At 38.9% G+C, this 288,358-nt stretch overlaps 9 protein-coding genes and 1 long non-coding RNA gene across 24 annotated transcripts in view; 4 read left to right on the top strand and 6 right to left on the bottom strand.

The window, feature by feature from the left end:
* usp7 (ubiquitin specific peptidase 7 (herpes virus-associated)) overlaps nucleotides 1–26,017 on the bottom strand; it is a 27,494-nt gene extending 1,477 nt beyond the window's left edge. The window contains exons 1-32 of one of the 7 annotated variants that reach the window (XM_028041548.1): nucleotides 25,873–26,017; nucleotides 25,053–25,325; nucleotides 20,724–20,828; nucleotides 19,445–19,643; nucleotides 18,926–19,064; nucleotides 18,579–18,667; nucleotides 18,372–18,480; nucleotides 18,040–18,170; nucleotides 17,825–17,879; nucleotides 17,661–17,741; nucleotides 17,342–17,432; nucleotides 17,093–17,175; nucleotides 15,715–15,824; nucleotides 15,038–15,215; nucleotides 13,269–13,413; nucleotides 13,057–13,187; nucleotides 11,452–11,586; nucleotides 10,407–10,508; nucleotides 9,563–9,668; nucleotides 8,538–8,630; nucleotides 8,396–8,463; nucleotides 8,203–8,303; nucleotides 7,053–7,206; nucleotides 6,635–6,702; nucleotides 4,271–4,379; nucleotides 3,525–3,602; nucleotides 3,313–3,413; nucleotides 2,131–2,230; nucleotides 1,788–1,907; nucleotides 1,633–1,704; nucleotides 1,426–1,516; nucleotides 131–296 (exon numbers count right to left, since the gene is read on the bottom strand). In XM_028041548.1, coding sequence (XP_027897349.1) covers nucleotides 190–296; nucleotides 1,426–1,516; nucleotides 1,633–1,704; nucleotides 1,788–1,907; nucleotides 2,131–2,230; nucleotides 3,313–3,413; nucleotides 3,525–3,602; nucleotides 4,271–4,379; nucleotides 6,635–6,702; nucleotides 7,053–7,206; nucleotides 8,203–8,303; nucleotides 8,396–8,463; nucleotides 8,538–8,630; nucleotides 9,563–9,668; nucleotides 10,407–10,508; nucleotides 11,452–11,586; nucleotides 13,057–13,187; nucleotides 13,269–13,413; nucleotides 15,038–15,215; nucleotides 15,715–15,824; nucleotides 17,093–17,175; nucleotides 17,342–17,432; nucleotides 17,661–17,741; nucleotides 17,825–17,879; nucleotides 18,040–18,170; nucleotides 18,372–18,480; nucleotides 18,579–18,667; nucleotides 18,926–19,064; nucleotides 19,445–19,643; nucleotides 20,724–20,828; nucleotides 25,053–25,325; nucleotides 25,873–25,906 — 3,558 coding nt within the window. In that variant the 5' untranslated portion in view covers nucleotides 25,907–26,017 and the 3' untranslated portion in view covers nucleotides 131–189. Of the gene's footprint in view, nucleotides 297–1,425; nucleotides 1,517–1,632; nucleotides 1,705–1,787; nucleotides 1,908–2,130; nucleotides 2,231–3,312; nucleotides 3,414–3,524; nucleotides 3,603–4,270; nucleotides 4,380–6,634; nucleotides 6,703–7,052; nucleotides 7,207–8,202; nucleotides 8,304–8,395; nucleotides 8,464–8,537; nucleotides 8,631–9,562; nucleotides 9,669–10,406; nucleotides 10,509–11,451; nucleotides 11,587–13,056; nucleotides 13,188–13,268; nucleotides 13,414–15,037; nucleotides 15,216–15,714; nucleotides 15,825–17,092; nucleotides 17,176–17,341; nucleotides 17,433–17,660; nucleotides 17,742–17,824; nucleotides 17,880–18,039; nucleotides 18,171–18,371; nucleotides 18,481–18,578; nucleotides 18,668–18,925; nucleotides 19,065–19,444; nucleotides 19,644–20,723; nucleotides 20,829–23,533; nucleotides 23,655–24,039; nucleotides 24,103–25,052; nucleotides 25,326–25,872 lie in introns of those variants that run through there. The other 6 variants (XM_028041550.1, XM_028041551.1, XM_028041549.1 and 3 more) reach the window with 6 other exon arrangements.
* A 3,437-nt stretch (nucleotides 26,018–29,454) lies between these two features.
* Nucleotides 29,455–35,642, top strand: hapstr1a (HUWE1 associated protein modifying stress responses a). Its single transcript, XM_028042276.1, has 5 exons — nucleotides 29,455–29,873; nucleotides 30,857–30,937; nucleotides 31,860–31,927; nucleotides 32,151–32,361; nucleotides 34,801–35,642. Exons 1-5 carry the CDS (start codon nucleotides 29,678–29,680, stop codon nucleotides 35,118–35,120), a joined length of 876 nt encoding a protein of 291 aa, XP_027898077.1. The 5' UTR covers nucleotides 29,455–29,677; the 3' UTR covers nucleotides 35,121–35,642.
* A 2,825-nt stretch (nucleotides 35,643–38,467) lies between these two features.
* Nucleotides 38,468–40,566, bottom strand: dctn5 (dynactin 5). The gene is made up of 6 exons (XM_028042277.1): nucleotides 40,387–40,566; nucleotides 40,193–40,261; nucleotides 39,981–40,099; nucleotides 39,611–39,722; nucleotides 39,159–39,261; nucleotides 38,468–39,061 (listed from the first exon to the last, which is right to left on the bottom strand). The coding sequence occupies exons 1-6, from the start codon at nucleotides 40,432–40,434 to the stop codon at nucleotides 38,964–38,966; spliced, it is 549 nt and encodes a 182-aa protein (XP_027898078.1). The 5' UTR covers nucleotides 40,435–40,566; the 3' UTR covers nucleotides 38,468–38,963.
* Nucleotides 40,567–40,749: 183 nt separating this feature from the next.
* ndufab1b (NADH:ubiquinone oxidoreductase subunit AB1b) lies at nucleotides 40,750–43,131 on the top strand. 2 transcript variants are annotated; one of them, XM_028042279.1, is made up of 5 exons: nucleotides 40,751–40,962; nucleotides 42,097–42,216; nucleotides 42,371–42,458; nucleotides 42,646–42,747; nucleotides 42,825–43,131. In XM_028042279.1, exons 1-4 carry the CDS (start codon nucleotides 40,792–40,794, stop codon nucleotides 42,735–42,737), a joined length of 471 nt encoding a protein of 156 aa, XP_027898080.1. In that variant the 5' UTR covers nucleotides 40,751–40,791; the 3' UTR covers nucleotides 42,738–42,747; nucleotides 42,825–43,131. The 2 variants fall into 2 exon arrangements, with proteins under 2 accessions (XP_027898079.1, XP_027898080.1); XM_028042278.1 differs by lacking the exon at nucleotides 42,825–43,131 and having other exon boundaries at nucleotides 40,750–40,962.
* A 1,101-nt stretch (nucleotides 43,132–44,232) lies between these two features.
* On the bottom strand, nucleotides 44,233–80,832 carry LOC114159970 (trinucleotide repeat-containing gene 6A protein). Of its 3 annotated transcripts, XM_028042272.1 has the most exons (27): nucleotides 80,649–80,832; nucleotides 79,257–79,308; nucleotides 74,545–74,643; nucleotides 66,989–67,294; nucleotides 65,996–66,043; nucleotides 61,643–63,631; nucleotides 61,373–61,544; nucleotides 60,365–60,819; nucleotides 60,117–60,248; nucleotides 59,644–59,799; nucleotides 57,079–57,267; nucleotides 56,829–56,989; nucleotides 56,637–56,711; nucleotides 55,720–55,884; nucleotides 55,069–55,212; nucleotides 54,705–54,824; nucleotides 53,448–53,582; nucleotides 53,266–53,337; nucleotides 53,028–53,169; nucleotides 52,258–52,407; nucleotides 51,987–52,157; nucleotides 51,762–51,902; nucleotides 51,175–51,282; nucleotides 50,820–51,050; nucleotides 50,632–50,702; nucleotides 50,382–50,521; nucleotides 44,244–49,306 (listed from the first exon to the last, which is right to left on the bottom strand). In XM_028042272.1, the coding sequence occupies exons 5-27, from the start codon at nucleotides 66,039–66,041 to the stop codon at nucleotides 48,958–48,960; spliced, it is 5,514 nt and encodes a 1,837-aa protein (XP_027898073.1). In that variant the 5' UTR covers nucleotides 66,042–66,043; nucleotides 66,989–67,294; nucleotides 74,545–74,643; nucleotides 79,257–79,308; nucleotides 80,649–80,832; the 3' UTR covers nucleotides 44,244–48,957. The 3 variants fall into 3 exon arrangements, with proteins under 3 accessions (XP_027898074.1, XP_027898076.1, XP_027898073.1); XM_028042273.1 differs by lacking the exon at nucleotides 55,069–55,212 and having other exon boundaries at nucleotides 44,233–49,306; XM_028042275.1 differs by lacking the exon at nucleotides 65,996–66,043 and having other exon boundaries at nucleotides 44,233–49,306.
* On the top strand, nucleotides 77,812–93,042 carry LOC114159974 (uncharacterized). The gene is made up of 3 exons (XR_003598691.1): nucleotides 77,812–77,826; nucleotides 86,876–86,883; nucleotides 92,966–93,042. It is a non-coding gene; the product is annotated as an uncharacterized LOC114159974 (long non-coding RNA).
* A 5,646-nt stretch (nucleotides 93,043–98,688) lies between these two features.
* rbbp6 (retinoblastoma binding protein 6) lies at nucleotides 98,689–116,980 on the bottom strand. 4 transcript variants are annotated; one of them, XM_028043014.1, is made up of 20 exons: nucleotides 116,378–116,980; nucleotides 114,401–114,506; nucleotides 113,266–113,314; nucleotides 111,097–111,141; nucleotides 110,900–110,988; nucleotides 110,672–110,768; nucleotides 108,795–108,934; nucleotides 108,480–108,652; nucleotides 107,992–108,095; nucleotides 107,700–107,858; nucleotides 107,402–107,556; nucleotides 106,738–106,840; nucleotides 106,591–106,657; nucleotides 106,429–106,471; nucleotides 106,038–106,355; nucleotides 104,464–104,574; nucleotides 102,131–104,143; nucleotides 101,419–101,557; nucleotides 100,930–101,024; nucleotides 99,931–100,121 (listed from the first exon to the last, which is right to left on the bottom strand). In XM_028043014.1, exons 1-20 carry the CDS (start codon nucleotides 116,541–116,543, stop codon nucleotides 100,082–100,084), a joined length of 4,212 nt encoding a protein of 1,403 aa, XP_027898815.1. In that variant the 5' UTR covers nucleotides 116,544–116,980; the 3' UTR covers nucleotides 99,931–100,081. The 4 variants fall into 4 exon arrangements, with proteins under 4 accessions (XP_027898811.1, XP_027898812.1, XP_027898813.1 ...); XM_028043010.1 differs by lacking the exon at nucleotides 100,930–101,024 and having other exon boundaries at nucleotides 98,689–100,121; nucleotides 116,378–116,975; XM_028043011.1 differs by lacking the exon at nucleotides 100,930–101,024 and having other exon boundaries at nucleotides 98,689–100,121; nucleotides 101,419–101,554; nucleotides 116,378–116,974.
* Nucleotides 116,981–133,442: 16,462 nt separating this feature from the next.
* cacng3b (calcium channel, voltage-dependent, gamma subunit 3b) lies at nucleotides 133,443–156,950 on the bottom strand. Its single transcript, XM_028042578.1, has 4 exons — nucleotides 155,960–156,950; nucleotides 140,054–140,137; nucleotides 137,383–137,523; nucleotides 133,443–136,459 (listed from the first exon to the last, which is right to left on the bottom strand). Exons 1-4 carry the CDS (start codon nucleotides 156,174–156,176, stop codon nucleotides 135,948–135,950), a joined length of 954 nt encoding a protein of 317 aa, XP_027898379.1. The 5' UTR covers nucleotides 156,177–156,950; the 3' UTR covers nucleotides 133,443–135,947.
* A 5,089-nt stretch (nucleotides 156,951–162,039) lies between these two features.
* Nucleotides 162,040–255,047, bottom strand: prkcbb (protein kinase C, beta b). Of its 3 annotated transcripts, XR_003598681.1 has the most exons (18): nucleotides 254,557–254,735; nucleotides 252,754–252,785; nucleotides 217,466–217,548; nucleotides 210,901–211,012; nucleotides 210,599–210,727; nucleotides 204,402–204,558; nucleotides 202,154–202,288; nucleotides 200,146–200,242; nucleotides 198,319–198,462; nucleotides 192,290–192,463; nucleotides 186,050–186,141; nucleotides 185,096–185,158; nucleotides 184,342–184,480; nucleotides 184,090–184,170; nucleotides 183,550–183,657; nucleotides 181,441–181,581; nucleotides 177,314–178,003; nucleotides 173,781–177,283 (listed from the first exon to the last, which is right to left on the bottom strand). XR_003598681.1 is itself a non-coding variant. In XM_028042145.1 (17 exons), the coding sequence occupies exons 1-17, from the start codon at nucleotides 254,733–254,735 to the stop codon at nucleotides 165,333–165,335; spliced, it is 2,019 nt and encodes a 672-aa protein (XP_027897946.1). In that variant the 3' UTR covers nucleotides 162,040–165,332. The 3 variants fall into 3 exon arrangements, 2 of the variants coding, with proteins under 2 accessions (XP_027897946.1, XP_027897945.1); XM_028042145.1 differs by lacking the exons at nucleotides 173,781–177,283; nucleotides 177,314–178,003 and adding an exon at nucleotides 162,040–165,485; XM_028042144.1 differs by having other exon boundaries at nucleotides 173,781–178,003; nucleotides 254,557–255,047.
* Nucleotides 255,048–283,949: 28,902 nt separating this feature from the next.
* socs1a (suppressor of cytokine signaling 1a) lies at nucleotides 283,950–286,087 on the top strand. The gene is made up of 2 exons (XM_028043056.1): nucleotides 283,950–284,209; nucleotides 285,185–286,087. Exon 2 carries the CDS (start codon nucleotides 285,242–285,244, stop codon nucleotides 285,908–285,910), a length of 669 nt encoding a protein of 222 aa, XP_027898857.1. The 5' UTR covers nucleotides 283,950–284,209; nucleotides 285,185–285,241; the 3' UTR covers nucleotides 285,911–286,087.
* The last annotated feature ends 2,271 nt before the right edge of the window (nucleotides 286,088–288,358 follow it).

Genomic DNA, 288,358 nt, shown 5'->3' with positions numbered 1-288,358 from the left:
CAAGCAAGCACGCACACCCACACAGCCTCGCACACAAACACGCACTCACACACACACGGTTGGTTACAGTCTGTGGTTATGGTTTGTTAAAGTGGGAAAGAGGGAGGGAGGAAGGATTTGAGGAAGATGAGGAGAACGAAGAAGAGGAGGAGGAGGAGCAGGAGGGCTCAGGAGGGGGGCTAGGCTGCTTTAGTTGTGGATCTTGATTGCTTTCTCCAGGTATGTGTAGCGACCTCTCTTTGGAGCTTTGTTGAAATGATCCAACCCTAGCCAGGGCCGCGGGTGGGACATGTTACCTGTGGAGGACAAGATGCCACAGAGGGTGTGAGGCAACTTGGCTGCTGCCCGATTAAAAAAAAAAAAAAAAAGATACGGAAACATCTCCCGGAAATACAAAATGAAGAAAATGTGTTTCAGACCAAAACAAGGCCCCGTCACCAGCATCTCTGCACCAACTCAAATTAAAGACCTTTTAAGACCACTATGAATTAAATTTAAGACCTGTATCACGACAGCAAATTATATTTTGCCAGGTCTTTTTTTCTAGAATGTATATCGCATCGCACGTGTTGGTGACAGAAGTGAGTCGGTGCCAAAGGCGAACGTCGCCCGGACAACTGGCAATAGTTTACACTTATCAATGATAGACGCAAACAAGACAACTAGCTAGCAAGGGTATATTAGCAGCTAGTTAGCGGTAGCATCAATCGCTTGAGTCACACATAGACCATTACGTGCGACTCAAAGTTCTGCCTCACAGAAAAGTCTGACAAGAAAAATAAACTAGATAAGAGTAAATAGTTCTGTCACAACAAAAAGACAAACATTTCTCTGCAGTACTTTCTTTTTTCCCGTACTTATCTACGGTTGGAAAATCATAAAAGCAAATTCAAGACTTTTCCAAAGAGTTAGTAGCAACCTTGGCCTCCCCTTTCCCCATTTTCCATCAGCCAGAGGCTTCTTCACAAGTTCTGTTAATGCTTAAAATAGGAAGTTTATTGGCAGAGCGTCACTGTAAATAATCTCCCAAGTTTAATAAATGACCAGACCAATAATTATTTACCACATGTAACTAACTGTTTGAAATCCCGAAATACCGCTTTAACGTTTGCTCTCCCTTTCATTATATTAGGCAAAAAAAAAAAGAAAAAAAAAAGCTTATTTAGAGGTCACCTAAGATCCTTTAAACCTATTTGTGACAGAACGTGGTTGAACTGATAACGCAGGGCAGCTTTCGGTTGCTCAAATGTTACTAAGAGTTCCTTGTGGAGAGGAAATCCCTTTTGAATGTTAGTGACCTCAAGCCTAAAACTGAAACTCATATACAGGGAGTCATATGTATATTATTGTGATGCTTAACATCCTGGACTGTGGATATTCCTGCACAGCTGCCGGCACTGGAATAATCTCAGCGACAGGAAATACCTGGCTGTGGCTCAAAGTCCTTCAGGTTGACCTCGTACTCGTCTTCGGTGAGGTACTGATGCCGGCCCATCATCACAATCGCAAACTTAAACTTGGAAAAAAAAGACAAAAAGAAAAAAAAAACACGCAAAAATAAATAACAAAAATGATGCACATTGTTTTTACTTCTCTTTTTTTTTTTTTTTTTAAAACAACATGACACCACACCTTCTCAAATTCTTTCTCCTGGATGTCCAGCATGGTCTGGATCCTCCTCATCACCTCCCTAAACGGCTCCCCCTGCAGGGAGGATGCAGGAAGTTAAGTCACTTGATGAAGGAAAACCATCTGACAAACATTCGACACGAAGCGGCGCCACATGCCTGTCTGATCTTGAGCAAGAAGGGAATCCCAAAGGTGCCAAAGACTTCCTTGTGGAAGTGAGCGACTGGGATCAACATCTCAGTGTCCTTGTCCAAGTCCACCTGGTCCAAAGGAATCTCCTGTAGAAAATTTAATTTTTTATTTTTTTTGTGTGTGTGTGTGTGAAAAAATTCTGGGTTGTATTTATTCTGCAGCTGGAATATTAGAAAAACCAAAGCAACACTAATCTGATTCTAAAGAAGCAAACTGAACCGGGCGCGTCAGGGCTGGCAGCTCTGCAGCGGAGATGCAGCTCAAGGAGGCGAAGCGGCTAAAAATACACACACCTCCAAACACACTTACCTCTATTCTAAAGGTGCGACTGGCAGCAGGAGATAAACATTCTAGCAGCTCGTCCTCCTGGTGAACCCCGATGATTTTATAGCTTACTATCTCTAACAGCCTGCAGGGAGGGGAGACAGAAGAGATATTGATGTGAAGCCGCAGATGTTCAAACGCTTTCAAACTGTGAAATACAAGAAATTATGAGGAATTAAAAATGACAGCATAGTCATTAAAAAGGTGAAAAATATTCTTGTGGTTCTTTTGTTTTTATTTCAAGGTTTTTCAGGAAAACGTTTCCATTTTCCAAGTAGATAAACTTGCATCAGCTGAACACATGAAATAATACATTTAACATAAATATTTATCCTTATGGTCACGGTTAGTGAAAGTATCAACATGTTGATTGGTGTTTAAATCAAACCAAGTCTAGAAGAATTTTTTTTAGAGATCTGTTTTTATGTTTTTTTTCCAATTAATACATATTTTGCAGTTAGTAACTCAAATCACAAAATGATCTAAGCGACTGACAGAAACCCAGGTTGTGATGTTAAGAATAAATGTCCTTACCCCAGCAAGAAACGGCTCAGTAACAGAAGACATAAAGACGTCAAGATAGCCAATTTACATTTTTCCATACTTATCCAGAAGTGGAAAATAAAAATCAAACATGTAAGGCATCTGTAGGAAATGTCTATTCTAGTAAATGTCAGAGGAGAGAAGATTTAATATTTGATGAGGCTGTAACAACCTCAAAAGTCACACCAAATTAGGACCAAATTCCACTTTGATTTTTGTTTTAGAAAATAAATTAAAAAATGAAGAGTTTTGAAAATATTTGGAAATAAAAGACTATAATAGCAGCTGCACCTCTGTGTGTGAGATATGAGCCACTCAGGTGAAGTTATGTTTCTTTCAGACCGCTGTGTGTGAGAGAGACCAGTCTTACTTCTTAAAAAAAGATCAATTTAACCCTCAATTGGCTGTAAACCTAAAAAAAATACAATGTGAGTGAAGTTGACAAAGAGCAAATCAGTGCACCTAACTGAATGTAGAATGTTTCTCAATTATTAATCCTGGCAAAATAAACAACACTACAGAAAAAATAATCCAGCAATTCTGCTGTTCACAATGAATCCTGATCAAGTTTGTATTTTTTCTAGTTTTAGAAAATCGGTGTCTCGCATATTCGGAGATAAATACCTGAGCTTCTCAGAGCCGTTTTCAGACAGCTCCACTGCCTTTTTACATTCTTCCAAAAGGTCCCGTACACAGCCATGTTTGTCAGGGTACAGGGTGATCTCCTGCAACAAACGTGTGTGAGAAAAAGACAAACAAACATTTGACCAGTTGTATAAGTAACACAGAAATATTACATTTTTAGTTGAACAAAACAATCAAAGCATGTGGCTTACCTCCTCTCTGAACTGGCTGTTGAGCCATATGCATTTAAAACTCCTCCTGTTCTCAAAGTCTGTTATCTTCATCTTCAACTGTGAGCACAGGAAGAGGAAAACGCGTTTTTATTCGATCGCACAGGCTGCCTGTGATTCACCTCATTCCATCACTAACGTTTGTACTCATCTAAAAAGGATTTGACCCAAATGTGATCATCAGAATAAAGATTTAAAAAACGCAGTAATGACTCATGGATAAACCTGGGAGCAAAAAAAAAAAAAAAAACTGGGGGTAATTCCCCAGAATGTTTTATTTTCTCTCTTTCCCAGCTGTTAGGCTACAGGTGGTTCACTTTGTACCAAACGAAAAGCTACAGACTTTAAAACAGGGCAATTGAATGTATAACTACAATAGGATTAAACTGATTATGTACTTAAAAACACACCGGGCTCTCGTATTTTCTAACTTTAGCTGGTTGGTGTAAGCCTTCTGAGGTAAGCCCGAAATCTCGTTAGCTCAGCCTGGACAATCTACCGACAACCCACTGAACTGCATCCGAGTGCGAAAGCAGAACAGCGGGTGACGACACCTTCACGATAAACGGGAAAACAGAGTTTTAACACGTCTTTCTAGCCGATGTAATTCAGAAAAACGTCTTTCAAAATCCAAATTCGATGGGGGGGAAATAAACTGATGGCACAAATGTGGCTAATCGGTATATAACAATTAAAAGGAAAGAAATCAAACATCCAAGCATTCCCACCTGCTGGTAGTAAAGCTTCTTGGGCTGCCGAGGTTTGAAGAATTGCAGCAGGTCTCGCAGTGTCCCATCATAGTTGTGTCTGAGAGGATTCCCTGGACCGTCCCTGTACCTGGCCACCACACCACCAGGCAGGGGGGGCAGGGCGGTGAAGGGAAGGAAGAACGGATGGAGAAAGATGGGAGAGGGCGCGGGGGAGTCATGGAGGAGAGAAGATGTGTAAGTTGGCATGGAGAGCAAGATGCACAGAAGAGTGAGAGGTGAGAGGGAGGAGTTACAGAGGAAAACAAAGAGAGAGGTGGAGGGGGGACAGGTTACACAACATTTCTCACAGCTGGAAATGACCAAACAGAAAGCAAGCAAGTCCAAGACGCAACTCAATTAAGACATTTGGAAAACGTTTAAAAGACTGGATATTGTAGATCATCTAAATCAAGCTTTTTGCGCCGGGGGACAAAAATTGGGAAATTTAACCTACTGTATTTTCCACACTATAAGGCGCACCACATTATAAGGCGCACCTTTAATGAATGGCCTATTTTAAAACTTTTTTCATATATAAGGCGCACCGCATTATAAGGCGCATAGAATAGATGCTACAGTAGAGGCTGGGGTTACGCTATGCATCCATTAGATGGAACTGCGCTAAAGGGAATGTCAACAAAATAGTCAGATAGGTCAGTCAAACTTTATTAATATATTACAAACCAGCGTTCTGAAAACTCCGTTCATTCCCAAAATGAACAAACATCTGTTTGATTATTTTCCCCGAGGTAAAGTAAGTGACGTGGTATTTTCGTGACACAGTTTATCTTTTAACAACAGCAAGGTGTAACATATAGTGGAGGGGAACTTTTCCTCGATTCAATAAACACGTAAAAAACGTTTGATGGGCGTGCCGTGGTGGCATAGTGGTTAGCGCGACCCATATTTGGAGGACTTGAGTCCTCGACGTGGCCGTCGCGGGTTCGACTCCCGGACCCGACGATATTTGCCGCATGTCTTCCCCCCTCTCCTTCCCCGTTTCCTGTCAGCCCACTGTCATATAAGGGACACTAGAGCCCACAAAAGACCCCCTGGAGGGGTAAAAAAAAAACCAACAAAAAAACAGTCTGATACTGTTACGGTAAATCAAACGTTTGTGCAATCACAATATATATCCACTTCCACACCATTGATTCGTTCATGTTAAATTCTCTGGCTGCTGCTCTGTTCCCGTGTTCTACTGCGTGACTGATCGCCTTGAGCTTAAACTCTGCGTCGTAAGCGTGTCTCTTAATAGGAGCCATTTTGGGGTCTTTACACAAAACCCAGCGTGCACCGCGCGCTTCTTCTTCTACGGGGGAAAATGAAGTCGGCGGCTGCTTACCGTAGTTGCGAGACCTGTTGTGGCTCAATATTGGTCCACATATAAGGAGCACCGGATTATAAGGCGCACTGTCGGCTTTTGAGAAAATTAAAGGTTTTTAGGTGCACCTTATAGTGCGGAAAATACGGTACTTGTAGGTGACAAAATTTGTTAAATTAAAAAGGGAAACATTTGTTTATTGTGGTTTTTTGGTGTTTTATTTTACTTGCTCTACAATAAAGCTTATTTGTTATTAAATCTGTACATCACAAAAGAGCCAGAACATAAAAAAGGGCGTTGGACTTTAAAAAGCATCTTAAAAATCGGCTCTTGGAAAGTCAAAATGTCAAAGCTGAGCATATGGAAAGATGTACAGCTTTTAGGTTTTTTCCTGTATTTCTTATTTTGCAGTGTTTGTGTTTTTAATCTCGGTATTTATTATTGTGCTCAACATCAACCTGCCAATGGGACTAGATATGGAGATCAGCCACCTGGCTAATATCTCATGTATTTACATGTGAATATTCATTAATAGGAATTGTCCCCTTTTTAAAAAATTTAACTTGAACTGTTGCCTGAACTGCTGAATAAAAAAGGATAATTTTCAAAAATTTGGGGTCTTAACTTTTTTTCCATTTTAGTATTTTTTTAATTTATTTTTTAACCATTGTTGACTTGTTGTTGGAGGCCGAATAAAATCACTTCAGGGGCAATAAATTGGCCCAACCTGATTTAAATATTTTTACTTTTACTGCAGCGAAAACTGCAACAGGTCAAACGACTGAATGAAATGCATATATATAAAAAAAAAAGCAATAAATGGACCAACAAACAAATTTAACCCCTACCTAAATATAATTGAAGACATTTTATGGCTTTAGATTTGGATGACTATTATGCCTGGTTTATGTTTTATTAATTCATTTACAGTATACACATATTCTATACTTTATTTTAAAATAAAAAACTATTATGACGAATTATTGTGTGTCAGTGTGTGGATGGGACAAGCCTCCTACCCCTGGGACTTGAAGAACTGCAGCAGCATCGGATCTGTGTTCAACCTCTGTGCGACTGTCTTGGCCACCTGACAAAAACACACACATTACAAGAAGGTTAGCACCTGTCAGGCAGCGTCTCTGTCAGGTGCCTCGAGCAAATAAGACGAATAAAGAAAGGAAATAAAGATCAGATTTATACGTCATGGAAGACCTTCATATATCCTTGCATCAATAAGAAGATTTTCAAAGTGCTAGCTGTACTTTAACACCCGAGAAGAGTTCAACTTCGATTAAATAAGTAAATTTAACTTTAATATTGTTAAACGTCCTTTCAGAATGAGAAAAAACAAGATTTTTGCTCAATTTAGCTGTATGAAGGGATGAAAAGAGGTCACCCCTCAATTCAGGCAGCATTAATCAAGCTGAGCAACCGCACCTGAAAATAGTTCATGCGGTTCGAGAGCGTGACTACGAAGCCAGGGTCGTTGTGGATGGTCTTGTCACAGAAAATGACATCAACTCGGTGGTACAGATCCCGGAAATAGTCCTTTGCTGTGGGCAGCTCACTGCTGTCGTTCTCTGGGTCGTCCCTGCGTGGGAGCGGCAAGAGAACGAGATTAAAGCGCCGCTCACAGAGCAACAAACCGTACGGATCGATTAGAGACACAACGATAAATCAGGAACAAAATTGTTTCTGTTTCATGTGGACAGAATCAGTCATAAAGCCAAAAAGGCACACACACACATCTAAAATCATAACAACTTCAGATTAAAAGATGAACAAAGTTACAGATGACCACAGTTTTTCAGCTTTAAAAAAACTGGAGTAAGGAGCAAGTATCCAAACACAGTTCCTAAACCTGCTTCATGTCAAAACTCCCCACTTTTCCAGGCTAAAATTTTCAGATTTTTTGTTCTGTTCCAGTCTCAACGTGCTGCAGTAAAAGTAAAAAGGTCTGAAATATCAAATTGAATTTACTGTGAATATTTCTACAGTTTAAAACATGAAATATGTAAAAACTATAACATGTAAAAAAGGAGGGAAGGACAGAAAGGAGGAATATAGGATGAAAAAAATGGAGGGAGAAAGGATAGGAAGGAAAAAGCACAAAAGAAATGATAAAAAATGAAAGTAAAATAGGATAGAAGGAAGAAGGGGAAGCAAAAGAAAGGAAGGACACAAAGGATGAAAGAAAAGGATGGAATAAAAAAAGCATTAATGAAGGAAAGATAAAAGAACGCAAGACAAAAAAGGATACAGGAAAACTAAAAGGACAAAAAGAAAAAGAAAACAGGAAGGAAGGCAAAATAGACAAATTATGACTTTGCAGATAAAAAGATGGACAGACAGATGGACCAGTGTAGGAAGGACAGATGGACGAACGGTTGGAGAGACCTTGTAGACAACTCCAGAATTTTCCTGTTAAATTCTGGGAATATTTTTCTCCTTTCCATTCCCACACACATCCAGATCTGACACGTCTAAAACCAAACCCCCCCTCTCTTCCAGGCTGCATAGAAACAACATTCTGACCCGAGTGTACAGCTGGAAAACGCCACTGATTGAAATAAACGGCAAAACTCACTTCTGGAAGACAATTATGTCCCCGTCCATGAGCTCGTCCAGGGCCTTGTCCAGAGAGACGTCGTAGTCCTGAATCCGCTCTGTTAGGTTGGGCTTTACTTCCTGCAGCAACGAAATCATCATCAAAGCAGGATGAAGTCAAACCGGTGGCAACCTGGTGAAAATCCAAACCGACCGCCACAAACAGAGCTCACCTCATAGAGGATAAGGCTAGTTTCCTGCTGAAACCCTGCTCTCTCACACATGACTGGCAGCAAGTCTCCTGGGCAGAGCAGAATAAATTGTTTTAGTACAAAATAAAAGATATTAGAGATAAACTTCCAGAGATATTCTTACTAATTTTGCAGGATATAGGTGTGTAGATATGTCCACAATAATTTAAGCTTCTGGTTTTGGGGTCGTACATCTTCAAGAACAACATGACATCATCTACAAAAAAAAAGAAAAAAAGTTTATTAATTTTTAAAAATACATATTAACCAACCAAGTTAATTAAGTTCAACTGCAGACCAATTTAATAAATTAGAATATTATTGAAAAGCCCCTTCATTTCAGAATCAGATATAGACTAATTACACAGAGATGGATGTTAGAAAGCCTTTATGTTTGTTAGTGATTTTCCATTTACAGATAGAAACATAATGTTTAAAATTAGAATATTACATCAGAACAATAAAATTAATGTTTTTAAAAACAAAAGTGCAACCTTCATGAAAATTATGTTTAATAAATGCTTAAAGTTTGTCATTTTCAAAAGATACTTTAAAGATGTAAAGATGTACAGTACAGACCAAAAGTTTGGACACACCTTTTCATTCAATGAGTTTCCTTTATTTTCATGGCTATTGACATTGTAGATTCACACTGAAGGCATCAAAACTATGAATAACACATGTGGAAATATGCACTAAACAAAAAAGTGTAAAACAACTGAAAATAGCCCTTATATTCTAGTTTCTTCAAAGTAGCAACCTTTTGCTGTGATTACACACTCTGCATTTTCTTGATGAGCTTCAAGAGGTCGTCACCTGAAATGGTTTTCACTTCATAGGTCAACCTGCCCTGTCAGGTTAATAAGTGGGATTTCTTGCCTTATAAATAGTCATGAAAATAAAGAAAACCCATTGAATTAGAAAGGTGTGTCCAAACTTTTGGTCTGTACTGTATATTCTAATATCCTGTCTTGATCATTCAAGTTTTAAAGCATAAAGACAGAATGGATTGATAAAGAAGGCAGGTTTACAAGAACATGTCGACCTTCTTTATTGAATCTGATCAAACATGCTTAGAGACCCTGAGATATTGATATTTAATGTTACAGAAGGATGCATGATTGGATGACAGACATGAGTAAAACTCACGGTCTTTGTCGAACTTGGGTAACGTGGCTCCGCTGGCTGCCAACTCTGGATCCACAGTCTCCAGAAATATTGTCCAGGGGTTTTCATTGTCACTCAAGTCGATCATCTAATAAACAAAACCAAACATCCAAAATGGTGACCTTTCGTCATAGTTTGAGGCATTTCCCAAAGAATAAATATATAAAGAAGCAGCAAATATTTATTTCTCAGGGTTCGTACGCCTTTCCCACAGAAAAATTCAAGCACTTTTCAAACTTTACCAGCACCACACTTCAGAGGTAAACATATCAAAAATTAGCTACCAAAAAGAAGTCTCTATTCCCTAAATTTTCTGGTACTTACAAATAATTTTGGTAATTCTAACCGAACCTAAAACCAGAAAGGTTTAGCCTGACTTGACTTCAAACAATGAGGGGGAAAAAATTTTGGTGTTTTAATTAATTGTATGAAATCATCTGGTTTCAACTGTAAAATAACATTTTCAAAATTTATACTTCTAATCAAACGTTAAATTGCACTTTATTACAAACCATGCAGTTTGAATATCAAGCACTTTCCAAACCACCCAATTAAATTTCAAACCCTGATTTGAAGAACTGCTACCTGGTTTGTCCTTTAAATAACGGATTACAATACAGGCGCATATTTCTGAAGATCAATGTTTGATCAGAGTGCTGACGCCGCAATATCAAGGATTTTTATTTGTGGTTTTTAGTTGCGTCTTTAAACACACTTCCTCCTAAATCAGGACGACTAGAGGCATGTGACTCAAACAAAACCTGATCAACTCAAGTAGCTCTGCTGAAAACACACCCAGAAAAACCTTTCCAAAACAAACACGTACCGATTTGTTACAATCGGCCTCGTAGTCAAGCATGGCGGGTCGCTTGGTTCCGTTACTGCGGGCCTGCATGGGCCAAAGCCTCATCTGGTCCTGTGGGAAACCCTGTAGCACAAAAATGCTCAACTTTAGAAGACTTTACAGAGACATGTTGTAGTTGTTAATAACAAAGACAGAAGGAATGAACGTTACAGTGAATGTTTGTGCACTTTTTTTTTCTTCTGACAGTTTAGATTCTACTTTGTAGGCAAACAGGAAAAACAACAAGCCTTCAAACAGTGGTTGTTTTTGGCAGAGCTTCGAGTAAAAACAGAACTACTTTAATCTGCAAGATAAATTACTGTATTTTCCAGACTATAGAGCGCACCACACTATAAGCCACACCTACAGATAAAAAAAAAACAAAAAACTGGAAACGTACATATATAAGCCACACTGGTCTATAAGCAGCTTTTTCTTTCTGCAGAAAAGCCGCTCTCTGCTTTTCTGCAACAGAGGGCAGCGTCCTAATAAATCTGCTGGATTTATTAAGGCACAGCCCTCTGCCTCCAAAGCCGAACCATGGTTTTGTTCACGCCGAGTTTACGTACAGCGGCTCTATTTCCCTCCTGTACTGCCAGATCGATAGCCTTCAACTTAAAAGCTGCATCATATGAGTTTGAAGAAATTTCTCCGTCGTGCCTGCTGTTAGCATGTGCTTGTTCTAAATGAAAATTAGCTCTTTCTTTGAGTTCCAATTTTGACTTCCAATGATTCACTTCCTGCTAAAGAGCCCCCTGGCGGTGGAAGAAAAATCCACAGAAAAGCTGCACCGGGCTATAAGCCCCATGGTTCAGAGTGGGGAAAAAGTAGCGGCTTATAGTCCGAAAAATACGGTAAGTTCCACCTTGACTTGAGGTTAAAAAGCAACAAATACCAGCATGATTTAGAGGTTCAGCTTTTTTGTGCAAAGTGAATTTTGTGGTTTTGATTTAGAGAATATATTACGGTAAAAGAAGCTTTTATGTTTTGTGCAAATCTGCGCCTCAGGCGAACATGAGCGACTCACCATGGTTTGGGAGAGGTTCTGGACAAACTCCTGCAGGGTGGAACTTTTCAGGATTTTGAAGACTGTGTACTTTACTTTCTCTTCATCGTACATATCATTGCCCTGATGTCCACAGAACTGGTCCTCTGTCACCATCTAGATGTAGAAGATAGATAAACATAGAATAAGAATGATGGAATGTTTAGTATTTTACACATAAATAAGCCCAGAAGAATAACCTCATCTGAGGACTGACTAGGCCTGCATGTGATCTAATATCGACATAAAACTGAGAAAGGGCTATTTTATTATATTTCCAAGAATGTTTTGATTTCTCCGTTTTATTTATTTACATTCTAGATCTGTCACAATAACAAATTTTGCTGGATGATAAATAGTCACAGTACTTAGTTTGATAAAGATAATGTTGCTGTTTTGTGGATACTTTCAAGTAATGTTGATAATGGCACAATAATGCAAGTTCAATCCTCTCAAAGACCAACACACTTTAATTTTGTAAAGAACACTTAACAGTGGAGCCAAGTGATATTTTAAATATCCAAAATAAAAACACAACAACCAAAAATAATAAACCAAATAAAATAAAAACCACACGCATCTGAAACCACAATTAAAATGGTTTGATGTCTAAACAAAGTTACCCTTCAAAGTAGAAATTATTGCACTGATTTTAATTTGTCATGCATTTGACTAATTGCAGCAAGCCTATTTGCAAGTAAATATTAAAAACAATGCTTTTTAACAATTATTTGCTTTTATTTGTTCCGCTTTTTATTCATTTGTACTTTCATTCAAAAACAAAAATCAGATTTTACATCCCGTGGCAGAAAAATAATAGCAGTAAAACAAATCAGCTTTAGCTCTTTTCCTAAGGAAGTAAAATATTTAAACCAAGTGGTCCATCAAAGTAGAAGTGGGTTAAAGAACCACACAAACTCATGCGAGGCAAAAAAGTCAACAAATGAACACAAACTATATTAGTTTGGGCTGGGAGAGGACCCCAAAGTATTAAACTAAAACCCTGCATGGACCTGAAGAACAAAACTTCACAAGTTCCAGCCTCAAGTCAGATTGAAAAGATCAAATTTGTCACCGAAACACTACAAAACCAACTAAAATAATCACTCAAATTGCTTCTATTAAATGAGTGGTAAACAAACATGAAAGCACTTTTAATTACAGCCACATTCATCTAAACACACATATATGCCGATGCCCAGGTCAAGTACCAAGCTGGAATCGAACCCACAACCTTCTGATTGTCCCAGAAAGACCAATGATTTCAAGCTACAGAGATATAAGTAAAACGCTGCTTTTATTTTTCCCTGAAACTTGTATTCCACACATCTTGTTCATGATGACATCCACTTTTTCTTCACTTCTAACCATTAAACCTCCTCAACTTTTGGCATCCAGCAGGCTGAGTGAATTACTGCCATGCACAGAGTGAACTAAGGACAATATTCCAAATGGTCGTTTGAAATATTAATACTGCAGAGGCTGCTAAGATTGAATTAGAAATAGTTGTTGTGATTGATCGCGCAGCCCCATCAAAGACGGGGGAGTTCCTACATATTGCATAAAACCGCCTCAGTGGTTTCCTACCTGAACCTGCATGTAGAGGTGCGCCTCTTGGCGTTCCTTCCTCTTCTGTGCTTCCACCCTCTTTTCCTCCTGCAGACGCTCCACCAGCTGCTGGGGGATGTCCCCATCAGTCATCGGCTGGAGAACCTCACCTGAGTTAAAAAGAAGAAGAAATTACATCCATCAGCCAAACTCACTTGAGGCTTTCGACTTGATTGAAGGGTTTCACTCACTGAGCTTGGATTCACGGATGTAGACCAGCATGTACGCGTTAGTGCAGTGACGGACCGACAGGTCGTCGTCGTGCCCACCATAGTTGTGTTCTATGGCCTCCTCCTTGGTGCACCGCGACACTACGTCGTCGTCGAACTTACACCACTGCAGCGGAAAATTAAGTGATAGGTGGAGAGGGGGGTCAGGTCAGGAAGTGACTTTTCACACCTCTGTGTGCAGGTTTTTGTATCCATACCCCTTCAACTGTTTCACATTTTGTCACTTTACAAATAAAATCTGTTTTACTGGGATTTTGTGTCACAGACCAACACAAGGGACTGCATTATAGAAGTGCACACTTTTCTGGCCAACCGCCGATCTTTAAAAAAAAAAAAGAAGAAAAGACTGACCTATTCCAATGTGCCTATCAGTTTATGGAACAGCTCTCACACTGAGAACAAACGATTTAAATTTCTTTCTGCATTTAAAAGAAATCCTTATAATGGAGCATTATCATGGCATTAAATAATCTGATGTTTTATGCATTTGAAATATGGCTGGGAGTGGTGTTTTGAGTTGAATAGCCAACAGCAGCGGTAGAAACACGTGGTACCTGCTGGCTTCAGCCAGCCAAATTGAAGACTTTGAGACTTATTTCAATTGAGTTTGGATCAAATTTATGGTTTTATATATATATATAAAAATATCGGAAGTGATTAAGGGGGTCTTGCTGACTCATAAGAGTTGGCAACAGAAGTGAGCCAGTGGCAAATATTGACATCATCCAGCCAACTAGTGATACATTTGCACTTATCCATGATAGACACAACAAAGCTATCCAGCAAGTGAAGGTATCTTAGCAGCTAGGGTTAGGGTTAGGCTTGAATCACAGGAAACAACGATGCCTGCGACTGAAACTTTTGACTGACGAAAAAAGTCACGCAAGAAAAAGAAAAAAGAAAACTACATACAAGCTTAAACAGCCCTGCCACGACAAAATTTAAGACATGTGATTTGTGTATTAAAAAAAAATTTTTTAGATGAATTTAAGACATTTTAAGTTTTAGGTGGATATATTTAAGACTTTTAAAGGATACGCGGACACCCCGAAGCAAATACCATGAGGGAAAGCTCCTAAAGCAGCGCGAACACTGATATTGAGTTAAGGAGTCAGTTTGACAAGTTGTCGTTAACCAACAAGGGTGCTCTTTTATCTTTCAAGTACAACATGTAAAGACTAACAACGTCTTTAAATGATTTAGGCTCATTTAATTTGCATCAAATGTTGGGACAATTTTGTTGGAAAAACAAAATCCAAAAACATCCCCATGTTGAGCATTTTCCTTCGGTTGCAGAATGATTTACATTAATAGATAATATTTGACCAACATTCTTATTTTATAGTCTATTGTTATTCTATTTTATATTGGCCACAGTAGAAAAGCTGGGATATAATGAAATGAAATGACTGATAAAAACTGTAAATGAGGAATAAACTGCACATCTTTAAACATAATGAAAACCGTAAATTGAGAGCCATGAGTCTCTGACTTGAATTTCTGTCGAAGCGGTGCAGGTGCAATCCCGTGTCTTGGTCTGTTTGTGCCACAACAAGGAGAATGAATATGTTTGCAATTTTTTGTCTCATAATGCTTCAATTTTAACATCACAAAATAGACATATGTGGAACAGATCTAAAGCTTTAAAGCCTTATTACATGTAGCATAAACAAAACCCCACACCCACAAAATTTTTGGTGCAAAAGTGCATAAAAAAAGTTTGTCCTCACAATTGGTTCCTTGACACTCACTTTGCCGTCTCCTTTGGGGTTAAGATAGACGACGTAGTGACCGCCGTGGTTGTCCCCGCTGTGCACCAACACGGCGTGTAGAATATAGTTTGCAGGGTCCTTGGAGTCTGGCTTCTGCAGGAATTCGTCCAGAGGTAACTGGTCGGGAAACTCGAATCTGCGACGATGGGAGGAATCACAGTAGGAAATGATCGACAGGTTAACATCAGTGCGCATGTCAAAGAAGAAACAAACACGTAGCGTTCAGGGAGGAAAGCAAGTGATAGTTCATGCAGGAATATGACGTGGGAAAACGTCACAACAACCTTCAGCATTCTCATTTGGTTATATTCCATTCGCTTTCTTCTTTCAACTAAAGAAATAATCTGAGCGGAGAAATAATCTGAGCGGAGTCCATTCCTGCCATCGCAGGGCGTAGGTGGGGTCAGGCTGTGCTTTTCTCTCTGTTCACACTTTTCTGGAAATGAGCGGCACCCTTTAACCTATGGTAATATGGAGCAGACGCTCTAAAATTATACCCTGGCATCAGCCACTGTGAGGCTGGAAATGATCCACTTTGAGGAGGGCTTTTTTTGTGAAGCGATGCACGAGTAAACCCAGCAGAAAAGACACGGGAGATGGAAAAAGAAACAACAAAAAAAGAAGTCATGCTTTACCTGTCATTAATCTTGATATTTTGGTCAGTCTGTGGGTCATACATGAACCTCATCAGCTGCAGGTGAAGAATTGGAGGGAAAGTAAGGAACTTCACACCCTTTTCTGCCTCCTGCAAAACAAAATTACATGTTAAGACATTTGCGGGGAAGATTTACTGATGCATTTTGTTGCGGTGTTGGTTTAAAAGTGATACAGGAGACAAACTAAAATACAGAAAAATCCAAAATTCACATTTTTCCATACCACACAGCCAAAAACTTCACTGGCCAACATGAAGTAGAAAACATTTATAAAGTGAGCGGAAAATGATAAATGGTGTTTGAAACTTAAACTTTCATTTTGTAAAGAGTGCTTCCTGGAAATAGAAGATATTTTAAGTATCAAAATTAAAATATGATAACCAGAAACAATTAAAAAACAAAACCAAAAAACATTAAAAACTACTTGCAACCAAGACCATAAATAAATCAATGACCATGTCTTTGTAAACAAAATTGACCTTCAAAAAAATAATCATCAGAATGGAAATTATCCAGCTCATTTTAATTTATCATGTGTTTAGTTGATTAATTGCTCATTGCAACAGGCTATGGTTCAGATCAAACCTATGATAGGAAGAGCTCTGGTCCAGATAATCCAAAAAAGTAAGTTTTTCAATCTAAACAACAACCTGAACATGTCATCCCCAACATGAAAACAGGTGGTGGTGGCAGCATTTTGCTATGATGATACATTTTTGCACTAGAGAATAAGAAACCTGGTCCGAGCTGATGGGAAAATGGACAGCAATAAATAGAACGTAACTATAGGGAGTGGGGGGGAAACTAATCAGAGTGGGTGTAAAACTCTGGTCCTTGAGGCCTGGTTTCCTGCAAACTTTTAGATGCATCTCTAGTCCAAAACATGCCAGCATGCAATAAAGTTCTTCAGAGCGCTGCTAATGAACTACTTATTTGATTCAGTGTGTTGAAGCAATGAAACGTCTAAAAGCTGGAATCTGATACCCGTGTTAAAGGCTGGAGCAGAGATTCACCGCCTTAAAGATACAACCAGGCCCGATGAAATGAAATTATTTAGATAAAAGCATATTCATGTGGTAGAATGGCTTAGTCAAAGCCCAGACCTAAAGCAACTGGAAGTCGGGCTAGATTTGAAATTAATGCTCATAATCTTACATAGACAAATAGCAATTGTTCTTTAAAATCCATTCCTAAATCATTTTACTTCTACTTTATAAGTGCATCCTTCAGGAAATCCCAGTGCAAGACATTAAAGTTTGTGGTTGTTCAGCTAAAATGTGTGGGGGAAAAATATGATTTTCTGCATATTGCAAAAAGATGTGAATAAGCAGCCATGAGCCAAAACTAGAAGACTTACTTGAAGACCGTGCTCTCCTGCGTCGTACTTGTTGTCTCCGTCTAGCTGTTCAGTCGCAACATAATCTTTAAATGACTCGAATACTAGGAACAAGATAAAATTAGGAGGAAAAAAAAAAATCAATTCATTTCTTTGGTTTCTTTTCACTTTACTATCAATTTTAGTGAAAAAAAAAATAAACAAAAAAAGATATTTATGTAAATCCTAACAAATAGAAATAATAAAAAAAGAATGGTCTTGCTACTCAACTGTTCTTCTTTCCTTTTATGCTAAGCTGGATGTCGTAGTAGTCCTCTATCCGCTCAGACCGGTAGTCCACATGCTTACACTGGATATACGACTGAGGAAAGAACACAAACGGGTCAGAACGCGTTCTGCAGGACGAGTAAAAATAATCGTTCTCACAGGATCATGTCGTGATTTAACGCGCTTCTATTTTTAAACCTATACTGTCCAAAGATCCATTTGAAACCACGTTAGTCTGCTTTGTGTCGGTTTGTTTACAAAATTATACATGTTTGGAGCAAAACCTGAAACAGACAACAAGAGAAACTTGGGACAAACTTACCACCATCTTTCCTCTGAACAGCTTGGGGATGGTTCCTTCAACACAAGTGCCTTTCATCTTGTTCTCCACGTTGTCCAGCAGCTGGAACACATACGGCATGATGCGTTTCAGGAAATATTCAGCAAACATCCAGGGATACTTTTAAGACTAACGAGAAAACTTACAACTCTGCACAGCTCCTGTACATCGTGCTGCATGAAGCTATCCAGTGTTTCCCATCTGCGCAATAAGAATACACAAAAAGAAGTTTAGTTAGACATAAAATCCAAATGGATGTTTTAGATTTCAGTCCAGAAAGAACAAATCTACAAACATGAAATGCTCGTCTTTAGTCAATATATGAAAAAAAACCCCAAAAAAACATTTTTTAAAAATCTACCCAAAAGACTTTGTGAGTTTCTTGGTGCCGACTGGTTTGTCGCTGTGTTGCAGTTCATAGAAAACCCTCTGCAGCGCCAGGGGAACGCTCTTGGATGAGTCGTCGCCTTCTGTGGGCATCATGTACACCGCCTACGAAATGAACAAGTTTTAGACAGCAATATTTTAAGACAGAGGTTGTTTCTTAATGAGATGAAACATTCAAATCACAAAAATTTCATGTGGTTAAAAGAACATGACTCGAATCTGAGAAATGCTTCAGGACTTTAATTCAGCGAATGTGGATTCTGGTTGACGTAAAAACAATGAAGAGATTCCAGGAAAAAGCCGTACCCGTCGTAACTGGTTAGTGAAGAACAGTGTCTGTAGCAGGCTATTCATGTAACAAGTTGCTCCCTGGTTCTTTAGTCCAACATAGCCTGTGTGTTTCTTGGAGTCCCAGCTGGTTTAATAAAAAAAAGGAAGAATAAAAGATTTATAATCAGAGTTTCAGTTCAAAAAGATGCAAGTAAAGCCCAGCAGAGGGATAAATCTACTTACGCGACTCCGTGTGGAGCGTCTGCCTGGACATAGACTTCAAACGTGACTTTGTCGTCATCAATAAAGCCTCGCTCCGGATCCGTTACATCCTGCAATATAAAAACAAGAGGACATAAATTCAAACAATGAACTAAATTAAAACTGAGCAAACATGCATCACCCGGCAGTTAACAGGGAAACCAGCAGCAGAAAATTTCATTTCCGCGTACTGTCTGTATAGACGCTGCGAGTCGTCTGTTACACTCCCGTTTTGTGTTGGAAAATGATAGGAAATGGTAAGAATTTTTTTTTTTATTGAAACGTCAACCTTTCCGAACTGTTAGTTCTTGTTGGGTTTGCGTACTTACACTCCAAGACATGAAGTTAGAGAAGCCCCAATCGTTTTCCTTGTGGAAGAATAGGTGACTGATCCTGCGGCTGAACGACTTCTCGTCGTCTTTGTAGTTAATGATTTTTAGCATGGCCTGAGCATGGCAAGACCACGACCTGGAACGGAAACAGCAGGATTACTTCCCAAACACTGAAACACAACCTTAAAAGAGAGAATCTATGTAGATGGGTTTTTTTTGTTTTATTGTAGTGCGATTATAAAGAGGAGACGAGAATGTTCCTGCACTTATAAGTGCTTAACGGATTTTGTGAAGAACAAAGAAAAATCTTGTTCAACAACAAAATTGGACCTTTGTGTTAATGTCTACTTTTAAAAAATTAAGGATCTACATGTAGATCATGTACACTAGTTATTGGATCAATTTAATCCTAAAGTAACAAAATTGACTAAAATCCGACAGCTCCCAATCACCACCAACCAAACATAATACAAAAACAAATCTAGAGAGAGAGAGGATGGAACCAAAGTCACATACGTGGAGTCTGACTCTGCGTTGCACTGCAGGAAGAAGCCGACGCTTTTCTGGTGAGGCCGGTCGGGGTAGAACCGCGGCATCACCATTATCTTCCAGGGCAGGTTCCGGACGAAGCAGGCCGGGCTGAGAACGGACTCACTAAGGCGACTGAAGCGCTCCACGACGAACCGGAAGGTCGCCTCCGATCTCCAACTGGTGTCTGCGAGGAGACGGCGAGCAAGAGAGGACAAAATATAAAAACTGCAGCGGCTCTAACTGACCCTAGACTTAAACAGTGAGGGAGGAGAAAGTTGAGTCTAAATGCATTTCATCACGTTCACTCTATAAACTAGCTGGTATTAACACCCGGCTCTGGTTCAGTCCAGTAAAAGTTCAAATATATTCAAACAGTCCTCAAAGCAGACCTAAGAAAAACAGAGGTGTTGCATTTAAAAAGCTGAAAGCACACTTTAAATTTAAATGACTAATGTTAAGTTAAAGTAATTCGTACAAACGTAAACAGACTGGTATTGTGATCTTGCACACTTCAAATATCAATTTGTTTGCACAATAAGGGTATTTATTACACTGTACTTCAAAACAGACTACGGTAGCTAAATCAAGGCAGATAACCAACATAATACCCCCTTTTGTTCAGTTTGCAGAGTTTCTGCAGATCTCACCAAGTCAAATTTAAGACTTTTTAATACCATTATGCCCTGTATCACAATAGAAATGTAGCATATTTAGCATATATTATATGGTAGTGGCAAGCTTTTTTACCCTGAAAACATGTAACATTGTACAGCTTAGCAACAGAAGTGAGCCAGTGTCAAAAACAAACGCTGTTCATCTAACTGCCGATAAATTTACACTTACTAATAATAGGCGGAAAAGAGCTAGGTAGCTAGCAAGGGTATATTAGCAGGTAGTTAGCGGTAGCCTCAACTGCCTTGAGTCACTTCTGCCTTCTGTGCGACTCAGACCTTTGCCTGACAGAAAAGTCTCACGAGAAATAGAAACTATATAGAATTTATGAGTAGATAGTCACAAAATGTAAGACGTGTCATTTTTAATGTACGTTTCTTTGTACGAATTTAAGACAGATGCTTGGATGCATAAGTAGAAACCAAAAAAAAAAAGAGCGAAAGTAGAGAAACAAAACCAGCGATAAAGAAAAACACTGATTGGCTCAACTTTAAAAAATTTGTTATAGTCAAAATAAAATATATAAAAATTATAAGATCTCAAAGTATTTCTCCAAGTATCATCTGTTAGCATGAGGATTCATCCTCCTCACCGTCCTCCATATCCTCCTCTGTGTTGTTATGCCCGTCTGCCATGGCCACGTTACCGTTGATCACCGGGTTGGCCGGGATTCTTGGAGGGTCATCTGTCTCCCCAGCTGTGAAGAGAAAAGGGGAAAAAAATGATGACAACACTGCATGGATAAAGAGAGAAATAGAAACCATCTGAAAAACATTTGTGCATCATAAACAATGTGCTAGATTGTTTTTTTTCTCCCACTCTTGAGTAATTTAACTAAAACCTCTGAATATAAACACATTAAATCGAGTTGTTTTTTTTCCTGTTTTAGTTGCAACTCCTGGTCAGAACAAAACAAATTATGTTCCACGGTGTTACACCCTGTTGGGGAAAAACCATGCCGAGGCAACACGACAAGTGTTTCCCAATGTGTGTGTGCGTGTGTGTAGACAGCTTGATCTCACCAGGAAGAATGTGTGTGTGAACGCAAAAACCCCACAGAAAAGACAGAAGGGAAGAATGGGGTGGATAATTATGGACAGGACGCAGGATTAAGAAGCAAGTCATTCTTTAAACAAAACACACGACGCGCTCGCAGACAACGTTACTTATTCCATCTGAACGAGGCGACTTGGCAGAGGCTGATTGAGAGGAACATGGATGGTAGCAGCGTCGCTTCAAGGTGGGAATACAAATCTGGAGAGGATGACAATGATGCTATGGTTTCTTAAATATGTCCCTGAGTGTGTGACATCTCTTCTCCTGCTGAGTTTTGTTTGTTTTTCTACAGACGCTGCTCTGAGCGTTGAGTGCCACCAGTCAATCTGGTAACATGACTGAACCGTGCCTTCAAGAGGCTGACCTGGTTTCCCCCAAGTGGATTACACCACATTAACGGAGCCTGTCAGTCAGGTGCATGACAAGTTTGTCCCGCTTATGGCAGGAGTTTCGCCTGGAACCCATAAAGGTTTCTGCTTAAGAATGCAACAATTATTTCAATTATAGCTTCCCATTATTTCACCGACTGCAGGAAAAAATATAAACTCATTACTACTACTTAGATATATATTCCCACATAGCGGAACAGTGAAATGTCTAAAGGGCAGCTTTGATTTAAAAACAAAACATTCTCAGGAAGCGTGTTCACAGGTTCAGGAAAACAAAAGCTTTCTGACCTTTCTAAATGTTTTAGGAAAAGCCACAGCATTAAAAGTAATGAGGGGAAAAACTGTTCTGACGAAGATGGCGAGCAACATTTAAGTGATTTCAAATATCAGCACTCGACTGCTCTTCGTAATCATGAATTATAAGCACATGCTTTTTACTGTGATCAAGGTGGTTCTACACATATTTAACCATATAACGCCCCCACTGAGATAGTGGTTTCCTAACAAGGGGATGCTCGAAACACCAGAAAAAAACAACTAAAAGGAAAAAATAAAAACAGGCAATAACAATGCTTCTATGATTTTTTTTTCACCATTTTGCCAATTTGAAAAATAAATATGGGCTCAATTTTGTTGTGACATGTAAAACCTGGTAAGTAAATTATGTCTTTTTAAAAAAAGCCCATCTAGGGACAAGGGCTGCGAATTAGCTGTTGCTATTGCACTATGACGTAAACATGGGACTGCTGTTTTGTTCAGTTTGTCTATGTCGCTGTATGTCTGTCCATTACAAATAAACTAATTAAAAATAATCTACAAATACAACTTTTCTTGAATAGTTATAGTGTTTCACTATTTTTCCCTCTTAAATTCAACTACCAGTACAAAGATTGATATACAGAGGTAGTGATCAATATAAACCCAAAGAGAAAAATATTTTTATACTCTCACAAGAAAACAAAAAACTTGTTTACAAAAAAAACAGGTCAGTCAAATTATTGTTAATTAGTGTTAAAACACTTTTTTTAAACTACAGTTGGCAGGCTAAGAGATGGCTAAGAAAACATTCAATTATTAAAATATATTTCACAATTTTCTTGCAAATATTGGTATTGAAACCATGAAACTATTATATTTTTTAATCAAGAGGTTATCTATTTATTTGGTGTTGGTTGCCTTAAACAGCCCGGTCAAAATAATCTGATATTTATTCTGGCCTTGACTGATGTCAGTACAAAACTATTCTGGTCATTAAGATAAAAGGCACTGGCACTTTGTAAACAACAATATGAAGATTTTTAAAATTATAATTGATAGGACAAGAAATCCTGGTTGTAAAGGTAGTTCATTTTTACACTTCCAGATTGATATGATTCAGGAATTAGGCAATGCTTTAAAAAAAATCTGGAAATAAAATAATTTTTTCTTATTCCATACATATTCAAAGCTGGGAAACAGTAAACACAAGCTCAATAAAAATTAAGCAGAAACCTTGATCACAACATAGTTCATCTGTGGTGATGTAGATAAATGACTGTGGGATAAAACTGCAATCAACTGTAACTAAGACATAGTACAGCAAATAATAGCAATGTGTTAGAATAAACTGTGAAAAAAAATGTTAGACAATTTGTTCTCACACTTGTAAGGGTATAATGCTAAAAAGGGGCTGACTAGTAAATGCACCTGCTACAAGTGAGACAACTATTTAAAAAAAACAATGATTAATACTGCAAATAATGAACAGACATGCTTAGTCACTGTAAAACAGAATAAAGTAACTGTTATTGCGTGTGTTACACGATTATCAATAATGTGTATCAGATTAGATAAGAATTAAATCACTGAGGCTAAATGACGCAGCGAGAGTCTGAACGGACCCTAAAGTTGACATCGATAAGAGAAAAACAAAAGTAGCAATTATGCTGTTGGTATGTGTAGGAAATAGACCACACACGTTTCAATAGCTCGTCCCGACTGCAAATCGATCTAACAAAAACACAGATCATTAAAAATGGCGAGAGCTCCCAGCCGTTTGGTCCTCCATACAATGAAGCAGCAAATCCCCGCGCTGCCTCCTGTGTGGGCCTGGCTTACCGCACCACTAACAGTCACTTTTCAGCTCTGGCAAACGGCTCTTCTGAAACACCGTTAAACGTATAAAACAACGGACTTATCCGGGAGGTTGAACTATTGTTGGGGTTCGAAACTGTTATGATTAAAACGTAAAACGACAAAAGTGCATGTATCGTGGTGAACACAAGCTGGTACTGACGCATCTGCGTTCGCGTTAGCCACCTAGCAACCAGTAGCAACAAAATGATCTGCGGGTCCTTATTAGGCAACATCAGCTGTACACACAAACACTAACTAGCATGCTAAATTCAATACAAGGTGAAACATGTAATAAAACGTCATCACTGTAGGATAGGAATTGAGGAAAACACATAAAGAAATCCCCACCGGGTTAGCAACCAAGGCCCAAACGTTCTATCAGAATCGAAAAGGCCACCATTTTGGAACGCCACACACCCCCCTCCGTTAGCCTAAGCTAACTAGCATGCTAACCAGCGATGACAAAACGAACTGGGCCTGGGAGCTAATTTACCCGTTTAGAATTGCTCGTCACTCAAACTGTGTTCATTGTGTTTGAGAGCCTTATAACTACAAAAAGAAATAGTTTACTTTCTCTGACTACGCATCTGATTTTAATAAAATGCTAATTTATTGAATTGCGGAGCGTTTCACTGTGCAATTAGCAGCCTTCAATTCCAACACGCTACTAGCATTCATCCTCTTCAGGCTAGCAATGCTACCTATCGAATAGTTACAAACGACAGAGTGGCAAACTACAGTTTAATCACAGAAACGTTGATGGACTATGCAGACAGGTATTTTTATCTGTCAAGTTCAACCCGGGGACTACACTGGAGAAAGATTAATCTACCGTGAAATGGATTCATGAGATTTGCAAAACTAAACAACGTTGTTTACAATTCTTTAGTTTATCAACGATCAACACGACCTGAAATCTAGAGATTGTGTTCCCATTCTACACGACGTTTAATTGATAAACCACATCAGATCGCTTGTCACAACAGCGTCGGCGGCGAAAACTGAACGGCAAGAGAAATGCGGTAGCCGAGCCGAATGAATGATTTATACGGCCAATCTGCAGGTTTAAAAGACACCCAAACCAATTGGGTTTTATTTTCAAGCAACTTCTAGTTAAAAACATGGGAAGATAACTTAAGCACAGTTTGCTTATAACGCAAAATGAGGTCAGCTCCGCTCGAGTCTGCTGCAACGGGCGCACAATCAGCAGAAATTCAACCGGCTATCCCAGCCAGCCTCGGGCCTTGTTGTTTACTGTAATGTTGCGCTCAGACTGCACCAACAAAACTTCACTTATTTGCCATGCAGCAGGAAAAAAATGTCAAGCATTTTGCAAAAAAAAGTCTGTTCACCCTTCTTACCTTCCATCTCCATGTCCTCTGGTTCGCTGAGCTGCTGCTCGCCGGCTTTCTGCTGCTGCTGCTGCTGCGTATGGTGGTGGTTCATGTTGGCAGCTGCTGTTGTGATGCGGTGCTCTCTGCTATCTCCGTCACCCTCGACCTTGTCCGGGGCAGGCTCGGCGGGGAACCGGGTTCTGGGCTGCTGGTGCGGTGTAGCCGCGGGATGTGGAGGTGGGGTGGACAGGTCGAGCCTCGGCGGCCGGGCCTGCTCTGTTGCGACCTCGGCCTTGTCCGCTGTCAGCGCCGGGGAGTGAGGAGGGGAGGTCAGCTGGGGAGCGGGTAGAGAAACGCGGACGTATTTGCTCGCTATTCGCCCAATCTCGGCGCTTTTGTTGGGTACAAGTCCCTGGCTGACGGCGGGGGATTTGGGACTCCGGGGACGGAGACCCGTTGAAACGAACTAAATCAATCCGGTTCAACCCCGGGAAACGAGAAGCAAATACCCCGTTTGCAGCTAGCGTTCAGCTACCTGACACTAGGCAGCCAAAAGGTAATACAGCTGCAACAATAAAAACAAAGGCTCATTTGCTAGGACACAATTAGCAGGTTTGCCAGCGGTATTCCCAGTCCGTCTGCTCCTCCGATTGCCCAACGACCGGGGGAGAAGGAAGGGAGAAGCTATCCATTCAAACCAGTTTCCACTAATGCTGATTTGGAAGTTCACGGAGACAAGAGTTACCAGGGCCTCGACATTAAACTATTCCCATCAACAACAAAAAAAAAAACGCCCCTAAAACGATCAACGACACGACGCGGCTCCTCGCTGCATTTTTAAACTAACCTCTCGACTGTTTCTGAGGAATGTGCCCGGTCATACGATGCTGTGCAGCGGCTCTCGACCCGCTCCTCCCGTGGTTTGTGATGTGTTGGGTCTGAGGGAAATCTCAAAATGGCGGCCGCGCTCTTCTCTGAAATGTCACATCCGCATGGTGATCCAAACACGAGCCCATCCCCGGCGAGGTTCTCATCTGTGTTAACTCATATGGGCCCGGTATGTTCCTGGCATATTGGACACATTACACAAAAGTGCGTTTATGACCTGAAAAAAACTAACACTAATAGTATAATGATAATAATAATAATATAAAAACGTTTATCCACATTTTTGAACGAGCGTGCTATGGGAAACAAAAACGATTAACGTCGAAGTAATGACACAAATCTTTTTTGAAACAAAACTTGATAATATTCGTAGCTCTTTCCCAAGGCATAAGCAAACTTAGCTGCTGCTGAGGCCAACAGAGGGAGCCAAAGAGCAGTCTATTTTCTCGTTCTCAATGTTCAGATATCATCAGTTTGATTTGTCTCAGAACTTGGACCTTTTTATTAGGAATGATGTCAAAACCAACTTAACTGAGTTGTTGCAAGTAGAAACAACAGTTGGATTCATTATGTATTGAAATGCTAACTGCTTTTAACAATACATCACCATAACAATTATTTTTGCTTCATGTTGTGCTGTAAAGATAAATATTCGCGAATCATTATACTGCAATGTGGGAACCCTTGGTGCATCCTTTTAGAAGTCCTAATAAACTTTGTGTTACATGGCAGCCATGTTAGATATTAAACTCGTCGATGCTGGGAGACCTGAGACTGTCTCATCTAGTCTATCATTTGTTAATCTTTTCTGCAGTTGTTACCTGTGCAGCAATGTCCATAAATTAATGTTTTCCTTGTGCTTTTAAACCTAGTCAATTACATTGACATATCCATTTGCTATTGGGAGTACATTTAAATACTTTAATTTTGAGAAATTACATTTCCTATGCTATTCATTTACCATTATTTTATAAATAATATAAAGTGATTCATTTGGGAATCAATGAAAAACTTTTAAATGTGCAAAGCAACAAGATTTACTAATTGAATAGTTTTACAATTTGCATGATATAACCACTCAAACCACATACATTTTATAATAACTAAAACACCCCAAATTTATTTCCACTTAAACTGGCCAAAATCACACGCAGGTGTACCAACATGGGTGCACAAGATTAGAAAATGTTTGCTCTGCAACAAGCTTCTAAAACCTTCAAAATTAAGGTTTTAGCAACTTGTGAATTTGACATGGGTTTAAAAAAAAAAAACTCTTGAACACTGTCTATGTCTGGGGCATAGTCTAAAAGTGAAGGATATTCAAAACAACTGCTGACATGCCCTGTTCTGGATGCCTAATGAACTCTAAAAGCAAACCATAAGGTGCTAAGAGAAGTTTCCAAAGTCCCATAATGGAACTACAACATTCTTTATCTTCTGTTGAGTCCAAACCTTCACAACTAGAATGAGCTAAAAAAGTATAAAATGAATTTTTCTTCTTCCTGTTTGAAAAGAAGAAATATTTCCAAAAATAGAGACAATCAAATATAACAATTATTTTCTTTTGTTCCTTGATATGAGGCACATTTAATTTTAGAATAATTCTTGATTGCACACTACTTATGAATTGAACAAAAAATAATAAAGGGTCAATGTGTGAAAAAGCTAAAACTGTTGATTTACTGACTTGGCATTTTGTGAAGTTCAAAAAGGTATTCAAAGAGGGTATACTTTCTTTTAGCTACAACTAGAGCTAGATAAGCTGCTGAAAAAAGTTAACTGGCAAGAGAAGAATTTGAGTAAAGTAAGAAATATTTTAACAATATTTAGATTGTTAATGAAGAAGTATCAAAACTTTACTTAGGACCAGTTTTTTTAATCTTAAGATCTGAGTTTTAAAAAAGAACCCACAAACATAATTTATGTATTAATTGTTTCAGAGTTTAACTTTTTTTATCATTGTCTCCCAGCTGAAAGGTGGAAATGTGTTGCTATATCTATAACTTGCCAATAAATGTACATTTAAATAAAAACAAGCTAATATGTTGTTATGAAATAATGGCTCAACAGAACCACTTGCACTGAGCTTTCCTTATGATTATAAAAATCATAATATTGGAAGTGGAAATGAACTGAAGTCTCTAAGTTTAATTACACAAGCTTCCATTGGTCATTGCTAGCTCATGAGGTGGGATAGCAATGTGCTCTCCCTAACTTGGGTCCTCCTGAGTTCCAACTACTGCAGCGGGCTGTTGCCTGTCTGGCATGTTGGGGTCTCAGGAGAGGTCTCTCCTGCTCGGCGCTGGGTGGTCTTTCTGGCAGAGCTGTGTGCATATGAGGGGCTGCCATGGAGACTTGGTTCTAGGTCTAGCCTGTGTGGTATATGTGGCAGCTTTAGCAGTGTAGGTAGCAGGTAACAGGGCCAGGGGGTTCTGCCAGTTTTGCAATGCTTTCTAAGTTTCTTACCCTTCTAACTACTTTGTACCTTCAGGTGACATTTTCATCTAGATACTGTACCACAAATAATGTGAATATTTGAACATATGTTACTATTACAACAATTTGGTCTGCCAATGTTGATGCTGGCTACAGTCTTGATTTAATAAAGTCAATCGAGCAATTAGTATTCCAACATGAAAGAACCTTTTTGTAGAGCAAATCTGCCCTAATGCATGTGGGCAACCAATTTCTCTATTCAGGAAATGCCAGGATAAGACAAGTGAAAAAAATATATATGTAAATGTTGCTGATTGAGTTGTATGTGTATTATATTATGTTCTCAATTTATCTACTGATGGGACCAGAGTAACAGATCTTACAAAGACATACATCATAGCGAATCATATGTCTGTTTGTTTCTTTTCTTAATTTTAGAGATGCAGTGAGAAGTTTGAATAAAATACAAGCAAAGAAATAGCTGAAAATGTCTAATTTATAGATGAATAAATTTTACTTTTGTAAAAATTTAATAACTTATTTAATTTGAGGTGAAGATAGCAGATAGTTTTTCATTCTTCTGGGTCACCATAATAAAATAATAAATCTGAATAATTTGGATAGTTATGTATATGTACATAATACTTTGGATCTATGACATACTTTCAGTATGTTATACTGAACTTTGCAAAAATCTAAATTTAAGCTATTTGATATCAAAATTATTAATGTATTTTATTGAATAATCTCTTTAATTTTCCAAAAGTAACTGACAGATTAGAACATTTATTGATAATAATATATTTAAGGTTTTTACATTCATTTTCAGCATACAAATATGACCTTTAAATTTTGATTTGTATAATATAATATAATATAATATAATATAATATAATATAATATAATATAATATAATATAATATAATATAATATAATCAAAGCTCCCAACAAAATTGCCTTTGAAACTCTATTTTGCCAGTTTCCGGACGGACATGTTGGACAGCCAATCATAAAGCGTAAAGCCCTAAAGCCCACCCACAATGCTGATGTGGCCAATTGTTGTTGACATATGTAGCAATGGGTGGAGTGAAGTACATAACACGATAGTGTGTCATGTATATATCCCGACGTCGGCAAGTAGAGAAAAATAGTTAGCTAGGCTTCTCTTCTGAGGTAGTCGGGAGAGGCTGCGGTGCTAAATTAGTGAACAAAAAGAAAGAATACATAACAGTATTTATGACTTTATTTATATAACTCTATATATGCTGTCCAAATATTATCATATTAAAACGTTAGAAACGAATTTCCTCCGAGCTCTCTTGCATTAAATGGAGGAGAAGAAGGAAGACGGGGACTCGGAGATACAGGAACACGGACCGGAGCACTGGTTCTCAAAATGGGAGCGGCAATGTTTAGCCGAAGCCGAGACGATGGACCCGGGCGAGGAAGAGGCCGACAATGACCAGGATAAACTCTGGCATCTCTTCCAGAACTCCGCCACTGCCGTAGCCCAATTATACAAAGGTAAAAAAAAAAAAAGGCAGCACTTTCTTATCAGCTTGTAATAACTTAGCGAGAGATATGTAGCTATTTAACCACTGCTAGTGGGTTAGCAACCCGGATCTGTATCTACAGTAACTGTGGGCTAAATGCTAGCTAGCTTATCCAGCTTGCTAGCCGGTACCAGGAGTAGCGTTCACAGGTGACTTTTTTAAAGCTAAAGTTAGCTGGCTTGTGGTTGCCAAGGATTAGCATTTTCTTGTTTATGTAAAAATATATATAGTGTTATACGTTGTTTTCTGGATAAACAGAGGATAGCAATAAATAAACGATAGTGGCTACTTTTTAAAAAAAATATTATACAGTTTGTTGACATTAACTAGATCGTAGCTAACTTCACATTAGCCAAGTAGTTACAAAATGGCGATGGTAACAACAGTCGTAGCTACGCGACATTCCCAGCTGACTGTCAGTGTTAACAAATGCTATGAAGTCAAAGTGGATATTTTTAAACGGTTCTTTACATATTTAACGAGAATACATCACTGTACGGTTGTTGATAAAACTCGCGTTTCCCTGCTAATTCGGAGGCTGCTTTTGGCGAGCGTTAAAATTACAAGATGGCGAGGAAAATATTGGTTCCCTGCTTTCACGGTCTAGTATTTTACATATATAGATACCCCAACAGCAACGAGTTTGACGTATTGTTTGTCTTGTATGTGTATTTCGCATCGCCTAGGAACTTTACTGCTGAGAGTGCAGTTAAGTTCGGTACTTTCTCTCCGCTGCCCTGTTGGCCGTCTCGCTGCCTGCTGACATCTATTTTTATGCCAAACCCCATCTCTGCAGTTGTAGAGGCCAGACAAAATGGCGTTTATAAGTGAACCTCGCTTCTTCAACCCCAACCCTCGATGTGCTTTAGTCACACATTTCTCACAGAGTCCATATGAAAAAAGCTCAGTGTTGTGAGATATATAGTAACTCTCCATTTCTCTTCTCTTCCACAGACAGGGTATGCCACCAACAGGGCCTGTCATTGTGGGTGCCATTTCAGAATGCTGCTACTGCAGTAACCAACCTTTACAAAGGTAACTGTCCATGTGATTGGCATGTGCTTTTTAAGCTGCTACCCTCTCCATTAGACTTGATGTCATCAGTTTAAACGCCGAATAGAAGTGTGCACCAATATTCACTCAGATGATGAGATGAACAGGTATCATTACTGTCCTTGTGTACTTCATGGTGAGAGGCTAGTCTGTCAAAAGTTGTATTGATCGCTGCATTAAATTAATATACTTCACAAAATGACGTCTTTACAGATGAAACTAAAATACTTTAACAGAAATAAGAGTGAAATTGGCCAGAGCTGCAATTTATTCTAAATTCAGGTCTGTGTAGTTTCTTCTACAGTAAGCATTTCAGTGCCTTTAAAAAGTATTCACACTTGTTCATGCTTTGTCACATTGCAACTACAGGCTTCTATTTACATTATTGTAATCCTGTCTAGACTTATAGAAAGTAGTAGGTCTCCAAGATATGAGAATCACAGTAGTAGTAAACATTTACGATATTAACAGCAATGTGTGCCTATTTTATTCTGTCTTGTTTGTGCTTCTGTCCCTCTGTGACCTTTAGCATTTTGGGCAATGCCATTCGTTTCCAGTGTTGGCATCTGTTACTGTGAGATGCTGTCCAACTGGTTGAATATTACATTAGCATGTCGTATGCAAGTTCATAACACTTAAAATATATTGGTCAACAATTATTGCACTGCAAACAGTCCCTTTTGATATAAATTTGATATTATGATGTTGATGGTATATTTGTGCAGTTTATGGACTTAACGTGTTGAGAGGTTCAACGTGTATTAATACTTCTGTAAGGCACAGCATGTATTATTGTTGGACGATGTTTTTTTTTAAGTATTACACTATTTAGATTGACTAAATTATTATTAGATCCATGATTGCAGAATTTTTGGAAAATGATCAGTGATGTCTTCCACCTCAGAAAGTGTTGAAGCCCATCAGAGAAGTTGTGACCGGGGCATTCAGATAGGTCACCAACGGCGTAACAAGGTGGGTCTACGTCTTTGTAGATGATTTATTTATTTATTTTTATCCTCTTTGTGAACTTGGTAACCTGTCTCCTCAACATTGCTCTTCACATATTCCTCTCATATTTGTTTGCAATGCAGAAAACGGTTGATTTCAGATTACAGTTAAATGTCCACAGCAGCAGAAAGAACCGAGAAACGTATCAAGCTTCAATCAGATGATACAACTGATTGGTTCCTTGCAGGATATGCTGGCCTGGGTGAAAAAGCGCCGAAGAACCATTCGCAGGGAGGATCTTATCAGCTTCCTGTGTGGCAAAGCCCCGCCACACAGGAGCAGCAGGACCAACTCTCGGCTGGCCATGGTGGCCCCCAGCAGGGCTAATTCCCCGGCTGAGACCGGCTCATCTGTGGAGACGGACCTGCAACCCTTCAGGGAGGCCATAGCTCTGCATGGTGAGGAAAGCTTAGTCTTGCTTTGACACGGCAGATATATTTGATATGTTTACTGGAACATCTGGGAGGTGTCAGGTAGAAGTTGGTTGGTGTTTTTTTTCTTTTTTTGGTAAATGTTTCATCCACTAACATAACAAATCCATTAGATCTGTGGTAAAATTATTTATTTATAAGCTGAATGCGTTTCCTCCTGGTCGGCGTTATTTCCTTCTACATAAGTAACATCTGAGTTGTGGTGTGTGAGTTTATATATAGTTGTTGGTCACGTGATTCTGTTTCTTGCTTCAGTCATGCTTCTCTGCCACATGTCACCATTAGATAAGTTTATTTTGCTGGGGTGTGTCGGGACTAGCCAATCCTAACTGCTGGTCCCGTTTTAACTCTCACCAAGGGAATGTCACAGAGCACAGCAGACTAAATCAAAAGTTTGTTTTTTTTCTTTTAAAATTTTTTTTTTAATTAACTTATCCCGTTCAGATGCATGCATACATGTTTGATTGCTCAGTAGCTTACTTTAAAGAGTTTGTATTCTAATGTAAACAAAATCAGGTGGATCTGATGTTGAGTTGAAATGTGTGTGAAGTATTTTAGTCTCTGTCAGGAGATATGGGAGTGTCCCTCCCATATTGGTACTTCTCTGCTTTAGTGATTATTGTGTATGGGGACAATAGAGACAATTTTATGTTACTGTTGTCTAAATATAAATGACCCAAATGTAATGACTTTATCTGTTTTAAGTTCCATACATTTTGTTTAATTTTTTAAGGGTGATCAACTTAAGATTTTTATCTTTTATTTTGATTTTCTCGCAAGCAGTTTTCTTTAATTAAAATGTATTTTTGATCACTTCTTTCTTGCTCTGCAGTCCACAGTTTAAGAAACTTTCTGTGTTCACATTAAGTCTTTGGACATTTTGCTGTGGATGCCAGTGTCTCAACAGTTTTCACCTTGGACCATCAAACTAAAAGCTTTAATATATTTAATTTATTTTTGAATTACTTGGACTACTTTGATAGCACCACTGATGCTGGTGTGTAGACAGCGCACACGCCGTCTTGAAACCAGGATATTGAGGAATGATTCATGGGACACAGATGATTTTGAATCCTTCCTACCAAGTCTTGATCAGACATTATCTCATCCAAGAGATGTTTGCTGAATGCTACACACAGTTCAGTGTCTGACAAAAGTAATTTTTTATTTATTTTTGTTCAGTAGGTTTCCATCAGTGTGTAATCTAACTTAAGTGACTAGAACTATTATGTGAAGGCTTTGACGTTTTAAGAGAGAGAAAAGTAGAAAATGTAGCAGATGAGCTATCAACTTTTGAAATGTTTTAAAGCTGTTGGGTAGAGCTGAACGCTACATTGCATTACAATATGTGCAATTAGCTGCTGAAAAGGACTGCTTGGGTGCATTGCAGTGGAGTTTCACTTTGTCATTTTCATAACTTCATTGTCCAGTGACCAAGATCAGAAAGCAAAAACTCAGGTGGCATCGTGGGAAAGTGTTACGTTAGAAAAAGTATACACTGATGCATTATAGTAAAATACTGCTAATACCATTGGATTGTCAAAGGATGCTCCAAGGTTTCAAGAGAGAGCTACTCAATCCAGCATCCTAGCATGGCAAACTGCAGATCTATGAAGACATTGCAGCACACATGAACTTGATTGGACACAGAGAGCATTAATCAAGAGACCCATTGTAGCCCTTTAAGAGCTGCAGCGCTTTGCAGCTTGGACTGGAGAATCTGCTGGCAGGAAATTAAATAGTTGGTCTTCACAAATCTCTCCTTTATAGAAGAAATGTTAGAAGGGGGAGAAATAAAAGATGCTGTCTGTGGTGGAAAACCAATCAGTGTGAAACAGGATACCACCTCATCTTGGTGAGGGGTTGCTTTTCTTCAGAGGAAGCTGGATGGAGCGGTGGAAAGATGGAGTGAGATGTAGCGCGAAAGATTTGAGATAAAAAGAGGGCTAACAGTAAAGGTTTAGATGAGAACATTAATCAATCAATCAATCAAATTTTATTTGTATAGCACATTTCAGCAGCAAGGCATTTCAAAGTGCTTTACATCATATCAAACACAGAAACACAATGCAACATAGAATCAACAATCAAAACACGACATTAAGTCAGGTTCCATCAATAAATTTGTAATTGATTACTTTTCAAATACAATCCTAAACAGGTGGGTTTTTAATTGAGATTTAAAGGAAGTCAGTGTTTCAGCTGTTTTACAATTTTCTGGAAGTTTGTTCCAAATTTGTGGTGCATAGATGCTGAAAGCTGCTTCTCCTCGTTTGGTTCTGGTTCAACATTAATGTGTTGGTAAAGTCCAGACTTAAAGCTAGATGTTTGCCATTTTTCGTTTTGTCGTCTTGCTTATTGCTGTCATACCAATTGAAGTTCGGTGGGCCATCTTTTCGTCCTCAGGTCTGAGCGGCGCCATGGCGAGCATCAGCGTGCGCTCTGGCGCTCCGGGTTCCCCGACGCACGTGAGCGGGAGCAGCAGCAACACGGGGAGCGTGGGCGGCGGCGGCGCGTCCTCCGGCTCCGGGCCTGTGTGCCGCAGCAGGCGCAACGGCCTCCAAGACGTCGACCTGAACACTTTCATTACAGAGGAGATGGCCCGACATCTGGACTCTACCGGCGCCGGTGCCGCCGGGGGAGGAGGAAACAGGAAGCGCAACTCCACCCAGTGCAGCGACGTCATCACGGACTCCCCCACGCACAAACGCAACAGGGTGATTTGAGGCGTCGCCTGCGTGATTAAGGTCGGATGAAGTCTTCAAAGCCAGAATGGACGGACGGATGGGTCTTTTTAGTACATATGTGCTGATGTACAGACTTCCAAACATCTGGACTGGAAATGAAAGTGAGGCCTGAAGGCTCTCGGTTGCATTTGTTCATGAATTGTGTTCCTTGTCTCCTTTTCCAACACTAAGTACAAATCCACAATGAGAGCAGTGTGTGTGTGTTTGTGTGAGAGAGAGTGTAACTAAGTGGGAAGTTTGGACGGCCTCACACATTCCTCAGACCAAGCTGCCCTGGAAAGGAGTCAAAGAAGGAGGTCACTTACTAATTCTGGGATGCCGACGGTTCTCAATGAGCGGAAAGTACGGCGTGCAGCTCGACGAGCAAAAAGCCACTTAATCTCTGACACGCGTGTGCGCTTCCCTCCCGCAGTCTGTCATCCCCCACTCATCACCTTAATAAGGAAGAGAGGGCCATGATCAAACGTCGGACTCACCAAAAAGAGAAAGAAAAAAAAAAACGGACAGAACTTGTCGAAGGCTCGACTTCAGACAGTGTGTTTTCTGTTACTTCCTGTTGCCTGACAGCGCTGCGGCTCGTTCACCCAGCATCACATCAGTGGCATTTGTAGCCAGTTGCCGGGCGGATGATGTCTAGCAGGTGGAGATTAATGCTTGGACACTTAGACCATGTTTTTTCATCTTTCTGCTGGTTCCGCTTTGGGTGTGACTCGATGTTCTGCGGTTGGTTTTCTTCTCTTCGCCCAGCAGTGTTAAAGTTACAGGCTCATCGCCTCCCTGCAGCTGGAACAGCCAAGTTGATTCTACACAAATCTTTTTTTTTTTTTTCTTCTTTTTTGTCATATTATTATGATAATGGAAATTGAGTCTTATGCCCTTCCTTCTCTTTCCCTGCGTGTTATCATGAGATCCGCTGCAGTTTTATGTGCTCGTGTGACAATTCTGATGAGTTGCAATAAGTATTTTAGGGGTTTTTTTGCACTTAGCCTTCACCTCTGACTCATGCAAACAAATCGGCACTTCCACTTTCCTCCCCCACTTGAAGTTGGTCTTTAACCCCCAGCAAGTGCTTAAAAAGTGAGTAAAACATTTGATTCCACCCAATGGAGCATTTATGCATACATCCCTGTGTGAGAAATTATTTAATTTATTATAAATATCGTATTGGAAACTTGGTGCACATGAATCGCTCTTAAGCTGGACTTGTGTGTCAAAGCACTTGATAGGAACGGGTTTTTTGTTTTGTTTGTTTTTGCCACTCGTATAAAACGATCATTTTTGTGTTCATTTCATTCATAAAGTAGTTGTTGCTTCTCCTCTACTAATATGGATTACATCAGACGCTGAGGTCACATAAATGAAGAAATTTGATTGTTTTTGGTTCAATGAATAGGAAATGGACATGGAAGGAGTTTATCGGATCGAGAGAAAAAAAGAGCAGTGCAGCCAAACCTGAACTTGTCTGTGGTTGCAATAATACCAATAATTAGATATGCACTTTTCCTGGTTGATTCAGTTTTTTTTTCTTTCTTTGTAAGGACTAAATAATTTTTTTTAAAAGTAAGAAATTAAAGCATTGGAATGCATTTATGCATCAAAGCACAGATCCTGAACCATTATCTGATTTTTGGTGAACTCGGAAATGAATCAGAATACGGGCTGGTGCATTTATGGACTCAAAAAGGTGGGAGTTCTTCATTTTATACACATTTAATAGGAAAAAAACAAACATGACTGATCAACGCCAGCTGAATGAAGCAAAGCAGATGTAACACCTCTTTATAAGTTAGAACTTTCTGAGACTGAAAGTTTTTAATTTTGCTGACTTGATGTCTCATGCTCTTCTTTGTGACTTAGTTCACTCCTTTTGGATTATTATTTTCTTTTAAGGATTAAAAATAATTAAGTTTTCTTTAAAGTGGCACGGCAGGGTATGCTGCTTTCGTCGCAGATTTCATTGTGTTGATTATTATGACATTTTATATTTAGCTGCTGCTGGCTGAAGGAAGAGCTGATTTGTCAATTCTGTCGAAGCAAAGTCCAGAACCTGGAGTTTTAAATTGATATTTGTTGAAACTTTAGGTGGAAATGGAAAGAAAGTCCTGATCAATAGGAAGTAGTTTTGTCAGGTTTTCCTGTTGCCATAATGTTCACATTTCAAGTTGGTTGTGGTTCAAGATACTGAGGAGGAATCTGAAGTGAATCCTGACCTGTCCACATCCTCTCTGGTGTAAATGTCCCACTGACACTCCATTTTGGTGTTGGTAGGGTATCTGACTGAACACTGAGAGCATTGACCACCTTCTGTTGTTATGGCAACGTGTTGGTAAAGGAGATGGCGTTTTCTTACCAGGAGATTTAAAAAAGATTTTTTTTTTTCATCTTCCTTAAAGTTGAACTACTTACCCACAATTCCGATTGTTATCCAAGCCCCTGTTCAAGTTGCCAGCCCGTTTCCTATCTTTTGGTTTGTTTAGAGTTGACATGTTTTTGTTCTTTTTCTCAGTCGGTCATGGCCTTCATCACCTTCATCAGACTGACTCATGCCACATGATGTCTTCAGAGCCAAAACTATGATCAGCTGTTTCTGGATACTTATTTGTCTAAAATAAGATAAATGGCTAATCTATATACTTAACAAATAATTGTTGGTATGATATATGTGGTTCACATTGTAAAATAAATAAAGCAGTTCAGTTGAAATGGTATGAGTTATGTGTTTTCATTTTTATTTTTTTTTAAAAGATATATACTGTGGCACGGAGGTCTTAATTTTCTATTTTTTTTTCTTTTAAGAAAATGGATATCTAAACTTAAAGTCCTATGATTTAAAATAAATTGGAGTTTGCATAACTAGATTTTTATGTGACGTAAAATTCTGCCCCTGCAACCCACGCTCCTAAACTGTACACCCCACATTGATTGGACAATGAGCAATGTAGCCAGCCAATCAGAAAAGGGATCTCGTTTCGGCCGTCTCAGTTAACTTTTAGCGAGGAAAAGTATAAACGGTTCTACTTGGGCATAGCCCTGTTTTGACATACCCAACAAAAGATCCAGGATAAATATTAAACTGTGAATATACTCCTAAAATATGCATATAATGGAAAGTTTCAACCAAAGCAACAGCATTTTCCATGTGTGAACGTCAGTTTATCTTAATTTCTCAAAACGTATTTTTCTAACAGACGGAAAAACTAATGGTCACCTGAAGTTCTTCTTTGAACCACCAGAGGGCTCCAAGATACCGTATTAAAAAGATGCGCCAGTTTCTCCCCCCCAATGTAGAACTCAACATTGACATTATTAAAGATCAATAGTTTAGACAATTTCACACATTTGCATTTATTTACAGGCTTAAATAATTGAGTGTTGCAACAACTGTAAACTTAAATGACAAATGCAAAGCAGGACCAACCTTCAACAACGAGATCAAATAAAAAAATTAAAATAAAAACGGGGTTCAACAAAGTCTGGGGTACAGTAGGGAAAAAAGCAAACTAATGCATACAGTTTCATTTTAAGGGCGAAGGTGTAGGGTTACATATACAGCCAACGCTGCTGAAGATCCACTGGCTGAATTTTATAAGGTCTTGACCTCTCCTTCACTTACGAGCAGCAGATGAAGAAAAACATTGGTGTATAAAATAAATCAGGAACCAGGTTGTTTCTGTATCTGACATGTTGGAGAGAATATAAGGATTTGGAAGAGGAGTTAAATAAAATCCTAGTGTGACGTTTTGATGAGAAAAGTCCAGAGCAGTTCTCCAGGAGCTCCCACCCGTCTGAACACAGGGCTGGCTTAAAGTGTAGCAGTGTGGTTCAGATCTGGCTGAGCGGCAGGAACTTCTGGTAGTAGCTCTTGGTTACATCAATCATGAGATCCTGTGTGCATTCTGGGAGCTCTCCTGAAAACAGACCTGGAGGAGCACCAGAGTGAGAGAGGGAGGGAAAAAAGACTTAAAAGCAGATTTGGTGGAAAAAAAGACAAATAAGTCTGCTGTGTGTCCTGCTGACCTGGACATCCGGAGAAGACGGTGAAAGGTGGCACCACTGTCTCAGGAGGAAGCACCGTGTTGTCTAGGATCTTGCAGCAGTCTTTCAGCACACATCGACGACCCTGCAAGACAGAACGAATAAAATTAGCAAACATCTCTGAGTTAAAACCTTTCACCGCCTCCGGAAGTCGTATAGATTCAGATTTGGGGGAAGCTGTGGGTCTTTTAATTTGTTATATGTAAGCTGTATTTCTTCATACTCTATTTCCATAAATATTCTCTGCATGTCCTCCATTTTTCCCCCCCAAATAGACACATATTAATCTGATGTTTCGGCGCTTCTTGCTATTTTCTTCTCTTCAAAGCATGACCACCATGTGACTGCAGAAGACTGTAGCTGGGAGACAGTTCCACTTTTTTTCTCCTTTTTTTTTTAAAGATAGGCTGTCTTTTAACCCCACCACCACTTACTATCACACAGTTCTTGCCGATGTGGACATAGGAACCGATCTGCGCTGCATTGACCACACAGTCCTCCTCGATGAAGACATGGTCTCCAATGTGGAGCGGGAAAAACGCCACACTGAAGCAAAACAGGGATAAGGATAAGATACGCTGAGTGAAAAAACATAAAAACAAACATAAATAAGACTCTAAAAGCCCGCAGAATGACTGACTGAAATACAGTTTGGTTAGTTTTTTTTTTCTGGATTACATACAGAGAGATGAAGACATCTGCAAAAACTCAAGCATCTGAATCCGTTTTAAGACAGAACTAAAACAAGATTAAATGTGACATGTTCAGCTTGAAGCCGTGGAACATGAGAAGAATGCCTCTTACCCTTTGCTGAACTTTTTAAAAGGTGGTCGAATAACACTCCGGCTTTTTACAACACAGTGTCTGCCCACTCTTACATTAGCCAGGTCCCCCCTGATGATGCAGTCATTCATCACGATAGTCTGCAGAAGAAAAAACAACAAGCAAAGCATTAAAGCCAGATTCCTCTCCTTGATAGCAGCGTTAGCTCGGTGCGTTCTTGTTGTTTTTCTCACTTTGCCGTTCAGTACGATGTTCTGACTCCCGCACAGCACGGACTGCCTGCTCACTTTGTTTCCAGAAGCCTGTAAAAACCACAACATATTAAACCCCTCTTCTTGCATCCGACGCCCTTCTCCACATTAGCAGACAGCCAGTTAGAAGAGCCGCTACTTTAGCTACTAAAGGATTCAAACGCCGCATCTATTACCGTTTCAATGTACTCCGCTTTGTTGTACAATATTTCAGACAGCTCCATGGTTAGTAATTAGTTATAATATCAACAACAGAAGTGGTTGTTATTTGATAAAAGCATGTAGTTATTATTTCCAGCTCTGAGTTCAGCCCTTTTCACTTCCTGTATTCTGCGCATGCTCCTTCAAGGATCGATTAGTCGGCCCTAGATGCTTCCATAATTTTCCTTTCTAATAAATTATTATTCGTATGAATATCACATTTAAAACGTGTCTATAGTACACTATAAAATATTAACCAAAAATAAACAGCAAATTATTTTTTAAGAAAAAGAGTCTCGTATTTAACGCGCATGCGCAGATTGGAGCCCTTGACCTGGAGTCTTCTAACTTGCCTCCGATTCAGCAGGTTCTCCTACAACATGGCGGCTCGTGTCCTGCAGCAGTGTGTCCGCTCGCTCGGCCGGCCCTCGTTGAGGCTTTGCCCGGTCAACCTCGCGCTCAGAGCGGCTGTGGCCCCGGCAGTCCCCGTCCACCGACCTTTCTCCTCCGCTGCAGACAGCCGGAGGACGCGGTGGCTGGGGCAGAGCAGGGTAAGTTGCTGCTAGCGCGGGGCAGAGCTGCGGCCTAGCTGTGTGTGACCTACCCGATGTCTTTCAAAGCTCACAGGCTAATGCGGTCTGCTGCGGGTTTACTGGGATGTGTGACCTTTGTTTTAGCTCGCGGACTAATTTTTCAACACGATTGTGTGGTCACCTTTATGACGGAGTGCTATTACGATACAACTGCTGAGTTTTGTGGCGTGTTAGCACTTAAAGCTAGCTGTTAGCAAGGTTTACTGGCATGTGTTGTTGTACTTGTGTTGGGTAAGTCTGCACCCCAGACATACATTAAATTAAATGCCTCTAACAGTGGATGAAAACCACTCTCTAAAGGCATGTTTTTATACACTCAGAAGATTGCGAAGGAATAGCAGAAAGCTTCAGTTTGCACAACAAAGACATCGTTATGGATTTGTTATTGAAAACTGGAGTCTTTAGGGTTCATTACTAAATATTCTGTGCAGTACACGTTTGCGTCACTGCTTTTTACAGGTGAAGACGAGTAAAAATGCAACTGGTTTAAATGAAAAGAGGTATCACTTTTCCTCTCAGATTTAGATAAGTCCAAAACCTCGTTCATCCTATCCTCTCTGCAATGTAATTAACCTTTATTCCTACTTTATAACAATTTCTGAAGGAATTAGATCATAAAGTGTAAGTACACCAAAGGCACACTTTTACGAGCCTTGTTTATTTTTTATTTTTTAAAAATCTTGTTTATATTATTTTTTTACTATGAACCTTCTTGTGTGTCTTTAATAAAGACATGATCATCTTCTCATAGTAGAAATTGGCATTACAAAACAATTCATTTGCCCAATAACTGCTGAAATACCTTTTCTAACAACTTGTACGAACCATGGAAATGCTTGAACACGCCACTTCATACATTCCTGTTCATTTCGCTGATTGTGGAAGTGGCCTAACTCAAGTCGTCTTCTGTCAGTAATGACTTCCCCACTGAAAAATGATTGTAAAAAGATTAGATTTTTGGGTTCCCAAGTGTCTGTTATTATCAGGATTTTGCTGAAAATCAGTGGATCTTTAGTTTCTTTAACAGTGTAGAGAAATATGTTGATCTGACGTCCTGAGCTCTCCTGTCTCTTTCTCCCGGGCCTTGCTTAGATCTCATCAGTGGGGTTGCTGTGCCGACAGTATGGCGACCTGCCCCCTCTCACCCTAGAAACCATCAAAGACCGTGTCTTGTATGTACTGAAACTCTACGACAAGATCAACCCAGAAAAGGTGAGTTGTTGCTAAGCAAGACAAAAAAAAAGTTTCTATTGGCTCTTTAAGAAGTCTAGAAAACTCTGGAAGGTAGTTTCTATATTTTCTGAAGTCAGGATAACTTATTAAAAAAAAGAATGAAGTCACTAAATAATTGTGTTTTATTCTCCAGCTTCAGGTAACCTCTCATTTCATGAAAGATTTGGGATTGGACAGCTTGGACCAGGTGGAGATCATAATGGCCATGGAAGACGAGTTTGGTGAGAGCTGGTTGGTTAGTAATCCAGGTTGAGAAGCAAAGAAGGAGAGATCGCCATGCAGAAATCAGTGGTTTATCTTATAGCATGAGATGCTCTTGAGCTAAAAAAAATAAATAAAAAAAGATTTGGATTTCAGTTTATTCCGGCTCATCGTTTGTTGGACCTCCCTATTCCGTTTCTGCTGCAGGCTTTGAGATCCCAGATGCAGAAGCGGAGAAGCTCATGACTCCTGAGGAGATTGTACAGTACATTGCAGACAAGAAGGATGTTTATGAATAATAGTTCAAAGGCAAGTACTTCCACTCTGCTCTCAGCCTCTCTTTAGTACACCTTCATTTGATTTTTCACATCACTTTCTACTTCCAGAAGGTGCCCACCCCATGGGAAGTACTTACGAAGCAGATCGGCGGCAGTTTTTTCCACTTCAACACCCCCTCATTCCCCTGTCAAGCTCTTCGCTCCATCGTAGCGACGTCTGCAATCGCCTGCCGTGTCTTGTGTTTCACTGTATTTAAAACGAACATGTGCTTGGGAGCTTGGATGTTAAGAAGCTGTATTAAACGAGGATCTATCACAGCCCTGAGTTTAATTTTACTTCAGGTTCAAATTGTCAAATTGATGTATAATTTTCTCATGAATAGATCAATAAAGGCAGGATGTTGGGTTCTGTAAACGCGGCTGTGGTCTCGTTTCATTCGAAGCATACGAATACAGATGCGATTTGTTCATCTGTTGTGTACAAGAATTAAGTTCTGTATTAAACACCCAGTACAGATTTCTCATCGTTTCCATTGATGAAAGGACAGAGAAGCAAAGCACGTTGGAGGCAAAAGGGAGCAATTTAGACAATGGGTTAGAATAGTCTGCTTATGCTTCTTACCTGGAAAACACTGAACATAAAATACCAAGGTTGTGGAGAAGCCGTGGAAATAAAGATGCGGTGAGCTTGAGCGTTTTGTCACTGTTAGTCTTTTATTGAGGGTTGTACCCAAGTTATACAGCTTTGTATGCTGGCTGCAGGAGCCAGAGGGTTACAAACAATAATCAGTATACAAGTACAGCCAACAGAAGACCTACTAACTACTACTCTACACCTTAATACAGATTCTCCTAAGAGTACTAAAATCCAGAAAATTAAAGAGGAAAAAAAAAAAAAAATACAGAACAAACCAAGCAACAAAAAAAAAAAGGATAAAAAGATTAAATGAACCCAAACATAGACAGCATCAGAGGAGACATTCATTATTAGAGCACACTGGAGTTGGTTTTCTATACCATGTAATATCAGGCGACTTGATTTTTTTTTAAAGTGTTTTTTTTTTTTGTCAATTTATACCCATACAAATAAAGATTGTCCTTCAAAAAGTGCAGATTCCACTGAAGTTAAGATAAAATCCTTTGATGATCCAAGGAAGACATTTGGAAAATGAAAGCAAAAGGTACTTCCTGTTCTGTTTGTTGGAAAGGACCGCGTCCTCTCGATGATTATAGACACTGTAAGCTTATATCTATATATATATGTATATATTATGTATAGTTTCAACAGTCTCCCCAAAGCAATGTGCATAATAGGTTTAAAGGTGATCCAACTACACACTGTGGATTGATAGAATCTCTATAAAAAACATTGTAGTTGTGTAAAATTTGCAGTTTCACCGGCCAAGCTGGGAAAATAAATGGACTTTGCAAATCTTAACCTGTCCTCTTCTGCTACAACTGGCCCTGCTAGGTAATAAAGGTTTATCAGGTTTTGTGTTTTTTTTTTTTTTTTTGATTTTTCTTTGCTTTATTTTTAAAGTTTATTAGAAGCAGTACAATTCAAAGATGGCACATGTTTGAGGAACGTTATTGGGAATCCCATCTCGAGCTGCGTTTCTAAAAAGGGATTTTTTTTTTTAAATTTCTTTTTAATATAATTTAGAGAACAGAAAACCCAAGGTGGACATGGAAGCCTGGGTTCAACACTCCACTGCATAGTCTCTCTGAGCAACACCCGACCCCGAGAAAGAGAAAGGGGAACAAAAATAAAAGGTAAAAATAAATCCCACCCGCCCCCGACCCACATCTTTGTGCTGGTTAGACTAAAGCTTTTCAGGGTTTGTACATGTGTGGTCATACTAAGTGTAAAACAAAAGACAGCAGATTCTCACAGTTTTTGTTTTTCTTAAAAAATAAAATAAAATAGCCTTAGCACTTTTGATCGACTGTAGGAGCCGTTGGGTGTGTGTTATGATATAATATAGCATTTTAGTCACAGGATAGTTAAGAGAAATAACACAAGTCACATTATTTGTACTTTAAATATATATAAAAAACAAAAAGTAGTAGAGTATCACCAGTGACCTTCCCTCCTCTCCTACCAATCTCTTTCCTTCTTTCCTCCCCTCTTCTGGCCCTGTCGTCAAGCTGCTTGGCAGCGTTTTGGGGATTGTACATTGCTCATGGTGGTTTTCCTCATGTCATCTTTTTGCAAATGTTTTTTTTTTTTTTCTTCAAGCATTTAACATTGTCCAGCTTTTTAAATACACATATGCACACATACCGCTTTAAAAAACACAACAACAAAAAAAAACAAATCCCTTTCCTTCCCTAACAACCCTCCCTCCTCGATTTGGCATAAGTTCACTCTCTCTCACACACACACACACACGTGCATCTTCACTCACTCACACACACACACACTAACAGTAGATTGAACAAGACAGAAAGATAGAACAATTCTGCTGGGAACAAAAAAAAAACAACAATATTATTACCGAGAGGCGTTTTACAGACGTTGCTTGTCCCTTCTCTAACAGCGCTAGCGATGCCACCTCTGGGGCTGCTCAGAGCTCAGTCATCGTCCCACTAACGTTTAAGGTAAGGGTACTAAAGTAGGACAAAACCGCTCTTAAATCAGCGCAGGAAAAATGTGCATTGCTAAAAAGAAAACAATACCATCCCACCCCCAAAATAAATCAGAATGAACAAAGTCCTTTTAAACGAGCGGAAAGGGAATATGGACAGATTGGGGTTGACTTGCCCCATATTTTTTTGTCAGTTTCTTTTTTTCTTTTGGATCGTCTCCCCTGTAATTGAGCTTAGGGTTTGGATGTGGGAGAGTTGATTCAAGATAAGCCAGCAAGGAAGCGAGCGGAACCCTGTGTGTCCCTGAAAACGAGCCTTATAAGTCACATCCTCTTGCCTGAGTCACAAAGGGGTTACGAAAAAAGGAGAAAGAAAAAAAAAATCCCCCAAAAAACCAACTATTTTCAGTCATAAGAATCTCCCGCCATGATCGCCCGGCATGGTCAGAACATCCCCCTGCTTCTTAACCCCCACCTCCTCAACAATAAACCACGTCCGTCCCATGCGGTGGCGACATGGCTGAAGATGCAGAATGGGTCAAATCGGAGCTCCGCTGAGCCTTTTTAACCGTTTCCACTACATTCCGAGGCGAGGAAAAAACAAAAACAACAAAAAAAAAACTAAGCACCGTCGTCTGTAGCTGCAGCTCACGCCACACAATAGTTACCCTGTCGCTAAGCTAAATCCTCGCCCGCTTGTATGACCCCGACCCGACTCCGGTGCTTCCTCCAATCCGCCCAAGTGCAAAATCCAAGGCTCCTCGGTTCATTCTGTCAATCTAACTTAAAAAAAAAAAAAAAAACCCTAAAAACACAGTTCAGATGTTCCACTTGATAACTTCAACAAGACAAAAGCACAAATAATATATTTATATATATATTTATAGTTTAAGCAAAGAGATGTGGAATTAAGTAAACTAATCCTTGTTTTTGTATGATTGAATTATTTGGTAGAGAGCATTCAATACTGGCACACACCACTGTCAAGTCTGGCTAATACTCGAGGTTTATTCACTACATACGCCTTAAAGTCGTTTATTGTATATATTCACGGTGAAACTTCAAAACAAAAAAAAAAACACAACAAAAGCCGAAAAGCTTGTAGTACTTCTGAAATAAAAACTCTATATTGGTGTTGGGGGGGAGGGATGTTAATGTGTGCACGCCAACACACACACACACGCATAGCAGGCTGAACACGGGAAGAGAAAAGTAAAAATAACACGAGAAAAAGAAAATTAAGGTCCATGGCTTCGCTAATGCTGATCTCTCGTCCAACGTGCTCTGAAGCTTTCGCTCTGTCGCGCTAAAAATTGTGCATCGTAGTAACTCAACAATCACTGGTATACAGGTAAATTTAATGTTCACGCAAGTATTTCTTTTGAAATCAACAGTTACATTCACACTGTTCTCTCGCTTTCTCACACACACACACAAACAAATTTATGACGTCAGAAACTTCAGATGAGTACCCCACCCTTCCCAGACGCAAAGGATGGGAAGAGAAAACCAACCAACCAAAAAAATATATATATAAAAGAAACAAAAAATAAAGAAAAACAAAAACAGTACAACAATACAATCATATTCTATTTGTAAACAGGTAGAAGCCACTTGACTTGTTGCATCTTCGGACACATTTAGGATCAAGGCAATGAAATGTGGACGACTTTTGCACTGTTAAAATATCTTCAACCAAATTTTGTTTTTTTTTGTTTTTGTTGTTGTATACCTTTTTTAAAACACATTTGTGGCAATGATTATAAGCAACAAAACTAAACAAAAAAAAAAAAGCGTGTAGTCGTACTTAATGAAACATTTCAAACATATATTTTTTTTGAGAGACAGGGAACAAAAATGAAAAGAAAAACCTCTCGGCAGGCCTTGTGAATACGAGAGGCTACAGTATGCATAGATACAGATTTTGCCATTTCTCTTGTTTTTGTTTTTTTATTATTATCATAAGTGACCAGACATTTTACACTCACATTAAAAACAGTCCCCAAAGTTTCTACAACAATGGAGTGGAGGAGGAGGAGGAGGAGAGAGGAATGGAGGGAGAGAGGGAGCGCTGGGATGATTTACAGTCCCTCCTCCGTCCTTCCCACCGTCTTTACCGGGAACGCTCCTCCTCCTTCAAAACAAGACAGCATATTGAAAGCAGTGTGTGAGCTTCTCCAGCTTTAAAGCAGTTATTTGGCAGAGGAAAAAAAATATATAAGAAAAAAAAAAAAGACCTTTACATAGTTTTCAGTGCTAGATGTTGGATTTTCCTTTCCTACAAGGAGTAGTAGTAAGTTTATTTTATTTTTTTGTTTGTTTTTGTTTTTAAATTCAACTACAAGGGGCGAGGGGGAAACTGGCTTGATTTCCTGAGAACCATTGCTGGTTATTTAGCAGACAAGAAGAGGAATAGTTTAAATAACCAATGCCATGGCCAAGAAAAAAAAAAAAAGAACCAAAAAAACACTGATCCGAATTCCCAGAGTTACAACGATCGTCTTCATCCTCAAGAGTTTTTTTTTTTGTTTGCTTTTTTCTATTTCTTTTTATAATTTTTATATACACCTTTTTTTTTTTTTAGCTTTTTAAATTTTTTTATTGTATTTTTATTTTAGTTTATCTTCTCTTTAAAATGAAGAATGGACACACGTTCTGCCTCCTAAGTCTTGTAAACAAGAGGTTGCAGTGTGGCACCTCCAAAAAACATTGAAAGCCTATTCTGAAAGTGCTGTTCCCTCCCCGCCCCGCTAGGGGGCGACCGGGAGGGCTTGCTAGATAGGCCCCGCCCACTTACTTAGAGCGGGAGAGGCTTGCTAGTCCCAGCTGCGGCTACAGTCCTTTGCACTGCAGAGCTCAACTTTCTTTAGTTTTAAAACAAAAATTGGTGCAATACTTTTAAATGTCACTTATTCTTTTCATTTTTTTCTCTTTCTTTCCATCACCAGATAATCATCCTAAGTCAGGCTTTTATTCTTGAACTTATCTGTTGATCTTGAACTCCACAACAACCAGTAAGGTAGGTGTGCCAAGGCAGAGAGGAGCGCACATATACTCATTCACAATGCAATCACAAACACACAAAGTACTCGCGCGCACACGTACGATAAGGACCTCAATGAGTAAACAGCTACACTGGAAAAAACTGGCTGCTCCCTCTATATTGCAGATTATATATACTGAGAAAAAAACCACATTCAGTGCAAAGTTAAAAAAGCTCATACTCCAACATTGTCAAACAAAACGCCAAAAAAAAAAAAGAAAATGTTGAAAATAAAAGAATTGGAATTCAAATAAACATGACGAATGAAACAAAATATATATAATAATAATAATGAACTTGACTGAAGCTTTTTTCGGTCTGAAAGAGCACTACCTGGAAGCAAATATCCATCCGTTCACATTATAGAATTGGCCTGCATGATTCAAGTATTCTGACTGATATGTTTTTGGGCTAAAACAAAGTGGACATATGTGCAGAAAGAGAAACGTAACTTGTATTCCACAGGGGGAGACACCACGGCCCCCCGTTTTGTTGAATATCTTCTAAGTGAGAAAGAGTCCCAACCAGAGCGGTTGCGTTTAGAACTACTCTTTTCTTTCCGTTTTCTTCAGCTGATTATTGACTATTCTCTACTGACCCGTCTGGCGCTTCACATGGAGTCCCCGCCCCCCGTCAGGTGGTCCACCGGGAGGAAGGAGCTGATTGGAGAGGGGCTGCTGATCCGCCCCGGCTCAGTGGCGCTGGGGTTCCCCCACAGGCTACTGGAGTAGTTGGACCCGCCCCACAGAGAGGATCTGTGCAGGTCGCCGCTGTTCCACTGGTTGGGCTCAGAGGCGCGGCTGGGGAAGGGGTGAGACTGATCCATTCGGCTTTGAGAGGAACCGATGGCCTGCCAGCCAGAGGAGGGCGTGGCCAGTGACTGCCCTTGTGCAAAGAAGCGGCTGATTTCCTCCTCGCTGGCGAACTCAGCCAGTATAGTAGTGTTCCCCAAAACACACCTGCAGGGAGACGAAGACGAGTTTATGTTTGCCCCGACACAAAACCCTGAGTAGAGCTGTTGAAAGCAAAAAGGAGGGTTCATGCATTTTTTTCTACAGTAGAATTTAAGCACTTTTCCAGGATTTTCAGTCGTTTTTCAGACTTTTCCAGCATCACATTTGAGACAAAAACAACACATAGAAACTAAAAAAAAAAAGATAAATTCAATTCATCATTGTATGATGTTTAGTACTGTTAATGATATTGTGTTTTACATTCTACATCTAGGACGAGATAAACTAAAATATAACAACATTTTATGTTTTGAAATGTTTCCTTCACACCGGACAGATCCAAGAACAAAACACCAATTTAACTAAAAACCTTCCCAATTTCAATAATGCTGTTTAATGTATAAAATACAAGCCAAGCTTTATTTCAACTACACAGATCAATAATTCAATGAGCCAATATTTATTATATTGGAACAATCCAAATGAAGCACATTAAGGTAAATTGCCTTCCTGCTCAAATTAATTGGTTAAAGCACAATACGCAAAAAAAGTTACAAAAGAAATCTATATATGGTATTAAGCGAATAGAAAGAATTTTGGTAATTATAGCTGACCTAAAACAATAAATGTTTGGTATAATTTAACTTAAGACAGTAAGAAAAAAAAAGTGTGTGTCTTTTTATTAGGCGTATGAAAACAACGATATCCAAATTTAGGCTTTTAATTTAACGTTGGATTGTAATTTATTATAAAACTTTGCAGTTTGAATATCAAGCACATTTAAGAACCTTTTTACTTCAGATAAAAAGGGGCTTAAATACAAAAGCTCACAAAAGAAAAACAAAAAAGTTTCTTTGTACTTTACTTTTAAGTTGTGTAGGTCTATCATTATATCTCAATGCAGTAAACTCAAGTTTGTGGTTGCAAAATGGCAAATTGTATAAAAGTTTAAGGAAATAAATATTTTGCGATGTCAAAGCTGATGGAAAGAAACGTGTTCGCGAATGATATGAAAAGTTGTATGATTGACATTCTATAAAAAGTCTGTTGGTGAAAATAAATGTTATTAGTTCATTCTTACATGTGCAGGCTCTTCTGGGCCTTGGCGGCTTCATCCTTTGAGCTGTAGCAAACCACAGCGTTACCATGTGGCAGGTTGAGGTGGAATGTGATCAGAGGGCCATGCTGCATGCACAGGGTCCTCAGAGTAGAGCCGTCAATCTGGGAACCCAAAATGAGCACGTAAGCTAAAACATCAAGCACTTGGATAGTAATAAACATTTAATTTGGGTTGGTTTTTTTTTCAGATTTATCTAAACTACTTTGAGTACCTGAGGTGTGAGATTTTTCAGAACAAGCCACTGGGTTCTCCCTGAGCTGCTGCTGTCACCCCAACTGGAGCCTGATTAATAAAAAGACAATACATCATTTAAAATATCAACAAAAAAATAGAGAGAGAGAGAAACATCTCACTCTGTCTCCCAATAGTAAAATTATAGAAACATCCATGCTGTCTCACCGGGTGTGTATCTGGACTCGGAGGAGCTCCAGCCTCCCAGCCTCAGAGCAGAGCCGTCCCAGCTGGAGGAGGCGGGGCTGGGCTTCTGGCTAGTGAGGCCGGGCGGTGGTCTGGAGGGGGCTGCTACTGGCAGCGGCTTAGGAGACAGGGGGACCTTCCAAAGCTCATGGGCTAAAGAGGAGTTGGACACAGAACCGCTGCCAGGAGACCACTTTGACTCACTGGGTCTAGCTGCAAGGGGAGGAAGAGGGAGAGACAGAGTTTGATTTTATTTAGGAAATGCAGAACTACGAACGTCTGATCCTTGGAAAGAGTATATTTACACTCAATTCCTGAGATTGAGTGTGAAACGTACCTGAAGTGCTTTGTGCTGTACTGGTGAGGGAACCGCTGTGGCTGGAGGCACGAATGGATGACCAGGCACTGTTAGAAGGCATCGTGGTGTTCAGTGATGAGGATGGCCCTGGGAAACCATAGCAACGGCGTTATTTCTATTCTGTAATCCTATTTAAAGGAGTGCAAAGTTTGGAGTTTCTGGTGAATCACCAATCTTTAATGAAAAACCTGATTTGCCAATTCCGATTTTGGTGGATACCATTTTTCTTGTCTACAAAGTCGCTAAATTGGCAACAGTGGGATGACTTTTGTTAACCGTGTAGGTGCAGATGTGACCTGGTGGGCGGGTCAGTCAGTCAGTCCTCTTTCACAGCAGAGAAAAAAGGGGATAGTGGCTCATTTTCAGACCTTTGCAGCGGTAGATAAGGTCAGTTTCTCAAGTATCGGTCGGTCTCCGATCTCTCAAGGTTAAGAAAATAGAGGCCAATTTATTGGTTGACTTGACTCCTCCGAGTACCCTTATTTACAAAACGTACAATCACATCTTCACATTTGAAGCATGGAAGTAAGATGGGCAACATTTTAAAGACGTTTGGTGTGGCCTACCGTTGTTCCTGTCCCTGAGGAGGTCTGTGTCGCGGACGGTGTTGATGGAAAAGTTGTTGATGACACTACCAGGGGTCACATAAGGGTCAGTCTCAGGGTCGATGTTGGGGTAACCTTTCCAAGGCTCCCCGGGCCGAAACTCTGCAGATAGTCGTCCACAATTATTAGCAGTCATTCAAAAGAAACTATTTAAAAAGAAGTTTCCTATGCTGACGGGGCCTCTACCTGGGGGCCAGGTGACAGTATTTCCATGGGGAGGAGGGGAGTTGGCACGGGGTGGCCAGCCATCCCCCACAGAGCCCATTGATTGACCAGGAGGACTCAGGGGAGACGGGCCGGGAGACAGGAAATCATAGAAAGGAGAGTCGTCCAGACGGAGTCCAGACGACATAGCACCTGTAGGATGAAATCTCAGGCTTAGAGACGCAAACAAGTCTACAAGCAGACAGCGGTTTTTCAATGTGCCGTTACTAAATGCACTTAAGGAGTCACGTACCAGGTTTGCTGTTCTGCTCCAAGGGGTCAGCAGCCCAAAGTTTCTTCAGTCTGGACTGGGGCAGCTCTTTGTAGTTCACAGCTCCTCCGCCACTGCTGCTTCCACCCCCAACACCCATGTCAAGGGTTACATTCTGGTTAGAGTTCAAGCCTGATGGCAAGAGACGGAGACAGAGGTCAGGAACAGCAAGAGTACCATCAACATAATGAAAAGTATTCACACCATTTTAACTTCTTCACATATTTCACGTCACAACCACAAACCTCACTGCTGAACTGAAATGTGGAATGAATTTGTTTCAGTCAATCTGAGTCGAATCTTTGCAGAACATTCAGTCTCTACAACTGAGTCTTTCGGAATATTTTTGCCCACTTCTCTTTGCTAAAACAAGGTTTCCCTCTGGAAACTTGCTCAGCACAGTGGTAAGTCCACCAGCGGCCCACCGTGCAGCAACTATAAACGTAGCTTAATCCATCTAAAACCCTATCTAAAATAAATGACGCTTCCCCTGGTGGGAGCCCCGCCAGGCTTATGATACACTAAGAGAACCCTGCTAATAAAGCTCAAGCTCAGTTAGATGAGATTAAGATTACTTAGCATCTGAACATCAGTTTTCATATCTTGTTACCAACAACAAGTAAGATTTCTTATGGCTTCCCTTCCTTCTTCACCCATACTTCAGTAAACCACAAATAAAAATATGGCAACCCCATTTGAAATCTGAGAAACTCTGTCTGGTGATTTAGATGATTGACTAGGAATCGACATACCAAAGGAGAAGTTGCCGAAGGACCCGATGGAGGAAGTGTCCTTCTGCAGGTCTGGGGTGTTTTGGGACAAGTAGTTGTCGGGGTACGGTTTGAGTTGCCGTGGAGGCTGCATCATTGATGGAGACGAACCAATGGGACGTGTCTGTGGAGAGAAGGAGGAAGGAAGCAACTTTAAGACATTTTACCTGCATCTGGTGGAAGTTGGCTTGAAATTAGAAAACATGTTGGACCAACTCACCTGTTCAGTCTGACGACCCATGGGCATGGCCCTCTGACTTTGAACCTTTTGCTGTTGCTGAAAGAGAAGACGCTGCAGACAGACGACAGAGTCAAAACCCAGAACAAGAATCACACCGACCCTTTAATGACAGTTTGTGCATTTTAACCAAGCGGGGTCTATGCAAGCCTCTGATTTCATACTTGTAACTGGCTGATCTGGTTGAGCTGTGTCAGCTGGTTGAGCTGGGAGAGTTGGTTGAGCACAGCCACCTGCTGACCAAAGAGAGGGTTCAAACCACCGTTAGCTCCTGGGTACTTCAGCAGAGAGGGAGGGACCTGGACCAACAGAGAAGGATGCAGGTTTAAGTTAATATCTGGCATCTTTGAAAGACGAAATGAGACAGAAAAACACCATGATGTTCTTCCTCAAAGTGAAGTGGCTTGTAAAGCGCCACCTAGCTTGTGACTCCATTTGCTGAATTAAGCTCTGACTGGATGCATTGTCTTTATTTGAGACGCAATTTAAGTAAACAAAGCCAGTAGTTCTTCTGGTTTTGCAATGTTATCTTGACCATATCAACGAATATATTTAGATGGAAATTAGCTACAATAAAACGGTATAATCTGGAGTGCATTTTGGAGACAGAAAAATAAACGTAAAATTAGGTGAATAAAGGTAATTTTTCATACTGCAATCAGCTAGCAGAACTTATAGACGTGTTATTTAACGTTACATTTGAAATGTACATACTGAGCAAAATGTTGTCACAAAACTCCAATAATAGTAAATAAACAAGTAAATAAATTATAATGAAAACTATCAATATCAATATATACAATAAAGATGAATGGGAGCTTATTAGTCGTATGCCAACAGACGGTCATAGTTGAAAATGAGAATTTGTTCTTCTGCCAAAAATAAAAGAAAAACTAAAAAAAAAATTATGACTAAAATTGATAATTTAAGGTTTTTATACTCGAGTCTGGACTGGATTTTACTCTTTTATACACTTTTTGATACTGCAATCAGAATGAGCCAAACACTAAAAGCTGCAATCTATGGTCTAGTCAAAGCTTGTTAAAATAAAAATTGTGATTGTTTTGGCTTCTCCCTCAAAACTGTAAAAATGTCAGGTTTTCCATCTTGAACCAAATCTTTTCTATCAAATGAATGGGGAATTCTGGCATCGCATTTTTCTAATTTCTTGCAGATATTTCAAGCATTAGCTAAAAGACACAAACAGGAGATTTACACAAGACCTTCATGTAATTAAAAAAATTCAACAAGTTTCTTCTGTTTCTTTTTTTTACTTGCTTTCCGAAAATAAAAGATAGAAAAGTACAAATTTCTGGCAGGTTTAAAGAGTCCAAGAGTTTCAAAAAACAAAAACAAATTGTTAACAGTTGCTGAATGCCGCATGATTATAATACAATTACTGCATTGTTAGTTTGTTCTACCTGAGAGGGAAGGATGGTTGGAGGCACTTGGTTGCGAAGATTGGGTTGAGGTGGGGGTTGGGACTGGGGGCCTCCTCGGCCCTGTGCTACGCTGCTGCCACCCAACATGGGGTTTACATTCTGAGGAGGAAAAAGAAACAAAAAAAAGGAAAAAATAAACCATTTTACATAAAGTTATTTAAACAACCAAAATGTAACAAGAAAAACAACCAGTTTAACAGTTTAAGGTCTAAGATTTAATAAATGTCAGGAATTTAGTGGAAAGTAAGCCACAACGCCAGCCATGTAATGTGAAGAACAAATCTGAAAGCTCAAAATAAAAAAACAAAAAACAAACAAGTACTCATCATCCTTCCACACTCACCTGCGGAGCAGCCCCAGAACTAGAGTGGGAAGGGGATGGCCCGGAGTTGAAACGGGGGATAGGCTGAGCAGAATTGCAAGGGGAAAGGCTCATGCTTTGATTGGAGGAGAGCTCATCAGAAGCAGGGCTATCATAAGCGGAAAGCTGCAGAAATAAAGGCCCAGCGCGCACGGCACATGGACAGCAAGCACAGAGGGACAGGAAGCATGTCAGCAGCCAAATAAGCACAGAGAGGGAAGGGAAGAAAAGAGACAGTAATTAATTTTGCATAACGAGGAGGGTGAAAGAGAAAATTCTGGACTCTAGGGTGCGAGAGAAAAGTGCAGCGAAGCAAAAACAGATTTAGGATCGAGTCGAAGCACAATAGAAAACAGACCTGAAAATTTAAACTAAAAAGAAAAGCATGAACCTCGCAGCAATCTTGTCAAACTCCTTATGAGAGGCCATTTATCAAGTCAAATTCGTGACAAAACTACAAGTAATGCTGCGCAGCAACTGAGAAGAGTTCAAACTGATAACATTAAAAAATAAAAAAACAGTGCAGACATGCAATGTGCCAGAACAACCACTTAGGGGCAGAAGAGTGCAAAAAAAGCAACAGCTAACCAGACATCCCCCCCCTCTAAAGGCTTCATAACTGAAGCTGCGTACCTTCTCAAAGTAAGGACGATCTACGACAGAGTCCTTGTGATACTGGTGTCGAGAAACTGTGTTCTTCCCCATGACGCCGTTGTAGTCCCCCATGCTGCTCATGTCCATACGTTTGTCCGTCCCCATGCCTGATCCTGGTTTCATGGACTCATCAGGAGAGTCCCTCTGCAAAGGCAAGAAGATTTAGATTTAACCCACATCGTTTGAGGAATATAATCAAGAATTTATACACAGAAAGCATTTGGCAGGCAGAAAAACTTAACATAAATAAACACCAAAAGCCAGTTTTGTTTGTACAAGTGCATCTCCTATTGAAAATATCACTGAAAATCTTTCAATTTCCTACATAAAAAAGTTGAGCCTCTCCACTCTGCTTCCAGACTCAGACCTTGATTTCCAAATGATGTGCAAAGTTTAAATTTAATCTAAAATGATGAAATTAAGAGTCCTTTATCTCTTTAGCGACAGGTAACTTCTGACATCGTCTCTGGTCCAGGAATGCAGCAGCTGCTGTATACGTGTGTCTGTGGCTCTTAAAGCAATGAAATCTACAAACTTCTAAATTGGCGTTTTCTTCACATTCCCATCAAGACAGAATAAGTTTGTAAAACTTATTCTACCAGTTTTTTCTTTCCACAAAACTTTCCATTTATATGCTGAAAATGCAACAATCTGAACAACTAGCTTCATTGTGTGCAGACCATGATATCTCTGGGCTGTATATTTGTGTATGTATATTTTTTGTATATATTGAATTACTGAAATCAATTTCATTTTTTAAAGTTCTTAAAAATATACCTATATTTTAAGCATGTTTTTCCACTCATCTCTTCAGTGTCCAAGTTGTACTAATGATGTGAGATTATTGAAACATTCAAACAGAAACTGAACTTTGAACAGAACAGGATGAAGCTTACAGAGAAAGACATGCTGTTGAACTGGGTGATAAAAGGTTTCCAAGGATCGTCCTGCTTGTTGACTGGTTTGTTCATCTGAAACACAGATTTAAAAAAAGCAATAGAGACTCTTAGTTTGTCAACAAAAAAGGGGGAAAAAAATGTAAGTATTTCTGCCTTTTTTAATATAATTGTGTGTGTAATTCGACAGACCTTGTTGGGGCCTTTTTGCTTGTAGTTCCACGTGTTCTGGTCATGAGACCGGTTGTCCTGTTGGTTGTTGGTCCACATCCCAATCTCTACCTCCTCTTCCTGGTCCCAGCTGTTGCTCATGGACACGTCCTCACTACCCCATGTCTCCATAGGCTTGGGACCTGCAAATATTAAGAAAAGATGTAACGACAAGAAAACAAAAATAGGCAGTACGGTACATATGTGAGGTGAAAATCTGCCGTCCACCTACCGGACTTGTGCTGATTGCCCCATCCTGACCCAGATTCTCTGACGTCCTTGTTGGGTTCATCCCAGCTAGCGCTGGTGTCCATGGGCTTCCCCCAGGCAGATGTCCCGTTGTCCACCGTCACAGGTGGACCAGCTGAAGGTTCCCCCCATGAGGAAGACTCCTTCTGCTGAGAGTAGGGTTCCCCCCAACCTGCAGAAGTGGAGAACACCATATGAGCCGCTGTGAAATTTCTAAAGTGTCCTCTTCAGTAGTTGAGACATAGTTGGCATTCGGAAGCATTTCTCTTTTCTTAAACACAGGGAGCTTCTGCAATCAGTCAAACCTCTGGTGTTTAGACAGCTTTTTTAGTCTGCTTTAACTAAGAAAGGGTTACGCCAATGCCAGTTTGATTAAGCAAGTGTTTATTTAGATGTTTAGCCTTTATATAGTGAGAAACGGGTTCAAAAGGCTCTTGTTACAGCTGACCCCACAGACCTGCAGCTTTCTCTTTCCACAGGAGGAGTTTGGGGGGAATGCCAGGGATAGCTTCTTATAAAAATAGGACTGACCACGGGGTACCCAGAGGTTTCAAAGGCCCTCCAGTAAATGTGCATAGAGTTGTAAACTTGCATAAGCCAACATTCATTAAGGGCAAATCTTGATATTGAAGGACACTAGAGGTGGGTATTATATTGCTTATCATTTATCGTGATACATTTTGTCACAACATACAATGTTTCGTGATACAAACATTCCAATTAATGTTTATAAAATCCAAAAAAATGTCCGGCTCATCGGCAATGTGACATGCATATTGTGTTGGGATAGTGCAATTTACGATTATGCAGACCCAATATGCACGCCTTGTAGCAGAACACCAAAATGTCCAAGTCAAAATCTGCTATTTAGATCGTTAACCTTTCAATTTATTACAAAATAACTCAATTTAACATCAGTCAGAATTAGAGGTGGTTGTTAGATTAGAGTCCATTTAAACCAGAGTTTCAGCAGCTGTCACCAACTCAAATGTAATACCTTTGACACCATTGTGAATGGAATTTAAAACCTATTGTCTCCAAAAACATGTACAAACTTTGTCCAGTCAACTGCTGATAAATGTGCACTTTCCAATGATGAACACAAAAAAAGCTAGCTAGCTAGAGTAGGTTAGCAGTGAGTCACAGGGTGTAATGAAGATGTCTGCATGTAACTAAAGCTTTTGCCTGACATAAAAGTCCCACAAGAAAAAAAAACAGACTATGCAACATTAAATAGTCCTACCAAGACAACACTTAAGATCTGTAATTAATATATATAAACCCAACTTATTTTTTAAAATTCATGTAGGACTTTTTAAGGCCTTCATTGTATGTACACTAACTTCAGACTTTTTAAGGATGTGCAGACATCCTGTAAACAGTCCTCCAAATGTATTTTGTAGCTTTTAGTAACTTTAAACATCTGGGTAAAAAAAAAAGAAGCATCCTCACATCATAAGGTTGTTAGCATCTACCATTTTATTTCTAAGAAGTAGAATTTTTTTCTCTTTGAAATTGTGCAAAACATTGTGAGGCTCTATTCCTATCATGCAAAAATATCTTAATGTTTATGAAAAACATGATAAATGAATATGTGCAAAACACTGAGGTTGTTGTAGTTGGTTCACTGCACAAGGACATCTGAACACCCTATTTGTGCATTTCTCTTTCTCAGGCCCTTTCTGCAGAATAGCTGCCTTACACTGAAAACGTTCCCATTACCAACGCAGAAGACCTCCTCCTTTGCCATTCATGTTCTCTCTTGCTCTTTTCTACTTCAACTTAACAAAAGTGTATGTGCAGAATTGCTGGGTGAACAAAAAACAAAAGAAAGAAAAAAGAAGAGGTGAATGAGAAAAAGAAAAAAAAGCGATGCTCTTGGCATTCCAGAGGGATGACTCAACTAGCTTTTGGAAAAAGCTCTCAGCGCAGGCAACACAGTAAGAGGACTGAGAAAGGGTTTTACTGGCTCAGTTTTTGCCCATGTAGCTCTGAAAAATATGCACGTGTTATTTGTGAGCATCCGCACAAATAACACATTTTAAGTCAGAATTTGATAAATAACTGCTCACTTAATGTGATATATTTACCTAAAAGTTGAAACTTGCATGCATGATCTGCTTTGAGATTACTTCATACAATTTAAGAATATATCCCAAGTTCCATAACTTACATATACTAGGTAAGGTAATTTTATTTATTTATTTTCAGTAACAAGGCAATTCAAAGTGCTTCACATGAATTATAATGAAATACAAACACGATACCAAAATAAATTGTTCTCCCAAAGTTATAGTTGTTTTCCTGTGGGTGCAATCAAACTGTAAATCTTAATATTTTCATTTCTTAAAAATGACAACTTTTATGCCGTTTTCTTATATATCATGTAAAAACAGAAATATCTGTCATGTTTTGGATTTATCCCTTCACTCTCTGTAATGAAATGTCAGCCTGTCAAGAGTTGTCCTCTTTATTGCATCAACAGAAATTTAAATACAATAGTGAAAAAGGCCATTCATATGTGCGTGTTAATATGTTTGCAACCTACTTGAAGTGGAGGTTTTGTCCTGGTTGACGTGCTGCACAGGCGGCGGCATTGAGCAGTGTGCTGGGTGGGGTTTATTCTGAGAGGGTGGGGCCATGGGCTCCGGATCTGACTGAGTGGTCCTGTTCCACATGTTGACAGCCCCTCCATTGTATTTACCTGTGAAAAGTTTCCAATATTTTTATAAATAGTATGTTTTTATTTTTCAGGCACAAATATGCAAGGACATTTTGGATATTTTTTTTTCAATGAGCCTACTCAGCTGAATAATTCTTTGAATACAAATATGCTACTAACATACAGCCTTAAACCTTGTGCAAATCTGAAAACTTCATTTGTCTGTCACTTTGCAATAAAAAAAGATTTTCATTCATACTTAAGTGCTCAGCTGTTAGTTGCCTTTAATGGTTTAATGTAAGGCCTATTTTTTTTAAATCAGTCTCTTTAAAGAGATTTGTATTTGAATTGGTTGTTACCAGGATCTCCCCAGGCTGCAGTTCCGTCATCGATCTCCATCCTCCGACGGATGGACTCCGGAGAAGGTTCCTCCCATCCAGTTGCAACGTTCTCCTTCTGGCCTACAGCAGGCATTGGGCCACCAAGCCAGCCTGGAATAACAAAACCCTGGCATTAGCTTGTTTATTCCTCTCAAAACATTTCACTATAAACGCATTCAGTTCAGCTATGATCAATTCTAGCAACGACAAACCCTCTTGATCCCCACCTGTGGGTTTGCTGGAACCCTGGTTGCCCCTGGACGTGCTGGATTCAGGACCTTTACTCCATTCGTTAGAAGGTTTAGTGTTGGCTTCCCCCCAGTTCTGAGCTCCATGGTTGTTCTTCCCTGGCTCACCCCAGCCTTGGTTGGGCTTGTGGACCGGGTCTCCCCAGTTGGAGCTGGGGTTTGGAGTGCTCTGGTCAGGAGTATTCAATCCTCCACTGCCTACCCAGGTACTGCTGCTGCTGGTGGTCCGGCTCGGCTCGCTCCAACATCCGGAGCCAGAGCGGTCGCTGTCGCTGTCCCACCCCACTGAGCCAGCGCCCTTCTGAGGTTCCCCCCAGTGGTTGCTGACTCCTGTTCTGGTGCCATCGACACCGCTACCCCATCCTTCACTACCGTTTCCACTGTTGGATCCCCATCCCTGCTGCGTTTTGGGTGTATTAGTCCATGTCATTGACCTAAAGGGGGAAAAAAAGGTTGGTAAATTATAAATACACACTGAAAAACAAAAAATATAATAAAATTGTTATTGATAAGTATGGTTGAGAGAACATTCGGAGGGAAAAAGTGATTACTAATATGAAGGAATACCAGGATCTAAAAGTTTTTAATTAAAAAAAGAAGCAACAATTGGCTCTACTTCTAAAATCACATAGATAAAGTACTGTTACAGATGCATTATAATACACGCTGAACAAATATTCTGGTATGAGACCCCAATTTAATTCTTGTAACAAGCTGATATCAGCTGGTTAATAAGTCTGGTTAACCGATATTCTAATCACACACCTATGAATGATGGTTGCCGTTCATTTTTTCTTTCAGCCAGCTGAGCAACAGCAAGAGGTATTCGAAAAGTGAGAGTTGCAAAGCAAAATTTTCAACTTTCCGGTTTACTATGACCTCGTTAAACCATTAAAAAGTAAAAAAAAGAAACTCTCAAAATAACTTCTTAAAATCATGATCAGCAACCCCTGCTTGTATACAGCTGGAAAGTTGGGCAATGCTTACCTGTCGTCTTTAACGTTGTTGTTCCAGGTGTTGCTGCTGTTACCACCCTTGTAACTGGATCCATCATCCCAGCCACCTCCTCCTTTACTGTCCCAACCTGATGTTTGTTTCTGCTCTCCCCAACCAGAGCCTCCACCATCAGGGCCTGAGCTGCTTGGCCCAACCCCCCAACCTGCAAGAACATCCAAGACACAATGATCAACTTTCCGTCTCAATGGTTTTATAGTAGGAGCAGTAGGTTTATGTTGAATATTAAGGACCAGCTCCTACCTCCAGAGGTCTGGGAGGGAGCTGCCGTTGTTGCTGTGCCCCAGCTGGAACCCCTGCTGCTCTGCTTTCTTTCATCCCCTTTAGGACCCTGATTGACCGTAGGAGAATTGACGTCCCAAGCGGTGTTCTGCCGTATGGGCGTTTGTCCCCATCCAGTGTTGGACAGAACCCTCGGGTCCACATCGGCCCGGGTTATGGCTGGCGTCATCGACGGGGTATGGTCGCCTTTCCTGCGGTTTCCTCCTTTAGACTGGTTGACGTCTCTGTCTGAGCTGGATTGACCTCCGGCGCTTTCACAACTTCCTTCGCTTCCTCCGGAGCGGCCCCAGCCTCCAGTGACACCTCCCAGGCCCTGACTACCACCGCCTGCTCCTGCTCCTCCCATACCCATAGCGTCATCCTCGAGGCTCTTCCACCCATTGTTGGTAGAACTTCCTTTCTGAATTCCTGCTTCTGAACTGTTACCAGTCGTCGCCGATCCCCATTCTCCGTTTGACATTTTGCTGTTAGAGGTGGAAGAAGACGATGACGACGACGAGGAAGAGGAGGATGCGCTGCTCCCCCATGGGCGAGGGATCCCTGCAGGAGGGCCCACAGTAGTTTGGTTTCCACTTCCAGGAGCTTGGCCTGTAGAGCCTGGGATTTGATTAGGGCCAATGCTCCAGGACAAGTTACTTTGAGGCTGGTTCGGGGTGTTGGTGGGCCCTTGGTCCAACCGTGGGGCCCCAGTGTTATTGTGGTTATTATTACTCTTAAAAGCAGCAATAGAGGAGTTCTGGGAGTTCACAGTGTCTAAATTAAGAGGGCTTTTGTCTACAGGGTAGGTAGCTGCGCCCCAAGGCGTACCAAAAGCCCCAGTACCCCCTGATTCTCCTTGAGGGTGCTGGGGAGCTAATGAAGGGCTCCCATTGGCCAGTGCCCCCCCATTTCCTCCTCCAATGGAGCCCCAGGAACGCTCCCCGCTGAGCAGGTGTGAGGCGGTAGAGTCTGGTGGACTAGAGGTCACTGTGGCGTTAGTAGTAGTAGTAGTATTCATCATGATAGTGTTATTTGGTCCATTGGGTTCAGTGTTAAGGTTGCTAGGCAGCAGACCACCATTGCCACTGTTGCTGCCTCCTAACACCTTGCTGCTCGATGTACCATTATTCACCTCAGTGTCTTCCATCATACTGCTGCTGTCTGGAGCTGCCATGCCCCCCCAGGCCATTATGGGCCCCTGGTGAGGAACTACACCCAGTTTGGAAGTCATCCCCTGAGCCGGTGGAGGCCTTTGGCCCTGGCACACCGGATTTGGGGTTGTATTCTGTGGCCAGGCACCGTGGTTGGCATTTGGGTTTAAAATGTTTGGGTTTGACCCTCCATTTATATAAGAGTTGCTTCCACCAATTGTGTTCATGTTGCTGCCTGACTGGGAGCCCCATACACCACTACCGCCAAATAGCTTGTTGTTGTGGTTACTCATATTATTGCTGCCAATACTGCTGGACCCAGCCATGGAGTAGTGTGAGGATCCGGTGATATTGTTTTCATTATTTGCGTTGCTTAAGGTTCCGATGCCTCCAACCTGACAAATGTTGCTGTCTCCGTTCACGCCGACACCAACCATCATGGTGGATGTCAGGGAGGAGGGGGAAGAAGCTGTTGAGGACACGGAGGAAGAAGTGTTGGCTGACATCATCATCACTGTAGTTGCAGCAAGGCCGAGGTTCTTCTCTGAACCGACTGAAGAGTTAGAATCTGCATCCATGCATTCTGATGCCAACTCCGGATCGGACCCTGAACCACAGCCAGAGGAGGATGAGGAGCAAGAAAATGAAGAGGAGGAGGGAGGCCAGACAGAGGAGTTGGGTGAACAAGTGTTATTGGATTTGTCGGAACTCCCGTCACCTAGGACTTTGCTCCAGTTGCTGTTACCATCACTGCTGCACGGGGAGCCAGAGGACCAGGAGGAAGGCTCATACTGGGAATCCAAGCCAGGATGCTCCAAACCTGCGGAGAACAGGATAGGACGCTGTTGAGATTTGAGCGTAGAAGCAGCTGCAAAAAATGCAAAACTATCCATCCTGAAGCTAGAACTGGTTCGTGAAAGACCTAAAATGAAGTCTAGTTAAACTTTTACTCCTCTATAGGAGGGCCATTCCAGGGTGGTTACAGATTCTCCAAAAAGCCTGAGGACTAATAGTTGATTTGAACCCCTTTCCACCTGGATACTTTCAGGAAGGGACTTTAATAATTCAATAAATTCCTAGTTAGATCTCCTAATGTCCCAAGCAGGGATCTTCAACCATTACAATCCAAAGAGTAATTTTTGCTCTCAGCCCAGTTAAATAAACTGGTTTAGGGGCTGTAAATGTCAAGTGATCTTTTTTTCAGGGGGGGGGGGGGGGGGGGCAACTTGTGATTTTTTTTTTATATAGAAAATTTGTTATTGAAAACTTAAAAATTTACTTCTATTTTCAGGTTTTAGAGGGAAAAAAAACTTTTGAATGAGTACATTTTAAAATGGTGCTTTAAAGAAAAAATTATCTAAAAATTAGTTACTGGTATTTTTAGTACCATAATGAAAATCTGCTAAAACCTGCAGATATTATAGTTATATTTAAAATGAGTTAGCAATTTAAAGACAAAGTCATCAAGAGCCTAAAGTCTCTGGTTGCAGACCCCTGGTTCAGTGTTTTAATTTAAAACAATATTAAAATAGTATTGTAATAGTAGCTCTGTAAAAGCTACAGTGCTACTATACATTACCAACATTTTGGTAATGTTGATTAACAAACATTGCTTCCCAGGCTTCAGTTATTACATTAATAAGAATTGTTTAATCATCTTACAAACTCTGCGACTGATCTCTCACTGACGCCACTTCATCCCAAAACAACTATAGACAACATCCAACTGTACGAGTAGTCCATTACGCCACGAAAGAAGAGAAACAGACCTCCATTAATACTACAAACAACGGTTTGGTGTATTAAGTCCGTTAGATGGTTTTCATTTAACTCCTCATTCACAATCTTATATTTTGCCATTTTGTCCAATCTTTAATTTGCCAACTGTTCTGAATGCCATTGCTGCCAAAAGTAAGCATGGACACAGCTGCCACCATTTTGTCTCCTCAGCAGGACACAAAAGCATGCCAAAGCTATTAAAGAAGATTCAGTGAGGCAGGCGACTGGCTGCTGACGAGCCGTTGGAGGGCATAGGAAGGATGCCAACTGCATGAGGAAAAAGAAGTTGGCAAGGGGGAGGAAATGAAGGCATCTAAGATGGAAGACCAACAGCATTCAGATCTGGCATGTTTCTAAAATTAGATTTCACAGACTGCATCCAGTTATCCCCCCCTTCACCATTAAACACCCATTCTGTCACTGTGGCGTCTGCCTAAATCTCCAGGAGGCATATTTACTGTAGTAATTCTGTCATATTGCATCAGTATGTGGTTCTCATAGCAGGAAACAAAAGTTTGACACTAAAACCAACGTTAGTAATGCCATTTCAAAATGAAAGCATCTAATGCAGCCTCCCATCTCCAGGTACAAACAGGAAGTGTTCAGAATGATGTGGTTCCTCTGGTTAACTAGTAATGAACTTGTCAGATTTCTTAACCTTCTCTTTTCCCTAAACCTGGCGGGACAGCCAAATAATAATAATGCAAGGCATGTTATCAATTAAACAAACAATTCTCTATGAAAATTGTCACCCGAGATGCAACTTTCTGCCAAGCTTTACAATAAAACCATGAATGAAAATATAGTGCACTTCAATATTTATGTAGTTTATTACGAAGGCATTTAAAATTTTGTCTCGTTCCATTTGTAAGAAAAAAATATATATTAGTGAAATATTTCTAATAATGTTAACATTTAGGCTGCAGGGTAATTCTACCAGCTTCCAATGATCTGTTTTACAAAAAATTGTGATTTCAACTGGTGATTGTGACATTTTGTTTGTTTTTGTTAGTGAAGAAAGTTCCTAAACCAGAAAGACAGTTTAATGAAGACAAGTTTTGTAGCTGGTGTAGCATGTCAACAGGACTGGCTGCAAGTCGGCTAAACACAACCAGACGTCTGAATGTTTTCCATTTTTTTTTCTTTAAACAATCTTCACTTCTAAAAAATAGTCCCTGTCCAGCGCATCTTACTATGTTTGCCAGATCTTTCCTTACGCCCTTCAACATTCCCTTCTGCTCCCATTTATCTCCATTCCACCGATAAGCAATGAACACAATGCACCGTCAATACAGGTCAAGACCCAGTCTCACAATTTCTTAAAGCAAACAATCATCATAGGGCATTACAGGAAAAAAGGGCATGCAGACAGAAGGTTCAGGAAGAAGCAATAATGTTGTGTCACCTGTTTGATTAGGGGAATGGCTGACGGAATCCCGAATGGGAGCCATGCCTGGAAACAGAAAGCAAAGGATCAGGCTTGAAAGGGGACAGAGACAGAAAAAGGTTTTAGAAATAGTTAAAGCTGAAATGCAATTCAATGAGAATCTAGTAATGCAGAGCGCTAATGTCAAGAACATTCAAGAGAATAAAAGCTTGCAGTATGTTAGTAGCCAGTGTATGCACAAACATTTAGGGCAGTAAGTAACTATTGCCTTACTAAATTCATTGTTCTGACGATTAATCAGATTTTTTAAAAACATGCATATTCTGCAGATTTTTCATTCACCCACTAAAGATTTTACACAACGTTAGAAAAACATAAAAAAAGACAAGAAAAATAAGTTTCTTTTTTGCATAAGACAGACATTATACTGCATTTTAATCATTTCAGCCCTACCTACATTTACAGTTATCTTTAGTCAGATTTTATGACTTATAATGTGTTTTCACTTTTGATGAATTAAGGATCTCTGCAAATCAAGTGTTTTTTTCTTCATAATCATCACAAAACGTATATTGGCGTCAACTAGAACACCTATCCATGTATTCCTAAATGCTCAAATCAATAAAAGCTAATTTATTGATTTTTATTGAGGGTGTAATAGAATATAAACATATTTATGTAATTGAATAGTTGTAAAAATGAGTCAGGTAGACATTATTGCACATACAATCAAAAGAACATATTCCTTTGATGCAACAGGATGCTCACTCAAATGGTTAATTATTTCCCTTACATTATGTTTCTCTTATACTAATTCTTCAAAATTGAATCATAATAAAAGTGTTTAGTGAGTTTAAGCAAAAGGACCCCTCCACCACATTCAGATCCATCTAAGTGAACATTTGTTTACAGGCCCTCCTCAGGACTGATATCCATGGCAAACAGTGCGTTTATAAAGCCTGGTGTCGCCATAGGAAAACGTAGAAGCTCCTTTTGCTTTTCACAGTTTACCTTTGAGTGCCACTGGTGGCTGCAGCTCCTGGCTGGACAGGAGGGCTTCCCCGACTTCGGTGGAGAACAGGCGACCTTTGGTTCCCAGGGTGACAACGGGGAGGTCAGCGGTCAAAGCTTGGTTTAGCGCAGCCTCAAGGGTGTGAGGTGAGGAGGCAGAGCTTGTCAGAGCAGGCAGCAGGCTGATCAGCCCCCCTTGGCATTGCTGGGGACTTTGTGTGTGTGGGTGGGTGTATGGATGGGGAAGGGGAGTAGGGGGCTGTGGTTTTGATTAAGGTCTTTGTCTTGACCAGGTATGCTCTGGCACTGCAAAAAAGAAGAGAGAAAAACGTCATTAGTGTTTTTTAAACAGCTATACTAAGCCTGGCGGGCCACCTGGCTTTACTTGTGCACCCACCAGGCTAACTACTGCTTATTTATTTAAGCCTTTTTAAAATGTTTGCATTTTTAAGACCTTATAGTTGGTGTTAATCTTCGAATCTTTCAGTAGCAGTAAAATGATTAAGTGATATTTTCAAATTTCCCATCAACTTTAAACATTTTCTTAACTTAAAAACACACGACAGGCTGCCGGATGAATGACTGCCCCAGCACCCAACCAGGCTTAGCAAGTTTTCTGGGGGAAACCTTGTGTCTTTAGAACCTTTTTAACAAGTGGAAAAAACTTAAAGCATTTTTAACATTTAACTTGAGATTTCACATTAAAATATATTTTCGTTTCCCCTTTTCAGAAAGAAAATTAATTAATGAAAACCTGAAAATAATCTAGCATTCAAGTATTGAAGTGTGAAAAAACAGTAGTCTGGCACCTTTCAGCCACGATCTGGGGCAAAAAATTAGTTAAAAAGAAAGTTAAATAACTGTCAGCTATGACACTAAAAATGCAATTAAAAAGCCTGGATGTATGATCAGCTTGAACAATCTACTGATTTGCATTTGGGTTGAAGATGAACATTTACTAGCATCTCAGTTTGAGGAGGCAAGGCAGCAGACAGTTACAAAACTGGCAAAGCTGGATGTCCAGAGCATGACTGTGCAGGCCCATAAGGAAGCAATCAAAGGTTTTCAGACTTCATAACTCTCACTGTGGAATGAATCAATTCCTGTTTGATCTTTCAGGTCAAAAAAAAAAAAAAAAACCAAACAAAGCAGCAACTAGCAGTAATTCATCATCTTTAATTCCCACAAGATAAATGATTGGTATCTCCGTTAACTGTATGGCTTTGCCAAGAGCTCATCTTTAACAAGTACAACTTTTTTCCCTACCCAATGTTGCAGTTTCTGCTGCATTTTAATACAAACATCTACATGTATACCATCACTGAGATGAAATGTAATGGCACATTAAATCATAACACAGGGCTTCCCCCATTGTATTATAAGCCTGGCTGGCCACCAGGCATTACTTGTGCCCCCACCAGGCTAAGTGTTGGTTACCTGAGCTTTTTCATGTTTGCATTTTTAAAAGACTTTTAAGGATTTTTATTGTCATACCATTTCACAGTTGCTTGCTAGTTGGTGTTCGGGTATTAGTCGTCCAATCTTCCAATAATGAATAAATGGTGAAACCATAGCAAAAACTGCAGATAGTTAACTATTTATTCATCAACAGAATATTTTTTATGCAATAATAAAAATAAGACTTGCATAGGATGAAAAAGACCTACAGTTGCTTTCTAACCTGCTACCTTTGATCAATTCTGGTTTGTTTTCACCCATTTGGACTTCAACATCTAAATAAATTTAGTCTTAGTGGATCTTCAAGAGGCTGTTTTTTTTTAATCAACATGCTCTAACTTACACAGTTCTACATTTATTTGACTCAGCTGAACAAAAACACAAAGGTGCATCTTGCATACATTTTTCAAACATGTATGCATGACGCTTCCGGGCAGGTTCAATCATGTTTACAACAAAGCAGCATGCTATAGGTGGGTTTCAGGGAAATACTTCAGGGGCAGCAATCTGATCAGTGAAATGGAAACAAGTTTTTGGCACAGAGCTTCAAGCTTCAGGCTACGGGAAAACGAAAATAGCCCTACCTCATACGAACCTCTAAGTAGAGGCGTTGTACAAATTGTTCTGTTGCTCAAAGCAGAGCATTGAACAAAACTGTCATATGGGAGACCCAATTTGTAAGACATGCCTTTAAAAGGCAGGTCTTACCATCTTTGCGGTTATTTCTACATGTTAAGTAAAAATTAATTGCATTTTGTTTGATTTTTAACTCATCCTTATTTGGATGAATATTTAAGTTGAGAGTATAGCATAAGAAAAAACAAAATGACCAAACGGACGATGAGATGATCACCAAAGATGATCTGAAACACATTGCAACATTAGTTTCCTATGTATGTTGAATTTTTTTTTTTAATGCAATTGCTACCCCAGCTAGCGCCAGCCTGTCTCATGTTTCTGTCTGCATGCTAACTGCGGCAGCCCCTGATGCAACGCCTAAAATTAGTTACTCATTGGGCAACTTTCAACTCAGATATCAAGAACAGCATCTGGGGGTCTTGTTCAACCAAAACTAGCCTGTGTTGCCATGTCATGTTTACTGAGGGAGTGAAGCAGAACGAGTTCAGCAAGGCAGGAATCTTAATGAGGGAACAGGACAACACAGAGACCGGCTGCAGGAACTGGTTGGTGGAGTCCGTCTGCAGGACTAGACGCTCGCTGAGGAACTGAGACCTTCTACTTGCACTTAAATTCCTTATGTATGTAATCTTAAACAAGTCTCAGCGAGAGATGCACTGTCAGATTATTCAAAAACATTCTCAAGTTGCATCTTTTGTCTTGAATTGGATTGTTGTAATTTGTTTCAAAAGGGACAATGTACATCGCATAATGTGCCACAGTGAGCCATAAAGGCTAGTTTTCATCTGTAGTCCTTCAGGGTAAAATCAATGTAAATACAATTAAGGCTGAATTGATTAATTGAATTAATTGTGATTAATCTATTACTGAAATAATCGTCGTCCAATTTAGTAACTGATTAATTGTTAATTGGAGTACAGAGACTCCTAAATGTGGCCATTTCCTGAAAGAGCATCACAAAAACATATAAACATTTTGCATTCAAGATGAAACAAAAAAAACTAAATATCTTTTATATCTTTTTAGTTTTAAGCTTCAAATCCTCAAAAAACATCTCCAAGGTTTAATTCCACATTTATTTCATTCATCTGAATAGCATCTTTTGATATCCAACTATTAATCCAAAAATAATCATCAGACTAGTAGACAGTATTTCTTTTCTACAAATGATCAAATGTACACAAAGGGAATACAATGTTATTGCATTCCAGGCAACTGAATTTTTATTAAAGTAATTGATTTGCTTATTTACATCTTTTAATTTATTTCTATTAATGTGTACCAAGGCTTAAGTTATTAAATGAAAAATCGTCAGAATGTGCCAATTTTTTTTATCTGCTTAATCTATTATTTGTCATTGGCTTACTAAAACAATTAGTTGCAGCCCTAAATACAACACATTACGGTGCAATAAAGATGTATTAACAAGCTTCTTCCATCAAAAAAAGAGAATGATAAAAATAAATTTTTATCTAAATTTTTTTTTAATAAATTTTAAAAGAATAAAAAGCAATATATCTCACCACAATACAAACAATAAGTGGAAAAAGCAGAATGGAAATAATCTTATGTTCAGTGCCTGTATATTTGAGAATCTAAGAGTCACTATTTTAAGTTTGTAGACGGTTGTTGGTAAAATGCTGGCACACAGTGTCTAACTAAATATTTCAGGGGAATCTTTATGGACATCGTTGACTGTAACTGTATCCTCCAGGCTTAAAAAGCTGTCAGCTTGAAAGGTTTCTGCTGCTTGGTCGAGCTTGTTGAGCGCTAACAATTTGTAATAGAACAAAAACCACAGAACACAGCGAGAAACAAAAAGGACATAGTGTTAAAGTCAGCTGTAGAAAGAAACATCGCTTCAGGATAAAAGGACCAGTGTTTGGAACGACACGTCTATATTTGCCTCTTCCTCTTATTTTTTTTTTAGACCCCAGGTTAGAAAATGGGTGTTCGCTCTTTCTGCCTGTTTAGAGCACACAGACCTATTTATAACATTTCCAGTTCAAATAGCAACCAGTCTGTCCTCCAGCCAACACGATAAGAGAACAAACAAACCCATGTGGACAACCACCGAGTGTGCAGATGCAACACAGCGCAACCTTGTTTGGGCAACAAAGATAAACTTATTTTTTGAAATCGCAGCATACAATAAGTGCTGTATAAATACAGTAAAATACAGTGTGGTGAACAATAACCAATGCCACCAAACCACACATAACCATGAGCCAAAATCTTTTCTTTGGTAACTCGCTAGTAATTTTGGGTGAGTCATCAGAACCAAGAGGCACTATGCAACTCACTGGAAATATTTAAAAAGGAAACAGGCATTTCTGTAACGTCTCCATTAGACACACAATAAAATAGAGCTATGAAATTAGTCTTAATGGTAATTTTAGATTCAAATAATGACTTCATTTTATCATTATTATTATTATTTTAGAATAGTCTGCTTTAAATTGCGCATTGCTGCCTTTTTTGAAGGCAGAACCTTGTTTTGAAAAGTCAGTGCAAGTAAAATGTGTCAAAAAGAGAGGAAGACTGGCGCTTATAAATGCACAGAATGTTGCAACAAAAGTAAGGCTCTGTGATAAACTGATTGTATCCATTCATCAAAGTAAAATTTTTGGAAAATCCGGATTTTTTTCCACCAATGCACTCCTTGGATTTCCATAGTTCTGAGTGATGGCAGCACACCTGGGGCAGCCATCTTGTTTGACAAGAGTGTTTTACACCTTCTTTTTATTTGGACTTTGAATTCAGGTCAACTGTACAACATAATATTAGGACCTCGCTACAGCTGTTTAATTACAAGAATAAAATTATAATATAATCAGATTAAAGTTGCAATACTAGGCAAATTAAGTAGTAATTTTATGAGAACCTAAACACACAAAAAATCTATGTTGAACCAGATTAAACTTAAACAGAGTGATATATTACCAACTATGAGAAAAAGGACAAGAAATTATACTCAAATAAATACTTCTGCAATGTGGCCAAATTTGTTTGGTTGAAATAACAATTAGTTGCTTATTATCCTTTAGAACTCATTCATTTTGTTATATAGCTATTGATATTTTAATATTGAAAATATTTAAGCATTTCCAGGGAATTTGATGCTACTAATGTATCCATTGTTTTTCTTCCCCCCCCCATCAAAACCATTTGAATTATTCAACTGTTACTATGCAACAGACCTATTTGAAGCATCATACTTTCTGGCCAAAAGAAATTTGCCAACATTGGCATCGAGGCAGAAACAAGCCAAGAAATAACTGGTTGAAGAAACTCTGAAACAAAAATACTTGCTCTGAAGCGTGTTGTTAAGAAATGTGGTACTAAATTAATTTTCCAGTTAGCTTAGCTTTCCTTAGATACATGAAAAGCAACTCATTAAAATATTGTTTGATGATAAAACTGTAAACTGTAACAGTAGGGGGTCATTTTTTAGACATTGATGGCAACTTTAAGGAGGTAGTGTGAATAAATGTGCATACTGTCACAATGAGAGGTACAAAATGGAGTATTTCCAGACACCTGAAAAAATTACATTATTCCAACAGCTTAAGTTTAATACACGCCGATTCAATTTTTGCTCAAAAAAAGCTAAATTCAATTGTGAATATTCAAAATATCTGTTATGTTTCATGAAATATTACTCATCACAGCAAGAAAGAAAGTTCTACATACCCAAAATAGCCCCCCATTATCTATAGTTCTAGAGTAATTTAACATTTTAAAATGTTATTCTTGAGAAAAATCAGCCTAAATGTGTTTCCCGACGCTTAAATCAGCCCCTGTTATGATGACGAAGCTTCAACACCACTCCTCATTCCTTTGGGCTTGTCCAAGCAAGATGACATCAGTGTCAAGAGCAGCATGCACGTCTCCCTCTACAAAGCGAATACCTTTCTGTATGAAATGATATGTCAAGATGAAAGAAACCCTGGGGAAGCGCAAGCAAATAATCGCCATTTTTCAGTAAATGTCAACTTTCTTCAATTCGCCAAAGATAAAAATGGGAGACTGAACAGAAGCGAACATGGGGCTCCCGTGGGTCTGCGACTCGTATCAAAACAACGTGACGTGCATGCACTTACATGTGTAGTTTTGCCGTGTGCAGGGGCAGATAAGACGACTTGTGGTAGTTCACTGATGTCACAGCGACTTTGGGATTGGGAGGAGGTAGTAGGGGCTTCAAGAGGCACCCACACAGGGCTGTGAAATGAGGGGAAATGTGCGCAGAAGCACAGGCTTCATGTCTTTGGGTATGAGTCATCATCCGCTGGTTTGTTCATTATTCAGTCATCCATTTGATTTAACAGTAACCTGCCCACCCACATTTCTGCTTCATCTGCTCGGCCAAAAGTTTAAAATTAGTCAATGTTTGTTTTTCGTTCTTGAGATATTTTAAACATGGGACTGAGTGGTTTTCTGCCCAACTTCTACAGGAATGCTTTAAATGAAATAAATAAACCTTTTTTTTTTTTCAAGTACTTAAATTCAGGATTCCTGTGTATTGTTAGTGTATTTCAACCTATAAATGCAAAGGTTCAATTTAAAATTTCACCAAATGTGTCTGCAGTGATCAAACTTCAAATATGCGAGCGGATGCACTGTCACGACCTGAGACTGTATGGAAATGATTGAAAATAGGAATGAAAAACATATCTGCCATTTTTCCCAAACTGGACAGTCTTGTTTTTATCTGCTCCATCACCCGAAAAACATCCGCCCATTAAACATCTACAGGGGCGCGCGTGTGCGAATATGGTTTCCAACAGCTTGTTCTGTAGTAGGATCAGACTAGTCTTCAGGCTTAGAAAAGGAAAACTGAAACTTTCAGCAGCACAACTCTGACTTTATCTGGAAAACAAGATTTACTATGTAAAACTGTTAAAACTCTGTGTTGTAATTATGGGGAATGTCACACATGGGCAAAGATAAATGTAAAAAAAAAAAAAAAAGAAGCATTATAGCAACATATATGTGCCAAAAATGGAAAAGAAAGCAGAATTAAAACGCTTCAAGGTCAGAGAAAGTTTTCTTGCTCGAAGTAGCAGTGACAGCTTGCCTTGTAACAGTAGACGGGTCAGTGGAAACTAAGAGCAATCTAAATGGAAAACACTACTGTGTGACATGGCAACGTACACCAGCACAGTCTGAGTAAACACACTCCGCTACTGGAGCAGAAATACTGCACCACCAATCACAACTTGCTGCAACTAAAAGGTGTAAAAAAAAAAAAAATAATAATAATAATTAAAAAAAAAGAGGGATCCATAGAGGTTAGTTTGATTGTGCAATGTGAACATGTTTCGACGTACTTTCTACATCTAATATTCCATGTGAAAAATCATAAATGTTTAACCTCCCAGTGATTGAAAAAAAAAAACCAAACAGTAAAACGGCTTTGACGTGGTGCACAAAACGCAACTTTATTTATTTCTTCTTACCTTCTGTCCAGTCCTTTATCTCACTGGATTCCTTCCTTTTCAAACTCTCCGTCTCTCTCGCTCTTCCATCCACCGTTCTTCCCTCTCTGGGTGCGTTCCCTGCAGACGACATTAACAAGCTTACTCTCCAGCACCTCGGGCCTTCTATCGAATGAGATTTGTTGTTTTTATTTTTGTCGTTTCATTTTTAATTATTTACTTAAGTGGTCGCTGCAAGTGGTCCGCACATGCTAAAAGGTGGGAAGTGAGAACCTGAGAGTAATAGGTGTGTTGGTGCACTTTGACCTCAAATGACATCTACCATTAAATGGCCTATGAGGTCCAGTTTCCCCTTCTTAGAGTGATGGAGTTGAGATGCTCTGGCTCGGGTGAGTGTGCCATTTAGCCGGCAGGAGAAGGCTGCAGGCTAATCTGATAATGAGATTACTGCTCAGCACTTATCTTCGCTTCACCCACACGCTGATAGTAAAACAACTCGGGCACCAAAACCACAACAGTGATTATTATTTGGGATTCATTTAAATTAGCAGAGCTGCACAGTGACTAATTGAAAATAAAAGCCACATGTTGTGTAAAACATCTCTCTATACATAAACGGATTATGAAATCATAAAGCATCTTTTTTTTTTTATAGTCCTGACCTGAAAACTGAACTGCATAATAAAAAAAATGGCCACCTTTAATGTAAACCAGCGCTGACCCAATATGCATGGCCTTCTGGTAGCCTGCCAGTTGATGCATTCTTCATTAGCTCTTTGCACTGCTCCACCGTAAACAAAGCGTACAATATGGATGCTATTTAGAGAGGGTTGCAGAAATATGTGGGCAGTGTTAAAAACGCCAAGTCGGTCCAAAGGCAAACTATTCGCATCGCTTTTAAAGTTGTAAAACCGGGAGTCTGTTTGTGTCTGTGGGAGGTTATCGCTACTCCTGCCAAGATCTCGACAGGGAATCTCTTTGGTGTGAAGCAACAATAATCCTTCACACCAAACTGAAGCTTTAATTCTGGTCAACACGTTCTCAATAATCAGTTGTTTTCCCTTAATCAGTTGGAATCCAACCAGATGTGGCTTTTTCCCCCCTCCCCGTTTTCAACCCCCACCTGAACAGTCACCAGCCATTTACTTCCAACTGTGAAGAGTTTCAGTAGGTGGTTTCACATAAGAACAAGAGGGCAACCCCCCTACAGTGCATCCATACACATTACAGACAGCATGTTTATGAATGGGTCATCATTCAGCCTTCCCCCGACAAGTACAGTCGAAAAAAGCAAGGCGGGGGAAGCATGATACTACTATACATGGAGAAAGTATGCATTTTATCCCATTACTTGGCCATATTAGGGCAACTCACGGTGCTTTAATTGATTTATGTTTAAAGAATGTTTGCTAAAAGACCCTAAAAAGAAAAATGTTTTTGATTTTAAATTAAAACCCGTGTTTTTTTAATGTTAGAATCTGTTTGAACGAGCAGAAAGAATAAATTTAATACGATTTATTTCCAAAAACCGCTGTAAACCTAACATTTTTCCTGTGGAACATTGCAGATTACGAGTAAACTTGTAACTTTTAAAGGCAAAATCTGTGTTTTTTTTTTTAGGGGAATATTCCTTTAAAATACATGTCTTCCACAGCTCTCCGAGGATACAACCCACCTTAAAGTAAAACACATTTATTCACAATAATGCAGTTTTCCCCAACTTGGAATAACTCAAGTTGAGTTTATATTAAATCACTTTTAGCTCTTTGGAGAGAAGAAAACAAGTCATTGATAAGTTTTAACTACAAATATTGAGCGAGCTTCTAATTCAACATTTCATTCATCGGGAAACATACCAAATCCCCTTTCAGATCTGAAAAACCCAAGATAAACATCTACAGTTTCATCTTGACTATAACACACGCATAACTTCTTTGCCGATCAGAAACTGGTATACTCTTACATCTGTTGCCGTAAAATTTCACATGGCTTCATCGCTCATTTATTTCACCAATCTAAATGAACTGGACCAGGAATCGCTTACAATCCCTCTGAGCTCTGGAGTGGCAGCGCCCTGAAACCTTTCGAAGCAAACGCAGGTAAAGGCGCGCCCATCCCTGATAAACAAACACCGCAGAGTGGCCGCGTGGCTAATTTGCACATCATTTTCATCGATTTGCATCATTTTTATTCTCGCGGAGCCTAAACAGCCGAGGTTTTCCACGCAGGGCAGACGTACTCCACTAATGGACGGTGCATACTTTTCCCCCTTATCACAAGAAGCAAAACACCGAAGGCTTTTATGGCAGAGCAACATGTGACATTTCTGGGCGAGCTGAACAGTATCTGCATGGTGGTGCCAAAACGAAAGCAGTTCATTTCAGGTCAAGATAACCCAAGGAAGGCTAAAAAAATAAATAAATAAATGAAAGAAAGGGGGGAAGGAAACCACTCTGTGTGGCTTTCAGGGGAGCAATGAGTAAATTTTTAGATTTAAAGGTTTGATTTCAAATTTACCATACAAAAAAGAAAATATGCAAATATACTTTTTTAGGACTTAATAAAGAATCCATATAAGAGCAGGAGTGCAAACATTGCAGGTTTTGACCTTTCATAAAAAAAAAAAAGTTAGATTTTCAAGAAACTTACAGTTTTTTGTACTAAAAAGAACACATCTTGTATAAAATCTAAAAGTTCAACAGAACAACAACAACAACAAAAAAAAGCCCTTCCAAAACATTGGTACCTCTCCCAAAAGGTGGTTAAAATAAAGACGCTGCAGAGCTAGACAGCTTGACAACTTGTTTATGCAAAACTGCATTTCTGTGGCTCACATCCTGTCTGAGCATGCATGGGTCAACTAACTGCATCAAACCCTCCGTCTCTGTGCCTGACTTGTTTCTACCTCACAGCCACCTGGGTGTGGTTTATTGCTCCGAGGGGCAACGATGAACTATCTGATCCTCGTAGCCACAAACGCAGTAAAGCGGCTTATCTTGGCAATTTATGACGCCGCGATATCAAAATATAAACATGGCAGCGTGAGCTCTGGGGTTCATTAAGGTTTTTTAAAAAATGGAAAATTTTAAGACCCAATCTAGAAAAAATGACAACGAAGCAAGAAAGCTCAAAATGAGCTTTTTAAAATTGTTCACATTTTTCAAAGATTGGAGTATTTTATTAATCCCAGTAGTCTAACTCTATGTGCAAACAGTTCATATAAAACCATAGAAATAGGGAGAAAAAAAATAGACAACCGGGAGAAACTAGTGTTAGAAAAATTAAACATCAAGTTTACATACAGTACCTAAAAGCAGCGCTCAAAACAATAAGATACATTGTACAAATGCAACAGGAATGAATTCTGGATGTATAAAATGCTTGATTGCTATGTTAGTCTTTATTGTTGATTGTATTTATACATTTACACATTTAAAAATGTACAAAGACAAAACCTTTTTTAAGCTGACCTTAGGGAACAATAATCCAAGCCTGAGAAAAGTAGTAAACCGTTTTAGTACCCTGGAATATTAATAGCACCGTCTCCCATTATTATGTCTTTATAACACTTTCAGCTGGAAAAAATGTTCCTGTGCTGGGAAACTATTAAACACAAAGTAGAATTGCAACCAACCAAACCTGCATGACAGGGTTTACTTAACAACCAAGACACTGACTCTAGTCTGTGTATTATTTCAATATACATAGACTAGAACGCAAATCTCCAAGAACTAAAAAAAAACACAAATATGCTAAAAACAAAAGTGAGAGCACAGAAGTTTCCTGAAGAAATTTAGTGACTTAAAAAGAAAAGACGGACTAAACTGTTCAGTTTTGAATGAGTTGATGATCCACAGCTTCATTGTGTGCCTGCGTGTGGAGCACAAAGAGCTGCACAAACACCCCTCCACACAAAACATCAGGATTCTGGCTTCTCATTTAGCGATTTTAAAACAGCAAAGCTTACTCAGCACAAGCAGCTTGGACCAACCCAGACCCACCAATTCAATTCAAACGGAACTGCATGTGCTAGCATAAGCAGGGGTTGCCCATCCCAGACAAACACACGCCGCTCTGCACGACAAAGACAAGTTCTTTATCACCTAGAGAGAGAAACAGCTAGTAAGTTGTTGGTTTTTTTTGCCAAATACTGAAGTGTACATGTGCTAATCTACCCTCCACCTGAGATAGAAAGTGAAACACATTTCAGATCTTTAAAAAAAAATAAGAAAAGAAATCAAGCTTTGAGTTTTTTTTCTTATTTTTGTTGCATTCCTGAAACAATTTACGACATCATTTTATAATTTTTATAGGTTTGGTCAACATTTTGCTGCTCTTATTTGACTCTAATGATCCCAAACTGCAGGAGGCGACTCATGCTACCCTGGTTTGATTACGTAATAAATGCACAATTTTAGTTATATGTGAGCTTTTAGCATTAAGAATTACCAATTTTCTCCAGATTTCATGAAAAACATTTACTTATAAAAATATGCATACATGTATAAATAATTATGCGAGTATATGTTAGCCATTTTAAGACTGCAAAATGGCTAACACAAGTGAGGTATTCATAACAGAGTGCAAGACAATCTCTAAAATTGTTAGTTTCTGAATATCTACCAAAAAATAATATTCTTCACCAGTACTACTGATTTAAAACCAACTGTGGTCTTTACTGGCAGAACTTAACACACTGATGTGGACGTGTGTGTTTATGATGGTCCACCGACCTGTTAAGATGCTTCAGTTTCTTTGGTGGCAACAGCTTTCGATTCCAAATCTCTGAAATAAATAGAAATGATAAAACATTACTCGCTTAAAGATTCAAAACAATGCTACCACAAGCTAAAACTTTGTCATCTATGGTGATTGTGTTAATATACTGTTATTGTCTTAAACTAATGTAATCAAAGCACATGCCAATTTGTTTGGCTAGATCATGACAAGGTATGAAGACAATATCTCAGTGTCTATAAACGTGTACAATTAATTCAGCATTAAAAAAAATGTTTCAAGAAATGTGGAAATTCGGGTTGAACAGCATAGCAGGAAAACACACAACCAAGATCCGCTAAATGCCTGCCACCGTGAATGAGAAAATGAAAACAGAAAGAGAGTGTGTGTAGGTCAAAGTTGCAGCTCGGGTCCTGATCGGCCATTATCTCAGCTGTTGCCCGAGTTAGAGCTTAACCAACATGGCTTCTCCCGAGCCTGAGGTTTGTTCAGGCGATTTCAAATGCAGAAATCTTCACTGAACATTAAAGTGTTCTGATGCACGTAAATGATAATGTCGCTGCATTTACGATTACTGTCTGATCAGTGAACGCTTTCAGCTGAATGTGGCTGCATCCGGGGGTCGGGGGTATTTAGCTGCACAGTTTGCGTGGTGCTAATGTACCGACAGAGGGCGTTAAATGAGCAGATTTAAAAAATAAATAAAATAAAAAGAAACATCCTATGCAAGTTCATTTTAGCACAAAAAAATTGCGTAGCTAATGTAAACACGCTAAATAAAAAAAGCTCTGCTTTACATTTGCACAGCCGTGTTGCTAATAAAAGTTGCATAAATGCCAAACAGTAGTTCACTGTAACTGCGTCGTCGAATTAGCTACTGCTAACGCTAGAAGCTAATGCTGCTAAGCGGCTAGCCGGTGTTGTATCAAACGCAAGTAACGTAAATTAAATAAATTGGGGGGGAAAAATAGTACATGGGGACTAATTATAACATTTTACTTGTATATAAATTCTACATCCGCAAGAAATATTGCTTCAATGTACCGAATAACATCTTTTGAGAGTAATGTTCGCACAGATGTCGAACAGGGGTTAAACTAGTACTAGTTGGCGCAAGGTTAACCTCTGGATGCCTCCTGATGTAAATATGTTACTCAGACCATTTACTTTCCAGTATCCGCTGCATGAAAACCCGACCTTGCGTTCATAAACTGCAGAAGTACCAATTCATCTACACAAACGCGTCCAGTACATGAACTAGCTACGTCGAAACAGTCGAGGCTAACTAAACAACAGCGACCCGGGTCTCGCACTCCTCCAGTGAATCAGCTCGACAGAAAGAGATTTAAATTTTTTTTTTTAAAAAGACACCGTACAGGAAAACTCACCTCTTTGAAGAATAAAGTGCAACAGAGTGGAAAGGAAAGCCGACTGTAAGGCTAAAGAAATTCAACGCGTTTGCAGCATCTACGAGGGTAAGCATACATCCTGCGTGATCGCCATTTTCTTCATTCGCTTGTGCTCTGCTTTCCCCTCTGAGATCTGCGTTTACCTCACCGGGTGTGTGTGTGTGTGTGTGTGTGTTGTGCTGGAGGAGGAGAGACGGGGCAGGAAACACATAACCACTTCCTCTTCACTGAGAAGTGAAACACAATTAAAAGTAGCCAAATGGTATCGAGAGACAGAGCGACTGCAAAAGAATGCAAATTTGTAGTAAAGGCGAACAGATTCTTTTAAGAGGTCGGTGTGAAGGTGAGGCTACTCTTTAAAATTCATTTACTTTTTGAACAAGAAACACGAAATTACCACAACAAAATAAAATAAACAAATGACACAGAATGAGGGTTTATCTTGAACATAACACAGGTAGTAACAATACCACGAAACATAAAAATAAAAACAAAATCCCATGAATATACTGCATTTATCACTTCTTTCTCCTAATTCTGCTAAAATATTGTAGCAAATTGTCACATTTACAATAACTTATTTGTAGCACATCTTTGTCATTCCAATTGTAGTAAAAAAAAAAAAATGAATAAAACAATTTAAATGGTATAACCCAATTAATTAGTCGGGCTACATACTCATGTAGCTAGCCTGCAGTTGGTGGCTTGACAGAGATGCCACTCAGAGCTATAACTGTAGTTTTTAAATACTGCTGGGGATTTCGGTGTTTGTCTCTTACAGTCAGTGGTCGAGAGAAGGGGCACAGCATTTTATTACAGGAAATATAAATAATAACGATTTATTCTAATGCAAATTCTATTGTAGCTTCTAAAGCCAAGAAGTTAATATTGCCCAAATGCACCTCAATATGATTTTGATATTTTAGGAAAAATCCAACTTAAGACTGAACATGTGTGCTCTTGGATTATGGCAGAAAATTTCCACCATAATGTATCACTTGTACAAAAACTTTACAATTTGTTCACCTGAGTTGTGGAATGATTATAGTGCTCTTGGGTTCCCCCTGTTGGTTTGGAGGGCACAGGCAACGTCCTGGGTCGCCTCTGGTTTTGGTTGTGGGAGAAAGGTCTAGTAATGACACACAAAATGGAAAAAAAATGCTTAAAATAAACACAACTAATACTAGCTACTCAATCCGTTGTGATGCTGCATCCAGGATTTTAAAAGGACGTTCCAGCACAGTCGCTATCAACATTATTTAGATCTGTGGATTATACACACACTATTTCCAGATATGACTGATGGCGTTCCAAAGTTTTCCGCTGCCAGGAACAGATTTTTTGGGAAGATAAGCTAAAGGCCTTTATTTAAGAAATTCCTTGGCTTCAAAAAATGCATCCTGGAAGAGGGAAACATCAAAAATCTGTCATACAATTGCATATAAAAGATTAAAAAAATGTTTTTTTTCCTTTGATCACAAGCTCTTCTCTGATATCCATGTTTGGCTCAGAGTGTTATGTAAGAGGAGGGGAAAAAAATGCAAAAACAACAGAGAAACAAAGTGTGTGGAATCTGCAAACCTTTCATCACGGAGACAATGCTCACTGCTGCCTACAGGAGAGAAGAGCGGTGTGTGCGCGCGAGTGTGTGCGTGTGGAAAGCGACGACCATTGACCCAGCAATTGCAAAAACAACCCCCAGCCTTGTTCGCAAATTACCTCCCTTATCTGTGTGTTTGACTGCGAGGAAGAGCAAGAGGCAGCCTTTGCCTGCTGCCAAGTAATGGTTTTATTTGACCAAGCTTCAAAGACACTGAGATTAGATTACGTAGTGTATGAACTAGGTGTTTGCGACACAAATGTTTTAAAATATACAATCAGTAGTTAAATTGATGGCAAATTTGTTGCAAGTATGGAATTTAGATGTAATACATATTGGTCAGAAGGATTTTATTCTGCTTAATAAAAAAGATAATAAAATTAAACAATTGTTCCAGTTTCACTTTTGAGGCAGTTGCATGGTCCATGTAGAAAAGCATTTACATTTCATACATGACTGCAATAAATTACAACAGTGTAGTTGAGTTAGAAGTTTACATAAACTAAGGTTACTATACGTTCGTACAACTTGGGAAATCCCGGATGAAGCCACCACTTTACAATAGGTTCACTCATAGTAATTGGAAGCCAACCTGATAGAGTATTTTTTGTTGAAAAATTCCAGGAAATCAATGAGGAAAAGATTTGTGGAACCCCCATAAAACTGGATCACACAACGTCCAAGTGCCTGAAGGTGCCATTTTCTTCTGTTCAATTAATTATGTGCAAGTAGAAACGACATGGGAATGTCCAGTCAGGAAGAGACGCGGTCTGAGACCCAGAGATGAGCTTGTCTTAGAAGAAGTTATGTGCATCATCCCCAGAACAAAAATAAATATCTTGTGCCAATATGGGCTAAAATGCCACTTCGAGGGGAAGAAGTCGTGGCTTAAAAGCCACATCCAGTCAGGAACAAAGATTTTAAGTGTTTGGCTAATTTGATCATCATTACATTTAAAGGAAAACAGGACGAAACAAATGTTTTTGTTTTATCTTATCACTGCTGATATTCCGTTTTTTGTTTCTTCCAAATTATGCCTGTATTTTATTAATAAAGGTTTGAATACATTTCCATCTTATCTGGGTCGGTCTTTGTATGCTGCACATAAAGGAAAGGACACCGCATAGTGTGCTGACATGATGACTGATCATTTGGGGGCACTTTGACACATTTATACAAACAAACTTCAAAGCTTAGCAGTCTATCAGGAAACAAAATATCCCAATTTCACTGTGTGCTCTGCGCATGTAAATGACACAAGAGTTCATGTGTTTTTTTTCATACCCTTAGAACAGCTGCCGCTTGTTAGCAAGTCATCGTTTGCCAAAGCCATCTCCAATTCTGAAACGGTTACAAATCAGTGTTTCTGCAGTGATTTCCCTCTCATATTAGGATTAATATGTGGATTGTAAAGATGCACAGAAGAGACAATATGCAGGCACTCAGAGGAGTGTCAGCTGGAATCGAAAACTTAATTCAAATAGAATTAGAAAACAGCGGAGAAATTGAGAAGATCAAACAGCTTAACGGCAAACAGGACATAGAGCATTTTTTTCTATTTGCGTTAAAGTTGCCAGGTAAAAGTCCAGAAAGCAACACAAAGCCTCTGTAAATATTAAATTAAAATGATAAAAAGCTGAAGAATAATAAACAGTTTTATCGGGATTCGAGTCTTTGGTAATGGTCTTCGATAAGGCCGTCACCTAGATAGGAAGAGGACTTCATACGCAGCGAGTCAGAGTTTAATCATTTACTCCTTTAAGCCCACACACACTTACTACACACTCTGCAGGAAGAAAACCTGGTTACTTTGACAAACAATTACATAAGGCAGAAACATATGTCCATATTTTTTGGCAGCGAGGAGGACAAACAAGAGAAAAATGTTTGTCATAAAAAAAGCAGATTTTGGTCAGGTAAATCCAAGGAATCTCCGGTCCGTCTCTTCAAATTGATTTCAAAGCATCTGCATACAATGTTGCAGTAAGTAACATCATGCTTTACCAACTCCTTGAGCACAAATTCATGTTGTGTTAGTTGGAGTTTGTAACATGGGCACTAGATTACATTAAATGCTGAAACTTTATTGTTAAGCCTTCGATATTTGTGTTTATTCGTCAACCTCTATGGACACCAACATATTCTCCCATAAACATTTTTAATAAATGTTGTGAAATATTCATAGGCATCAATCTCTATGGTAAACCCCTCCCTTAGCTTCCACTACAGTTTACAGCCATTATGTTAAATGTTGCTTTAAAAGTATGTTTTTAAAGGTTAAGTTGTGCCCACTGTTGCAGCCTGAAGTGCTGCGTCCACATTTTTCAAAAAAACTCCCAAGTCCTTATGTTGATTGTAGTTTGAAGTTTAGCCTTTAGGTGTCACTACATCAAGCACCTTGAACCTTTAATAGCTAAAACGTATGAACAGATTGGTGTTAAATATATTATATTTATGTGTCAGTCTGTTAAAAAGGAAAAATATTCCCATCCGGAATTTCTTTTTTCTTCAAGCCTGTGGTTTGTAAGTAAGGATGAAAATAGTATGGCTTTCCACTGACGTTGGCATCTTGAGCTGAATCCCTGAGTTCTGCAAAGAAAAATATGGGGAAAGAGAGTGAAGTCAGAGAGAGGAGAGGAAATGAAACAGGGAGATTATGTGAAGAGGGGGCTGAAGGGTGCATGAGACAGACAGAAGAAGGTCAGAAAAAAGATTTGCATGTCAAGTAGTGATAGGCTTGTCCTGAGTAGAAACGTTCACACTCACAGGCTGCGGCGTTCACAGTGTGCGCACTGCTTATGCATGAAGTGTCACATTATATTTCTACTGGTCCCTTCAGTGTGATTACTGCATTTTAGAGGCCTCTGTTGTTTCTGTCAGCATAAGTGCAGTTTGGTAGTAATTATAAGACTTATTATGTCAAATGAGAAGTTGTAAATATTGCACAAAAAAAAAAAGTACAGATTAGACTGCTTGCAAAGACAACATACAAGCCCATGAGAGTTTAATATCTCCCTATTTTTTAATGCAAAGTTAGACCGATTGACCTAATAGGCAGAATATTCTAGAGCGGGATTCAAACCCAGGACCTTCTCGCTGGAAGGCATCAGCTACCAACTGCACTCAAATTTTTTTGTTCAGTTTTTGAGGCATATTTGTACTTATTTGTGTAAATTAAAGCACTAAGCCTCCTACAGTTTTAAAATAAAATTCTTTGGTATTTATGAATCACCTGCCTGCCCGATCCCTTAATTGGTTCCAGATGTTCTTGCCTTTTTGTCAGTTTCTACCCCCATTTTATCCTGTCCTATCAAGTACTTTCAAGTATTTTTTATGAATTGTTTAGATTTATGGTCACAAACACGCACGAGGTTTTGAATCAGCAGAAAGTCATGCTAAGTGTGCCACAGTAGGTGTCTGCATAATGCATTCAGGTTTATCACCTATTTTAAATTCATCCGTGTTTAATATTCATACGCGTGATTCAAACCTGGTGGTAGCCATTTATTACTGCAGGAGCCTGTCACATACATCTCTGCTGTATATATATTTTTTACAGGGTAGGGAGTGGTAACACTGGGCAGAGACATGCAAAAATCCTTCCAATGCAAAATGTTCGGTTGTATCAGGAGAAATAATTTTTGAAAATTAAAGACGTTTCATCTGTTTGACCTCCAAATTTCAAAACAAAACAAAAGCCACTGCTGGCAATGTTGCTTTGTGGAGGATTTAAAGAAGGTGTCATAATTTCAAAGTGGAACAAAATATGTTTAAATTATGTTCCACGTTTAAAGAATCTAAAAGAGGTGGTGGGGATTTGTCTTCAACCTCATCTTATTCTGATAAACATAAATAAAATGGAGTGTTGGTCTGCTAAATCTCCCAGAATACATTGAGTTTGTGGTTCTAACAAAACAAAATGTGAAAAGAATCAGAATTGTGATGAATACGTGGTACGTTGCTAAATCAAATCTTGAATGGGTGTTCAGGACAGGAAGTGGGCAAAAATGTGTCTATTTGGACATCTAATCACTTTATTAACCACACCAAACTTTGGAAATAAAAGGAAATTAATCTGTTTCCTTAATTGGAGCATATCTAGATGCTTAGAAGGATCAGAGGACTCAGTTTTTTGAGAAAATGATAGTGACCACATTAAGTTTTAAGGAAGACACCTCAACTGTAGAAGCTCCTTTAAAAAAATGGATGGCAAAAGAAAATATACTTGCATGTGCAGGTGACAATGAACTTTAAATAAATAAATAAATAATTTGTTTAAGAGTGGTTGGGCTGCCCCCAAGCTGGTGCCTCTCTAGGAAGTAAGGCGCCTCGTACATATTAAAAATTAAAAATGTGATCTAAAAATACATATATATCCTATATGGACCCAAAATCAAGGCATCTGCATCAGATACCTCTCTTCTCTCAGCAAAACAAAACCAAAACAACAAAAATAAGAACACCCGTGTGCACGACACCCTATCAGCGTTTTTGATTGTTTACGTTCCATTCTCAAAAGTTTCATGATTTTTACGCTCCGCTTCAATGCAGGAATATTGGAATGTTGCCGGGGGTATTTTTCCCCAGCCAGAGGGGAAAAAGGAAGTACAGCAGGTGATTGTGACCTCATCCTGCGACGGGTCTACAGCATCCAGTCTGAGCTGAGAACCATTGTCATGGACAGAGTCAACGCTGCCCCTTTGTTCGTGCTGGCGGAGAGGCAGAAAGAGAGCGTAAATGCACTTCAAAGTGTGAATGACAAAGAGGAGAATGGCCTGATGGGAGGGAAGTGTCGTCAGGGAAAATAAAGGAGAGGAGAAAAGAGCCATATCCTCACGGTGAAAGGCTTTGTTCTGTTAAAAGTTTTGCCACTTGCAGCCATACATTAATGTAATCAAAATTCCCCGTTTCTTTCCTGTTGGGAAGATCCCAGACTTTCAAATGCAGCGTTTTGAAGGTCTGATGATGATGCAAATTTCTCAGTCAGTTAATCTCATGAATAACATTTTTGCTCTTTTCTCACAGATGAAAAAGGCAGGACAGTGTGAGTAGCCTGATGTGAATTGTTTGAGAGCTCAGAATGTTCCAGTGCGAGGTGGGGGGAGGCTGTGAGGGCGTGTGTGTGTGTGTGTTTGCGTGCGGGCGTGTGTGTGTGTGTGTTCAGGCTGCCCTGGCATGCTGCCAGTCTCTGGGTCTCTCATTACCACTGTGCCTGCATAAGTGTGCATGTGGGTCTTTGTATGTGTGAGTGCGTGTGCGTGCGTCAGTGTTTGAGCGCGCTGCGGGAGCATGTCAGTGTGACGGGCGTAACCATGGCAACGCCAGAGCAGGTTCCAGATGTAATGCATCATATTTCTGCAGGAAGGAGCTCAGCCATATCCACAAACACACACACACACACACACACACACGCATGCACACCCCCACACAGATTAGTTTAATCAAGCTTCATTGAAATATCTCTGCTGCCCTTTAAATTTTCCCCTCATTCCAAGAGAGGAGACCGAGCGACTGGGAAAACGCACGTAAATACACACACAGTGTCTTACAAAAGTATCAATAACCATTAACTTTGTCACGTTTTTCTCATTAAATGTAAACCTGTATGTCTTTTGCTGGGATTTCATGCAACAGACCGAATGCAGGACGTGGAAAAGCAAAGCAAAAACAAAACAAAAAGAATATGTTGCAAAAATTGGTTCGCCTGTTAAATGATCTTCATGGGAAAAATTGAATTTGATCAAATTGGTTCCTTATTTTAGGATTTAGCTTCAAAATATCTGAAAAGTGTGGTGTGCTTTCATAGAACTAGGCTTATATATTTGCCATAAACTAAATCTGCTCCAACCCACGGCTTTAAAGGTGACCAAATTAGTAAAAAGAGTCTATATAAATCCAGCAGTTTTGTGAAAGGTAACTCTGGAGGAGCTGCAGAGATCCAAGTGGCAGGTAATACACAAATCTAACTTTTTCTAAAAAATGTAAATAAACTAAAAAGAAACAAATATTGTTCAAAGAACCTGTTTAATAAAGCTTGTCAAAAAATAATCCACTCAAGGAAACATGGTGGTGGCAGCATCAGGTTATGCTTTTCTCCAGTAGATACAGAGACGTTTGTCAGAGCCGATTTGAAAACAGATGAAGAAAGATACAGGACAATCCTTTATATTGAAACTTATTTTGTTTTATTTCTGCACTGCTTTTTGTCAGTGTACCTCACCAAAACCCAATAAAAATAAATTTAAAGCCTTTGTTCTCTATTCATGCGTCAATATATTTTTATCCACTAAACTATATATATATATATATATATATATATATAAAAGAATGTTACAACCATCTGGCTTCTTTGAGCTTGCGGTGAGGTACCTTTGCACATCAAAATGAATCACACCAAACTTCCTGTGTTTTTATTGTTTCATCTGATAACCCAAAGATAAAGATCTAAGCACTTTATTTAGCGTAGTCACAGTCCTGCATGTGGTGTTGGTGCCTTTTCTCACAAAGCTGAAGCTCAGGATAAGGGTTCAAAAGTTGCTACGTAACATTATTATGTTGCTGTTGTTCTTTTATGGGGGAGTGTTCATGTGGTTTAATGATTTTCAACCACTTTTTTTTCTTTCACTTTTGCACACACAAACTCTGGCTAATATGTTTACAACTTAGTCTACAAATGTATTCTTTAATATATATATATATATAATCTCAGCCAGGTTTTTATATTAGACGTCGGTGACGGCAGATGAGCTTAAAAATAGAGCTAAAACTAAGCACCTCTTTGCTGAATGTCTGAGACTAAAACTATAAAAGCACATTTTATTTCCCCGCGCTCAAATACCTACACTAAAACCCCACCTCTCTTTAAGCTTCCTTCCTTTCATCTCTTCACCCTGTCCTCCTTCACTCTGTCCTGCTATCTTCCATCTATCCCTGCAGCAGGCCTCCAATAAAACCAGGTTCCTCTGTTAGCGGTTCGGAGTGTGGAGACCTCTGTTCATGTGAGAGAAAGGAGAGCATGTATAAAACAGGAAGGAGGCGGTATCAAAGTGTGTCACTGTGTCAATGAGAGTGTGTAGAGTTTCCATCTACATGGCTTATTCATGTTGGAGTAGAATTACAGGCAATCCAAACATAAACAATCGCGAGTAAGTATTCCCACTAAATTAAAAACTGAACGAAAAGTAGATCATCTTGAGATTTTCAGTTGAAGAAAAAAATTAACAAATGTCAAATTAAAAACAAATAATTTTGTGATGAGTGTTTGCAGGTCATAAAGATGCTGCTGCAACCATTTCAGGTTCAGGGAATTCACAAAAGGTTGACTGGATTGAATTGTTCCATTAGTTTGGCAAACATTTACGTTATTGAAGTTAGGAATGAGAGTCTGAAGTGCAAGTCTGAAAAAATGGACAAAAACCCTCCAGATAAAGTCTAATCAAGCTGTATAGATATATTACCATCTCTAAATTGTCTACATTTAATGTGTCCAGGCAGATTCGGTGGGACGGATTGCTTTACTGTGTCAGAGCAGTAAAGCATAATAATAATTAAGAATAATAATTCTACAGTGAATATAGATAAACGTAAAATACTCCCCTGGCTGCATATTTGATTTTAATACATTTACGCAAGGATAATTTAAAAAAAGATAAAGATGCGTGATTTGACCCGCTCCAATTAAACCTGAGACGTAAACTGACAAATGTAATAAGAGAGGAAATCTGAATACTGCAGCTCATCCCGTTTTGGCAAGGCTGTGGGAATTGTAGCCATGGTTTCACGCTTTTAGCTGACAGGAGGAACACCTGATGTGTTTTTCTTCCCTGCTGCTTCAAGATTTAACATGTAGTCAAAGAAAATGTAGTTTGTGAAGAAAAGAGAAAGCAAAACTCACGAAAAACAACCGGCGACATAAAACTGAAAGTAAAAAAAAAAACAAAACAAAAAAAATCCCACCAAAAGCTCAAACTAAAAAGAACATAAAATTGAAACAAAAACAAAAATGTTTAATGTATAGTTGACCTTGTTTTATTTCAGAAATGTTACATGGTAACATCCAGATTAATAATAAAAAAGTACAGCAGCATTCCTCCTCCTCTCTGATTGTCTCTTACACACATCCACAAGTTTGTATTTCTAACCATATTAGAAAGTCTATTGACTTCCATTCATTTAAGGAAATCCATTAGTGCCCTCCATTAGTGTCTGCTCTTTTCCTAATCATTACCAGTTCAATACTAACTTACACTACACTCACAACACGGTTCTAAAGCTAAAAAATAAAAAATAGAGGTTCACAGATGAAAAGTGACCATAAACTCCCTAGATAGGCAAATTTTACAAGGTGAGGAATGGTGACCTCCCACCTCTGTCAACCCAACAACATCTCCATATCAATGGCAGCAAGATAATCAGGTTGCTGGTTCACACAAGTCCTCACACACACACACTTACACACGCCTTAAAGAAAAACTTCAGGCCTTTGTCCTTATACTTCCATTTCTCTTATTTCCTCGGTGTATTTTTATGTTTTTAATTTCTGCACACGCAGAACGCAAGTATGGCATTAGGATGTTGTTTTCATTCTCTTTAGGGTTTCCACATCAGAACTGCTTTTATGATGACTACAATCCAAATTTACACTAAAAAAAATTTTTTTTTCCAAGTATCTCAATCTGAGACGTTTCACCTGAAGGAACCAGAAAAACCTTGTGACAAAACTACTAAAGTAATTTACTGGAAACGTTTGTGATAAAAGACAGTTTGAGGAAGAGAATAATCTCTGAACCTTATGTTTTGTTTTGTTTTTTAATATATCCAAGTCATATTACAGTGTACTATCTAAATGAAATGGAGTCAAGATCTGCAAAATTGAAATTAACATCCATCACAGGAATACAGAGTCAGCACTAGTGCAAGCTAACATCATAAATATACAATTAAAATTAATACAATACAAATGGATACAGGCTGTTTGGACCTTTGTCTGTAATGTGACGAAAAGTTTATTGCACACATAAAAGAGATTTCAGCAGCAACCACTGTCCAGTGGTCAAAACAGACGCTGTTAAATCTCCCACTGGAATGATTTACCTACACAGTGAAGGAGAAGCTGCAAGTCCTTTAAGTGATTTGAGGATCCTTTATTAAATGACACTACGCAGTTAAACTTACTGGATACTTAAAGTGACTAATTATCGCAGTAATAATAATAAAACAACCTAGACTTTATGATTGGAGCAAAGTATGGTGCAATAACTGTTTGTTTTTTTTTACACCCTTTCCATTATGTCATACTTTAACTAAATAATAAAAAAATGTATATTTCCTTTTTTGCATAGGTTTGACATGTAAAATGTAAATCGCGCATGTTTAACAAATGACTACTTGAATTAATTGAAAAATAAATAAATAAATATTTGTGAACGCTAAGGCCTTCTGTTCACCTGATAAATGTCATTACAAGAAAAAACTAAATTTGATCAAATTTGCATCTTATTTTAGGATTTGGCTTCAAAACATCCACCTTCATTAAACCGCTCTAAACGAACCTCACCACTGTTTCATTGATCCTTTTATAGTTTTAGTGGGAATGATTACTTCAAATCTACCTCAGTTTATCTCTTTTTAGTTAGTTTCAGTTAGTCATTGCCACCATCTTGACCAGCAATCCATAGAAGAAGAGATGAACAGGAGCTAAAAATATTGTATTAGTAACAACAATAATAAGTTATTATACTTTTTTTTTCTTTTCTTAATTCCAAGAATCTCAGGTGGACCTTTGGGCTTCTTCACAATACAGTGTGTCCATTTTTACCCTGATGACAGCACCCTGATTCCCATAATTCCCCTCCCCTCTCCATGGTAATCAGCTGTTGTTGCCATGGACGTACAAATTAAACAAAGTGCTCCACGTTCGCCCGGTCTAAGCCACAGAGGGAGGTCGACGTCAGGCTCGCAAATAGAGACAAAAATGCGTGCTCACCGCTTGTAAGGGCGAGTACTTCATCTTGTGAAAATGTCTGTGCTGGTGACTCACTCTCACGTCTCCCTTCATCTGTCCGAGACACATGTTTTCAGGAGGACATGCTCGGCACAGAAAGGTTTTCCTGCTCCAGAGAGAGCGCTCTTAACCTTTTGCAAACAACTATAAATAAGGTGTCTAGACAGCCGAGCCGTGGGCCTGCCCTCTGGTGGGAGGTCCACACACAAAACAAGCGAATGTGACAACAGAGAAGAGGGGGTTAGACGGTACGCTGTTAATAAATATGCATGATCTGCACAGTTCTTCAGGGGGGAAAAAAGAAAGAAAAAAGAATGATTCATCCCTTTGCCTTACTTTTGATGGCCTTCACGCAAGAGACACTTGGAAAAAAGGCAGATGGAAAACAATGTTTCCTTAAGAATGATTTTTTCTTTTCATTTCAATCAGTCAAATTTTATTTGTATAGCGCCTTTCAGCAACAAGGCACTTCGTAGTGCTTTACATCATAAAAACACAAAAATCATAGAACACACAGTCAACAATTGAAACATTACGTTTTGTCAAGTGCCATCGTTACACACCAGATTCATATTTTACTAATCGATAATTCATTAGTAGTAGTAGTCAGCTTTTTATACTTGCTGTCTCACAATTTTTTCCATCCGTCTTATTAGCTTTTCTACAGGGTGGGCCATACGTTTTCATACATAGGAGAACGTAAAATGTATATTTCTGTTATATTTCAGATTCCCAAGAAGATGCGTTTGATAAAAGAGCAATGAATGGAAATTATACTGATGACTTTTGGGAAGCAGTCGCATGGTTGCACAAAACTTTAACAGAAAACATGGAACGAGCGTCACATGTGACACTGTGGCAAAACTTATTTGCAAGTTTCAGAAAACTGGAAATGTTGCAGATCAGCCACGAAGTGGTCCAAGTTGTGCAGCGACTACACAGAGTCCCACAAAAATAAAAACTGTTGTCCAATATAAAATGTTAATTTTTTCTATGTATGGAAACTTATGGCCCACCCTGTATTTTAATTTTCCAAGTATTCAGTATGACGACTTCAACGGGTTGCTGATTTTGGTTTCCGAAAATCCCCCACACACACATGCACGCGCACACCCACCCACACACAATGTCACAATGTAGAAGTTTCTTTGTAGAATAAAGGTGTGGTAAATATTTCAGTATTCCCAAATTTTGTAGATTTCGAAGTAAATAGGATCAAATATCCCGAATCACATAAAATAATAATAATAATTAAAAAAAAACAGAAGAGAAATAACCCTTTAATCAGATTGCTACCCAAGCGTCATTGGCACAGCGTCAGGCCAAATCTTTGTACAATGCTTGGCAATCATTATATTTATTAAAATAATTACAGCTTTCTTGATGATAACACAACCTCCATCCATGATGAAACTGATTTGATTGAGAGCGCCGGAACAGCGAATTAGAGCAGTGATGAGTCAAACGTTTTCATTTTGGATCGCTTCAGTGTTTTCCTGCTTTGCAGGGAAGCCACTTTGTTTCATTGTCGCCGCACACAAAGAGACAATCTTTCCTGTTTTTGACAGAAATTGCCAAAAACTGAGCAATTTAATTATTAAAACAAGATGGTTATATGATAGGGACCCAGGTCCTGTTTTTAAGCACATTACTGTTAGAAAAAAAAACTTGGTCTGAAAAATCTAAACTGCTCTGTTCTGGATCTTTAAAAACCCGGCCGGCATGTGAAATAAAAAACTTTCCAGAAATATTCATATTTTTTTCCTCATTTAACAATCATGTAACAATCACAAACTTTGGGTTCTTTGTAGGATTTTATGCAATAGATCTACAGACAGTTTGGCATGATTGCAAAGTAGATGGAACGTGACACATATTACCATTTTCAAATAATCTGAAAAGTGTGGCATGCACTTGCATTCAGCCAAACTCTCTCCAGCGCCTCCCGAAGCTCAGTTAGTTTTGAGTCCTAGGGTTTGCGAACATCAGTTCCAGAGATCAGGTCCTGTCCCAGAGACTCAATGTGATGTAGGTTCGGACTTTGACTAGACCACTCTAACACACAGATAACAGAGGTGAGGCTGCATGTTAAGACTCAGTCCTGCTGGAAGGTGAACCTCTGCTGCTTTTTCTAAGGTGTATCAGAGTAAAGGGTCTGGATGTAGGATGTAGTAGTGGTGGCTCTCCCTGATGCAGACAAAAAAAACCCCAAAACGTCGGCTCAGAAACGTCGGCAGGGTGAATTACCACCTGCATTCTACACACACAAAAATGAGACTCTATGCGTCACAATGCTGAGAAAGAAAAAGTGTTATGTTAATTAGTTAGAGGCCACCGTCTCTCATACGGAGGTGAGGAGGGATTTAAACCCCTTCTTAGACAGGACATAGCCGGCCCTGGGCAAAGGCACAGGCACACAGTTCGCTGCAGCCTGAGAGGCTCATTGTTATTCTGCACACAGTTGTGGTCACAGACAGGGCCAGGCAGGCAGGAATCTGCACACACACACACACACACACACACACACACACACACACACACACACACACACACACACACACACACACACACACACACACACACACACACTGTGTGGGACGGAGGGGCGCATGTTGTCAGGACACCTTACAAATGCTAAATTCCACACCAGATTAAGAAACACAAAAGCAGATCTGATTTGCATGGACACAATTGCACAAGCCGCAGCACACATTCCATCAGTCCGAAAGAAACATCTGGCCTCAGCAGACTCCCTCACCACACGCCTCCAACAGCGCACAGAAGAAACCTAAAGCCTCTCAAGGGTCTCGGTAATGTTAACGCGTCTGCGGAAGGACAGTCCGGCATCGCTGTCCCACTCTAAGCGTCTTTGAACTCAGCGCCTCGGTGCGTGTGGCTGATGTGAAAAGCGTCACGTGTTCCTCGCTGCTTCTGACACGAGAACGTTTGAACAAAACGTTCCCGCAGTTGCATTTAAGCTAAGCTTCATTCATCTATTGAACTGTATGTAAAAGATGTGAGAAGTTTGCACATTCTCACAACAGTCATCAATATAGATCATTTTTTCAGGATGATAACACAACACAAGATTATCCATTATATTTCTTTAATCTGCACAAGCGTTAAAATGGCACATACAAATGGTTTTTTATTTATTTATTTTTTTTACTAATTTTGATGCAGTATTGGATCACCTGGGCCCAATACTGCTAATGTGAAAATTGCTGGCCCTCTTTTATTAAACCATATTCAGTTCATACAACTAACATTTTCTTCAATCAAGACATAAACAGCTCAGTAAAAAAAAAAATATTGTTCTTGTTGAATACAGTAATTATAGTATTGAGTGAAACTAACCGCCAGTGTCCCCACTGCTTTCTGTATTTATCATCATTACAATGCAAACCATCAGTGCCACTCGTTCTTTATCTAATCTTGGTCACTCAGATCCATATCAGGTCTTGGATTAGGGACAGCGGAAGTCCATCCAAGTCATCAAATACATGACTGGAAAGAAAATTTGAAGAAAAAACACATACACTGTCTTTCATTAGCAGAAATATACCAGCTTACCACTACTACTACATATTGCATTCAAGCAGCCCTTTGTTGCACACGGTGGTGTTGTGATTTCACGTATTGCACATCGAGTTAGAGGCAGAACTGCACTGGGTACAATCTTCTACTTATGAATAATTAAAGGAATCTTTACCGGAAAAGTTTATGAGTACAACTTACTTATATTTGATTGGAAAATGAGCAGCAGAGTGATAGGTTTGAATCCTGACCAGCAACTTTCCGTACGGCGTTAGTTTGTTTTTCCCATGTTTGGTTCTCTGGTTCCTCCAGCTTCTTCCCACCATCCTCTTTTAATTGCTCACAGGTATGAATTGTGTGCATGGCTTTTTGTTCTAGCTGCCTCGGTTTTGCCCTATGATAGGCTGTTGACTCGTCCATGTTGTACCTTGGAAGAGTCAACAGCCTCGGCCTGTCCTAATTTACACAGGACATGACGAGGTACATCCCCCTCAGAAATGACCTTGTTGCACTTGTTGAAAGCTCAAACAATACCCAATGTTATATTAAAATGTTACATAATCATATGTATATGATAGATTATATTACATATGTATTACCTGAACACCCATTGGTAAGAATCAACCCAATAACTACAACTGCAAAGCTCCCAAAACTGCCCTAACAAGTGTTTGCTGATGCAGCCGACCCTAAACAAGCCAATTTGCATATGCCCACACACTCACCCACACACCCACACACCCACCCACACACACACAGCCTGGTGCTCTTCAGGCAGACCTGGCACCGTGCCGGAGCTGAAACGTCGGCATTCATCAGCAGCACAAAGAAGGGAACACGGAAGAAAGACAGAAACAAAGCAAGAAAAGGAACACAAATAAGGAGAAAACAGGCAAACAGGAAGGAAGTTGCTGCAGCGGATGTCGGGACAACAGGCAACTACATGAGGCTGAAGTATAAATCTAAGATTGAATACCTCGTTTCTTGTTCACACTACTTTGGTAGGGCAGGAGGGATGTTCCTCTTGACTGCTACAAGGTGGACCTGTCTGCCTCCCTGGATTTTTGTGCATTGCTCTAATCTTTTTTCCCCATTTCACCCTTTTCTTTCTCCATCCAAATTTGGCTCAGTGCAGATCCCTTCCTTCCTTCACCCCACTATTGCTGTATAGATCTGTCGTTGCCTTTTATATGCTCTGTTAGAAATGGTGAGTCTGCTTGTCTGCTGAGCGTCCCACACCAGACATAACACACAATGATGCACAGATTGATGTTATTTTCCCAGTTGCACGTCCCAGAGCAAATCGGCAAACAGCAGACAGAACACACTGAAGTTTAGTAGCTGACGCTGAGGATAAAAACAGCAGAGGATACCTTTTTTCTTTAAGCTCTGAAGACGCCAGACTGTCCCAAGTGTCCTTGCATCCCTCTGTCAAAGGGCTGGACGGCGGCCAAGTCGGGGCATCCCTCACAAACGATTTCCCCGGTTCGGTCCCAGCATCCCTTGGCGCTGATTTCCTCACACAGCAACACAACATGGAAAGCACAGAAAGGCACACAGGGGCTGGATATTTGCCATTTTTCATGCAGCGAGTTAATGAAGCACAAAACGATTGGGAAGAAATCAGCAGACAGAGGGCACGACAATCCCATCCAGCACAGACAGCAGCGTTGCTGAGCACGGCTTTTATTTTGGTGCAACACAAAGCCCCAACTAGAAATGCAAAAACATTCAATATTAGCATCCATGCATCCTTATCCTTGTTAAGGTACTGGTTTATGCATGATTTATGTGTGAATTACACAAAAATGTATCTTAAATGAGAATGCGTTTTCCTAGCTTATAGATTATTTTAAGGGCTGCTGCAGATCATATTTATTTATTTTTAGCTATTAGATTTTGACTTCAGGGCGTCCAGAAAGTTTTCATCATTTATCATTTATCTGATGGAGGCGACAGATAAAATTGGGCTGGCACACAAATCCAAAAAAAAAGAGAAAAAAAAAAGGCTTTCTGAAACAGTTTTGAGTTTTATTATGACTTCAATAAGTCAATATCACCTTTCAATATCATTAAAAGTTTAATATAACTAAATTCACAAAGTGAAACTCAAAACCATTCATAGGTTGCCAGGTTTGATGAATTTTTGTGTTCATTTAGTTATTTCGTCGCTAATGGAAATCCAAAATTCAGTTTCTCGGAAAATCAGCGTACTGTGCGAGACCCGTTCCTAATGGAGAAAATAAAGGAAAGAAAACTAGCAGAAGTATTAGCTTAGTGCATTCAGTGGTTTCATATATCTGTTCTGGTTAGGAGGTTCAGGAATTTGACAGCAAGATGCTGCAAAACTAACAAAAAAAAAATGCTGAAGAAACTCCTGAGTCTTTATGAATTACAGGCTGTCTTGATGCATTGGTAGGCATTCGGTAGGTTGTTGTTTATATCAGTTTCTTTTACTTCTCTTGATGTTTTGCAAAATCTGGATTTTTAACAACCTATTAGAAGTTTTAATTTGTGTGGAGTTAATTTCTAACTGTAAAATACATTTTGATTTTATCATTTTTTTGTTTGATAATTCAAGTTTTAAATGTTTGATTTGGTCACAAATGTCTTCCCTACATGGTAAAACGTGGTGTTTATCAATTTGCTAGACTCATAAATAAAACAGGAAGGAAAAAAAAAAAAAGAGTTCAACAACAATTCAAATATGGTTCCTTTTTTATTTCCTCCAAACAGGAAATACGAGACTTTTTTTCTTTTGAATAATTAATTCAGCAGCAATTTATAACATTTACAAAACTAAAAAGAAAGAAACAAAATAAAAACAGCACAGAGGGTGGAAATCATAAATATTCACAGTATCAGTTCTGAATCAATCAGTTTCTTTTTAAGAATCCTCTAGCGACAACCCCCATGTGAGGCAAATTAAATTCCTGACTCATTTCCTGTCGGAGAGGAAGAGCCCCATTTCAGGTGTCACACTGCAGCAATGTAGCTGCTGGTGGTCATCAGTGCGCCAAGCATGTGCAAATTCAAGTAACTTAAAATTGCTCGCAAACATTGTTGACATTTGATTCTGCACACATTTTCTTTCACATCATATTTAAAGTGCTTTTCCTTCACAATCTGTCTGCGAGCGTTTGGCTTGATGCACGTCAGATTTGACAGATCTCTACGTGATACGGAAAGTACCCTGGTTATATAATAAAAAAAAAACAATTATTGGAATAAATCCAGGCACCTCTTTGGTCAGGAAAGGAAAACATCATTCAAGTTGCTTTTTTTTTTTTTTCTAAGAGTAAAGAAAATTTAACAGAGCAGGAACTCTCCTCCTCTTGCCTTGTCGACATTGTGTTTGAACTTTTTCTCTGCAGTCGGTGGTTTTCTTTCAGACTTCTCCCTATTCGTCCCTGCTGCTCCTGCGGCTTGCTGAGGAATAGACGCTGCTGCTGCTACTGCTGCTGGATCTGCGTCGCTCGTCCAGTCTCTGGGCGTTTTTCTCCCTCCGACTCCATCCTCCTCCCTCATCTCCAGCAGCTTTCCTTTCGTTTCCCGGTTTCTCTGCTTTCTGTATCCTTTCCTCATTTCTGTTTTTGCTTTGCATGAATTCCCAGGTGGCGAGGCCTCTTTGAGAGCCTGCAGGTGGCTCAAAAGAGTGTGTGCCTCTGTCCCTACACTGGCTGTAAGCAGGTGGGAAGTGTTGAGTCCCAGGAGGTCTGTCTTTATAGCCGTAGTCCGCAGATTGACGGGGATAACTGTAGTCGTAGAAACGGTCTTTGTTTTGACTATTAATATCCAAGGATGCATCTCTGTGTCTTTTAGCTACATTTTGATCAGGCATGTAGGTGGATCTGGGAGGTTTTCTGCTATAACAAGAAGAACTCTGGTCACTCTCTCTCAGCAGGTTTCTCCACTCCGTATCTTTTGAAACCGAGTTGAACGCTGTTCTCTTTGACACTGGGGCATCCCAGTCTCTCCTCCTTTCCTCTTCCCTCACTCCTGGTTTTGACCTCTCGCCCTCTCTTTGTCTTTCATTAGTTCTCTCTCTGTCCCTCTCTCTCTCACTGCCACAAGAGGGAGCCACACTGGAGTATGACCCAGAAGAGGCAGAGTTTCTCTCCTTCTCCTGGTCTCTGCCTCCCACGGTCACCCTGTTCCTGTCTCTCGCTCGCTCCGTTGATCTGAGACTCTTCTGTTCATTGTCTTCCACTGACTCGATGTTGGTTGTCGTCTCTGACGCCTGAGGCAGAGTGGCCTTAACTTCTCCTTTCGTCACATCTTTTTCAGTTTTCTCCCGCTTGGAGTGAAGTACCTGAAAAATAAGTTAAATATGACGTTTTTGTATGTGGAAAATATCCTGTGCACTGGTTGCTCTTATAAAAGAGAATGCAAACATAAGGAAGGCACAGTAACAAACTGAAGATAGTTTGGCAACAAAAATCCATACATTTGTCTTCATTGTATAAGCAGAAATATAGATTTTTTTTATATTGTGAAATTCAAACAGCTTTAATCTATCAAAACATTACCTAATGCATTTTTCAAAAGCATTAAATAGTGAATGCTTATGAAAGCAGTGGTTTAGTAAAATGCACCAATCACAAATTTTATTCAATTGATTTCAACCAACTTTTGAAAAATATAAATATAAAAGTATAAATGGCAATTTCTTTCCCAATTTAAGAAATCAAGAATGAAACGGTCAGCAACTATAATATTAATAAATCAAATAAATTTTTTTTTCTCATAAGAAAAGCCCTAAGCATCAGTGTAAATCTACAATTACAGTTCATTTCTTCAAGTCATGGGATGTACAGTGAACAAAAAGAAAGCATTACTCCTATAGAACATATTATAGTTACCATGAAAATGTAATATGCATGACTGCCACTTTTTCCATAAGAGGAAAAAAACACCGATTTACTGTTGTGTTACGACAGTAAATCACTTATCCATTCATTCTCTTTCTGAAATCAAAATATTAGATTATTTGTATTCAGTCAGAGCTGCACAGCTCTGCAGTCAAACAGGCTTTCAAGAATAAAGATATTCTCACAATTCACAACTTTACAGTATAAAGGAAAACAATCTGTAGAGTTTCTAGAAATGTGGACTCTCACCCCTCGCTCTGAGCTTCCCAAAAGACTGTCTGTTGCTGTAAGTTCAACCTTCCTGTTATCTGGTGAGGACTCAGTCCCTTTTTAAAAGTTGCAACCTGAATGAAGAGCAGACATGCCTCTGTGAAAAATACAGTTTCCTGTCTAGAAACTTCTGCCTTCACTTTAAGCCTCTAACACAGAAAAAAAGTCTAACTTTGAGTCATCTACCCACAGCTGCAACCTTATCAGAACAACCTGTTGGTACTTTGCTTAGTGCGGTGATTTATTCATTAGTAAGAATAGATAGCTGCAAACTGAGCTCTGCAAGTATTAATTGCTTAGACATATCTGAATGAATGTTGAAACTGTAATTTTTACAGCTGTTTGTGTTGTAGTCCGTGTCAGGAATCACACAGCCGGATAAAATCAAGTCCTGAAACCAGTTGCTGCTGCTGTCATACCAATGCAGCTTCGTCTGCACAGAAAAATAATAATAAACTACTACATTACCTGTAGATTCAGCTGTGTGGGTTCATTCTGTGTGACTTCAGCTTGGTCGTTTAATTTCTCTTCCAGAAGTTTTCTCCCTGCCATCGTCGCCTCCAGGCTGCCTTCAGCACCACGGCTGCTCATTAAAGAGGCTTTACTGCTTTTACAAACACACACAAACAGGTTTCAAAAAAATCATAAATAATATATATTCATATATATATATATATATTCCTTTATTTAATCAGGTAAACCCCGTTGAGATCTAGATCTCATTTTCAAGAGGGACCTGAGCAAATAATGTAGTGAAGTAACGTTTTAAAAAAATATGTAGTAACGTTTTAAAAAAATATATCTCATTTTCAAGAGGGACCTGAGCAAATAATGTAGTGAAGTAACGTTTTAAAAAAATATGTAGTAACGTTTTAAAAAAATATATCTCATTTTCAAGAGGGACCTGAGCAAATAATGTAGTGAAGTAACGTTTTAAAAAAATATGTAGTGCCTTACAAAACCCTTTGAACATTGATGTCAGCCTCTAAAATAACACATTCAAGTTTATCAAGTTAATGCGGCAAAATGTGAAAAGTTCAAGGGTATTAATACTGTTCGGACACTTGGTTTGTGGAAAAGCCCACTGATTATATAACACAATTGAAAGAAAAAGCTAATAAAGGCCCTTATTAACTGTAATTCATAATGAACTTGAAATAAGATTCAGAATAACTCTGACCTGCTGTGCTTTAAAGTCTCGTTCTGTCGATGGATTTTTGTTTTGCTTCTCTGTGAGCTCGATCTCACGGCGTTGTCTTCTTTCTGTGCTTCGACTCTGTTTCCTCTGCCTGCACCAACTTTCTCTAGCTGAGGTAGGATATTCTTGTGACCTCCACAGCCATCCTTTTCTCTCTCTGCCTTTTCTGCCTTTCCTGTTTTTTGCTCCCTGCCCTCCACTCCTTCAAGTGCACAGTGCCATAAATCCAAGTCATCCTCTCTCTTCTTCTCCCCCCTGTCCTTTTCTTCCCGTTTAGGGATTTTCATAGACACGTCCTTCTTGTCAACACTAGAGGTAGCTTTGTTTCCTGACTCTCTAATATCTTTTAAAAGAGATAATATTTTCTCCTGTGACTTAACTCCAGGGCTTGATTCTCTGTTTTCTTTTGCTTCAGTTCTTGTACTTTCTTCCGTAGCCTTCTCCTCTGTACCTCCTGAGAGCTCTGTCCTCTCGCCAGTACAGATCTCCAAACCAGAAGAGTTCTGTTCAGTCTTCTCATCCTTCCTTTTCCCATCCAAGTTGATATTGATACTTATCTTCTTCTGAGACATTACCTTTACCCCTCCTTCCCAGATGTCTTTTTTAGCCAGAGGTGATGCTTCACTCTCTTTCTTCTTCTTCTCAGTAGTTTGCGTTCGTCTGTCAGACGACTTCAGGGATTCACTTTCAAGGCTTTTGGGTTCTTCTGCAACTTTAGGTTGGAGGCATTTGCAACTTTTAGTCTTAGTAGGAAGATCCTTGTGTTTTTTATTTCTCTCCTCATCCTGTTTCTGTCTCTTTTTGTCCTGCTCTGATTTTGAGTCAGACGTCTTGCTGCCTTCGGGGTGCTGGTGCACTTCTGACATATTTGAATCTGCGCTGGGTTTTGTTTTGCGTTTTCTCTCTCTGTTTTGACAAGAGTTCAAACCTTTGTCCTTTCTAAGCTCTTGCTGTGTTTCTAATTTAGTTTTGTCTTTGGGTTTTTCTTTCTTTTCTTTGTATAGAGGTTGATTTAGTTTTAGAAGAGGCTGGATTGATTTTAAGGAGTCGCTGACAGTCCCTTTGTGCCGTAGCGGTGAGCCATCCTCGCAGCTGTTTGGTTCAGTTTTGCGCCTCCTCTTGTCTTGCCTGAGAACATTTATGGAGCCAGAAAAGTCAGAAGATGGGGACTTCTTTGGTTTTTTCTTTTTCTCCTCATTTCTCAGGGTGCTGCAGTCTTCAACCTTTGTCTTCGTTTGTGGATTGTCATCTGTTTTCGCTTTTTGTCTACTTGCTTCCTCTCTGCTCTTTGTTAGAGAGTCTGGTAGACTGCTATCCCTCTCGAGGTTCTCCTTCATGTTGTCCGTGAGCTGAACCTGGACTTCTGATGGCGTGGGGGATTTGTCATTGCAACAACGAGAGGGTGAAGAATGGTCGTCATTGACTTTAGGGGATGAACAGCTGTCACTTGAGAGGTGACATATCGGGGAGTGACGGTCATTTGAGGAATTAGAGCCACTGTAATTAGAGTCCTCAGATGTAGGCGAGCCATCGCCCTTCCTCACCGTCTCTCCCTCTTGTTTTAGGTAGAAAGAGTCCTGACTAAACAGTGGTGGCGGTGGAGGCGGGGGAGGGAAAGGCAGATGGTGAAACTGGCTGATATAGTTACTGAAGTATTTATCATACCATTCTTGGTACTCCTTCTTCCAATGAAGGTAGCACTGCCTCTCCAGCTCCAGGCAACTTGTGTCACTCAAACCCTTAAGACCTGAAGACTTTCTTGCTTCCCTGGCTGAGCGCTCCCCGCGCCTCTTCGAGCCGTGGCTGCTCAAACCCGACCGCCTGCTGTGGTTCTTCTGGCTGTGGTCCGAGGACGACTTGGATCTAGAATGGGAACTACTTAGAGGTGAAGAAGACGAGGACGGGGTAGGAGAACGAGGCCGTTTGTAGCCAAAAGACCTGGAGGGGTTGGAGTGGCTGTGGAAGGCTCTGTGACTTGAGTGAGGAGAGCGATGCCTGGAGGGAAAGAAAACAAAAAAACAAATGGAGTTGGACACTCTCACTCAAGGCAATACTAATGTTTCAAGAATGAAAGCTGCATATATAGTTGGTATAAAATGTTAGAGAGAATTCAAAATATGAACTTGGAAATAATTTTGCATGTAATTTAGCATAGCAAAATGCTGTACATCAGTAATAGCAGATTATTAATAGCAGTTATTCTGGATCTGGCATCCTGGGCCAAATGTCCATAAAGCTGCAAGGAGATTCTTACTGCACTTGAAGTGGTCTTGAGCCAGAAACAACACCCCTCAGCGAGCAGGAGAAAGAAATACCTTGATCTGGAGCGGGAGCGGGATTCAGAGTGACTGGATGATCCAGAGTAAGAGCGGGACGATTTGGAGGACTTTGAAACAGAGTGAGAAAAGGACCGTTTGTGAGGCGACCTGTGTAAGAGAGATGAGAGGATATATCCAGAAACTACTGTTTAGTATCGGTTCTTGGAGTTAATTATGTTTTCTAGGGAAATATTTTTTTCCGTTCAAAGAAAAAAAAAACAGACCTGGAAAAGTCACCACTAATACTTTTCTGAGGCTCTATGGACAATATTTTCCTCTGTCCAGCATTAATCTTAAATCTCAATGAGACTGGAGACACTAAAATAAATCTTGGGTTTTTCAGCTTTTGCACTTTTTTTCCCCTCAGAAAAATGAATGACTACAATTCTGATATTGACATAATTTCCCTCCAAATCAACAATCTACTAATTAGTAGTGAAACATTTGAGAAAAGGGGAATTTATCACAGAGGAACTGGCTTCCATCTGTACCTTTTGTACTGGTTCACACAGAGTCCCATTCATCAGTGTCAGAAGTCAAAGACGAGGTAAATGAGCAATGCTGCTCATCTCGTTACAGGACGGTGTTGTAGATCTGTAGCCTGATTGTTTTCTACAAATGGCAACAGCTGCTAAACTCAGATGTCAAACCGTCTGAGTTGATCACGCAACCACTAAACTCTGAAATACGTTCAAAAAGGAGATCACACAATGCAACCCACAGAAACCAAAGGATCTATTACTGATAATTCAAATGTTTGTGGGAACGCCTACAGCCATTTTGTTCATCCTCTCATAGACCGAAGGAGCAACTTTTATTATTTTCTGTAGGAATCAAACTTCCATCCACTCTGACCTGGTTTCCAGGTGTTTTTATAGTTGCAAAATTTCCCGAAATCCACACAGTGTTCTCACATGTGGCTCAAGCATTCTGCTGCAGTCATACAGTGAAAAAAAACATTTGGAGAAATTTGATTAAAAAAATATGTAGCTAAGCAAAAACAAAGAAAATACAATTTACTTCTCAAAATAACTGATAAGCTGTAATTAACAGTTTGTGTTGACACCTGGATGCTAGTTTTAAAGGGGGAGATTTTAGCTAAATTGAAACTATGATTTACAACCAAAATAAAGCAAATACTGACCATGACATGCTGCTGTGTAAAGAACAAACTATATCTAAATTTTAATTGATTGATTTTATAGAAAAGTTTGACAAGTTGTTTCAATGCAAGTCAAAAACACTTGAATTGTTGGGGTTTGCTTTACAAAGATATTAGACATTAAATCTAAATGGGGTAAATTTACATTTCTTATTTCCAATTCAAAACGACTCAGTTATTATATTCTCCAAGAGCAGCTTATGTTTTTGCATAACAAAGTTATTTGAAGAATTTGGACAACACATGACCCACTGCTAGATTTTAAAAGATGCAAAGAAGCTTAAGAAGAAGCTTATAAATTCATACAATTTATACATTTTTATACTGCATCACTGAAACACTTTAGGAATTAAAACTATAAAAGCTGGCTGCCTGGGATAGATGTTAAACATCTGAATATTTGCTTTACCTCTCTTTTTTCTTCCTCTGAAACCTGTACCACTCCTTCGGGATTAAAACAGGGATAGACGATGTGGTGGAGGAGCAGAGGGATGGGAGCGGGGCTCCAGGTGGGATTGGAAGCTTCCAGGCGGGTGTGGTCGGTGGGTATCCAGGGAGGTAGCTGCTGAGAGGCTGGTGGGTTGGAACAAATGTGTGAAAGGGCGGCGAGCGAAACAGAGGCAAAGGTGTGGTCTGCAGTGAAGAGTATGATGATGAAGAGGAGCGAGTTCTGTGCTGCTCTGAGTTAGATTCAGTCAGGCTTCCAGCAGGAAAAGTGGACATGATGCTGAGGAGCGGAGTAAAAACATCTCAGACTCAAAGAGACGGAGTTAAAACCAGAAACGTTCTCAAACACATACCTGTCCCTGGAGGCTGATGACCCAGAGGGTCTTGTGGTTGAATCTGTGGATTCAAATTTTTTTAAAAAATAAAATCGATTTAATCTACTTACTAATCAAAACAAATATATACCAAAAAACAAACAGAAGAGAATATAAAATTACAGATTAAGAGTTACTGACCAGAAGACGGTTGGCTTTGTTTGACACATATAGTCTGAAGCTGTTCTGTTCCCTCAATAGAGTTTACCTGAAGACACAGAAAAATAAAACATTATTAAGAACAGACATAGTATGGTCGTGTGTTTCATTGACATCGAGTCTCCTCACTAGTGGGATCAGCTGGGAGGGAGCGTCAGGCAAATCTTTATTAGAAGCCAGGCCAGACAGAGCAACAGCTTCTAAATCATCGGGTGTCTTTTCTGGTTCCTCACTGAGGAAGAAAAACAAAGAATAAGCATCACATGAATACCTCCATTTTTATTACCATAGTTTATTCCGGTAGCATAATTTGTCAAAGAAAACCACACAAAATCAAACCTTTAATTAGATTACATTTATTCATTGGAGAAATAAATGATTTTAACAGATTTCCAGGTGCCACCATTGTTGTTTTCAAAGCAAGCCATTCATAAATGTAATTGAAGAATTTCCTTAATTCATACAAATTGATCAGATTTTTATTTTTCATTGATCCTATTTGCAACTGTGCCACCAGTAAGAGCTGTTGGAAATTTGTTGAACAATGTAAAGTGAACTAGAGAATAAATGCAAATAATACACATAACAAAACTTTTGAGAAAAATGAAAATAAAACAAGCAATAAATCAAAACAATAATAATAATACTAAAGAAAACAGTCGAGTGTATCGTAAGCCTGTCAATGAAGATTCAAGCAGCAAAAATGGCATATCCTTCACCTCCAACAAGCACTGTAAAATTACAACTCATATTATCCTTTATCATAGATCTGTGTTTACGTGTGATTATTTACTTGTTGGATGTCACTCCAAGGCTTTGCTCAGGCTGGGTCGATGTACTCTCAGAGGAGTTCTCAACAGGTGAAGGTTCTGGAGTTGCTGGGCGGCCTTCGGCGGTTTGTGATAAGAGCGGGGATTTTTCTGGTTTAGGCTTGTTCACCATCGACTCCTGAAAACCAAATATGACGAGAAAAACTAACTGAATGCAAAAAGCCTGAAGAGAACCAACGTTTTGCATTTTAACAAACGATAACGGCTTCACAAAAGTGCTAGAAGCAGACAAGAAACTTCATGTTTTAGTAAATTATTTACCTGCTCAGTGCAGGGTGACTGGAGAGGTTTCTTGGTCTTGTTCTGAAGGGTGGAAGCGGTCAGAGTGGGGCCAGGGCTTGGCTTTGGGGTAGTGTTCTGAGACAAAGACGTTCTCTGGATTTTGCCCGAGCCTCGTTCTTTTTTAAAGTTATTCACAGCCTGCGTTGGGTATTATAAAAATAGTCAAATTATTGCAATGTAAGCATTTGCATACAAACGGAGAAAAATATATGGATGGTAAGCCTAGACTAAAAGAGATGAAGTATTACATTCACGATGTCTGTTCATTTACCTGTCTAAGAAATTTATTGGCAATCAAGGTATCAGGGGAGACGTCTGATTGGCCACATGTAGGGCACACATGGGTCTCCGACTCAAGCAAGGCAGTTCGAATACCTGGACACAACAAAAATGTTCTGCTTTTCAACACAAAGGTTCAGCAGGATTTTTATAACTTTGGGGAAGGACGGCATGCCGTGGTGGCGTAAGGGAATAGCACGACCCATGATTAGAGGCCTTGAGTCCTTGACGCGGCCGTCGCGGGTTCAACTCCCGGACCCGGCGAAATTTGCCGCATGTCCTCCCCCCTTTCCTATCAGCCTACTTTCAAAAAAAAAAAAAAAAAAGGGACACTAGAGCCCACAAAAAGACCCCCTGGCAGGGTACAAAAAATATATTAAAACAAAAACAAAAAAAACTTTGGGGAAGGAAGCTAGTTTATACACGAGTAAAGTTAGTCAGATTTTAAGTGTAGGATGTGTGTGTGAGATGCAAACTCACAATCGTCACAGTAGCTATTTCCACAGCAGGGTATGACCACAGCGTCACTCAGCAAGTCATGACAAATTAAACAGAGGAGTTCATCAGGTATGGGTTCTTCCTTTTCTTCACACTTAGGTTGCTCCTGTGGAATAAAAGGAGGCTTCTCCTTCTTACCAACAGCATACGCCTCACTGCAATCGTAAGAAGGGGAAAGCACCAGGTCTTTATGCAAATCTACTCACTAAATTATTTCATCTGACACAAAATAGGAAAGAGTTCACATATATTAAACTATTCATACAAAATAATAGATCAACTTTGTTCCACACTCACGCATCTATGGCAGGAATTGCATAACGTCCACAACTGGTCAGCATGACTCCCTTAATATTAGGATCGTCCACCTCAACCATGAAGGATCGAGGGATTCCTGTGCTCTTCTTTATCCTCGGAGGAGCCTCAAAATTTTTATCCTGCAGTCAAACGCTTTCTTTCAAATTTACTGCAATGCAGACTGATTTTAAACATCCAGTCCAGTGTATTTAACCAAACTTTGAAAACCATGAAAAGAAAACAGCAGATTAAACACATTGTTGCCTCAAAGTTGGGTATTTACACTCATTTCCTCTAAAAATCTCCACGACAAGGTGGTGCAGACAACAAAGAAACAAATTAGGTTTTATGTCAAAAATTCGTCATACTCCATTTGAAGGACAAGGATACCAGGTAGTTGAATACATGGCTCATAACTGGAGCTTTCGAGAACTTGTAGACTTGCAGAGTGTGTAAAGAAACATTTCAAAAAATTTGAATGTTGCACAAAATTTTTAGATTTCTCGTCGGTCACCCGAGAAAGCTAAACCGTTACTTTACAGAGATTTATACCCAGTAAAATATTTCAAGTTTTTAATTTTTTGCCATTTTAATGAATTTGGTTTACAGGTAATGAAAGCCCAAAAATTCAGCATCTCAGAAAATTATTATATCACATCAGATCTGAGATGTGCTATATCTCAGATGAAGATGTATACAACCAATCACTTGATTCAGGTGTGTTGGAGCTGATCTAAAACTAGCATGTAGCACCAGCTTGAAGATGGGAGCTGGACAGCACTGATCTAGGTTTTCTGTATACATTTGGCTTGAGAAAATTAATTCAGAATCACACTCCATTAAATTCTACGACAGAGTATTAGGGGCATACTAAGAGAAAGAAAATTCAGACAATAAAGTCACAGCATTATGAGGATAAAATTGAAATTATACGAGATTATTGTAATATTCGTAATATCGGAATAAAGTCTTAATATCACGAGTTGTACAGGAATAAATTCCAAATATCATGAGCAGTTGTAAAATTTTTATGAGTCGTAATAAAAAGGGAATAAAGTCATAATATAAGAGAATAAGAAGAATAAAGTTGAAATACTGCGACTTTATTCTCGTAATAGTACAGCTGAATACTAATAATTTTAGATATTTTTTCATTTTGTTAGAGCAGCTCTAATACTCTGTTTTTCAATTCACTGTTACAAGTCATATTTATTAAAAATAAACAAAGACAAAATAACTACTGGTTTGTTTTAAAGTGATTTGCATCTCCAAAACAAAGTTGTTGGTGGTTGATATGACTGAACTGAAGTTTCACCATAAATCCAGCAGCCTGGTGCCCTGCAGACAGTCCTCTGGGGTCAACCTGAAACTGTTTAATTGGCCTCAGGAGGTTTGGACATTTCACTGTCAGCTAAAGCAACACTGCTGCCAACAGATAGACCTCTCAGGTGACACTGCTAGCCTTTTTATTTCTTCTTAAAAATAAAACTGAAGTATTAATGCAAATTATCTGCTTGTATAAGCAAGGCATGGTGCTACAAGCTTCATATATTTCTCTTTGACTGACCAGTAAGACTGTTGACATAATTTTATTACTGTGCAATTTAATTTGCTTGTGATAACTTGGGACTGATTTCAGCAGCAGTCCATTAATGAAATAATAAAAAAAAACCACATTAAAACACCACGGGTGTGTTGGAGCTGATCTAAAACTATATCAGCTCAAACGTTTGCTCAATCAAAAAAACCTCTAAAATCTCACAAAAAAACAACAGAAAAACTGAACATTTACATTTCGCTTATCTACAAATCTGCCTGACGTAACCAGAAACACTTGAGGTGCAGGCCTGTGCAGAGAGCGCACATCATGCACTTACCCCGCTCCCTGGGCAGTTCCTGATATGGTGTCCACCATTCCCACACCGATAACAGGCGTAGTTTTCTGGAAGGGTAGGGCCAAGCTTTGAGTTCATCCTACAGAATAAAAAAAGGCAAGAAAGAACATGATTTACAGCAAATTTTTTAAAAAAGTAACTTTTGAGCAATCTTCATAAATTCAATAATGAGTTGATATAAGAAAAAAATAAGTATCCTGAAACACCCACTTCATCATTTCACAGCTGGACTGATTCATCATAACTCTGATCTTATCCTCTTCTGAGACATCAGCTTCAGCCAAGTTAGCCATCTGCATCTACATGAATGATATAAACGACATAAAGGTAGTCAAATTTACTGCAGTTTATTTTAAACTGGTGCAAAGAACCCCCCTCTAAAATACACAAGATAAAAGCTGACATACCTTGGAGAAAAATGACAAAGCTCTGGTAGAGCTGGACTCACTGATCTGTTAAAGTTGGGGGAAAAAAACAACATGTAATAATTTCCCTTTGGAATTAACATTGCATTTTTGGAACGAATGAACTGAATTAAAACCACTCTTATAAAGTGGCAAGGACTACAGTGACGACACAATCCCCTGCCTGCTTAAGCCTACACACTGATCTCCATGTATAAAACTGTAAACCAACTCTTTTAGAGATTTTGCAGCAGCTACTTAAAGTTAACAGCTAATTTCAGTGGCATTTGTATAGATCTTTATAAAATCATAAATTCCGTAAAATAAAATAGCGGCTCCATAATGATAATTTCATTTTGCCAATGGTATGTTACGGTTATTACAGCTGCATCCTACATGCTAGCCAGTTTACATTAGCTTTATTCTCAAGGCAAATGTGACTAAGCTGATGTAAATCCTTGCAGAAATTTGCTAATTAGTGAATGAGAAACTTAAACTTTAAAGTAAAAATTTTATTTGTACTATTTATTTTTTCACAGTTGACAAAAATAATGCACGGTTCTCAATTTTTGCTTTAAAAAAAAATCTAAATTTTTAACCCCCTTTTCTCAGATCTTTTCTAAATATATAACTCAGTCTAAATGCAACTGTTCTTTGACAGCCTTATAGGTTTGCTAGAGGACATTAGTAAAAGATCATCATAAAGACCAAGGAGTCCATACAATCTGTAATTGAAAGAGTTTGGCCCAGACTGCTAGATTATGCAAACAGCCAAATAAGAGCATTACTAAGAGAAGAAGCAATGAGGTAACTCAGGAGGAGCTGCAGAGATTCATAATTCAAGTGGGAGAAGCTTGGTACATTTGGGGTGTATCAATTCTCCAGCTATAGCAAAATATATCAGTGGCAGCATCATGCGTGAAGATTTCAGATTTGTAAAAATGTCTGAACCCACATTTTTTGTTCTTTTCACACCTCAGTCTTTAATTTGTCAGTCCATCACTTAAAATACTTTGCAAGTTGTGGTTGTAATGTGACAACATGTACCAACATTTAATATGACTACTTCTGAAAGCCACTGCATCTGTACACAGATAACAGTAAAGAGTAAAAAATTTGTCATCTTGTCCATGTGCAATTTTACAGCAACAGTGTTCATTTTTTTATATTTACTAAACTGAACACTAAATTAATGTCCAAAATGTGTCAGGTAACAAAACTGTGAAAAAAAAAAAAAAAAGCAAAAAAAAAGCAAAACAAAAAAACCACAAAAAACATATCCCAGATTTTTACAAATCACTTTATTGAGAAAGCAAACAAAAAGGTGAGACGAGTAAGCAGTCCGTGTAAAACGTAAATTATTAAGAGGGGCAGATGCTTCACCTACTGAAAAACCAGAAAGAATATTAGGTCAGAGAACATAAATTTATACTGCACCATTTAAAAAAAAAATAGTTTTTGCCCCCTCTAATTTAAACAAAAGTGCAACTCTGAAAAGGTCAGCACTGTAACATTTAGGGCAAGTACTGTCAAATCTGATTATTTTTATTCTTAAAGCTAAAATATTTTTAATCTTCCTTGATCAGACTTATGTTTGTAAAAAGTAAGTTTAGTGAATAATAAAATAATCTTATTGTTGCTTAATAATGTCTGGTAGTCTACAGTTTAGATGCCCGTCATAAAAGCAAGCAGAAAACCCAGCTGAATGAAAAAGAGAAAAAAAGTTTTTCAAAGGAAACCCATTGGAGGTGGATCCGTTTTTAAGAGCTGAGGCAGGAGGAGAAACTGCCAGCTGATGGTTGACGGCGGAGCCATTAACTTAAAACAACAGTTGGTTTTATCAGCTGTGAATAGCTGGCATGCATGATAATGCCTGACCCACCCATGCAGCTCTCACATCCCAAACAGAAATACTGGAAGAGATCTGACAGTGATCAGTGTCTGGTGATTGTTTGAATACCAGCTGGAAGTTTAGCAGAGACCTTCCTGCATTTCAAATTGGGTTTTGTTGAAAATAAAAAAAATTTAATTTCTCTTACACCTATGTGAACCCCCCCCCCGAAAAGTAACTTCACACCAAGCAATTTGAAATGAAACTGAACAGAAAGGTATAGTAGTTAGCTTGTTATATTAAAATGTGTGTGCCTGTGTGTGTTGTGTTGGGTAACATACTGCTCTATGGGATCCAAAGGCTTTGGGAATCTGGACGTCTGATCTTTCTCTGAAACAGAAAAAAAATGTTTTAATAAACCCTCTAAGATGGGAATAAAAAATATATATTTACATTTGCTAACAAACAGTAAAGAAAATATGCAGCTTCCTTTGTAGGTGGATGAGTGGGAAGTAAATATATTTTAGCAGGAGTTCACATTTTGTAGAGTAGCTCTGGACGTTTTTCAGGTTCCCTCTACAAATACAAAGTCCAGGTAGTTGACAGAATCACAGAGGGGACATTTGGTAACTAAGTCAACTTGGAAAGAACTTTCCCAGTGAAATTGCAGGTTAATTAAAATATGCCATTACATCAAACTTACCCATTACCTTTTTTTTTTATTTTTTATAAACAATCAAGTTTTAAATAAACAGTATGTTGCCACATGTAACTTCTATCCACCTTTGAATCCTTACAGCATTTCCTTTAAAATAACAAAATATAGATGTACAGTCAGTATAAAAACATATTAGACCAGCCATTATCGCTGACTCAGTCTGTTCCAACTAGAACCTGATCTATAAAAACTATAAAACAGCTAGAGCTTAAAATAGCTTGAAAAAAACAAACAGACTTGTTCTATTCACCGATGCAACAACTGCTGTGCTAATTAGTGTTGAAGCAATATCCTGAGTCACTTAATTAAGCAAAGCAGCCTAAATAGCTGCCTCAGTGTACTGTATAATTACCATTTCTGTTGACGCTATCAAACATAGCTGATCCATAAATCCTAGCTATAATCATTTGATTATCTAACTTTAAGTCTGTTGAGAAAACCCATTTACTAAGGTGTAGCTAACTAAACAAACATCTGGGGAAATCAACCAAGACACTGGAAGTGGATTTTCTAATGAAAATGTTTAGCACATTACATAGCCTGAAGTTTGTGCTGTTTGAATTCACTCCGATACGTTGGATTAATCTTAACTTTATTGAATCTTTTGTCATTCTACGCTGTTGTAAGCCCTGTTGAATCTGAGTTTTTGCAGTCAACCGTTACTCGTCTAGAGGCAGGTCTCAGACGGCTAATGCTGGGTGTTGTCTTCTACAGCGGGCATGTCAACATCAATGAGGACAACTCAAAAGCACACGTACTTGTGGTTGGTCTTGCTATTTGAGCTGGACTTTGCTCCAATGAGGGGAATTCTCCTGACTATGACAGAGGAGCCTTTGGGGATGTGACCACCATCTTCTTTGAACTCTAAGGGTGAAAAATCATCAGTATAAAAGGGTTAAAACGAAAAATTTGCAATATTGAGATTTTCTTTCTGCAATTCGGAGTTTGAGATTAAAAAAGAAATTGTATAAAAACAGAATCGTGTAGAGACAAAATATTTAGCCCATTTGTGTTGCCTAGGGTTACCAGCACTCTCCAACCCTCTTGCTTTCATGTATTTTTGTAATTTGGGTTAAACTATAGACATCTAAATATATTAGAATATCATAAGGATAATTTATTTTACTAATTGAAATCAATGTGAGACTCATACCAGTTTGTTAAATACAGGGATAAATTGTAATTTTGATAATTATTGCCTAAAGAGTAATCTAATTTTTACAACTTACTGAAAAATATACATGACTGTATATTATATACAGTCAATACTTGATTGGGCTTCCTTTTTGCATGAATTAAAGCAGTATGGCTTATAGGAGCAAAGGAACAGCCTGGACATGTCACCATTTTAGAGTAGTAGTAGCTAAGAACATTTTTTTGGACTGTGGGAGAAACCTGGAGTACCCTGAGAGAACCCACACACGAAGGGGGAGAACATGCAGAAAGGCCTCACGACATCTTACTGCAAGGCAGCAATGCATCATGCACTCCAACATGCCTCAATAGTTCATATAAATAAATTAAACTAGACAAAACAGTGGTTTTTCTTTTCTTTTAAGTGGAAATGCACTGCTATTGCTTTTCACTGGCAAGTACCTCACTAAACATATTTGTTGTTGTGGTGGTAAATTGTTTGGAATAGGTTTCTTTTGAAGGGGCTATAAAATATAAACATTCTGAATATCAAAATTTATAAAAAAAAGTAAGACTCTGAAGCATTAGAGGGCTTATTATACTAGAATACAACTCAGAAAATATGTGGATTTGCAAGATTATGTCCTACCTTATTGTTTCCAAGTGTGTCACAAAAAAAAAGGACGCAAGAAACGCACAGAAACAATACCCTTGGCCTGAAGAAACATGGGGATAAGGTTTGAATCATGAAACAAAAACAGGTATTTAGGACACAAACACCCTTCATTATACTGCCCTGTTGATTCTTGAGTACCGAGTGGCTTTCAAAAATAATCATGCCCTTTCAAATTTTCCGTAGTTTGCTCCTTATAACAAAGCTTTTCCAAAGATAAACTTTAAAAGTGGAAGGCTTTTAAACGTGTTTTACAATTGTTACCCATTTTTTTCCCACTTCACACTATTTTGTGTTGGTCGGTCACTCAAAATCCAAATTAACTCCCACCACTGATGCTTGTAGTTGAAGGAAAGAAAATACAACAACATAAAGCATGCGAAATACCTCCTCGATGCAATGTGGGTCACGTTTTGTATCCAGCTCATTTTAATTCCTGAATCTCCAGTTAAAGGGTGTGCCTGCCTAGTGTTCAGTTTGCTTCTGCATTGTGTTTTTATCTTAAATCATACAGTCTGTGGCTGCATTTAAGCCTTTTGGCCATGAGTAATGTCTGCCTTTTCCACCCCTCGACCTTTGCTATTTTTAAACCAACATCTCCTGCAGAATGACAGCGCTGACACCACTGATCCACCCACGCCAGGCGGTTTAATTAAGGGGCATGAGGCGTGAATGCAGCAGGAATGTTTGCCCATTCATTACACCTCTTTTGTCCCGGTGCGACTTTTCTGGAGCCCCCAGTCAACCTGAAAAAGAGGTAACGGGAAGCCAGCTCCCATTAGACAGTTGTCAATGCCGGCCCACGTGTTTTCTTTCAAACTTTAAACCGTCAAACTGCATTTTAACCGTTAGGGGGGGGGGAAGCAACAATAAAACATATCAAGCTTACAATAACATGCATTTTGTTGAATTCATTTTATTTATTTACCTTCTTTGGTTTGTGCGTTTATGATCTGCAGGTCGCAGTCCCCGGCTCTGAGCTTCTCCCTGCCCATAATCTGCTTCTTCAAGTCAGTCAGCGAGATGTTCGGCCCATCAAAAACCACCGTGTCGTAGCTGAGTTTGGAGGAAAACTTATAATGAATATGAGCCATAGTGGACACAAGCTAAAAGCCTGGTTCTGGACCGCTAGGAAACTCAACAGCTGGTAGCTTTTCTCCTTTGACAGAACCCCCGCTTGTAACTAACTGTTACAGAGGTGAGGGGGTGGGGGCTAGCCGAGGTTAGCAGCAGCAGTTTGGCAAACAGCGTCGGTGGTCTGCCGCTAACAAGCTAGGTGGTTCATTGACTCCAACTGCCGGATTTAAGGTGGGTCTCACAGGATGACAACTCCCGGTTTCACTCGGAACAGGTGCGCAGACTCAGCCCGGACCGCATTCATTCAGTTTCAAATCTAATTTTAACTTTTATTCTCGCTAATGTCGCTCTCTTTCAATCCCGAGCGGAGTTCGCTGACAGAAACCACCAGCTGTTTCCACGAGCAACGGCTCGTCAGCAGAGTGCACGCACCAGACCGTGCTGCGTTCACGTGAACTCCGACACCCAGGTTCTGAAACGCGTTTTCTTTATTTTCCCCACATCAAACGTTTGGGTAAAAACACAGAGCGGAGTCTAGGGAAACGCTTAGAAATCTATACAAAGACTTCCAAAAATTCCTAAACTTATGCTATTTTAAATTCAACCATGTATCCCTGACTAGATTAAACAAAAATGAAAACAATTTGTCACCCTCTCAGGACATAGTTTGCTTATTAAAGATAAGAATTTATCAAGTCGGTATTCCCTGCGGCAACTCCCTAAAATTGTCAGTCACAAAGTGTTATTTGGACACAGTTGTAATGCAAAAGTAATCTTTTATACTGTATTGTTATGCTGATATTAAATAAGTGGGTTGATTTGAGTTAATATTATTTCCTTTATAACTTTCTCATCATTTTTTTAGTTAAAAAACTAACATATTAGTATGAACTGAGACAAATAAATATGTTAAAATATAGGTAAAAGTTTGTCGTTGTATAAAGAGTGATTATAATAATAGATTAACTGTTAAACTGTCACATTATTTGTAAGCAATCACCTAATTCTACTCAATTATTTTTTCGGTATTTCATAGTAGCCATATCACCAATTTTTCTTCTTACACTTGAACGCAGCATATTCCCACGACGAACGAGTGCACCTGTTTTGAGACAAGCAACCGTAGGAAAAAATAAATAAACAAAACAAAAAAAAAAAACAATGGATAACTATTAAACGTGCATCGTTAACTTGATCTAATTTGAAAGAAAAATGATTAATTGCTTTGATTATTTCTAGTAACGTAAAAATGACCCTTTGGGGTTAACATAGTAGTACTCCAAAATATAAAAAGCCAAAAATAAGTTAGGTATAATAACTAAAAAGAAAACAAAAATGACTTAACGTTAAAAATGGTAAATAGCAAAAAAAAAAAATGCAAACTGAACTTGTCTATGAACTCCTGTCTTTCAGGGGCCCACCAATGTGCTACCTAAAGATCCCACTAGAGGGAGACACAGTATCGTTTATTTTGTTGTATTTCAACGAGCAGTCTAATTTCTTGACACTTAAAGTGCAGCTAAAGCATGCTTCCTGATTAAGTTGTATTCATCAAAAAGTCTTGTAAAAAAAAATCATTATTATTGTTATTATAATTGGCAGCGTTTATTTTTTTAATGTTTAATTACATCCACTGTTGATGGAAATGCCACAAAATAAAACATATTGGTAAATTTGGGTATAGTTACTAACTATATTCATATTAAGTGTACGTTTGAGCTTAAAATAATAAAGAAAGAAGCAAAAATTGTATGAGTTAGAGCTTTACTTACATCACCAGGTTGGTGGTGGAGGGGGGGCACCATATACATACACATAACAACAAAGCATGCAGCTGCTAACGGCAAGCTGGTTGGCTGGATTGAGATAAATGAAGGAATAGAATGGACAGATTTGAGAAGTGTGTTCTGCTCTCAGCTCTCTTCCTCCTCCTCGTTTTTTTCCTCTCTGTCTTTGCTGCCTGCCTGCTCTGCTCAGAGGAGGGATTTGCCCTATCTTCCCTGGCTTAGTGCACCAACGTGAAAGCGGTGGGTGGATGGGAAGACGTAGAAAGAAGAAGAAGAGGAGGGAGAGGATGAAAGGGAAACAGCTGCTGCCTTTAAACTGACGTTCTTCTTATCGTGATATTATAGAGGATATGTTCACTGACTCAGCCATCAAAGAGCAGCTCGGAAACAATTACACCCTCGGTTTTGGGTGCGTTTTCTGAGCATGTGTGTGCGCGTGTGGTTTTCAGTCTGTAATCCCAGCAGAACATGTTTGAAGATGGGCACGGTGAGAAAACATTTAAACCCTTATGGATAAGTGTGGAATGGCAAAAATACAAAGTTTCTGAGAGGTGCTGGAGGAAAAAAAGGTAATCTTTAGACTTAGTATTGGTTATTTGATCACCATGTGTGGCACCTGTGTGGTTTTACAGGAAATGGGTTGTGTCTATTGCAAGAAAATCTACAGTATAAGCACAACATGACTCGTTGAGTAAAGAGAAATATTTGAAAATGTAACTGAAGAATTTTGGGAAAACGTCTTAGTCAATGTGTGCACAATATCAGAGGATATAGAAGCCACAGCCACAATTTCAATGGTTCATAAGTACATTTACAACCTAAAAGCAAAGTGCCACAGTGGATAAATATTGTGCTTTGACTTTATTGCAAACAGCTTAGCTATTTCAAGTTGAATAAGTGAACGAGTCTTTCTCTGAGAACTCTCAATAAGACGTAGTCGACTCTTTTCAGTAGAACTCAATTATTCTCTAAAATTCGATGCGATTGGTTGGTAAACCTAATACGTCACTTACTTTAACAAACTGAAATTTATCCGAAAAGAATATTCTAATTCAGCCAAAACAACATTTTTGACATTCGTTTGGCTTCCGCAAGACAAGTCTTATAGTCTACGATCTGAAATAGATGCTCATTATCTCAAACCCTAGCAATGTGACATTTATTCTGCATCTGAAAAACAAATCCCTTTGAGAAAGAGCTTGTTGCACACATTTTCATATCTAGATGATTCAGTGTTAGCATTTAGTTCTTTTGAGTTCACACATCCCTTCAGCTCCAGTGAATCTGATTAACCTGACGTCTTAGACGCTTACATCTTTAAGCTACATCCGCAATTTGCAGAGAGGATGCATTGCTATGCATCTTTGATAAATCGTAAAGATAAAGTAACATTTTCATAGGAAAACGAACTCAAATATATGTTTTATGCTCTTTATTGATCCTCTCTAATTTATCTGGAATCTTTCCCTCTTTGACCTTTTCTCCTTCCTATTTCTCTCATTCTTCCATCTTCCCCTTCCTCAATCTCGTCTTTCTGCCTGAGCAACATTCACAGCGCCGAGGCATTTTCTCTTTTTTTTCACGCTTCAAATAGCCATAGTGTTACTCCACTGGAAGCACACACAGCGAGAGGCGCTCTCACATGTGCTCATCCTTCAAAGTTTGCCCTTATCTGGAAGCTGTTTATTTTCTTTTTTAGACCTTTCAGAGTAGACAGAAGCTGATCCAGTGACAGATTTCTAGAAGTGATGCGAGTAATTAGTCGGGGTAAGTCCTGAATGAGTTATTTCTGTGCTTTTCATAAATGTGCTGCTTATTGTTGTGCTAATCCCTGAATATCTCTACTGTGGCATGAGGTGCATTAAGAATGTTAAATATTAATTCTTTAATGAATGTCCATGTTGATGTCTAGTTGTATTGCACAAAAATAACTTTGCATTTCTAATTAAGCTAATTAGGAAAAACATTTTCGCCTAAGTAATAGCACATCTTTAAATCAATTCTATTCAGTTCAATCAAAAAATAATTTAATCACTCCAGACAGAATTTAAATATTTGTTGCGACTCATATTATAAAGTTTTTTTCTGTTATAATTATTATTATTTTATTCTGACGGTCTCATGATGATATTTGATATTTTAGAGTATTTGGAGACTTCTTTTAGCGTCATGCGGCCTGCTCCTGGGGTGAACTCGCTCGGACGGCCAGCTGTTTTAAAGGCTCTCCATTTACAGATCCCCCAAATATATTTACAAATCCATTAAATACGCACAGGGTTTCATGGGGTGTATTAATTTGAACACGTTTATGGATCATTTGGGCCCTATGACAGACATGATCGGTTTGTGGACGTCGTCTTCAGCACACAAATTTTCCGTTTTATTTTTGGCCTCACACAGCAACGCAACGAAATCATCTTTATGTTGATTTCGCTCAGGAACTGAGCTGATTCCTGCTGGGAATGCTCAGTGTTTTTTATGGGCTATTAGCATACGGAGGACATTTTCTCTCCCTCTCTTTTTTTTTTTTGGGCCAACGGAGCTGAAGAAAGCAATTACTACAGCACCACGCTGCTTGATGAAAGGTTGGGGCTTCAAACCAGAACATTTGTGGCAGAGGGTCAAAACAAACAAACAAACAAAAAAAAAACGGCTAAGAGGATCAGAGGGAAGACGAGTGGAAAAACACGGGCCATGTCCACTGTTTAGCTGTGTGAAGGAGAGAGGAGGTGAAGGACGTGATGGACAGAGAACCTGGCACAATCAGTTTAGAAGAACAAAAGGGTAGAGTCGCAGCAGAACAAAGACTGGTGGGAAGACTCCTAAAATGCCTTCCTACACCTTCATTTCCATATTCAAAAGCGAGAGGCTCCATCTGTGACGTCAGATTTCGGATTATTCATAAGGTGAATCTGAACGCTCGGTTAAATCTTCCCACTCACGCGGCACTCTTCATGTGCCTTTCCGTGTTGGTATTTTCAGAGGATTTATATCAGGCACAAATGTTAGAGGGGTAATTATGCAACATGTGAGGCTAAGCCCAAAGCACTCTTCCAGTGTTGACACAAAATAAGAATAAGCAACTGCCTGCTAAGGCGTCGTTGCTCTATTAAATTACTTGACGTTCCATTAGGAACTCTGCAGAAGTATAACTAGCACATGTCTATTCATCACAGTGTCCTGTAGAAGTATTCATTACCTCTTGTCCTCTTCACATCTGAGCAGGTTACAACCACAAACTTTCATGTACATTGTTGGAATTACGTGTGATTAGCCTGCATAAAGGAGCGCACAAATGTGAAGTGGATGGAAAAGGACATGTGGTTTTAATCTGACCATTTTAAATGATATTTATTGCAGAAGTCCTCTAAATGGCAAATGCAAACAGCATTCCTCTGTGTGTGACTTAGTCTCATCCAAGAGCCTTTTGGTAATTTTCTAGAAGCTGCAGAGACAAACAGCTCAGGTGAGATAATCTGGTGACCGGACAACAGTTAGTCTCGTACTCCACTTAAATCTTCCAAAGTATTTTTGGTCTTTTTTCCAGTTCAAATATTTGGAACACTTGAAATAAGACTAAACTAACTCACAAGTGACTTCTCAGTAAGATATAGGATCTTGTTTTAAGTAAACAATTCCTTAATATTGATGAAAAGTATTAGTTCTACTGGCAGTTTATTTCATTTATAACATTCCCAACACCTCCCCCCCGTTATAAGTGAAATATTCTACCAGTAAAACTAATACTTTTCATCAATATTAAGAAATTATTGACTTAAAATTGTAGAAAGAAAGCCATAAAAACACACTTTTCAGTATTTATTTTGAGAAAACTTTTGAAAACCATATGCCATTGTGATTCCAATTCATAATTATATGCTACGTCAAGGAGGCCGTCACATAAAATTTCAGTAAATACATAATGTGACAAAGCATTACTCCTCCATTATTCTGTTGCATTTTCTCAACTTTGAGCAAATCTGCTTCTCCCCTCAGCTTCCCTTTTCCTCTCTCGGCTCTCCCCTTCCACCCATCCTCTCTCTCTCTCTTCCTCTCTCTCCATCATTCAGGGACCTGCACCGGAGCTCTGGAGATAAGCAGACGTTTTTATCCATCAGATAGCTAATGCAGAATGATACACATCTGTCTGCGATTGCAGGTTTAGTTGGAAACGTGCTGAGTGCACTTGCTTCCTCTCTCTTAATACCCTGGATTTTGTTTCTGATGAAGATTCACCAAAAAAAGATTATTTTATAATCTATCTATCTATCTATCTATCTATCTATCTATCTATCTATCTATCTAAATAATGGAAACAGAAAGTCGCAGCAAAGCAAAGAAACGCATCAGACATGTTTTACAATAAAAAATCCACAACACATTTTGGAAAAGAGGTTTCTTTATTTTCTAATTATTATACTGTATTCATATAGGTATTCATATTAATATAATGTAAGTAAAAGTGTGCTTTTATTTTTACAGCACGTGTCCATGTCAGACTGCTGTTTGTTGGAGGTTCACATTGTAAAGTATACAGTGAAAGTGGCTAAGAGTTGTGTGTGTGTCAGGGTGTGTGTGTGTCAGGGTGTGTGTAAGAGCCAGCATGTCTGTGTATACATGTGCGTGCATCATATATGTTTGCAGAGGGCTACTTATTTCTCATCAGGGCTCAGAGGTGTGAAGCAGGAATAAAAAGCTGCCCAAATATCCAACCAGACATCTATCACCCGTCAACACGCTTTCTGGCGCATGTTTCAAAAAGCTCACCTTTGCTTATGCATTTTAAAATGGCTACTCAGGATTTCAGCTGCACGTACGACTTGAGGCTTTCATTTTCGCTTAAAGGAAACGCAATGCCCCCCCCCCCCAAAGAAAACACGAGTAACAGTTGTTTCCTGTTTCTTCTCCTCACATTCATCTGAGAACTGTCTCATCCTCCAGCCACCTGCTACATTTCCTGCCAACACATTCGTTCTAAAAAAAACAACCAAAAAACAAAACAAAACCCAAAAGAGTTATGCTACTCACTAATATGCTACACTTTATCTCATACCAAAGAGCCTTCAGACAGTAACTGTGATTTCCTGTACTCACAAAAAAACAACCTAGTTGAATAATTAACGTAATTTTCACTGAGCCTTCCCCTGAGTTTACTCTGGCGTTTGTTTTCTAACAGTCCTCAGGTCCTTTTGAGGTGGACAGAGTCAGGTTACAGTCGTTAGCCATTTGACATGCTGAAGTTCTTATTAATGCTTAGTTAGCTACATGTGAGAAACCAGAAAACTTTTCAGGGAATACCCGGCAAGTCTGTAGAGGTATAATTCAGATAATTTGTCATCGAGTCAGTGCAAGTACTACAACAGATTATGGAGAGCGAGGATTTTTACCCCCATAAACTGGGATAGTGTTCTTTCTTCCACAACCAGAAACCAACGTTTACATCAAAGATAGTGCTTTAAAATACCAGTCATGTGTTTGCGTTGTGACTTCTAAAAGCTTGATTTCATGTCTCAACCAAACAATAAGCATCTTTCCCTTTGCTACTTGTGACCGATGAGCTGTCAAAAGGTTTGATCCTACACCTGGGAATGTATTGTTTAACTCCATCCATATTTACAGTAGAAAGTACCGTCTCAACATGGGTGGCATTAGTTATTCACAACATTCACAATTTTGGTGTGTTGACTGTTCTCTATGTGCCCAGAAGTGGAATTTTCTGAGTTCCTAGTTGGAAATAACCCAAAAAACGGCACCTTAAATTGTAATTTCAATCTGGAAAGTCAGAGGACAACTAACAGCCACCAGATTCACAATCCAACATGGGCATAAACATGGTTCTAGGAGTAGGAGGGATTACATTTTGTCACATATCTGTTTGTATCTCAGTAAGCCAGTAGCACATATAGTACTGTAAAACTTCTATCTACCAGCATACTACTATTTAGTTTGGTAGAACTTTACTTGACGGGGTGTGCATAATACTGATATGACACTGCCATAAACATGACATAACATCTGTTATGAACACGAAGAAGTCTTTATGAATGTCTATGATTGTTGTCATAAATGTTATTAGGTAAATAATGACACTTTTAATGCAAGGTTGCTCTAAACGTGGCACTGAAAGTCCATTAAAAGTGCCAACTTTGCATTAAAGTGTCATTATTTACAAATAATACAAAGTCAGCACTTCTAATGGACTTTTAATGCAACTTGTAAAGCAACTTTGCATTAAAAGTGTCATTATGTACAGAATGAGGCTTCATGATAACACTCGTAGACATTCATAAAGACTCCTTCATGTTCATGGCAGGTGTTTTGTCATGTTTATGACAGTCAGTCTTATGCACACCCTGTCAAATAAAGTGTTACCTTTTGTTTGAATGAAAACAAAATATTAATAAAAAAAGAAGATAAATCCATTGTTAGAATCTTGGGTTGCTAAAAGTCCCACTAAGCATCCTAATTTTCCATGTCAGAGGCAAATTGACTGCCGCATATTTATGTCACACTGATTTACACCATTTTTGCCTTAAAGGTAAAGCGGAAAACGTTGGTTACATATTGTAACCCCAGATTCTATGAGTATAGAGCTTTGGAACGTGACGTCACTGCTCTAGACGTAGGGTTATGAGCGCCATCTTGAAGGGCCATAAACATAACCAACAAACGACTGTCTCACAGATATTTCGAATCTAAGTTACTTAAAATAATTTATCAATGGTTCAAACTTGCTGCGTTATTGGATGCAATGTCCGATCACACGACCGAAACGGTAAAAAGATGGAAAACGGACTTTCGTTTCACTGTTTTCCTGCCTGTAAAACAAGGCGAGGAGGCTAAGCTATCGGAGCTAACGAAAACGAGACGAATGTCCCGGGTCTCAGCGGTGAGACGCCCTGATATTATGTTCTCCAACATCCCAAGATATCTACAAGTTTGCTCCAGACATGTCAATTCTGGTGAGTGTCTAAAATCGCTTTGTTGGTGTTGTGTCATAATTGTTTTGCTATGATTTTGTCCGGGTGTACTCATGTTCAGTTACTTTGAGTTCATTGAAGCGGGTCAACCTTGTTTAGGTCGGGCTTATATTTTTTATGTAGCATAGTCCGAGTTTTGTCAGTGGACATCGAGGTTATTCCATTATTGTGAATTAAACTATTTTACTAGTGTTATCAAATTTACAGTATTAATACTGTTGTGTGTTCTGATATGTCCTCTTAAAGGCACACCGACGTATGAAATGGATTAACTCAATCCAGACTGAATCTGGGTCACTGCGAGGTAAACGCCACAACATCGGACCGACATGCGCGTCAATTAAAGAGGCGATACAGCAAGACCATGATGGATCAACAAGTGGGGGAGCAAGTTACAGAGACTGTGTTTTCATTATGTACCCCATAAGAGGTAAATAAAACAGTAGCAGAGGCTGTAGAAGAGGAGCAAGTTTTAGAGGCTGAGGAGGAAACCCCAGGAGAGGAGCTCAGCAAGGCTGCAGACTCTGAAGAGGAACATGAACCATTTGTGTTGAAATGTGCGTACAGCTGGTAGTGGCTGTTTTCTCTCACTTAATAATTTAATGTGGTAAACATTCATGAAACGTTTGATTCAAGCACTTCAAGTTGCATGTAAACAGGTGATGAAATGAATCACATTTTAAGTGAAAATTTGATATTTAAAATATTGCAGGTAATAAACATACATGTAATGAAAGATTATATTTTTAAATAGACATTTTGTGTGATTAAAGTAAACAATTATATAATCAGACATTTTGCAGTAAACATTTAATATAAACAATCAAACCAGATGGAAGAGCCCATCTTTAAATGTTTAATGTGTAATTAAACAGTTCAGAGTAAACAACAAAGGTGACAAGTAAATTTAATGAAATAGATCACACTTTAAGTAAATATTTGATATATATAAGAATTTAAAGAGTGAACATGTAATGAAATAGATCCTGTCCTAGAATTTTATGTGATTGAACATTACAGGTAACAAATGTGATGATCATCTGAGGTAATACATTTTATGAACATTTTTTAAATATAAAATTAGTAAAAATATTTAAAAAACAGGGGTCAAAATGTAATAAAGATGAAAGTGCTTCATCTATACAGTCTAGTAGAACAATTTCACACTGATTTTGAGTTAATGGGGCACACAATTTGGAAGCTATTGAAGAAAACATTTAATATTACAATTATTTAAAATATTGAATATGACTTAACATTTTAATAGAGGAAAGTGTTCCTCGTGTAATAGCATGAATTACCACTTTTTTGTACCAGTTGGTCACAAGGCAAGGCATTTATTTACAGGAGTGTTTGGTTCGGAAATTGACGGTCAACAAGTGAACCTCCGAGCGCGTGAGGAGGGAGCGGTAGAGAACCACTGGCCGGAATTAGCGTTCATAAGCGTTGGCGGAGCGCGGATATCCAAAATCCAACTTAAAAACAACTTCACTGCGCCTGGTAACACAAAATAAAGCTTGTTTTGGTCTGTGGCCTTTAAAGATGGCGGCGAGCGACTGCGCGAGACGTAAACGTCATACGCAGTGACGTTGGTTCCAGAGGTGGGGACTCGAGTCACATGACTTGGACTCGAGTCAGACTCGAGTCGTTAAAATCACGACTTGAGACTTGACTTGAAAAAATGCTCAAAGACTCGCACTTGACTTTGACTTTCATGCCATTGACTTGGGACTTGACTCGACTTGAAGCTGTTTACTTGAAAAGACTTGATATTTTTTACTCAGTCTTAAAATTTAAAACACATTATTTATAAAGTGGCGTCATTAATTAATGTCACTCATTCCGTATCAATATGCGCAGACCGTCACTATGGTTTTCCTCTCTCCTTATGTATGTATGTGTACGTAGCTGCAGCACAACCAATCAAATTAACAGGATTTGGACGTTTAAAAAAACGCGGCAAAGCTGCAGAGCTCAGGGAACGAAATACGAAATAACCGCTCGAATATGCTTCCGCGAGTAATTTCTTTTGGCTACGTAGGTTATGAACTTTCGACTAAAAAACGAACTGCAACTTGTAAAACATGCAAGAAGAGAATATCGGATGGAGATGCCACGACGTCCAACTTTGTCCGGCATTTGAAGCTTCACAAAGATCGGTAGGTGGCGCTTTTCTTTTGCTGTAAGATAGTTGACTTTAGCTAACTTCGTGTTAGCATGTGTACTCCGGGTTAAATTGGTGATTATTTACCATAAATCCGGTCCTTCAAATGCCTCCACAAATAATGTGCACCGTGTTAGCTCAGGAAGCCGGTGGATAGTGAGCGGGGCTCCGGAACAGAAAGCAGATTCTGGACCTGAACACAGGGAACAGAGTCTCTCTGTCCCATCATGATGATGAGCCGGGTCTAGTATCATCTAAGGATGGTTGTTGTATTTGAAGACATCTACGTTGGGAAATTATATTGACAATATATTGTTTTGACAGGTGAGAGAAAAGAGGAAAAAACTGCTGTGATGGTTCTTTGTATTGTGCTGTGGAAATGTCAGCATTTGTCTTTTTTTTATTGAATATCAAGTTTAACAGAACTGGGCAATAAAGTGGTCCAATTTAAAAATGTTTTTTATACTTTGTGTTCAGCTACACATGTTCTATCATTTGAGATAAATACATATTTTAAAACGAACAAATGGTCTATTATTTGAATTTTTTGTATAATTGCAAATTATTAAAATAAAATAAAAACGACTCGAAATGACTTGAAATTAAAGGTTCCTGACTTGAGACTTGACTCGACTTTTGCCTGTCTTTACTTGAGACTTGACTCGGACTTGAGGACAAAGACTTGAGACTTACTTGAGACTTGCAACACAGTGACTTGGTCACACCTCTGGTTGGTTCCAAAGCTCCATAGGCGCGGCCCTTTACGGCTATCGCTAGTGGGTTTATTCCATGCGCGCAGTGCTAGCTAAACTCAAAGTTAGCTCTTATCGGATATTACAGACAGAGCTGTGCAACCCTAACGTAATGTTTTTACGTTACGTTACTGTTCGATACATTACGTTACTGTTCGATAACGGTTACGATAACGTAACCGTTATCGAACAGGCTTATGAAACATCAATCACAGGTAACTATGTCTGTGATATTCCTTATAATTTGCTGGACTTTGACATGGCTACACACAGCAAGGTAAACATGTTAGCGCCTAGTAGTAGTAAATCGCTTTGACCTGTCATATCTCAGAGATTAAATTCTCATATCGCAAGCTTGGCAAACTTGGAAATGCAGCTGAGGTAGTACTAAAAATATTTCTGAGTAATTTGCATCATTAGAACTGCAACCACTAAAATTAGCTAAACTGTATATGTCACATGTTAGAAACCTAGAACTTTGGAGTATATATTATTTCTTTGTAAGAACTTTGTGTGTCTGGCCACTAAATAAACAAATACAAAACTCTGCAAGACATTTCATTTTTGAATTTTTACTAAATTTAAATTCAACAGAATTATCAAATTAATAGTTTCATCGCCATTTCATTTACTGTAATAAATGTATTAGGTCAAAGCAGCATAACTACAGCAGAGAGGGAATCTGTTAGCTGATGAACTAAAAATTAGCAAGGAAATATAAATACAAGCTTTCAATCAACACCACCAGGATACATTTTTAAATATTGGCTGCTGTATTATTGGGGACTGACGTCTCCAAAAATTTTAATTCCTATGACTGTAGAAAAAGCTAAAACATCTTGAAATCGTATGACAGGTAAATCCATCACATAAAATTGTTAAAATTCCTTAAGCAGGAAGGTGTTTGTTTTTTCTGGGGAGTAGTTTTGGTTACTGTTGGTTAATGTAAGTTAAACCAGGTTGTTCTAATTTGATACTATAAGCTTCTATCTATCAATTAATGTTTGTTTTGCATCGCAAAGGTTGAGTGCAGCCACCGCACAGCTCATTTCAGGTGGCAGAATATGGGATCTTGAGAATCTTAATCTCTATTTAGTGACAATGGCCAAGAGTTGGAACATGGACGGACCAGTAAATCAACAGCTTTGGCATTCAGCTTGCTTCTTCATGATAGCCATGAGCAATGCAGAAACTACTGCAACCTTGCTACCTATTGCCATATTTCTTATCCCTCACGACGATAGAGCTACATTATTTTCAAAAATCAAAGACAAGCATCTTCCTCTCAACTACAGTACCAAGACACGGCGTCTTTTAACACCAGAAACAAAATAAGTAACATGGAGCGGCCCTGCAAACACACTTGACTTTGTGTCGACAATCCACTAAGGTCAGCAAATATGAGAGGGTAAAGTTTTTGTATATTATTCTACAAGATTTGTAAAAGCTACACTGCTCCTTTTGAACCTAAGTTTTAGGAACATTGACAGTCATCAGACTTTTCCCTTTCCTGCGAGGATCTTTCTGCTGTACTTTAATGCAATTGAACAGACAGACTGACATTTTCAAGAAAAAAACACGGTCAGGTCTGAGGAGAAGGCTGCTACTACGAAGTCCCGTCAAATCCAGAGGGTAAAACAAGAACTCAGTCCACCAGAACTCACTAAAATCAAAGCAGCCTAATCGACTTTTATGGCTACGACTGCCTAGGAATGAGTGGGGCATTTAGCTCTGAACCAGTGTAACCATACTGTGTCATGGGAATGCAGAAAACAGTTATCCTGGAAGCCCCGGAGCTGATGTCGTAGCTGTTTGAAGGCAGGATAGGCAGGCACTGGGTGCATGGGTGAGGAGAGGCTAACTCCACACGTACACACACATAAACATCAACACACACACACGTACACACCCACAAAAACATGCATACACAAACATGCAGGCACATAAATCCACCTGTAAGCCCTCCTCACACCGTTACCATATTCGTGTCAGTGTTTGTGAGAGTGTGTGCTGGTAGTGAGTGTTGGTTGCAGAGTGCGCATAGCGAGTCTTTTTGTCTCAGAACTACACCGTTGAATTCACATTTCAGTTCATCTGGTTGTCCATGTGTGATTAGCTGGCTCAGTTTACTCAACGCTCCACCTATCGGGTCGACGCAACAGCGACTCGTCGGGAACAGTTTGTTGTTTTTCTCCCAAAGAAACACTAAACATGACACAGTGATTTCTCATAGAGCAGTACACACTTCTTTCCTGCACCGCACTGGGCAAAGCTAGAGTGGGTGCTGTCTCAGTGTGGGTGTCTGTGCATGTCTCTTCATGGAGGAATGTCTGTGTGTATGTAATTGTGATCACATATGTGTATTTATTCTTGTGTGGTTCTGTTTCTGTACTAATGAGGACAAATATTTCAACACATTGCCTGTGCCCTTTGGTTTTAGTAATATTTTTTGAGCTGTTAGAGAGCTGTCTGATCCTTCATTCATAAAATGTTCACACTTTTTAAGAGAAATTGTTTTTATGTGGACTACAAGCTCACATGTCTAGTTTTACATTTGGCATAATCATCAACCTTAAGAGGAACCTACTGGAAACGCAGTTGAATGCTGATGACCGTTGCAAGACAAAGATGTAGCTACCAGGTGAAGGATTGGCCAGTGTGAGATTGTCATTGACTTTAACAGAAATATTTTTTCCCCACAATTTGAATGCATCTTTCTTGTAAGCAAGGGAAAAGTGTAGTAGCCATCTACCTCCCAGCTTACTGGTGATGTGCAGCAATAGGTAACACCGGTAACACGCTAATACTCACACATAGCATATTAAAACTGACAAAAATGTAGGTTTGTGTATAAAGCTTTGGTGATAATGGATGAGGTATTGTCTTCTTTAGGGGGTGTCCCATTGGTTAGCGGGATATTTTCACTTTTAAACCATATTACGCCTTTCCAAGCACATTGCTGTGTTCTGTCAGTTGTCAGATGAGGATACTAGCCGAGGTTAAAAAAGGATTGCTGGGCGCCGTTTCGTAGATTGTTGGCGTTTCCCCTTATACAGGACTCTGGTAGTTTAAGCCAGACCTCAGGTGAAGGGAAGTTGTTTGTAGGATCTTGCTTTTCTACCATCAAAATAAAGTGATGGGCATGCCTCAACTCATCATGTTTTAGCTTGATTCTGGAAACACAAATGAATTAAGCCAGCTTTCCTGCAAAATCGAATCTACGTTTGCCACAGTGTCAAATAAAGCACTAAGAAGAGACTCAAATGTAAATGCTAAACATTTTCAATATGTTTACTTATCATCATATAGCTTGACAGGCTTAGTATCCTGTTTCACTTCCTTCTGCTTTAAACATCTTGCTTTAGAATGGATATATTGTCCTCAGAAGTACAGGAACTTGTAGGCGCAGGAAGGTAAAGTTTGCGTGTTAGTGTCTGTGTGTACTGCAGTGCTGCAAGTCTTGCTGGGTAACGTAGTCTCTGGCACCAGTGAGGTGAGGTCAATGTCCACAAGCAGTCCGTCGGCTCCTCGCTCGTCTCTCCCGTCGGAGGTGTCCGATGTGATTGAAACAACAAAACCTCACAATCACGACAAAGTAGAAAAGGAAACTATAGAATAATATAATAGAAAGACTACGACTCCTGCTTCCCAACTCTGCACCGCATAATCAACCCCGCTCCCCTCAAACGAATATATTCATTATAAGTATATAGTGTGACAGAGTTGGTTCTCCTCTGCACAGTGGCACCTTTAGAATAATTCTTTACTAATAATACAATTACTTGTTGATATCAGAGTATCAAAGCTGAATGGTGGCAGGAAGAGAGTCTCAAAGAGCCCCCTGCGCTCCGTCGGGGTAAACATCTGCAGAGATTAGGCCTTGGGCGAAGCGTCCTTAATGTACCAACCGAGCGTCCCGATCGGGTGCAGAGGTCAGGGTGCTGTTTGAGGCCCGATTTAAGATACAGCAACTATAAGCACTGGAAGCGAATGGATATGGGCATGCATGGGTTTGAATGGTCGATGCTGACATGGCTCATGGATGGCAGTACTAAACATGGCGCCTAGCAGACCCTAAGGATCTAAGGGGCCCCTCGTTATGCTGAGCTACATAGCTACGACTGCTGAGTCTGTAAATCCTACACAGAAAACGGTTATATACAGCAGTGACTCTATGACCTAAAGCTAACCCGGACGCCATGACACACGGGAGACATTTTGACTAATATTTGGCACTGTTTCTGAGCAGTTAGCTAGTACGCTGAATCTTAACTCCAATAACTTAGAATTATTCTATATTTCTTTAAGGCAGTATTTATCTTCTCTAGCTACTGAAAAAAAAGAAGAAAAGCTGGGTGGAAGAGCAACGTCTTCTACCTCTCTTTTGCTCAAAGCATGTTATATTACCACTAAGCTATTCAGCTGGTTTTAAAAGTTGTTTCTGTGCAAATGTCGTTTTGCTTTTTCCACTTCTCCCTCCAAGATTACACCCCTAAAAGCGACATTGCTGCAGTGCTGAGCATAAAAAGCCCTTGTGTGCTCCTGTTCTTTAAAAATTAAAAGCCCTTGCTTAGAGAGAAGTGTTTTTTCCCTCCTTCCTCCTCCTCATCTCGCAGCCCACAACAGCGGCTGATTTTGCGGTTAGCTTGCAAAATTAATATTCACAGGTGGAGGGGCAGCATGCGCAGGTGCCTGTCTGTCCCTGTGTGCTCCCTTTATGGCGTGAAAGATGGGAGACAAAACAGCAGCTTTGTGAGTTAAAGAGTTTGACTGCGGTTAGAAGATCTTTAGTCGTTTGTGACTGTCAGAGCAGGGTGCGGAGGTGTCGGGTCAGCGTCGACTCATCTTTAGTTTGTACAAAAAGAGTGCAATGATGGCTTTGGGAGGCAAGAAACACGTTTAGAAATATTTTTATCCTCACTCTTAAGTCCTATAAACAAAATGGAAAAAAACATCTTACAATGTTATGAAAAAAGATTTTACCTCCTGACAGATTTCTTCTGCTTTTCCTTTTTAATCACACTTTGATGTTCCCAATCACTCAACGAGTTTTATTTCTAAACAAAGATAGCCTGCGTAAATACAAAAAGAGATTTTCCAACATATTCTTTCATTCGTGACTATGATTTATTAAGTTACAACAGCTGCCATCAGGGCCTCAGAAGAGACGCAAATCAGTCGCACTGCAGGGTTTTTAGAAATGAACGGCCTGCCTAAGCATCTCAGCAGGATGTAAATCTGAACTTTGACGAGGACAGTGGAAGCCCTCTCTTTTTATTGAGTGATTTATAAGTGGATATGTTTCAGGTCGGTTCAGATTAAGCAACAGGTAAAGCAATCCCAGACCATCACACTACCACCGGAGGGGGTCATCTGAAAACTGCATTATGTATTTACTCAAGTTAATTTGTCAGACATAAAATAATAATAATAATAACAAAAAACAAAAAAATATCAGAAATCTGTGAGTGGGATACTATTTTAGCACAGCGCTGTATGATCTGTCTAAACAACTCTTTTTCTCTTCCCACTTTTTTTATGGCTTCTTTTTCTTTTCACACCTGCTATCAGCAATAACGGTACAGACAAATTAGTAAATGCTAGAAGACTTAGAGGCAATATAAATCTTCTTGTTCTTTTCAAGGACTTGATAAAGTCTCACTGGCACAGACACCTTTTTTTTTTTATCAGTTAGTTGGCATTATTAAACATTTTATTAACACAATCCTCACACAGCTGCTGATAACTGAGCACTCTGACCTATCTAGATGAAATCAGGCAGCAGTCTTTGTATTTTCTATAGCTAAATTGTCAAATTTGCCTTTAAATGCTATTTATAGATTCTCTCAGAGGTCTTCGGGAATGATTTAAAACATGTTTCCCAAAATGCTGGGATGTAGAATAACTTCAGTCCTTTGCAAACATTATTACTAAAACAGCATGTTTACACAGGAGGCATTGGGGCAACATGTTTAAATGAAAGCAGCGCGTTTTTGGATGTTGTGATGGATTACATCTGTTCAGATCTGGCCTTACCGATGGGCATCCCCGGCAAAAGTATTTTAAAAAAAAAAAAACCTTAAAATAAAGTTCATCTCTAACCGCAGTAGCATAATCTAGTAAATTTTTTTTAGAAAGTCAAATTTTCGGCAGCTTTTTCTGTTCATGATGCAATGCACTCTTATGAGATGCCCAGGTCGTTTGGAAGAAAAACAGACCCACATCATCACAGATACTGTGGAGAGCAATTAACAATTTTATAAAAACAATAATAACACAATTTTTCCCCAACTGAATAAATATATGAGAATTGAAGGTTGGGTTTTCCGAAATTTTGCAGCGTGAGATTATGCTGCTGCAATTACAGATGGATACATTTTAAGTCCTATTATACAAAACACTCCATTGGATTCAATGAAAGGAGCATTTCTGTCTCTTTTCACTTATGCAGCTGAAGCTTTTACAGTTGCTCTAGCAGAAACAACGTCATGTTGAATTAAAGATATTGGCAGGAGAGGTAGCGGGCAGACACAAAAGGTCCTTTTCTAGTTCGGTATGTGCAAATTTTTTTGTTTGTTTTTGTTTTGGCACTGCCTTAATGTATACTTCACAGCTCAGCGGTCTCCCTTACACTGACTCCATCCCTCATGTTACCCTGAAATAATAACATCCAGAAAACCTAACTACTCTACAAGGAAGACAAAAGCTAAATCTACTGTTGCCTTAAGTACAGGGAAGATAGGGTGAGAGGAGGGTGTCAGCGAGGTGAAGTATGGGGCCACACGGAAAAACATGGAAGGCGAAAGGTGATTTGTGAAGGCAGACAGACAGATATCTGGTCGTGTGGATTTTTTTTTTTTTTTTTAGGTACAAAAGAAAGTAACTCAAGAAGTGGCAGAAAAAACACAGCTGAGAGGAAGCACCAACGGATCGAACGTTAAGATTTGTTGAGTCACCTTTTCTGCTCACTCTCCAGCAGCTGATCTGCAGTCAGCCTCGGGCAAATCTAGGAATCACGGAATCAGCTCAATTCAGTTTCAGCTCAGTTTGAAGTCAGTTCATATGAAACAAGTAAACAAATGTAGAAATAATCACTTCAACAAATGTCAATGGCACAGATTTTCTTTTCTCTTCTGAACTCAGCCGATCCAAAACTGAATTAAGCCTTGTGATAAGTTTAACTTTCTCACTATTTAATATCACATTTAGAAAGTTCACTGTTCCCCTCCAGCTCTACTGCTACCCAAAATGACAGGAGAGAGGTGTGAAGATCATAGATCACACGTTTTCTCTTCTCTTCTGTCTTTTTATCAATTTCACATTAGTTGTGATTTGTCAGGAGAAGTTGTTCCAAGCAACAACTCTGCATGTCTTCTTCTCTTCCCCTTAAAAATGTCAGAAAGTCAGTTTATGAACAGGAAAATTATGAACCTAAATTGCTACAGCTGTCATTTGTAAGCGGCTACAGATGTAATTTTAAGGTGTATCAGGCGTACATGAATGTTGGGAAGAACTTCTCCATCAAAACCCACCCTGCTACACACTAAGATACTCTCAGAGCGCAAAGGATTCACAGTTCAAAGGCTAAAAATTTCACAGTTCACAGTCAGGGTTAATCACACCCCTTCCCAATCCCACAACCCTTCATATTCCTGTTTGTTTGCTTGGAATTCCACTGGATTTCTCCTCCTCTTCCTCTTTGACACTCTGATTGGGTGATATCTGCAGCCAGATTCCCTCAGACTGGTGTGGTCCTGCGGTTGGGGTCCTTGTTGTAGTCTTTAGTGAGCGTGCTGCTCTGGAGGAAATCCCTCTCCGAGTTGAGCAGCCCACCCATGCCGCTACCCGCTTTGCCGCCCGCATTGCCCGCTTCTCTCGGGTTCAGCGTGTACATGGGCATCTCGGAGGCGGCCGGCCCCGTGTAGCCGCCCTTCCCCAGCGGCGACGCGTCACGGCTTGGGGCCTCGGAGGAGCGCATGCTAGAGCGGCGGCGGAATCGGTAGCGGTAGGAAGGGATGCGGCTGAAGGCGGACTTCTTTATGAGCTCGGTGCGGGACTTGGCGCGCAGCTTGCGGTGCTTCTCGATGAACATGTGCACCGCCAGCACGCCCACCATTTCTGCCATTATGAAGGAGAGGGCACCAAAGTAGAAGGACCAGCCGTACGAATAGGACTTCTTGCTGTCACTCTGACCTGGATCTCCAGAATTGGCTGAGATGTAGACAATAATTCCAATAATGTTGCTGAGACCTGGAAGAAACACATGGAGAAAAAAAACACGCTTACAGGACAGACTTTATTTCACAATAATAAACAGAACTTTGAACTTTATGACGTCAACATGAGTCAAAATAACATGCATTCGAGGTGTCCGCTCTTTATTAACCATGAGTGTTTAACAGAACCCAAATGCAGGCATGTAGAAGGTGGAAGCAGGTTCCGTCACAGTTGTATGGCGCACATTTGACCAAAATAAGTCCCTCATTTCAGTTCTATGGTGGAGCTGAAGGCTGGTGGAAGAATTGATTTTACCCATTTCTCCTCTCAGAGTAAAGTAGGCATTAGATCTCAGAATTAGACAATAAAACCTTCCAAAGGCCTTTCAGAGACAGATACAGTGCTAATAAATGTTAGATATTCGTCATAAAACTTACATTTACCCTTTAGCAGTAGAATAAAATTACTAGTTATTTGTAAACTGGAACGAGTTGGATTAATATCTTAGGTCTTGATTCTATTTTTTCTGTGATCTGATCTTGTTAATTGTAAATAATCTCGAGAAATATACAAATCTAAGGTTTTCTAATAACAGAGGTAACTCTCGGTTTGAGAGTGTTGAAGAAGTCATTAATTTGGGTCAGTTATTTCATTCTTAGCGCTGTAGCTAAGACGCTTTTCACAAAAGCAGGATGTAGCATGTACTGACGGGTTCAAGCGTGAAGTGTGAAATTACCTGTCAGAAAGGGCAACATGTCGCATTTACAACCATGGACATCCTGTAACTGTTAAACAGTGGGGCATAGTTGGTGAAATGTGTCCTTTAACAATGCTATCCTGCTTTTATCTCTTTGCATCACGCCACAGATGACAGGTAAACGCCACACTCCTACACTGAAAGAGGAGCGAGGACACTGACTGTAGCAAGCAGAGGTAGACGCACAGTGATGACTAACCTGCAGATACGAAGAAGATTCCTGCGCTGAGGATGACATTGTGTCTGCTCCGGTAAAACTCACTGGCAGCCACACAAAGCCCCCCCAGGAACAACAGACCAACACTCATGATGGGGAAGATACTGGAGGCGCGAACGGCACCTGCATGCACAGAGGAAACAGGAGGAAGGATTGTCTCATACACACACACACACAAGAAAATATTTGACTTGAAATAATGTTTATTTTGACCTGATTTGAACAAATTGCAGATGGCTTGTAACGTGTTGGTGCGACTGTCACATCAGAAATAATGCTAAGATGTTGGGAGTTTATATTTAAAACATACATCAACATATTCAAGCTGCACAATTATTTTTAGTAAACTCTTATTTTAATAATTGATTATTCTATTTATTATTCTGACAATCGATTAAAGAGTTCGAGTTCTGAGTAAGACATATTTACAGACAAAGAAGCTTCTTTTTTTTAATCTTAAATGTAAAATGTACGTATGTTTTGTTCGGTTGTGGCTCTGAATATGTTGTTCTTTCATCAAATCACTTTTTTTGAGTCTGTGTACTCTAATTAGTGATTATTTACCAAATTAATGAACAATTACTTCAATAATAAATCGATTGTGATTAATCTGATTAATTGTTGCAGGCCTAGTTTGATGATACATGACATGGTCTCTCTTCACTGCCACGTGTTTCCGTTTTATCCTTCTTTTGCACAACTGTAAAGAAAAACTTGGAGGAAATTTCAATATACTGTATATACCCTTAAAGAGTTGAACTTCCCTCTCAGAACAATACCACTCAAGTCTGCATTCGAACATGACGGTCATAGACTCAGTTTAAATTCACTGTGCTTGGAAACTGCACCACTTAGAGCATGTACTCAAGACACACATTTTGCAGTATGTCGACACACGCTCGACTGCGCCTGAATTCAGAACATGTTGATGCATTCGGAGGCCTCGCAACCAGAGAGGAGGCGAGAGAGAGAGAGAGATATGGATTGATGGGGAGGGAAAAGATGGCCAAAAACTCAGACAGATGGAGAGTCACACTGACATATGCACACTGAAATAATGAACAACAGAGAAGATGAATATGAAAGTGAGGCTGCAGCAGGGGTGAAAATTTAGAGCCCCCATATGTGAGCTCGACGTGATCACAGTGAAGGACGGCTGCAGACAATTTGTTATTTGGGAATCGTTCAGATGTGCATGTGTATCTCCTGCATACTTGTATTGGAGTCGTTGAGTTTCAAAGAACATTTAGATTTTTAAAAATTCATTTAAAGCATTTTATAATTATTTTCAGCATTATTGACCTCTGGAATAACAGCAAAACAAGCCCCGCCTACGTGGCCCACAACCCTGGGCTGTATGTAATGCTGGTCACTAGGTCCCAGCTTCTTATTGGCTAATCCACTCTGAGTCCTGTGGGCTAATTGGCTGCCTCGGGGGGATGTTGCTCTTTGCTTAGTGGAGCATTGAAAACAAGACTCAGGCTGAATCCCTTTTTTTCTTTTCTTTTGTTTGTGCTTTCTGCTATTTCATGATAGCTGTGAAACACATTACATGCTTACACATTACTACATAGATCCTGGTACTCCAATATAAAGACTGAGGCTCTATTTTAGTAAAGGTTGCACATCTCATTTGGTGTTTTAAAAATGGACATGGAGAATCTCTAGCAGATATTTAGGGGTTGAGTCTGGGGGAATGTTTGACTATTTCTTCTGTTAAATACCCAGAATTGTATAAATGTAAAGGTAAATGACTTGGCAAAGCATTTTATTTTACCTCAAAAAGCCTCATACCTGTCATATTCTACTCTACAGGCATGAAAGAGTCGAGAAGCAGGAGACAGATAAACTTTTACACCCGGTATAGACAAGATTCAAATCGTTTAGTCCCTTTTCGTTCACTGTTCTCTTTTGCTCATCTCACTGGTTTAGTAGGAATTAGTGTGTGAAAAAAAACACACAAAAGAAGGTTGAATTTGTGTTATAACTTCAAAATTATCACTCTGCTGACTGGTCCAAGGGTCTGTTTACTTTGAGAGTTGAAACGATTTTAATTTAAAATGTGCTAAAGAGTTAATGGTGGCATATACTGTAGTTTGTCAAGGTTCTCAAGGCCTTTGGAAGACAAACAGGCTCACAGATCATGAGGTGCTTTTCAACATAATAATCCATAAAAACCCAGGAATAAATAAAATAAATGACATGATTGCATTATTTTTCCAGTTTTTGTTGGGGATTCATATGTTAACATTAATTATTTCTGATCTAGGAATTCTCCTCTAAAAATGCATATTCTAATCAAACGTTGCTCGTTTCTAGAATTGTCAGCGTAAAATCTCACTACTTAAAACGTGTCTGCATCTCGTCTGCATGTCTTGAGTAGATGCGTGTTTTATTTTATGTCAAAAGGCAAACACTTGCACACAGTGGTCACCGGTGATCGGTGTCTTACTGATACACATACAGAATTCAGAGATAAATCCTTTTAGTAAGGCATGATATGAAAAACTGGTGCAAAATGGGTTATGTGGATTTCCTGTATCGTCATGGTTTGATCTAAATCCTTCTCAGCTTTTGTTTCACATCTGATAAAACAAGTACAAGAAAGTAATTGAGTTGCATTATTACGGTGAAGTCAGGAGTGGTTACTCACGTAGGAGGTATTCAGCAGCATCCGCCTCGTAGTCTGCATCCTCTGGAAAGTGATCAATCTTCTTACATACGCCTCTGAATGTTCCTGCAGAAAACAACACGAGTCAGTTCGGATCGACGTTTCTTCATAAAACAGCGACGGCTTCCTTGATTGCAAGCACAAGTACGAGATCAGCTTTGGCAAGTGTGTGATGTGGCATTTTTATTTATTTATTATTATTTTAGCTAATTGTGAAAGTAAATTGTTGATGAATCCTTTGTCAAATAAATGACATAAATAAAAATGAGCTAAATGCAGTCTGAGTGTGATTCCTCACCATCAGGTATCTACACATAAAAAACACATCTACTGGCTTTGTAGCAGCAACGCAAGAGTCTCAGTCTGTACTTACAATTTACTATGAGGTTCACTTTGCGTTACTGTGCATGGTCACATAGTTATGTCAGACAAAACTGGTCAGACTATGAAATGAAGCAAACAACCTCTCACTTTATCCAGGCCAAGTTTCAAGCAGAAAAGGATACTCATTAATCTTTAAGCCCAAAAATAAAGTGTCCCTATTGGGATGCACAACATATCATAAATTTATCGCTTTTGTGATATTGCTTTATGCAATTTGCATATCCCAAATAACTGTTTGGACTACAAGTGCCATCAATTTGGGCTCTCTATGCCTGTAATATTTGGTGCAACATAAAAATTTTAGAGAGTAAAGAGGAAGCAAAGTCATGAAGGGCTGGGTTATAAAAACTATTCTAAGCTTTGGTAATGTCCAAGAGCTCTGTTCATTTTCAAGAAATGGTCATCCACCTAAGCTGCCAGGTTGCAAAAGGGGAGGATTAATCAGAAAAACCAACAAACGTATTTTGATCAGATGAGATCAAAATAAAACCTACATACACAGCACCCTGAGCACAGCCCTATGATGAAACATGGTGGTGGCCGGATCATGTTTTTCTCGAGTTATTAGAGGAGTGCAGGTAAAAGTAAATGGGAAGATGGATGGAGCTAAATACAGGACAATACTGGAAGACAATTGAGAATCTTTGGGAAGACTTGAAAACTGGAAACACGTCACTTTCACTCTGACAGTTTTATCTTTCAGCAAATAAGAATAGGAAAAATAATGAAAGTCTTTCAGCTGTAATTGTAACAAAAAGTAGTTCTACTCTCTAAAGTATTAACTAAGCAGAGCTGAATAAAAATACATGCTACACTTTTCAGATTTTTAATGTAAGAAATGTTGAAAGCATGTCGCCTTCTTCTTCTTCTGGGTTGCCACTCAATCAAACAAAATTCCGATCAAATACATTGACGTGTATAGCACCTTTTACACTAGTTTAGTCAATTGTCACATATATGTTGGTGTTGGCATCACTTAAGAATTAGTTTAAATTTGGGCTTCAACCTTACAAAACACATTCTGCTAGAGAGGAGCAGCTCATATATTTATGTGGTCTTATTTTATGGTTTGGTGAGGGTACAGCGTGCGTTGAGATGGAACTAAAAATGATTAAAAACATGACCTGAAAGTCATCATCAGAAGAAAATTGTGAGGTCAGACAGAATTGTCATCTCTAATAAAAACTAGAGGAGGAAAAAAAAAAACACACAACAGGGGACAATCGAGGTAGAGAAACTGCAGATGACAGAAGACAAAGCTGGAGCAATCAGGCTGTTTACAGGAAACACTAATGAAAAGCCTAATGAGACCAAGAACACTGGCACACGCACACTCACGCCCCCTCACACACAAACACAAAGTTACCACATTAAGGACAAAAACATACAGTCACTTAACAGACGTCAGGAATGGAAAACCAAGCTCGTTAACATGATGCATGACCATCATCAATTACGCGTGTAAGTTAAAGTCTTCTGCGGCTACATTTCTCTATCTCTGTGTGTGTGTGTGTGTGTGTGTTTGTTTGTGTCGTATTAAATCGGATGCAGTCTCCTGCGAGCACGCCATGTGTCGCGCGGAGTGACTCATCCTCATCCCCAACCCTTTGCACGCATCCACCAGTGTTCCTGGTGTGTGTGTGTGTGTGTGTGCCTCTGGAAGTGTGTTTGTATGTGCCATGCAGATGTGTAACTACCTCTGGCGTGCATCCTCCCACCCATCATTCAGCCCCATTCACACATGGTCAACACCACAGGGGCAATGAAAGAGAGTGGGATGGAGGAAGGATGAAGCTGACAGAGAGATGAAGAGAGAGAGAGAGAGAAAAGAAGAGAGAGATAGAAAGAGGAAGGGCTGGCTGAAAGAGGTTTGATGGTAAAATGGCACAGGGGAATCAGAGAGAAAAGAGGGAATAGAGGCTGGCGATGAACAAATGAATGACTAAACCTAATGGCTTTTTTGCACTTGAAGAGGACTGAGTACCCACACTCAGAAAAAATATTCACAAATTGATTCATCCCAGCTCTCGCACTTAAGGATTAGAAAGTAACCTCCGACTCTTTTCAAAACTCGATTTGAAGAGAAATAACTTTTTTTTTTTTTTACAGGAATCAAGGTCTGTTTAGGTAGACATTAATGGATGCGCCATTCACTCCAGCATCTGAATACAAGCGTATACGTAGTACCGCTCCTAATTCACAGCTCTTTCATCTTTTCATTAGCGTTTTTTTCCCTTCTCTTCTGTTTAAAGTGCAGCGACCCATGATCTCAGAGGAACGTTTAAAACGATATTCACATCTAGAGACTAAAGGTCTTGCTGTATACTCACGCTCCAAATGAAGTGGTTGCCATGGCTACATATACTTAAAGCTGATTTCCAGTCCCTCCTTCCCTCTTCTTTGCTCTCTGTTCTGTATGATGGTGATGTGGTACGAGGAGAAGGAGATTTTCAGTTTCCAAAGTATACTAAAAAAAAAACACCCCCACTGTTTTAGGGCAGACAGTGAGAGTGGTGATTTAGTCAAAACAGCAGAAAATAATTAGACTGATAAAGAATTATCTATTTTAAAAAATGGAAATTGGTTTTAATAGAGAGTAAGTTCTTCACTCGAGAGTCAGCTAACTTTAACATAACTTCAGAGGGTTAATGATGAAAAAAATAAGGAAAGATTTGACCAGAAAAAAAAAAAGATTTGTGTGCAAAAATTGGCTTATTGAGAAATCCGGTAATTTGTAGACATTCTTACACTTATAGACTGAGGTCAGGTCACAGCAGTTGAAGGTCACGGAGGAAAACCCTGGAAAATCCAACTCCAAAAATTATTAGTATTGGTGTGCTGCTTGGCATTTTAACCAGATTGAGTTTTGAATTACAGAACATTCAGTCAGGGATTCAAAAACCAACAAATATGTAAATAAAATATGAAATTCAAGACGTGATGCAGTAAATCAAAGACTGATTAAAAGTTCCTGGACACTGAAAGTACAAACTATAACGTGGCTCCACTTATTTTATAATAACTGTTATGAGCTCCTTCTGGTAGCTAATAGTGTATATAATTTTTTTCCAAGGGGAGATTTTGCTAGTGCAAAAAAGATCAATTTATTTTAAGTAGTTTTTCACATTGTCAGCAATGTATGTGGAGGCTGAGAAAATCATAAAACTGTGGTGCATAGCAATACTGCAGACCATGCAACCACTAAAAAGGTGTGTGAATTTAAACTGACCTAAGAAGCACTTTTATCCTTCAGAATAAAGGTCTGCTCCTTTACCAGCAACTTTATCTATCCATCCATCCATCAACACCGTTGTCCCTAGTGGGGTCAGGAAGGCTGCTGGTGCCTATCTCCAGCTAATGTTCCGGGCGAGAGGCGGGGTCACCCTGGACAGGTCGCCAGTCTGTGGCAAACTTTATTTTACAAAATAAGAAATATGTTATTTTTAAAGAATAATGTCAAGCATTTTCACAATAAAAACACTGGACTTCTGCTCAGCTGAAAGAGTTAAGTGTATCAATGGTCCTCAAAGTTTGGATATTTTAATTCTGAATAGCTGGAGCTATTTGTCTAGCAGATGATTGCAAACTTTTTTCTTTGGTGGTGGTTGCAAGTTTACATTTAAACAATAATAAATTAAATGGGACTGGGGAGGAAATAATGATTCAATAGTGTCCCTCTGTTTGCTTGTATATGAAGCCCATTTAAAGTTAACACCAACACTTTCATTTACAACCAGAACAACTTTAACTTCAACTTACCATAAAAAATGTCTTTATACATGTTTTAAAAAAAATGATAGAAATTTATATTGTATTGTGAGGTAAGTGCAAAACAAAGATAATCTAACACAGAAAAATAATAATAATAATAATAAAAAAAACCCGGTTCTCTGTCTTTTTAACCTGCAGTTAGCATCCTCCACAACCAATTGATTTTCAATTCATTGAAAGTTTATAAGTTTATCCAGCTCTGGCTTGGTGAAAGGTTGATTTGTTTTGTACTAGGTATGTTACGCCACAATGTTACCCTACAAAAACAGAATGTTAAAGACAGAAAAAGAAAGATAAAAACACCCAGCATTGCTGTCTGTCAAATCCCTTCCTCTCTTGTTGAGAAAGCGAGATCTGCATTGGTACATATGAGTAACGTATTTGTCGGCTCCCTAATATGTTTTTGTTGAGCAATCTCCGAATGCTTTATCAGCAAGTGAGTCAACTGTTGTCACATAGATTTACGTCAAGTGTCATAACCTGTCAAATTCCTTTTGACCACTAAACAGTTCTGCATGCACACACAGATAGCAGGAGTGCCTAAAACCAGCAGATGAAACCGGATGAAATGTGTTGGGAAAGATTCAAGCGTTTTAACGTCTCTCATCTAATTTGTCCTACTTTTCTAAGACATTTATCAAGATCAAATCAGTTATTTGGAAGTCTGAAAAAACTGTGAGGCACTAAAATTGGCTTGTGAAAGTAAAACCTCTCAGTTCGGTCTCACTTAGTATGTGAGGTTAAGATATTAAAATCAGCATTCAACTTTTCTCTGAAGGGCAATCTCCATTTTACTTTCAATAGATGAATAAAATCATTAAAACTGATGCACAAATTTGCCCTTTTCAGGACAGATGAGGGGACTACTTTATATTTTTTGTCTTCCACATGTCATTACTTGCTCTGACTTTGCATTTTCTCCTCTTCAGGCTCATTTCCTGTGCTTTCTGCAGCCATTTGCTACATGCACACGTACCAGTTTGTGAACTCACACTCAAAGCTCTTAGGTCTCTCAAGTTGTCAAACCCAGTTGGCTAAGATTCCCTTCCTCGCTCTTCAAGAAGTTGTGCTAGACTATTTAAAACCAAATCCAAAAACCATTAAGGCTCTTCAAAGTTTTCTGGCTTTTCCTACACAAGTGACCCAGTTCTTTCTATTTCCATAGCCGTACGTTCTGGCTCTCCCACTGATAGACTAACTCTTTCTTCAGAGATCAGCTGGCTGGTATTGTGAAGCACTCATAAAGTCATCCTCAGTTTGTTTTTAATTTGTCAATAAATTAAGCTAATGATAATAGGGCTTCTGTTTGCAAGGATACTGAGATCAAAAGTAATCTGTAAAGTTAAACTGTCTCCCTGAACAGCAGTCCTCCACAATAATTCACACAAAAACAGCCAGAGGGCCTAATGTTTGCTGGATGAGATGTTTACACTGACTAAATGTTTACTTAGGTTGTGGAAAAGTGAACTGGTTCTATGATAGATATTTCTGCTGAGACTGACATAACTTTAGTCTCAGCCACATACATCCAGACGTGCTCACATCCATACACTGATATGCAGGTGGGTAAGCAACTTGAATTGTTTGGGAAATCGACATGTAACATGTAGAATCTAACCAATAGCTTCCTGTCGCACATCAGGAAAGGGGCTACATAAAGTAAGCAAAACATGCAAAGGCAATTTCCCACATTAGTTGAGATAAATTCACATTTTCCTCACTCCTCACTTGTTCATGTGTACTTTCATCTCTCTCTGCAACCTTTGGCATCTCTGATATCCAAAGTAATCTCCAAAAAATTATCTTATTGTACACAATTACATACCAAGATCACAATAACTTGATATGTTTTCTTAATTGACCACAGGTAGCAGTGGAAAAAAACTACAAAGACCTCGAGCTGGGACTGTTGTCTACAATTGAGCTAGATAACATTACTCCTCAGAGTAGCAGACCGATGTTATCCAGTGACAGTCTTCATGTTTTATATGTTCTCTGAGTTCAACCTACGTCGATCAAGAACACTTGTTACTAGAAAAATCTCTGCAGAATGTCATAACTAAGAAGGTAATTCAGAAATTTCAGTTACATCTAAAACATACAAGACACCAGGACCTGATGACCGGATTTGGACACCATTGTTGTCGACAATACAGGGTGGGCAATAGGTTGCCATACATAGAAAAAAATTTACATTTTATATTGGACAACGGTTTTTATTTTTGTGGGACTCTGTGTAATCGCTGCACGACTTGGACCACTTCGTGGCTGATCTGCAACATTTCCAGTTTTCTGAAACTTGCAAATACGTTTTACCACAGTGTCACTTGTGATGCTAGTTCCATGTTTTCTGTTAAAGTTTTGTGCAGCTATGTGACAGCTTCCCAATCCAGTCATCACTATAATTTCAATTCTTTGCTCTTTTGTCAAATGCATCTTCTTGGGAATCTGAAATACAAAAGAAATATACATTTTACGTTCTCCTATGTATGGAAACTTATGGCCCACCCTGTGTATAAAGGATAAAGTCCACTCATCAAAATGATAGTAGTCTCCAAACAGCACTATAAAGTTTCCACTTTACAAAAACCAATAAATTTTCACCAAAGTATATCTGTCAGATGTGTCACAAACTTAAATTCAAGCATACTCAGGAGCAGGCATAAAAAGGCAGATTTGTTTAGTCTCTAACGTTCATTAACTGTATTTAGTAATTAATAATAATAGTTGTCTGCGACAGACTGGCGACCTGTCCAGGGTGAACCCTGCCTCTCGTCCGATACGTTAGCTGGAGATAGACACCAGCACCCCCTCCCGGCCCCACTAAGGACAAGGGTGTTAGAAAATGGATGGATGGACGGATAGATGGATAATAGTTATTTTTAGTCATTTATTAGTGTTTACTAATAAATAGTAATAGTGTTTACTAATAAATAGGCCAGATTTTTATAGTGCAGAACATTAAAGTTGCGCCTAAAGACCTTCTTTTAATATGTTGCTGTAAATATGTTGCTCAAGAATGTTGCAGTAATGTTCTTAAAATGTCCATTTAACAAACATAAACAAGGACGCAGCTGTTGACATAAAATACAAACAAATTCATTTTATTTTAAACTTTAAGAACTTTTATATATATTTTTTGTAGAGGCTAAGCATTTTTTAAATTTATTTTACCAGCTATGACTCTAAGTCTTTTTGTGATGTAACAAACACCCGAAATAACTCATAAAATAGTGCCTTGAAACAAGGTTAAAAAGGAGACAAACAAAAACAGCACTGTTAGCCAAGATACCCCCATGACCAACTAGCCAAGAGGTGCCAGATGTTTGTCCTTGATCTATCTCGCTCTCACAAACAAGCAGCGTGTGTGCAGAATAGTCAAACTGTTGGGATGGCCACTGACTAAAACGCCACAAGTCACCATTTGAGTTGCCTTACAGGGCAGTGTAAGCTTATCTACAAATCCATACAGCCGTCACTGAAATATCTGAAAATGTTAAAAGGCTGTTCTGGTTTCAGGTTTCTTCAATACATTAAATGGAGAATAAAAGATGGCAAAAAAAAAAAAAAAAATCAATGGAGCAATTGTGCATACAGTCAGATTGTGCTGGTCAGTGAAGTGGTCAGAAATACAATAAGAGCTGGTGCTTTTTTAAACTCATACAGCTGCTTGTTTGAAATCCTTTAAAGGCTTCTGACATCTGATGGGAAACTGTTCAATCCATCACCTGGAAACCCAAAGGCTGGAAAAACTGCAAACCCACAAATACATTTCCATCTGGCCTTCATGCAACAATTTCAAAAATAAAGCTACCGTTTATTGAAAGACATAAAAGGCCCTCCACACTCTGGAACACGGTGGTGGCAGCATCATTCTTTAGGTATGAATGCCACACCCATTTGGATTTTCATTTTTTAACATGTTGAAACCTTTATGCTTTTCACTCCATAGCACAGCTTTTCACTAGTTTCTTTTATGTCTATGACATAAAATTGTAATTAGATGCATTCTGGTTTCCAATAGTTGTGTTGGAAATTGATAAACAGTTCAATGGGTGTAAATGCTTCTGTTTACTCTTGGTTTCTGCAAAGCAAATTCAGATTTAAAAGCCTCAGAATTGACAAATTTATACAACTTCTTATGTGTGTGGAAGTCTGCAACCCTAAACAGAATAAGCTCTTATTGAGAGATCTTCAATATACAAATGGCGATTGCTGGTTTTTTTTTTGTGAAGTGGACAACCTACCCCACTCAGGCTGCCCTCAATCGGTTGACTTGTTTTACAAAAGCTGGAAGCGTGTGGCCACATGCACTCAACATTTAAATGGCTTTACGAGCCAGATAAGAGAAGAGATGAGAAGGGAGTGAGCCAGCGACAGGAAAAGAAAGTCGAAAAGCAGAGCAAATTGGACCGCTTGTTTCCTCAGAGTGCCTCTGACAGCTCAGTCTGGGTGACTGTGCCACTTTCTCTCTGCTCCTCTACCTCTCTCGCTCTCCCTGATTACCTCTTTGCGGGTGAAGGAGGACGGGGGAGCGGGACGGAGGGGGGACTAGTTTCCACGGTGATGCCTGATGAAAGAGAAGAAGGAAGGTTCTGCTCAGCTGCGCACCTCTTCCTTTTCTCTCTCCTTTCCCCTTTTTCATTCTCAAACAGCAGGTCCTCCTTCTCTTCGGCTTCCTCAAAAATCTCTCTCTGTTCGTGTTTCAGTTCTTCTCATTAGCTCTTCTCCTAACATTTAGAAAACATCCTCTCATTCCATTCAAGTCCCCTGCCTCATCTCTTCTGAGTTGCTATCAGATTAATAAATGCTTGTTCCAGTTGTTAAGAAAACTGGAGACCAGCGTACATTACGCTGTTGTACAATGTCACATTTCCAAACGGTGGGAATGAGCCCACATTCTTTAGGGAGTCCAGAGTTGGGAAGCTGTCCGCTATTTCATCCAGCAGCCGGGGGCACTGTCATGAGGCACACTGACTAAAATGCTAATCGAGAATTAGAATGCTATTAAACCAAACCACGGTGCCACAAAGACAAAAAATATCCCGAGGCTGAGTAGATGAAGTCCCTCTGCACTGGTGTATTTTGTTCACCAGTGCTTGACCTTCACTGTGCTGAATGATTAATGTTCATAGTGTAGCACTGAATCATAGTTTTCAGTTAATTCCTTTAAATCATAATTTGCGCTGACATTTTTCAATGTATTTAAAGTTTAAATCAGTATTCAAATACTGACCTGATTATAACATTATTTAATCTCATGCAACATATGCTCTGTCTGCACTGATGAAGATTCACCTCGGCATTGTATGGTGTTGGAAATTAAAACGGCCCTACTCTCTGATCAAATTGGCAATTAATTATATGACCTCTTGAATGCACACACAAATATGAAATTTCTTTGGCAGACACTCAGTTGATTAAAAAAACAAAACAATGCAAAATAATGTATTTCCCAGCTACATTCATGGAAATAGCAGCACGCCCTGAAACTGACACAGTTGACCACTTTGAATTTGACAACTTTGATCCCAGTATGTAAATACTTTTCAATATGGGAGAACATCAGAAGCAACGCAAGTACTTAAAAGACATCACAGATCCTTATATTACAATAAATCTGGATCAATTTCTTGATTTTAAATCCAGATCATATTTTTTTCAGCAACATACAACATTGCAATATTAGAAACTTGACTTGAATTGACCAAAACTATTAAAAAGACAGTGCTAGCATGGTTAGAATTAATATTTTCTTTTAATATAGGCATTTATTTTCAGTCCCTTCTCTTCTTTAGTCCGTTTAGATGTGGTGTTCCCCATAGGTTGCTCGCAAGCCCTCTGTAATTGACTCCACATTCAGTTGAAACAATATATTTTACAAACATTTGCAGTTTTACATTCATTAGGACAATACAATTTTATGTATGTTTATAAGATGATAAAAGAGTAATGCATTTATTTTTACCTTCTTTGTTAAGTATGTTGGTGGCAGCCTGACGAAGCAGTGTTTTTGAGCTGCTGTCTTGAGATGCATCCAATCATTTGCCTCAGATTAAAATGTTGTTAGTTACTCTAACAGAGGCTTACATCTCTCAGGAATCTCAGTGCTTGTTGACACCTGACTTTGAAGGTAGAGGGAAAAAAAATACTCTCTTAGTATTCTGGCAGTTTGCTAGTGCAAATACTTCTTGGTAATATTAACCGACCTAAAACGAGAAGTGTTTGCTCTATTTTATAGTCGGACAATAAGAAAAAAAATGTTCTTTTTTTTCTTTTTACTATAAATGTAAAAATCTAGTTTCAACTATGCATTTATGTTTTCTTTTCCATCTTCCTTTCAGTCATGATCATGAGTCTGGTCACCATTTAAACTTTTTGTTTTTTATTGTTCCTAAAACTACCTGGATTATACTTGTTTCTTCACTTTGACTCTTCAGCTGTTTCCACATCTCCCTCCACCTCCTACCCAGCAAATGATGAATATTCGCCAGACTATCCCTGCAGCACCACATGAAGCTTAAAGAGCTATTATCTATCTCCCACTAAACCATCCTTGCACCTCTTCTATCTTCATGCCAGTGCCCCTTGCTGTCAGGTGACACTGAAACACTCCATTTCTTTAATCGCCTGTTTCTTTATGTTGTTTTTCTTTTCATGGTGATGCCGTTCATTGGATCCGTTTCTGTGCTTTTAGTGCTCTTCTTAATCTCTATCACAAGAAGACGTTAGGTTAGGAACAGTGTGACCCCTGGAGATTTACTAGAAACTGAGGGCATGCAAATCTCATCCATCACTTTTCACCCACTTCCCTTCTCCCCTTCTCCACCCCTTTCTCCCTGCTTCATTCATGAACATTCCAGTTTCTCTTCATTCATGTTTCCCACCCCTCCCAATGATGTCTCCCTTGCCCTCATTTTTTTTCACAACACCTCCGCACACCTGCAGAGACAACCATTTACTGCTGCAAGAGATTTCAAAATGACCACATGCTGTTACCTGGCAAAGTAGCTGCACACATTTACAACCATTAAACACAACAAATCCAGATAAATAATGTCTGCAAGTCTAAGTGATTATCTAAACATACTTGTTATTTGTGGGTATAAAAATACCTCTAACAGCCTTTTTTTTTGGTGTTTTTAAAGAAATACGTCTTTGCAGATTTAGGAAATGCTTATTATATAAAGCTGCTAAGCCAAAAAAAAAAGAAGTTGCCACCTGGCTTTAACTGAGCGAATAGCAAACAGATATGAGGAATAATTGCTGCATATCTAATTATCTGTCAGTTGTAAATAAATTATGTGACCTCAACTGATGCAATGAGTAGCTTCTCATCTCTTAAACCACCAAGTCAAAAGACACATCCATGGTTGTGGAAAAGATGTTAGTCTACTTAAGAAGAGTCAAATCATTGGCACCAGGCAAAGGAAACATCTAAGCAGATTGTCCAACACAATATTAAAAACAGGAAGGAAAGACGGAAACCATCGTCTTCTAAGAAATGCAGGTGAAAATAAATTAGGAATGTTTGGGAGTGAATAGCTGTTCAGCCATAAGAGAACCACAAATCAGGCAGGGAAACCAAAAAAAGCCTAAATTTGCAAAGATTAAACTCTTATTTTTTTCCACTTTGTTTAATTTGTTAATCCTAAAAACAAAAACAAACAAAACAAAACAGAAAACGTAGAAAAGACCCAGTGATGATCCAGTGTCAAATTTCTGGTTAGTGAAAATGTTGTGTTTTTAAGACTTTATATTGCAAATCAAATTCAACATCACAGAACACAATCTTTTAAGATGTAAGGTAAATAGAGTAAAATTTATGTACATTTACTATATATTGAAAAAAAATAGATGTGTGGCCACTATGGGAAAGAAAGCCTACAAATATAACAGGGCATGGTCAATGTTCTGCAGCTAGTTGTGTAAACGTGAGCAAATGTACATCTACATGTCTCTCTGCATTTCTCGCTGGTGCGTCTGTGCATGTGTGTGCATGACATTGTGCTGACATTGAATTAACTTTCCGCACAGCTCTAACTCAGCTATGCTTATATAGTGGCTTGGGGATATCCCAAATTTTCTCAATTTATTCATGCAGATACAAGGATGTACATTTGAATTTATGCATGTGTGTGTATAGGTGTGTGTCAGTGTGAATGTAAATGAGTGTGCTCCTTTAAAGCTCTGTACCTACACCATCTGGCCATATAATAGCCTTCTTTGCCCCCCAGAATGAGGCGGTTATGCTTGGCAGTGACTTTCACGCTGATCCATGCATGCATGCATTAATAAGAATGGGATGGCACTGGAGATGCATGCTAAATATTAAAATATTAAAATCAAACATTTTGCAGAAGAGCAGCAGGACTGAAAAATTTAATCATTTTAGTTGTGAGTCTCAAAAAGTGATAAATTACTGCATCTGTCCTTAAAGGTAGTTTATTAAAGTTCCATTTGTTTGCTCTAAAATGTAAACCAATCACTTCATCTTTTGCTCTTATTTTAATTCAGTTCAGTTTATTTAAATGGCATGCTAAGATCTAAATGTTATTTGGTGTTAATGACATTCTAAAGTTGAACTAAACTAGAGCAGAGCAAATTTAAAAATGAAACTCGTGTCAGATGTGTAAAGTAAAAAAAGGAAAAATTAAAATCCCCATCACCTGAAAGAAAGTCGCGTGTCTCCAAGAAGAACGTAAAAACAAAAATGCAGTCGACATCTACCACTGAATACCACCAATATTGTAACTAAATCAGAAATAAAAATGTGTGTGTCTCTGCTGGTTAAAGACTTATACAATTCCTGGTTTGCACACAACACAGAAGCAAAATACCAAGTAGCTGTGAAGTTAAGGAGATTTCTTTTTCGCAAACTTCTAACATCGCACCCTGTCCACTATTGCTTTTGGTAGGTGGTGCTGTTAATGGAAAAAGTATAATTTAGGCAGTTTGAAAATGCAATACATCAGCATAAAGACAAAAAAGGTTAAAATAAAATAAAAAACAAAACTGCTACACAACCCAGAAATTCTTTTGCACTTTGTTCCTGAGATTTTCTTTTGATTTAAGGTGGTTTTGATCATTATGTCTTTAGGGTTTCTAAAAGTTTTTTGACTCAGAAGGCAAAAGTTTTTTTTATGGACTTTGGATGTCTTTTTACTCTCATGTATTGAAAGAAAAGTGTATCTATCTGTCAGGTCTACTATCCTAGATCAAAGGTATATAAACACCACGGGTTTAAAAATGAGGAAAAAAAGTCAGAGTCAAGAGATGCAACCAACAAGAAAACACCACTTCATTATAAATTAAGCGAAGCAACGATGCAATCAGGATGGCTCTGGGCATCCCCTATAATTTTCTGGGGCCTTTGCTAGGGGACATATATATTCTTTCATACTGCCCCACAATGAGCTGGACAATGTTACTGAAGAGACGTAAGTCAGATTTTCCTTCCTGCACCTGTTAGTCTTTCTACAGCTTCAAGCCATCAACCAGGTTTATCTTATTCTGATTGTATGAGATGTACCAACACAAAACATAGCATAGTTGTGAAGTAAAAGAACAATTACACAAAGCCTTTAAAATACTTTTTCAGATAAAAATGTAAAATGTGTCATCGGCACATTTTGGTCTGGACTGACTTGGCCGATATGCTTAGATTTAAACCAGAACCATTCTGCTAAAGAAAAGTAGAACCCAACATAATACTGCCAACACCATGTTTACATTTTGCAAATAGATCAAAAAACTTTTATTTTGGTCTAATTTCACCAGAGTTACTTTTTCATATGGTTAGATTGTACCCTTCATGTTCTTCTCCAAACCTTTTTACAAATATAACATGACTAATAATTGTCCTATCAACAGAATCTCACAAAAACAAAGACATGTATAGATTTTAGAAAACGGTCATGTCCATCAATTTAACAGAAAAACAGCAGAGCATGTCCACGTTTTGAAACAACTCTCATTTTTGTCTCTATTACAAGATTCAGCTGTCTTTCATTACGAAACAAAAAAATTGCCAGCAAGGTCATTGGCATCAAGCAGCCAGATTTGTCTCAAGTCACTTGTGACATTGTCCGCTGTCCTGAGCAACCACTGAACAGAGAAATTTGAGCTCCGACCCTCTGACAGAAGATTTAAACTGCCAAAGGCAAGAGCTAAGCGGATTAAAAACTCCCTAAAGCTATCATTTAGTTACACAATAAAACTGACTTGTTTTCAAATATAACATTGAAGCTTGATGTACAAAGACAATTTGTGACGTTATTTCAGTTTGTGACGTTACTGTGATTTAGTGTTTTTACTGGTGAGGCTGTGAATGTGAATTTTGTTCATTTCCCTGCTCATAGCTCATTCCAACTGAGCTATGATTCTCTGCAGCTCCTCCAGTTACAACAGGCCTCTTGGCTGCTTCTCTGGTCATCGCTCCCCTGCACAACTATGTCTTAATAGGTTTACAGTCATGTTTCCATTATCAGATGACAAATTCAACAGTGCTATAGGATATTTAAAGGTTGGGAAATTGTTTTATAACCTAATAGTGCTTTACTAGTTTCTCTGGTCTATCTGCTGTTTCTTGATTTTCATAACGTTGTTTGTTCACTGACATTAAAGTAAATTAGCTGTCCTTACCCAGTAACAATTTCATGTTGGAGCATCTAGATAATATCTATTATCTGCTTGATGTACGAGACTACCATGTGCATTTATTTGGAATAAAAGTGAAAGTTTCTTTGTTGTCTAAATCAGGTTTTTAGACTTTTATAAGCCATTTTAGAAGGTATGGATAGTGATATAGTGGCACAAACTGAAATTAAACTCAGGATTTCTGTTCTACAAGCATTCACTGTTCACCTGTTGAGCTACACAAGAGAGTCCAATAGTTTTACTGCCCATCCTGTGGAGCGCCTTTTTAAGCAATTAAAAATGTAACTTTATTCTTAATATGCGTTGGAGACATCCTGTCAGTGCTGTGAGGGTGACATAAAAGGCACAGATCTGTTGTCAATATATGACAGCGAAGTGGTTCTGATTGAAAATCACCATTCAAGCTCTACCGGAGTCTTTCTTTTTTTAAACAAACCTTTGTGATTTTCTTCTTAAGCATAAAATTATGTATAGTTTTCTTTCCACTTGACTAACGGCTTCTTTGGATTAAATAGACAAATAATAAAAATACATTTAAGTATGTGGTCGTAATGAAACAATGGTTCCAGGACATCAACACTTTTAGAAAAACAAAATAAAAGGCAAAGTGTTACAACTTCTGTGTTGGTATGCTGTGTTCAACAGCTGCTTGCTCCATTCACACCAATGTCATTCAGCCAACAATCTGTTAGGAGGGAAAGCTGTCTGACACCTATTTTTAAAAAATAAATAAATAAAAGAAACATGCAAATCCACGTCCCGCTTAGTTATGCTTCTGGCCAATGACACTCCTCTCTCAGTCCTGAGGAATGCCAGCTTCAAATGCCAGGAAGGGATTTCCAAGGTCCTGATAACAGGCTGAGCTCGCGTTCGTGAAGACGAAATAACACCGACTCTCTTCTGGTATCGCAATGTACGGGAAAAGGTGTCTGCTTGCGCGTTAGAGCTGAGAGCTGCACATGAACGCACCAACATACCCATGCACACGCGCACACAGAAAGGGAGAAAGACAGCTTGGACCGCGAGACAGCCAGCCATCCAGTCAGCAGCCAGTCAGTCAGACTGATCACGTACCTTCCAGACAGCAGGTTCGCCAGAGGCCGGAGTGCGTCATCACCTCCTCGTTCTTGCGGCTCGTGTCGTTGTCGCCGCTGCTCTTCACGCGGCAGACCCCGCGCGAGTACAGCCAGTAGTCCGTGCCGACGGCGATGGTCATGAGGCTGAAGGCGGCGAACGCGCCCACCGTCGTCACGAGCATCTGGACGCCGCGGTCACACATCAGCATCTTCATATAGGCGGCTCCTTGGGTGCCTTATTCCGTCTCTCCTCCACTTCTTCTTCTTTTTTTTTTTTTTAAATATAGATTCACCCTTTTATTTTCCTAATTTCGAGACTTGAGTCAAAGAGAGGAGCAGGGACAGGCACTTGAAAACTGAAAAATTATTAAATATTTGGCGAGCATATGGAGGAAAATAGCTTCGGGAAGGTGGGAGGCTGGCTGAAGCGACCACCGGTTGTCCCCAACAGCTCGACACTGCCCACACTCACTCAGAGCGGAGGGTGATGCCACATCCCGCCTTTCCTGGCTCCATACGTCCCAGTTAATATTTTTTAAGCCTTCTTTATTTCTGTCGCTCGTCTTCCCAAATAACTCACCTCTGTAGGTGAAAACGCCTGTTTTCTAAACAGTTTTCGCCCCTATCTCACCTCTGGGTTTCCTCCTTCGACCATGTCGCTTTAAGCAGAACAAAATCCCATTCCTTAGATGAGGACGACCTGTAGGCTATCCATGGTGGGTTTATTGACTCGTCGACAAATTATTTTTCTCCTCGTCCATGTCAAAAGCCGCCACAAGTCGTCCAGACTCGCGTATGCAAAACGTTTAGTGTTAGACACCAAGAAATCATCGACTGTCCAGGATGCAGGCTGCTTAGACGAAAAACGAGTAAAACGCTATTTCAAGTTGGACTGGTCGGTAACAAGCCTGAGCCAGTTGTGCCCGTTGGTACAAATGGAAAAAAGAGAAAAGAAGAAGGAAAAAAAAAAAGATAGCGGTTGCCTCCCCCTTGTCCTCCTCCTCCTCTTTATCCCCATCCTCCTCCTCCTCCTCCTCCTCTCTGTCCAACCAACTCAAACTAAAATTAACCGCGCGTGCCTCAAGCTCCGCCCGCGGCAGCGCTGATCGGCGCGGATTGGGCGCGTGGAAAAGCAGCGCATGCCAGGAGCCAATCGCAAACCTCCGTTCTGCTTTGGGTCCCGCCCACCACCGCAACTCTGGCTGTATAAGAAGCGTGAAGGTCCGCCTGCCACAGAGATCTCAAGAGAAGGGTTAACTGGATTGTAACACAAACATTTTCACAACACAGCCAGAATGGATTACACTCCGTTATATGTGGAGATTCCAAAAGGGTGTAAATTAAATAATTATAAAGATAGTAATTCAAATGTGCCACTAACTAAACTTCAAAATAAATACACCTTCACATACAAATAGAGAAAATTATGTTTTCAGGGCTTGTGTCTCGGCCAGAAGGAATGCGTTTTCTCTGGCTACAGGAACTAATACCGGGGTCTAAGGCAAATTCAGAGTGGTTATGGAGAGGTACTTTTTGTCAGCCTCAAGGAAACTCTGGCAAATCATCTGATGACTCAATAGCAATACCAGGGGACAGCACCCAGGACTGGGGACCTGATCAGGTGGTGGAAAGAGCCCTTTGAGACACTCCTCAATGTGGAGGACGACTCCGGAACGCAGGCAACAAGCAAGTCCATCACTGGGGCAGAGGTTGCTGATGCCTTTAAAACATTGCCCAGCTGAAAATGACAGGAGTAGATGAAACTTTTCCCAAAACTCTGACTGCAGTGGACTTTGATGGGTGGTTATCATTGACATCTCTTCACCATGGCAGGGATCGCTAGTAGTACACTTGTGGCGTGACAGACTTTGGTCCCAATATCAAAGATTGGGGATCAAGGAATGCTTTCCAAATGTTACGCTTTTTAACCATTATGGGAAAATCCACTATAAGGTGTTGAAAGTGAACTCCTAACCTAACATCTAAGATTCAGATGAATAGGCTTTCATCCAGGCCATGCAACAGTGGGCCGGATCTTTACTCTAACAGTTGGTGAGTGCAGCAACCAGAGGTCTGTGTTGTTACATGGGACAATCTGAGAAGCGTTCTAGGTTAGCTTAGGCATGAAACTGACCAAATGTAAATGACTAATTTTACATTTATTGGTTTGATCACTCATTTAATTATTAACACAACTCCACTATTATAAATAGATGCATTAATTTATTCATTATGACAACTATGAAACTAGGTATCGATTATATTTTGGATTTTTTGTCTTTCCTAAAGGGTTCAGGGTGATGTGGATGCCCATGCTACGGATTCAACGCACCTCTGGAGCTGTCCCTGGTGCTGATTTCAAACTGCGCTCGCCACCCTTTCACTTCTCCGTCCTCCTCCTCCTCCTCCTCCTCCTCCTCTCCCCCTCTCTCTCGCATCCTCCCAGCAGCCCCTGCACCGCACTGATTAGCTACAAGAGAGGGGGAGTGAGAGATTGGCAAGCGATGCGTGGAGAATCGCGCCCGAGAGAGAAGCAGAGACGCCACTTAAAGAGCCACAGACCGTTTTTAATGACTCCACTCCAGCGAGTCCGCATCACTGTAGACAAAAAAAGACGTAAGGCACAGCAAAACTCATAATTTTAAGTACACTTCAGAAGGTTTTCAAGTTCATGACTCCGTTTAAGTTTTGCTTCTAAGTCTGCCTAACTTGGATTTCTATGAAAATTCAGATTTTAGCTTTAAGAATTTTGAAGCAAGTTGGTTTTTTTTTTTATCATGTGAAGGTAGCAGTGGCTTTAAAAAAAAGTAAACCAAATTTATTTTTTAAAACAATGCCCATACAGTAAATAAAGCAACAGTAGCAGATCAGTGAAGAGCAGCAAATTACCACCAAAAAAAAAAAAAACTATATTCAAAATGCTTACTTTTGAAATTTTTGTCGCATCCCTAAAATGTTTTCTTTTAAAGATATTAGGTAAACTACACAATGAAAAAAATATTCATCATAAACCTGACCTAAACAGTTAATACATGACTCAAAGTGAAGTGTTTGCAAAACCAGTTTGACTCACAACCGCACCCCTCCACAACTCGGCTCCACCAGACTAGCGGCAGCAGCGACTAGCAAGCGCCTGGTGGAGCTGCACGTTTACTGGCGTTTGCTCTCATACAAACAGCTTCTCAGTCCAACGCTCCTAAGAAGAGTTGTAGGTTTTCCCCTCCATTTTCCTTTAAACATTTACATAGTTAATTCTTTGAGCTGTAAGAAGCCACCATGTGCCTGGACCGCACATAGCACACTTCTCACCCCTACGATTAAGTAAAGGTAAAAAACAAAAAAATGTATTTGGCAAAAACGTCTACTGAAGTTCTGGGTAGCCGATTATAACATCTGATTTAATATTTTCAAATGTTGTCATCAGACAGCCAAAAATATAAAGTTATGTGCAAATTCTGATTTATACAAAACCCCCCCCCAAAAAAACGTAAGAATAAATGGTTAGGTTTAGATCCCACAGGTCTGTGTTTGGTGTGTTTTTGAATAAATCGTGTTTTTTTTCTTCATTCAGTAAAGTTACTCACAGTAGGTTAAAGTAGCAGTACTTCATAAACATGATATATCCTCCCCCCAAAAAAATTTATCACACCTCTCTGGTCACATGAAGCTTGAACAGATTGGTTGATTTAATGATCACTGCACTCTGTATTCCTCAAGCAGACAAGAAGTCTGCAGTCACCTAAAGTGTCCTTTCCTTGCCCTTCCTCTCTTTTTCTCTTCATCCCCACTACTCCTGTGCACCCAGTTATTCCAAGTTATTCGCAGAAGGAGGAAGACAGACAGGGAGACGAAGGCGGCCGTCGAAGGGAGGAGGAGGAGGAGGAGGAAGAGGAGGAAGACGGTGTGGTTTCTGCTCAGTGAACTGGAACCCTTCCTCGCCTCTGGCCAATCTCGGGGAGACGGAAAGGAGGGGAGGACGGAGGAGCGAAAGTTAGAGGAATCTGACAAGCTTGCAGAAATTAGTGAGCAAACAACAAACTATGTTGAAGAGAGGGAAAAAAGAAGAGGAAGAAGTAAAGGGTGTCTGACGGATACAGGACGTTGATAAATCTGTTGCGAGTATTAGGCATGTGCAGATGTGTTTCTTTGTTTTGTGTGTCTTTTGGCAGATGGAGCCGTCTTCAGGGCAGAAGGGGACATATGGCGATGTGGAACGATGCTGGCATGATGCTCGTATGTCAGAGAAGTGATTTATGTGGTCTCTGCAGACGGAGACCCCAAGGAATAGGTCAGGGAGCATGAGCATTGTATTGGTTTATGGTTGTTATAAAGGTAAGGTACATTTTATGACCTTGTGGTAACAAAAAAATAACCCGTCAACAGCTATTTTGCTGGAGTTAGCTGAAAATAAGGACAAATAATCCAGAAAAGGTCATAAAAAGATCCAAAGACATCTACGTTTCTTATGTCTTTTCCAGATACATGTTTATTGACAACAAGAAACTTAACAATTGCATCATATTTATCTTCCTTATGTCAATCCTACACATTCATTTCCTGCTCCCAAAAACGAAATCTAAAATCCCGCTTCTTTCCCTCTGCACATCTAACAACAATTTCTGACTTGATGGTGCTTCCAAGTTTTTTGATTTTGGTAATTCTGTCTTCACGCTAGCTGGATTCACCACTGCCCCCTGGTGACCTGGCTCTCACCCCATTTTCACAGGAAAACTCACAGCTTTCTTTACATTTATAAAACAAGAAAACTCTCCATTCTGTATCGACAGCCTCCAGAAAACCTAAGTACATTTTCTGCTATTAAAACTAATATTTTTGCAAGCTATGTCAATGACTTAAAATCCCAATTGCCATCCATTGAATTTTCAGGTTTTAACTGGACAAAACGTCACAAAATCCAAACAACTGGGATGCTTTTAGGGTTTAGAAATAATAGTAAAACCAGAGAACCGGACATTAAGGCCTTCAGTGATTGAAACTTTTTTCTGTGCGATTGCGTGTAATTGAATGAGAAGCAGCGAGACCGGCTCATTAAGAGCGAGGTGACGTTAACGCGTTCAATTGGGTGAAAGTGTGTCTAATATGTTTGCTTAACGGCAGCGACAGTAGTGCTGCAAAAGTCACAGAGAGAGAGAGAGAGATAGGGAAACGAGAGGGCAAGCAAATAAGATGGTGTGAAATAAATCCAATAAGCTCCACTGTCATGCTCCCCTCTTAAGCGCTTTTAAGATGCAGTAAATGAAATAAATTGGAGGTTCGTTTAGATCAGCAAGAAAGAAACTCCAATTCAGACGTTTTGCTCAGATTTCACTAAAATCCAGATATTTTTTTTCCTGGAAGTGGTATATTTTAGACTTTGCAGTGTGATCGTGGAATGAATGGCTGCAATCTCTAAAACGGTGTTATTACATCGCTTTTGATCAGAGGAATTTGCAAAACCTTTTTGTGACAAAGATGTTTCTTTTGACATATTCTGCAGCTTGGTCAGAGTTTTGGATTGAATTAGGTGAAAATAAATGTGTTACAACTCCAAATATTATTTGTTGCTAATATATGAATAACTATGCCTTCTGGGATTATCTTGGGTGGCAAATCAATACTTAGTAGATCCCTGGAGTGCAAAACAATATAACACAAATTCTACACCATTAATATTTAGGCAGCGATCACAAAAACTCACAATAAAAGTGGAGAATACATGAGCCACCCAGAAATTCTAGATATACAAATTGAAAATATTTGCAACCTAAGAAATATGGTGTACTATAGATAAAAGAATTTCTACAGCACTTTCTTTTTTATTCATGTTAAATGTGGAAAGGTCTGTTGCTATATATTTTATTATGTGAAAAGAAACAACAGTACAGTGGAAAAACAAAAAGTGAACAATTATTAAATTATCTTTACCAGCAATAAAGCTCAGCTATAATTTTCATAAGTTTCTCACTTTGTCTTGCAGAAATTTTGTCCCTTGCACCGTATTGCCGCACATGTCCTACAACTACCCATTTAAAAATCATTTAATGGATTAAACAAAACACAGCCAGTGAGGGTTTTTTTCAATGTAATTTATTATTTTACAACCTCCTCCAACATGACAACACATATTTTCCTATAATTTAACTGCTTCACAAAACACATTCTCTTAAAGTAACTTTTCTGAAAAATCATCTTCAGGTGCAGGACTCAAATGTTGTTAGGAGCGTAACCTTGACTAAAACTCCAAGCAGAATTTGAAACATGGCCACCAACTTAACGATATCTAATCAGAAGTGGATTTTAACGGTGAGCAGCCTTAATAAGGCATATAATCGAGAGGGGAAAAGAAAGATACACCAGCATAGGTCAGAACCAAAATGAAGAAACCTGCAAATAATAATAATAATAATAATAATAATAAAACCTGCAGAGAGGGAGAAAGGTCAGGGAAAAGGGAAAAGACGAGGAGAAAGCAGGAAGAGAAGGAGGAATAAAAAAAGGTCGAAACAAACAAAAAGACAGACTGAAAGGTTAGATCAGAGAAAAGGTCTGGAAAACAGAACAGAGAAGGAGATACAGAGAAAATCCAGGCCAAAGCAACCAATGGACAGAGCTCTTGCGGCTGGGAATCAAACTCATGTTCTGCATAAAAATCCCATTTAAGCACACCAGTTTCCCCGCACATAAACACAAATTGAGAAATGGAAGACTCTTCCTCCGACGCGTTCAGAAGCAGATTATATGTACAAGTAAAGCCGGGCATAGTCCTTTTACATCTGTGAATAAGTAGCATAATAATCATATCATAGATTCAGCAACACAAATTATGTCTATTCTTCTTATAAAGCATTTATTGCACACCTACATCTAATAAAGAATAAATCCATGTTGTATGGAGCAAGATAATAGAAAGTTCATCACATGCATACAAAGTGTACTTCTAGTAATCAAACATCCCCAAGAACTGGTTGATTGTTTCAGCTTTCGGATTCAGACTCACTTTGTTTAATTTGTCCAGTTTTATGCTTTTATTAAAGAAACAAACACAGAGCAATGATCTGATTCGTACTTAGTAGTTGCCACTGAGCCGGTGGCAAGAACAAATATTATGTTGTGGGGGTTTCCGAAGAGAACTTAAGGTAGATATTTACACATTACACTAGAACAAAATATACAGCTGAATGCTTGCATAAGGTCACTACACATAGCTGACAGTATTTTACATGTACAACATCCAAGCGAAACAAATGTAGGCTTAAATCGTCCAAAAGACGAGACACTGCGACGGTGTGTGTACAATAACGGCACGTGGTATTTATAACGCACACAAGTGTTAACGGTTTGTGTTGAATTGAAAAAATATCTCATTTTTCAGCGCTCTGCTGTCACCAAACAAATACTTTAATCTAGGATCAGACTCTCTGGTTCCTTTTGTGTTGTTTTTGTTTGTTAGATGGCATAATGTTTTAAAAAAAATCTGATTTGCAAATAGAAATAGGACTTTCTTAAATTTTTAATATGCCTTCTAATGCAATGTTCCTTCTTTTAACAAAGTCAAGCAGTTTGGCAGTAGATGCACATGCAGTGCCTTGCAAGTATTTGAATAGGGCTTTGCCAACACAAAGGTGTACATAATTGTGAAGCTGAGAAAAAAAAAAGATTGCATGGTTTTCCTACATTTTCAAAAACAAAATCTAAAAAATGTGCATGCATTTGAATTTATTTTAATCCAATACTCCTAAATAAAATCCAAGGCAACCAAGGGGCTTCAGAAAACTTTCGGTTTCATTTAATCTGTTTTCAAATCTCTTAGAAGGCTTCGGTGGTTTGCTAGAGAAAATGGGGTGAACAAGGAACACTGATTATTTGGCATTCATGGAAGAGAAGAGAGAAAAGAAAGGCATAAGGAAAACTTTTCCAGTTTTCCACAATCCACGCAGGAGTTTAAACTACACTCAAATGTCAGAATAGCCCAGAAAAAGTCCAGACTCAAATCCAATTGAAGATGTGAGGCAGCAACTAAAAGTTGACACTTACATGTGCTCTCTCCATTCAGTCCGACCAGGCTTCAGTTTTTGAAAAGAAAAGGAGAAACCCTCCATGTTTAAAGAATCAGCCACAAGAGGATCTCCTAGAGACAATATATCAAGACAACTTGCAGTAAAAATCCACGCCACATTTAAAAAAAATTTTTTTTATCTGTAAAACATTTGAAAAACCACGTATGCATTTTTCTTCCGCCTCACAATAACACACAACTTTGTGTTGGAAAGCAGATGAAATCCTGACAAAAATAAGCTCGTGTTCCTAACATGACAAAATGTGCAAAATCTCAAGGGGTATGAACACTGTTGCAAGATGCAGTATGCTTACATAAAAAAAAAAATCAATACAGATTATTAAATGTATTGCAGAAAGCAAAATAAAATAAAATGGCAGCAATGCTGCTCGTATTGCCGTTTGCGAAATTACTCACGCGGGTGCTGTCAAAGCATCTCACAATTTCTGGCGTCTGCTGCATCGGTCGAGCTTTCAGTTCACGACAAACCTGGCCGCGGCTGAGGCCTTGGCAGAGGAACGAATTACATCCAGCAAGAAGAACGATCAAATAAATACGGGCATAGTTTTGGGAACGGCTGTAGACAGGATAGAGCGATACTGCATTCAACAAGGCCAATATGAAACAGGCTGAGTGACATTTGAGTTGTTGCCTGATGGGTAAAATATTAATACATTCATGATGCCAATCTGGATGGATAATGTCAGGGAAAGCCTGGGAACGGCTGCAAAAATGACTGTCGACAGTAACGCTTAAAAACACGGATGAGTCTTTCAGTAGATACAAAGTCGACCACTGTACATTTATTTATACAAAGACATGAAAACATACAAAACTTTACATAGCTACCTTAACATCATGGCACATTAGTTACGCTGTGGTTAAGACCTACTAATTTTACATGAGGAAAAATTTAATGAGTGAATCAAATAAAACCAGCACTTTTAACTGTTATGTTTAAATAATGAGGACTAACTCAAGAAAATCAATTCTTTTCTTGCAGTCAACGTAAAATGAATATATGAAAAGGTGGCAACCAGAACTGGATCAGTTGTAGGGGTGCTCATTTTGGGTTCGATCAGATTTCGTATGGAGAGATTGGAATCTCTTCATCTCGTTTCCAAATCTCCGGGATTAGTTATTAACTCAAACCTAAGTAACACCTAAAAGAAAAGAAAAAAATCATTTGGTGAACACACACGAAAAAAAACAAACAATTTTTGTCGTCTTTTTTTCTTTTTGCCTCAATTTTGTGCTAAAACCTTATTTTCTACCTCTCTGTGTTGTATGTTCAAGTCCATTCTACTGTGTTAAATTAATTAGGTGCCACGTATTCGGGGTTGGTGTAGGAGAAGCCGAGGAACTCGTCCTGGTCCAGGTTCATGATGACGAGCTTGTCTGTCGGCGTCAGGTCCACGGCCATCTTGGTGAACTCCTTGTCAAAGTTACAGGTGTCTCGGCGGTTTCTCTGCGAGTGGGTTTTTGAAAGTTGTGGATGGTGCAACGATGGAGGAAGTGGAGAGACAACAGTGTAAAAAATAAAATAACAATGGAAACATTTTTGGAGAGGGATGGAATGAAATGTATGGGAAGAAGAGAGCAAAGTTGCCGTTAAACAACTCAGAGTGGATTATCAGCTTATCAATCAAATTTTAATTGTATAGCACCTTTCAGCAACAAGGTATTTCAAAGAGCTTTGGATCTTTTAAAAAACAACTTAAATTGTAGAATTACACTGCAGATGGCGACAGCATGTTGGAGTAACTCTTTCAGGCGAGGTTCTTTTTGTATTTTAGTCTATTCGTTTTTTTAGTTGAGGTATGTTTGAACAGTTATTCCCTCTGCTTTCCGATGCCGTGCAGCTTGAAGGATTCTTGCTCCTACTTTTTTACTTTCTGACAGTGAAGTGAAAAACAACCGTGGCAACGAGGCTGTTTTTGTACCCGGGAGCAGATGATTAGCATCTCAAAAGCTTAAATAACACCTGAACTATGACCCCACATCCCAGAGATGTTGAAAAGGAGGCTTTCTGGACACAGTCCAGGAGGAAGTTCAGACTCTTGTATTGATCGTAACGGGAACCGATCATTTCCCTGACTCCAACATATCTCCATCCAGGTTTTTAACCACACAGTCAGACAGATTTAAAAAGGAGTGGAAAATGTAGTTGATTAGCCAACCGAAGGCTTCACCCGGTCGACTTAACATTAAAGTGTGTGGCAACACATATACTGCCACACACAGTTTACGTGGACAAACGTAAAGAAATAGTTTGTCCTTTTGTGACCAAGTTTCTTGAGTTATTTCGCTCTTCTTTTTGATCCAGTACCACCAGTCATTTATAACACTAAATGTTTCATTTGATCAGATTATTAATAAAACTGCAGACTTTATTACATCTTAAATCTAAGTGAGTTTTTTTTTTTAGCTGCCACTGCAATGAAAGCACCATTTTACCACCGGACAAAACAAGATGTTTTGTCCGGTGGTGAATGCATGCAATTAACAATTGCATGCATTTCTAGGAAAGGCACTTGTACATTACTTACCTCAATAATGCCTGGTATCTCTTTGGGAGGCCTTGAAAAACATATGACCAACAACATCAGTGTTTAGATTGTGTGACAAATATTATCATGTTGAGGCACCAAAAAGATGTTCGAAATTGAAGAAGATTTTGCGTAACTGCAGTAGTTTGGTGTTTGAAGTGGGAACTTGAGAGTTGTACTATGGATCCATTACCTCCTTTGTATATGATAGTAAAACATTATACCAAAAAAATCCAATCTAACGCAATATAGTACAAAGTTCTTTGGATAAATCTTCAGTCAAGTTAAACTTTTTCATGTGTCATTACATTTTCACAAATAAAGACGTGATGGATTTGCGTTGAGCAAAGTCAGAGTAGAAGGTGCAGATGTGTATCTCTGAATCTTTTTCTTCAAAAAAACAAAAACAAATCAAAAGACTGTTTATATCCAAATGTAACAGAAGAATCTTTTGACTTTAGACACCATTGATTTAAAGTGGCACCTGGATTTTGTGCTATACTCTCAAACTAAAGCATTCAGAAGCTGATTATAGGGTCGATACGTGGGGCGAATCCCACGATCACAAAATGTAAATACTGAGAGCAATATGAGAACATGAGAGAATTTCCAAAGCAGCATACTGTAAATCAAGAGAGAGAGAGAGAGAGAGAGAGAGAGAGAGAGAGAGAGAGAGAGAGAGAGAGAGAGAGAGAGAGAGCGAGCGAGCGAGAGAGAAACACTCGAGAGACTGTAGACAACTGTGACTCAGAGGGAAACATGTTTGTGTAGCAATAGTAGCAGAAGGGTTCTCCTGGACAGGAAAGTGTCATTGCACATTTCGCCTCAGTAGGCATGTGGTGTAGAAAAAAAAACAAGAAAAAGAAAAAGGCTGTTAGAAATGGCAGAGCGTTCTGAATGCAGTAAATAAAAACTGCAGCCTTTCGATTAATTTTCAAACACACAAGGGCTGTCATCCTGTCATAACTGCAGCTTATAGGGGTTGAATACGCTACCGAGGAGACGGTGGCATTCCTGCCTAAAACGCTCTACTCTCTCTAGAGGGAACAGGGAAAGCCACACTCAGGAAATTTGCCTTAGTACATTTAGAACATGGAGATTCTCTGACTTCATATTTGACAGCGCTACTTTATATATATATATTTCATTTCAGTGCTCAATCTAGATATTCTACGTCTGAAGCCCTCTAAAAGAACTTTCCAATTTCTGAAGATATGAAAGACGAGTTGGTATCTGTTGGCCATTCAGCAACCCTGAGGGCAGGCTGGATCACTTGCTACGATCTCCTCCGTTCTTTGCCGATGTCTGATCGGCTTCTAAAGGCACTTTGTTTACTAATTTGACATTAACTCTCCCGTTAATGTTAGTTTCTGAGGAACAGCAATAATGTTTGTGGGTCAGTTTGACCCGGACAGTGTTTAGTCATGCAATAGTGTCAGAAACCAAAACATTCCTCCAAAAACATTTTTGTATCTGAATATTAACTCCAATACTAACCATTTCAATCAATATTTGTGCAATGATGTTTTTTTAATTTCTCACAAATAAAGGATCAATAACCACAACCTACTCATTTACTCATTTGGACATAAAAAATGTAAGTTCCATTTTTTTATGTCCACTGAAAAAAACCTAGACACAAAAAACAATAATTTCCTTGAAATTGATCTTTTGCAAATTTTTCTATATTACATTTTGATTTTTTTTTTCAATGGGTGATCTTTATAATTGAACACACATACTGTTCTGGGTCAAATTGACCCGCTGATTAAAATCGAGATAAATGAGTCATGCAGAGAGTATTTATGTTTTCCTCCACTTCTGCCGAGTGTCCACTCAGTGTGGGTGGAGTTTGTCCACGGGAACAGAGAAGATTCCCGTCAAAAGTTATATGAATACCTGCTTTCTCGCAGTTTCCTAGTGAAGAGAATAGACAGAAAGTGGGTTCGTGTGCGTGCACATGCACATGTATGTGTGTTGTGTGTCGTGTTTGTGTGTGCGCGTGCGGTGAAATATGGTTCATGGCTACATGGAAACATATAGAATTGGAGATTTTTTAAAATCTTTTTTACCTTTCAACTTGTCTGCAGGGTCAAATTGTAAAAAGTATCTATGTAAAAAGTAGACCCAGGAGGGGTTACAAATGTGCAAAATGAATACATTTTCAATTTATATGTAGAGTGCACCTATTAAGACAAATAGAAAAAGTTTCATGGAAGAAAAATACTTCCAACAATTTTTTTTTTTACTTTAAAATGGGTCAATTTGACCCGCAACATAACAGGAGGGAGGGTTAAGTAGACGGAGGGTGACGTTGAACGTTAAGGCGTGTTTATAAATCCAGGAAGCAATTAAAGAAGAATCTGGATATCAATCCTGACAGAACATTTTTGTTGTTTCGTTCAGCTATAGGGAGACATGAGGGGAGGGCAACACTTTAGGGAACGACGCCAACAGAAACTAATTAACACAGCTGTGGTTCATTTCCAATTAGTTTCTCCATCTTTCATGCAGCAGCAGCGAGCTGGGACCTGGTCGGAGCACAACAGCCGACGGGCCCCGTCGGGCCGCGTTCGCTGCCAGGCTTCCTGCGTTTCCTTTCGAACTGGAACAACACGCTGACAGAATGCATCGTTCGCTGCATGTTTCAACAGTTACCCTGTCGACTCCACACTACCACAGATATTTTAAAGAACTTTTCGTATATTCGTGGCTGGATGTCGGCACAGGTTTGGTAATTGTTGAATTGATGTTCTGGTAAAGGTAGTTTATTCTGTCCTGACACAGCAGAACACTATTTAAGTTTCTTCCATGCACTGTGCAAAACATTATTTTTATTTTTTCATTTGCCCAATAGCTAATTAACAGCTCTATATTTATCTCAGTTTTATTTGAAGAACTTGTACTAAATAAAATAACAAATAATAAAATAGTGTAAGAAATACTTTTTTATTTCCACTTGTAATAACGGGACTACTATATTAGAAATCTAGCACAAGATTAATGCTTCTGTATTTTTCGCCTCTATATATTATTCCCTTTCACGACCTGAGAATCTCAAGATGTTGTGTAGCGTCGTTTTTGTTTTTACGAGTTGTAGAGATTACAGTCTCACCGTTTTCTGTCATCAAAACAGAAAAGCACACAGAGTACAGAGTGCTATTTTCTTGGCCAGTTTTCTTTGGGTTTTCCCAGGTTTTACTGTCTTACTGGCTCCTAAGTTTTGTTTCCTCAAATCAGAATCGTAACATGCACATTTGCAAAAACCTGGGTGCATTTAAATCTCACTGTCCCATTCATGTAGATGAAGTAAGCTGGAAATGCTAAGTGCTGCATGGACTAGTCAGCACTCATTCCACTCATAGCAGTTAAAGTTGTTAATCATCTGATGGGTGAGCTCGTACTGGCATGGTGATAAGTAGTACGTCTCCACTAAATTTCCCAAGAAGACTATTTTGCACGTTCGTATATCAACCATGCATGTACATGTACATTATTAGCACATACATCTGCCAGCAATGCAGACCAGATCATAAAGTGCTCCATTTCAGCCTGCTTCAGTTGCAGTTATCGCTGAGAGGCACACACACACACACACACACACACACACACACACACACACACACACACAGAGAGAGAGAAAAAAACCCAAAATCAGCATCAGACAGATGGTGAGATGAATATCAGAGGCCTTCGGTGTTGATGCACAGATAGAAAACTCAGAGTAAACAGTAGCAAGACGGTTAATAAACACAAGTAGCTTTCACGTCGCTATGCTTTTTGGAAGTGGTGGCTTTAATGGAGGAACTGCCAGTCTCCACTTTCCTTCCTTCTCCTCCTCCACCTCTCTTTCTCTCTCCGCCAGTCCACGTCTTTTACGTGACGAGAGGATTAGCGGGAGACGCTGTCCGCCGAGGATGCGGGGAGAGAGTGGGAGGGACCGAGGAGAGGGGAGGTGAAGTGGGAAAGAGAGGAGGGCGAATAAAAAAAAGGCGGTATCAAACGCTGACCTGTTTCGGGCTGATAAGCGGCTGCCGCTTTGTGCTGAAGCCACTGGCTTTAATTTGGGGGCCGCAACATTTGGAATTAATTATCACACAATACAGCAGCTCTGCGCCTCACAGTGTACGCAGAATATTACATCCAACCCAATGCAAACTTTATACAGCTTATGTGCTGGAATTTACTGTTGCAGAGGACTCCCTCCTGCTTTATAATGAATCTGGATGAAATACATATGCTAGTATGTAGCTAAAGATTGCGGGTTCTGTGCTGTGTAAACCACGTTTCATAGTCGCATTGACTTTGTATTTCATATTAATGAGGAAGACCGATGTTCCCAACACTGTAGCTGGACGCTGAAACTGGCATGTCATGCATAAAATGAAAACACACGGCATGTCTTGCCAATGTGTTTCTCCCTGACCACTTCTCTTTCTCCACTGGTTCATGTATCACGGTCCAGTTGCCACTAGAGACACGACTTGAACACCAAAAGGAGACAATATTAACGAGTTTAAGTCTCTGGAAGTACCAGGCGTTGTTGTGTTCAGTGTAACTGCATCTTAAAACAATCATTTGCCAACATATCTATCAGAAACCCACCCAGCTAGTAGACTAGCTAACATGTGATAATTATGCTTTCCAGTCTATAGCTAACACTCTACAATGAAGGATACTCTAACTTTGGAAGCAATAGTTTAATTTGATCTCTGTATATGTGTGTAAACTACGGTGGCCCTGAGGTGCACTGTAGTAAACAAAAAAATCAAATGCTGAATAGAAATGTTGTTAATATATTAGTGTTATTTGTACGGCAGATATTAATGGTGCTACTAGCATTTGTTCCGTAATATCATGACACCATGGTACTTTTACGCCATCAGTAGCCATAATATACAGAATAAAAGACATGTTGCAATGACAAGCAAGTAACATATTGAATTATTAATAATGCTGTGACGCTTGTAAAATTGTTTGACAAAGTCTGTTGCAAATGTGCATCTTTGCAGTGGAATGTGTCAGATCAGGGACATAGTCTCCACAAAGCAAATCTTCTGCAAATGTTGCATCTTTTTTACAGGCTGAAGATGAAAAATGTCAGCATACAAGCTTAAACAGAGCAGGGAGGATAATTTTATTAAAACACAATAAGCCGTTCACGTTTGTTTTCAGCTTTTATAATCAATGAGCCCTTTGCTGCTTCCATCTTCTTATTTCATGCACATAGAGGATTTTATCTTCTGCTGTGACTGTGAGCAACAAGTCTTTTTCTTAAATGTCAAACTATTAACCTAAGGTAAATTGTGTATCATTTCAGACAATAAAACAAAACAACACTATGTTAATGCAAGAAACTTTTCATTTTGTGTTGATCAATAAATTTCATGATGCCTCAGCTTACCAGACAGAACCAGATCATTTTTATGAAACATCACAGATTCAATCAATATGCATGTACAAGTCAAGTTACCATATGGAAATTGTATGTAAGGTTTTCATATGGAAAGGGGATGCTTAGCTTCTTAAGAAAAAAAAACCCAGAACTTATGTATCTGAGATGAAGCTGACTCTCCATAAAATAACTTCCTGATGTATTAGAATCTTTTTATTGACCACAAGCTCATTTAAGTGGAGCATAATCTTATGACCACCTGCATGACGGAGCCTTTGTGGAGCAGATTTCTTTGTACAGCACATCCCTGACATACCCTGGGAATTTAGAGACCAAGTCAACACCTTAAAACTGCTGCGCTCTTTAAACCATTTCTTGTATATCGTGAAGTATTTGTAAAAAAAACAACAAAAAAACAAATAAATCCCATACTAACAATCCTAAACCTTGTAGAAAGCCTTCGCTCCAATGGGTAGGCTGCCAATCATTTAAATAAAATGTGGTGCATTCACAGACAGAAACCGAAAAACAGAGGTGTGAGATCTCCACAGTTTAAAGTTGTTCTACACCAAATAACGGCATCACCTTTTTTTTTTTACCAATTTTCCAAATTGTCAGTAAGAAACGTTAGGCACACATGGAATGTTACTATCACCCACTTAGATGCTACAGAGACAGAAGATCCAAAGAAAATACAGACCAATGCGCCACACAGAGATGTAACATTTGTTGTGTCAACTTTAGATAAAATTGGACCAATTCTGGATCAGTTTGACATTTTAGCTCCTAAATCTGGCAAAAAAAAAAAAGTTGTTAAACATGCTGGTTTATAGAAAAACATCCCTCCTTGAGAACAAGATGTGCTATTATTTTTTTTGCAAAAAATAACTTATTCTCACACAAATCAGACAGGAATCGTAATTCAAAGTTAATGGCGTCCAAATCTTGCTTGCCACACATTAGCAGTTTTTATCTTCAAACGAATGACTTCTGCTCCTGGCTTGCCTTTGCCAGTCTTATAAACACCACAGTGGCAGCACTGCAGATTTAGCCTTCTCATTACATTTTACAACAGCCCAGTCAAAAATCAGCGCATGTAATTTGTGTCCATGCTTGTTAACACTATAATGTGCTGTGGGTAGTAAATGGTGCGCGGTACAATGATTAAAAAAAGGAAACGGCGCAGCCAGTCAGAGCAGCAGCATAACAGCTAGTACAGTGGATTGAGAGCAGCTTTAGAGGCGGCGAGGAGCGCTTGAGTGGCTTAGCGGTGTTGTGTGTATGTAGGCCGTGTTCTGCATGTTATTTCCTTGAAGTCATCAGACCTACGCTCTCCCATCATGGAAAGGCTCTTATGATAAGTGGCAGCCATGAAATATGCACAGCCTGCCCTAGCGGCCTGACTCGTTTCACAGAGCGTTGCTTTGCATTCCCGTCAGTTCCCTCCATCTTGTCCTCGTACCGCTCTCCCTGTCTAACCCCTTTCCTCCCTCATTTCCAATCATTCATTAGTGAATCTCCTTCCTCTTTAACAAACGTACTCCCCCCACCCCAACCCTCCGGTGAGTCAAAGATCACCCTCTCTTTCACCTCCTGCAACCCCCCATTTCTTCCTCTTAGATTATTTTTCTTTAAGTCTATCCATTCTCCATTTTCTTTTACAAGCACATCAGCTTGTTTCTCAGTGGCTCCAACAGGGTTTGTGAGTTTTTGTAATGAGTTAAAGCTACAGCAGTGAGGGATGCAGAAGGTACCATTCGCACCCAACAGATACGCACTGAGGGACAATAAAATGTACAAAGTGAACTTGAAAAGCACGGATTTTGAATTCTTTATTTATGGAACGTCTGCTATTCTAGGAATACCCCAAAAAGAGTTTGTTTGTTTTTTTCTTTTAAATGAAGAACAAAATGGAAATTTGGCACATGGAAACCATTGTAAAAAAGCACACTCCTTCATTATATGAATCTTCACACACAAAGCACATAATAGTTTAGATCAAAGCTTTGGAGTACTGCTATTATAGAAAACATGGATCATAATAATATTTGGGTAAATGCTAAATGATAAGAATTTTTTTTCATGCACTGTTTGTTTTATTGTTGTCTTTTGAGCAAAACGAATGGGTAGAACCCCCCCCCACCAATCTTTGAGTAAGGACTCTTCCTCCTTTACAATACTGACCACATGTATAATTGTAAGCATATAAAGACATTTGACACAGTAATATATTGGTGCATAACATATCTTTATATTTGTCGTGTTGAAATTCAGCAGGAAATGAAAAAATGAAAAAAGCGAGAGCATAGGCGATGAACACAAATTTAGACTGAATTTGGCGTTAAAGTACAGAAGATAAATATTCTGAGATTCATAATTATATTCAACATATGAAAAGATGTAAATCCAGACTTTTTCACTGCTCTCGATATTTGTAGCTCTTACTTTAATGGTACCTTAAATATCAAAATTCTTGCCTTGCAAAGCAGAAAAAAAAACCACACACCATTTCACTGATCACACAAACAAGAGTTGAATATCTTTGTAAGACCAAACGACATTTAAAAAGAGAGCGCCATATTACAGTAGATGTTACAATGCCAAAAAGAGGCATGGTGTGTTTCCTGGTTGGTGGAGAGAATTATGTGTCATGGTCTGCAGTATTTATAAATTAGCTGTATGGACCAAAGAGGGACCAATGTACTGCATGTATTCAAACACTAAGGTAACCAACATGTTCACCAACAGATTTCACAGGCATATTTCTGCTTGTATGTGGACTAAACCACACAAAAAACTAACAGATCATTAACTTGTTAAAATTACCTCTCATAAGTGTTTAAGTTGTTTGGCAGCCATATTGGATGATATACTTGTCGTGACTCACTCAATGCTGAATTTCTATGTTGGAGTTTTGCCTTCAGGACATTCTGAAATATTTCTCTGTGCTGGAATTTAAAAATTTGAGCCTCCAAGTGTGAATCCAAGAAGCGATTATCTTTGAAAATACTCATTGAAATCCAGTGTAGCGAACATCTTGAAATGAGCAGGGTTTGAGGATAACATTTCTTTGAAAACTTTGAACATAATCCAATTTAGATCGATTACAAACACTTTGACTTCTTAATTTTTATTTGAGGAGCTATGAATTGTTTCCATTTTCAGTTTTGTGCATGAAGCTAACTGGCTACTAGCATTTGAATCGTTTACAGTGAGAGCCCAGATCCGTTTGCAGGACTTCTGAATTACTGAATCATCCACTTGCAAGTCAACCTTGCAAGTGGATGCATGGGAGGAGTACGAAAGCAACTCCCCCCATTAACTTTCTAGCAAAGCAAAGAAGGACATTTTTGTCTTTAAGTCCTTGCAATAAATGATTTTATAACTGATTTATGTTCATCTTTTCTCTAATTGTCTCCATTTGTGTCATGTATGCAAACCAACATGATCAATACTTAGCTGCCTCACCTGCTGAGCAGTTTATTGACATACTTGGAATGATGGTTTCTGCATATTTTAAGCAATTAGTTAATAGTGAAGTGGACCAAAGAGATTATTCTTCAATTAAACAAATTTTCATGCCAATTGAGAGAAGAAGCTGCAAAAATACAATCTGTACAGTACAGTTTTTGTTTTTAGGGTCAATTAATGGGATGTGATGTAATGTATCCTATCAAAACAGTAAAAAGTGTGCTGTGTAGTTTTTTTTTTTTGTTGAAATTCTCCGTTTTATCACGTTTTAACCCAATGTTGTTTACATCTGGAAAATATAAAAATGAATCCAAACTTTCCTTTCCTCCCATTTCTGGATTTCATGGAAACTATACTTTTAGATAATAATACTAATAAAAAAAGAAGTTCACTTGGTTGTTAAAAACTATTTTAACAACCTATTTCTGCCAATAGATTGGCTTCTGACTAATTACTTCAAAAAAAGCTGAACTGATATGAGGACGAGGTGGCCATGCTAACACTCCGCAGATGAGAAAATGTAAGCGAGGACAGGTGAAGCTGTCCGTGTTAAGAAAATAACAAAAAACCCCTCACATTTTCTGCATACAAGCATCATACACACTTGACAAAACCCACATGCACACACACACTCACGTTGTAAACAAGATGTCCAGGTATAGGAATCATGCATTTGTTACGTAAACCAAAAAAGGCTCGTTTCCAGGTTAAATACTTAACGCATCCGATCCGAGTAGAAGAAAGAGCGTTATCTAGATAATGAACTACTTCAAGCCTTCCAGTAACACCAACTTCTCAACTGCATTTCGCCATACTGATCCAGTGGATGGAAAGCAATAACATGCACTAAGAATTAGATATTTGTGGTGCAAGTGTGACTGTACACATGTTGGCTTGTTAGGGTAAAACAAGGTTTTGTAAAATGACTTACAGTAGAACAGGAAGGAGCAAAAGTCTAGAGAAACTCCTAATACAGAAACCATGCAAGTATGTGAAGCATTCCAGTTTCAGATAAGGATAAACATACAGACACTCATACAGGTATATACTCATTAAAATGCACATATCTAACTAAAATGTTCTAGTTTCAACCCCCCCAAAAATTAAGTAAAAATCTCAAAGGTCAGAGTTTGTTTACACAGAAAATCTGCATTTGTTTTCAATACTTGGCCTTTATCAGCCGAAAGTTTACTAATATATGTATATATATGGTAATAAGAAGTAATTTGATTGTCAGTTAAATTATTTGTGCGTGATATAATTGTTTTAAACTGTTCTAATTGACATTTTATGAGCAATTTAATCGTCCAATTATTTTTCCGTCCTTGTTTTGGTTATGTGCTGATAGTTATTAAACACAAATCTTTGTTCACATTGCAATAAACACAAGCTAACAATGATTCTGAAAACTTGGGTGAATCAGATTTCCATGCTTTATCTATAAATGTTTTCACTGTATCATGCATATCCTTATAATACATTGGTTAATACACTGATGGCATACTTTTTTTGTTTGTTTTACTATGCTGTCGCAAAAACTGGACAGCAAAAGCATAAAGAATATAGCTGCAGTATCTTGCAAAGTCCCAGTAACAACTAAGAAGGTAAAGGTATTTTATTAGGAACCAACCAAAACTATAGAGCATATTTTCACAGCTGGAAAAGGTGAAAAGTTAATATATTTTTAGAAATTAAACCTGTAGTCACACTTTCAGCTTTTTGATGTCTGAGATTTGAGATCCTGAGCTTTGAAATTTCTACCAATTTTTCGCCAAAATAGCCAAAGTTCTTACAGAGCATCTGTGTATCAACTTTCAAGTCTTAAATTTTGATCCCTTTAACCAAAAAAACCTTCTTCCACATATTGGTTTTCGCTCCTACGTGACTTGTGGGGAACTTCAAAGGTGACTTCTGCGGAGTTTCTTTCTTTAATTTCTCTTTGCCTGGCCTGCTTAGTCTTATCTTGGCAAATTTTATTTACAGATATAATTTAATGCAAATGCATATCACACATTTCAGATTTCTATTAAGAAAACTGTTATTTAATTATCATTTCCTTCGTATATCATAACTATGAACTACTTTGTGTATTTCTATCATTTGGAAACCCAGATATAATACATTTAAATTAGTTTTTATTTTAACATGAAAAAGGTCTACCAATTCTTTTGCAAGATACTGTAGTTATTTTAACTATGCTGTTTATATTTCCAGAGCGCTACAGTTCATGCAGTTATGTTTTGAACCTCAGATTGGGGTTAGCATAAGACGTGAAAGTCTGAACAACAAATCTGTGCTCAAAGCGTCATTGTGTCTATTGACAGCCTGGGTATTTGTGTGTGTGCCGGGGAGTTTTCTGCGTGTGAGTCCATGTTCCGGTGCGTGGAGCTGAAATCAAGCCTGCTCGGCAGTGGAGACGGTAGCAGCACTTGCTGGGAACTCAGGGTTGATAAAGGAGAATCCCTGGAACTCGTCCTGGTCCAAGTTCTGAATCACCTCCTCGTCAGGGGGGGTCAGCACCGGCGGGTGGCGCGTGAAAAAGCGGTCAAAGTTCTCGGCCTCCCGTCCGCACTGTCAAGAAGGGCGGGAGAGGGGATGGATTGGGAAAAGGAGGAGTGGGGATGGACAGGAATGGATGGAGCGGGTGAGGGTAGATGGAGAGGAAAAACAAAAGAAAAGGGAATGGAACCAAGGTGTGAGATGACATCACTTGGAAATGGTTTCAAATATCAGAACAAGCAAAGTAATTGTGGTGCGCTCAATTTTGTGCCCCGAGCGGGAGACAATAACTGAAGCACACCTCACTTTTGCTTTCCTTTTTCAAATATTTGAAGCGTATTCTCAAATTTCAAACAGCAAAAAACGTCTCAAACATCCTGGAGCAGTGCACTGCATTGAACCGGCAACCATGCATGTGTGATACAAAGTTCAAAAAATTTGGTGTCCAAAACACTACAGCGTCTTATTTTATTACTGTTGGAGCTAGAGTTGGTTTTCTATTTACACAAGAACAGCCTCAGAGCTACGAGATAATTATTTGAATAATTGTGGGTTAATTGCAGGTTAATTTGATGTTGCAGCTGTTGAAACCTGCTGAAATAAACTAAATCAGCTAAGATGCAAAGGACCACTTTAACTAACTTAAATTCCCACATTTGTTTTGGTTTCATAAATAATAATTTGTAACTGAAAAGATTAACATTCATGATTTCCTTTCAGCGAGAATTTTAGATTTTACAATTTTCTCCCTTCTTGGCAAAGCAGTTTTGGGAGAAAAAGTTATGACCACCGCACACATAAAAAGGGAAGTTGACCCCTGAGAAAGGCTCCCCTTTATGTACATCCAACAAGTCACTAGCTCTAAAACCTAGGTTTCCCCATGAAAGTGCTTCAGAGGGACTTATTTCCTCCCTTCTCCATCATTATGCAAAGCTTTAATTAACACACCAATGATCCTGCATTCTCTGACAACATCGCCCAGAGGACAACTAGAAAGTTATTAAATCTAACTCCAGATGAAATTTAACTGACTGCTGTGAGATTTGGGACAATTTACAAAGTGAGAATCAAAATTGGAATGGAAGTTTAGAAGTGTCTGGATGAATTACGGAGCGGTTAACGGTATCAAGGTATAAAGATGGGCTTCCAAAAATCGGCATCACATGCTGCAGTCTAAAACAAATTCACTCTCGTCTAAATGCCCTACACTGCTGTTGACATAACAGTGTTTTAAAACTAGCGTTTTCAAGCTACAAGCAGCATGTTTGTGAAGCAGCAGTCTGCAGGCCTGCTACTCGAGCAAATAGCCAGACTAGCTAACGAGCTAAACATACAATATTTTTGTTAAACTAGCTTGTTATAATCTGTAGCTTCTCTGTAAGAAGAACAGCAAAAATAATTAAACTGAAAAGCAATTTAGCAAGTGTTTATATCTTTACTCCATCTAATATTTAAAAAGATTATTTTTTTACTAGTTTATTTGACAGGGATGAGTGTATACATTTAAGATGTCATTTGCTACAGGACTTGGCTAATTTGGATGTTAGCAAACGTTGTAGTATAACTAAAACTCATCATTCTACCAGCTGTATGAATAACCATAGCTGCTCTTTAAATACAGTAGGTCATGGTATTTATAATTTGTGTCAGAACAATATGATAGAAACCTTTTAAATCCTTGATATACTTTGGTATCGTTAACTGATCCGTACCTGATTGAGACAAAGGACTTTGTAATAGTGAACAAGCTAAGGGACGCAGCAGAGTTAATTTAGATTAAAATGCTTCTTTAAAGGCTTGTTAGTGTTTTTTAAGCAAAGAGGTCTCTAATCCACACTACACCTGTGCAGATGTTTCTGGAAAAAAATTTGACATGGTTTCAAGTGACTTCTTTTTTTTTCTAGTGCACTCCATGACAGGTTTAATTTGAGACTGAACCCCAGAGCATGCAAATAAAACAGAAATACCCAGACAACTTTGAAACACTGAGAGGACAAATAAAATGTGCAGATGAGATGAAGCTGATGGGTTTATGCGTGGCAGATGTGAACAGATGGAGAGGCGATGAAGGAGAAATGAACTGACAATCGATCGCTGAGAGGACAGATGAATGAAGACGGTCGCACAGCGATACCTTCAAATGAAGCTTCAGAGTGATGGCGTGAATATGTTTATGTGCTGGGTAAATGCATGAACCAGCCATTCAGCTGGTCTGTTTCTCGGTATGCGAGTCCTTCACACTTTCACAAGTTAATGTGCCTTCGCATCAAGCAGATTCTCCAAAGGCATTAACAGCATTTTAAAACCAAAGATGAAGAAAAACAGTTTTTGATCAGCATTAAATATCTCGAATATACAACAGGATAAGGCATGTTTTTTGGTGTGTTTTTAGTAAAAGAAAGTAATTCACTTTATCAAAAATAACACAAATCAAAAACAAACTTCCCTCACTGAAATAGGCCACCGTAAAGGATCAAAGAACCTCTGCCGAAAGTGTCCAAAAAAGACTAATGCTGTTTGTTCTTATTAATAGAAAAGATAAAAAGAGAGGAGGAGTGTGAGACGAGGCAAAGGCCTGGGAGACGATAGGTGTCTGAAAGTCGAGATCCAACAGAAAGAGGAGACAGATATAGACAGAAAAGAGATCAGACAGAAGCTGTCTGATCTCGCACTACAGGAATTTACTCTAGATCCGCCTGTGTTGCAACAGCCAGGTCCTCGGGATGACCTCTACTTTTAAAATAAAAACCCACATGCACACGCATGCATGATTACACACAGCCGCATTAGTGATCAAGCACACAGTCCACCAAAAAAATAAAACATTAAAAAAAAACCCTGCAGGCAGAGAAAGATGCATAAAAAGCTAAACTCAGAGAAATTAAAAAAAGAAACTCTTAAGCAGCAGAAGGGCCCAAGGCTGTGAGAGCGTCCGTATGGCATGTGTGTGTGTGTGTGTGTGTGTGTGTGAGCATTAGGTGACATCATTCTGACTACAGTTATGATCAAACCCATCTTGTCAGAGAAAGAGAAATAAAAAAAAGAACAAGAAGAAACACACAAACAGAGTTATTTTCAAGACTTTTCTTTTGTTTTTTTTCAGAAACTTTAAGGACGTGCACCTACTCCCTGGAGGTTTATTCCAAAATGAAAAACAAAACCCCCCTCTGAGCTCATGCAGAGCACATCTGCACTGCAAACTGCAAAGCACCGATCTTGTGCATGCACGGTACTGCCACAGTGGTGTTATCACCACCGTCGTTATACCCAATGCTATCCCCATCCCAGCCACACATCCTTCAGCAACCCTCATTATGTTCAGACTTACCTGTGCACACAGTGCCACATAGGAGAGATAGAGTGTAAAGTTACAGGCAGTAACAGATAAAGACGCGATGTGAGAGTAAAGGAAGGCAAGAGGAGAGATACGGCATAAGGAGCGTTGCTCTCTGCTTAAGTTGGTGAGTGTCTTTTGAACATCTCGTGTTTGATCTGCGCGACAGACTTACAGCTCTGGGTTTGAACGGCGGCTGCACTTCCTTGTTCTCCAGTTTCTCCCAGTCCATGTAGCGGAAGAAGCTGTGCTCTCGGATGTCCCGCTCGCCCTCCGGACCGCAGCCCAGTCGTTTGGCCGGATGCTTCGTCATTAGCTGCACAGAAACAGACAAGAGAGACGCAGGTTTGATGCGCGTCGCGCCACCTTGTCCCGCCTACGTTCTCCGCCGGCGCTCCGGCCTGGTGGATCAGTGACCTTTTCCCTCTCGGTCTCATTGTTCCTTCACCATCTCCTTCCACCAAATTAATTATTTATGAACTGTAAATCATCTGCAGTTGTTCGTGTTGTACAAAGAACATGTCTGTCAACGGGGGTGCTGCTTAATTTTTGCTGTCCCATTTGTGCTTAAGCTGCTGCGTGAACATTGTTAGCATCACCTATATCTGATGTTAATGTCACAGTGAATGAAGATGTACAATACAATCCACAGCAGAGTCATCCCGGGCCGTTATAAAACATGCAACAAAGAAGTCAGCACTTTCAACTTGTAAAATGCACTGGAGTTGCTCTCTCAACTACATATCTTACACGTTTTAAATAGTACAATTAAAGTAGAGGAGATAATAATTAAAGAAATGTATTAAATCTATGATCAAAATAAAACTTCTGACTCGTAAGTAAAACAGATATGCAGCACTAAAGTTTGTAAAACTTTTTCAACTTTTTACAAACTACGATGCAAAAACTGAGAGACAGCAACACAGAGATTTAAAGGGATGTCAATCTATGGGAATGTTTGTTTTTATTTTTAAAAATTAGAAACCCCCCCCCCTAAAACCTAACATATCTGACAGCTTATTTTTAATTCAAATATTGCACGTCCTTTTAAGGATCTTTGAAATTATACTGGTAGTCCTGCAGTTAAGGTTTTTCACATGTCGATCCTTTTTATGCAGCTCCACCTTATAATTCATGATTTTCAACAGAATAATCGTCCATACTGTCCTTAAATATTCTAAAGGTTTCATTTATTGTTCTTAAGGGAAAAAAAGAATAATCTGTCAAAATTGGCCATTGTTTCTGGCTGACATAACGTCTGCCTCCGCATTTGTTCTCTGTGCACATACCTGAAAGTCAGCTCTACTTTTTCTCTAATGGAAATTACTTGTAGAGTTTAAAAAGCCAGGGCTCATCCAGTCAAATGCACAGACACAAAATGACTTAACCCAGGCAGCGCTGGCAGGGAGCAGAGAAATCCGGGGGTGGACACGGGCGAGCTTTCATGCTCCAGTGAAGATTCGCTCTCATAGCACTACAACACTGTAATCATAACTAATACATAACATACAGCCTGTGTGTCACTGACAGACTATGAATGAGTGTGTGTATGTATCTAAGAAACCACTGTTGCCATTAATTTGTTGATGAATGACTTTGCCTTTAAATTTAGGAGGAGGGAGTGTGACTAGTATCGGGTCAGAATAAGTGCAGTTCAGTGTACTTTGATTTAAAAAAAGGCTAAAATAAAAACATATGATTTCTTTTGAATCAATGACGCCTATTTCATGTGAGATAATGTTTAATGTTTGAATATCTTTTTGATTTTTGTTAAGCTTTCTTAGATCTATAACATGAGCAAAGCTGCTGTAGAGAGACAACATGATCAAAATAAAAAGGACCGAACATACTGTATGTTACCATCCATCCATCAGCCGGTACTGTGTGTGTGTGGGTGTGTGTGTGTGTGTAGTCTGCTGTAGTCAGTGAAGCTTAGAGGCAGCAGATGAGACAGAGGTTTAATAAAGAGGACTGACTCCATTTGTTGTAGTAATCAGCCTACCCTCCCCCCCACACACATACACACACGCCGACACACACCAGTCCAACGCAGCTGGAAGTTATCAGATCATAATTTTGGTAAAGGCTGAGCAAACCACACACGCTTATGCTATCTGATCACAGTAGTCGATGCATGCGACAATTATGAAGGACATTTTAATGTTTTCTGTTCTTCTGTTTGTCCTCCGTACTCCCTTTTCTTTCTAAATTAACTGAAGACCCCCTGGTACTTTGTGTGTGTTTGATAAAGCAGCCGTGTGTGTGTGTGTGTATGAATACTCACTCCTTTACATATAGCGACAGCTTCCTTAGACATCGATTTGGGATAGGAGACGTGATGCTCCATTATGGATTGAAACAACTCGTCCTCATCCTCACCATCGAATGGGGGCTGCAGAAGAGAGGGAAGAGTTGAGGAGAAAAAGGAGAAATGTAACACAGGACAGACAGAGGGTGTGCTAAACACAATTATTATTATATTTTTGTATACATTTTTGAATGTTTTAATTTGTTTTTCTCAAAAACTGAACAAATTCGATCAGTTTAAAAGTTAAAGTTTTCTAATTTTCAGTGTAATGCCATGCACCCTTTATCTGAGTTTCATACATATAAACATGCACATGATGCTAGTAATAATGGAGAGGGCAAAAGATGTTCAATTATGAAATATTTTAATACCTTAAAACTAATTCAGAAAATCCAATTTGCAATCAGTTATCAGCAGCCTTTACAGAGCAAATAAATAATGCCGATAAAGTATTACTTTTCTTTTCAATAAATAAAAAAAGCAAACATTCTAGTTTTCATAAAGCTGCAGACCAACCTGTCCAGCCAACATTTCGTAAAGCAATACTCCAAACGCCCACCAGTCCACAGATTTCCCATAAGGTTGATAGGCAATAATCTGAAATTAAACAAGAACAGTTGTAATAATCAGCAACTCTTAATAATCCTAAACTCTTAGCAAATAGCCAGATTTTAAAATGAACACGTTCTCTAACTTTGGCCAAATTGTTTGAATTTGAGTTTTCCTGATTAACGAATGTTGCGAGCACCACACACACGGACTGAATACCTCAGGAGCGATGTAGTCTGGTGTTCCACAGAAGGTCTTGGTTGTGATCCCATCAAGCATATTTTCTTTACACATACCGAAGTCTGCGATCTTAATGTGGCCTTCACAGTCCAGCATTACATTATCCAGCTTCAGATCCCTAAAATTGGTAAAGAAATTGAATTTTGCTACCTTCTGCAGTTTTCTGTTAGCTACAGCTAAACTGATCTAGTAAATATGTGATTTGTACTTTTGAGAACTGTGTCATGAACGGCATAAGTGTTTAGAGTGGTTCAACTCTCAAAAGATGCTTGTCAATTTTTTTAGTAGATACTAAATGAAAAATATAAAGATCAAGATAATCTGATGTGTGTAATGTTGTATATTACTTAAAAACTCACCATTCTGAAACTTCTATCTGTTGCTTTAAACTTTGCTAACCCTTCCCACAGTCCAGTTTAACAATGCACGCACACTGGCAAATTTAAAGGAAATGTGATATATTTTTTTTAAACACACTCCACTTTGCTAGATCATGCAACTACTGACAGATAAAGTGAATTATTAAGATCATCTTGTTCTTCTGAGAGGTTTTATATGAAGCAGGTGAATAAAATACATGTACTGTTGTGTGAACACAACTCCTTCTGCTTTCCAACAACTAGGTAGGCTGATATTTATGGGAGTTGCATAAATGATATTTATGCATTTTAGCACAATTTTCCTCCATTTGCTACCTTTGCACTTTAGTCAGTCAGTTCATTGTGGATGTTACCTGTAGATGATGCCCTTTTGATGCAGGAAAAATAAGCCAATGGCTATCTCAGCAGCGTAGAATCTACAAAAGAAACGCAGGAAGAGACAAACAGCAGCATCAATTACAGTGAAGTTGGGAGACGGTGGGAAAACAGGGGAGTTAATTTGCGTGTGTCTACTCTGCATAAAGGTCAGAGCTGTCTCTTGAAGGCCAAAGAAAAGCTGATAAGATCAACAGGAAGGGCCTTTAACAGACTGACCACGCAGGCAGCCATGTTTGAACGACGTGGTTTGTTCACGAAATATACGAGAAGACAATCTGAAGGTGGGCAGGCAGGTTAGAACAAGGAGAGTCAACTTGATGTCTGTTTATCTGAATTTGAAATGAGGAATGTTTGTTAGTGAACACAACGCAGGACAAAAAGTAAGAATTATTATAAATGTTCTACTACTTTAATGGCACAAATAAACAATGTTTCTACTAAGATGCACAGTGTTGGCGGTGTTATGTTTTGTGTAGATTAACAGGTCAAATTTTTCAAACTCTTTAGTTATGACAATGATGAGATGTTTCAAGGACTAATCAGAGGTGACAACACATTGGACGTAATTAAAGACCAAAAGATTACAAAGACAAGCCTCAGTTCGTTCACACTGGTATTCAGGGACTTCGCTTATCGCAGACTTGTGGGATATTTGCATACATGTCGAGTAGCTATGTTCTTTTGTGAGCATGCTATTCCACTCACGAACACTCCCCTGAGCAGAAAACGTACCCAGAGAAAGACACACGTCTTATATCACACACCTAGTTCTCGCAGATGCAGATTATAAAACTAATTAACCCCAAGCTGGTAGCTTCTTTACTTAGAGAAAAACAGCATCACTGAGCTGTGAAACATCTATAGTATCGCCAGAGGATTGAGATTTTTACACTGATGGCAGGAATGAGGTCTATGTTTTGTGTACTCACACAGCATGGGGCTCTTTGAACTTGCCAGCCTGCTGTATCTGATACATGAGGTCTCCGCCATTTATGTACTCCATGACGAAATACAAACGGTCCTACGGAGAGAAACAGGAGGGCGGGTGATGAGAGAAGGGTCAGGAAGGAAAACAGACAGTGTCATGATCTTTCATTACATTAATTATGCTTCATCAGAATGTTCAAAAAAGGTGACATGAAATAATTCTGTATAATTAAGTATAAGTATAGTATAATTAAGATTTCATAAAAAAGAACACCAAAATACAGTTTAGAGTGCAAATATATATATATATATATATATATATATATATATATATATATATATATAAGCATCCATGTTTATAAAACAATCTATCAGACAGATGAGACTTGTGGCAAATAAAATCAAAACCAAAGAGGTCAGCTGCGGTGTGACGTCATCATAGGGTATGGCACATGAGGGAGGACAATGTTTTTCTACAGGAGATTCACATTAAACCAATGACTGAAAACACAATAATTGAGACCAGAAGGAATAAAATAAATCAGAATTAGTGTAGAGACAAAGTTGTGAGTGTATTTTTGCAAGAGCATCGGTCTCAGGACCAATAACCAATACCTCTGCTTTTCCTGGTTTAGATATAGAAAATATTTTAGCATTGTATTGAAATTGATGGCAGACATCAAGGTACAGTTAACACTAGGATGATACGGTTTTCGAGTCCTTCCCATATCGGCTCAACAGGGCCAAAAGGCCGGAGTCCACCCTGACGACTCTGATGGCTCAAATTAGCATCCCTTCTTCAATTGTAAATGTGGCCGTTGACCGTCAGGCCAGAAGGTAGGAGTGTGAATTGTCCATGTTGGGGGTGGGTATCTATGATACCTGCAGGAGATCAGATCTCCTGTAGGTAGTGCTCTTCAGTTTAGTTTTGAAGCATACATGAAGTGTTTTTGGAGAGATGTGACCTTTTGCAGCTGATCCATGATGTTGTGCTGCATTATCCAGGTCATTTTGCCAAATGTACATAGAGTTTGCAAAACATACAATCTGTTTCAAAAAATATGCAAAGGTTTTTCTAAAAGAAATGAGTAATGTTTCTCTTTGAAATAAAGCTAAGAGGGTATAAAATGACAGTTTAGAAATAAACTAACCAAATTAATTGTGTTGATCCACCTCAAAAAAATCATGCAAAAAGTGTAAGCAAAAGAAATCTGGAAGACTTTGCACATGCAAATTTGCATGCAGCCTTTTGTGCTGTGGAGGATAAATAGGTGACTGCTTCACCTATTTAGTTCACAAGAACTAATGGCATTTATTTCAGTCATAATCAAGGTTCCATCACTATGTGACAGCTGGTCAGCAAACCTGGCAAACATGATTGACATGGCAGCACTGAATGCACATGTGCTTTATCAGGCATGCATTGGGGTGCAGGAGAGACGGGTGGACTTCCTGGTTGAGCTTGCAAAAGAGTTCGGTAACTCTCATGTGAGTGAGAAGAAGGCACACAAGGAGAAACTGCTTCGGCAACAACCTTCCACACCCAGCTCAGGCAAAAGGGCGAAGTGTCAGGTCAACCATCGATGCAGGATGCGTGTCCTGAGGCCGAAACATCATCAGTGACCCCTCACACCCCCACCATGGACTGTTCTCCCTGCTGCCCTCTGGAAAGAGGTTCCGCAGCATCCGGTGCAGGCCCACCTGGTTCCGAAACAGCTTTTTCCTACTTGCCATCAGACTGCTGAACTCTTAACTGGACTGCACTCAAAAACTGGTCTCCACTTTATACCTTGCACATGTACAGAGCTAAATAACTTATATTTTACTGTCAGTCCTGCACTTTATATTTTATATTTAGATTTATATTCATATTTTATACTGTATTTTATTTTACTCACAACATTGGAACCTCAAACATTATCCTGAGCCGTATGCAACGAAATTTCGTTCTGTATACACCCTGTGCATTGAAAATGACAACAAAGTCAGTCGAAGTCGAAGTCTAAGGAACAATTGTGCAACTGTGAGATGCGTTGAGGCCATTACCAGGGTACTTCTAAGGTAATGGCCCTATTTACTGAACAAAAGCACCTGCTAGATAAAATCCTTCAGGCCAGTTGGACTATCTAAGCCGAAATAGGTATATGTCAAAGTGGCCTAACTCAAGCCATTCTAGGAGCATCTACAGGTCTTGTGTCAGCAGGAAACACAGCAGAGTATCATCTGCATAACTGTGGAAATGTTCACCATGTTTCTTTACAATTTTCCCAAAGCATCTTAGAGAACAACAAACTAAAACTGAGCCATGTGGAAAACCACAATTTACCTAATAACTAAAAGGTTTGAAACCTTTGATGCTAAACCGTTTCAGAACTGGGGTCAGTTCGTGACAGTCTACCTCCTGGTACTGAACGGTCCACAATATCAAATGCAGATTGAGCAGGACATGGACCAAAAATGGTGAATTACTGTAGCCCGAAAAATGTTTGCCCAGGGGTAGACTGCTTATGTGAAACAAATGACACTAGAAGTGAAAGGAGCAGTCATAAGGGGACGAAAGAGGAAGGGGACAGAGAGGAGGACGTGACTGGGCCGTTGTAAGTACAGCCAATCAGTCTTGAAGGGACATCAATTTAAGAACCTATTGTCTTCACTTATCTACAGAAATTGCCAATATGGTTCAGTGTTTCAGAAAATCTAGTGTATATGTATGTGTGTAGGCGTGTGTGTGGGTGTGCATTCTGGAGAGGTTTGTGTGTGTGTGTGTGTTAGGGTCTGTACTGTCTGATAAGCCTCATAAACTGACCTTTTGAGAGCAATATGTTGAACTTGTGTGTCTTTCGATTAAAAATGTACTTGCATGTGTGCACCACAAGTCATGTACAGCAACAAAATTTTATGGCCAAAGTCCTCCTCTGCTGAGAGAATTACTGCTGAACTGGATTAGTACATCCACTCTCAGTGGGGTGTGTGGGGGTGTCCGCGCGTGTGTGTGGATCTGGTCAGCTGAGTTTGTGGCATCTCTCAACCAAGTGACAACGCATCACTAATAACAGTGTGCATTTATGGCTTGTGAAATGAAATGTCATGCACTGAGGGCTACGCATGAAACCACCAAGCTATATTTACTCCCCCGTTGACTCATCTTTGGTGTAATACGGATTATACATCACAAGTTGAGCATGAATCAAGCATGAATTCAGGCTGTGTATTCCAGCTGGGAGCTGGTGACGGCAGTCGAGGTAGCTGCTGTTAAGACCACAGCGCTCCCTGCGCGCCCTGCAGCAGCATGCTGCTCTTACAATTGTTCCCACGTAACCTGACAGTGTGGAGATCAACAAAGGCAGCTCCGTTTTGTCTTGTTATCAGTGGAACATTTAAAGGGGAAAATCTGCACATTTTCCCCTTTAAACATCAAGTGCCTTGATGCTTCTTTAGCTGCCTTCCTAAAAAAAGCTTATAAATTGCATCAACAAATACACTGCTCAAAAAAATAAAGGGAACACTTAAACAACACAATATAACTACAAGTAAATCAAACTTCTGTGAAATCAAACTGTCCACTTAGGAAGCAACACTGATTGACAATCAATTTCACCTGCTGTTGTGCAAATGGAATAGACAACAGGTGGAAATTATTGGCAATTAGCAAGACACACTCAATAAAGGAGTGGTTCTGCAGTTGTGACCACAGACCACTTCTCAGTACCTATGCTGTCTGGCTGATGTTTTGGTCAGTTTTGAATGTTGGTGGTGCTTTCACACTCATGGTAGCATGAGACGGACTCCACAACCCACACAAGTGGCTCAGGTAGTGCAGCTCATCCAGGATGGCACATCAATGCGAGCTGTGGCAAGAAGGTTTGCTGTGTCTGTCAGCGTAGTGTCCAGAGGCTGGAGGCGCTACCAGGAGACAGGCCAGTACACCAGGAGACGTGGAGGAGGCCGTAGGAGGGCAACAACCCAGCAGCAGGACCGCTACCTCCGCCTTTGTGCAAGAAGGAACAGGAGGAGCACTGCCAGAGCCCTGCAAAATGACCTCCAGCAGGACACAAACGGTTAGAAACTGACTCCATGAGGATGGTATGAGGGCCCGACGTCCACAGATGGGGGTTGTGCTCACAGCCCAACACCCTGCAGGACGCTTGGCATTTGCCAGAGAACACCAGGATTGGCAAATTTGCCACTGGTGCCTTGTGCTCTTCACAGATGAAAGCAGGTTCACACTGAGCACATGTGACAGACGTGACAGAGTCTGGAGACGCCGTGGAGAGCGGTCTGCTGCCTGCAACATCCTTCAGCATGACCGGTTTGGCAGTGGGTCAGTAATGGTGTGGGGTGGCATTTCTTTGGAGGTCCGCACAGCCCTCCATGTGCTCACCAGAGGTAGCCTGACTGCCATTAGGTATCGAGATGAGATCCTCAGACCCCTTGTGAGACCATATGCTGGTGCGGTTGGCCCTGGGTTCCTCCTAATGCAGGACAATGCTAGACCTCATGTGGCTGGAGTGTGTCAGCAGTTCCTGCAAGATGAAGGCATTGAAGCTATGGACTGGCCAGCCCGTTCCCCAGACCTGAATCCGATTGAGCACATCTGGGGACATCATGTCTCGCTCCATCCACCAACGTCATGTTGCACCACAGACTGTCCAGGAGTTGGCGGATGCTTTAGTCCAGGTCTGGGAGGAGATCCCTCAGGAGACCATCTGCCACCTCATCAGGAGCATGAACAGGCGTTGTAGGGAGGTCATACAGGCACGTGGAGGCCACACACAATACTGAGCCTCATTTTGACTTGTTTTAAGGACATTAAAGTTGGATCAGCGTGTAGTGTTATTTCACTTTAATTTTGTGTGTGGCTCCAAATCCAGGCCTCCATTGGTTAATAAATTTGATTTCCATTGATGATTTTTGTTGTCAGCACATTCAACTTTGTACAGAACAAAGTATTCAATGAGAATATTTCTTTCATTCAGATCTAAGATGTGTTATTTGAGTGTTCCCTTTATTTTTTTGAGCAGTGTATTTGTCAAGAAAGATTACCGGTGTCCCTACTGTTGGCAAACCCATAATCTATTCAATAAATGTAGCCAAAGTGTTCCATTTGCATGATTTTATTTATTTATTTTGAGCATTGAGTAACATTTTATTATGTAATCTACTGCTGTTAATTTGGAGTATAAATATGACAAATTTCTCTTTGCCACTCTTCAAAATGAGACAGACAAGATAACATGATATTCAAGTCAGGCTCATGTTTTCTTGATTTCCACAGGTCAGGAAGTGCAACAAGTAGTAACATAAAAATAATAAATTTACAGTCAGAGGAATATATAAAACATTTAAGGCAACTGGATGGCGAGGAAGCCATTTGTGTCTAAAAAGTACATGTGTAACGTTTGCTAAAAAATACTAGGACTTTAACTGGAACCCTGTACTTTGACGCTAGGACTGAGATTTACAGCAGCAGACACTGCATGTTGGTTTAGTGAGATACAACAGGATGAAAATGTGAAAAGCATCTCATACCCACAGTGGGGTTTGATGGAGAATCTGTGAATCTGCTGGACTGTTTCTTTTCCAGAGGCCATACTTTTAAATAAAGGTCTGGTTGACTCTAATGGAAAACTGAAAATTGGTCAGCAGTGGTTCTCCAAAACATAGGACCAGTTGAAAAAAAGAACTGGTTCATCAGACACAAAATAAACCTTTTTCCATGGTGATAAATGATCTAAATCCTATTGAAAATCTGAGGAGCTGAACATTTGTTTCACAAATGTTTGTGTCATAGATGAATTCCTAAGATGCAATTTTTCACCAATGAATGAAAGTATTCATGCACAAAACTTGATTCCCTTGATTTTAAAATGTGAAACTATGCGACTGATTGTTACATATTCTTACCAGGAGTTGCAAAGAATAGCGGTGAGAATGACAAAGTATTATTTTATGTGTCAAGCTGGTCGTAAAAGTTTAATTTGATTTCTGTTAAAAAAATATACTATGAAAATCATTTTAAGTGTTTCATCTTCAGTGAATATGAGGCTATAGCAGTACTGAAGTAAATAGAACATTATTTCCCTTTATGTTTGCAACTGTTGCTGTAATTAGAAGACAGTCTTTGGAAAAAGGCAGTGTTTATCATTGGTTTTAAATAATTAAAAGCCTGATTCCACTTCGCAATACGAGAAGTTTACATTAGTGTCAACAAAGCAGTCGCAGGAATAAGCCAATCAACCCACCATGGTCTGGAAGGTGGAGTGCAGCTGCGTTAAGAACGGAGGCTTTCCGGTCAGAGCCAACACCCTCTTCTCCACCATGGTGCACTCAACGTCGTCGTCCTGGATGACCACGTCCTTCTTCAGGATCTTTATTGCGTACAGTTCCTCCGTTCCTTTACGCTCCGCCAGCATCACCTAGAGAGGAAGAGGAGAGAAACAAAGGCAGGGGTTGAAGAGACAAGGATAAAACAATTTTCCACACACTTTTCATGGTCCAGAGAGAAGAAATAATAATAAAAAAAATTGGAGGAAAGGGAGAAAGTGATGAGGGAGGCATGGAAAGAATCCACATAGTACATTGACTGTTTCCATTTTGGGAAAATATAAAGAGTGACAAAAGAAAAAAAAAAACATGATATTTTGAGATGTCACAGGTGGAAAAGAGAAACCACGGGGAAACCTTCTGACACGCTGAGATGTTTATGAGCAGAGATTGTGCTGCAAAATTCCTTTATGAAAAGATAAATACTGACAATAACAAAACAGGAGTCACAAAATCTAAATATTAGCTTGAATTGTGCATTATAAAGCTTGAAAACACAGAAAAATACTGAATCAGTCTTCTTTGTCTCACTGCAAGTGCTTAAACTAATGTAAAGGATCTACTGAGGTAAAATGTGTCAAAGTGTCCAAACCAAAGATAGAACGTCTCCATCTTAGATGTTTGTATTGTCAATCTAAAATTAACTATTGAGACATCTTACCGTACCTTCAGCATTTTATGCGTTTCATTCTGTCAGTTGTCAGTATTTCCTGCACGGGGTTCACTCTGAGAGAATAAAATTTGGTTTACATGAGCTGCAGCAATCTGAAAGTCACCAAGATATAGTGCTTCTCTAAGATCTCTCCATGGGGATTTTCTTTGCCCTTCACAATATCTGAGGAGGACACTAAGAGGAAAAGAAACATCTCACAGAAAAAATGAGAACAAGAATAAAAGGATTTCGTAACTTTGTTTTTTTTTTACCCAGAAACTTCAGTAAGATCAGTTTTAGAGGTGAGCTGAGATCAAGGACAGTTGCAGTATGAAAAAAGTGGGATTAAAAAGTAAGAAGTAGGTCAAAAAAATGTGGCGTAACCTGAAGGTGAAGAAAGAAGAGAATAAAAGAAATTGTTGCTCTTGTTTTAAATTATAACGTCCAGGAACACCTGAGTAAAATCATGACTGGGAAACCAGTAAGTTAAAAAAACTGTAATCAAATCTGCAGTTCACTTTGTCCAAGGCCGGGCAGTTCCTGCTGCGTCTACACTTCTTCATGTACACACAGAGGTGGTGATTGTTTAAACTGTGTTTTCTATAGACAAATGTCAATATTTAAATGAAGATTTTTAAAATTAAATGTCATGGGCCCTACTTAATCTATGCCTATTACCACTTTCCAGGCCTAAGATACCTAAAACACTGGGATTTGGACATTTATCCTTCATTGTTCTGACTCCATCAAGCTTTAAATGTGTAGTAAAAAAAAGAAAAAAGTAATGACTGAGACAATGTGGTTCATGATATGGTTTATTCAAGCTTTGAATGCTCTCCCTTAAAATTGTGATGTTCTTATTTTTTTTGCTCTTATGTAAGATTTACATTTTCAGAAAAAAACTAATTTTGAGTTTCAAATTAACAAGTGCAACAAATCAACGTAACGTGTTGATCTGCTTTTGAATATTTACTGTATAAAATTAACTGTGATGTTTCAGGTTCTTTTCTAATTTTTCTAATCCTGCATATAGTCTCAAATAACAAACATTGATCAACTTATTTCATTTCTAAATACACCAGAAATTCTGACATGTTTTTTGCAGATTGACCTAACTTTTTTTTTTTTTTTAACAAATGCAGCATGTAATTAAGAGGCTAATGCGCATTTTTCAAATTGAACAAAATTGAAAATTAGCATCTCAGGCGCTTGTGCTTTATACATATTCAAGTATGATAATGTCGTGAGATTATTGGGACCGGTATTCTACTTGAAGTGTGGCACAAATAGATCCACTGTGTGTGAAGATGTGCCAGTGTGTGTATTCGCCCATCTGATGATGTGCAATTTGTACTTCTGCACAGAAGGCTGACACAGATGAAAACATTTCAACATTGAAATTATTGGAGACCTCTAGCAAGAAACATATGTGTCTGCATGGGTGTGTGTGTGTGTGTGTGTGTGTGTGTGTGTGTGTGTGTGTGTGTGTGTGTGTGCGTGAACTCGGCGTATGGTGCAGTGTAACAATATGTAAAAAAAAAAAAAAAAAACGCTTTAAAAATGAAACAGCGACACCAAAGGACACCATCTGGCCCAAAGTTCATTCACAGAACTGCAAGGGCACGCTCAGAGAAAGAGAACAAACGATGATGGGGAAACCAGAGAAGCATATCAGAAATGAAAACACTTCAACAAGCTAAACATGCGCAGCACAGAGCAATGAACCAAACCGAGTCAAATGCAGAAGTGCGTTTCTCAAGGTGAATCCGACTCCAAAGTTATGCGTAGTCTTGAGAGAGCAGTGTGAACTGTGGCGTGTGTAAGTGGTTCATTCATGAAAAGTTATTCGGGGTCAATTGCCAATAAGCAGCCCAGAGGATATTAGCCGACGTGTGACGTAAACAACGCTGAACACTGCGAGTTTTCTCTGATGACCTTGGAGAGCGACTCTATCAAGGCAAAATTAACTAACCAACACTCGACAAGCACTGGATGGACCTGCAAGGCCTTTGCCATCATTCTTATAATATATGCAGCAACCTTTCTATCCACTGAGCTGCATATAAGTAAGAAGAAGAAAAAACTGAGGTGAAAACAGGGTCTTTTCAGGAGAAGTTGCAAAATAATGCAGCACCTTTAGAAAAATACTAATTTATATGCTTAGAGGCAACCTGGTGATGTATTATTTACCTATTTATTTATCTGCTGACAGCTACTTCCAGCAAGATAAGACCGTAATCCGATGATATAAAGAGTCACCTGGTCTCAACCTACACATCGCCTTTGCAATGCTGGAACATCATGGATGTTCAGCTGGCAGATCTGAAGCGACTGAGTGATTCCATCATGTCAACATGGACCAAAGTCTCTCAGGAACCTTTTGACACCTTACTATGTCACGAATAATTAAGGTGATTCTGAAGGCAAGGGTCAGTACAATGTGTAAAGCATTGAAAATGTGTTGCGTAAGCTTGCAAGAGATTGAAAAGCTTTCATTTAAATCAAATGAGAACAATTTTCTAAACCCGAGTAGTTTTAAAGGCTAAGCCTAAAAAAAAAATGCAAATGAAACTGAAAGTATCCAGCAGCAGAAAAATATTAAACAAAAAGTGAGAAAAATCTGTGAATTATAGCGCCAAACTGTTCAATTCACTTAATTTTTCTAGTGTCACAATAACACAAAACTACATCTTGTAAACCTGAATCAGTCTCAACTAAAGTAGCCTTTAGGTAAATGTTCAAAAATAGGATCCATGTGTAGCACGCCAGCCATTTCTCTTATTTTCCTACAGGCATTTAGTAATCACAGCAAAAGTCACATTAACACATATTCAACTTTAATATGCTAAAATACACCTGAAGATTTTGTAACTGTATGACTCTATGACATTATTATGATGTACAGCACTTTAATCGGCCTTGTTGCTGAAATGCACTCTACAAATAAACTTGACTTGACATAAAGCAGACATTTTAAAGGAGCAAATCCCAGTTTTCATTCTCTTCTACAGTTTGTTTCCAACATTTTTTCAACTGATTCAAATAAACAAAGAAACACAGACTCTTCTCTTTGGCATCTGCAGCCTCTCCCTCACTGTTTGACACTCACAGGGCAGACAGCAAATTGTGGTCAGTGACCTTAAATGAAAAGAAAGCAAGGTAGGAAGCCATTAGTCCTTTATCACACCGGGTGCTAAAAAAGTTCAGCCGCTGCAGTCTTGTTCTCCAACATTGCACGCTTGCCAGACTAATGTGAATTGCCATGGCAGCATGAAACCTTGTAATAAGAAAACTCTGACCTTATGCGTTCACCTCATCCTCTCAGTGTAATGTCTAATCTAGCAAAATGGCAAACATGTGTGACTGAAACTCTATATTGAGGGCTAGTCTGAGAGAAAGCAAATGGCTGAATGTATAGGAACAGCAGACATGCAAGCAAGATGGAAACAATTTATTATGTAACTTGCTGACAAAAAATTTCTTGAGGCTTTTTTGCCTTTAATTCAATGCTTCATTTAATCTATGTGATTGTGTGCTGCTTAATTGTCATATTGTTTTACAATGATGTTTATCCCTGTCAAGAGAGGAAGATGAAAATTTAAACGTACAAAATGACAAAGAAAATATTTCCAAAATACTTTAGTTTTCCACAACAAGACATTTCTGCCCTTTGGCATTTAAAATGCTTCTATCAAACAGATGCATACTCTGAATCACCACGTGCAAATTCAGGTAGAGTTAAGATGTCAAATATGAACCTGCATGGATTTCCCAACACTATTCCTATTCTCAGATTCTGTATAAATCATAGCAAACAGGGTTTTGCAGCAAATACAGCAAATCTCTGTAAACCAGCGAGCCTTCCTGCTGCAAAAGAAAAGCCTGCATTGTTCGACTTTAATGTTTTCTTCTCAGACATTAACCTTTATTTATATCCTCTGTGTTTGCACAAAACCCATCAGAGACGTTTGGCATTTATTTTCCTCTGTCTCAATAGTAACTTTTTTTTTTTTTTAAATCAAAGAAGAAGCTAACAGGTAGTCTGCAGCAGACCGTCTACTGTCAGTGGGCTAACAAATACATGCATTTCTATATTGGAAACATCTGTTAATATGTGTCTTTTATTACTAAAACATATAACACCTTTTTTGGTTCTAAGCTTAAACTTCAAACAGAACACCACTCATCTGGCCACGGAAAAAAACCAAACAATAAAAAGACCCCCATTAAAACAGCTCTGAGGGATTCATCCTCAGCCTCCCACACAGACGCCAGAGAAACCCTTAAAGTGCGCTGCATCACATGAGCGTCCGCTTCTGCATTTGGCGAATGCGTTCCCGGTAGAGAAAGACGCCTGCGTTTGGGAATGTCCTTTTTTTTTTATTTACACGCTTAAGCATGTGAGTCAGGTACTCCGCTAATGACGACTCCAATAATGAATGAGGCTCTCCGCGGTGACACGTCAGTGTAGCTTTAAATCCCTGTTACCATGGAAACAGGCAGTTGCTGTACAGGTCTGACACAGACAATGGTCTTTTTCCCCCCTCCCTCTCTCTCTGTCGTGCTCTTTATGTCACTCTCAGTCTTTCTCCACCCCACTGCTCCGTTCATCTTTGGCTCCCAAAATCCTCCTCTCATTCTTTCTCTCATATCGCATCTTCCTGTTTTGCCCGGGTTTTTTTTTGTCTCCCAAATTTCCATTCATTCTTTCCCAACACCATTCCCCTCGCTCTCCCCATCTCCGAGGACCCCTCACACCCATCTCGCTGACTCGCTTTTCATTCACCCTGACGTTTTTACCTCTCTCTCTCGATTCATTCATGTCAGCCTTGTCACCACGGATCTCATCGCCTTCTCCCTCTCCTTTCATCACTTTCATCACTTTCCCATGTCCTCCTCTGTGCCTCCTTCCCTTCATCCATTTCTATCTATCTGTACTAACTCTTTCTGTGTTCATCTTCTTTTTTTTCTGTGTAAATTTTTCATCCTTCCATCTCTTGTTTAAGCTCAGTCCAAGTCCTCTGAGGCGGTCACTACGCCACTCTGTTAAAATAGTGGTTTTGCATATGCATGATGGCTGCTTTGCATAAGCTATATCCTTCAGGAACTCAGTAGCTCAAACCAATGTCTTTCTATTATTATAGCATTTTATTACAATTTGTTTGGGAACCGCAAAGATTGTATGAAAACAAAATAATGCATGAGTCACAGCACACAGCGGACAGGTAATGAGGAGTCAAACAGTTGTTTAAGTGGCAAAGACAAGGTAAACACACAAGGACACGTAGTTCTCACCTTGCCAAAGCTGCCCTTGCCCAGCACCATCAGGAAGTTAAAGTCGGATAGCCTTATGCGATCCTGGTTGCCGTTGGAGTCGAACCGGGAGGCTGCGTTCGCTGACTTTCCCTCCGTGTTTTTGCCCACTGCGATTTTAGCCCTCTAGATGGACAAGAAAGATAGAAATATATAGAGAAACTGTACGTATAATAAAGGGAAAGAGTAATAGGAATATTGTATTCTTTTGTTTCAGTTTTTTCAGTATGTGTGTGTTTGTAATCTTTATGGTTTTCCGTTTCTCAACAGATAAAAAGTTTTGTTTTTTCACAAACACATCGACACTCACAAGAGGATTTATTTTAAAAGTGTTTGCTTTTGGCGGAGGATTTTATTACACTCTGAAATGACAGAGATTACAAATGGAGAAATGGCTTAACAATACACTTGCATCCATAATAAATTAGACAAACCTCCATCGAAATACTTAAGAATTTGAGAAGCTAATTAAATGTTCCAGTCCAGCATCTTTTGATTTGACGGAAAAGGATTTGGATTGACGATGCAGCTGAATTTAGTTAAAGTGTGAAAGTCTTGGGGTTGACTTCTACTGACAAAGTTAATACACAAAGTCTAACGGTTCAAATTTGTTTTGATTGTTGTCTTTAAAACATTTGAAACTTAAAACGGCCTTCATCACCTCCTTTCCCTCAAGCTGGCTCAACCAAAGTTCATTTCTCTTCCCAGCTGATTCAAGCAGGCTAGCTTCTTTAAGGTAGGTTAAGATTGTGAAGCCAAACAGTCAATAAGCTTAAATCGGTAAGATTTAATAAACTCTTGATAAATTAAAGCAAAATTAGTTTACAAAAATATGGAATACAGTCGGTCACCCAGTCCAGTGGGACTTGAGGTTCTAATCCGAGCAGTTCAAACATTTTTAATACTCACAGAAATATAATGTAACATTAATATTTTTTTATATAGTGTTTGACTGGAACCTTCTATGAATTAGCTCTTGTTTTGCCAAATCCACATATATAAACCTTTATGAGTGTGTGGCAGTGGTTACATGGGAACATGCATCTCATGTCACCGACGCGACCTTTCAAACTCTCTGTCTTTGTCTGTGTCTTTTCAGGTCTTTGCTTTCCTCCTGGGAGCTTTCCCCCTAGAGCTATCACAAGAGCTGGTGTATTTGTTTATTAATGTGCGCCGCCAATCCCAGCCACCCAGAACCACGACCTTAAGGAAAAGCGGAGACAACAATAGATAACGGGTAAGAAACGCACAAGACAGTCCAGAATCAGAGGACAAAAAACAAATAACAGGAGGAGAGGAAAAAAGTAACATGAGGACAATAAAGGGGAAGGATTCAAATATGCAATTGCATCACCACATTTAAGGAGTATTATTATGTTCTATTTTTCCCAGTGCATTCCCCTTAAGTGTTGCAAACTGCAACTTAACACACTTTCAGAAGAAGACTCCTGTTAGCAGCTTGCAGTCAGTGTGACAAATGGAGAAAAGAAGAAGGAAGGAGGAAGGAAAAGGGAAAATCACGGAGTGGGGTGATCCTCATCACTGCCAAATGTGTTAATGAATGGGCCTACTGGTCAGGCCCCCCCCAGCATCCCCACCCACCCACACACGCACAAACACGTCTGGACCTGCCGTGTGCCAAACCGGATGGTGCTGTAAGTGTGCCTGCCAACTGCTAACAGCTCTCCCAGAGTGGCTCTCACTCAGACACACACACACACTCCTGCACGCAGAGTGGCCAAAGCCAACTGCTCACACACATTCCCAAACACACAACGCATTTAAACGCACGCAGGCGCACACACACACCTCAAATTTCTGCCGTAGCTCCTCGTTGCCCTCCTCTCCCTCTGGAGCCACGGGAACGTTGAAGTACTCGCCTTCTTCCTGAGAAAGGAGCTTAAACCTGAAATGAAGAGATATTCATTCTTACATGATTGATGATTGACTTACATACATAACCGGGGGAAATGGTTATTTTTTATAGGGCTAAAAGGGAAACATTTTTCCCATAATAAAAATAACTTCTCTTGGCTGAAGCACAAACCACACGGCTTCACCAGTGCAGAGTTTTTTAGAGGATTGATTTATTGTCACAGATCCTCAGGTTTCACCTTCAGCAACCTGAAATCAGATAAACGCTCCCTGAGGTGACAGCCTACGTCGAATGTTGTTGTTTTTTCTTTAACAAAAATATGTGAGAGCAAAATATGTTTATGTTTCAATCAAAACCAAAATGCGGTTAGAAATGATGTATCCCAGCTACAAGTCGTCTGCAAAAGTGTTCATAGCCATTTGGTGAATCCTCATTGTGCATTATGAGAAATGTTATGGTACAGAATGGCACAAAATGGAGTATAATTGTAAATTAAAACAAAAGTGATGTATGGTTCTACAGTTTTTTTTCAGGAAATCTGAAAAATGCATTAATATTCAGCTCCCCCAAGTCAAGACTTTGATTCACGTTTTGCTACTTTTGCAGTTAAAAGTCTTCAAGGAGTTTGTCTCTACCAGCTTTGCACATTTAGAGAATGATTTTTTCCCACAAATCTTTCTCAACTAAAAGCCTAAATCCAGTGAGATTACACTCTCAGATTTGTCCCTGCTGAAGAACAGAATTCCCACAGCATGATGCTTCCACCACAAGGTTTCATGGTGGGAATGGTGTGTTTAGGATAAAGAGCAATATGAGTTTTCATCCACATGCAGCATTCAATTTAATTCTTGTCTCAATTTGACCCAATTTGCCTTCTACAGGTTTTGCTGTGCTTCCTACATGGCTGGCTGTAAACTAGAAACATGACTTTCTTTCAAGAATGTCTTTCATCTTGACAATCTTCCATTAAAAAAAAAAACATATTTATAGAGTTTTTGCCATTTACAGAATCTTCCCACTGGTCTCTGAATATCTGCAGCTCCTCCAAAGTTACCAGGAAGAGCTTCTTGCCTGTATCTCTGATTAACAATCTCCTTGCCTGGCCTGGATAACGGTACAGTCAAACCTTGTTAGGTAGATTTGCCATGCTCTTTCCATTTTCAGACAGTAGACTAAACAATACATGAGATGTTCCAAGATTGGCGTATTGATTTATAACCCAACCCTGCTTTAATCTACTTCACAACTTCCTCCCTGACCTGTTATGTTCCTCGGCCTTCATGATGCTGTCTGATCCCGAACATTGTCCAACAAACCTCCGACATTTTATTTCTATAAGACCCTAGTTCCTATTTAAAGTGGCATCTGCTAGCATCAATATGGAAACTAACAAATCCAATAAAAGATCTTTTAGTCTCTCTCATGCTGTCTCTGTCCCTTTCCTGTCATGCCAGTAAGTGTGCGGAGCTGCACAGAGGTGGATTAGAGGAAAACCTGCATCTTAAAAGGCTCACTGCGAATATCAGGTGTACCGAGGCATCCTTCCACCTCCCAGTCTCACCTCAAAAGCTGGCATCTCATTAAAAACCCTGACAGAGCAGTGTCAGCAAAAAAAAAAAGAGAGGAAGATTTAGAGAGATAGTGATTGGGCTGCAGACACAGAGGGAGAGGGATGGAGGGAGGGGGCGCGCGAGGGTGGAGGAGAGGAGAGATAAAGAAGCAGAGATAAAAAGACGGGGGAAGAGCTACTCTGGCACTAAATATAACCAGATTAGGAAGAAGAGCTCCAAAAAAAGAAGAAAAAAAAAGTTTTTTCTCTTATGCTACGGTAATGAACAAGGTCACCTTCATTCTCCCTCCTGCTCTCTTGTCTTCGCTTCTCTTGTCCTCAAATGTTTCCACACCCCTACTCCACCCATTCATCCAGCCTCCATGTCTTACCAGCCGTCCACCCCTTGCTTTTGGAGCTCTGAGATGCCGAAGGACAGTGATCCCATGAAGTCGTTGCGGCTGGTCAAGTCCCAGTCCCACACCTCCACCGACAGGCGCCGGTCCTTGTCATACTCCTTCAGGTGGCTAGAGGAGACACGGGGGAAAGTTTTGTGCGTGGCGATATTCTCCGAGATACAAAACTCTACTTTATGACATTACATCATGTACAAGTACAAAATGAAATTCAATTCACTGCTCATTGTTTCTAGCAGCTAGCATGACAATAGTGCATGTATGAATTGGCAAAGTTTTCAATTAAGAGGGAATTGAATCAGTAATTATTTCTGGTTAAGAGTTATCAACTTAAATCCTATCTGGTGTTTATAGAAGTTCCTGGTGAACCAAAGTTCAATGTGCCTAAACAACCCATATTTTTGATTTTATAAATACGTTTTTTTTTAAATTAAATTTTGCATACATAAATTTTCCATACATGGACATACCTAAATTAACATAACAGATCAAATCCCCACCCATCCCTTACCCGCACAAAACGGCACATCATAAAACACTTACACCGTCAAGACAACATGGCAAAAACATCACGAATTGATCCAAACCTTTCCACAAGCGTAAAAAAAAAAAAAATGGACAGTTATACAGGGTATTAAGCAGTGACAGGTCTGAAATAGACACTTTTTCATTGAAGGAATTTTAGTACAGGGTCCCATATTTTCTCAAACACATTGACTTTATCTTCGTTGTGATATCTCAGTCTTTCCAGATGCAGAGTATTTGCTAGTTCTCCCAACCACAAATCAAATGTGGGCACGAAGTCCTTTTTCCAAAATCTCAAAATCAACCTTTTAGCAATCACCGTACCAAACAAAACCGCCATTTTCTCATTTTTAGTGGCTGGTTGCAAAGCACTGGAGACCCCGATGATGGCAATAAGAGGTTCTGGATCCCATTTTTTCCCAAAAGCTGTTGAAAAAAAATTACAAATTTTCTTCCAGAATGAGTGAAGCTGAACACATGACCAGAAGGAGTGTGTCAAGTTACCAATAGCAGTCCGACAACGATTACAAATTGGAGACACACTAGAAAAGAAAGTGCTCAGCTTCTCCCTCGAATAATGGAGCCTATGTATAGTTTTGAACTGTATGAGATTGTGTCTGGCGTTGACAGAACATTCTTGTATACTTTTCAAACCCTCCTCCCACAGTTCTTCAGATAGCTGTTGCCCTAACTCATCCTCCCATGCCTTCTTAATCCTGGTTGTATCTACACGCATACCATTAAAGATCCTATAAAAGTGTGACACTGCCCCCCGATTGACAGGATCAAATTTATTTCCTCCAGGGTATCATGTTTCATTAAAGTTCCAACATCCGATACATTTTTCCTAACATAGTCCCGAACCTGCAGATAAAGGAAAAAACTTGACGGAGGAAGATTATACTCGGAACATAACTGTGCAAAAGATGCAAAAGTTCCACTAATATATAGGTCACCAATCACACTGATGCCCTTCATTCTCCACACCCGAAAGACGGCGTCACTGAGACCTGGATAAATACGTTTTTGTGGAGAATGCAAGAATAGACTTGTAACATACAAAACAACAAGTGACATGAAAGGAATCCACCGAAAGGAACTGAAAGGTTTAAAAGCTGAGACTTCTTCCAGTATTAATTACTACTTACTGGTAATCACAGGAACATTAAGCAGCTGCATCTGATCAACTAAATGTGAAACGAACTTAAGAGAACAGGAAATAAAGCAGAAATGGCTAAAAACTAGCACTCACAAGGGGCGGTGGACAGAGATGAAGGAGAGCTAAGACAATTACAAAACACAGCAAAAGAATGAGCAAAAAGCAAAAGCCCCAAAACAGCTATTTTTTTTGTCTTTACAAACTTGTTTACTAAAGCGCAATGCTCGCTTGTTTCTTATTTTGGTGGCTTGAAAGATGCACAAAGTTCCTCTAAACCTGAACATCTGCACTGAAATGCCTGGAGTTATCAGTCTTCTCCCGAACTAATCGTCGTGAGGATTATCAAGGATGCAGCAGCAGCAAAACAACCCCAAAAGCAAGGTTTTACAAGACACAGGAAGCCAGATGTTCTCATCCGAGCGCCGGCGGTCACTTGAGCATGGGAAGAGCGGTACAATGCAGCGGCCTGAAAGTAGTTCCTTCATTAAGAAGAAGACATGATATTAATGAGAGCAATAAGAAGCCATTAAACTTTCTTACAATTTGAAGGTCTCGTTCCATGTGGGGTTTAGGCAACACTTTATAGTCTTGGTCTTCTGTTTGCTTTCACTGCGTGGATCTGGGATCAACTTCAACTTCACGTACGGGTCTGACAGACCGTTGGGGTCCATAGGAATCAGATTCCTGGCCTCTTTAACTGAAGAAAGCAAATAAAACAAAAAACAGCAGGTCAAAGTCACCAATAATTTAACTTTTTCAATTCTCAATGTATTTAAAAAGCATTTGTTGGAGGGACAGTTGTCTCTTTTGTGGTGGTCCAGGGTTGCAGCATCTAAAAGGTACTGAAACGATTAGCTTAAAAAGAAAGACGTTCAAGTTGCCTATGCTAACTGTTTGGATTGAAGTAGAAAACTGAATTTGGATAGAAAGAAAATAACACGGCACAGATCACAAGGACAGGAAATTAGAGAAGTAGTTGCATATTTTTGCTATTCGAGTCAGATTGATGGAGAATTCAAGAGGAAAGTGCAATTTTTTGTTTTCAACATAAGCGTTACTCAGAACCTTTGTGACAAAATGTGACTGCAGTGTTCATAGATGTCGATGCAGACAAAGGAAATAACCCTTCACAGGGTTGGAAGATCTGATTGTAATGACCGTGGAACGTTGCCAACTTCAATACTAATCCTTTCGCTGAGACAGCCTGTCATCGAGAGGCAATTGTACTCCATTAATGTAATAAAAATGTGTGTCTATTTGCCCCTCTGTGTGTATGTTTTCAACAAATGTTGTGGGTCAACCTGCAAGTTCACATCGATTACCAGAAGAGATGCTGGTGCATGTTGGGTGGGGTAGTAAGTTTTTCCAGCCATGATCCACAGTAACACTGTAAGTACATATTAGTACATTTAATTTTGGTTCGTTGAAATCCCCCCCAAAAAAGCAGACCAATTAAAGTGATGTATGAAGATACACAAAGAAAAATTATTTATAAAATTTAGACATTTTTAAAAAAAAATGTGGTTTCTTCTTGAAGATGCAAAACCCTACATAAGTTACTTAACAGGTCACATGTGTTCTAATACAATTTCTTTAGTCATTCATTAAATTCTAAATTAATTAAAAATAAACTATTACTAATAAAGCCCGCCTCTCGCCCGGAACGTTAGCTGGAGATGGGCCCCAGCACCCCTCCCATCCCCACTAGGACCAGCGTGTTAGAAAATGGATGGATGGATGGATAACTAATAAACTAGCGCAGCTAAAACTTGCACATTTTGTTTCACCAAGTTTAGATGTTTATGGCAGCCTTTTCATATTTACAGGTTAAAAAACTGTTTATTTTTTCAATGCTTTTACACTGTGATCTGGTGAGGAGTTGGCTGTTTTTATCTGACCTGGCCATTGTCTTCCTATGCAATTCCGCTTGATTCTCATCTCTCTTCTCTACTTTGGCTGGAATTTCTCCAGCCAAATTCTTGGTAGAATTTCAAATGGGCCAATCAGAAATCAGAAAGAGACATTGTGAACGATTATGTTGATTGCCTATGTACTATTTGTTTGTCAGGGTAGCTTTGATAAGAGATATTTTTAAATAAGATAAGAGATATTTTTAAATAAGATAAGAGATATTTTTCTTTGATAAGAGAAAAATGACAATCTACTAACTACTATAGACAGTTGCCATGCTTTTTTCCCCTCCATATTTCAGTGAAAGAAAATCATGTACGTGTCCCATAAACATCTAAAGGTCTCATAAGGTGGCATGTAAGTTTCCTTTGAACCAAGACAGAAAGGAGAGCTTCCCAGGAGATCAGGAAAAATGCTGCCGCTAAAGCATTACTCTCCACTAACCTCCAATAGGTTAACCGCAGCGAAGACCCCAGCATTAAACTCTCAGCAGAGCGGGCCAATAAATATTAGATGATGCCAGTTAAAGTGACCATCAAATAGCAGTGGAGGAGAGCTGTAAAGAGGGCAGAATACCAAATAGTCCCAGAGGACACAGAGTAAACAGCAAAGATGTGTGCAAATCTGTTGTTGTGAGTAAATGAACGCATCTGATCGAGCGTACATATCAATGGAAGCAAACGGAACAGCAGATTACTTTACAGTGCCACCTTGGATGTTTTATTTTTGTAATTGTTTATGTAAATTGATTGTGATCAACACAATTTTGACCAAAAAAGAAAAAAAAAACCAATGGTCTGATGTCTGCATGAAACCTAAGAGGTTAATGTCAAAGTGAAAATGTATTTCTACAAAATAATGAAAATTATTAGAATGTAGATCACTTAAAAGCAGTGTTTGTGTCTCAAATGATTTTAGTACTAAGACACCCAAACCTGGAGGATTCATTCACTGGTTAATCAGAATTTCTGGATATTATTAGAATTTTAATAGAAGCATCCAAGTGCAAAATGTACCTGATTTTTCATCAACATTCTTAGCAAATTTTTACTAAATTTAGTGACAATCTAGTGACTGTTTTATTTGAATCAAAACCTATTTAAAATACAAAATTCAGTTCAAAATATAACATTTTGATATCTATCACTAAGATCCTTTCAGAAGTTAGGCGTATTCTGAAAAAAAAAAAACACATTAAAAAGCCAAAGATACAATTTATTTCTGACGCTCTTTCTTTTTCAGCTTATGTTGAGTAAAAGTCACCTTTTTTTAGCAGTAAAGTTATATATCATTTTTTATAATATTTTCTGTGATGATAGAATCAATTTCAGTCAACAGAAATCAACTTGGTGTTTACAGACAAGGGTTTTCACACAAGAAAAAATGCTTGCAGGAACTTTAAGGATTTTGGTGAAGATGAGACAAAGAGTTATGTTAAAATAAAGCAATTACTAAACAGAAGTTCAATCTCACCCAATCTAATTGGGGTGCTTCTTTAATTATGCAGTTTGTTTCTGTTTGCACTGTTCCCTAGCACAATATTGAGCTCACAGAAATCACCCTATTCTAATGTCATCAGGCATTTCAACAGCTTACTGAGATCTAAACTAGAAGGAAATAATATTCACTTGTATTGAAATGCAACTAATCCAGCAGCTTCTCGTCATTAAGCTTTTTGTTTCGATAATCTCAGGTACATCAGTTTTTAAATAAAATATGATTTAGCATGATCTTATACTTGGTACTTATAAGAAGGAAGATTATGGTGTGTTAATCTCAGCTGGAAGAGATGCTTGTTATTGCATCCACAGGACTGGCAAATGCAAGTGATTCACATAGCAACAGTGCCACCAATAACATTGGGATAAATTACTTTAGGTGTTACCAGTCAGGCATGTAGCAATGGATTAGCTACCACTCCTTCAGGCATGTTCCAGAAACCAAAGAAGTTGCCAGCACAATGTTATACTACCAAGACCTCACTACGCAAGCTTAGTGCATGCGTAGAAGAGTTAAAGATTAAACACATTGTGATTTATGATGTGCTCCTTGTCCGGTGTGAAGGGTTTGAAAAGTCCTGTGCACTTTTAAACCAGTCTTTCAACAGCTGATCACAATAACTCCTTTCCCATTGAAGGTTTGTTTACTAAACTATTTCTGTCTTGCACATTCTCTTACAGGGGGCGACACAAAGAAAAATAGCATCCAAAAGATTTTGGTTCGATATCCTACACTGCATTTGCCGTGCTGGAGACCCTTTAAAAGAGAGGCCAGGCCCTCTCTGCTCCCATGAGCTTTGCATCACCATGAACATTGAACTACCTACGACAAGAGAAAGAATCTGTTGCTTTACAACAGCAGCAACAGCTTCAAGAAATCCAAAATCGGAGTCAACACAAGCAAGTCTCTCAATGGAGCAGCCATATTTTGTTTACCAGATCCTGCTTTATTAAGCTTAAGGGAAGATGCTTGCACTCTCTGCTTCTTATTCAGCACTGAAATTAGTATGTTACACAGGGCTCCACACTGATCCCTGTCGGGGAAAAAATGGAACTGCCTCTGTCTTCTACCATTAAAGAGTTATCTCATAAAACCAAAAAGAAAATAGCTAGATGTTGAACAAAACCTTTAACAATGTCCGGATAATTTTTGCCTGGACATTTACATACTTGAATTAGTTCGCCGTTCTGGTCTGCTAAGTGGATTTACTGCTGTCCTGGCAGTGTGTGTGTGATAAGTGCACTCTCTTATCATTCCCCACATTAACGAGCAGTTAATGATCCCGTGTTGGAGCGTGGGAACCAGAACCAAAGATGAGACTAAATCACACTGAGCAGCAGGGAAGGAGAATTCAGCATATTGGTTCAAGCACCAAAACAATATTCATGTCTGATAACACAGAATAAGAGAAATATTTACTGCATATGCATATTGAATTTAATACACTAAACTAAAGACATATTACGGATGCTTAAGTCAAATTAATTTAAAGGTTTAGTTAAACTTTTTTCTATTCTTGCTATTCAGGTTTACCACTCTTAAGTCAGCCATTTAGAGGTAATATTACTGTAAAGAAAATTTATAAATATATTATGGTAATAATAGTTATAATGTATTATAACTAAGGTTTATTATAAATCAAGATATATTTCAGCTTGATGCATTTACTGTTCAAATTAAGCTGACTTCTAAGAACGCCTGTTATAGTCCTCTGCTGCCTCCTTCAGGTGAAAATAGGCATTACACGTAAAAATTAATTCTATTAAACAAACTCTACTTTTTATTTTGGGCTCCTTTTAAATATAATAGATTAAAAGCAAAACAATTTTTGCTCCAAGCTAAATTAAGTCAAGTACATAAAGGTAGTTTTGTTCTTTGACAACAAAGGGACACATTTTTGCAGGTTTTTATTTTTCATAAGAAAATTGAGAGGACAACAAAGAGTATAAATACATGAATAAATTCATAAGTCATAACAATTAAAATTTCTTCCTGATTACCTAATAAAATTCAGAGTGAAACCCCAACTACAATACTTATTTTATAGATATTACTTTGGTAAGAAATAAAATATTCCTGCTTTGTTGGCAAGCCCTTAGTTGATGTTGGCAAATTTCAGCCGGATTATTATCCACAACAGTAATCTGATTGTCCAGTTAATTATTCATTTGGTAATTTTTAAATGGTTCTTTAAAAGTTCCAGAATGTCCAACTGGTGCATTGTGAATATTTTTGCAGATTTTGTTTGGCAGAATCTGAACAAGCAAAACGGGTCCAGAATGACTAAAAGTACATTTATACCATGTTCAGCAATACAAATATTTCCAAATGTACAAAAAGAAAGATAATACCGTAACTAAATAAAAGCTTAACCTTATCTTAAAGTAGTATTATGTTAAAATAGCAAATGAATTTTAATATGGATTCACATTATATCGACACTAACACTGATATTAGTCATTTTTTATCATATTACTGTGATGAATAAAACTGGACCACTATTTACAAGCGATATTTCTTCTCATCTTGTTGCCGTTTATTCTGGAGGGGAAGTGGAGGAAGTTGGTCATGTGGTATTTGTTTTGGGAATTATTTTATTTTCCCAAAACATTTTCTGAATGTCTAATATCCAATATTAAATCATTGCAGAGAGCCTCTTAAATGGAGGGTCCAAGTTCAAGTCATGTTCTATTTCAAAAACTAAATGTACGCCAACTTTAAACATTCGAAAGGACGAGGGTTTGGGCTCATCGTTTTGCCGCAACACCCGGTTGTGTTCAACCTTGTTCGACAGTCGGTGTATGGTACCTCAGTTTTGGATTGGGTGCCTTATGTGTGTTCGAACAGGACAATGAACCAAAACACGACCGAATACATATTGAAAGGACTCAAGCCTCAGATATGGCCCTGGCCTCACCTCCATTCAAATGTTGAGCAATATAATAATAATAATAAAAGAAAAACAGATCGAAGTGTACGGTTTCTGGAAAAAAAAAGAGCAACTAAAAATTCAGCCACAATTATGACATAAGAAATTAATACCTACAAAAAAGCATCTGTTTTCTCTGTAGCTCGATAAGGGACTTTGAAATAAATCGAATAAATCACTAACAGGCCTAAATGATTTATTTTAACGGCGAGTCTCCTGAAAATACCATGAACCAAAAAACAAAAGATCAACCTTAAATCATGAAGCAAGTATTCACGCCTTCATCTCTGCCATCCTTACAGCAGAGGGTGACAAACACCTGCATTCCTAACACTTCTCCGTCGATGTGTTTGTGCATTTGCATCTGCATCTGTGTGTTTTCCTGAAATACACTCACTGGTGACGGTGAGAACGTTAGTCTTGACCTCGGCGGTGATCTCGATGCGGCCTCTCCTCTCAGTGTGGTCCGTCCCACACAGGTTCGGCACATTGGGCACACAGCGCTTGTGGATGTTCATCATACAGTCTGAAAAGCACATGCAAAATTACATCAAGAGTAAACTGTTTGCGTTTGGATATGTTTGAAGGAAGCCACATAGTAATTCACATGCAAATAAAAGGAAATTTGTAAATATTTTCATGTAGATATGAACAAAAATGATCAGGTTTGTGAGGTTATGTGCAGTTTGGAGCACGTACGGTCGCATCTCATCCCCTGGTGGATGAGGCCGTAGAGTAGGGAGCCACAGTGGTCGCAGAAGGTGGGGCTGGAGTAGGTGTGGATCTTAAATTTATGCTTTGCCCTCGGGTCCTGATGAGAAACATTAAGAGAAACATTAAAAACTTGACAGGCACTTAAAAATATCCTTTTTATCGGAGCAAACATTTCACAATACACGATTAAAGAAGGGGAACTTTGCAGAATCAAAGAGCAAATAAATGATCTTCCGTCTCTTTCACCACAAGCCATTCATCTCAGACTTTCCTCTGCTGTGAACATTTACAGGAAGTTTATATGGGGGTAGGTGAGTGTAGAGGGGGGTTGACTGTTGTCTGATAACAATAGCTTTCCTCTGAACTGCTTTGATTCTCATCAGTTTTGCGAGGCAATAAAAGCAGCTCCCTTCAGAGCCTGAGTGCGTGTGCACGTGCAGGTGAGCGTGCGTGCAGTTCTGTTGGCATAACTGTCTTTAATAGGAAGTCAGTCTTCCATGAAGTTTGATACTGGTCTGTTGAACAATCATGAACATCCATGCAGCTGCTGGAAAGACACGACAGGTGACTAGGCACATTTTATTCAAACCCCGAAGAGAGATTTAGACCTGGAAATTTTAATGTTTCGAAGAGAGACGACGTTTTAGAGGCAAAATGCATTCAAGTAAAATATCTGTTTGGTTTAATTTTGCATCCTAGCTCAAAGATTAAGCTCAACCAATTTTAAGCAGCAACATCGTTTCGCCATGAGCAAACAGGCCAAAAGCTGAACCGCTTCAGCTGCTGCAGATGTTGGTGGTCACGTATTGTGCTGTAAGAAAAGCAATACCGAAGGAAGATTTTGACATTATTCATAAACTTCTTGCCTGTCATCTTCTAAAATTTTGCTAAATTGTTAGCTTTTGGTCCATTCAACTTGGAAAAATTCTATAATTTTTTTCTGGTTTTGCTGTATGTCTCCACCATCTTAGCATATTTGGAGACTTTTTATAACTCAAGCTCAGTTAGATTGGGTGAAGAGCACCGATTTTCAAGTTTTCACAGATCTCAATCGAATTTAGGTATGAACTTTGACTGGGCCATTTAACATGGATTTCCTTTGCTTAACCATTGTATGATGATGACATTCTTGATCTCTCTACTGAGTTATATGGTGTTGCTTTTTTTCCCAGTAATGTTCTTAAACAAACTGCTAAGGCTTCACAGATTCATACTGTGGTCAAAATACTCACATTTGGACTCTACAGTATTTATTAATTTAGTGACATTCTAAAGACTAATGGCCATAGAGGAATTTACTTAGAGGTGTCAGAGTGAAGGGGCATGACTCACTCAACTCTTACACTTAACTCATTCAAGTTAAATAAGTGAGTTGATTTAAAATTCTGCCAACATTGAAGTTTGTGATAAAATGAGGATGAGTTCAAGGGATATGAATACTTTTATTGTACTGTCATTCTCAAATAACATCTAAGAATTGCAAAACAAAAAGTAAAAAATTTCTGACTAAAGTAATTTAGGTTATTCATCTCATGTACATAAACATCTGGTAAATAAATCACTGTAAACTGTTAAACTGTGTACTGTGAGTGCTTGATGGATCATTTTCATGTTATGGTCTACAGTCATTACAGTGAGAGTTTTTGACTATTTCTGCAGTGAAGAGAGAATACCACCTGCACACTCTTTGTCTTCCTATTGTCTGTGACTAAATCATTTCTGCACATTAACATTCATAAGTTGCTTTTAACCGTACATTAGAGGTTTTACGTGGGAGTGTGGAGGGCGGGCCATATCTCCAGGTGGACTGTGATTTCTTAGGGGAACACTGCCTTCAGGTTTCGGCATCATTTTACTCTGAATCAAAGGGCCTGTTTTCTTAATAAAACCCCTAATATGCTCCCCCTCAATTCTCAAACAACAAAAAGGCGATTATAGTTATTTTGATGTTTTGTCGAGACTGATATTGGTTACGTTCTTTGAGGTGAAAATTGTACAACAAATCCTCTTTATGAAAATATATTTAAATGTGGAACCAGGGAGGGGGGGGAAACACAGTCTATTTTTGTCTGCTGTCTATCAAGCGCCCACGTGAGTTCATGCATGTGTGAAACCTGCAACCGCAGTGGACAGAATACACACCTGCATCTGAGCTCTGTGGTAGTACAGATGTCCAGAGGGAAGCGACACATTCTCAGTTCTTGTGAATGTTCAGAACTTTCAACTCAAAAGTCAGAACAAATTATATGCCTGAATTGTTGCTCTAGTCTGCATTTGTCCTGGGACTTAATGTAGCATTTTGACCATTGCCTCAGTTATACTCAACATCTTCAAATTATAGGAATGTCTTAGTATGTCGTTAAGTTTGAATCATTTTCATATCTTAATTTTTCTTTTCTCGTCTTTCAGAGGAAGAAATGAGCAGCTAGGAGGTACAGTTACATTCAGTTCAATGTTTTGTCCAACAAAATGGCCTAATTGGAAATTGCCTCATAACCCTTCTGAGATTGATCTCTAAGGTCAATGTTTTCCGAGTGTGTAAACAAACATCTCTACGCTCCAGTGCAGCAAACAGCTAAAACTCCTAGATTTACAAAAGTAGCTGTTTTGACAGTTATGAAAACTTTCATACAACCATACATTTAAGGTATGCATTATAAGGTCCATATTTTATTTATTTTTTTACTTATTTCCATGTCGATGTCTATCCTTTCCCCCTCTATCCATTCCTTTGTTTTATCACAGCACTCTCCTGTCCAATTATATTTCCTGCCAATGGCACTAGTCATCTCCCGCCAACACAAAATCAAACACATGCTGTCATGTTATTGGAAATACTCTGTGATAGACAGGCTTCAGAGTCACTTAGTTGGTGAAGCAAAAATTTATTTTCTTCCTTGAAATTATCCACACTGGAAACTTTTAAAACACACCTATGCCCATTTTAGTCATATTTAAAATAAATGTTAACTGTGCAGCACATTAATGATGGTAATAATAATAATAATAATAATAATAATAATATACATTTTATTTAAATGTGCTTTTCAAAACACTCAAGGATACAATGCATATTGTACAAACAAGTTAAAAACAACAAGTTAACTACCAGCAACTTAGATAAATAAAACATTTCTTCTCTGTAAAGTAATGCTGGTTGCCTGACAATGTGATGTTAGCTTGTAAATTAGCTGCATTACAAGCCATGCTATTTATTTTACCTGCAGACGTGCCAACTTTTGTAGCATTTTGCATTATGTTTGTTTCAAAACAGAGTAATAATTTTTTATCATTTTCATCATTTTTTTCCCCATCACTGGTAAAAGTTTAAGCAAATTCCTCTATCCAGCCACAGAACACAAGAGACAGCTTGACGTAACAGGTGGCAAAGGGCAAATATTCCTTTACATCTAAAATGCAAAAACTGTTATATCCTGTGTAAGCTTTTTTCTGCAGTTTTGAAACCATAATTTTTACGCCTGTACCGCTGAACCTTGAAACCATAAATCAGTTCATGTCCGACACGACATCTGTAAAACGTGCCCAGATGTTCTATACCATTAGCAAGCTGTGGGCCTGAAATGTAGGTTTCATTAGAGGACATCATCCCTCGACTTCTCCCACAGGGAACCCATTCTATTAACCCAGATCTATAATTGAATTCTTCTTTTATACATACATAGCTGATGGAAGGGAAGAAAAATGAGAGGTAGTATGGGAATTAAGGAACTACAGACAGAGAGATGATCTTGCGCAAACCAGGATGAACTGTTTTTAGATTTGACTGCATCACTCTAAACAACATTATACATCTGTTTCTAAACTGATGTACATCTTGGTTATTTTCCTTCCTCTCGGTAGGAGCTCTTATGCACAGATACAAGTCCTCCGCTCCATTTCCATCTCTAATAATAAAGTAAGCAACTAGTTTGGAGCAGAGCTAGCCTACATTCCCAGGTCATAAGGTCATGAACTTATTAAAGAAACAATATGATGATGGTGACACGGCCCCATAATTAAGAGCAGAAGAGTCCTGGGTGGATGAGCTTTTAAAATAGACAACGTATGCGGCGTTTTCAGGTTTGGTTTAAAGGGAGACAAGTGGGAGATATTTTCATACAAGGGGAGAGCTACAGTACATGTCTACCAAATATAGCAATGTTCAAGTGTCAGAAATGAAGCCGGTGGAAAATAGAAAGAAGATGATGAGGTGGATGGTGAGATGTGAAGTGACAAATGGAAAAAAAAAACAACAGAAGCTTAATGCTGGCTTAAAAATAAGAGATGCCCAAGAGGAGATTTTTGGATTAGTTCTTTAATCAGTTAAAAAAAATATAGAAAAAAAGCAGATGAATAATCAAATACTCATTATATGTTTCACCCTATAGGAGATTAGTTTATTTTTTATTTGAATAATAAAATATATGGTAAATTGAAGGTCACTTATTTATATCAGCAAAACTTGGCATTTTATCTGGGATGTGTAAAATGCATCCCAGGTAACTTCTTTGTATTTTTTGCAACATGCGGTTTTCTTTAGTAGTTTTGTCTTTAACTTGATGTTGCAAGTCTGAACTGGATGGATTAAACCCAAACGCGTAACATGACGTCAGACTAATGTGATGACAAACATTGTGCACTAGTTGGTCTCGTGCTTGTCAAAAGCAGTGACTTTTTTCTGGTTTGTGTTGTGTAATACTGGACCAGACGGTTTTATGATTTTGTGATGGAAACAGAAAAAGTGGCGTGCCGAACCTCACCGACCAATGCCGTACCGCTCAGTGTAACCGAGGCATTAGAGACAAACATAACAATCATGTTTTTTTTTTTTTACCATGAATGCTAGGGAAGAACATGAAACAAGCCTTGCATTAAGACTGTGGTGAATAAGCTTATATAAAATGGACTTTTGCAATATTTAATACAGAAAAGTTTAAAATTTTGAGTTTCTAAAAAAACAGATGCTGGCAAAGAGATGAAGAAGAAATGTTGAAGAAAGAGCTTGGACCTTTGTGAGTTTCTGAAACTAAAATGATAAAAGAGACGCTATTTGAATCATGGCACCAAGAAAGAAATGCTAAAGCAGTCAGGTGAAACACGGGAAAAAATAACAGAGGTTGGTTTTAGACACAGATACAGCCTCATCAGTCAGAAAACCAATAGGCAAACACAAGTGCTTCCTCTGGAGGCATCTACGCTCATCAGGCTGAAAGGGCACTCCAGAGGGAGGTGCAAACAGGTGGAACTTGAGAAGGGTTTTTCAAGCCCACTAACGAGAAAAGGCCAAATCATTAGTTTCCCTGAGATGAGAACGTTTCGTTTCTTGAAGATCCGTGATCGAGCGCTTCTTAGAATGCTTTAAGAGTAGAATGACAACAAAGAGCCCGAGTTCTCTGAAATCGCAGAAATCTTCCTGGACTGTATGTGTTAAGTTTTACTCAGTGATGAAACTATAGACTCACTTCCTGACATAGCTTCTTTCTATAGCATATTGACAGCAGAGTCAAAAAATGTTAAAGAAAGTCCCATTAGTCATATGACAGTAATAAATTTACTGAGAAAAGTAGAAACGAAATAAGTAAAAAGGTTTATGCAATCACTGCTTCTACTACTTAACACATATTTCTTGACGCATATAGTGACTTGCAAAAGAATTTATATTTCTTGAACTTTTATGCATATTTTCCCATTACAACCACAACCTTCAATGGATTTTATTGACCATTCAAGGTCAATGAAATCCATTTTATTGGATTTTATTGATATATGTGATCTTATACGATCACATATCGTATAAGATATGTGGTCTTATGCGAACGTGTTCTCGTATGTACCTCCTTTTACCCCCGACTGAAATAAAGTGAAACTAATCGTCTTCAAAAGCCATCTAATTAGTTCATAGACCTGAGAGGTTTTTTAGAAAACACAAGTAAACAAACTGCAATGTGAAGATCAGACAACAGACAGGATAGGAATAAAGTTGTGGAGAAGAAAAGAAGAAGGACGAGCAAGAAATACAATATTTTAAACCTTGAACATTGCACAGAGCACTGTTCAATCCACTACCTGAAGGTGAAAAGAGTATGACGCAGCTGAAAACCTACCAAACATAACCATGTAACAGGATTGAGTCAAGAAGGTCATTAATCAGAAAAGCAGCCAAATAAAATGCGGCTTCTCGGGTAACTCTCGAGGAATTGAAGGCACATTTGGTTCTGGTTGAAGAACCTCCTGATAGGTTCACAAATCTTATGGAAAAGTGGCAAAAGACTTCAGACTGAGGTGGAATTTCACCTTTGAGCAGGTCATGAACCCTAAGCATACAGCCAGAGTTACAATACAATGGTTTAGAGCAAAGATTTTCCAGGTGTTGCAATGATCTTGCCTAATTCCAGACCTAAACTTACTCGACAATATTTTATTTTTCACCTGTTAAAAATGTTTTAAAAATCACACATCTTTCCATTTCAGTTTACAATTTTGCATTACCTCCTGGTGGAATGTTGAAAATCTGAGGGATGTATAATTTTAATAATCTGACTGTACTCACATCTGAGGCAGGTCCTTTGTCCGCGCCTGGACAAGAGAAAGTGACAAACTCATGGCAGCGTTTATGAACCACGAAACAGCACACTGTGAAAAGAGTGTGAGAGAGAAAAAATGCATCAAAATTCAATGTGAAAATTTCACATTTATTAAATTTCTCTCACAACAGTTGTCAGTAATATACAACATGTTAAATTCTCCCAAAACGAGCCTCAACACTGCATTCTGAAACTAAAATGGAAACCAAAACGTATCAAAAGAAGAAGAAAAAAATGGGTTCTGTACGATTTAGATTAAACTGAGCTGGAACAACACTTCTCAAACACCACATGTGTATTATTAGTCTCTCACTGAGGATGGAGAGGTCTATTTCCCCTTTTCTTTCAGCTTAAATTACTAATACCTTCAAAAAAAAGGCAAAGAGGAAAGGCAAGTATATCTGTACACCACCATTATATACAAGACAGATTAAAGTGTTTAACCACAAAAGAAAATGCAGTGAAAAAACTTCACTAAATGCATGAAACAAAATGAAAAAGTAATTTAAATGAAGAGCAAGCATTTACTCTTAAGCAGAAAGTGACAAAGCCTTACTGCTTATTAAAAACACTCGTTGAGTTCAAAACTCTCATAAAGGAGACGTGCTGACGTTCATCCCCTCTAAAATGGCCTCTCCTTCCGTTTTGTTTCATTTCAAAGAGCAGATATTATCTAATGCAGTTATAAAGTGTAAAATGGCGCTCAATTTCAATTCTTCTTGGCAATTACTCAAATAGTGATCCAGAAATAAATTGTAGCTTGTCAGCTACAACAAAATGGTCATGCATGGCCAAATTTATAGAGGCGTCCCCCTTCCTCTTTTGAAAATAAAAAAATGCAAACAAAGAGGAATAACAGCAGCTAAAATAAGCTTCATTTGCGGGCAACCTGTCTATAATATAGTGACACTTAAATAAAACCATGGTGCGAGTAGAAGACGTTTCGCTTAGCATCACCTCACTGCGCTGTGTTATATTGTTGCAGCTCTTTGATGACAAACTTTAAAGGGTCCAATTACAGATTTTTTGCCTTTTAATGACTTCCTTCCAGGAGAAATGAGACTAAAAAGCTCTTGATGCGAAAGCACTTTTGACTTGACACAAATGTTTTTATTGAAATTAAGGCAAATTACAGATGCTCTTAGGGAGACTTCTTGACTGTAGTGACTTCACTCTTGGAAGCAGCACTTATATCAGAGTATTTAAAAGCTCAAGTAGTGGAACAAAAGGATTCTGTGGGTCTGTCTTAACACCTACACTGTCTTTTTGTAACTCCTGCAGCATTGTCATTTAGTCAGACGGCCTATTGGACGCACAATAGGCACCATCTCCTTATCACAAGATTCCTTTCTGTTTATGGGTTTATGGGCAAGCCTTACACTTTTTCCTCCCTGGGGTCCTCCGATTTGCAGAAAAACAACAAGGATCTACATCAAAGAAATCTTATGCAATCTGCAGCCAAATGAGATGAAAAGCGTGACACGGTTCCACTTTCCAGGTTGGTAACAATCAGCGAAGCACAAACGTGGAAGCGCTGATGCACAACGAGCCTGTCATCTCCACCCCGATCAGTGACAGCTCCACTTGACAACCAAGACAAACACAGAAGGGTAATAATATCACAGACAGACGTAGAGAAAAGGTTCATACAAAAATGCCCTGGAATCCATATGAGGAATGACAGAAAGGCCCAAAGAGATGTACTGAATGTGCAAACAGGTTTCACGAAAGCTCAAGTCAATCCAGGTTACATCACACTAATCTGTTCACATGATATTAGTTACAGCATTTTAAATTTTTTTAAAGATTGTGCCTTTCCAGCTGATTGTTTTATACACTTATTGACACTAAGCATGTAGCAGCAACACATACAATCTACTCTGACCATAACATTGATACATTTGGAAATCTTTAACAAGATTTATGGCATGAATGTTATGTTTTTGCTAATTTTGGCCAGATTTTTTGAACAAAAATAGATTTGTGATTTTAGTCATTTTGAAGGTCATTTCCGATAAGGTTTTGTTGCTGATCTAAAGGGAGCATACTATGTGTTTTCACAGAGTATACAATTTTCATAGAGTCATTTCATAGCACAATCAACTCAATTTGTTACCTTCAGCTGGTCTGGAAATGCTGTAAACACCAAAAATAACTTAAAAGAAACTTGACTTTGCATGATAGCCATGAAATGGGCCTCTGTCTCTTTAAGAACCTCCTAGTCTTTCCAGTGCATCATCGGAACAACTCTTCTCCATGATGACATTTACAATCATTCTTAGGAGAATTGAACTGAGAAGTAATTTGTGTGATGAGCTCAGCAGACGTGCAGTTCTAGATTTTGTTTAATCGCTGCTGCCGCTTGTGTAGGAGGATTATGGTGCTCTGTGGGGCAGGAGCTGGGCTGGAGACTGAAGGTCCTAGGCAAAATGTTGGGTATGTGGGGGATGCATTGTATGAGGAAGCATTAACCATGTGAGATTCAAGCCTTTCTCAAATACGCATGAAAAAAAATCAAAGCCAAACTCCAGGTATGTTCTTCATGAGAGAATCACATAAGAACATGATATAAAACTCAAAAATGTTGATTTTGCTTAATACCAACCCTTTAAAGAAATCCTTTGTTCCAGATTTATCTTTACTACTTGGTTAGGTTTATTAATTTAATAATTGGTAATTATGTGGAAAAGACTGTAGGTTGTTTGGACTAAAGTAAAAAGTAAATTATTAACATTTGTGGCATAATTAATAGTTTGTAAATTGGTGTTTACGATTGCAAAGTTGTTAGTTTCAACTAGAAGAAGCTTGGCAGAAAGTTATACAAATTGGTTTTTTTTATTGGAGACAGGTTGTCAAAATTAGTTTTAAATAAAAAATAAAAATACGTACAAGAATACCTTCTGTCAGAGCGAAACTGTAAGAGCATCAAACACTGTTTATCCAGAGTTGTCATTTACATGTGATTGTGAATATTTTTAAAAGCCCATCAACCGTATACAAACAGTTGACTGACAGATATGTGATTATTATATCACTCCTTATGGACATATTTACTGTCAATAATGAGTTCAGACAGCAGATGCAGAGGCAGATTAAAATGTGGACAAATTAGATGAAAGAACTGGGAGGGGAAAAAAAAAAAAGCCCACCACATATCCACACAGAAAACGAGTTCCGGGACACTGGGCTGCATCCTTATGCACCAATTTGCACCATGCTTCGGCAGCAGATCAAGGTTAATTTTAATCATGTTAACATTTACTTCAAAAAAAGATAATTGGTGTGTTGGACCTCCGTATCTTCAGCCTGAGGGAGACAATGCAGTAGGCCACGTCGGCCTACTGTATTGAAGATGAACTTGCCTGCCTACAAGATGATTCAGTGTTAGTAAACCACGCTTGGGAGAATGTGCTCAAAATGTTTCTCACTGCCAACAGACACTCACTTTAAAATCAAGATAATGTGCAGTCTCATGGTAACTAGGGAATACGTCTCAGCATGTTCAGAACATTAAAACGATAAAAAACAAACATTTCGGATGTTACAACATACTGTACGTCCTGAGCTGGCAGGTAGAGACGTAAAGGTGTGCCAAGGATTTAACGAGGTTTCACTGAAACCAGGAATACGGAGCACATAACACGGAGCACAGTTTTAAAGTCCCTACGCTGGCTCCCTGTAGCTCAAAGGATAGACTTTAAAATACTGTTGCTAGTTTAAAAATCCCTGAATGGTTGTAGCATCACAATACATTAAAGATCTACTGCTGCTGTTCTATCAACAGGTCTTCTGGTTCTGGTTCTGCTCTGCATCCCCAGAACCAGAACCAAACATGGAGAAGCAGCATTCAGCTTCTATGAATTACAAACAAATTTGCAGAAAACTGCAAGACAGCTGAAACACTGAGTTCCTTTATGTCAAGCCTAAAAACACCCCCGTTTAGAGCCGCCTTTGATTCAAAACTGGACCATTGATTAATATATTTGATGTGTATTTGTGCTTTATAATTTTGGCTTTTAATGAAATGTAGCGTTTATCGCAGTTAGATAATTGTTTACTGCATTATGTTTTTAATGGTGTAAACTTAACTTGACTTATGAAAGTAGCTGTGCAATATTTTTTTTACTTCCAAAGTATTATGTAAACATAGATATACTGGATATCAATAGTGCTTACATTAATTTTCTAGTCACAAAAACAAATTATTTTTTGATATATAACATGACCTATCCTTAATGAGGTCCTATCCTTGAATAAATTTACCTCAGAGACCAGATACCACATCATATCTAACTGAATTCTTCTCACAGGTTCTGAGCAGAGGGAGAATAATTAACACAGAACACGTTCTCCACTCTAACGCACATTACAACACACATGTGCACCTGAATGGTACTTCACTCCCACGCAATATTCACTCTCTGGTTACACCACCTACACACAGTAATGATACTGTACTGCACACATACACACAGAAAACCTCCCCCTCGCTCAAACGACATGAGATTGAAAACAGAACGTGCAGGTGGAGGGATGCGAGTACATCTAGGACTGGTGTGAGCTGTTCGCACAGATTGCTTCAAGGCGACTGCTCTTTTTGGGCTACTGCTACTGCCAAATACTTAACAAAGCACACAGTCACACACACACACACACATACGCATAATGATGGTACTAAAACTGCTGCGTGTTCTCCATGGTACGATTTGGAGGTCAAACCAAACATCACATCTGAACAAAAATAGCGCCGGGTCTGAAATGTGATCGTATTTTCTGTAACCAGAATAATTACTGATCGCTTTATCTAATATTTACAAAAAAAATCCAATTGTCTGACCCCATGCTTTTAAAAAAATGGATGATGGAACGGATCTAATTGCATGAATACAGAGTAGCGGGTTGAAGACATACAGTAGGTGGCTAAGAAGGAATAATTATAAACAATCTTGTGGATTTGAAGGGAGTCTTTCAATCTGGTTTGGTAAATTTCTTCAGGTGAAGAATGGCTTTATTTTTAAATTACTGAACGCAAAGAAGGATGTTTATTTTTCCTTTTTTGATGATGACGCACAGAAAGCCAAATAAATATGAAATCTGATGTTGTTCCAGTAGACACAATTTAACCCAGTATTTACAGCAACAATATAAGAATAGAAATAACCTTTTTATTTCATTGCGCGACATAAAATCTGACTAAACTTTTGCTATTTTAGGTCAGAAAGGGCCCTGGAGCATACGGACTGCTAGACCAGGACCAGTAAGGCTGCACAGCTGAGTTAGCTAACATCTTTTCCTCCAACTTGTTATTACCTACAATACGGTCTAACACTAAGCGACATTCGTTAACTCCGGAGCGCCCCAAGGGTGTGTTAAGCTCACTACTTTACAATTTTTTCACACCATTCCTCCAGCTGAATGTCGTGAAATTTGCTGAAATGATCAACAACGACACACCGTACAGGGCCAAGGTAGCCGCATCGTGTGACGACAATAACATCAAGAGGACAACAAAAATAATCCAGAATTTCCACAAGAACTGACAAAACCACTCCACGACAATAACATCAAGACAACAACAAAACTCTCGCCGCTGGAAGCGAGATGGTGGAGAACATTACTAACTTGAAATAGACCTGACTTGGAGCAAAACATTTCCTCAGATGTGGGTAAAATAAAGCAACGCATAGGCTGTACTCCTTGAGGAAGTTGAGGAGTATGCTAATCCCAAAGCAGTTGATGGTAAATATTTTGTAACTTTGCCATAAACACGTTTTAATTTATGGGTTTTTAGTACGTTTTGCCAGCTGCACCAAGATTATCAGCAGGCTCTCCAGGAGGTGGTAAAAACAGCATAGAAGATTTTTTTTTTCATCAGAAATCTCCCTTCGTTTTCTCAGAAAAATCCACAAAAGATATGCACAATCACCTCCACCGAGCGAATCCTCTGTTCCATCTGATACCCTCAGGCATTAGGTACAGGCCCATACGTGCCTGAACCACCAGACTGGCCTACAAACTGTTCCTTCAGGCAGTGAGGCTGCTAAAACTCCCTCTTCATATTTACATTGTCTTTGATACAGCATATGTAAATATCTGGTTTCAATTGTTCCTCATTTGAAAAATGAGCATTCCAAATCAAAATGTTGTCTGCCATTTTCTATAGAGCTAATAATAGCGATCAGACGTTTGCTAGCTCTTTCCATTTTTTGTTTACTTTAACATCTGAACTGGTTCTAGTTTTACCTGTTTGCTACTTGCTTTACTTTAAAAACATTCCACATTTAAGAAGTGAAGATGTGACACATATTTCCTGATAGCAGTATTAGATTTAATTCAGGATAAAGTGAGGGGGTTACAGGATTATTTCCATCGATGCATCAAAATAATCATGCCTATGTCCATTTCTTAGAGCTCTGTTTTGTATTCTCTTCTCATAAATTTCTGCTCTCTCCCACGCAAATTCTAGTTTCACACATCAACATTCTCTGTCCTGCATATTTTTTGCATATTTCAACACTTCATCTAGCTCAACAATGCGACTGCATGAGTTCATGCAACATTTATGTTGATAAAAAAACAATAATTCTTGCTCCTCACAGTTAGGAGGAATCGGCAAATACTCACAGACGCCAACTTATTGTATGACATAATGTATACTAATGTCTTCTTTGCTGCTATTTCAATGTGAGTTTTAATGTGGAATGAGAAATTGGTCTCTATCCAAAGGGAGAGCATGCCACTGCTTGCTCAGCCATCACCACCATTTACAGAGCAGATTCTGGCTTCTGTGGATAATAATTTATTTTTTATAAACAATACATGATGTAACATTAATAAATAATGTGAATAACTGTAATCTTTATCTTAAAAAACATCAACAGAATGAAACGATACCCTAAGCCTCAAACATCTAACTGAGAACAGGTCTATCAGTCATGGGAAGTTTGAATAGGTCACAACAACAAGCCTCCAAGGCCATAACCATCTAAATTAAATGACAGCCTGAGTAAGGACAGCATTCATCAAAGATTTTTTTTCCCCAAAAATCAGAAATCTCCCTCCGTTGTCTCAGAAAAATCCACAAAAGATATGCACAATCACCTCCACCGAGCGAATCCTCTGTTCCATCTGATACCCTCAGGTAGTAGGTACAGGCCCATACATGCCTGAACCACCAGACTGGCCTACAAACTGTACCATCAGGCAGTGAGGCTGCTAAAACTCCCCCTTCATATTTACATTGTCTTTGATACAGCATATGTAAATATCTGGTTTCAATTGTTCTTCATTTGAAAAATGAGCATTCCAACTCAAAATGTTGTCACGACTTCTGCCATTTTCTATAGAGCTAATCATCATCTTTCACACCTTCCTCCGACCTCTTGTCAGGACTGCTCTTGAAGTCTTTCCATGCCATTCTTTTCCAAACAATACACACAGATGAACACATGAACAAACACGGATCACCCCTATGCTGGTGAGCCTTTGCCAGGATTGCACTGAGAAGTGCCTTTTATATGATGAGCTCAGTATGTAAGAGGAGTCAAAGATTTTGACAAAAAAAAACCCACCTTAAAACTGCACATAATAAAATAATTCTCTGAATGTAAAAAGCTATTAGAGGGCCAAAGATTTTCATCTGTAACTGTTTTAAAAGGCAAATCTATTAAGTATCGACTCAGGGGTGAAGTAGTAAAAATGGAAGCCCCAATTTTCAGATTTGCATCAATGGTTTTCTGTTTACTGCTGCACGTTTACAAGCAAGCATAGCTGACTGACACGCTTGCAGTCACAAAACCACTGAGCCTGTGGCTTGAAATATTCACAGTTTTGCATGTTTTCTCAATCTATGAGCACCAGTCGCCCGCCGTTATTACCCAACAACTAATAGTCAATCGATATGAACTTCCCATCATGCTCCCTGTATTAGGGTGCTGTGAACAAACTGCTGCTTGAACCTCCTCTAGTTGAAGCGTCTGCTTTACTGTTGGAGCCAACAAGCTAATATTTTGGGTTTACACTGTCTTGAGTAAAGATAAATAAATTAAGTCTTTTGCCTTGAATGAACAGGATGTGTGAGATTTCAGTCATGACACTCTTATTTCCTTTGTGCGATATTTATCAGCATCATCTATTTTTAACCTATTCTTTCCACAATTTGTGATCTCCTGCTCCTTTTTTTGCTTATTTTCATTTGCATTATTTTCCACCGATCTCTTCTCCTCTTGTTGCTCCAGTATATTCTCTTCATGAAATGTTGACAGATCACGGCTGTTGTACGCAGCGTTTCCCTCTAATGAACTGCCAACATGTGTGTATTTGTGTGTGCTTGTGAAACGTAGTGATAAGCTGTGCAACGATGTCCCAGATTTAAATGCTGTCGGATTCTGCAGCCATGTTTAGAGTGACAGAGATTTCTATTTTCTAACGTCTCTCAACATAAAGCCTTGTTAATGCGTCATAAATAAGTTTTTATATAAGCGTAGGCAAACACCGTGTTCTGTGGTTCAGTTCGTGATCATGATCTAAACATTTGGTTGGACATGGATAAAAAAAAAACAACATACCAGGCCATACAAGAATATCCTTAAAACAGCATGATGATGCCACCATCATATTTTAATGTTCTTCGCCAAATTTGATTTGTTTTTTACAGTTTTGACTTTGGAAATAAATACTGCTTTTTTCGGACTATAAGCCACTACTTTTTTCCCACGGTTTGAACCATGCAGCTTGGAGCCCGGTGCGGCTTTTCTGTGGATCTTTCTTCAGCCACCAGGGGGCTCTTTAGCAGGAAGTGAATCATTGGAAGTCAAAATTGAAAATCAAAGAAGAAAGTGCTAATTTTCATTTAGAACAAGCACATGGTAGCACCAGGCACGACGGAGAAATGTTTTCAAACTCATATGATGCAGCTTTTAAGTTGAGGGCTATCAATCTGGCAGTACAGGAGGGAAATAGAGCCGCTGTACGTAAACTCGGCGTGAATGAAACCATGGTTCGGAGTTAGAGACGGATTAAGGACGCAGCCCTCTACTGCGTCCTTAAGGAAAACTGAGAGCGGCGGAGATATCAGCAGGTTATAGCCCAGTGCGGCTTATATGTACGTTTAAATTATTATTTTTTTTTAATTGTAGGTGCGGCTTATAGTATAGTGCGCTCTATAGTTTGGAAAATACGGTAAGTAAAAAGTATTAAAACAAATACATGCATTTAGGATGTTAACTATACAAAAGTTAAATTCAGATTTCATTTTTGGGAGCACTTTATTTGAAGGGGTGTGCATAATACAGACATAATACTTGTGATAAGCATGAAAGAGTCTTCATGAATGTTTATGACTGTTGTCTTGTCATAAACACAAATTGTTTTTAAAAGAAAGTGTCATTATTTGGTAAATAATGACACTTTTAATGCAAAGTTGACACTTTCAATGGACTTTTAATGCAAGTTTTAGTAGAATATCACATTAAAAGTGTATTAATTTACCAATAATGCAAAATTGATCCATTTAATGGACTTCTAATGCAACTTGTGTCTGTTTTAATTATTTGATTTTCTCCCACAGTTTTTTATTTACGTGTTTGTTTATTAATGTCACAAATAATTCAGTGTATCAAACACTGTCATATTTATAAACATTGGTAACAGGCACAGGCCTTTTAGTAACAAGCAGATATGGACAATGGATGGATGGATGGAAGTTAATGGCTATAACATTGCAGACTTATAAATTCATAAACTGCCTTACTTTAATGTGTTTAACTGCATTTTTTAAAAAGGAAATCGCTTTAATTTATTCGTGGCACAAAGAATGTAATTGTGCCATATTTGACATTTGAAACCACTGGGGCAAAAGCACAACAACTGAGCTTGTACACTTCTCCACCTCAGGAATATCACTAGCATTTTGACTATGATCTTGTCCCTTTGTTTATGGGATGCCGCTTAACCAAACAACGTTGTTTCTTCGCCAGAAGAAAATGCCAGCAGTCCTGTCAGCAAGAACAATCTGAACTGCAAGAGGAAGATTACGTGAGTGGCAGGACTGTGTGGCAAAACATCGAACAAAGCAGCTCAGATTACAAACACACAATAGGAAAGTTACTTCAGTCTCTGTCATTTCCCGAACTGCAACTAAACGAACGCATCATGTTACTGGCAAAATACCCCACCAACTGAACATTTAACGTTCACAAGAGTCTACTGGGCTCATCTACAAACACCTGCATTAGATCTTGTTTCCTGACTGCAGCCAGGCAGACCTGGCACGGGCTTTAAACAGCGTGGAGAGAGGCCTTGGCGAGCTAGACTCCTGTTGCCATTTTTGTGTCTTGCTCTCTTCCTACCGTCTCTGGAAAGGAAACATCCTTGTGAGTGGGGTGGAAGACACAAAGACGAGGCTTTTGCAACAAGGAGTAAGAAGACGAGAGCAAGACGACGCAAGAATCGAAGGCAGAGTAAAGTCAATTATCAACACAAAATGCATCAGTCACCCTAGGCGCCTCCCCACGTGTCTGTGGAAGAACATATGTGTGTACGGGCTTATATAAGGGGGTGAACAGCCTACGCCAATGTATAAATACCCACAATGCCACTGGTGGAGAAGGGAGAAGGGTCACATTGAGTCAGCATACCCATATCACTCCTCCTCCTTCTGCCTCCTATCAACTCATCCTCTTTTGTCCTCCTCCGGCTCAACATCTACAATTTTTTTTGGTGCAGTTTTTACAAAAGCACAAAGGATTTCACTTGGCAGGCAAACACTGACCTCTAGTTTGTGACGACTGCATGATAAGCAACGCTGCAAACAAAACAATTTTAGTTTAGTCGTGTGAAAGACAAGGCTTCCAAAAGAAAGCAGTTAATTATTATGAAAAGGAGGCTTTTAATTTGAGGGTGCTGCCACAATACAGTGATTGCAGTCCCGTATACATTTAGATAAAAGTTTTTTTGAGTACACAGGTGTGAAAGGTGTGGCCCTGGGGAAAAAGAAGAAAAAGTTACCAGGATTCTTGAACTTTAAATTCCTTTGCCAGATTTGATAATTGAAAATAAATAAATAACTTTCTTGTGGTTTAGTTATTTCAACCAGATTCCACAGAAACTACTGTTGTGACTAGAACTTACTGTGTGGAGCTTAGAGTAATGCGGTGCTTTCGCACTCTTTCTGGGGTATTTTTTCAGTCACACAAAAAATACCTACACTACATTATCGAAAACTAAAGCACCTCCATCCATCACTTTTAATGAGTAAAGTGAAACAGCTGTGAATCTACAAAAATCATGTCTGTTAAGCAGCCGAGTGCATGCTAGCTACCTGAGCGGATAGCCTTACTATCAATGACAGCAATATTAACACTAATATTAGCATTACTTTGTTAAAGGTTTTGGCTTTACTCCAGATATTAAAATCAAAACAATAAGCAATTACCATAGGTCATGCTATTATAGCTGTAATAATAAAGAATAAGTGTTGTATTTCTATTCTGTTTTAATTCACCTGTATATTTGCTAAGCTATGTCTGTTTAAATGTCCTTGGCAACATGTTTGTTGTTTACAACCATGTTTATGCTATTTTAGATTTCTCTATTTTAAATGTCTTCTTATTCTCTGTTTTATTGAACAATTTATGTACATCAAATGACATTAAGGTGTTTTTACTCAAGGTTATGAGAATCTGATGCCTGTCCATGCCTAGAATTTTGAATTTAAAGTTTATACATTTATAATATTAAATTGTAAAAAGTATAAGGCATTATTTATTTATTTGCTTCTTGTACGTGATCATATCGACCCCTGTTTCTACCCAAAGCACAAGTTCTATAAGTGTTACAAAATTCACAGTTAAGCCCAAAGTTATTCATAGATGTTGCAGACGTAGCCAAGTAATTTAGCAAATGCAACCAAATAGTTTCTGATTGAACATGATACTGCAGTGATGTTCAAGGGTTATCGCATTATTACAGAAAAAAATAATAATAATAACTGTGCAGAAACTAGCATATTGGATATTATTTTTACCCTTTTAGGTGATCAGTAAAAGCATTTATTGACATTGCAGAAATCAGATTTCTTCTTATAGTTGGTGAGAAGCTTTTTAAGTGTTTCCAATGGTATTTTTTGCCATTTATCAATAACTTCCAAGTCTTTGAGGTTGGAAGGCCTCCTCGCCACCACCCTAATCTTTAGTTTCCTCCACAGATTCTTTGTTGGACTGAAGTCTGTCTCCCAAAACTAATACTTATTGACAGAAGAATTTAAGCCTTAAACAATAATCACAAAATCATTAAGTAAAGACCATTAGGGTAATAGGGAAGTGAATATGTAATGTGATTTAAAGCGAGGCCTTTTCTCAATTCTATAAAATCTGTCGGTCTGTGGACTCATTTGCAAGCTTTAAAGCTGCCAGCAAAACCAACAGAAGAATGATCCTGTGGAATAATCAAACACATGGAGCACAGTGCCGTCTGTCTGTCATCCCTCCACATTCAGTTTTGAATGAGATTTCAATAAAAGCTAGAAAAAACAAATTACTTTGAAGATCAAATTTGCTTGAATTTGAATTTGCAAAAAGGGAGTTTCGACTTGTAGAACCAGGATAAATCTCATAAATCCAGAAGAGCAACTATCCCGGTATCAAGTAACTCTTCGAAAGGTCCCCCAAGTGTTTGCTCTTTGTTTGTTTTTGCGACAGATTAAACTGTAATTGTGACTGAGAATGTCATAGTTTTTAAATTAGCAGAACTGCAGTGTGAAAAGCAACTGAAAACACTCACTGTGAATATAATTCAATAATGTGTTACACCTTCAAATGAAGGGAAGGACAAGACAATCAATTTCTTGCTTTTTCAGGAGTCTGGCCAGATTCATGCTTGGTTTTATATCCGTTTCAGCTCTGTGCCAGCTCTGTGAAAGTTCTGGCACATTCTGATTTTATCTGCTCCAGCAAACACCTCCATCCTTATTCTGTCTCTCTCTCTTTCTCTCTCTCAAGTCATCCATCTCTCTCTTTACCTCTCATTCACTGTCTTGTCTGACTTTATATCCATCAGACCCTGAGCAGACAAGATACATGGATGTCTGCCACGATTCACACTGAAATGCCTTTACTGATAAGCAGAAAGACTACAAACCAATTACATGCCAATGCATGAGGATGTTCAGCAAAATGAGGTATTAACATAGCGACCAGAGCACTGTCAAACAACTGGGTTGGTTACCAGACATAAAGAATAAAAATAAATAAATAAATAAACTGAAAACTTAAAACAAAAGCAAAGGTTGTTTTTGCTTTATGGAAAAGCAATTTTGTAAATAGGCATTTGCAAGTTGTACTTTTCAACTCTTTATTGCACTGAACATTATCTGCCTCCCATTCTGTTATTTACAGAGTAACACTGAAGTTCATCAAGCTGATATTTGCTGGATAATTAGTCAGGGTACATTGCCTATAAAAAGTTTTCACTCCCTAAAATGCTTATTTGTGATACTTTTTTTTTTTTTACATCAGACTACAGCCTGTGTATGACAGACATCACACACTCCATATCACCACAAACAGTATCCCCATCACAGTGAAGTTTGCTATTAAAATAGCTTTTTTTAAAGCAGTGATTGCAATATTACACGGATTAATAAAATATTCCAAAGATCACAGTGATTAAGGCATGACCGTTGCAGTTTGGCTTGCATACCTTGCCTAACAGATGACCCAGGCCATGGGTGGTTAATATCCAAAGACCACTATAGTATTTAATACACCGACCACAGGACAGATGTGTAATATGATATTTGTCAATTGCTCCCATTCACTTGCATACCATGTGCATCCCAAAAATCCTCATTTTATTAAAATAAATGCCCTCAAGTTTATTTTCTTTCAAATAGTCATCAAATAAGTGCAGAATCACTCCAGAGGTGAAAGTGGTTCAATAAATAAATCAGGAAAAAAAAAAAATTTAAATGCACTAAAACTATGAACTTGTTGCTTCTCACCACTCTAAAACTCTAGCTTGCTGCCCCATCCTCGGCCATTTTCTGCTTCTCCTTAGACGTGGGAGCAGAAATTCAGCAAAGCATCTCCCATGACATTTACATCTATTAAATGTCTAATTAGCCTCCATCAAACTTGTAACTGTTGTCTAAGTCTCAATAGTAAAATATACGAAGATCTGCAATAATTCTTCCTCACTAAGAAAAACCACAAAATCGACTAAAAATATTTCCAAAGACAAAAAAATAAACTTTTTATCATTGAGGCGATGCTAAAGTAATGCCACAAATCACTCCTAATACGAACAGCTGGCAAACTGTGTAGTAGGTCTACTAATACATTTTGTGCAAATTTGGGGTATAGTTTATTTTTCAAATTTAAAATAACACAGAAAGGCTGTAGATAATATTATTACTCTAGAAGCCAATATTTTAGTTTGCGGTAGCTGGAACAATTGTGTTTTTCTGATTTAAATCAAAGCAATTTGATTATGGATTTTTAATTTATTTATTTTGCATAAAAACAGTCCTACTGCAAATGCTGTAAAGTCTTCTTTACTTCATTTTACCTCACATTCACATTTAGGTACAACTTATTTTCTAAATGTTTAAATGTTTAATACAGCAAGCAGATGTTTAACATCCCCACAAAGTATGACAGAAGTACAAAAACACATATTTCAGAATAAATTATCAATGGCGATTTTGAAAAACAGTGCGTTCGAATGAGAAAATGTGTTTTTAACAGCCCCATCATGTCTGAAAAACAGAACTAATTGTAAACCAGTGTGGCATTTATTCTGTTAGTCTTTGCACTAACAATAATTGATGCGTGTGCCAGTGTGTGTGCTTGCTGTGTGCGTTTGCGTGTGTGTGTCTAAGTGTCTGGAGGGCTTTTTATGTACTCTTACTGCAGAAGTACATCTACCTCCGCAATCGTTGAACATGTGCAGCCAACTCACAAACACACACAGCAACACACATAATCCTGTAACCCTTCTGTATTGTATATCAACTTTCGCTTTTGTCTCCATCCCTCACATTTTCCTCCCTCCGCCCTTCACTGCCACTTCCTTTCAGCTTCTCTTAACTCCCCCGCAAACAGAACCTGCTGTTTTGGGCCAGACGGCAAGAAAAATACAGAGGATAAGGACAACAGATTTGAGGAACGGAAAGCATAAGTGTGTGCAGTAGGTGTGTGTGTGTTTTTTAGCATTTCTGTTTCCTGTATTTAATTTGCAGAGAAGCAGTCATTATCCTCATTGTGATGCTTTATCTGGTGATTTCCTCATTAACTCAGGGAGAGAGAGAGGTGGTATGAAGAGGACGAGGGAGAAAGAGTGGGAGAGAGGACGCGGAGGTGAGAGTGGAGAGCTGCGGATAACGAGGGAGCTGATGAGACGTTTGAATACCGAATAATGTACAAAGTACATCTTACAAAGATGCCAGGATTCACTGTAAAATAAAATGCATGAAAACAACATTTATCAAATTATTGCTATTAATAAAAGCAACTTAAATTCCTTAACAGGTGCCCCTTCAAGGAGCCTGCTCTTCAGTTCTGGATCTTCTTTACACAAACTTTTTGCATTAATTTATCTGCATTTCCCAGCTCACTCTTCAGCCTGCATGCAAACACTAACACAGTTTCCTTATAGAACATGCATAGTGATGGTATCCGTTTCCTAATGTGAGTTTAAAAACGGAAATGTACTGATCGGGGTTTTTTTTTTTTTTAAAGACGACACCAACATATAGTTTTCTCTGAGGTTTGATCTTCTCTTTTATTTCAAAGCACTACAGCATGTGAAAACCTATTTGTTTATACTGAGTTGTAATTCAACAATTAACTGCAGAAAAGTTAAGATGAATAAAAAAAAAATAGCTGGAGGTTCCTTAATACAAGTACAAGATTTCAATCAAACGAAAACGACAAGTAGAGATGGCAGTATTGCATAATTTACTCAATCATCAATCTCAATGATAAATACACATATGGGTCCATCTGTTTGTCCTCTCCATTGGTTTTGTGTGTGTATTAGTGGACGAGAGCCCAAATGTAGCAAATAAAGCTATACAATAATGGTGGTGCTCCTTATTTAAATTAGGCCTGGATTTTGAACCAAGTGCTCATGTGACACAGAAACTCAACAAGTAGCACAACATAGAACAATGCTAACCGCTATTGTTTTTGTTATCTGTCCATGTGTGAAGAGAACAAAGCCTGGAGTCGTACATTCTTTGAATGTGCACTTTCACCTCAGCTGAGTACTTCACATCTCCACTGGGGGTGCGACTAAAAAGTTTCACCCTGAGACCTGGTTTTAAAAAGTGCTGTGTCGGATACTCCGATCACTGGAGTTGCGCAAACGAGCAGCTGGATCGACTGATCGATGACCAAGAACCCGAATGTGCTCCGGTGTTCACAGGAGAACCTTCCAGAAGGACAACCATCTCTGAAGAAATCAGACCTGTGTGTTAAATCGACCAGATGAAAGCCACTGCCTGGAGTTTGTCGAAAAGCTCCTGACAAACTCCTGACGAATTCAGACCAGGGGAATTCTCATCAAGGATTGAACTCTTTGGTGTAAATGCTGGGCGTCACGTTTGGAGAAAACACGGGTCATCACCATCCCTGACGTGAGTCTGTTAGAGATATCTGAGAATGGCTGCACAAACATTTTTCATCCACCTGGATGGAGTTTGAAAAGTACTGCAAAGAAGTACTGCCTAAAGATAGATGCGCTAAACTTGTGACATCACATTCAAAAAGCCATTAGGCCAGGGGTGTCAAACTCCAGTCCTCCAGTCGCTGTCCTGCAATTTGTAGATGTGCCGCAGATACAAAACACTGGAATGAAATGGCTTAATTACCTCCTCCTTGTGTAGATCAGTTCTCCAGAGCCTTAATGACCTAATTATTCTATTCAGGTGTTGTGCAGCAGAGGCACATCTAAAAGTTGCAGGACAGTGGCCCTCCAGGACTGGAGTTTGACACCCCTGCATTAAGCTGTAATTGCTGCCAAAGGTGAATCAACAAAGTATTAAGCAAAGGTTGTGAATGCTTATCTAGATGTGATTTCTTGGTTTTCTATTTTTAATAAACAAAAATAGAGGGCTGAATCTGTTTTGTTTTTTTTCAGAAAAATGTGCAAACCACTTTTCTTTTAAAATCCTCAGATATATTAGGATTTGTTGTCACAGATTAACTAAATGTCCTAAATGGTATGAATACTTTTGCTCTGTATCTACATGGCTGACATGAACTTTAAGAGCAAAGTTTTAGTCCTGGTACTCAAAGAAATGCATTCATAACCTGAGATATGATATTACCTTATGGCATTAAGAGACGAGCAAGCTGGATTCAAGACAAAAAAAAAGAAAAAAAAGGAGGAGAACAGAATACAGAATGGACGACATAGTTGAGGGATTAAGTGGCTGCACTACAAGGAGACTGGCTAAAAAAAGGATGTAAAAATGGAAGTAAAGACAGAAAAAGAGGTCTGAGATGCCTGTACTTCTGTCAGCTCGTGCCCCTGTTGCTAGGTTACCATCAAGAGATGAAAGGGTTAAAGTATCTCAGGAGCAACAGTGACACAGTTAGCTGGTCTGCATCAGAGAATGCACACACAAGTTTGAAACATACACAAAAATGGAGTGAGTCACAACAGCGTCTGGATCCGTGTTCAGATTTGGCCGTTGCAGAACTGCACCGCAACGATCGCTCGTACAGTTGGGAGGGATTTCTTCTTATTGTCCTTACATGTTTCAGATCATCAAATAAGTGTTAATATCAGACAAATATAACCTGAGTGAGCACAAAACGGCAGGTACTTCATGGACGATTCCAAAAACTGGGTTATGATTTTCGAAATAGCAGATCCTGAGTCTCTTACATCAGTGGAAGAATTTTGGTCCAGTTTTCTTTGCTGATCATTTTAATTCTGTAACATTTTCAAGCAGGTGTGTAATTATTTATTTTTGGAAAGATGTAGCAGGACAAATGACTTCCAAAAAGTTCCACTTTTTCACATGAGTCTGCAGAGTATTTTGTTGAAGTCTTGTCAATCATCTAGATGTTATTTGCCAAATGCGAGACGTGTCAGCAGGTTTTGGCCTCGGAAGTCTCATTTACCATTTTTGACCAGTTCCTTTCTTGTTGTTTACTTAAGAACAATGACCTCAACCAAAACGAGTGCTTCACATTTTCTTTTCAGTTTCTTTTATTTACATCCTAGATTAATGCTATTAGAGTAATTCTGGTTGGCTGGCCACTCTTGGGAAGGTTCCCCACTGTTTTATATTTTTTCTGTGTGTGGATAAAGGCTCCTTAAAGCCTTAGAAATTGCTTTGTAACCCTTTTCCAAACTAATGGATGCCAACTATGTAGCGTTATGAAGTATCGGTTTCTAAAAAGTATGGGAATATTTTTTATTTATCCTTAAGTCTACTTTGCGTTCCCAGACAAGTTGCTGATCTACAGATTGGACATTAATTTGGCCAAGGTGTAATAATTGAAAATGAAAACAGTGGTAAATTACAGTTAATTGATTATTTAACAAAACATTGGTTATGTTTTCACAGATAGATTTTTTTCCAAAATAAATTAAATAATCATTTGACAAATATGTCAAAATTTACTTGATCAGCAGAAACAAATAAAAAGTCATCTGTAAGGCAGCAAATACTTCTTTCCAGCACTATAATTAAGTTAAAATGTTGACGGGAAATCTGTCCGGTAACATGTACCGGATATTCGGCATGTCTTCTTTTATAGCTAGAGATGTCCCTAGCTAAACACACCATATATTTGCTGCATGCCAGTGTACACACAGTAAACATGCCATCAAATGGGTATTTACTTGTTTTACAGTATTTACATGTAACAGACATGCTGGCTGATTTATCAATTTAACACCAAGGGCTGTTGATGAAATACCATAGCTAACTATAAAAGGACAAAGCATCTTTGTAACAGGATCCTGTGAAATCGTAAAAACCAAAAAAACGAGAAATTATATAACCCCATTTTCTCGGGTTGCAATCTAACTTGTCATGCAACCGTAGTCAGTTTCAAAGAACACTTTTAAACCAAGAACAGCAGCTTTTTCTCTTTTTTTCCCCCCTCAGCAGTTAGTAATCCAGGTGGGCCATCACACCTACACATCATGACTCAAGTTTTAGACATTTAGCTCATCTCATCATGCGCACCAATTTGCCCTGACTGCGATGGACAATGGATGGAGTTCAATCCGCTCACCTACGCTGCAGACATCCAAAACTGAGCGGGGCAGAGGTCCTGTGATAATGCAGGAGCCAAGTGTTGCAATAGTGAATAATTAAAGAAAAAATGAGCAAAGGTGGCAATTGATTTTTGTGGTGAGAGTGGAGTGGGTAGAAGGCAGTTAGAAACACCCAGAGACTATAGTTACACAAACGGAACAAGGAGCCAATACTTTACTGAATATTTTGCGAAGAAAACATCATGCAGAGTAATAGAAACGTTGCATCACTCCAACACAGCATTTCAGAGTTTCTTAAAGGACCAAAGCAATCTGAAGGTCATAAAATGTGTGAAATAGAGCCTTAAAATAATTTCAACTTTCATGGCTGTAGCATAATCTGAAAACTGTTATAAACATACAACTTTTACTTGTTTTAACAAAAAGAATTTACCAATGACAAAATAATTCTCACTAATCTCAATAGTTTAGCAAATGTACAAATAAAGGCTCGATTTTTCTTAATTTATTTTAGCGTGAGACTGATCCAATGGAAAATGAATTTAAGACTTAAGACTAACCACATAATAGCATTATCACATACAATTAATGAATAGAGAAGACATGAAATATTGTCAAGTTTATTAGTTCTGCAGGCAAATGAAAATTACACAACTCAGACAGAAAAGAGTGAAAAAATTAGAGATTCAAAGTAAATGGTACAATATTTGTGTTGAGAAATAACACAAAGGAAGATGTTATTATGCATTAATCTACCAGGATTATTCCTGCACAGGAATATTCTTGCTACCAATAATCGCAACAGAACTGACTCTATGGCAGCTCAGCAGAGTCAGTTCTCCCAATTACCATAAACCAGGAGATTCGGCTGAATTTGCACCTGCCACTGATGAGCATTTAGGAGAATTTGGTGCAATTTACATATCATTAAAAACAAACACAAAAAGGTTTCCAAAGTTTAAATGATCTTAAAACTCTTCTTGTAGAGTATACATGAAGACTGAACACCCAGCGATAATTAAACACCATGACTAGAGGTCAGCTTGGCCATTATCACTATCTGCTTTTGGAAATTACATCAGCCTTTAATGTTTTTTTTTTTCCTCTTTTTCTCACTTTGTCTGTTTCCGTTACACTTCAAATTTGAGCTCAAGGTGTTATTAACAGAGAGAAAAGACTGAAGAGAATATGAACCACAGCTGCTTTAAGGGAATCTTTAGCCTTGAACTGTTTTTGGTACAATCATGGTCTTCTTTCGAATTTTATTTGGGTTAATGTCAATGTTATGACCCTGTACTGGTATCACAAATATTAAATAAATTTTGACTGGAATCCTTTCAAAACAGAGCAAAAAATTAACCTCGTAGAAAATATTTAGAAGAGTATAGTTTGGGCTTGATCAGATGAAAGAAATGCGAAAAAATTAATTAAATCTGTTTGAAATCCATATTTTGCTAACATAGTTCTTCAAAATGTTTAGTTCATAGCATCCAATACAGAAAATACATTGTCATTCTGTATATTTTTCACCCATTTGATCAGAAATCCTAATTTGGTCAGAGGCAATGAATGCCTTATGAACAGGCAACGAAGGGCAGAGCAAAAAGACACCAGTGAAACACATCTGCAAGTGATTGCACCAGCAAGAGGAAGTGAAACAAAATCTATAAAAAACAAGTGGACCATAAGCCTAAAAATATAATGGGAAGGTAATTTGCAAAAAAGTAGACACTTTAATTTTTTGCTATCTACTTTGCTATCTTAAAGTAGACACTATAAGATAGCAAGATGAACTGACAACATAACCAAAGTGTTACGTTGTCATGTAACTGTGTTTTGTTATTAAAACTTTGTTTAATAACAAAAAAGTTGTCTTTTTACCTGCATTATGAAGAAAGGTAAGCTGAAAAGTTGACAACTGATCTTGTTTTTTGACCAGCAAACAAACAACCTGATATAATAAGCCAGAGCAAATGATTACTGTGATAACATTTGATGGGAGCAATAAAAAGACAGATATTTGCCTTGCTGGCTATGGGGAATTATTGCAGGGATCTGATAAGATGGGAAACTCATATCCTTTCCAGAGAGGCTGTAAAGATTGCCTGGTTACCTGCTGGACAACCACAACAAGCTACAGTCAGGAGTCAATGAGGTGGAAAGGAAATGCTGTACACGAAAAGCAGGAACTTAAGGCCTTTAAATAAAGCTTAGTCCACACTGACAAAAATAGATAGCAAAAAAAAAAACCTTTTCCCTCTGAGATTTTTGCAAACTTTCTCAGTGTCTGACCAAGCTGCGATCTGAAAACCACAAGCTAAATATTTAATTTTCTTTTGATATGTTGCAAGAAACGTGCAGTTTTTTAAAGTATACAGGGTGTGATTAAATTTAGCTCAGGAGGTGAGACAATGCCTAATATTTGTTTCACGTGAATCAGTTTCTCATCAAAACTGGTTTAACAAAACTGTAATAAGTCGAATGATACAGGTTATAAATACATTTATTGATAATTAACCAGTTTGTATGTAGAGATTTTGGAGCTGGTGTTCATATAGGTTTATCTAAATGGGAATATTTGATTAATTCTCACACATTAAAAATGAGCACATCAACAAAATGAAACAATTTTTCATTTGTTTCTACAAATGAAAAATTGTTTTCATAAATGTGTTAATTTAGTTTTAGGAAATCTCTCTTCGTTGTAACGTTATTCAAATTAGATTAGGCCAGGAAAGCTTTGCATAAACTTAAAATTCAGATAATCAAATGCAGCCAATATTCCTCTTAAAACAGATCTAGATGTCAAAATACTAAGAAATCATTGGTGTTCATCTCTGTCCATCATTTCCTTCCTACCTAGTATCAAAATGTTTTCACAAAAGGTGTGTTAAAGGTGGCTGGGCTGTTTTCAAAGTTACTGTTGCCAGCTCAATCAATGTGCCTGCAGGTATTCCAGTAGTTTGTGGATTTCATGTTTTAGAAATTAAACATCTAAAGAAATGGAGTAAAATATTCTTAAAATACGTAGATTTCATAGAAATTTTAATTGAATGGCATCTTGCTCTCCAGAGGACCTTTGCTGAAGGATTAGTTTTCCAAAATGGCTAACATTCGCTCTCATACTGTTTCAGCCAACATTTTCACTTTGCGGTTCCAGTTATTCTAGCAATGAAAAATACTCATCATCTCATAAGCTTGCGTTTTGTTCTAGTACTGTGTTGCATTATGTTCACACATTTACACGGCTGTCGGACTGAGGTAAACCAGATATGCTATGATTTTCCAAATTTTTATATCTCCATTGCCGGTGAATCCACCCGCGTTTCCCACACCATTCACTGATCTTAATGTCAAAGGACAAAAATGAAATGTCCAGCGCCTATCTCAAATGTTTTGAGAACCTAAATCCTACTGGACTATTTTGCACCTAATCCTTACACTCTTCCCATCATTCTACACCCATTGAGCCTTTGCAGGGTTGCTGGAAGGCTGGACAGTGTTCATTGGGCAAGAACCACCACAGGCAGAGGAACATGGAGGAAATTAATGACAGGCAACACAAGGCAAAATTCCAATCCAAGAAGATGGAGGCATAAATATCCAATAATTGGCAAAAACAAAGAGAAACAGCAAGGAGAAATGCCTGAAATGATGAACTATAATCAACTCTTTCACAAGCAAAAGAGGAATAGGGATTACATAAGGCATGAGGATTAGATGCCCTTATGGCTGATAGATTAAAAAATAGAATGATTAGGAAGCAATGCTAAAAGTTTTTATTTATGAGATAAAACAAGCATGAGGAATTACATGAATTCAGAATTTGTACGCTTGTGTGCTTGGCCATTAGCATGTCATACCAACTTGACCCACATTAACTGTTTGACCCAAGGTGTCACTGTAGCGATGGAAATGCAGTTGCCTCAAATGTGAGCAGCAAGGATGCCCAAGCCCTGCAGGATTGTCTGTCAATCTGTATCTTAAAGCATGGCGCACACACACAAACAAACTGCTGACATTGATCAGTCTTCAAATGTGTGAAAGTAGATCAGCGCAAAAGGAGCTGGTCCTCGGTGACAAGTAAAATTAGACTTTATCTCACAAACTCTCTTTTACACACCTGTGGAACATCAAAGACACACACGCACACATCAAGCAGCTGGAACTGATGGTCTGATTAAAAAAACAACCCAGAGATAATCTGTTTTCCCCTCTGCAGCTTGGCTTCTGTCCTCTTATTCTCTGACGACAATGATGAAGTCAAGGATGCACGGTTCCACACATTAGCTCTGCTCTCAAACCTCAAACAGACTACAGCAACAATAGACCTTTATAACTAGCCCTCATTCAACTTACAGGAGAAAGTTATTATAGACAGAAATGCAATGGGTGATACTGGCCAAATGTTCAATTCATATTTTAACCAAAAATATAGCCACCGCTTTGTCTCAGTAAAATGCAATTTCTTTGCAATTCACTGTTTACAATATTTGCCTTCCCTCAGAATTTTTTGAAGTACAAATTATATGTACTAACTTAACATGCATTGACTAGAAATCCATCAAAGAATTGGGTGGTGACCACATTTGGTCTTTTTTTATTATTGTCATGTAGGTCAGAAACTCAAAAATCCTATCTACTTTCTACTTTTTACAAGTGAACACACCATTTCTAAGTGTTACTATGTTAACACTCTTCAGTGTGAAAGCTGTTCTTTCCTCAGTTACAGCTTTCACGCTGTCAATAGCATCAGTGAATGAACTGAAAGAAAAGGTGTAAGAATCTATTTAAAAGGAAAGTGGATTTCCTTTTTAAAGGTTAATTAAGATTTTTTTTTTAGATCTTTCTTCTTTCAAGTTGTTAATGATAATAGTTCCTCGCGTCTATAATAGAAGTATGATGTAATTTCACCTTGAGCATGTTGGAAGTGCAAATCCTTCACTAGCAAACTAGTCATGACATGAACACTTCAGTTTAATTTGTTTAAAATTGCTAGTCAGCTAAACCAGTTTACATCTGGCTAGTTTGTGAGACATCCACCTTTCCAAAGAGTTTGTTACTTTTCAACTTGGTTACGGTGAAATGTTGACTCTCCGCTGAGGTAAGGAAATTATTACCAATAATAACTTTCTAATACCTCACTTCAAACAAGTTCAAAATAACAGGTTGAGGTTGTAGGTTCAGGCTGCAACAACAGACACCAAGACTTCATTAAGAACTACATTGCAACAAATTCTTTTTACCGTTTATATATTTATTCATTTTTGTGTCGTTTTCTTATGCCTGTTTTTGTTGTCAACCCTATTCACCTATGAACCCACAAGGAGTCACACAAAGACACAAGTTTGGACAATTTTTTGCGTAAAATTTATATTAGCAAGCTAACAAATAAAAAAAATAATTATAATAACAGGTGTTATTTATTTGATGCAATAATTCATTTTTGCAAAGAAAGGTTTATAGTTATGTACACTTCTGTCTGTAAACTGATAAGCCAATTAAATCACACATGCATGATTTAATTACATACTGGATGTGGAGGGAGCAGCTCTGACTACAGCTGGGAGGGACTGACTCCTTCATGAGGCCCTGTCTGTGAGTGTTTGGAATGAGGGTCGAAGCTTATAGATTTTTCAAAAGAAGATTGCTTAACTTACTTACAAAGTGGCAAAGTTAGCAACATTCATCTGTCTAACTACTGCGGCAGTTGACTTACTTAATAAGCTAACATTAGCTTAGCAGACTCCCAATGTACCTTCAGGAAACTGACTGGCAATCTGTGACACAGTTGTGTACATTTTAAAATCTTTGAAAATATCTTGATAGCTCTCCTTTGTTGATTGTTGTGGTGTAGCCATAAATCAATCAAGTTATGTTTTTATGCCCCTTCTCTGTGTGTCTGCTAATCAACAGCTAACAGAAAAATTACTGATCCATAATTTGATTCGAGTACTGTTTCATAGTCGATTAAATCATGAAATGCATTTTTTACATTTTTAAATATCATAATACCATGTAATATCTGTACTTTGTTCCTTATTATCATAAACTCAGGATTTAACTGCCCCTTTGCCTTAACAGTAGCATACATTAACTTCACATCAATCCGAAGGAAGGACAAATCTCAGCATTTGCGCCACAACTTCGAATCAGAGAGCGGCTTTTCACCTACACTCTTCGATTCACAGTATTTTGCTGTGCGCCGTGGTCACCAACTGTTTCGAGAGAAAGCTCTTTGTGTCTGAAAAGCACCGGGGAATGATGGAGAAATCAATGCACTATAATGCTGCAATATTTTTGGCACTGTCAATAAGTTGACTGAGGCGCACTGTAAAGACTGCAGCAGTAAGTCACCAATGACCGCAGAGTGCTGTTGTATAACCAGAACCTTTACAAAACGCTACAAAGAAAGTGCTAAAGTGCAAAAAAAGTCGCTTGGGTCAGGTCAGACCTGGACTGACAAGTGTTAGTATACAGACTTACAGAATTCATGCAGAGCATTGACTGTATGCTCTGCAAGGTGCAGGATGTTGGAAGTAAAATGTCTGTAAAAGAACCACTCCAGAAAAACATACACAAATATAATGTGGTGAATTAGAAATACGTGATTGGCATTTGGAAGCAAAATCTGGGTGCAATGGTAACAGCAAGAAAATTGACACTCTGAAACCAGAGGGTATGTTTCACAAAAAAATATATCAAGAAATTAGAAAAAAAATTATGTAAAGTTAATAAAAATAAAGCAAAAAGAGCATCAGAACAAAGCATTAAAAACAGCATTCAGGGATTGGATAAACATATCCAATAACCTGAAAATCTTGGATAAACATATCCAATAACCTGAAAATCTTGGTGTAAATGAGCCTCCTTTTATTAGTACTTCACAATGTTAATGAAAAAAAAACTACAATTCAACCTTTCTGGATGAAGATAAAAGTTCTGATAATCTTTTCTGTGGTGCATGGCAATAATCATCTGAGCGACAAACTGTCTGGGACAATAGTTTAATTTCTAACACGAAATTTGACAAGTTTTTTCACCTCGTAACACCTCAGTAATACGTTATCTAACTGCAGATAACTAAAATATCGGCTCCCACACAGACTGTGCAAGGGAGAGGCTGAAGCTTTTTCTACCAGATTTTCCTGAGTTGATACACTGGGGTGATTCCTCCAAATATAAGTCAGGATATTGGACAAGTTGCCAATACTAGGATCAACACGGGTTGCTGATGGTCTCAGTATATCCACCACATCCTTACTGTCCATCTATCCATCATCTTCATATGGATAACACAGCACCAAATTACACAATGTTATTATTAGGTCATTTTTATTTATATTGAACTCAGTAACCCTACCATGTAGAGAGGTTATTTCCTGATATCAAGACAGCAGAACTCCAAAATAATTGTAAAAACAATGGGATTGTCAAAAAACAAACATTTTAAAAATATATTTTCAATTTAGGAAATTCTTTCTTCTTTCTATTTTGTAATGTTTCCTGAATGATGTGCACTTCTGCTACTTTCTAAGGAGAACCTCTCACCTATGAGAGACGCATTGAGCAAAGATGGCAAAAAGAGGAAAAGAAAAGCAGCAGAACTGACATCATAGCGTGCACAAATTGATGCACGGGTGGTGTGAAACATTTTGCGATACCCTCAACCTTTTCATCACTGAAAAAGTGAGGAGAGCAGCAAGAAAAACTGCAAGGTAGGAAACGGCAAGACGGGTGCTGACCGATACCAGCAGTGTTTGGCAAATGAAAAAATTTCACATCTACGCGGGGGAACACTTCAGGTTTTGAAGATGTTGTGTTTTTAATATTGGCCAAAACAACTATTCATTTTTACGTTTCCATGAACAAGCAGCAGAAAAGGTAGCAGGAAAAAAGATGACCAATGATTTTCAATCTGTCCCTTCAACATAGCTTACCGTTGTAAAGATCTTTGAACATGTGCATCAGTGAATACCAACATGTTCTAAAGCAAAAGAGGGAAAACAAACAAGAAAAATGTCCTTTCAGGACCTGGTTCAATATTAACTTATGCCAAGCATTCTCCTGAGACTGTCAGCATTGAAATGATCCAAAAACTTTTGCTTTGTAATAAATACTTCCCACTGTCAATAATTAGTCTTTGCCTTCTTCTTGTTTATATTGTTCTCCCATCACACCTACACACACCAAGTCTGGTCTTCTCCTCTTTCTCCCATATATTCATCCATCCATCCATCCAGCTGGTGCTCTCAGTGATACAATCTATTTATAAAAGCATCAAAGTCCACAAATAGCACACAGGCACTTGTGGGTAAAAGGGGAGAAAAAGAAAAGTGGAGATAAATTGAGGAGTTAGAGGGAAAGCAGGAGAGAGAAAAGAAAGAGAAATGAAAAGAAAGCAGGAGAAAGAAAAAAAGAAAATGAAAAGAAACCAGGAGAGAGAAAAAAAGGAAATGAAAAGAAAGCAGGAGAGAAGCAGGAAACAAATGCAGAGCTCAGAAAGCAGAGGAAAGGTAGGGAGTCGGAAAGGAGAGATCAGAGATGTTAAGAACATAAAAGTAGCGGAAAAACAAAAAAAAACTGGATGGCAGTCAAATGCTTTAACCTGTTTCTTTTGGATCGAGGACCTCAGTGATAAACCTCAATATGTGCTCATGGCATGTTAATGCATGAAAACTCCTTTCGTTTTTCTGTACGCGTTTTTATTTGTGTGTGTGTGTGTGTTGGGGTGTGTGTGTGGGAGGCGGGCATTGGATCCTTCGGCCTCCCACCCACGCAGGTTGGAGTTGCAGAGGCACCTGAGCAGCGATCAGACGTGCGATGTTAGCAAATTTCCACCAGCTCATTTGAAGCTGTACCGAAGCATGAAAAAGCAAAAAGAAACCTTTTGTTTACGTCCAGGAGAACTGCCCTCAGAGTCCAGGGAGCTGCTGGATGACTCCCAGTTAGGCAACATTCAAGTAAGCTTCAACAAACCTCTTAAATGGGGCTTTTTATAACTACGTATTATCTGTTCTGAAAAGCACTAATAGCTGCCCCATGCAATAGATTCATGGGCTTGTTTTAGGTGCAATCTTCTCTTATGCACGCCTACACTATGTTATCTTCCCTCTTTTCTACCTCATCTTCCCTATCCATTATCTTCTGTGCCTGGCAAAAAAAAAAAGTCTCTCCAGCCAACTCTCTGCTGGAATATCATTCCCGCACACCTTTTTTTTCCCCCCACTCGGTTTTAACCATCTGCCTTGTTTTATTTACAGTGAATTACCCTCGAGCCGCCGGCAGCATCACATGTAAATAAAAATATCTACTGAGATTTACATGCAGCATATTAGAAATTGGGTTATATTTAGGATTCTAAAGAGGACATGTATTCACTATTATTTACCAGTCCAGCTCAAAGAAACGACAGATAATAAAAAAATAAATGATGCAATTATTTCCAATGGTTCAAGAAAACAACATTCAAACATCATGCGTGAAACACATTAGGAGTTTATGAAAGAAATACATTGTAGAGTCACAAGAAGTCCTGTTTACAGTGTGCCAAATGCCATGTAGGCGGCACAGCATAAGCGAGAGAAGGTGCTCAGTCGAAACACTGTGTGTGGCCGAATTTAACACGCTTAATACAATGAAACACGGTGGCAGTGGTATCATGCTGTGGGGACGCTTTTCTTCAACAGGGACAGAGAAGCTAGTCAGAGTTGAAGATAGAGCTAAATACAGGAAGAATCTGTGACAGAGACAGGAAAAGACTTGAAACAGAGGCGCAGGTTGATCCTCAAGCAGGACAATGATCATAAACTTAGAGCCTGATCAAATTACACAAATGTGTTAGAATGGCCCAGTCAAAGTCCAGACCTGTATGTGAAGATAATTTAAATGTTCACAGATTTCCTTTATTCAAAGGGAACTATTTTGCTTCAATTATTTTTGCAAAGAATTCTGGGTACAAATAAGATATCTCAGCAGCCTTAATGTAATTTAGATGAACTGAACAACAACGCATAAAATTATGTGTCATTTTCCTTTCACTTCACAAATGTCATGGAGAATCACTTAAAATCCTAAAAAAAAAAAAAAAAACCATTAAAGTTAGGAGTTATAATCTGCACACAGTATAAATAGTGTAGATTGTTTACTGCTTGTAAATCACTTCACATCGTGTTACAGCTCTTAAAGCCGTTTCCTTCCTGCACTTGACATGAGCGTCTTTTAATTTTCAAGAAAATTTCACGTAGGCCTCCTTCCCGTTCTACGCCCTTCCCACTCATATTCCCATCCTCTCTCCCTGTGCGCTCAATGAATTCCTCCCCCAATTAGTCAACGAGTCTTCCTCTGCTTCTGCCTCCACCTCCTGTCTTGCCTTTAAAATCTTTTCATGCATCTTTTCTATTTGTTTTTGCTCCTCTAATTCTCTCTCTTTCCCCTCATTGTCTCCAACTTGTGACGTTTCACACTTCCTGCCCGCTTATTCTATCTCTTTCCAGCTCCACGAAGGGATGCAATGTCCATTAACTCTGCGAGGAGCAAGTGGAGGACACTTAACAGCCGTGTTCAAAACTAAAACCCAACTCTTTATTAACACACTCGTTTCCAAGCATGTGCGTAGACGCAAAAACACAAAAGGCAATCACATGGAAGCAAATGGAGTGCATGCAGCTTTGTACAGGCAGCCATTAAAGAAATAGGCACTCATTAACAGAAACACAGAGCACACTGCATGTGCACACCATCTCACAAGTGTTGAATATACACAAAACTGAAAGAAAAAAAGAAAAGTCTCAGAAATTAAGATGATATAATAAAAAACGTCCCTGTTTAGTCAGACCCACAGTATTTCAAGAGGTTAGAAAATAAAACAGCTGAATCCCATTGAGGCATTCCAGGTTATTGTTTACAGCAACAACACTGTAAACACCGTCAGCTGCTTGTACCCGCAACGTTTTACACAACTTTGCACCATGTGCAAATATCAGCCGGCTTTACAGCTTGTGAACACCCAAGCAAATAAACAACTGTGCTTACCCAAGAATTATTATGTTTTATTATTAACAATCTGTGTTTGTTTTTTTTCTATATCGGTGTAAAATGACAAATCTGTGGAGTCAGAAGAGTATACATTAAAATACGGATTTCTGATTCTCATTTTGAAGTTATTTAAATGAATCGACATAAAGTCTTAAAGGCAAGATACTGAAGCAAACGGTTCGTTGATGGGAAAACAATTATTTTATATTCATATTAATGAAATATATATTAATCAGTTTTTTTAACATGTTATTTATCATTATCCCCAAACAGCATCTCGTACTCAACATGACTCATGGTGGGATTTATTTGCAGCCTGCTTTTAGAGTGAACTTGCATGGACAGCCACATGTGGGCATTTTGGCAATTATTTTGAATGTTTAAGATGGCCTCTCGACTCGCATCTCATCATAAGGATAACTTAATATCTAAGGTTTTAACATGGCAACTCTTCAATATGCTGAGTAGCAGTGTTCTAATCCGTCCAACCTAAAATGATGTGAATAATCCTAGGTATTAAAATTGGGAATCAACTCGGAGGCGTCCTAATTTATTAGGTCTTATGTTGGTTTTTGGTGTATATATTATGTATTTAGCAGGTTATTAGACTGCAGGTGTCATGCAGTGAAGCTCTGGATGCCAGTAATGCATTTTGGCCTCTTGGATGAACTTTGACTATTCTGCCTGAGAAAACACAGGCAGAATGGTGGAGACAATATGATGATGGCAAAAAAGGGAGTGGGATGCTCATAATCGAATATGTCATAGCAGTATTCACCAGCCACTTGGATGGATGGTCACAATATTCCTAACACTGTAGAGTTCAAATGATATACTAAATAATAAAACAATAAATTTATTAAAAGCCCACAATATCTTTGCTTTATGAAGTCAGGTTCAAGCCAAGCATAATGCCTTTAACTTGCAATGTGAAGGAAAAAGTAGCAGGTAGAGATAACATGACAGCATTTCTGTTTCTGCTCCCCTTCCCCATGAGAGCGGAGAACTAAAAGCTGCTTTAGCTTTGCAGATTTTTTGGATCGCAAATTACAATACTTTCCACTCGTGCACACCATATGCCGCTGATTTACTAACATTCACACTTCATATTGAAAACTTTGATTTTAGCCTTAGTTTGTGCAGAATAAATTAATGCTCCACACCTCTTCCCTTTTGGTTGTGGTCTGTGAGCCAGGCCACAGCAGCTGGAGGCTTGTAGTTTAATCATTATTGTTTGATATTTGATAATTTACCAGTTAGAATATAGCAGGAAAGGTGTAAAAAGACCTCAGTTTGGAGATTCCATTGGGACGCCATCTTAAGGAGGGAGGTTGTTACGCCCCCTACAGGACATTTACTTTATGCAACACTGATTACTAATATGTGAAACCTGAGGACCTCGTTAATCCACTGGCACGCTGCCAACGTTTGCTTTGCAAGTTATTTTGATTGCACATTACAAGACTTTCAGATGCATCCTCCACTTATTTAACAGACTTTCACACTTCCTATTGGAAACTTTGACCTTTACCTCAGTTTGTGCTGAATTAACACAAACTGATTGTAGATTTTGAGCCAGCTGTTATGAACTTTACCACAATTTGGCAATAATGCACAAAATCGTTTTCCCCTTGGTGACCAACGAACACGAGAATTGTGTGGGGAAAAAAAAAAGCACAGCAAAGACTGCACTTTTTAAGTAATCTGAAAACAGCATCACTACACACCTGCATCCTCACAACACTGCACAGGGATTGGAAGAAAATTGGGCTGACATTCTGCACCTCCATGTGCTGCAGTTTGTTGGACAACAGGGCCCTGCAGAGGTTAGTGACGGGAGCTGGATGGCTTATTCGAGAGCCTCTATAATCCATCCACAGTCTTTTTCAGCACTGCTGCTGCAGACAGACGCTCTTCCCATCCTCTCCATGAACTTTTTTAAACTGCTGCCATCAAAATCAGAACCATCAGACAACTACACTGCTTTTTGCCTCGTGCTGTTGAAATACTAAACTGCATATTTCCATATATCATTTTGCATGGTTTGTTGCACCAATATGTCATGGATCCCAGAGAAATCCCGAAATGACAATGAATTGATCTGACTGGATTTTAAAATAGAGGCTTCCAGGGCATATTTTAAAATTGGCACCAGTCAAAGCCCCTAATGCACAATAAGAGGGAACAAAGTGATGCTTGATGCTGCAGGACTGATTAAAAACAGAATGTGATCTCTGCACAGCATGTTCTCTCATAGGTCACTGTTATTTAATTTTCATATGCAGTGTAACTTTTTCTGTGCATTGCAACAAATGTTTGCTGCTCTAATGTAAATGCAAAGTTTTTAATTCACATAACGTTCAATAAGGGACACAAGCTGCATGTGTATCTTTTCAAGCTTATACACTTTTAAATAAAGGTCTGATGACAGAAAGCATTTCATACCACACAGACTTTCAACAGATCTAAACAACATCAGATCAGGCCAGTGAAAAGGAAGTGCAACAGGCCACATCCTTGTTAATTATATGCAGTGCTACATGTGGCTGCTGGTTGTCTCTGCTGCTTTCTGAGAGCTGGCACAAACCAATGTTTAGGACCCATCAGCAGACCATAAACTAGGGGTCCATTTCATTCAGGATAAAAGCCATTCCAAATTGAATGAAGCAATATATTTTATTTACTGCTCTAACTGTTTAAAGTACAAGCAAAAGTAGACATACAAATCCCCTTGCAAATGGGCAAGGGCGTTGCAAATGCAAGCCCAACTTCCTTTTTTTTGCCACTCTGACAGTGCAAAAAATAGCAACGCCATGTGCAGTTAACATAGCTGATTAGCATTTTGCTGAATCTACTGTAAATTCAAACAGATGGACAAACTATTTAGGTCGTCTGGACAATAAACAACCAATGGCATGCATGTTTGGCTACAAATAGGACTGAAGTACATAATATATGCGAGATATCAGTTGGTAGATATTGCCACATTCACACAGAGTATCTGTGTGACTCTCTGAAAAGAAGTGAAGCACACCCAAACACTGGTGTGTTGCTTCATTCCTTTTGCATCTACATGTGCATCTGTTTGACCTTGCGGAGAAATTCCCCGAGTGATACTCGGAAAATAAAATCAAATCACACGTGAAACAAGATAGCTGGATTGTTGCTGGTGCCTAGTGTTAACTCTAACACACACTTTTGTCAGACTGGACAAAAGCTCGAGTTCAGTCAAACAAGTAAGACGTCCCTAGAAGCACACCACTGACAGCTTACACGTCGTATGTACACATGTGCTAATTACCAGCTAACCAACTGCTGTGTTGAAAAGCACCTCCTACATCCCAGAGCCTATAGAGGGCTGTGTCTGGATGCTTCGCTGTTGCTAAGGAACGAGAAAATCCTTGAACATCCAACTGGCTGTAAACACAGTGGGGAGAAAATAAAAGATAGACTTCAAGCAAACTGAATAAAGATAAAACCGCCAAAAGCTCCTCCACATTTTTTTTGAAATGTTCCTGTGGTTGATTAGATCATTTGTCGAGGGAAGACCGGAGAACAGGGATGATGCATCTGACTCTAAAGGTTTGAGTCCACGGAAGCTAGGCAAGCAAATTTTAAAATGGTCTTGCTACGTATTTTTTAAAAAAATGTTGTTTGCCAGGTCAGATAAATTATTAACGATGCAGGGTTAAATATTCATACCCTTTAATCTTTTTCACATTCTATCACATCACTGCCTGTGATTCTGATAGACCGACATGAAGCAGTGCATAGTGCTGAATTGGAAGGAAAAAATGAAGCATAATTGCTGAGAGTTTTGCAAATGACAAGTGTAAATTGTGATGTGCATTTGAATTTAAACTCTGGAGTAAGTGCTATTACTCCAATCACAATACAATTCCTCAAGGTATGTCACTGCAAGCTTTGCACATTTAGAGATGTACATTTTTAGCCATTTTACTCTGTAAAAGTATCTCAAACTCAGTCAGAATGGATGGAGAGTATTTTTAGGACCAGTTTCGAAGCCTGACACAGATTCTCATTAGGATGAATTAAGCCTTTGCTTCAGTCTAGAGTCTTTTGCAGTCCCTTCCCATCGCCTGTTTACAAATCCCTGCTGCTAATGCGTAGCATTCTGTGTCAAGAGAGCCAAAGGCAGATCTATGCCACACTTTCCAGATTGTATATTTGCAAGAAATGTTGAAATATGTGTAATTTTCCCCCCACTTTTCGATTACATTACTTTGTGTTGGTCTGTCACAGAAAATCCAAGTGAAATTCTGTGGTGGTATGTTTGCATGCTGTATGTAAAACACTTGCAAAATTCCAAAATGAGTAAACTTTTGACCCTATAACTCTATTCATCATGTGTAGTTTCACCTTCATGTTACATAATTTCTCAGACACTCATCACTGAACCATGCATGACAGGACAGGAAATTTGCTTGGGCTTTCAGTGACATTTTTTTCAGCTTTTGTTTTTGTCGCCTAAATCTAAACGTTTGCTGTTTTACATACGCAACTTCATGAAACAAGGGGCCCAGACACTCTGATTATGTCAACGTTAATAACAGTGCAAATATTTATTTGCTTCGACTTGAAGATTTCAAGCTTCAAGCACACTTCACTGTTCCACCCCCCATTTGTTTTGACAAACAAAACACTCATAAGCATTAATTAATAATCATTGTTATTGTCAGTTCTTTCTTTTCACCGGCATTTATTCTATTCCCAGAGCTTTGTGATGCTGTTCTCTGTGCCAGTCAAAAATAATTGCACACCAGGGATGTTGGGTGGCCTGTTTTAAGTTTAGAACTGAGCGTAGGAAACGGTTTCTTCAAACCAATTACAAGTGCACTTAAAGAACAATGTTTGACATGCTGTATTTTTGTCTTTTGAGTGAATTTGTGTCATTTGAGAATCAAGAGAGCTTGGCAAACGTGAGAAAAGTGCATGTGTGCACTTTCAATTGACCTACCTTGACACTGGAATCCCTGCTTCCCAAATCCCCTGTGGAGAGAAAACACCAGAGGGAAAAAGTTACACAAATGCAAAATCTGACTGAGCAAGCACATACATTGATCAATAACGTCCGATATTTGCATAAAGCAAAATGTTAACCATCGAAAATTAAAAACACACCAGGAGAGGTGTGTCAGTGTCAGATATTTTCTTGGGGCATGACCTGTTCTGTGTGTGGAGTGAACACACGCAAAACTTTACAACTCAGCTGGGAAGTACGGCAGCTGCACCGAGGTAAAATGATCTGACACACCTCCTCCAAAGGTACATGGGGATGGCTGCAGGTGCATGTGCATGTATGAAAACACACACACAGATGTCTACACAGAAAGTAGCACACACACTCTGCCCAGCTCATTTTCATAGTGTAGCTACAAATAGATAATCTCCACAGGTGTGACATCTCTCAATGCGCACATTATTCTTTTTCACATTGCTTTTTGACCTAGATAGATAGATAGATAGATAGATAGATAGATAGATAGATAGATAGATAGATAGATAGATAGATAGATAGATTTTCAGCCAGTGGGATCTAAAGTCCCAAACATAATCTTCTAGGTCAGATCACTTAGTCATTCACAAATTAAAAAGCTTGTCACAGGTCTGAACTAACAGCCATTCTGGGACTGGTGCAGAGATAATAATAAACGGGACAAATTAGGCCAAACTCCAGCACTAAATTAATTTAACAACCTGAGTGCAGATCTGTGCAACTGTCTAGTAAACCCAGGTGGCCTGCATGGATGGTGAGATGTTTGCACAGGTTACTGACAAGCAGTGGGAGTTTTTGCCTGAATAGTTTCCCCAAGCAAGCCCCTTCGTTAGGCCCCCACCCCGAGCCCCACACACAACCCAGAAAAAGAAAGGCTGCCCTGCTGAAGCCCATAATACTTATAAATTGCCCGTCTTTATCATTCAGTTAATCACATCGGTTAAGGACTTAAATGTTTTCCTCTGTTTGACATTAGGCTAAAAGCTAGGAATCACATGCCAGCGTCAGACTTCATAGCCACCTGCAGTATACAGTAAATTCAAAGGGTGCCAAACACCAGGGGAGGCTACCCCCTTCCTGGAGATGCAAAAAAAAAAAAAAGCAAAAGAAATATGGGGTGTAAATAAAAGTTGACTATTGTTTCAACCATTTCTGTCGCCCCCTCTTGACTGTGTCTGCCTTGGTGGTGAGCCGTATGACCCATAGCAAAATGTTAAACATTTATCACTGAGAAATTAGGGAGAAAAACAATTAAACATGTATGTGATAAAGGGCCCTTATCAATTATTTTCTCCAGGGTTATTCCAGCTGCCAGGCTTGTTCTAAAAATATATATAAAAATAAATAAACATTTTTCATCCACTCACTTTTTCAGCCTACTTCATTCCATCAAATGTTGGTCTGCAGCTACTCTTTCTTTTTTAACACTACAGCCCACATATTTCTTGGTCTTCCCTTTTTGCCTTGGTGTACAGTTATAGCATCAACAAGTGTGATGAATGCTGAAGTAGTCGGTTATTTTAAGAAGACGGCAGCCACCTACTTTCTCTATTTCTTAAGGGCAAGTTAACATGGCCGTATTAGAATCCGTTTCCCTTTTCTATGAACTGGAAACGTTTCAATATCTGTGAAAGGTAACCCAATAAAAAAACAATAATAATAGGGGAAAAAAAGGATGGCACGGCAGTATCATGATGTGGAGCAACAACTGTTCAAAAAGCCAAACTGAAACAGACCACGAACGACCACCCGCCCGCTCCTCACCAGATGAAGTCGGTGCAGTGGCTGCAGAAGGTGGGCTGCTTGAAGAAGCGCGCGATGAATTTGTGGTCCTTCACCTCGTGCACGTTCTTCTGCCGGAGCGCACCCTGGCGCGCGAAGCCCCGCATGGGCTGCTTGGGTCCGTCCTCCCCGTCGCTGTTGGTGGCCGCCGAGTCTGCCATTCTCCCGGGTTCAGGGGCTCCTGCTCCGCGCTGCTCAATTTAAACCGCTCGGCACGTCGAAGTTGTTGGTGCGCAGAAAAGAGAGAAAGGGGAGTGGAAAAAAAATAAAGAGAGAAAAAAAGAGCGCTTATTGAAGCAGAGCAACAACAACAGCAAAAAAAAAAAAAAAAAAAAATAGTTGTTGGTGTTGGTTGGAGTTGTGAGAAGTGGCTGCTTGTTTGCTGAGGTGTTGCTGTCTAGTCCGTCAGCGGAGTGAGCTGCTGTCGCCGCACTGGCTTCCCTTCCTCCTCTTCCTCCTTTTCTTCTGACAGCGGCTGACAGAAAGGAGAGCGAAAGAGAGAGAGAAAGAGAGAGAGAGTGGTAAAAACCATTTAACGCTCTTCTCCACGACATTTATGCGTGTTATTTTATTAGCAGACACTAGCTTAGAAATAAGCCTGTTTGTTTCTCAGCTTTTCTGAAAAAGAAGGCAGCGGTAGATTCTTTCACATGTAAACAATACAATTAAGCAACTAATGTCAGAATTTGAAATGCAGGTGTCTTAAATTATCTAATTAATTTAAGACACAAGGTTTACAAAACATTTTAAAGAGACTGAATTCAGGAGTGAGCACAGCTGTAGAGTTTCGACTCTTTCTAGAATTTACTTCCAAAAGGTTTATTGTTAAAATTATGAATAAATTTAATTTCACAATTACCTAAGAACAGCGCTTTACAGAAGTATTCCCCGTCTTGCACTTTTTTTCATATTTTGTCACAGCACAACCACAAACTTCAATATGTTTATTGGGTTTTCATGTTATTGACCAACATAACATTTCTGCATAAATAGGAAGGAAAACTGTCTCATTCGTTTGCATTCAGCCATTAGCTTATTGGTTTCCAAATGTGCCAAAAATATGTTCGTATGTACAATCGAACCACTTGTCCGTAATGGAGAAATGGTCTTATGAAACCACATCATGACACATTTGTTTGTTGGCAGCTGTGTTGGTGGCTACTAATGTGCAGGAATGTGGCACATCCAGACTTCAACATTAGACAAAGTTTAAGATTCATGTGTGCAGAGGATAAGACTTCAACAATAACCAAACAACCTAGTCAGCTAGATGGTAATGATGTGACAAAAACGGTCAAGATTGCTTATTTTTGACTTTATCAAAATGTTACCATCAAAGTGCACCTTACAAGTGGTGCAGATGCTCATCTTTTTTGTGATTCAGGCAATGATGAAGGTATGAAATTTCCATCCATCCATCCATTTTCTGTTCACCCTTGTCCCTAATGGGGTCGGGAGGGTTGCCGGTGCCTATCTCCAGCTACGTTCCGGGCGAGAGGCAGGGTTCACCCTGGACAGGTCGCCAGTCTGTCGCAGAGGTATAAAATTTCTCTTCAAAATTCTGGTTGTTTGCCTTGCTTTCTGCTGTGTTTTCTACTTTTACTTTCACCAAATTGTGACATGGATAAACACGATGTGATAAAACATCTGGACAAGAACAAATAGCTGTGTTTTTGCTGCATCCACACCACCTCTACAATGGAAAGAGCATGGAGCAAGTGGAAACCTGCAGAGATGTGGCTGTCCACCTAAACTAGGCAGCTGGGTAAAGGAATCATTAATCAGAGAAGTCACCAAGAAACCAAAGGTTATTCTGGAGGAGTGGCAGAGGTTCCACTGCTGGAAAAATCCCTGGAAAAGTGTCATGAAGAAAGAGACATACTGAGGCAGAAGGTCACCTTGATACTGACTCCAAATAGCCAGAGAATGACTAAATGTTTTAGTCGCCTCATATTTCTGACTTAGTCAAAGTTCAAACCATAAATCTAGTTGAGAATTTGTAGCAAGATGTTAACAAGATGTTGAGTTGATGTCCATAGAGACTCTATGTCTGATCTGAATGAGCTGAGGCTATTTTCTCAAAAGGGGCAACATCTTCTGTATATGGATGAGCCATGACGCACCCCGAAAAAACTTAAAGGAATGGAGGTGTAGATATTAAAACATGGCAGACTTTTAAGACTTTTATTTGTGAAAATAAATAAATAAATAAGTTAAAACGTTAACAATTTCACAGGCATTTTCTCCTGTTGAAACAGATTATTTACAATAAGAAAGTTGGAGGTTTCTCATTGTTTTAGGTCCCAACTGACTGGTTTGTGCCATCCACACACACACACGCGCGCGCACACACCCCGTGATCTGGTTGTGAGTGACCTAGATGAGATTGATTTAGCTGCAGGACAGATGACAACGTGCACGGTTCAGCTTGGTCTCATCAAATCAGTGTTTACTGTAGATTTAGCAACCAGTTCAAACAGCTCTCTGTTTTTAACCGTATTGGTCCCCCATTACCCACCTCACCTCTTACATTAGAGGCACATCTAGCATTATTGTTGCATAATTGTGTCTAGACAGCTATTAAAAGAGGAAGGCAGCTGAATTTGCAATGGTTACAGGCATCTAGAGACTCACGTACCTATGAGTACCTAAAATGCATGCATGCGTGTGTGTGTGTGTGTGTGTGTGTGTGTGTGTATAGGCTGTGGCAGCAACTTGTCATAAAGCCACAATGATCTTTTTTTTTTATATGTCCAATAACCAGGATGCAGTGTAGCTTTTCCTCGAGGCTGTTAAACTATAAGATCTATAACAATGAGCCAGCCTCCATGTTCAGTATCATTGGTGGTGTCGGACTGGAAACAGCTGGACAGTGACTTGTTTACTGTTATAAATATATTTTTAAAATTACTTGGGTGATATATGTAACCCGCCAAGGCAAAACCTGGAAAAAGTCACCGGTGCAAAAACAGAAAGAATTTGGACCATCTGAGAAAAATTATTCTTCTTATTGTGTTTTTTAAAATAAACAAGTTGAATAGCAGTTTGAGAGGTTTTCAAATGGTAAACTTTGTGTTTGAATTCTGGTTGTTTACATCTGAGCCTTTGCAGCGTGTGTGAGGGAAACTCACAGCTGTTAATCAGCTGTTAATCAGCTCTGTTTGGTTATTCACATGCTTATGTTATTGGTTTCGGTCAACAAGATTGAAGTTTTTAAAAAAAAAACCACATAGCTACTTAACATCACTGTCACATCGCAGTATTGACCATGTTGGGCTTTCTTCAAGCTGAAAGAAAGTATTGTCTAATATCTTGTATTTATTATTATCTTGGCCCACTGACAGCTTTTCTCTGCAGATGAGGAGTAAATATCTATAAAGGTTGTGAGTGACCAGGGTTGTAAGCAATCAAAACTGTGGCAAATTTGTATTTTCTTGTTGAAAGCTCAATTGTTGATGTCTCCACTTTCTTCAACCTCTGCTGCCTTTCTGTTTTTGGGATGTGAAGCCGTAAAGGGAAAGACAGATTTTCTTGTATTTCAACAGCACAATTTCAGGATAATGCAATGTCATGGCTAATTTTACCACCTGACGATTTTTCAACGAAAGGCAGTTCAAACCAGAACTTAATCGACACTATAAAAATGAACACACTGCAACCTCTCTTACTCGCTGCTTTAGCTTAGTAACAATTTTCAAAGTCGTTTTTATTCGCTAAATGACATAAGAATGTGAAAGATGTTTTTCATTACTTTCTTCACAGTTAGTAGTTTATGTACGCTTAGGTTAATATGCCTTTAAACAATCTAGGAAAGCCCAATTGATGATTCCGGTGAAAATATTTCAAACATTTTATTCAAATGGGGATCCACCTCTGGATGCATTTTACGGCAACACCTTAACATTACTCCTTTTGTCACCTAGTAAGAAAATCAAAACAAATCAGTCAAGATCTCAGGTACAGCTAGTTTAGAGAGGAGACTGGTTCTGTGTCACAGATACATATGTTTTGGTGTGAAATGAGTACATCAACTCCTGGTCAACTACTGGTCAAAGCTGAATAAAAAGCCAGCTTACACTTTGAAAATGCACCCAGGATCAACTTTATGGGAGGTAATAATAAAGTTGCCTGATGAAATTAAACTGAAGTGCTTGTGTAAATATAGAGATGAAAACATTATGTTGCATTGCTGCCGTGGGGGAATGGTTTACTTCAAAACTTCCTGGCAAACGTCTTCCCTCGTGAAGAAACAAACATGTTGGTTGAATTAAAATCAGAGTTTAAGCTGTCTGGAAAGTTTCTACTGAGGCTTTGGGACACCTGCAAACCACAGCACAGTAAGAGCCGTTATACACAAATGGACAAAACCGAGTCAGAACTGATGTTGAATGTATTGATGACTCATCAAGAAGGTTTTCAAACAACCCAGAATAGCATCTAAGGCTCCTCACCTGCCTTAGTTATAATCTGTTACTGTGGCTCAACAATAAGAGATCTGGCAAAAACGGCAAAAGGCAACAGCAAAGTGTGACAGGAAATGCAAATAAAAAATGGCACCGTATTTATAAGAACAGCAAAATTTGCTAGAATCATAGCTAATCAGATGTTGGGTGGTCTGCATTTGTCAGTGTAGGAATATTCTTATAGTGAACCTGGTTATACACTATAACCTGGCATGCAGCCATCTGGTGGGCATATATTGTGAATGGCTTTGTCCATCATCTCAAGAGTACAAAGTCTCCCTCAGAGATGTTTTAGATCCAACATCTGGAGGGCAGTAGATACATTGCACCTCAAGGCAATGCGATGCTCATCAGCTGCGTTTCTTACACTTGCAGCGATCACGCTGTGTTTTAATGTCTCTTTTCTTCTCACTTCTTTCCCTTTCCTACTTATGTGTGCGATGCTTAAAATGCATCCCATTTGTTTTGCTTGTCCACGCCGAAGCAACGTTATTTATTTTCTTGTGATTTCCTTTCACCACTGAACTGGTTTGTTACATAAACCTTCAGTGACTACAGCAAAGCCGGGTTCTCGCAAGCGCAAACACACACACACACACACGCACACACGCACGCACAACAACCACACGTATTATCTCCATTTACTGCTCAGAACATTATACATTTATCTCCCCATAATGTAACTCCTCCATGTCTCTGAAGATGCTTATTTCCCCTTCCCTATCTCTCAGTGGATCTCCATGTTGAATCCCCTTTTTGTGCGTCTCTTATTTCGAGCGCTATTAAAAACAGAGCTCAAACATCATTGATCTGAAACCACTGCAAGCTCATTCTTCTGCTTTCACGTCGTATTTGCATAACAGCACTTCTCACACTTTCTCTTTGGCTTCGTGAACGACTGTGTGCATGCGTGTGAGGTTGAACATGTATTTTGCACATTGTTGTGCCTGAAATTGTTATCGTGCCTCGGTATGAGTGCAATGCTAGTTTGGGTCCTTGATTGACGGCTGCAGCGGCAGCACTCAAAGCTCTCGGGCAGATGTTTTTTTCTTTTTACATGTAAATCTGTGTAAAAGTCGGCAGTGTAATTGGCTTTTCAAACTGAGTGCTTTTTCTAAAGAGACTGTGGCTAGAGTGGAGGAAATAATTATTTGATCCCCTGCTGATTTTGCATGTTTGCTCACTTACAACAGTCAAATTCTTAAGGCGGATTCGTTTTACTGAAGAAAGACAGAATATTAACCAAATACCTAACAAAAACAAAAGGTATTCAATGAAAAGATGAGAAAACTTGCATTAGAACCTGATGGAAAAACGTTGTTGGAAAGATCTCAGTCTTGTAGCTGGACTCCAAGTCTTGGGTTGAACTTTGCTCCATACATCTGCCACTCAGAAATTTTGGGAATCATTGATGTTTCCTGGAGGTTGGCTAGAACGGTCAACAGAACTTCGTTGTTGCCTTGGCAGTATGCTTTGGTTGCTGCTTTTCTCCTGGCAGCTGCTAACCCAGACCCCTCACTGCCAGACAGACAGGCTTGATTTATTACTTCAAAAAGACTAATGCAACTGCAGTATAGTTCAGTTCATCATGGAAACCCATTGTGTGATGCTTTTTGTGCATTATTATTGCGCTAACATGGACGCAACATGAAGTTTGGAGGTCTGCAGTTACTGAGTCTGTAGGAAAGTTGCCGACCTCTGCATTCCTGAGTGCGACACATTCTTTCATAAATGTTTCATAATGTTTATGGTGGTAGTCGTCATGCCTAGTGTATTCACATGTGTGCAGTAATCCAAATAATTTTTCAATCTAAACTCCAGCGATTTAGAAGGGTGATGGTGAGAAAGAATTTGGCATCTTATGGTGAGAATGTTTTATTTCACTTACTGTTTCTTCCAAAGTTTGTATGCAAGTTTTAAAGAGGCAGTACGATGTGTTTTCCAGGCACAGAGTGCCATTTTATAGCATAATCAAGTATTTACGTTACCGTCAGTTGTTCCCAAAATGCTGCAGCTTAAAAGACATTACTTCTTTATTTAACACCTTGAAATTAGTCTCTTTAAAAAGTCTTGCTCTGAAGCTCCTCAAACATGGGTGAAAGAATCAAGGCAGCACTCTGTGTATGTTTTTAGTGAAGGAACAACATTATAGCATGATGTAAAGCTCAAAAAAGTTCATTTTACATAATACTGGCCCTTTAAGTACATTTTACTTTCAGGATTTGCAATCAATATTCTGAAGAGTTACAAATCTGTGTTAGGCACAAAAATCTTCTTTTGCTACTGTTGTAGCACTGCAGGCATGGTCAGTAAAAAAAAAAATCCCTCATTCAATACTAAAAAGTGATATGGAGAATTGGCCACCTAGATAGTTTAAAATGTATAAGGTAAAGGTAATTTTATTTATATAGCACATTTTCAGCAACAAGGCAATACAAAGTGCTTTAAAAGGAAATACAAACAAAATAACAAACCAAAGGAAAGAGCAAAAGAAGAAAAAGCTAATAATGTTGATCCAAAGTAAATAAACTAGAAACTCCTATTCAGGGTTGGTAGATAAGTATAAGTAAATATCCTCTGGTCTAATTCCTTTTCTGGGTTGGGAGAATAGGAGTCTAAAAAGTAGTTGCTAAGGTATTTTTTCTGGGTTACAAGTTCTAATCCCTGTTCTCTGTTGCTAAATCAGTGTAAGTAAGTAAGTATCCTCTGGACTTCTGGGATGCTAGATAAGTATAAGTCTTCTCTGGACTTTCTAAGTGTGCTCTAAATTTGTAAAAGTAAGGAGTACTCCACAGTTTCTAAGTAATAATAAAAACAAAATGTTCCTGTTCTGGAAGAATTTTTTTGTGAATTCTAAGTTCGTTCTAATTCCTTTTCTGGGTTGCAATAATAGGAGTCTCTCTGCATCTAGATAGTGAGTACTCTACAGTTTCTAAAATATGAGCTAAAGAGGGACTGATAAACTAGAGTCTCTGGATTCCAAGTTTGTTCTAATTCCTTTTCTGGGTTAAAAGTGAGTACTCCACAGTTTCTAACAAAATAAAATAAAAAAGAGGAAATGACCCATTAGGGCACGTGGCAACATTCAGACAAAACAAAGGACAAAACAAAGTCATGAGTGAAGGTGGTGACATCACAGGGACACGAAACCACTTTCTCAGCCTCCAGGCAGAAGTCCGATAAGATGTTGTTATCAAGGTGTGGCCTTGGGAGCGCTCAGCTCCACAGCTGCATGGATAACAGGAGGAGTTGAGGTGGGAAGGAGCGTTATGTTTACATAATGTATCTTCAAGGAGATTGGAAATATGCAGCCCTTCCAAGGCAACATGGGGAAAGCCAATTCAGATACATAATGTTTTAGGTCGGGTAGATTATGAATTTCAATCTTCCCTAAAGTCTGTCCGATACATCTCAGTTCATTCCAATTATCCAAATTAGTTTGGTCATTCCACAAAGCTGAAACTAGCAACTTCTCCAAGATCCATTCCATCCCGTTAGTGAGTTTTGAGTCCTCAGCTGGGCTGAAAGTCTCAGCAAGACTCACATCCAACTTGCGTCTCTGTCCCCACCAACAGTCTGAGTGTTCGCTAGTTTGGCCAAGTCCGTTACAAATTTGTCGATAAGCCAGGTATCCACAAGCTCCAAACAGCAGAAATCCAGTTATCATGAATAAATCCAGGGTGTGTCCTGCCCGGCGTGTCCCCGCAGGACAAGAGGGCTTTCCTGTGCCCAGTCTTCTCGTGGAGAAAATTTGATCAATTGCATTGAGAGACCAGTTGACCAGATCCATAATTTGTAGATTTGGAGGATGTGCAAAGAAAGACTCCAAAAATATAGAAAAAGACAGGGCAAAAACAGAGCAATCCATGTTGACATGGACCATGGTCCATGTCAACATGGAACTAAATTAAAACACAGAAAACCAAATCCTCACAGATAGGACAAGGCTTAGATTTAGAAGCGACAGGATCTGGCTTGTTTATTTAATATAAAATGTATCACCTTTTGTAGACAGAAAGGCTGTTGGCACCTCGCAAAAACACTACAGTAGTTTATGCAGTCTCTTATTTGCAGTGTGACTTTTTTTTATCATCAATATTTATATGTAAAAAAATAAACACTGAAGTAAAAACAGAAGCAGCTCAGGTGAGAGTTTCTGGGAATTTCGCAGTCTTATCGAGATCAAAGATGTAGCACATTCTGGATGTTCATGATTCAGTAAAACAACATAAATTGTCCTCACATTTAAAGTTAACTGATCATGGTTCAAAACACAACAAAAGATGCACGTGCTGCTGCGAATTTGTACGCTTTAAATGGACAACGCATCAAACCAGCAGTTTTTGTGAATGCACGTGCATGTAGTGCAAGAAGGACACGCCAAATACAGGTGTGTTTGGCACAGAAAGGCACCAACAAGCAAAATCAATGCGTTCCTTAAAGGCATCTCAGAATTATACTCCCCTGCACTGGAACAGCAAAAAACCCCAACAAAAAACAAACAAAAAAAACCTCACACCGTTGTCCTCGCTGCATCTAACTCCCACTGTTGTCAAGAGGAGGGTGAGAACAGTGTTCTGCTTCTCATGCCTGCAGCCTTTTTTATTATTTTACCTATCAGACTGGAACTCCTGACAGGGCAGGTGGTGGGGTGGAAGTGCGTCCTTGTTCTCTCAGAATGAGACACTGGATGCACCTGTGGGAGGATTCAGACCTTTGTTTGGTGTTTATGAGATGCACACTCACCGTTTGGCAACTGGAGGCAGTTGACGGTATGTAAATACCCCGAAGGGAAGCTGATCCGGTTCCAGGATTTTTACATTAGAATTCTCAATAGGAATCACAAAAGGGCTTTTATCGCAAAAATGATATTTTGCATTTTCCAAGTAAAACAATGGAAACTTTTCGGCATCTCTTGGCCTCCATATTACATAGTCATATGTGTGTCGGGTGGAAAATGGACCAACTTAAATTGTGTTTAAATAAAAATTTAAAAAATCTGTAAAAAAGACTTGAGACTAGTGTCCAGCTTTGTCTTCTAACAGGACAGCAGCCTGCTACAACAAAAACATGAAAACATTTGAGTCAATTTAATTTTGAATCTGTGGCAAAGATTTATTTGTCTGTCGCAAAAAAAAAAAAAAAAAAGAAATCCTAATAAAATATACAAATGTCGTGGTTGTAAACGCAGAACATGTGAAAAAGCACCACTGAAATCTTTGCAGGACCTAGTTTTGGTTTTAATTCAACAGAACTGGTTTCTGCATTAGCCTGTTTGCAGTTGCATAAGGAAAGACTGGATCTCATGGGAACAGAAATGAGATCAGAGGGAGAAAAGAGTGAAAGGACATTTTACCTCCAGCCTGATAAAGATTTCTATCTCTCATCTGGCAAAACACACCCACGCAGCACCTCATTATGACCTGGCTCTCGCTCCTTCACTCAAATGCGACGCCTCCCATGCTTTCCCGTTTAAATTACTGAACAGCCTCCTCTAGTGGCCATGAGCTCTAGCGTGCAGCTCCAGTTCAAACTCGACGTTCAAGGAAACTCACAGAATCACCTTACAGTAACCTTTTTGATTTACACATAGTTTTCTATTTCTGTTTTTATCATTTTTATCCGGCTTTTCTTCTCATTTTTCACCCTCAGCTCTGTAAATATAAGTGTGGTGCAAAAGTATCTTTGCAACCTTCAATAATAATAATAATAATAATAATAATAATAATAATAATAATAAACTAAATTATTATTAATAATAATAATGTTTCAACCATAAAAACACATTCTCAGCCGAGAAACTACCACAAACGGGCGCTAGAGGGCGATTAAACAGCATGTAAATCCTACGAGGCCTGGCCGTGATCTGCCCCACACAAAGTAAACAGTAGAACTAATCTCTTATATTCAGGGTTATAATGAAAGGATGATGGGCCTCGGGGATTTTTAAGCTTATATCATTGGCGGTAAGCCAATTTCTGATTTGAACGTCTCTGTTGAGAGTTTTTATGTTCTCCCTAGGGCTGTTAACGCCACAGCCGAAGGTGATGCACGATGAAGTGATCAAGAAATTCACATTCGGTTCACTTGTTACATTAGTTGTAAGGTTGCCCATTTAAGCCATGCATAATCTGGGAGCAGATATTGTATCCCTCTGTAAGATAAAGTGATAGTTCATGTTGTTTGGTGGTTTGTTTAGAAGTTGTAGGCAGTCAGTTAATAACTATCTCAGAATGCTGACTCCAACTTAATAGCTTTTTACTGTTAGACCAGACAGCTATAATTAAATATGTCCATCATATTAAAAACACTAACAGCCTTAATGCAATTAATTTTAATCTTTATTTGTTTTAATGTAACAACAAACAGAAAGGTGGAATCTGGAAAGATAATAAAATGACACTCCCGCAGTTATTAATTATGCATGTTTAATAACCTCCTCCATGTTGCACCACTCCCATCATATTCAAGAATAAAGAAACACCCAAAGTGCAACACTAACTCTAAATACTCATTGTTTTGCTCAGCTGGTCGTTTTATTGTTTTTATCAGTTAGTTTGCCAACTTGTGTGAGATTCCTAACATAAGTACAGAATTTCAAAACCTGACAACATTCAATGTTGAAAACAAAAAGAACAATCTCATAGTGTTTCACAACACAGCTGACTAATGTTTCTTTTTGGTTTGTTTGTTTCTTTTGGAAAAGAGGACAGGCGTAAAAACTCTAAAGCAAACACAATTTATCAAAAAAAGGGTGCTGGGATGAAGTTCAAGGCAGCATTTGGGTCTCTGCACCTGGTGATGATTCCTCCAGATCTCATTATCACATTTCTGAATGGTTCACTTTGGTCTTATGACCACATGCTGGTATGTCTGTTTCCCTGGCAACCCAACATTCGCTCATGAAGTCTGCGCATGTCTCTTTGGCTGGCAGTACTCCCATCCTCTTGTGGTTAAACAAGAATATGTGAAACCCCTCTATATGTTCAAACACCCAATACACCTCGGTATGCATTAATATGCACAGTGGAAACTGTCTTAGCACTACAGCAGACACTTCCTCAGCTCACCTCAATCAGTTACAAGAAAATAAATCTGGCTCCTGGGTTGGCCACGTAGCAAACCACAGCCAACAAGCCTGTCATGTAGCTTTGAGCTTGGATGATGCCTCTGAAGCTTTTTCCACTTCAAATGCAGTGGAAAAAAGCTGCATATTCACTCAATACTTGCAGTTATGAATTTCTGCAAATAATTTAGAGATGCATTCTACAGGATAAATCTGTGAATAGCTGAATTTGCAAATAGGCGGGGGCACACTGTGTGCCAAACATATAGCAACCCTATAGGCCATTTGTTATTTACTGTTTTACTTTTATATAGCTAGGGCTAGTTAGTGCTAACTGTTAATGCTATCTTAAGGGAGCACATTTGTTTTCTACTGAAAAATCTGTGAACCAAATATAAAGCACAAAAAAAGAAACAAAACAAAACAAACAAACAAACATGGGGTCCGGGTAGCACTACCCGGACCCCATGTTTCAAGTTCAACGTGGGTCCAGCATGGGAACCACATGGGCTACAAAGTGAGTTATCTGTGCATTTGTCTACAGGTTTGTTTGTAGTGTAACCCAACAAACTGGTGTTTTGTTGGCAGTACCTAACAGCTCAAAGCCAGCATTTCAGATTAAAAAGGGTCCCAGCACTTTTCAAAAGTCTGAATTAGAACAGCCGATATGATGTTAATTGTTTTCAAAGTAAGGATGCATATTCATAGATTTACATTTTCCAAAGTGTTCTGAGTATCAACTAACTCATGGAATAAAGGCAAAACACAAAGAACCTTCACAAGAAGCATAAATAAATTTTTTTAAAATAAACTACTTAGTTCCTGTTTCTGGTCTGGTGGTTTCAGTGAGAACATTCATTCTTTGAAACGAAAACATAAAAGCAAATCCCAGAAACTGACCCTATATGAGTGGTATTCTGAGAAGTGTCTTTGCTTACTGTCTGACCAGTTTCCCAAAGTTGTACATTTAACAAAACAGCATTACTCTTTATTAATGTAGTGCATTTCGGTTCATATAAAACTTTTGGTAAAGAGCATAATTGTAGACTTTGGAGGAAATACATTCTGTCCCAATGAGATTTTTTTTGCATTGTTTCAAGTTTAACCAGAGGCAGAGATGATGCTTTTGTCCAAACTGACTGGGACGTATTTTGCTGGACGCGACAAGCAAGAAGGCTGATCTCTATCCTCGTCTTTAGGGTCATCGGTTTTGACGTTAAAGTTACTGAGAAACTGGAAGCGAAGCTTGTAGGAGAAGGAAGAAGTGTGTCATCCGAATGAGCTTAATGCTGACAAACGCCATCGTGTCTATATCGATTGTTCACCACTGACTTGTTTCATTGTTTCATACTTTAAGAAGTAAAGAATGACTTCTTAAAATATATATAAAATACACTGAGCAGACACAGTATTGTCATGCTACTTGATGGAATGGAATAAAGGCAAAACGCAAACTTGCTCAAATATTTGAGCAAGTTTGAGAGGAACCAGATTACAATAGTTGATCCTAACTGGAGATTCCTATTCAGTGCTAAATTAAAGGGATATATCACCCAATTTGAGGTCCTCTTGACCACTTTAGATCATCTCTTGTCACGTCAAGCCCAAATTAAAAGTGTGGTTAGGTCCGGATTGTAAAACTAGCCATTCAAGAAACACCCCTGGCTTTTTTTCTTTTGTTTTTTAGCTGTATCCACGTGTGACTTAGAGAATGGCTCTTTCCAGCTGCACCCCATTGAGTGTGGCAGAAATCACAACAGAGTCAGAGCAGCTGAATTGGATCCAGTGGTTAGTCAACGTTACTCATGATTCAAAACCATGGCTTGTATGAACTTGCTCGTGTCTGGTGCCACCATGCCAAATGTCAACACGCTCCGGTTGAAACCCGTAATGTGTCGTGAGAACATACTGCCCAGTCAGAGACAAGCGGAGGGAACGTCTCCACTTTCATTTTTTCTGGCATGCAATAGCTCTTTCCAGATCATCGTCATTGTGCTTAGTAATCCAACAGTAACGTCGGTATTCAGTCAGACAAACCCGACAGTGTCTGAGGCAACGTTTATCTCAGCGTACTCATCCAAAACCTGCAAAGAACTGTGCTGGTAAAGTTGTCGTCGTGTTTATGGTTTGGCCTTAACTGACCCGACTGTCAGCGGGCAAATTTTGCTAGCGAAACGTCTATTTATATTGTGTGTGTGTGTGTGTTTTGGTAATTACTGTAAATGTTTTGATGACATCCTCTTCTTCAGAAGTTCTAAATGATCAGAAAAGTTTCATTTCCTTATTTTTTTTATGTTTTGGATACCTTATGAGAAGAGGACGCTGGATTTGAACAAGCAGGGGCCAAAAGTCTCTTGGTGTCATAACCATCACACTTTTAGCAACAGCTTAATATATTTATTGACAACCTGGCGCTTATGTCACTTTCATTTCGTCATTTGATTTCTTTGAAAGTGAGAAGCGTAAGTTCAGGATCATCACATGTCTTCCTCTAAAAAGACTTTGCTTTCAGAACAAAAAACAACAGAGTCTAATAAAGTAACATGCGTAACTGGTGATACCACACTTATGACAGATGTGAAGTACAAATGAATGGACAAAGATACAGCTGGCTGATCACAAAAGGCTGTGTTAGGACATTGCTGGATGTTTCTGTGGAAGGAAAACGTGTGGGGGAAAATGCCAGAACTACCAATATTTACTTCAATCACCACAAGTATCACTATGAAAGTTTGACCACCAAACATCTGGTCAAACGCCATAATAAATCTCTACAGGCAAGTTAAAGGCCACAGTCTGATCACATTCACGCACAAATTACTGTACATGGACACACTTTGCCAAAGCCAGCGTTTATGCATTAAAAATCCTGTCCTTATTGAGCTTTTTTAACATTTAAATTGCACGAGAAGTTGATTTTTTTTTAAACCCACAAATATCTAAATGAAGAGGAAAAATACAAAAACATTGTGATTATTGAATCTATAGTATAATTACGTTGCTGTATATGGAACAAGAGCTGTCTGAAAACATGTTTTCATATATTTTTTTTCTGCAGTACCTTCAGTTCACGGCATGTTTTACCAGACTTGAGTGTTATTCACGAAATAAGTGCCACCAAGTGAACACAGTAGGTTAAGTGCCTTGAGCTGCAGGGTTCAAGTCATTGTGGTGAGGCCTGCTTGTTCATTTATCGCTGATAAACTCCTAGGGTTTAGTGGAAAGCCTGAGCCTACGATTAGCACCGGTAAAGATAAGCCTGCTACCGTGTGTGAGTATGCATTACTGTAAGAGAGAAGGAAGAGGTGGAGCCAAGAGTTTTCTGTTGCATCACGCATCTTTGCCTCGTAAATACGGATTGTTGTGGTACGTTTAATAAATCGACAGAAACCGCCCCGTTAACCGAGGTAGCAGAAGTGGACTTTGAGTGGAGGAATGAGGTTCATTAAGGTGTTGGTATTTTGTTACTGCAAGGCAAAAATAGACATTGACTTTCTTTTATTTTAAGTAACTTTCCAACTGTCTGTACCAATGTTGAGTTCTTGCTCAATTTTAAAGAATTACAGGGCTAATCGTTAGCATACAATATAAGGCTTGTCTAAGCTTATAAAACCAAGATGATTACATTAAACATTTACTGGGCTTCTGGGGAAAATGCATTATATCAGTGACGAGTTGAAATTATTGCAGAAAGTAATTGTTATAGTAAAACAACAATGCAGTCATGTACTGGTGTCGGTCAAATACGAGTTTGCTTGCAAATGTGTAGCTTTTTTTCAAAATTTGATAATTATTTATATGCAGCTTCTTGCACAATTACTGACCTCTCTTGTAAAGATGTGGGAGAACTATAAGAAAAAACAGAGTTTACACTAGAAATTTTACAAAAATCCCATCTTAAATTTGAAAATGTACATTTCAGGTTGAATGGAGTGAGTGTACTTCATGACGTTACACAGATGCCCTCCATAGGAAAGAAAAGAGAACCTTCTTTCAGTTTCAGATGTGTGTTGAGATCCAATCATCCGTCCTTCCATCCATTTTCTGTTAAAGTTTAATCCTTGATCTTTATTCATCAGGAAGTAACTACTTGTTTACATTTGCCCCCCTCCTGACATATTTCAGTCAGAGCAACATGTAAAACATTAACAAACAAAGCTGTGACAACATGGATAAGGATCCTGGTTTATTTAGCTATCACAGAGAGTAAACAGGAAGGTGAGGGAGAAAAAAAAGTTTGGATTTGGTCACCAAATGGCTGTAACAACTATGAAATGCTATCTACCCACCTGCGCTTTCGAGAAGTAGGCCATAAAAAAAAGACAATTTAAACACATAAAATGGAGAGAAGTGTATTTTATCAGCTTGCACTGATAATAGCAGTTGTCACCAAAACAAACGCCATCGGTTTTTCTGACCTGCCACCATGAAGGTCTCGGGTATGTCATCATTTCCCCGCTCCAAACACTGACTTTTGGGGAAACTCAAACAGGCTAGCGTGTATGCCATGATGAACGCTTACAAATACCAGATTGTTTTTCTTATAGAGATGATTTTACCCACTGAAAAAAAAAAATCATTCTCAATTTAGAGATTAAACGTTTCCCTACTTTTATTCTTCTACCTTCTAAAAATCTCCAGCAGGGATGCCAATAAGTGGAGTGCTTTGCATTTAGTGTCATTGCATATTGTGTACGAGTAACGTGTTACAGTCATGATTATTGAGCCTAAGTGTGTTAGCCTTTTCTTTTAGACGAACAAACCACACTAATAAACTGTTGAATAAACTGATTTACCGTATGGCTTACTTTTGTGGCAAAAAAATATTATATTTTGTTTTAACAACTTATTCTTCTGGGGGAGATTTATTTTTTCACTTACGTTTTGTATGTTTGGAGGGTTTGCACAACATTTGAGTCCAATTTATTTTAACTGAAAAAAAAAATAATTCAAAGTTAATTTTTTACAGGAAACCTTGTTGAAACCCATTCTCTGCGAGTTACACAAAAAAGACATATTGCTGCATGACAAAAGCTTCGGTTGTGTTAGTTGTCCTGTTCTGGGTGGCTAAGCGGAAACAGAAGCAGCAGCCAGAACATCAAACTTGGAAAATTATACAGGTGTGCCATGTGCATAAAATCAACAGTTTAAAAATATTTTTTAACAAAAACAAACCTCAATGTGTTTACATTCTCCAGGCACACTTGCTATGAGAGGCAACTGAACGCGTCAACTTCTACTGAAGAAATTGCCATTGTTGCTTAACTGCGCGTGAGCTCAAAGGGGTTTGACAAACTGCCTAAAAAGGGTGTTGCTAAGATTTCTTTGTCTTTTTTGAGTCATGCAAAAATGCGGCATTGAAGAGAAACAGGTAGTTAAACATATTTGCTTTGAGCTGGCATTACATTTTATTGTCACATACAGGTAGTGAGCTATTAGCGGATGCAGGACTATGAGGAAGACATGTGTGGATGGTTTCGTGGAACCTTTTGGTTGGCAGTGCTCCATGTTGTGTCTTGTAGGAAGTGCTGCATTTAAAAAAGAAAAAAAAGAAGCTTGGTGGTAAACACAAACTTTAAAAACGCACAAGTTAACAACGGTAACAACAACAAAAAATATATATCTGTTGAGAAAGTAGGTGTATTTTAAATTTTAATGGGTGAAGAGTCACTCTAAGGGGTATATTGCGTCATCCGTTGCTAGGGTGTGAGCACAGCTCAGATGGTTACTTTCACTTTCTTCTTACGAGAAAACCTATCATTTCAGGCTCAGAAGTGCAGCCGCGCAGGATCCTCGTTTGAATTTTTCTGCAGGCAGAAATGCGAGATTACCCAAATAAACATTTGCATTATAAACTTCTTTTCATCATGCAGAGACACGTTATGCAGTGCTGGTCTATAGAGATAAAATTATTCAAAGTAAGTTAGCAGAAAGCAACAACAACAACAAAAAAAACCCAGGCATTGTCTGCAGTTATCTGTCACTGTGTTGTTGACTGATGATTGGGCGTGGGATGTTTGCCTATTTGGCTTTTCAGACTTGAAATTTTCTGTTTTTCTGCTTGCAATGAACTAAAGGAAAGGTTTGCTTTAGTTCGCTCTACACAAGGTCCCCCTCTTTTTGGAAATCCATTCTTTTCCTCAAAGAAACTGGGAATTGACCTAACCTTTTGTTTCAATAAAACACAAACACTGGACAGGGCTTGAGATTTCAGTTTCATTCTGACATCTCACTCTGCACAACACGTGAATCACCAACCATAAAACAATATAGAAACTGGAGACGTTGCAACCTTTTCCACAGATTTACAAGACTTTACAGCAAATGCATCATCTAAGCATCTTTACCACAGAAATACTTTTGTACTCCAGTGGTTTCCCCCCAGTTGGATATTCCTTAAAAACACTTAAGTTAATTTAGTCGTTATTATTATTGTATACAGTGGACCCTCGGTATTTGCGGGATTCTAGATTTCGGGATTAGGTGAAACCTGGGAATATTTGAGACCCGCTTTATATACAGCTGTGACTGAAGATTTTAATAGTTCAAACCCCAAATATACCTTAACATGCATTTAAGTATAGTACATTTTGGACATCATACGCACTGTCATTATATGCGTTATGAAAGTCAAAACACCTGAGTCTATCCTACATATTTTCTTAAAACATATCTACAAGAAACTCTTGCTGTCTGTAGATAAACTCTTAAAAGAAAACAATCATAATCATACTTTGTATTTAGTAAGCAAATGATTTCATGCGTTTTGTTTCTTAAATCTAAAGAGTAAAAAAAACTGCTTTAACTCATCACAGCAACTATTCCTCAAATGAATCCATCTAATGGGAGTCGAGTTGCTTTTAATATTTGTCCTGACCTTCAGTTTCTTTCACAAATCTTTTTCTTTCGATTCATAGTTTGTTCCTTTAACTTCGAGCCACTTCTGTGAACGCCTGGGAAGGTTGTAGGCTTTGTGGATTGTCAACGCGGTCCTGAGCTCAACCAAACACTAGCTCTTGAATGCAAGACATATTTCATGAAAATTATGGACATAAGTAAAATAATCTGAGGCGGGTATAAATTGTGTGGCTTTCTTCTGAGGCGTGTTGGCAGGATGTGCTTCTGCAACAAGGGATTATTTTATATCACAGCTTTTTTAAACATATACTTACCAAGGGTCTGGCGCTCTGTAAGAGCCCTTATTTGCTTTTTTCCCAAGCTGAGATAAGGATAACAGCAAACTAACAAAAAAAAATAATTCAACATGATAAGTGACTTGATTTTCTGTTGCAACGTGAGGTTCTCTAAATGTAACAGTTGATCTCATGGGCATGTAGTGATTTGTTTACACCACTGGGGGCCACAGATGCCAACTACTAGTACATTTTTTCTTTCTTTCAAAGACTCAGCAGCATTGGGTCCATGACTTCACTGGCCATTATATTAAGCGATCGCTTCATATTACTTTCCACATTGATTAACCTTGTACTTATGTGATGCAACCTTGTTTCCACATACAGATCCAAAATGATTGAAGGGAACAAGCAAGGGAATTGTGGCTGTCAGTACAGTAACTTACTGCAGCTGTAAACAGTTTCCTCATGGTGTGTGTCACTGCTTTCTAAATTAAAGCCTATCCTGGTGGATCACATTTGGGTTCATTGTGCATTCGTGTCATTTGACGGTAAAGGCAGCCAAGAGTCAAAGCTTATGTTCTGTGCTTTTTTTCCTACATTTCAAACACACTGAATTTTTATTTTGAACAAGATCTAAATGTGTACATGAAGAAATAAATACTACAAAACAAGGAATGAGGAGAAAATTCAAGAAATGTTTTCAAAAATGACATTTGGTGTACCTAAGCAGAGGAGTAGCTTGTTTTTATTTAACTTACTACAGATTTGGCTGTCTTTGTACTTTTAAATTACAAACTCTATTTCTGTAATGGCTGCGGAGGGAACTGAAGAAACGTCATCATTTCACATGAACAGATTTTTCCATTCAGGACGGCGGAGCGGTGGGGAGGTGTACACTGTTAAACAAAGAGTCAACACGCACACTCAGAATGCAGCCATGCAAAGTAACGCTCATATACAAAGTAGTTCCTAGAGACTAACAGGAATACAAAGAGTCAGAGGTGCAAGACAATTAGAATAAAAAAAACATTCAAAGAATGAATTCAAAATGTAAATATTATCTACAGAGAAAAATATGAAGCAAAAAATTAAATCAAGTTAGTGATTTACAATGTAGAAATTGTACTGATAATAAAATACTTTGTTTTTTATAAGTTGGAGTAAACAGGGGATACAAGCGACCGAAACGGGTTTTCTCCGTAGGTTGTCTGGGATAGAGGTAGGGTGAGAAGTTTAGTCATTTGCAAGGGACTCAGAGACTCCTTCACATCGAGAGGAGCCAGTTGAGGTGGCTTGGGCATCTGGTCAGGATGCCTCCTGGACGCCTCCCCGGGGAAGACACAGGACAAGCTGGAGGGACTATATTTCTCGGCTGGCCTGGGAACGCCTTGGGATTCCCCCGAAGGAGCTGGAACAAGTGGCTGGGGAGAGGGAAGTCTGGGCCTCCCATCTTAAGTTGCTACCCCCGCGACCCGACCCCGGATAAAGCGGAAGAAAATGGATGGATGGATGGATGGATGGATTAAACAGTAATGTTTTCTGCTTAAAGAAGCCAACTGTTTCTTATTATCTCAAGTTTCAGAAAATCGGTCCCAGGCAACCCGAGGAAACTAAATACCTTACCGTCTCTCATTGTTTACTGTGGTGATCCTGGGAAAGTAACCTTTCCCAGTTACCTAGGAGACCACATGACAACCAACTCCAAACTGATCTTTCAGTGCTTCCTAGAGCATGAGCAAGATTTTAAACTCCATCCTTTGATTAGTAGGGAGAAGAAGCAGTGATTTAAGGACTGTTTAGATGTGACTAATATTCTTGGTGTTGGTCAGGATAATAAAAACACCTTTACAAAATAAAACCATACACTGGTTCTTCTGTGTCTTGTTTTTAGATTGTTTTTTTCTAAGTAGTGGAAGGCCGATTTCTTAATAGTCGTTCAGTGAGTTACTTGGTTTCTTGCATGGTCGGTCACCGGCCTCATCCAGTAAAAGTCCTGTTGTAGCCACTCACTGATATTATGAACACACTTGTGGTCATGCTGCAGCAGAACTATAAGTTTCAATGTGCAGTCACCCATTGGTGAAAGACACGGTCATACTCCGGTCATACTGGAGGAGAATACTGAGTACTGAGTCTGTTTATGGAGCCACAAGTGAATGTCACTCAAGATTGGGAGTAAAACCATTTGGTGTGTCCTGAATAGAGTTTTATGTCCCAGACTCAAACCAAAAGTAATTACAGAATGATAAGCAGATGATACTGAGGCCCAGACCATCCACTACTTACAAAGTCAGTAAAAGTAGCTTATCTAGACTAGTACCGTGTTTATGCTCCACTTACCTCCCTCACCAATCACATTCCAGATGTTTCAGTAAGACGGTGTTTTTTTTATTTAACAGGGACATACACGTTGTTCAGTCATAACATTTCTGCAGGATAGTGTCTATGTGACTCAACAGAGCAACAATTTTCAAAAGCCTCCCCTTTTCCATCTGCTGCTAGTTAGCATATGTGTCAGGCTGCTGCTACCATGTTTCTCTTCTGTTTTGATATGGCTTAATGATTATTCAGCTCATATTATAATGCAGCGAGGGTTAATTGTGTGAGGCTAAAAATGGCCTCACCAACCAGAAATTAATCTCCTGAAAATTTCAGAACAGTGTGATGTTTTAATCTTTCCTTGTATTTCCCCTACCCCCCGAGAAATTTCCAAGTAGGTGATGAGTGTAAATCCATTCTGCAGAAGTTTGAATTTGAACTCCCACACAAGGAGGCAACAGGATGAAGTCGCCGTATGGATTTATAATGAAACCCTCCTTGTTACTACCACGATACTATTTATTTCTATATTATCACCTATCTAAATAAAAGCTAACTAAAACATGTTGCAATGTAGATTGTACCTCAGCAAACCCCCCCACACACACCCCAAATCCATCTAACTGCTGCTATTAATAAACATCTGTCATTATATCATGATAATCTGAAGCTAGGAGGCTGAAATCATGTGACTGTAAAAACACCAAATATACAATTGAAAGCAAAAGAGTCATCATTTTCTGGAACAGTGAATCCTCCCCATGCAACAAAGCGTTTCTCAGTGGACTGGTTGTTCCTCAGAAATGCTATCTGAACCTCTCTATAGTGATAGTGGAAGTAATGCTGGTTTCTTCGAGTCACTCTGTTTCATTTGCTGCAGGTGCATTACACTAAACTGTTTCAGTTACTGGAAAGAAAAAAAAAACAAGAAAGGAGTTTCCTTGAATTTCTTCAACCCTTCCAGCACTATGGACAACAACAAAACACAATAGCTGACATGCCAGCTCTGCGGGTAATGCTTCCATGATCAAATCTAATTGTTTGATTATTGTGATCAAACAATTAGGTTTTGGTGTCTGTTCAAAAACATATTTTGTTTCTCTGGAACCAATAGCTTGTCTTCAATACACTTGTGTCTTACTCTTGCTGGTGGTGTTTTCCAGTTAGCTAACGTGCTAATCTTAGCATCTTTACTCTGTGTTTTGAAGGGAAACAAAACACAGCTCCAAATTCAGCTCAAAACACATTGCAGTGCGGCTCCAGTTAGTCACGTACTAAAAAATCTTACAGATGATGAGATGAAAAACATAATAACAGGTATTTCAACAGAGCAGTAGCTAAGCACAGGTATCTAAGAGCAGGTCAAATGATACAGACAAATACCAAACCGCAGCAGTCAGTGCAATCTCTCTTTTGTTTCATCTCTATTTTGATATTTACATTGATATTCCAACTTGTAACATGTGTCAGTGTGGTTTCTATACATTGTATGTAGACAACACTTACATAACAGGTTCCAAAAATTACCACGTTGTCATAAACAACCCTAAAAACTAGAATCTTATTTGTCGGATGTCTCAGCAGAGAAGGTTACATGAGCAGTAACCTAAAAAAAGAGATCATTAATGGTGACAAAAAAAAAAAAAATTGTAATATGGAGAGATCACAGCAGTTTTGCAAACCGTGCAAATGGTGGCACAAATAGCATCAGCACGCTTCTCTGGCTTTGTAGCTGAAGAATCAAAGGCAGCACAACAGGACCTATTCGGTGTTGGGTTTGGCCAGACCGAGGTCTTCAATGTTGATCGTTTAGTAAAATGACATAATTGGGACTTCATCCACTTGGGACGAGATCAGGACATCCTTTGCTTAAAGGCATTAGCTGATACCATTTACAGAATGAGGATCTATTTTAGCATCAGTTCTTGGAAAAGACAGGAAGATTAGAAAAGAGGAAAAGACTCATAGGCCGGCAAGCCAGACGACACATGATCTACTCTAGAAATAAGTCAGAGATGAATTGCATCCTGAATGGCTTATAGATTACCTGATTCTGGAAAGCTGAATTTCAGGATAACATGAGATCACGACTTTCTGAGGAGATTTAATGTCTACGTGAAATGCTTCAAAGTATCTTGTGTTTCCCATAAACATTGTGGATTCTCTGATTACATTTAAGACAGTTAAGACAGCTTCGCTTTCACATCAGAGTCCACAACAGGGCGATTGCCCTCGTTTCACAGACTGCACAACAAGTTTGTCAGCTCGGTTTTCTCGGTATTTTCTCTTTTGTCAGATCGAGATAATACATTTCCCCCATGGGCCTTACAATAATCCTCAGAGATTCAGCGAACTGGAGCTGCAGCAACCCTTCCTCTTTCCTTCAAACTAAAATTATGTTTGGACAAAATAAATACAGGAACTACTCAATCAAAGTCACCAACCTGGAACTGAAGCCAAGTTCAAGGCGTCTTAGTACCTCTCTTCACAAATGCTACAGTCAGCAGCTTTAAAAATGAGCATAAAAAAAAAAAATTAGGCCATTGTTTTAACTCCAGGCAGCTGAGTTTGATGTTGATATGCTTTAACTGGAAAAATTTCTGTTTGCTTGCCAAGAAGCTAATTAACGCCTGAACGAAATGTCTTATTATTGTCTTGTACTTGTACAGATATTGTAATCTGTGTCTTTTTTTTTTTTTTAGTTTAACCTTTTAAAATATTATCATGTCTTTTATGAAGTCGTATAATTTCAGGTGATGAACTGTTGGGTGATTACTCAGCTGAGTAAAAATGAAACTGCAACAAAAATCAAAAAGTGACAGTAAAGTTATACAGCACTCTTTATGATATACGTAATCAAAAACCGTGCCAAAGTATCTAAAACACACAGATCGTAAGTATGAATCGTACGTGTTTTTTTGCTGGGAGTTAAGAAAATGACATGGAAGCTGGAAAACTCAAGTGTTTCATACAAGACAGTGAATAATCCAAGTGATACAAAACATATGTGCCATCTTCATAATGAAAGCACTCCCTGTTGTGTAGCAATACTGGAAGAAGGGAGGTGTGTTCCCTTTTACTGGAACACTCACAGCTGTTTCTTTACTAATGTTTACGGACCGACAAGTTGCACCTGAAGAGATAGTGCAGTTATTTCCTGGTAGTAACGCCGCTTTTCCTTGTGCGGAGGTCATCGCAGAAGTTAAACAAGGAAATTGGTACGGGTTTTGGGAGAGAGAAAAAAAATTCCCCACATGCATTCGAGACTGACGGAAGCTTTTCTGAAAGAGCGACTAGAGTGACGGTGCTGGGTGAAAATGGCCGCGCCTCGATCAAACAAAGATTTTACTATTTCTTTTGACAGACATACACGTGACGCAATCGCATTGTGTTCCTGCATGTGATGGCTTACGACCTTCTGGTGACTGCCGGCCTTTCAGAAACAATGGCTCGAATAACCCTGTTATTTTACATTTTGCCATGTAACAACCCCAAACTGTTTTACTGACATGAAAACAATTCATGGTGCTACAAATAATAATCACAGAAACCTCCATTTAAAATTTGTTCTCTTTAATGTAATACCCCTTAAAAAATGTAATGCAATCTTGATAACTCGCTCAGTTTTCTAAATAGAAACGATCTGTGTACAACAGCTGTTCTGCAAAGTGCTCAAAACTTTATTAGACACCATTAGAAAACAAACAGCATCAAAAATTGCAATGTTCAGCCTACACTGGGAATACTTTTTCATGGGAGAAAACTTAAAAACACAGTGCCCCCCATCTATGGTCAAGTCAGGTTAACTTGAAATGTGCGCCGCACATTTCAGTAACAAGGCAATTCAACGTACTGTACATAAAAACATAACTCACTAAGCCATTACACTTCCAAGATTAACAGAGGCAATGAAAACAAACATGGTGCTGACAGCATCCTGCCGAGGAAATGTTTTTCTTCGGCAGAAACAAGGTCAGAGGTAAAAGGATGAAGGATGGAGTTAAATACAGAGGAATCCTGGGGAAAAAAACAAACAAACAAAAAAAAACAGTCTACAAAAGACTTGAGACCAGAGTGGCGGTTTCCTAGTTTTCATGCAACAACCCTTAACATACAGCCAGAGCTACAACAGAGTGGTTTAGTCAAAATCTGTTCTTAAATCCAATTTGCAACCCGTGACAAGTCTCCATCCGATTTGACTGAGTTTGAGGCTTTTGAAAACTTGCAATGATTTTAATTGCTAGTTTAATTGGAAGAGACATATCCCCAAAAACATGCAGCCTCAAATGGTGGTCGTGCAAAGTATTGATGGAGGGGCAGAATACAGTACAACTGTACACCGCACCATTCAGATTTTAATCTGTAAAAAATGTATCATCCTTTTGCTTCATAACTGTACACTGTACGTTTATACAATACCAACAAATTACATTGTTGTTTTTAGTTCAAATATAACAAAATGTAAGAAAATTGAAAAAAAGTATCAATCCTTTTCCAAGGCACTTTATCTGTACAAAAAAAAAAAAGACTTGTCATGCCTTGCTTATGCTGAGTCATTGCTAAGGTTCAGCTGCCACAGTTGACAGTCATCAGTAATGACTCAGTGAGCCAAGGAGACAGATGTATGGGTTTTAATTATCATTAAACATGGTTGAGACCAAGCGTGTGGCGCAATCTGCCTGGCTACAGTCGCTGTAGTTTGCACACACCTGTCTTTAGACACAACACCACTGTCTGCTGCTCGGTCTCTTCCCTTTTGACAGAAATGAAACTTATGGTGCAGGCACGTGTGTCCAGATAAACACAGATTATTACGTGATCAACATCAACAAGTCACAAGTTTTGTTCCATCACCAAACTTCACGGCAAGCAAACTTAATAATACAAAAATCCCTGGAGTATGCAGGACAACCGAGAAAGACGTGCAGCAGGAGTCGAATCGGTGCAGGGAAACAGTTGGGATGTTTCTCATTAAAGCTGCCTCTGACACTTGCAGAGTTGTACCCAGTCTCTTGCTAAATCCCTCCCTCTGTCTGGCTTTGAGTTTCTTTTTCTCCCCTTATTGGCAGTGGCTAGCGTTGATTCAGTGATAACCATAATAATAAAACCAAGATGACAAAGAAGACTGAATATCCATATATATATGCACGCACACTGCAAAAGTTGGCCAAATTGTGCAAGCTTGGGCAAAATGTGTTGCAAGCCTTGTTTTTTGTTTTTTTTTTACTGTAAGAGCTGCAAATGCAGATCTGTGACATGCACAGACCATTAGCAAGGACTATATCTGAATCCTAAAGTGAAACAGAACTATCCTGAGCTCTATTTGGAAGCTCGAGCAATTAAATCTAGAGCTGCCTCTTTAACCGACCTCATGTGTTTCCTTAAGTTTCCATTTACATTGCTGGAAACCCGAGAAGAGCCAGGCCGCCAGGGGTTCACAATTTTTGTTTTCTTGAAACATGATATCGAGTTTCCCCTCTGAGGAGTACGCTTAGTCCTGACCATTCAGCTGAATCCGACAACAACACGAGTGACCAGAGCAGGAAATTTAAAAGGTGGATCACAATGTACAAAAGAAACGGAACGTGGAATCAGCCTTCCTGTAGGCCGTACTTGCAGATACCTGATCAGCCAGGATCCAACCACAGAAGCACAAAGAAAATAAATCAACGAAAATTTAAATTATGGGTGGCTATCGCTCAAAAGTAGCATCATGCTTCTTCTCCACTAATTATTAAGTCGCTTTTTTTAATGTGAGGCGTATTCTCCAGGGATGGCAGTCTGATTGTTTGCAACCATCAGACTGTTGCAAACAAAGAGGGAATCAGGAAAGGGGAATCGTATTAAAAGGAAAGTAGTTGACTTTAATGACACGGGTTTGTCTTCTTTGTTTTGCTGGAACTCTGACAACAGCTGTCATAAAGCCAGACCTGGCGACGACAACATGTCTCCATGACTCTGTACTAATAACTGATTAGAAAGTTGATAGGATGTGCAATAAAACCAGCCAACCGGTGCTTTGCGAAAGCTTGACGATTCTTGAGAAGAGTGACAAAACAGGTCCTATGGATAAAGCACAAAATTTGAATAAAATATACACAAAATATAATTTTTTAAAAATATCTGACTAAACTGACCTGGGCCATGTGAGCACAACAATGTATGTTTTCCTGGTGTTTGCTGAATATTTTTTATTTTAAACTTTGTAGTAGGTGGATGTGTCTTTAAAATCCCTTGTCCTGGAGCAGAACTCAATAGATTATAATAGTTTTAAACAAATACAGGAATACTGAGATGATATATTATGACAATTAAGTATAAGTAGTCAAAAAAATAATTATAAAAGTATCAATAAATTGAATTAAAAATCATTTTTATACATTTTCCAACTCAGTTGAAATTTGTCCCAAGTTTTTGTCAACACCGTCAGACATAAAAAGAATGCAAAAAAAAAAAACAGGCATTATTGGAGGCATCAGAACTTCTGAGGACCCCATGACCTCTTCTTTTCTCTTCCTTTGCTAAGAGGGCTAAGCAGCTCTGGTTAGCTTATGTTATTCTTTAGTTTTTTCTTCTCTTTTATTCCTAAGTTGTTCGTCACAACCATGATGTGTCAACACCATAACTGACAATTTACAAAACTTTGATGAAATCTTGTGAAATAAATGCTTAATTTTAGTCAACTGTAAAGATTTCATGGACCTGATGAGCTACAACATGGCCTCCTTCAGAATAACGTCATATAAATTGAGGTAGTTTGGAATTTTGTCAACTCCGTCAGATGTCAACTCCATTCGTTTTTAACTGACAGTGTGACTCAGTGTTGACAAGTCTCACTTAAATGTGAACTTAATTCTTTGTAATGTATTTTACATAAATGGCCTTCATTACTTCACATGTATTTACTCACTAGTTTGTCACTTTCAGTTCTGCGTCAACTCCGTCAGATGGACTTTATGTTGTTTTTGTTTTAAATAATATTTCTTTTGTTTCTTGAGAAGCATACGTCTGTAAAACTGAGTAAAATATCACTAATAGGGTCATTAAAAATATATATTTTACATTTATTTTTGTCAGATGATGTTGACAGAGTTCTGGGTTTTTAATTACATTAAAAATGTAATTTTCAAAGAAATGTTGCAACTGGGAGCCTGCACCTTGGCATCTTTACATTTCCAAAACATTATTTGTCATATTTGTATACATAAGCTTGAGGAATAATTAAATTGTGTGTGTGGGGGGGAGAAATTTAAACCCATTTTGTCCCACTTCTCAAGAATCACTAAAAAAAGCTCAAATATGTATTTAAAAAAAAAAAAAAAATTCTGAGTAAGCAGTGCAAGATATGAATCACCGCAGCATATTTTCGGTAGATTGTGTTCTTTCTGTCGTGTTCTGCAGAAGAGAGCTTCCAGTTTCTAAAAAACAGAAGTGGCCTCATGTATGACTTAATTTTCATGCCCTAAGTCAATTGATTTATCTGTAGTTCTTTTTTTTCTTTCTTTATGAAACTTGCATTTCATTCCTGTTTAGTTAAACAAAAATTATATGGCATTATATGGCTGCTCAAGTGAGAAAATGATCTCAATAAAGTTACATAAGTGAGGTTCAAAAGTCATATTTCCACACCTTATCAACCATGTGTGCTATCTGATGTAGCACAGCAACATATTTAAAGAGTTTTCCTGCAAATGTACATTATAACAGCATTCAAATGTTTGTGTAAGAAAAGCTTTTGTGAGTAGGGGGATCCAAAGCTGGCTTCTGCCCTGGGGCCCACGTCCTCCTAACGTCAGCCCTGTACTTATGTATTGCAAATCATTTTTCTTACAAGTCTTTTGCAATATTGCAATTTTCAAAGAAAATTGTTGTTTATAAAAAAAAAAAAACACACACACTGTGAATATGAGTCTTTTCAGCAATTTTTCTCTTTTTGAATAAATCTCTAAAATAAATGAACTATTCCACCTTAAATGACCGGGCTGTCATAATGTTATGCATGATAAGTAAATTAAAAAAAAAGTAAAGATAAATGTGAAAATAAACCCACTCGTGTTATTTGGGAGGCCTGCATCCCGAACAATAAATGCATAAATGCACAAATGCAATAACATGAACAGCACATTTGAGGCTCCGATGCCCAAACAGCAAAGTTAGGAGTGTTTAGGAAATGCTCCAATTACTCTAATCTGTCACCTGTGTTTCTGTAAACGTCCCACTGTCATGTGGCTTTGCGGTGAAAATCGAGATTCTCCAAACAGGAGCGAGTTCAAAAGAATTGAAAGAGACTCGGGGATGCGAGCCGGAGCGCAGAGTTTCGCTTTCGTTTCTGAGAAATGGCAGAGCTACCGCTAAATTCGACGTGTGGGAGGAGCGTCGCGGCGTTATAAAAACTCAAACTATTTACCAGCATTCACACGCACGTACACGCAGCCAGACGAGCTGGCGGCTGAGGATCACAGCTAGAGGAGGACAGACAGACGCCGAGTCTGAGGCAGAAACGGTCCCATGCAACAACCACTGTCCCCGTCAGGACCCTGCAGGATTATCTCCTTGTTTAACCATCGTTGGCTCTATGGGATTACTGACTGACGGATCCATAACAGGCAGCTGCTGTTGAAAAAAAAGAAAACAAACACAAAAAAAAACCGGTGAGACTTTTTTTTTTTTTTTTCAAAATTAGTATTTATTTATTTTTAAATGAGGGATTTATGATGGACTGTTTCTTTAAAACGACCATGAAGTGGATTTAAAAATGGCCGTTTTAAGGGATTTTTCTGCGCAGGCCTGTATTCTGTCTGCATTCTTATTGTAAATGGACACAAAGAACTTATCGGGACATGGAGTATCCAGAAGTTGCGTGACATTTAAACAATTTCTGAAACCTGAAGTCTAGCTGAACGATCCACATCCCCAAAGCATTAGTAATACATCCACACCTCCTCTGGTTAATCATTGTATTTTCCTGGAATTTTTTTTTTTCTTTGCACCACTTTCCTTTAACTTGGAACATGAATTCAGAGAAGGACAGGGGACAGATGAATCACAAGCTGCCCAGCCTGTAGACAAGAATAGAGGCTTATTGTCTCATCTCAAATACCAGATCCTGACTGAACCCTGTACATATTCATTCCCCTTAGGGTCATTAATGTCATGTTGTGGTTTTTTTTTATCCTCAAATAACAACAAAAACATCAACAAAAGATTTTTTTTTTAACATTTAATTCAGATGCGTGTGTGTGGATAGAGACGGGATACAGTAAATTGGATGTGGGTTTACCAGCCAAACCACAAATTCCAGTCATACGAAGAACAGCACCGCTCTGTGGAAAGATTACATGAATAACATAATGCACACACAGTCTTTGATGTGTTTGGACAGTGATTTCCAGAATTGGAGATGCAAATCATCAAGACTGAGGTTTTGGGATCCTATTTAGAAATAAAACTAAATGCAGAAATAATCATGCAGATGCATTTTTATGCTTATAAAATTTTGCTATGTCCAAAAGAAGAAGAAAACAGCTAAATGTTTTGGGGGTTACTATGTTTAGGTTTGAGATGTTATTTGAGGCTTTTGGAATTGCTGAATAACTAACGTGCGTCTTCTTTCTTGTTTCCTTCAGGATGTCAGTGTGGTGGTTAGAGATGGGAGAGGTTTCAGGGCCTCTCTCCACTGTAGGATGGTAGCCGACAGCACAGTGGAAGGCCATGAGCGGACCGCCTTGCCAAGCGCTTCACCAGCACCATCTTCTTCTGTAACTTCATCATCATCATCAGCAGCAGCAGCAGCAACCCCTACACAATCGGAGCAGCTTCAGCGTCAGGCCGGACCAAATCCAAGCCTGAAGTCCGCATCCGCCCGCTCTGTGTACCTAACTCATTTCCCGACGTTCGCCTCCAAGGAGGACTGCAACGTCATCACTGACACAGCCGCCAAGCTTGAGCGCAGCGGCTTCTACTGGGGCCCGTTGGGAGTGGAGGAGGCCCACCGCATGCTCCGCAGCGCCCCGCTGGGCAGCTACCTTATCCGCGACAGCCGGCAGAAGGACGTCTTTTTCACCCTGTCCTATCACGACAGGAAAGGACCCGTCAGTGTGCGCATCGACTACAAGCAGCAGAAGTTCTCTCTGGCCGGCAACCAGCGCTCCTTCCCAACGCTCTTTGCCCTCTTGGAGTATTACATGAACACACCCAAGAGGAGCCTGAAGGTCCCGTACAGGAAATGGGAGCCCACGCTGCAGGAGCTGTGCAGGAGACGCATCGTAGAGTTGTGCGGAGGAAAGATCCCGGAGCTGCCGGTCACACATGTGGTCCAAGATTTCCTGCTGGACTTCCCTTACAAACTGTAAACAGTCTGCCATGTAACTTCTTGGCTGCATTGTTCTTGATGGCAAGATGGCAGCTTTTACCAAGTAACGGTACTGCAATCAGGTTCGCGAAGCCTTTGCGTCACAGATCCAGGAGAGAAACGATATGGTTACAAACGACATTGGCAAACTCTTTTTGGATGAAAAACTGTGAAATGCTCACAAAAAACAACAATAGCCAAAGGCGAGCACAGGGAGGTTGCAGTTGGACATTAAACTTTCACGACATTTCAGCATCTACCTCTAGAGACTTGACACCCAGTGGCACATGGACGGAGCATCCTTTGGTGACGAGGACGTACAAAAAGTTGAAAAGTGCTGCATTAAAAGAAAAGAACACATGCGTAAGAGCTTTTACTGAGACAAAAGTACCGGCGAGGATAACTGGGGCTGAAACTCAAAGAGCTCTGACGTGTTGCCGGAGGACTTTAAGGGAACGGACTTCGAAATATTTCGAGTCTCGGTGGAGGGTGCGGTTGAAGCATCACATGCAGATTTGTAGCAGATTTAAATACTCTAATATCAAAAAGTTTACATCGGCCTCGACTGTCGGCGCCGAAGGCTTGAACACCACTTAGTGTCTTGGTAAAATCTGATGTGAATGAAATCTTGTCACTCAGAGCTGGAGACATGATAATTTTTTGTACTGTACAAAGAGGCTTGTCCGCCTCTTATTTACACGTCTCTGCCAAGCAGATTTTTGATTCAGTTTGTTTTCTAGAGTTTATTTAGTATTTTGTATACTTGTTCACTGTTTTCTATAATGTTTTAAATAAAGTATATTTAAGTGAACCTCTACTGCTTTTCCTTCCTCTTTCAACGAGTTTCTGCCGTTTTAGTCTTGTAATGGAAGTTTTTGTCAGGGTCAGGTGGGAAAAAGGACAGACAGAAAATGTGGAAGGCAGTGTACAGTATTGCCACCGCACTGACTCATCTCAGTAGGGCAAAGTGACAAGTGGGTGGGGTTACTTTGGTAGTAAATGGAGTGTTACACATATATAAACACACTTACCAGAACCAAGGGACGAGATGACACATATCGACGTCTGTGATAGTAAATCTATAAATGTGTGTGGACAGATTAACATTTCCTCAAGAGGAAGTGGGATATTTTTGAGGCTTATTGGTTAGACTGACATGTAGATCGAGGTCCCTTTTAGAGGCAGAATTCAAGTTCTACATCAGAATTTTAAATAAAACCCACCAGAGTGTGGATCACAAAGCCGTGAAGTAAAAACAAAGTGAAACGATTTTGTACAAGGAGACTAGTGTAAACATGAGGTGTCATATTTAAAAAGATGACTTGGTTTTAAACCGGAATGACAGACTCGTCCATTCAAAGAAGGTATGAATACGTTAGAACAGGGGATTACTCAATGCTTTCACTTTGCCTGTAGAATTAAACAGAGTCCTGCTTCAGGCTCGATTCAACAGTGTTTCATTCAAAATAAATGTTTATCAGTGGGTGCGACTGGTTTCCCTTTTAGGTCGAAGACTTACCAGAAGCTTTACTCACTCTTACTCAGCGTCATTGTGTTCCTGAGCTCAAACTGAAAGCTTCCTGTAGACTTTCAGGAAGCTTGCTCCTTGTTTGAATAGAAGCAGTATAACAGCCATTGTTTAATGTTGTCAGTTTTATGACGAATGGAGTCAAAGTTTTCTTTTCTGTGTAATCACCCGGTAAGCTTCAAACTCACGGTAATGACCAAACTTCTGAGAATGTCCTCATTAAAAAAACAAAAAGACTAATACCAACAATACTGAATGTGAGGCTCACTCTTCCTTGGTCATTTAGTGATCTATCTCACTAGAGCCCATTTTCTTTGGTGAAGTTTCTGGTTGCCAGCACAAACACTCCTTTTCCAGTAATGTTATGTCCAATTATCAAGACTACAACGCTTCTGCTAATACCTGAATCGACTAGATTTCAACCTATTCCGATTGCCAACAGCAAGTTACTGCAGTAGTACCATGTATAGATGTCTACTGATTCCTTACCGTCAACTCATTTGTTATCAGCAGCAGAGGATCATGCGGCAGAAAAGTTGCTGCGTACAGCAAAAAGTTATTTGAACCTTGTCCTTTCATTCTTCATTCCAAAGAGAAGTTTCCTTTCTCAAGGCCCCTTTTAGGTCATAGATAACAAGGATTTGGGCATCGAAACCAAGGTTCCCAACTACATTTTTGATGTTGAGACTGTTGTTCCCAACAGGAATCATGACCTCATTTACTATGTTAATATGCAACTGTTAAGAAGTAGTTGCACCCAGCTTGAGAGCAGATGCAAATTTAAAATAGCAGAAATAACATTTCTAGAGAATTTAAGCAGAATGTTGACAGCAGCTGAACTTTCATGTAATGTCATTTCCAACACCTCCTGGTAAGTACCAGGCACACTAGAAAGAGATGACATCACCTCACACACTTGAC

This window comes from Xiphophorus couchianus, chromosome 16 (assembly GCF_001444195.1).
Source record: "Xiphophorus couchianus chromosome 16, X_couchianus-1.0, whole genome shotgun sequence".
NCBI lineage: Eukaryota > Metazoa > Chordata > Actinopteri > Cyprinodontiformes > Poeciliidae > Xiphophorus > Xiphophorus couchianus.
This window is presented reverse-complemented; position numbering and strand designations above follow the sequence as displayed.

Excerpts from the sequence above, each read along its gene's own strand:
- hapstr1a (XM_028042276.1), top strand. The coding sequence starts at position 29,678 with ATGGAGGAGAAGAAGGAAGACGGGGACTCGGAGATACAGGAACACGGA. Across the intron at positions 30,938-31,859 it reads AGTAACCAACCTTTACAAAG|AAAGTGTTGAAGCCCATCAG; the intron begins GTAACTGTCCAT and ends CTTCCACCTCAG. Across the intron at positions 31,928-32,150 it reads GTCACCAACGGCGTAACAAG|GATATGCTGGCCTGGGTGAA; the intron begins GTGGGTCTACGT and ends GGTTCCTTGCAG.
- dctn5 (XM_028042277.1), bottom strand. The coding sequence starts at position 40,434 with ATGGAGCTGTCTGAAATATTGTACAACAAAGCGGAGTACATTGAAACG. Across the intron at positions 40,100-40,192 it reads ACATCGTACTGAACGGCAAA|ACTATCGTGATGAATGACTG; the intron begins GTGAGAAAAACA and ends TTTCTTCTGCAG. Across the intron at positions 39,262-39,610 it reads TCGGCAAGAACTGTGTGATA|GGTCGTCGATGTGTGCTGAA; the intron begins GTAAGTGGTGGT and ends TCTGTCTTGCAG.
- ndufab1b (XM_028042279.1), top strand. The coding sequence starts at position 40,792 with ATGGCGGCTCGTGTCCTGCAGCAGTGTGTCCGCTCGCTCGGCCGGCCC. Across the intron at positions 40,963-42,096 it reads GGTGGCTGGGGCAGAGCAGG|ATCTCATCAGTGGGGTTGCT; the intron begins GTAAGTTGCTGC and ends GGCCTTGCTTAG. Across the intron at positions 42,217-42,370 it reads ACAAGATCAACCCAGAAAAG|CTTCAGGTAACCTCTCATTT; the intron begins GTGAGTTGTTGC and ends TTTATTCTCCAG.
- LOC114159970 (XM_028042272.1), bottom strand. The coding sequence starts at position 66,041 with ATGGCTCCCATTCGGGATTCCGTCAGCCATTCCCCTAATCAAACAG. Across the intron at positions 57,268-59,643 it reads GGACAAAACCTCCACTTCAA|GTTGGGGGGAACCCTACTCT; the intron begins GTAGGTTGCAAA and ends CCACTTCTGCAG. Across the intron at positions 52,408-53,027 it reads CTTCGGCAACTTCTCCTTTG|GCTTGAACTCTAACCAGAAT; the intron begins GTATGTCGATTC and ends TCTTGCCATCAG.
- rbbp6 (XM_028043010.1), bottom strand. The coding sequence starts at position 116,543 with ATGGCTCATATTCATTATAAGTTTTCCTCCAAACTCAGCTACGACACG. Across the intron at positions 110,769-110,899 it reads TCCAGCTGTGAAATGATGAA|GATGAACTCAAAGCTTGGCC; the intron begins GTGGGTGTTTCA and ends TTTATTCTGTAG. Across the intron at positions 108,935-110,671 it reads GGAACTGCCCAGGGAGCGGG|GATAAAAATTTTGAGGCTCC; the intron begins GTAAGTGCATGA and ends GTTTGACTGCAG.
- cacng3b (XM_028042578.1), bottom strand. The coding sequence starts at position 156,176 with ATGAAGATGCTGATGTGTGACCGCGGCGTCCAGATGCTCGTGACGACG. Across the intron at positions 137,524-140,053 it reads TGCTGCTGAATACCTCCTAC|GTGCCGTTCGCGCCTCCAGT; the intron begins GTGAGTAACCAC and ends CTGTGCATGCAG. Across the intron at positions 136,460-137,382 it reads AATCTTCTTCGTATCTGCAG|GTCTCAGCAACATTATTGGA; the intron begins GTTAGTCATCAC and ends TGTTTCTTCCAG.
- prkcbb (XM_028042144.1), bottom strand. The coding sequence starts at position 254,735 with ATGGCAGACTCGGCGGCCACCAACAGCGACGGGGAGGACGGACCCAAG. Across the intron at positions 217,549-252,753 it reads GCAGGGATTCCAGTGTCAAG|TGTGCTGTTTCGTGGTTCAT; the intron begins GTAGGTCAATTG and ends CTCTTTTCACAG. Across the intron at positions 184,171-184,341 it reads CAGACTACATCGCTCCTGAG|ATTATTGCCTATCAACCTTA; the intron begins GTATTCAGTCCG and ends GTTTAATTTCAG.
- socs1a (XM_028043056.1), top strand. The coding sequence starts at position 285,242 with ATGGTAGCCGACAGCACAGTGGAAGGCCATGAGCGGACCGCCTTGCCA.